The sequence below is a fragment of the Prionailurus bengalensis genome, chromosome X, assembly GCF_016509475.1.
Source record: "Prionailurus bengalensis isolate Pbe53 chromosome X, Fcat_Pben_1.1_paternal_pri, whole genome shotgun sequence".
NCBI classification, from domain to species: domain Eukaryota; kingdom Metazoa; phylum Chordata; class Mammalia; order Carnivora; family Felidae; genus Prionailurus; species Prionailurus bengalensis.
This window is the reverse complement of record NC_057361.1, coordinates 108015515-108262285: the sequence shown is the minus strand read 5'-3', so window position 1 is coordinate 108262285 and position 246771 is coordinate 108015515. Positions and strand designations below refer to the sequence as shown.

The following is a 246771-nucleotide window of genomic DNA, read 5'->3' as shown; positions in this document are numbered from 1 at the left end:
AAATAAAGTGGGCAAGGAGGATGGTAAGTATGGGCTGGGGTTGGGAGGTTGCCATTTTAAATCTGGTGGTCAGGATAGGACTCTGTGGGAAGAGGACCTTGAGTAAGGACCTGAAGGAAGTGAGGAAGTAGGCCACTTGATTATCTATTGGAAGAGTGTTCCACAGAGAGAATAGCAAATGCAAAAGCCCTGAAGAGAAAATTGGAACCCCTACACATTGCTGGTGGAAATGTAAAATGGTTCAGCAACTGTGGAAAACAGTTCAGCAGTGCCTCAAGAAATTAAAACGTGGAATTACCATATAACCCAGCAGTTCTGCTCCTAGGTATATATCCAAAAGAATCAAAAAGCAGGGACTCAGATACTTGTACATGCATGTTCATAGCAGCATTCCTCCCAATGGCTAAAAGATGGAAACAGCTCAAGTGCCATCAATAGATGAAGGAATAAATAAATTGTGGTATATTCATACAATGGGATAATATTTAGCCATAAAAAAAGGAATGAAGTACTGATTCATGCTACAATGTGGATGGACCTCAAAAACATGCTATGTGAGAAAAGCCCGTCACAAGAGATCACATATTGTATAATTTCATTTATGTGCAATATCCAGAATAGATACATCCATAGAGATAGCAGATTGATGGTTGCCAGGGCCTGAGAGGGGAAGTGGGAATGGGCAGTGACTACTTAATGGGTACACGGTTTACTTTGGGGTATGATGGAAATGTTTAGGAAAGAAATATAGGTGGTTGTACAACATTGTAAATGAACTAAATGCCACTGAATTGTTCAAGATGGTTGAGTTCTTAAATTTTGATTTTAAATTATGTGAATCTCACCTTTACAAAAACAAACTTAAGTTTAGCAAATTAGGAATTTGAAGGAAACCTTTTTAACCTAACCTAATAAAAATCAGCTAACATAATGTGATGCAAGGTAGAAATAATGAGTCCTGAAATAAGGTCATGCTTGGCTCATGGAACAGCAACAAGACCGATGAGGCTGCAGTGGAGGGGGTGTTGGACAGGGGAGCTTGTAGTAGGAGATGGGGCCTGTGAGATGATGTGGGCCATGTAGTATAGGGACTTCTAGGCAATTGTAAGGATTTGGCTTTCACTCAGAGATAGGAAGCCATTAGTGGATTTTGAATGGAGAAGTCTTTTATACCTCAATGAAAAACAAAAATTCTGAGGTGCCTAGGTGGCTCTGTCAGTTAGGCAGCAGACTCTTGGTTTCAGTTCAGGTCATGATCTCAAGTTTCGTGAGTTTGAGCCCCGCATCGGGCTCTGCGCTGACAGTGCAGAGCCTGCTTGGAATTCTCTCTCTCTCTCTCTCTCTCTCTCTCTCTCTCTCTCTCTCTGCCCCTCCTCCACACACACACACAGGCACTCTCTCAAAATAAATAAATATACTTAAAGGGAGAGGTCCCTCAAAAAAATTGAAAAAAGAAAAACAAACATTCTTAATTACAGTCTTAACAGGATCACTAGTTGCTGTCTTGAAAATAAGCTGTAGGGGACCAAGGGCAGAATCAGGGAGGTCAGCTAGGAAGCTGTTTTAACAATCCAGATGGAAGATAGTAGAGGTTTAACTAGGATAGGTGAAAGTGTAGGTGATAAGTGGCTCAACTGGGGGACTATCTTGAAGGTTGAGCCAACAGAATTTGTTGGTGGTTTGGGTATGAGGTATGAGAGGAAAAGTGTTGTGGAGGACAGCACAGCCATTAGTCTAAGCAACTGGAAAGGTGATGTTGTTAACTGAGATGGAGAAGACTAAAGGAGGAGTAGATTTGGAAGGGAAGATGAGGACTTTGATTTGGGACATGTTTGAATTTGAGATGCCTATTAGATATGCTGGTGTGGATGTCATGGACATCCTGATGTGTGAGTTTGGGGTTTAGAGGAGAAGTCCAGGCTGTCAGTAACATTTAAATTTATTAAAGAGTTACAAGGCTATGAAATCACCAGGGGATAGACTAGGGATAGAGTAAGGACAGGGTTCACAGATTGAGCTCCAGGGCATTCCAACAACAAGAAGTTAGAGAGATGAGAGGGAATCAGCAGAGGAGAGAGTAAGGAGTTGCAGGTAATGTGAGAGGAACTCCAGGGTAGTGACCGTGTCCTTGATCTCAGAGGTCCTATTTGTACACCATGGGTACTAAATTGTTCTAGAGTTCTTGGATTCTATGATGCTATTTTGGTTATACCTAAACATCAGTTATAAATTGTTCTTAGAAGAAAGCGAATTCAGAATGCCACATACCACTATCCCCAAATAGCAGAAACAGGCACTCTCTCAAAATTAATAGAATGAAATGCTCCAGTTAGTCCTAGGCATGGTTAACTCCCCACCATGGACTTTTGTAAAAATAACACTCTTCTACTTCTGCAAAAGAAAGTATCTATATTGGGGCGCCTGGGTGGCTCAGATGGTTAAGCATCCGACTTCGGTTCAGGTCATGATCTCACAGTTCATGAGTTCAAGCCCCGTGTCAGGGGGCTCTGTGCTGACACTTAGAGCCTGGAGTCTGCTTCGGATTCTGTGTCTCCCTCTCTCTCTGCCCCTCCGCTGCTCACACTCTGTCTTTCTCTCTCTCTCAAAACTAAATAAACATTAAAAATTTTTTTAAAAAGAAATCATCTAGATCTAGAGTGAGTGTCCATAATTTATAAATGGTCTGCAACATAAAGGTGCCATGGTCAAATAAACTTAGGAAATACTGGGTTATACTTGTATAGATTATTATTGGATTGTTCATGCTACTTGCGTTTGGTTCTCTAAGAGAACTCAGCACTTATTTTGACCCTAGAATTTCTGCACCCCCCCATACTTAATAACTTCTAAACATTAATCTCCACAAGATATAGTGGAGAATGCTGACCTAGATTAGTTATTAGTCAGATTTTCTGAACTGGAAAATAAAAAATAGTTGAATGAGGGTGTTGACTAAGATGAACTTCTAGACATTTCATTCATGTTCATGAATCATTTGTAAGGTGGAGTATGTAACAGGTTAGCAGTATCCATTTTCATAGTCTTAGAAATTATATCAGGAAAAAAAATTGTATGTTCATTATGATGTATGTAAAATCTAAGAAATGAATAACTGGAACAGACCAGTAATTTGTGTTGGAGGGTATGGTCATCTTAAATTATTTCAAACTCAAGAAGCTTCAGGCTCTTATCGTAATAATGTCTAGCTTCTCTCTATAACTTGTTATGCTTAGCTTATCAGTCTACCCACTTGCCTACTTTTCTTGCAACTGTTACTATTTTTAGCCTGTTATTATCTATTAAGGGGTTTCTTTGTGAAGTTTACTTCCTGCTTACACAGCTTCAAGAGATCTTCCTTGATATGAGCTTTGATACCTGACCCCAGAGTAAACCCTCCCTGTACCATAAAGGGGCAGTGTGGGTGAGTGGCTAAGAGCCCAGGCTCTGCAGCAGACTGCCGAGGTTGGATGGAGTTCGTGGCCCTACCAATGTCCAAATGTGTGTGACTTTGAGCTCCGTGCCTCAGTTTCCTCATTTTTAAAATGCAGACACCAGTACCTACTCATAAGGCTGAAGGAATTAAATGACTTCACACTTACGTATACACACTTAGAACAGTGGTTGGCACACAGGAGTGTAAGTCCCCATTGTTACTATTATTGTTAGTTTATTACCACCCTTCCTGATTTTATTTTTGTTTTCATTTTATTCAGATAGATCTTCAGCCTATTTTTCATTATGACCTTTCTACAATCATTTCTGATAAGCTTCTTTTCCTAACCCATTGTGTCTTTCTTGAGAGTCATTGTTGAAGCACATAGTACTGGGTGGGCATGCCATTAGATTTGTGGTGTCGCAAGCACACCAGACTTTTATTTTTATGGAAGTTATATGAGTGCTCCTAGGTTCATCTGAGTCATAACTGCCTTTTAAATAATATTAAGGTATTTTCCCTAAATTATACTGCCTTACTCTTGACCACACCATGGTTTGCCTCACACTCAAACTCACACACCTCACTTCTCTGATTCTGAGATCCTTCTGCAGCCTCACCCCTGTCACTTTGTTATTCGACCACCTGAAAAGCTTGCTGTCATTAACAAACTCAGGCTAGTGTGTATCTCTTATGTTTTTAATCTCTCATGCTGAAACATGCGTGTTTATCCATACCACTGTAACGTATGGTGGTGTAAACAGCTAAGCCTTGAAATAAGACAGTCCTAGGTGTAAATCCTGGTTTTGTGTCTAACCAGTTGTGGAGCCTCAAATAAACTACCTCAAGCCTCAGTTTCTCATCAGTGAAAGGTATGTAATGACAATTTCCTCACAAATTTGCTATAAGGATTGTGTGTGTGTGTAAGATTTGGTACTGTCTTTTAAAATTTTTTTAGTGTTTATTTATATTTGAGAGAAAGGGACAGTGTGCAAGGGGGGGGCGGTACAGAGAGAGAGGGAGACACAGAATCTGAAGCAGGCTCCAGGCTCCAAGCTGTCAGCACAGAGCCCGATGTGGGACTCGAACCCACGAGCCGTGCGATCATGACTTGAACTGAAGTTGGATGCTGAACCGACTGAGCCACCCAAGCGCCCCTGATTTGGCACTGTCTTGACAAAAAGTAGGCATTCAATAACTGCTGCTGCTTACACTACTGCCCCTAATGTTAGTGCTATTCCTGCTGCTGCTTCTGCTGTTATTGCTTTCATTGCTGTTGCTACTATTACCACTGCTGAGAGAAGACCCTGGAAGCTGCTCGTGTGGAATCTTCTCATTGACAGTTTTAGTGGCAATCCATCAGGACTGTGGTTATCTGTAACTTTGTCTTATAGTGCCCAGGTCTTGTAATACATTCCTCCAAACTGCTGGGTGGGTGATGTGTTCTCACAGTGCTTCAATTACGTGTGGTATAATTCTCTAACATTGAAAATGAGTGTAGTTCTGTCTAAAGGCTATGAAATGACACTGTCTTGTTGAAAACTAGTATAGAATCCAGTCTACTGTGGAGGAAAACATTTCTCTTGTGCTTAGAGAGTCCTTTCCTTACAGGAAACTTTTAAGTAATTGTTACCAGGAATTCATTTCCAGGAATTTCAGCTACTTATCCAATACTATTAATTTTGTGGAAAAGTATAATTGTAAATACCAGCAGTAAAGTGGCACATTGGACTCGCTGCTGTCGACACAGAGCCCACTTTGGGTCCTCTGTCCCCCTCTCTGCCCCTTCCCCACTTGTGCTCTGTCAAATATAAACATTAAAAAAAAGAAGTACCCTTGTTTTCAGAGGTAAAGGATATTGTCACTCAATCTTGGAATTGCTGTTTGCCCCTTATCATCTTCTCCCTTCTCCAATTCTCCAACATATCTACCTGACTACATTCATTATAGAAGGAACATTTTAAGTTGTACAAGTTTCTTTTCTTGATAAAATGTTGACAATAGAATGAGGTAATTCTGTTTCGCAAACCTTTGGAGCCTCAGAGCATAAGAATTCTTGAGTGAATCAGTAAATATCTTAAGCTTAGAAAATTAGGCTATTTAATCAGTTGTCTGATATTGATTGGATCAAATGTCCTAAAGACCACAGTGTGAAGTGATTTTCAAAGTTTATTTAGTTCTTTTGGTGACTTTCAAGTGGCTTTGTGGTCAAATTATCTCAGTTCTGAATAATTTAAAACCAGAATATATTCAATGCAGATTCATTTTCAAAACTGAATGATCAGGAAAAACCTGAATGTCTTCCATTTTCATTTCTTCCCTGTGCCCTTTGTATCAGGGAAATTGAATAAGTATAATATATGAATTTTTTCTGTAAACTACATTTCACATATGTTATCTTAGTTAAACTTTCAAAAAAGTCTTGTAAAGATGATTTTCAATCCCATTTTACAGATAAACAAACTGAGTTCACTTGTCATTCTGAAAATAAAATGGTATCAGAAAGTACTGACTTGTTCATGTTACGGAAACATCATCCTCCCTGCCCTGGTTTTAGTCAAATCTGAGCATTTTCATTAATGAAAACAAGCACAATTTCAAAGCTGACTCCTTTTTATTTTTTAATTTTTTAATGTTTATTTTTGAGAGAGAGAGAGTGCGCACAAACAGGGAAGGGGTAGAGAAAGGGAGACAGAATCTGAAGCAGGCTCCGGGCTGTCAGTGCAAAGCCCAACGTGGGGCTCAAAGCCACGAACTATGCCATCATCACCTGAGCTGAAGTCGAATGCTCAACCGACTGAGCCACTCAAGCACCCCAGCGCTGACTTACAATCTGTAGACAAATAAGCAATCCTTATTCAGAGGCCTAAAACTGCATTGTCTTCATAGGGGGCTTAAAATACATGTGGACCTTGAAAAAAACCTAATGCATGATCACACTGTACATTGGAATGGAAAACTGGAAAGAATCTTAGAGGTCATTTCTTCCCATCTCAAATGGTACAAAGAAGCTCTTCTAAAATACCCCTTTTGAAAACAGTTCCAGGGGCGCCTGGGTGGCTCAGTTGGTTAAGCATCCGACTTCGTCTCAGGTCATGATCTCACAGTTTGTGAGTTCAAGCCCCACGTCGGGCTCTGTACTGACAGCTCAGAGCCTGGACCCTGCTTCGGATTCTGTGTCTCCCTCTCCCTTTGCGTCTCCCTCACTTGTGCTCTGTCTTTCTCTCTCTCTCAAAAATAAATAAAATTAAAAAAAAATTTTAATGAAAAAAAAAGAAAACAGTTCCAATTGTTAAAGCCAGCCCATTCCTAGACTTTCCATCTCCTTATCCTGCCCTCACTCCTAGGAGGACAGTTTGATCCCTGGCTGCCTACTCAGTCCCTGCCCCCAGGTTCTGGGCCTATACCTGAGCTAATAGTGACTTCACTAGCTCAAGACCCAGTGCCTAGCATCCACTCCCATTTCATCTATTACTTGGTGTAAGTGCAGCAGGGGTGGAGTCCTTAGTCTCAGGCCCAGGAGCGCATCTTTCTCTCAGGCTTACGAGAAATAGAGACGAATAAGAGAAGTTAGCATTGTGGCTCTAGCTGTGCAGTTAGACGGACCTGGGCTATACCCTGCTCTAACACCGGGCAGCATTGTGCCCCTGAACAAGCTACTGTGATCATTCTGTGCCTCAGAGGTGGTTGTGAGGATTACACACGATAGTTCCTGTTAGGCACATAACAGAGTACTTAGCAGTGCATCGTAAACAATGTTAGCTGCCACTAATAATTGTCGTTATTTCAGTTGGAGGTATAGAGGTTGGAAACTAGGCTAGGTCTGATATTCTTCCCATCTAATGATCTCCCTGGAAGGATAGGCGAGACCACAATAGCTGGGGTCCATCCTCTTTATCTGAAGCATTGAGATTTCCACCTGGGATTGGTGGGTAAGGATCAGGTAGGCCAGATTTCTTACCTATGCTTTTACCTGGCACTTCCTCCAGTACTTTAAGATTAAATGCAAAGGGTCACATACTTAGTCACTAGGGAAGGGATTAAGTACCAACTGGAGAGCTCAGGTCATGAGGTCTGTTTCCCAGTCTATTTCAAGACTGTCATGGTGTAGAGGAGCATCCTTGTGCCCTCAATGGTGTCTCTTAAGGCTCTCAGGCCTCCTTACCTACCCAGCTTCAAAACTTCTCTCCCTGGGCAGATGAGCTGCTTCTCAATGTCTCCTCTCCCTCCCTGCTGCCACGCTAGTAGTTCCTACCAGGGTTCACAGATTTCCCTTAGGAGAGTTGAACCCCAGGGATTTGATAGAGGTAGCTTACTTAGAAGAGTAAGCTTAACATGAGCTCTCCCCTCTTAACAAATTTTAAGTGTTCTTAAACAAAAAAAAAGTACACACAAAAAAAGCACAAAGAAACTTTTGGAGGTGATGGATATGTTTATTACCTTGATTATGGTAATGATTTTATGGGCATATGCCTATGTCCAAACTCATTAAGTTGTATAAATTAAATAAGCTCAGTTTTATATATATGAATTATACCTTCATAAAGCTTTTTTTTTTAATTAGTAACCCTTCTAGTTTCAGGTGTCTAAGTGCCGAGACTGGGACCAGGATTAGCTCCTTCAGATGGGCTTCCAACCCAGGAAATGGTCAGTACCAGTCAGAAAAACTCCTACTGGTAAACACTTTCCAACCTTCATTCATTTTAACCAGCAGAGGGCACACAACAGACATGCAATTTCTCTACTGAATTAATCTGTGCCTTGCATCCAACATGGTCCTCACAGCATACAGGTGTTTATACTCCGGATTAGTTCTTCAGTTGTCTCTCAGGGTTAAAAGGCACTTGCCTAGTAATTTCACACAAACAGTGCAAGGACATTTGATATGACTGAAACACTTTCATTTATCTTAAGAAAAGACACTGAAAGGATCCACCTTACCAGGCTGGGTTCCATGAAGCTCTGGCTTGGGAAAAGTAGTTTCTGATTTTAGAGTTCATCAGGAAGCCTGAGGATACCCACTTAGCCACAGAGAAGGAGAGAGAGCCAGAGAGAGGAGGCCTGGAGGCACATGAGAATCAACTATAGACATTTTAAAAATACAAATTCCAGGGTGCCTGGGTGGCTCAGTCAGTTTAGCGTCCAACTCTTGATTTAGGCTCAGATCATGATCTCACAATTCATGGGTTCAAGCCCCATGTAGCATGGAGCCTACTTGGGATTCTCTCTCTCCCTCTCGGTCCCTGCCCCATGCTCTCTCTCTAAATAAATTAATTAAATAAAACTTTAAAGAAACAACAAATTCCTGAGCCCTGCTCCCAGATGTAGTAGATCAGAGTGGCGTTAGTGTCCCAGGAAATCTGTATTTTAACAGGTTGCCGACAGTTTTCATGCAGTTGTCTACGAGCCAGCATTTGGAAGCCTGTAATCTAGGGAAATTTCTGGGATCCTGGCTCAGTACTACTGCCCCACTGCCAGTCGTTAGGGTCGTGGACAAAACAAGATTTGAAGGCCCCCTGGGTGGCTCAGTCGGTTAAGCATCCAACTCCTGATTTTGGTTCAGGTCATGATCTTGCAGTTAATGAGCTCGAGCCCCATACCAGGCTCTGCACTGACAGTGTGGAGCCTGCTTGGGATTCTCTCTCTCTGCCCCTCCCCCCCCCCCCGGTCATGTTCACTTGCTCTCTCACTCTCTCTCTCAAAATAAATAAATAAAACTTTAAAAATAAAAAATAAAAAAGATTTGAAACCAGTGGAGCCTGGGCCAGCCCTCCAGAGAGCAAGGCCTCTCCCAGTGGGGGGATGAGGGATGGTGAGTGGAGAAGAGCCTCTAGAAGTTAAGGCAGCAACCGTGTCCCCTCAGGGGTTACAAGAGAATGATCGTTGACCTCTTTCTGCATCTGCCATTGTTGCTAGAGAAGCTGAGCCGTGCTATCCAGGGAGCTCTCAGCACACCTCCATGCCCTCCATCCCACCCCGTACTCAGGGTGGTCTGAAGTCAGCTTCACGTGGGGGGTGGGCTTCTCCAGCTCTTCTGGGCTAGGTGTCCCTCCCGGGCACTGCTCTCGGTGGTGTGCTCAGAGCAGGATCTGGTCCTGGGCTGTCTGACTGAAGGATCCTGCTGAGATAGTCCTCTGCCTCATGAACTTGGCCAGAGCCAGTCGTCAGGCTGAATGTGGGGGCCTGAGCAAATGCACAGATGCTGGGGGACGGGTAGTTCTGGGGGGCCCAGTGACAAATCCTGTAGCCCTAAAGGCTGAGCAGCAGAGTCCACCTGGCTGTGTGGTTCCCAGCTTATTGTCTAGGGCAAGGACATCTTAGGGGGTCCTTTGTCCCAGAGCTGACAGTTCTGTCAGTCACTTGGGCTTCTTGGAAGAATCTGGCCAGGGACATCCCATTCAAGGAGGAATGTCCCAGGCTGGCCACCTGGTTATTGAATGACCTGCTTGCCAAACCCCTGTGGATCAGGGGGACCGGCTAGAGTGAACCTGAAATCCCTGCAAAGGTTCTGGAGCTTGGAACTACCTGGAATGACAGTATAATATCATAGAAAGAGCCCAGACTTGAAGTGAGACAGATCTTGCCTCACAACTTACTATACTGGACAAGTCACTAAATCAGTACATCTATATTCATATATGTAAAATGGAAATTGTTATCCGCACCTCACGGGGAAGGAGCACTAAATGAGCTAGTGAAGGAATGTGGTGTGTTAGCACAGAGCCTGGCATATAATAGGCATTCAACTGTTGGTAGTTATTTCTCTTGGTCCTGTCTCTGTTACACAGGGGAAGACTCAAGGGTGTAGCTCTGAAAAGTGAAGACGATCTGTAGAGGAGACATACTGGTTATCATGGATCATTCCAGAGACATAGTGAGACTGCATGAGAGGCCTGGAAGCACCTCACTTCACTTGATTCTCCCTGCTCCTCACCACCCTCAACAGCAACAAGGATGTCATGATTCTCTGGCCTCCTTAGTCCCCTTCCTCTGGTGGCATTCTGGGATCAGCCCATTCCCAAATCCTTTTGCTCCTTCTGATGGAGGCTTGAGTGCCATTGTGCCACCCTGCTGATGCCAGCAGCAAGCTCTAGGGCTAGGAGACTGGGTGGAGCCTGGAGGTTCTCAGGATTCCCAGGGTCACAGTGGGAAGCCCCAGGACTTCTTGGCTGTTCCCAGGCACCTGAGGGAGAACAATGTCATTACTGCAGGAAAGGACAGGATCACGCAGGTGAGGCTCAGAGGACAGAGGCAGGTAGGATTGGTGAGCACCTTCTATTCAGAGCAAAATTACCAGAGCCTTGGCAGGACCAAAAGATGATAGTCTTGGGGAAGTTCAGAGTCTGATTTTTAAGGTGGGGGGCAGCCAGTATGGAAATGACAGTCCTAAGGCCCACATTCAGGAGTCATCCAGGAAAGGTGTCTATTCCTCTCAGAAGAGCTAAGGAAAGTAGAGGCTTTTTGCTCTTGCTGGTCACCAAGCCTGCTGAATCTTACCAAAGGCTATTGAGTCTAGGTAATGATAAAACCTTCCACTCGCTTCCCACTGCACTTAAATAAAACTCCAACCCAACAGACCTGGCCTCACCTACTTCTCAACCTCATCGCCCACATGCTCTCCCTTGCTCCCACTAGCCTCCTTTCTGTTTCTCAAGCACACCAACCTCACTTCTGCCTCAGGGCCTTGGCATTTGCTGTTTCTTCAGCCTGGGGTTCTCGTTCTGACCTCATACCTGGTTGCTCCTCTCCATTCAGGTCTCAGCTCAAATGTTACCTCTTCAAAGATACCTGTTGTGATCACTGTATCTAATATGTTGCCCTTCCCCCACCTCCCTCACTTTCCATCCATTTACCCTGTTTTATGACCCTGAGAGTCCTTATTGCTCTCAAATTCTCTCATTATGTATCTCACTTCTTGTATTAGTGTCTATCTCCTTTGTGAAAGCAGGATTTAAATTGTTCGCCTGCATTATCCCCAGGGCTTAGCACAGTGGCTCATAGTAGATGGTCAGTAAATATTTGTTGAATGACTGAAAGGTGTCAGAGGCAATTCCGGTCTAGAAGAGGCAATCCTGATTAGAGGACTCAGAATGTTGTTATCTTGACCCTGTTACGGCAGAGAAGGACCCTGAACAAGACAAGCCAAGACCCAGACTGAAATGTAACCATCAGAATGGATAAGTGTACCTGCAGCGACTGAGAGATGGCCCAGCCCTGCAGCCAAGTCAAGAGCCAAAAGACACCACACAACAGCAGGTCGTGTCCTGGGTAAGGACTCAGCATCTGAAGTCTGAGACAAGGCCCAAGGCCCAAGTCAGTTGGGGAGAAGTTAGCAACAGGGGGTTCAGCAAGCAGTTCACCAACAGACAACAGGCTCCTAGCCCCTTGGGTGAGATTCAGGGGCAGGGTGTTGGGTGGGGACAACTAGTAAAAAAAAAAAAAAACCTAGCCCTAACTGGGGTACTAGGCAGGCTTCAAAGACGGATCAAGGCAGAAGCCAAGTAATGAAAACCAAACCGGTGACTGGGACTCAGCCTGAGGCCAGGTGGGGGTGGGATGGGGATAGGGTGGGGAGTTAGCCAGTTCTGGAGGAAGAGGGCTCTAAGGACAACTAGGCAGGACCAGACAGGCTATTTGTTTGGGTGGGAGGTGCTTCTGGAATATATGATCTTTTGCTGGGGTGGGGGTGGGGAGGCGGATAGGGGACAGACCTGGGTTCACCTACCAGAGGAAAGTGCTCAGGGGTTGTCTGCCTGGGACCCTCTCCCCATGGGCTTCTGACAAGAGAGCAGCCTTAAAGAGTACCCCTGAAACACCTGCTTCTGATTCTGTGTCTCCCTCGCTTTCTGCCCCTCCCCCACTCATGCTCTGTCTCTCTCTGTCCCAGAAATAAACATTAAAAAAAAATTGGGGCTCCTGGGTGGCTCAGTCGGTTGAGTGACCGACTTTGGCTCAGGTCATGATCTCACAGTCCATAAGTTCAAGCCCCGCGTCGGGCTTTGTGCTGACAGCTCAGAGCCTGGAGCCTCCTTCTGATTCTGTGTCTCCCTCTCTCTCTGCCCCCCTCCCCACTCATGGTCTGTCTCTCTCTGTCTCAGAAATAAACATTTAAAAAAAAAAGAGTACCCCTGAAATAAATCTTTCTGAGGCTGTTATAGCTATGCCTTTATAGCCACTCTTAATTACTTTAACAATTGGACAAGGGACTTTCACATCCATAGGACCAGACATTTAACAAATACCTACAGGATTCCTGCTAGAAAACCACAAAAACTCCCACTGCCTCAAAGAGCAACAAACTGTCCTGCCTCTTTTTGTACGCCTCCCTATCCTCAGCTCCCCCACTAGGGCTGCTCAGCTTTTGTCTTTTCATTCAACCCCCAAGGTCATTCCTGCCTCCCTACTTTGGCCATTCCCCCCCTGCCACCAAACCAGATGGAACACTTTATTCAACATACAAAATAAGTTATTTTTCAGTGGCTCCTCCCTATCTTTGAGTACATAATGCTTTCAATTCCCATAGCACAGCCTCAAACTTGGTGATATTGTTTAATTTTTGTTCTCAAGTAGTTTCAGTATGGGCATTGTTTCCACAACCAGATCAGAGCGTCTTTGGAAACAGGGGACAAATCCTCCCCTTGTTATGTTTCCTCCATAGCACCTAGCAAGGATCTGGGGGCATAACAGATATTTGTTAGCTTGAGCCCTGCCCTCTTCAAGAAAGGGTAGGGGGAGGGGCGCCTGGGTGGCACAGTCGGTTAAGCGTCCGACTTCAACCAGGTCACGATCTCGCGGTCCGTGAGTTCGAGCCCCGCGTCGGGCTCTGGGCTGATGGCTTGGAGCCTGTTTCTGATTCTGTGTCTCCCTCTCTCTCTGCCCCTCCCCCGTTCATGCTCTGTCTCTCTCTGTCCCAAAAATAAATAAAAAACGTTGAAAAAAATTTTTTTTAAAAAAGAAAGGGTAGGGGGAAAATACCACTCTGGCTGTCACAGACTGGTAAAAAAAAAAAATGGGAGGCAGGATTTAACTACTTTGGAAGCAACTGGGCCCCTTGGGCAACCTATACTTTTTATTTTTAAACTTTGGGAAATGAGGAGAGAGCAGCCTACTCTCAACATCCAGGGAACCTAGGAAATATTTATAAGTTAGCATCTCCTTTCAAGACTTCTCTATCCTTCCACATATCTGGTCTATATCCCACCCTCTCTGGGTGTTTCTGCCCACTGATGACACTGAGTGACAGAATGAATTAGTCCTGAAGAAGTGACTCAAATGATTCAGGTGGCATAGAAGTCTAGTAGGGCGTGTGCCTTGGCAAAGCATTATTGTTCTAGTAGGGCGAGCTGCCCTCTTCTACTCCTCACAATCAGAAATGTCTTCTTGGCGGAAAGCAAGACATCAAGGCGTGTGATAATCTATACAAATTTTATTTTAATATCAATTTGTATGGAAACAAGCAGATGTCAGCATTTTTGCAGGCACAGGAAAAAAAGGGAAAGAAAAAACTCCAGTAATAATTGATCTTGTATTTACACCATTTGGTTTCAACAAGGACAGGAAGCTTTGCTGTTAGCTTCCTGTGGGGACTCCAGTTTCTGCACCTTCCCCTGCTGCCTCTCAGCATCACGATAGAGCAGGGATTTCTGAGCCTTTAATCGGCAAGCCAGGCACATGAAAATTGACTCCACGTTCTGGCTCTCTTTGGGGTCCTTGGCCGAAGTCTCAAACAAGAGCATGTTGTGGGCATCGGCAAATTTCAGGGCTAAGTTGGAGGGCACCTGGATCTGTTCCCTCAAGTCACACTTGTTGCCCACAAGCACTTTGGGGACTAGTGGGGGCACAGCATGCCCGTTGCATTCTTGGATCCACATTTTGAGGTTGGTGAAGGATGTCATCTTGGTGACGTCATAGACGAAGACCACTGCATGCACATTGCGGTAGTAATGCTCGACCATGCTTTTGCGGAAGCGTTCCTGACCTGCTGTGTCCCATACTTGAACCTGGAAGATACAAAAACCCATATCTGGAGTCAGAAAAGGAAACATGAATGGATAGGAGAAAATATGGTTCTGTGATCTTATAAAAATGAGGTGAAAAGCCCTGACACAGGAAGGGGTTCTTTGAAAGACTGGCAGAATGGACTTTTCGAAGTATACAGAGAAGTTTCTCTCCAGGTTTTAACATTTTTCTCAAAAATTTGAGTTGAAAATCTTGAGTTGAAAAATATTAAGGCTTTTAGTTGAAAAACTGGGATGTAAATTGGTCAGCTTTTCTGGAGGAGTATTTGGCAATATTATCAAGAACCTTGAAAATGTTCAAAACTCTTCAAGCCTATAATATCACTTCCAGAAATCCATACAAAGTAGCAGAGATGCGGTCAAATTTCTGTACAAAGATTTTTTTTTTAATTTTTTAAAAGCTTATTTATTTTGAGAGGGAGAGCGTGCACACCCACGAATGGAGTTGGGGCAGAGAGAGAGAGAGAAAGGGAGAATCTCAAGCAGGCTCTGCACTGTCAATGTAGAGACTGATATGGGGCTCAAACCCACAAACTGCAAGATCATGACCTGAGCTGAAATCAAGAGTTGGATGTTTAACTGACTGAGCCACCCAGGCTCCCCCTGTACAAGGATCTTAATAGCAGTGTTTATACTTTTTTAAAAACAGCAAACAACCTAAATGATCACTAAGAATAGCAGAAGTGTATGTACATATCTATACAGTGGGCTATTATGCAGCCATTAAAAATAATGTTTTCAAAGAATAAATGGTGGAGGAAATTCTCATAAAATATCAGGAAGTGAAAAAAGCGGTATACAAAATTTTTTATATGCTATGGCCTTAATATTTTTAATATTAAAAATAGACATATGCCGGGGTGCCTGGATGGCTCAGTTGGTCAAGGGTCCGACTCTTGATCTCGGTTCAGGTCATGATCTCATGGTTCATGAGTTCGAGCCCTGTGTCGGGCTCTGTGCTGACAGTGTGGAGCCTGTTTGGGATTCCCTCTCTCTCCCTTGCTGTCTGCCCCTCCCCCACTCATGTGCACACACGCGTCCTCCCTCCCTCTCTCTGTCTCCCAAAATAAATAAACTTAAAAAAATAGACATATACCTAGGAGAAACTGGAAGTGTACACACCAGGACATTAATGGTATTTATCTGCAGTGGGACTATAGGTGTTATTTATTTCCTTTGTTTTTTTTTTTTTTTTGGTATATTCCAAATTTTCTAAACACTTTGTCTTGTATTTTTACCTTTTTTTATATTTTTTTAGACAAATCATTTTTTAAATGTTTGTTTATTATTTTTAAAAGAGAGGGGGACAGGGGATCTGAAGCAGGCTCCGCACTGACAGTAGCGAGCCCAACGCCTGGGTCGAACTCACGAACTGTGAGATCATAACCTGAGCCAAAGTCAGACGCTCAACTGACTAAGCCATCCAGGTGCCCTTTGCATGACTTTTTAAATAAAACAAAGTGTTAAAATCTCACCTTTTAGGGGCACCTGGGTGGCTCAGTCGGTTGAGCGTCCAACTTCAGCTCGGGTCATGATCTCATAGATCTTGAGTTCGAGCCCCACATCCAGCTTGCTGCTGTCACCAGGGGCCCACTTCAGATCCTCTGTCCCCCTCTCTCTCTCTGCCCCTCCCCTGCTCTCTAGCTCCCTCTCTCTCTCAAAAAAAAAAAAATCTCACCTTTTAGCTCCATTTATTCTAAGTTCACTTCTTTGATGTGAAAAAGGCAATTTAGCTCACTGGATTTTTCTTCTGCATCTCAGCTTTGGGGATAAAGGCCAAATTATGAAGGAAAAAATGCTGATTATCAGTAACACATACAAAGACACAATTCCCAAGGGATACTCTGGAGTAGAAGACACACAATCACCCCATCTATTTCCCTTTATACATCCAAAGTCTTGGACAAGAGAAATTTATTCTCAGAACGATGGCCCAAGGCCCTATGCAATTCTCAGTTATCAAAGAAAATTTGATTATGGTCACTAATTGACTACTATGGCTCTTAAAACCAAGTATAGCCTTTATTTGCAGTTAGCAGTCAGTAAGTGTAATCTGGTAAATATAATTGAATCTCTTTGCTGAGTGAAGATCTTACAGGGCCCCAGAGTCATCATCATTCTGAACATCAATTTTCATTGTCTAGGCTCTCCTTCATCTCCTCTATTGACATGACTGCCACGTTCCTTTGGCACAACTGTCAGATTCACTCCTTCTGTTTTGATTTTCATGTCCCTAGGCCAGACCCTCCTTTCCTCACTCCTGGACTACAGCAAAGTCTTTTGTATTCTTGATGTCTCCACTCCAGTGCTTCCTGCATGCTGCTTTCAAACTAGGCTTCCTAAATCCCTGCTTGTATCAGCGTGACACCCTCCTCTTTAGGAAATTATGACAGCCCTCTTCTGCATGTAGCCTCAAATGGAAAAGTGTCTGACATCATTCGGCCCAGCCCAGCCTGGTTTCAAACTACTCAGCTATACCAGGTTCATTCCCTCCTCTGTACCTTTGGTCCTGCTAGTCCGTCCTTCCCCAGCAGAACAGGTCGCCCCCTTGTTGCCCTCTCCAAATCTCACCCATCCTTCAAGGTTCGGCTCATGCCCACATTCTTCCTAAAACTCCATTCTTCTCCACCTTCTCTTCAATTCTCTGTTCTTCTAACTTTCTATTGTACTTTGAGTCTGTACCACACCATTTAGAATATATTATTTGTTGTCTACTTGTTTAATCAGTGCTCTTGACATTTCTCCAGACAAACTTGTAAGCAGCCTTTTTCTGCATCAGATCACTTGTCACCATGGTCGTCGTCATCATCATGATCATCATCATCATCAAAAGGCAGTATTGAGCCACCAAAACTACAGTCTGGCATCCTACGTATCTCCCAAGGCGATTTCAGAAAGAACATTCGACTTTGGTTACACAGAAAAATGTAAGTCCTTGAACACTGATTTGCTTCTGAAAGCAGAGAGAGAAAAGATTTTCACTTCTTCCACCTCTCCAGTGCTCTGAGCAGAAAGAAAGAGCAGGCCAGGAAAGGTATGGAGGTCAATGGGAAGAGAGCAGGTATAGCACAAGAATATCATTACCACTTGGCTCCTGATCCCCACCTCCACCGTCCAGTAGTCCTAACTCTTGCCTCTGAGTAAGGCTGAATCCCTACCAGCCCTCAGGCATGTGGCAGATGCTTTAACACCATGAGCTCAGAACTCTAAAAATACCTGCCACCAGAAGGAACACGGGTGGGAGTGTGTGAGGTGTTTGGGGCTGAGTGGGTTGGCTGTTTGGCTTTTCTTTGCCTTCAGAATTGTATACACCATCCAAACTGCCAGAGCTGCAGGGAGGATACTTCCTGCTGTAGACCTTCTTGCCTTTCCAGTGCCACGGGGAGCCTTGAAGCTTTTATTTGGAGGCTCAGAATTTAAAGTGTAGCACTGCTCCCATTGCAGCTTTTTATAAACCCCACTCTAAGTTCTTTGCACCCCCGTCAATGGCAAGCAGTGAGTCCAGAAGCAGGCTGCTCATAGCACAAAGTCAGAATGGATGGTGTGGCCTCAGAGCCATCACAAAGGGAGAGCGCAGCAGTCAGTTCACTGCACACAAATGACCTCATTCTGTTTGGGAGTTTGGTGTCCCTGTTCTTAGCATCCTCACAAACCCCTGATCCCTGCCAGACAGCGAAAGCATCTCCTCCCGCTTTCCAGCTGGCACTCCTCTCATCCATTCTTCCCTTCCTGTGGGCACCGCATCCACATGGTAGCCAGGTGTGCTGGCTGCTCCCTAGCCACATACATGCTCCCCAGATCCTCTTTTCTCTCCCAGGGCTAGTGAGGGCATCGTGGAGTCAACCAGCCTGGGTGCAAACCTCAACAGGATCATGTACTAATCAGGTGCTCTTAGGTGAGTTACTTACTCTGTCTTCAGTGTCCTCCCCTGGAAGCTAAAGATAACCTCAGCCATCTCCGTGGGGATGCTGTGAGGATTAGCATTCCTCATGAGTACATGACACAGTGCCTAATACGTACTTTCCCTTCCTCCCTGGCCCCAAACTTCCACCATCAAGTCTGGTCCAACAGCTAATTGAGCGGGTGCTATCAGAGATGCAGCAGCAGTAGGCATGGCATTGAGAGACCTGGGTTCCAGCTCCTCTATTTAGTAGCAGAGTAAATGACGAGGCAGATTAACACACGAGAAAGAGCTTTTGCAAAATAGAAGTACTCTGTAAGTGCTGGCTGTTGCCATTATTTCAGAGGGCCCATCGGCTGTCCTGGTAGCACTGTTCCCTGGATGCACTGGTTCTCCTCCTGGAAAGCACAGAAAGCCTGGCTTCTTGATGATGGCATGGAGCCAAGGCCAAGGCAGTCAGTGGGGAGGGGGAAAGAAAGCAATGCCAGCAACGTGCCACAGGCGGCTGGGGGCAGGCCCAGAGTGACAGGGGTGTTGGAGGAGGCTCCAGGGGCAGTGTGGAGAGCTGCCGAAGAGAAATCTAGGCTTTTAAACCATTATCCTGGGGCTGCCGCTGCCTGAGCAAGCTTCAGCAAGTCCCCCACCCCTGCACGTGCTCCTAGCTCACACGGGTATTTCTTTTCCCTCTGGAACATATCTGGCATCTTTCTATAGATGAGGAGTGAATGTCCTTTTGTTGGAGGCCGGCGGGGGAGGGTAGAAGTAGAAAAAGGGAGACAGATACATCTGTAACCTTTGGAGGATGCCCAAGTGGATGATGGGAAAAGTCGAAAACAAATCTTTTTTCATTTAGCTGGACTGTCCCATCTGCACCTAAGATACACACACAGTCACACACAAGGCTGACACAGAGAATGGCAAAGGAGGACAGAGGCAAAGAGAAACTCACACACAGAAAGAGAGGCAGCAAGGCAGGCAGAGAAACACACACTGATGGATAATTAGCCATTAAGTGAACTGGCATAAGATGGAAGTTCAGAAGCCCTAAGGAAGACATGATGTCATTCTGACTGCAGGCAGCTTCTGAGGGAACACTGAGCTCAGCCTCTGTCCCCTCAGTAATATAACACAGGAAGGTGTCTGTCCAAGTGCTCAGCAGAGGAAGAGAGTCCACAGTCCTGGGTGGCACCTGCCCACAGCCGCAGCTGACCTGCAGTTTGCCTGGTCGGGACGGCTGGGGCAGAGGGGTACCAGCTGTTGGGGGAGCTAAACGAGACAGGAGCAGGGGTGCTTCCATGATAATTTACAAAGAATGGCTCAAAAATTAGTTCTGAGCCTCTCCTCTCTTACCTCCCCCATCTCACCCCTCACACACTCCTATTTGGCACTTTCCAGTGCTTTTAGACTGAGGCAGGCTTAATATGATTTAGCTAAACCTGTAGGAGATGGACATATCGTGTCATTAAGGAAAGCTCCACCCTTCCTTTAGGATCAAGAAGGCCTCCACACTTCCTAGGCTGATGTCATGAAGGGCCGTTAGCTTTCCCAAATGATGCCCCTCTGTATCCCTGTCACAGGTAACTGCGTGGGTTGGGCGCACCATGGGACCAGCCCAAATTGCTAGGGAAGAGCACCCCCAAGGGAATTGGGAAACCTGAGTGGAAGGCCTGTCCCTGTGTGATCTTGTCACTTTCCCTCTCCAAGCCTCGGTTTCCTATCTGTTAAATGAGCACATTGGTTTAGAGATTCTTTAAGGTCTCTTCCATCTCTGAACATTCTCGGGTTCTCACATCCAAAGGGAGACAGTCAAGATGCAAAAAGTAAAACCTAGGTACTCAGCTCAGTGTCTGGGGTGCAGTTGAAGGAGACATCTTGCAGGCTCCTAAGTTCCAGGGCTCTAACCCTGGACCCTTGGCCTAGAAGAGACCACAAGGCCAGCTGTCCAGCCTGCCATCTCCCACTGAGCACACTCCCCACCTCCCCACACCCCAGGCTAGAAATTGCCCCCTAGAGCAGAGAGTAGTATTAAACAGCTTGGGCTTTGAATCCACATTTAAGTTCTGACCCTGTCACAGAGAACACAGGATAGTGAGAGAGACAAGTGCTTGGGTTCAAGGCTCAAAGACTGAAACTCAGATCCATGCGCCTCTGGGCAAGTTATTTAATCTCTCTAACTTTGGTCTCCTTATCTGTTGAATAGGAATGATAATAGTCCAAATTGCATAGGGCTGCTGTGAAGATCAGATAAGATAGTGCCTGTAAAGCACCTAACCCAGGCTCTTGGTCAATATGTAGAAGCTATTGTTGTTGTTGTTGTTGTTGTTGTTGTTGTTGTTATTGCCTACTCATTGGAAGCTTTTCTTGATGTTCATGTGAACCAGGAAACACTGGATTATAAATGTTGTGATGGAGGGGGGTGGGACACATTGATTGGAAACACCAAATGGGGCTTCGAAGCCCTAGAGATGGCCCTTGTAATTAAGAGAGTAGCCCTAAATTTGAGAACTCAGTCACCCCCCTGCAGGGGTTGATGTATGTACTACCCTGGGACACAGGGAGGCTGCCCAGGAGAGGCCATACCCTACCCCTGGACTGAGAGAAGGGCTTGCAGAGACCTCTCTGCCATCCTCCTGTGAGGGCTGGCATTTGTAGCCTGATGGCCTTCTATTGCTGGCTGTGGCCTAGGGCCTCTTCAGCCTGTCACACTGGACTTCTCTCCCTCCCCCAAAGGGAGAAGCCTTTGGCAGTCACCTCCTAGCATGGATTTGGCATTTGCTCCTTGAAAAACTCCAGGCCAGCCGGAGTGTGGGGCAAAATCTCCTCCCATCTAGATCATGTGCTAGCTGCCTTGCTCTGCCATCTTCCCACAGACATGCTGGTCTCGCCTGCTGCCTTTGGCCCTGAAGTTGCAGCAGCTCTACAAGAGGCAGGGTCACTATCTCCCCACTCCCACACCCCACCCTGGGCTCCTTCGGAATCTGAACTCAGAGGGCTCCTCTATGAACAGTGTCACAAGGCTTTGCCCTCTCAAAAATATCATCTTCCCAAAAAAGCCTGTATTAAGCACTTATCGGCACATGGTGTTGTGCTGAGCTCTGTTTCTAGTGAGTCACACTGTCACAGGCTCTGCCCTCTGGGAAAAAGTCTGGAATCTTTGGCAAAGACTGTAAACTCCAGTTTAGCTAAGTACTTGGTTGTTAGGAAGGAAGGAGTCTTTTAAAAATGTCCCCAAGGCCATTGGGCAGTGACCCTCTTCTACTTGTTTTCACCTCCCTTTTCCCACTTCTGGCTTTCTCCTCTCCTCTCCTCCTGTTCTCTCTCCTTCCTCTTGCCCCAAACTCCCAAACACTTTCTTTCTCCTCCATCTGAATTTCAGGTGGACTTATTCTCCCTCTTTTAAATCCAGAGAATTATTTGGCTCAATGTGACACTTGATTTTAAGCAAGCAATAACATTAAATTTTAAGGTCTTTGAGGGTTTAAGAACACATCCATAAGTATATTTCTACTTTGGATATAAAAAAGCATGTTTCAGGGTGCGCCTGGGTGGCTCAGTCGGTTAAGCGCCTGACTTCAGCTCAGGTCATGATCTCATGGGTTCATGAGTTTGAGCCCCACATTGGTATCTGCTGACGGTATGGAGCCTGCTTGGGATTTTCTCTCTCTGCCCCTCCCCCACTTCTCTCTCTCTCTCTCTCTCTCTCTCTCTCCCTCTCTCTCTCTCTCTGTATCTCAAAATAAATAAACTTTAAAAAAATAGGGGTGCCTGTGTGGCTCAGTTGGTTGAGCATCCAACTTCGGCTCAAGTCATGATCTTGCGGTTTGTGGGTGGGTTCGAGCCCCACATCAGGCTCACTGGTGTCACCACATAGCCCACTTCGGATCCTCTGTCCCGCTCTCTCTCTCTGTCCCTCCCTCTCCCTCTCTCTCAAAAATAAATACACATTTTTTAAAAAAAAATGAAAATAATAAATTAAAAAGCCATGTTTCAGAAATTCCAGAATCTTTTTTTTTAGCTTTTTTTTTAATGTTTATTTATTTTTGAGAGAGAACTCAAGCAGGAGAGGGGCAAAGAGAGAGAGGGACACAGAATCTGAAGCAGGCTCCAGGCTCTGAGCTGTCAGCACAGAGCCTGACATGGGGCTCGAACCCACGAACTGCAAAGTCATGACCTGAACCAAAGTCAGACACCCAACTGATTGAGCCACCCTGGCGCCCAGAAATTCCAGAATCTTACAACCTTACATTAAAGAAGTTAGACACACTAGAGAAAGTCCTAACCAAGCAAATGTCAATATACGAGCCCTAGAAAAAGATACAGACAGCTACTTTGACTTTAAAAAGGAAATGTAGCAATTCCCCCCAAAATGCAAGGGACAAACAAGGTCTCTATTTCAAAACAGTGCCCCATCTTCCTGACCCTGGGGCTCAGTTGCTCTCCAGAGCTCTCCCTTACCAGTACCTAGCTGCCCATCTTCCTGACATCCAGTGCCTTGGCCCAGTTTCTGAAGCCATTTTAAAACACATTCATTTTAATAATCAAGCAATCTGGAGTTGTGCACAGTTTAGTGTTTCATCATTCTCCCCCGTTACTCAGCCCTTCTCTCCACATCACTCAGAAGAGGCACCTTGGGGTCATTTGGGCTCCTGACCAGCAAGAGGGAAATTGACCTCCACCCAACAGCCAGCGTCAGACCATAGGCTCAAGGAAAACCCAGCTGTGGATCCAGTAGAGTTGGTATTTAGTGCACAGGGCCTTTTGAGGTGCATTCCTGCCCATAATCCTGCCCCCTCTGACCCGTGACACATGAAGCTGCCCTTGCCATGTCCTCCCTCTGCACCTAGAAATGTATCTGTCCTGTCGAGTTTCTACCTTTTCTGAACCAGCGTGAACACAAATGGTCAGATGAGAATATCTGTACTTAGCCAATTTGATAAATAAGCTAATGGGGGTGGGGGTGGGGGTGGGAAGGAGCAAGACACTTTCCTTGGCCCTCAGATAAGTTGCTCTGCATTTTTACAAGGGCCTGCTGAAGACAATACCAACAGAATGAGTAATGAGGTAGTTCATTCATTAGGTATCCCAGACAAATAAACAAGATACCATTTGAGAGGAGACTGTTCCAAAAGAACAAGTTTGTTATGAAGGGCTGGCAGGTGACCCTGCCTCAATTGCTTTAAAAGGGCTCATGGCTTTATGCCGGAACCACCCCACTTCACCCCTGTTCCACCTCAGTCCTGATCCTAACCATAAACTGTAGTTTAAAATAAAGCGGTTTTCATTCACTGTGGATTTTCATGTTTTCCCCTTCTCTAATGCCTCAGGGCTTAGCCAAAGTGGGTTTTTGCAGCCCACCAGCACCCAAGAAGTAGAAGAGACCTCAGGATGTGCAAAGTGCTTTGGGATCCATCCCACAGACTGGGAGCAAGAGATGCCTTAGCCTTATACCTCCCTCTGCCCACAGGTGCCACTGCTCACGGCTCGGGGTCAAGGATGTGATCAAACATGCTTTTCCTATGGCAGGTGGCAGGCATGGGCAAAGGGCAGGAGTGTAACCACTCCCGCCAGCCCTAACAAAACGGGTGAGGTGGGGACCATGCCACTGAGAGAAACGAAAGGGAATGAGGAGGTGCCGAGGGTCTTCGGCTCGGCACGCGGCGACACGGCCACGCGCTGGACGTTTACAACCACTAGAGCGATGCCTCAAGCGAGGCCCCCTTCCAGATCCCTCCCTTCCCGGACCTGACCGTCTGGATCACCTTGATCTTCTCGCCCTCTATTTCCACGGTCTTCTCCCTGAAGTCCACGCCAATGGTGGCCTCAGTCTTGTCCGGGAAGGTCCCCCCGCAGAAGCGGAAGGTCAGGCAGGTCTTGCCCACGTTGGAGTCCCCAATCACGATGATTTTGAAGATGCGAATCTGCACGTACTGGTCCAGCGAAGAGTCGAGCTCCAGGGACGCCAGGCCCGCGGCCGAGGCGGGCTGCAGGCTCCCATGGCCCAGGATGGGCTGCGCCATCTCCCCCGGACCGGACCGGGGCCCCAACCCCGCTCGAGGGCTCCACACAAAGAGAGCGGGCACGTTAGTGCGCTCGAAGCGAGCGAGCTTTGTGCGTGTGTGTGCGTGTCTGTAAGTGTATGTCCGCGCGTGTGTGCGTGCGCCGGCGGCGTGTGCGCGCGCGCGTGAAGGGGGTGCCTCTCACCCCAGGCCCCCCTCCTCTGCCAGCGCACCCTCCTTGCAGCTCCGAGGCACCGGCACAAAAGCCGGCGTGTGCGCGAGAGACGGAAGGGGCCGGCCGCGAGCCTCCTCCTCCTGCCCGTGCCCCGGACCGGACGCTCGCGCGGGCGGCCCCACGGCACTCTCCAGGCGGCCGCCGCCTAGGCCCTCCCCTGCCTGGACCCCTGGGACACACCGGAGGGCGGAAGCCTGAGGAAAAGGAGGGGATGTGGAGAGCGGCGCACGCCGACCGGGGAAGGTCTTCCGTTCTCCTCGCCCCCATTGATTTTATAGGTTGCGGGCTCCCCACCCCCGCGTTCTCAGAGCGCGCGGGGTCGGTGGGCAGGGGGCACAGCTGGGGAGGACAAAGACAGCTGCACCCTAAGGCTTCTCGGGAGCACTTCGGCCTCGTAGCAACAGTACCCGGAGGGGGGGCGAGGAGGGGCAGAGACACCTCTTTCACCTCCTGAGCACGCCTCCTCGGCTCCCTCCCAAGCCTGGGGATAAAGAGATGCTCTGTCTTTTTGAGTAAGCAGGTGCACTCGCGCGCCCAGAGGAGCCGGGGAGGGTGCTGCCAAGACACGCCTTGGGTTGTGGGGGCCGGCGCAGCTGACAGGAGGGAGCCGGGGGCGCGGGGTGTGCGTGTGTAGGGGGAGTTACTGTTTCTGTCACCGACTTGCCAGATGTAGGGCGGGGGGGGGGGGGGGGGGGGGTGGCGCGTGCCAGGCGCCAACCTCCCTTCATCACACCATGAGCACCCATCCTCTGAATGTTCAGGAGAGCGGCTTCCATTGGCTGTCGCGGTCGGTTGTGTTTGGCTGGCCAATGGGGAAGGCCCGCCGCCGGAGAGGGCCATACAGGGTAGGAGAAGGGGGGAAGCTAGTGGTGGCAGCTCCAGCAAAAGGGAACCTTGTTTCTTGGACTAACCCTTACAGACCTAGGAGGAGGGATCTTGGGACATAGCATAAACCTTACAGTGTCTTCCATCTGAAATAGTGTCCATAAAATCATAAGTCCTTCCAGAATGGTGCAGTTTCAAAAGGAATTGGAAACCCCAAGGAGGGTTCACCCCTCTGCAACTGAATGTAGAACAAAGTGGTTGGGTCTACTTTGCCCGAAGTCTAGATTATGCTTGGAAGATGATAAATGAACAGAACTTTCTTACGGTATTAGGGGGCAGCTTCCCAAAGCTTACTAAGCATCACACATCTTGGTGGAGACCTATATTCCGTCTCCCAAGAGTGATTTGCAGGTTCAGAGTTTGCTTGTTTGAAACCAATTTTACTGAGGTACAACTTACATACAATAAAATGCACCCATTTTGTTTGCTTTTAAAACTTTCTCCCTCCTCTCACACATTTCATAGGCTAAGGCAATTTTGACATATGTCGATTGCACCGACATATGAGTTATTCACTAATGCCTTCAAAGTCAGGGATACCAGCAGCACACAAGAGCTGCCATCTTATTTGTGTGAGACTGAGCTGCAGAAGAGACAAACGTGACTAAATCCATTCCAACTATGAGAAGAACAATTCAGTGCATCAGTGATAGATCTATATGCAAATTGGAATGTGATTGCTCAGCCAAATTCAAGTTACTCAAAATGGCTGTGAAAACTTGGGTCTTCTAGTTAATAACCTTTCTTAGATGAGTTAGCAGATACATTTATAGCTAACTCTTCTCATACATATGAGTCACTCACTAAACCCTAGAGTCACTCTAAAATCCTAGATTATACTATTCAATATTAAAACCATTTCGAGAAGGATTTAATCTTAGTTGGCTAATCCAAGGTCATCATTATGAATACCAATTATTATTGTACAGTGTGAACAGCAATCTTCATGTGCAGTATTTTGTTTTTTTGATTGGCTGATATAGAAATAATAGTTTCCTGCATTATTCTCTTCTGCATTTGTAATGCTCTTGGTGAACATTATCTACAGAAGAGTAGCTATAAAGCAGGGGGTTAGGGGAGTAAGTATTAATTAGTCATACCCCAGTAGGTAGAGTGGAAAGGAGCTCTGCCAACTCACAGCCAGAATCAGTGCTCACTTTCTGAGGGATATAAAAACGTTACATCCTCCTAAGACTATTTACATGTGTGCTTCCACCAAAAACTTGTCACTATGTCTGAGAGTTTATATATTTGTAAGGTAGAAACATTGATTTCTGGCATTATGGTATCTCAAAATGGGCTCCATACCCTAATAAAGAGCGTTTGTTACCTCTGTGGGGTGAGATTTGGGGGGAAATTCCACTTATGTTTTGGAAGTAAGGTTGTGTGTGTCTTGCTTTTGCAAAAAAAAAAAGATGAAATATAATTTTTCATTAAAGAGATTTTTTAAGTACCTCATTGCATCTATTGCAAAAATAAATGTGCTATACAGCACCTTTTCTTTGTGTTAGTTGTGCATTATTAAATGATTGACTTTCAAATACACCCAGCTGTTTTCATAGGTACCTGATCATCAGTTTGACACTGTTTTCCAAAGCCTCTGTCACCAACAGATATGATTTTGTATTCCATATTTATTATTGTTATTGGCTTTTAGAAATAGCAATAAATATCAATGTTAGGCATTTAATGTATTAAATAAATATAAACAATTTTAACGACCTATTGTGTAATTGGTATTTTCAATATTTATCCCCCAAAGCAGTCCTAGGTAAAAAATCACCCATTGCCTGCACTTCTGAAAATTATTTTTAATGAATAAGGGAACCCTGGATTATTTTCCCCCAATTAAGCCTGCTTCCTTGGTTAAACTTCCAAAAACAAGGCCTTTGTAATTTCATTCTCTATCCCTATTCCACTAAAAACAATAGGGGCATCTAGGTGGTTCAGTTGGTTGAGCATCTGACTCTTGATTTCAGTTCAGATCATGATCCCAGAGTTGTGGGATTGAGCCGTGCATCAGGCTCTGAGCTGAGTGTGGAACCTGCTTAAGATTCTCTCAGGGCGCCTGGATGGCTCAGTTGGTTAAGTGTCAGACTTTGGCTCAGGTCATCATCTCATGGTTTGTGAGTTCGAGCCATGCACTGGGCTCTGTGCTGACAGCTCTGAGCCTGGAGCCTGCTTCAGATTCTGTGTCTCCCTCTCTCTCCCACTCCTCGTTCATGCTGTCTCTCAAAACTGAATACACATCTTTAAAAAAAAATTCTCTCTCTCTCTCTCTCTAGGGGCGCCTGGGTGGCTCAGTTGGTTGAAGCATCAGACTCTTGCTTTCGGCTTAGGTCATGATCCTAAGGTTGTGGAATCAAGCGCCCATGTCGGGCTCCACACTGAGCGTGGAGCCTGGTTAAGATTCTCTCTCTTTCTCTCTCTCTCAAATACAAAATAATAATAATAACTTTATCACCTGCAAGATTAGCGCCAAACTCTTGCCAGGTCACATCTGGTCCCACCATGTTAGCCTGTCCTTATCTACTTCCTAGTAGGTATTTGAGGCAGTTGTCCCCTGAAAATATGCTGGGGTTTGTTTGTTTTATACCTCTGAGCCTTTTAAACAGCATGGTGCTTCCTTTAAAATACTTTACAAATATTAGTTCATTTAATCTTCAAAACAACAACCCTATGAGATTGGTAGGTGAGGAAAGTGAGGCACAATTAAGTGATTTGCCCAAGTGGTAGAGGCAGGATTCAACCTTTAGGAAGACTGGATCCAAAGTCAAGGAGTGCTTAACCACTAAAAATATTACCTTTGGTCCCAATGTATTAACCCTTTGAAATATTATTCCTCCTCCTCCACTATTTGAATTTTACTACTCATCCTTCCAGACACACTTCAAGAACCACTTGCATGAAGTCCTTCCGTAGCTACTCCATCCCATACAGTTTCTCTTGCTCTGGCTCTGAATTAGTCATTCTTATTACCTAAGTGAGAATTAAATGATAGTATATGTCATCTCCCTAACTAGTGACCACTTTATACTTTTCCACATGCCCCAGAGCCCCTTTGGTAGTACAGTCCAAGTGGCAAGTATTCATTAAATCCTTGCTAAATGAGTAAGTAACCCCAAACCTCGGAAAAGGCACGTTTATATTTTGCATAAAGTCAAATATTATTTCCAATTCAGCTTACATTTGGGAGAGTCAAAACACCTATTTACACTCCACCCCTCACCCTACTATTCCTCCCACAACTCTAAAGTCCTGCTGAGGATTTCTCGGTGAAACACGAACTCTTTTTGCCAGCATCCTTGCTCTCAAGCACAGAAGTCCTAACAGGAAACTATCCGCAGTTCCTGGTACAGCATCTAGGACATAAAATTCCACAATATAAAAAAACGATATGGGGAAAGAGAGCACGGAAGGATTACTTGCAGAAAAAGGGATTGGGTGGGAAAGTGCCAGCAATTTGTAAAAGACGGAAGTCCATTCCGAATCTGGGAAGCCAGGTGCTCTGGCTCAGACCTATGGAAAAACTGGAAGTGGAATACAGCCAGAGAATCCGGAAGGCTTAGTACCTAGTAGTTAGCAGCCTAAAACAGAACAAAATGCGGTGCTATGGCCACGGCAGCAGCACAGGCCACAACTGCCAGGCAAAGTGGCTCCACGGCTCCCTCCTTGGACAGTTTTCCAAACTCGATCAGCGGAACACTTTACCACCAACCCGTTGAAACTTGCAAAAACCTCCGGCCGGGGTCTTTGCAATAGTGCGGGCAGCAAGGCGCATGCGCAAATCTCTCACCGTGCGAGCCAATCGCAATGCGGCGCTGAGTACTACGCCTGCGCAGTAGGCCTACAGTCGCTCTTCCCCCTTCTTCTGCTCTAGCTGGCCTGGGTAACCGTCCAATACTCTCCCGGAGCTGGGAGGAGGAGTCAGCGTGGAGTGCGTGTGAAGGCAGCTGGGGGGAGCGGGCCGGGGCCCACGGTGTTTGACCCGTCGGTCGGTCCGTGAGAAGAAAGGAAAGGAGGAGGTGCAGAGTAGCGGTTGCCGAAATGTTCCGGTGTGGAAGCCTGGCAGCGGGTGCCTTCAAGCAGAAGCTGGCGCCCTTGGTGCGGACAGTGTGCGTCCGAGGCCCGAGGCAGCGGAACCGGCTCCCAGGTGACTGACCCATCCCGGGCAACCCCGACCTCGCAGACCAAGAGCCGGGGTTCCATAAGCTCCCTGTGCCTCGCAGCCCTCCCCCTGCCTTCTCCCCGGGAAAAACAACCCACTCACAGCCGCGTGAATTCTGAATGGCGGGATCCAAACCCTGAGTTTCACAAGCCGTGCCGACCTGACCTTCAAGGGCTTTGAACCAAGTAGTCGGGTTGAGGCCTTTTCCTAGGAGGGTTTGCCATTCAGGGATGACAGAACAGCTAGCTGTCTCGTATTGTCCAGTGCCACCTCCCGGCCACCCCTAGTCCGCCTTTTTAGAGCAATGAGGTCAAGTAGACTTTGTCATTTACTGATTGTGAGACTTGAAACAAGACATTTAAGCCCGATGCCTTAGTTCCTTCTGTAAATGAGGATATTACCTGCTCTACTTTCCAAACTCCAGATGAGATCCATAGATTTGAGCGCCCTGTGAAACAGAAGCAGCGCAGTTCAAGTAAGGAGTCGTTCGGTTGTGCGCCAGACACCAGGAGAGTCCTCTCAGAATTAATTTGAGATGTCTAGTCCGTGTAATTCTTGGTGGTCTTTAATTCTTCAAAGAAACAGTTTGCAGGGCACATTGTGTTTGTCCTCCGTGAAGTTGTTTCCCCAAATTTTAGAGCTGGAAGGGATTTTGTGGTAAAGTTCAACCCACTCATTTTATAGATAATAAACCGAGACACAGAAAGGTGAAATTATTTTTCCAAGGTCACATACCTAATTAATAGGTAGAGCAAAGGATAGTTTGCTGGTCTCTAGGCCCCTAATCCACTTGCCACAACTCCACACTGCTTCCTAAATTTGACCTCAAAAGATTAAGAATTCATCTGATTCTCCTTTAGCCCACCTTGCATGAGATATCCATGTACTTATCTGAGCGTGTCTTGAGCTTGCTCATTTTCAACCTGCACAACTTAGTGGGGGTAATGAATTATCCACCTGTAAGAGGTGCTGGGTTTTTTAAAATCTGTTTTTGAATGATCACCTGGTGACATTCACATTTGCAATGTAAGGAGTTATCCTCGAGGCCTTTCCAGTGCAGAACCACCTTCTGGGTGCTTTAAAAATAAGATGTGGAAAATATTTCCCTTAGATGGTTAGTCTTTGCAAATGTGCATTTGAAAAGTTTTTCCAGTTGCTATGCCTCAAGAAAACGTTTCCTAATGGGTGTATCTGAGGGCACATCCTAAAACATATTGCTCTTGGAACTTAAAAACCTCTGCTTTAGGTTTTAAACTAATATGCCATCTATGGTGTTATCTGTATGGGTTTTATGCATTGAAACGATAGTGTTCTATGTAAGCTGTACATAAATTTACATAGAAACTTAGGTAAGCTGAAGATTTTCATCCACACTAGCCTTTCAAACTCTGTGTACTTATTTTGTTTAAAACTCACAATTTTTGGGGCGCCTGGGTGGCGCAGTCGGTTAAGCGTCCGACTTCAGCCAGGTCACGATCTCGCGGTCCGTGAGTTCGAGCCCCGCGTCAGGCTCTGGGCTGATGGCTCAGAGCCTGGAGCCCGTTTCCGATTCTGTGTCTCCCTCTCTCTCTGACCCTCCCCCGTTCATGCTCTGTCTCTCTCTGTCCCAAAAATAAATAAACGTTGAAAAAAAAATTAAAAAAAAAACTCACAATTTTTACCAGTATTCTGAAGTCTGACCAAAAGTTCTCATTAAATAAATATGGATTTGTAATGTTAAATTGATTTATTAGATATTTGAAGGTGGTTGGTGATGTTAAAACTACTGAGAAATACAGACGTTTTTCCATTGCATGATTTTGTTTGAAAGCAGTGTGCTGTAGAATATGTTCTGACTTCTTGACATATCCATCCACGTCTTTGTATACACTTATTCTTTGTCCTTTGGCCGAGCACCAGAGTACAACATCATATGCCTTTAGAAATGGGTGGGGTGGGGTTACAATTTCAAAAAGAAATCATATAATTTTAGGAATTAACCCTGTTTCGTTAGCTTTATTATTATTATTATTTTTAATTTTTTTTCAACGTTTATTTATTTTTGGGACAGAGAGAGACAGAGCATGAACGGGCGAGGGGCAGAGAGAGAGGGAGACACAGAATCAGAAACAGGCTCCAGGCTCTGAGCCATCAGCCCAGAGCCCGACGCGGGGCTCGAACCCACGGACCCGACCGCGAGATCGTGACCTGGCTGAAGTCGGACACTTAACCGACTGGGCCACCCAGGCGCCCCTCGTTAGCTTTATTATTAATTGTTTATAATCTGGTTTCTTTTTCAAGTAGTAGCATCTGCCATATGTTTTTGCATAGGTGGAGAAGAGGCGCTCTTTATTTATATGCCAATTTCCCTTCGTTTTTTCCTTTTCTCCTCCCACCCCCATTTCTTTGTCAAGATGTTACCAAACTTTAAACCCACCTTGAAAGATCTCATCCACATCTGTCGCCATTGTCAGATTCATTTTCATTATATGTTACCTTTTGCCTTAAAACCATAATTGCTGTTATTTATTTACTTTATTTGGATGCTCTGCCTCTTTCCAGAAATAATTGAAGGCAGTTAATGGTGACTACTTTATGTCTGCATTCAGCACTGAGGAGCAGATAGGTTAGGTAATGGATATTTTCTGTTCTGTAGTATTTTATTAGGTTACCAAACATTGTGTTGCCCATGTGATCAAACTGATCACCAACCCTTGACCTGAGGGTCAAATGTTTGAACCATTTTTCTCTAATCAGAAGAATTCTCACCTCCTTAAGAAGGAAACTGGACTCCTTGTGGGCAAGGATCTAGAATTACTGGGAACTGCCAAATGACACTTTTTTTTTTTTTTGAAGCCCAGAAGATGAGCCGTTCCCCACTCTTTTCTGCTGAGGCAAAGCTTTCCAGAAGAAAAATTTTGGCAAGTCAGCCTTTTCTGCATCCAGTTAATAAGTTATATTGTCTAGGCATTTTCTAACATTTTAAGGGAGTTGCAGCATATTGTAACTTTTTTCTAGATCATGTTTCCAAAAGCTGCCTGGTCTTGTAAATCAAAGAGGGCTGACCCCACGCCTACTGAATGAGAATGTCCTGGAGAAACCCCTGGGGATTTATATTTTAACAGGCCCCTTGATGTAATTCTTATGATCAGGCAAATTTGGGAAATACTGTTTTAAGGTTTAAAGAAAACAGACTGAGCAACTTTGAGTCTCATGGGATTTGTGTTAATCCCATTTTCTGATACTCAGAATAGTGGCAGCCATTGTCCCTCCTATACTACTGCACTACCTGAGGCCAGGGATTATGTCCTATTTATTTTTGTGTCCTCAGTGCTTTGTACAGTCTCTGGCACGTGGTAAATTCTCAGTGGCAGAGCCCTAGTACTGTGAAGGACTTAACTTTGTAGAACAGAGTTAGATTTCTTTTTTTTGTCCTCTAAATCATTTTTCCTCTGTTGCCTTTCTTCAGAGTGGTTCACACTGCACTGTAGTTATTATTACTATGATTCATCTAAAATAACAGCAAGGGTTTATGCTAAAGAAAGGGGGGGAGTTGATAAAGGGAAATAGTTGTCACATTCCTTATAAAGAGATACCTGGCTACAGTGGACAGACCGCGTAGCTTGTCCTGTCTTGTGTTTTATCCATGTCAGAAAAATCAGTTTAACATTCAGAAAATAAGACTCAAGAGCATATAGACCTCTTAATTATTTGAGATTCCAGGTGCCTCAATTATGTGGATGTGTTTCTAGAAAACACTTTCTGGGAGTATGGAAAACGAGATTATGAAATCTACAGAAATGAACTTGCCAATTTAGGTACTATTCTAATGCTAGTCTGTAGTTGTAGTTACTAAGAGCTTACTAATTTATTATTATTATTATTTATTTAAATTAAAGTCAGTAAACATACAGTGTAGTATTGGTTTCAGGAGTAGAACCCAGTTATTCATCACTTACATACAAGACCCAGTGCTCAGGGTCACCTGGGTGGCTCAGTTGGTTAAGCCTATGACTTTGGTGCAGGTCATGATCTCATGGTTCGTGAGTTTGAGCCCCACAACTGGCTCTGTGCTGACAGCTCGGACCCCGGAACCTGCTTCACATTCTGTGTCTCCCTCTCTCTGACCCTTCTCCTCATGTTCGCGCTCTCTCTCTCTCTCTCTCTCTCTCAAATAAACATTAAAAAAATTAAAAATAATAAAAATAAAAATTGTTTTAAAAAAAAGACCCAGTGCTCATCTCAACAAGTGCCCTCCTTAATGCCCATCACCCACTTAGCCAACCCCCCCCCCCAGCCACTTCCCCTTCAGCAATCCTCAGTTTGTTCTCTGAATTAAAAGTCTCTCATGGTTTTCCTCCCTCTCTGTTTTTATCTGATTTTTCCTTCCCTTTCCCTATGTTCAGATCTGGCTAAAACTTATTTGCAAAGACTTCTTCAAATTGTTCAGTCATTACCGTAGAATTGGAAAGAATTTGTGTTTCCTTCCTTCCTTCATTAATACAGCAAATATTTATTGAGCAAACACCTACTATGTGTTAGGCACTAAATACAATTGTAACAACAATTCAAGAATTGGGTCCTTGTTTTTAATGTTTATTTTTGAGAGAGAGAGAGAGAATGAGAGGTGGAGGGGCAGAGAGAGGGAGACATCGAATCTGAAGCAGGCTCTAGGCTCTGAGCTGTCAGCACAGAGCCCAACGTGAGACTCGAACTCAGGAACCATGAGATCATGACCTGAGCTGGAGTTGGATTCTTAACCAACTAAACTACCCAGGCGCCCCCAAGAATTGAATCCTTGAACAATATAGTGAATATAGACAACAATATTATAATCAGACTTGCTAAGAGACTAGATCTTAATTATTCCAACCACTAAAAAGAAATGATAATTATGTGATAGAGGTGCTAATTACTGCTACAATGGCAATCATAATATAAATGTATCAAGTAAAAAAATTGAATCCCAAGTATGAGGAAGGAAGTGCTACCTCTCTGTGTGGTCTGATTACAGAAAATCTCAGACTGGTGTTGTAATGAAAAGGCAAGGAGTAAGTTGGCTTCCCACTTTGGCAGGACAAGTGAAAAGGCATGTTTAGTCATGATGTAAAATTTCCTAAAATTTTGAAGCTATGGGGGAGAGGTGTGGGAGTGATTTTATGGGTAAAAGAAGACTGGGGGTGGGAGAATATAAACATCCATCCAATACTTAACACCTCTTACAAAATTAAAATCAGTTGGTAGGTATGTAAAAATGGTTTATTAATAATAGTGTATTACATTTATTTTCAGGCAGTAGTTTAAATGTTAACCAATTGACTTTTTAAAAACTCAGTTTACTTCTAAGTGTCTTTTTTTGGCAAATCAAGGCAAAAACTGCTGAACTTTACCAAATCTACACTCTTAGTTTTATCAGTTTGTGAAAAGCTAGCAAAAACAGAATAAACACTAGTATCATTACCTTAAAACAAACTTGTTATATCTGGATTTAGGATCTTCTAGAGGGATAATCAGTGGAACTTTTTTAAAAGCCACTTATTTTCAATAAATAAACTTATGGTGGAAGTGGGGAACACAACTAAATTCATTGAACTAAACCGCGTGGAACTCTTTCTACCCAGTTTCATTTTCTAAGCTCTGAGAGTTGTCAGTTTCTGCTTCTGGTGCTTAATCATTCTATGGGTTTCTGAAATTCAAAAGCTTGCCCAGATTGAGATAAGCTTCTCCACCCCTGCATGTTTTTATTTTCATGATTTGTTATTTCCAAATATAAACCATTTTATTTCATGTGGCAATGAAGGATTCTAAAGCAGGTAAGAAATAAAAACAGTAAAGAAAAATACATTTTCACTTCTATGGGTGTGGATTTATAGTCTCTTATCTGTAATTCAGAAATCAAAATAGGACTCAAAAAATCAGGTTTTTGTAACTCATTTGCCAGTGAAACCTGACCTGAACTGGAGAGAAAGGCTACTTATTAAATCTTTTGTTCATCCTACTCAGTCAGCTTTGTCAGGGAAACATTAATGTGTGTGACTGTGGGTTGCTGCCCCTCACTGTGCTGAGTGTTATTTACGGTATGGTATCTGTATTATATACTTAAAACCAAACAATTCTGAGCTCTGGAATACAGTTTCCCGAGGATTTCAGGTAAGAGACTACAGACTCTGTTTTTACTTTTCTGTGCCCTGAAATTGTGGAAGCAAGGAGGAAAGCTCCATATTTCTACTATGAAATGCTACAACCAGTGCCCATTCTGTTTGTCTTTCAAAGTCTGGTCAGACCAGGAATAGATCTATCTGCCTCTAGACCATTGGTTCTCAAAGTGCAGGCCAGCAGCAGAAGCATCACCTAAGAACCTGTTAGAAATGCAAATTCTTGAGTCCCCATTCCAGATCTCCAGACTCAGAAACTGGGGGTAGGTCTGGCCATCTGTGTTTTAACAAGCCCTCCAATGGATTCTGATGCACGCTCAAGCTTTAGAACCACTGCCCTAGATCGGGATCAGCATCGGCAAATGGCAGCCCACAGGCCAAACCCACATGCTTTTGTAGGTATGCCCCTTGAGCTAAGATTGATTTTTGCATTTTTTAAATAGCTGAAAAAAATTTAAAATATACTATTTTGTGACATAAAAAAATTATTTAAAATTCACATTTTAGTGCCCATAAAGTTTTATTACAAAACAGCCATACCCATTCATTTATATCTTGCCTGTGGCTGCTTTTGTGCAACATCAGCAGAGACTGTATGGCCTGCAAAGCTGAAAATATTTGCTATCTGGTCCTTTACAGAAAAAGTTTCCAAACCCCTGCTCTAGGTCGGTAGTCAACATGAGGAGTATCAGAAGCAGAGAAGGTTCTGACACCTTCCTTAATTTCCGTGTATGAGAGTTGTTATATTCCTCAGGTAATTACATGGATATACAGAGTTTTACATCAACATAATATTTATATTATTTTGGAGAACTAACAGCCAAATAGTTGATGGATATTTAAAATTTTGTCATTCTAGAAAATATTTTATAATCTGAAATTAGTTCTTTGGAGAAGATAAATCCACTTAATTTTTTTTCTTATTTTGTGCTTTAGCATTTCCATCTTCCAGGACACATTACCTTTCATGAAAGACTGAACTGTGTCCAGGTTCGATTATGTTGTGGGGTTTTCTTATTTTGTGCAGGATTCGAGCCAGCCATTTAGATTATTCCTTAAGTGGTGGTTCCAATGAATGTCCCAGGTAGCCTGTAGTTCACTTTTTGTATCTATTCAGTCACCTCTCTGTGTTTACTTCATTTGTGATGAGGATGTGAAGAGAGTAGTAGTAGTGTTTGATGAACTGCCTGTTGGTTTTTCATTATCTTTTCTGTAAGCTGTAAATTTCTTCCCTGGGCAGCATTCAGTTATACTCCTAAAGTCTCCAACAATTTAAGTTTGAGGATTCAGTATCTATAGTATTCGTACAGTTTTAATTATTTTTTCTTGGTCATTGAACAGTAACATCATGCAGCCCAGTGGGCAGTAAGTCTTGACTTCTACAGTGCATTGACCTGTAGTCATAAACGTGTATTAACTATTTTATTTTTGTATGTGTGTGTGTCTTAATGAATTGTGTTCCTCAGGCAACTTGTTCCAGCGATGGCATGTTCCTCTAGAACTCCAGATGACAAGACAAATGGCTAGCTCTGGTGCATCAGGGGGCAAAATCGATAATTCTGTGTTAGTCCTTATGGTGGGCTTATCAACAATAGGAGCTGGTGCATATGTAAGTAGAAAAGCAGCGTGTGTAAAGAAGCTGCCAGACAGCTCCCATTAGTAGACTCAGTACTCCCCTGCTTTAACACTTCTGCAACTAACTCCCCTTTCTCCTTTTGCAAAAATTTCTAAAAAGCCTTCTTTAAAGTGCCTACTATCTAACATCCTGTGAAAGCCAACATGGGAATGACTGAAATTTAATCTCATGTTGATTAGCTTTGCTCTTTTCACTTGTCTTTTTACTCATTACTTGAAAGCCACTGCGTTTTCTTAGATTTGACTAATCCACAAAATTGTACCTATTCTCTTAGATATGACACACTAACCTGTGAATAGGTCAGAACTCATTGCAGCTCCTTAGCACAATATTTGATTTTGACTCATTTGTCAAATATTCAGTGATTTCCTCAGCTTTGGATAGACATTAAAAAACAACAACAGCTTTCAATCCAAACTATTAAATGTTCCTAAAAGGAAAACTATCCCTGAATCTCACCCAAAGACTCAATTATAGAAGTAGGCCTAGTATCTCCACTTTAGAATGGAATTTGTGTGAGGTGAGAAATACGGTTTTAAATGCTATGTAGTATTAACACAATTCTATCTCCTTAAATGAACTCTGATCAGCTTTGTTGGTCACAGAGGAATTATTCCATATTTTTTTTCTTTTTTTTAACTTGGCAGGGTTTACTGTGACTAAGCAGATCAGTCTAAAGTTGGATCACGTAAGGTTGAGTGAACCAACTTAGATAACACCTACTATCACCCTTGATTGAAGGAAGCTGTTTCACTCCCCAAGAGCAAATTTTGGATGCCATTACGGTGTATGGCACATACATACGGTGTATGGTTCTTTCCACACTGGTAAGACAGTGAAATTATCTTTGTTCCTTGGTCAGTAGGTTATAAAAAAGGGGTGTGAAAATTACTTGAAGTTACCTAGGTTGACTGACCTGACTCCCAAATGCACCAATAGACCGTTTTTGCAGTTGTGAATTGACTCAGAATAAGAAATAGGTGAACTCTGATAACAGACTTTGAGGAAGGACACATTCTCCTCCAGTCCTGGAGCAGCATGTTTTTTTTTTTCTTTTTTAGCACAGGGTTACCAAAAATCCTTCCCTGCCTTTGTGTTGAATGCTTCTTCATTAATACTTAGTGCTTTTTCTATTTCCTTTTGTTTCTTTCTTGGCCCTATCTTTACCTACAGTTGTGCAGTGTCATCACCTAGGATCCCCTTCTAGATCACTAGCGTCTACAGGTGCTCCCGTGAAAGATGGCAGCAGCCTAGTATACTTCTTAATTGTAGGAGCGACAGTCACTGGGGCAGGAGTTTATTATGTAAGATGCTTACACTAAAATATATTTCGGGGTAGGGTGGGTGAGACCATGGCACTAATGAAAACTTGATCCATTAGAATACAGTGAAGTATTCACAGCATGTGCTTTCTAGGTATTCATCAAAGGGACATTGTCAGTCACTAGGGAGCCCTCAGATCTCATCTTTCAAATTGTTGAAGCCCTACCAGATGTATCTAAAGCTATCATACATTTAATTATTATAGATCCTTCTCATTAACCCTTTCTTTGAAACTTTTGCCAAGTTCATAATTCTTTTTTAAGATGCTAAATTATATTGTGCTTCAGTGCTGCAGACCTAACAAGATAGTCTCAAACAGTAAACATTGAATAAGCAAGCAAAAGGAACTTGAATACCATCCATTTTAGATCATTTTAGGTAAAACATAATTTTTGTGTTTTGTCAGAAATGATCAACCTGACTTTTATTGTGAAAAGGCATTTTATTGAATGCTTCTGAGGAGGTCCAGAAAAGCCACAGAATTACAGTATTCGCCCCACCCACCCCCAGCCTCTATTTCAAAGTAAATTCATTTGGCAGTGTCCCTTTTGTAATCTCTAATTTGGTCAAACTAGTGGCTGAAGTGGTACAAGCTAACACATTTGTGTAGACTGCTTTCATAAATGCCTCTCGTTCATAATTGAGATACTACCCTCTGAGCCTTACCTTTTCCATTTCCTAGCTCTCAGCATTTGCCATCAGTTCCACCTCATTCATTCAAAACTGGATTTAAAGTGTTTGCATCTGATATGTTTGTAACAACTGAAACCTTATAAGCCTCTGGTTTATGTTGCTGTACCAGAGTTGGATGGCCTTCACAGAGCTGGCCAGGCAAACCTCTTGATGCCAGGCCACAAGACAGGGGCCATTTACTGTTGCTTTCTCTTGCCCTGGAAATATCTATGAAGCACAAGTTCCTCTCAAGCCATTCACTCAAATGCCTCATTGCCCTCTGTGTTTATCCAACACTGGTAATAGTAAAGCTAATTATAGTGCTTTCAGGTTAAATGATAAGCTTTTGTCTACCTGCAACTGTTATTGAACTATTCTGTAAGGTTTTATATTAGGTTTTAAATAATTTAAAATGTGATCTCAGGCAGCTTAGATTTTTATCCTCTGAAACTGGTCTTAGTCTCACAAGAACTGTTAACTTAAAATCGGAATTCAAATTTGATGAGATATAGCTGTAAGTTATTTAGATTTGATGAGATATAGCTATAAGTTATTTAGTGTTTGTATGAGTCTGCTCTGGCTGCTGTAACAAAATAGCACACACACAGAGAGAGAGAGAGAGAGAGAGAGAGCACATGAGCTCTGGAGTCTCTTATTCTTATAAGGGTACTAGCCCTGTCGGATTAAGGCCGTACTCTTATTTCACCTTTATCACCTCCCAAATGTCTCCTCTCCAAATACCATCACATTGGGAGTTAGGGCTTCAACATAGGAATTTGAGAGGGACACAGACATTCAGTCCACAATGGCGTTCCTTCATAATTTTTTTTCTCGCACATGAGGAAATGTTCCTGATTTAGGTACAGATACTACTTTAGTGACTCCTGAGTTGGGAGCTCTTTCCCTTCCCCCGACTCCAGCCTCCAAAAGTAAGGGAGCAGAAGTGAGAACAAGGAAAACTTTTCTGAAATGTTTGTTTGGGGTCTGTACTTTAAACCAGTTGTTTTTACATTTTTTACCACGATCCACAGAAAGAATTGTATTTTATCTTGCAACCCATTATGTTACTATACGTACATAAAATTCAAACAAAGTTCAAAATAATATCTAGTAGGTGTGATATACTCTGATAGTTTTATTCTCTTCTATTTGTTTCTGTAATGCTGATTAGAACCTTACCGAACTGATTGTACAGCCCACTAATGGGCTGCAACCTCAGTTTGAAAAGTACTGATTTGAACAGTGCTTCCTTGACTTAGATTGCAAATAGGAACTCCTAATGGGCGTGGATGTGGGCATTCCTCCTCCTGCTCTAGTGACTTTGTCTAGGATAACAGGCAGATCTCCTAATCTCAGTCCTGTTACTTATCAGTGAGCAGAGCTAACGTGGCCTTTAGAATATTTAATGAGATTTAGTATTGGGGCCCTTTGCCCAACTTGTTCAACTGGTAAAATCATATTACCGTAGAAAATGATCTTTTTCCTTTCAAATTTCTTTAAGGAAAATAAACGTATTAATCTGTTTAGAAAAGTTGTCTCCAGAGGCGCCTGGGTATTTCAGTCAGTTAAGCATCTGACTTAATTTCGACCCAGGTCATGATCTCGTGGTTTATGGGATCAAGACCCAAGTTGAGCTCCATAATAACACCATAGAGCCTGCTTGGGATTCTCTCTCTCTCCCTTTATCTCTGCCCCTTCTCCACTCATGCTCGCTGTCTCTCTCTCAAAGTAAGTAAATAAACCTTAAAAAAAAAGTTGTCTCCAGTGATATTTTTCACAAATCTGTAGTTTTTAAAAATTTTTTTAATGTTTATTTTTGAGAGAGAGAGAGAGACAGAGTGAGTTGGGGAGGGCACAAAGAGAGGGAGACACAGAATCCAAAGCAGGCTCCAGGCTCTGAGCCCTCAGCACAGAGCCCGATGCGGGGCTCGAACTGATGAGCCACGAGATCATGACCTGAGTGGAAGTCGGATGCTCAACCAGCTGAGCCATCCAGGCACCCCAAATCTGTAGTTTTTCTTAACCTGACATGTATTCATGTCGATAATTGCAAATTTGTACAAACTAGGAATACAGCAGTACTTGGGGGAAAAGTAAATTTTTATTTAGAATGTCTGTACACATTTTTGTATCAGGATATTTACTTAAAAGCTAGATCCATAAATATATGTGTACATAAATATATGACAAACCCCACTAAACCTCAAGATATTTCTTGGTCTGCTTTACCCCTCACGTGTGAAACCATTAGGAGGTGTAAGAGAGCCTAGGCTATTTTTGGATGTTCCTCTCTGTCTGAGCATGACACATTTCTATTCACTCATGTTGACCAGCTTAAGCCATCTTTTTGGTAAAATTCCCTTTCTTAAAAGAAATAACTTTTTAGGTGCGGGTAAGGTAAAAAACTTTCTTCCTGAAATTAATGTTAGTTGAATTCAGTGTATTAATTTGATGAATTTAGTGGTAAATTCAAGGACTAGCCATTTTCTTTTAACATACAGTACTTAATTTTCTAACCCATTCATATCATATGTTAGATGTTCCCAGGCTAATGAATGTTAAGCCCAGATCTCAGAGTATAGGTTCCTCATTACAGCCCATTGCCTAATGGGCTGCTCTGTAAAGGGGCTCATAGAAATATTCTTAGGACATGTCTTATGACACTTCTTCTGATTGCCCTTACTTTCTTCTCCAATTAATTAATAACCTAGGATTTCAGTTGACATAAATCACTTAAATTTCTGTCTTGTTGAGCCTGTGGAGTACAAAAGAGCAAAAGTGTGTTGTAATTAAAATAAATCATTCTTGCCAATTTAAAAAAACATCTCCAACAAACTCTGATGCTGTATTAAAAAAAAATCTAGTCATAATGTTAAGGGACTCTTTTTCAAGTTGAACAGCTAGAAAAGATAGTATATTTGAAATAGGTGATTAAGCAGGATGTTTCACCCTTGGTAAATATCTGAGTGTCAAAAAAAGGAGAGACCATTGAGGGAAAGATTAGTTACTCTAGAAGACTAGGATACAGGGAGTCATGTTTCAGGGCATTATCTGAGTACCCAGAAAAACTTGGGACATCTGCCTGGAAAACTTAATGTCCCAACTTCGTACCCAAAACCGTATAGCTTGGTTTCACAACTAGTATCCAGCATGGTCCAAAACCCCTTTTATAAAGTTTAGCATTTTATTCTTCTAGTATAAAATGATTTTCTTTTTTTCTTTAGCTGTACCTTCAGACTTAAATATAAGGAAAATTCTTTACATAGAGCCTAAGGAAATTTTTTAAAGTTTATTTTGAGAGAGAGAGAGAGAGAGAGAGAGAGAGAGAAAAAGAAAGAAAGAATCCCAAGCAGGCTCAACACTGCCAGTGTAGAGCCTGATGTAGGGCTTGAACCCATGAACTATGAGATCATGACCTGAGCTGAGGTCAAAAGCCAGATGCTCAACAAACTGAGCCACCCAGGCACCCCAGAGCCTAAGGAAATTTGAAAATGGAACATTTTCATCTGCTTACCTGTAGCCTTTCTAGGCCAGTGTGTACATACTCAGTATTTTTTTTTCTTGAGAAAGTAATTTTGCCTTAATGATTTTAACATAGAAGAACTTACTTCATGTAGACAAAAGCTTCTCATTTAATTGAAAAATACTGATATTACTTACGGTGTGAGCTGACTTTATGATAAAATAAATTTTCTCCATGTTTGGATCTGCAGGCCTACAAGACTATAAAAGAAGACCAAAAAAGATATAATGAAAGAATGTCAGGGTTAGGGCTAACACCAGAAGAGAAACAGAAAATGGCCACGTCACCTGGTGAGTATCATTTGAGGCTCAGTATGTGAAGGGCAAGTTAAAAACAGTTTGGGTGTTGTGCTTTGCAGATGTCTTATAGACAGGACGATGCTATGAGTTGGTAAGATTCTAAAGACTATGGAATTACCCCAGACATGGGAGTAATTTATTAAAATATTTGACTGGAATTTGGGTTTGAGAATAGTTATTAATGATGATTATGTTGGTTGGTTATTTTTCTTTATATTGGACTCTTAAAAGGCAAGCTTTAAATTACAAAGGCAAGCTTGGTGAGGAAAATTTTTGGAAAAGACATGAAAGCCTTTTTTTTGATGAGGAAATTCTTTTGGTCTGTTTTGTTCCCCGTTAGAGTCTTTGGAGTTTTCTATTTGTTAAAAGATACATTTGTTTCCCTATAACATATAGCCCTAGCAATCAGTTCCATCCCCATGACTAGCTTGAGTTTTCAGAGAGGAATGTTTTAATCCTTTAATAAGTCCTACAACTCTGGGTGGGCGATTTACATCACTTTCTTCAGCAACACCTCCTTATTTCTGAACACTGTATAATAATTCCCAATTGGCCTGCTGAGTTTCCCCCCCCCTTTATTGCTAACAAAAGCTGAAACTGAACTTGATATTTCTTCTTTTTTAAATTTTTTTTACATTTATTTATTTTTGAGAAACAGAGTGTGAGACAAAGCGTGCGCGGGGGAGGGGCAGAGAGAGAAGGAGACACAGGATCTGAAGCAGCCTCCAGGCTCTGAGCAAGCGGTCAGCACAGAGCCTGATGCAGGGCTCGAACCCACGAACTGTGAGATCATGACCTGAGCCGAAGTCAGATGCTCAACTGACTGAGCCACCCAGGCGCCCCTGAACTTGATATTTCTTGTTGGTCAGTAGGAAGTGAATGGAAAGAGCAGAAGCTTTCTTTTTTTAAAAATGTTTTAAATGTATTGATTTTTGAGAGACAGAACACGAGCAGGGGCAGGGCAGAGAGAAAGGGAGACACAGAATCCGAAGCAGGCTGCAGGCACTGAGCTGTCAGCACAGCTGACAGTGCGGAGCTTGAACTCACGAGCCATGAGATCATGACCTGAGCCAAAGTCAGACGCCCAACCAACGGAGCCATCCAGGTGCCCCAGAAGCTTTCTAACATGTTTCCAATAGCTAGACATTAAGCTAGGTTCTAGTTCCGACAGACTTAATGAATGAACAACATTGGCCAAATCAGTCACCTCTTCAGGGGCTATTTTTCACTTATGAAATGAAAGAGATACTTGTTTTTCCTGTCCCATCAGGTGACTGTGATGTTTGTCAAGATTAACGTAGGTACAGCATTTTGCTAGCCTCCCGTAAAGGGTTGAGACAAGTGCAAGCTGATTTTCTTTTTTAATAGTGGCAAGGACTCATCTGAGATTTCCAGAAAATTAACCCTGTCTGGTCTGTTGCCTGCAGCTCCAGAAGGAGAACCAGTTCCTCAAGTCAGGGTACCAAGTCATGTTCCGTTCCTTCTCATCGGAGGAGGCACTGCTGCCTTTGCTGCGGCCAGATCCATCCGGGCTCGGGATCCAGGGGCCAGGGTGAGGTGCACAGTCTTGCTTGGCATGGAGGGTGTGGTCTGCAGGCCCTTATCCTGTGTGAACACGTTGACATCTGCCTCTTAAATGACCTGGCTCTGATAAGTATTATTATTTTATACCTAAAGGTACTGATTGTGTCTGAAGATCCAGAGCTGCCATACATGCGACCTCCTCTTTCAAAAGAGCTGTGGTTTTCAGATGATCCAAATGTCACAAAGACGCTGCGATTCAGACAGTGGAATGGAAAAGAGAGAAGGTGTGTTCACTTATGTAAAATGGGCCTGACTAGCAACTTCAGCTAAGCATAAGGAATGGGTCAGGATTTTGCACAGAGCCTTGTGCAGCACATAGGAGAGACGACGTGGCTGCACAGCGGAGTCTGATGTGGTACACGCTTGGCACAGCTCAGAGGCAACAGGATACAGTGGCAGGAGGCCTGGATTCTGTCATGAGATCTGCCAACAAGTAAAGCTGTAGTGTTGGCCTCTGAAGTACTACTGCTCCTATCTCCGGGACCTTTCTGTTAGACTTCTACAGTGAAGATCGGCCTCGCCACTGTTGTCCCTCCTTACATGACACTTCCCTAGGTGTCTCCCAGAAAAGTAAAAGAAAGTCACTGTTCTCTGGCGTTTTCTTTGATGCCCTAGCAGGGTTTCAGAATTGTGGGAATGCCGTAAGGAAGAACCTTTTTATTAAAATGTTTGCATGAAAGACTTGGAAATAAAGGTCCTGAAGCCTTTTCCTTCTAAGGGACTCCATGGACTTCTTGATTCCAGTACTGCTTTAGGGTTCCAATGTTTTTCTCATTAGTGTTTGTGTTGATACTAGACTAAATTTTACAAATCTACCTACCTCCCTCACCCCCATTATCATGTTCTGTTCTCACGCAGGATGCGTGCTGTCAGTTATGTTAGCCACCCGTTAATTAATATCTCATAGCTAATGTCTGCTATTTGAGGCAAAATCCTCTCAGGAGCTAGATGTAGCTGTCCATTGACCAGCCGTTCTAGACAACTTATTTGCGTGGATGTGTGAATACCAGCTCCTTGGGTGGTCTTCCTGTTCTAATTTTGAAATGAGCCTAAATCCAGAGCAGGGTTTCTCAGCCTATTGGCTAAGGTCTGGATAATTGGCATTTAGGTCTGGATAATTCTTTGCTGTGGGGGCTGGTGCATTATAAGATGTTTAATAGTATCCCTGGCATCTCCCACTAGATACCAAAAGCATCCCTCCCCCTAAGCTGTTACAGCCAAAAATGCCTCTAGACATTGCCAAGTGTCCTTGAGGGGGCAGAATTGCACCCAGTTGAGAACTGCTGTCCTAAAATACATCTGTGTACTGGGCGCTTGGGTGGCTCAGTTGGTTAAGCGTCTGACTCTTGATTTTGGCTCAGGTCGTAATCTCATGGTTTGTGAGTTCGAGTCCCGTGTCCAGCTCTGTGCTGACAGCGCAGAGCCTGTTTGGGATCCTCTCTCCCTCTCTCTCTGCTCCTTCCCCGCTCATGCTCTCTAAATAAATAAACACACAAACAAACTTAAAAAATAAAATATCTCTGTATAAGACACAACTAAGATTTAGTGGTCTTGGAAACTTACTCTGGAAAATGTTCCTGAAAGTTTTTCATGATGAGAACAATTTTACTAAGGCTATGGGGGAAGTTGATAGCGGTTCCGGATGCTTATAACATTTTATCCCTTCCTCTTTGTACAGCATTTATTTCCAGCCACCTTCTTTCTATGTCTCTGCTCAGGACCTGCCTCACATTGAGAATGGTGGCGTGGCTGTCCTCACTGGGAAGAAGGTGAGCTAACACGCTGCTTCCCTTGTCATGTTCCATGTGGGCAGCAAGTATGGTGACCTGTATTCCCACGACCATTTACGTCTCTCCTGCCATTGTAGTTCATCAAAAAATGATCAAGTCATTTTAAGTTTAATATTGCCAGTCTTCACTGCTTAGTGTTTCTTCCTGGGGAAAACACTAATCTCAAAGCCTAGAGTAGCATCCCAACTAAACATAGAAACTAAACATAGTTTTTCCACACTAACATTTCCTTGGGATTACTGATGACAAGAGACTGACAAATGTATATTATTCAAGATAGTAAGATAATTTCGAGATTACATCCACATGGGAAATATTGTTAGACTTTACAAAGGTGAGTGCCTAAGTAATGGGAGCAGTTATTGGAGGGCATTTGTGGGGTCCAGGGAGGGTTTTGGGGGTTTTTTGTGCTATGTTTCATTTTTGTTAATGTGGGGGTACTAGGGTATGTTTGTAAACTAATGACAGTGTTACAGTAGAGAGGAAACGGTTATCAGAAGGAGCAAAGCCCAGAGTAGATGGGATCCAGAGCACAGGTGGTGGCATTGACCTTTGATAGGGATAAGCCCACTTTTCTATAAGGAGCCATAGGCAGCGGAGGTGGAAATAGGTTTATGGATAAGCTATTAACGAGATGTAATGTATGTATTAAGTACCCTCTGTGTGTAAATAACACACAGGCCCTGACCTCCAGGGGCTAACAGTATTTAGGCAGAAACATGAACAGATGATTGTAACACATAGATGTGGACTAAGAAAGATAGGCATAATGTGTTTTGGGAATTACTAGGAAGCATGCCCTGTATAGTGATGGTTTCAGGGAAGGCTTCCTAGAGGAGGAGCTCTTATAGAATGGGAGATTTTATGGAATGAAGAGGGATACACTAGATTAGTGGTAAGTGAAGAGAATTCAAGTAAAACACAGCATAAGCAAAGACACAAGGGTATGAAACAGCACGTTTGGTGCAGTGAAACAAGCAGCCAGCTACTGATAGAGCAGAAAGTATAAGTTAAAGAACAGCAGGAGATGACACTGAGAAGTCACACAGGGGCCCAATCATGGACGGCTCTGTTGTATAAAAACTTGAGCTTTTTTCCCGTGGGCATTGGGGGGCTGTTAAGTTTTAGACAAGGGCATAAAACAGATTGAATTTTAAGTAATCACTGTATTGTCTATGAGAAGGATGGATTTCAGAGGGACAAGACTAGAAGTAGAGCATTTTGAAGACTATTGCAATAATCCAGGCAAGAGATGATACGAACCCAAATTAAGGCAGTAATGGTAGTGATGGTGTAGTGGTGATGATGAAGAAGCAGCAGCAGCAGCAGTAAGCACAATTTTAAAATGCTTTACAGGTATTGTCTCATTTTGTCATAATAATCTTCTCAGGTAGGTAGTATTGTTGGCCATTTTATAGAGAAAGAAATTGAGATTAAAAAGAGGTCAACCAACTTGCCCAAGATCATACAGCTAATAAGTAGTGGATTACAGAATTTGAACCCAGATCAGTCTGACTACAGAGCCCATGCTCTTAATAATACCATTTTAGAGCTTGCCTTTTTTTTTTTTGCTATAGCTTCCTGATAGAGAGGTGATAGGGAGTGGGAGGCAGACTGAGACCTGCTTAGAAGGCAGCCTTGATAGGGCGTGGCGATACACTGAAGGTGGGCCGTGAGGGAGAGGGAAGAGGCAGAGATGACTTTCTGATTTCCAGCTTGTGTGGTAGGTGGTGGTTACCCCCAGCTGAGAGAGATGTTACAAAAGGAAGACCTAGTTTAAGGGGGAAGGGAAATTTAGTTTTGGACTGTTACGGATGAAATGGCGTATAAGTGTAGAGATGTCCATGGGCAGTTGGATATGTGACTGTGACACTCAGAAGAGGGGTCTGGGCTTGGATAGGGATTCGGGTATCATCCACTTACGTGTAGGGGTTGAAACCATGAGAGTGGGTGAGGCCTCCTGTGGAGAACTTTGCAGTCAGAAGGGGAATGCGGCAGGGATGGAACCCTGGGGAATCCAGCTTTGAGGAGGCAGACTGAAGAAGAGCCCCCAAAGGAAAGTAGGAAAGAAGTTAAAGGAGGAGAGCCCAGGACAGGTGCTAAGTGAGACTGGAGAGAGTTTCAAGAAGGAGGATGTGGGGGTGCCTGGGTGGGTCATTCAGTTAAGCATCCAACTCTTTGGATTTTGGCTCAGGTTGTAATCTCACATTTTGTGGGTTCAAGCCCAATATCAGGCTCTTCACTGACAGCATGGAGCCTGCTTGGGATCCTCTCTCTCCGCCCCTCCCCAGCAGGTGCTCTCTAGCTCTCAAATAAATAAACTTTAAAAAAAAAGGAGGAGGATGTTATTGACCTTCCTCCTTACAGCAGAGGGATCTGGTAGGAAAAGAACTGTAAGATGAGCCACAGACTCAGTGGTTCAGATGTCATCGTGAAGTTCGAAAAGAGGATACAGTACTCCTTCAAAATGTAAATGAGAAAATGGAGACTGCAATTGGACAGGCCCTGGAGAAGGACATAGAGTCAGAGGTGGGGCTCTGAGGATGGGACAGACCTAAGCGTGTGAATGGGCCAAAGGCCTAAGGTGTCAGCAGAGAAGGACAGGAGTACGTGGTAACTAACAGGGGATGGGGGTCAGGCACAGAAACATCTCAGAAAGGACACCTCATCCCAGAAGCTAGAAGGAAGGAAGTAAAGTTTTTATTTGGGGGTTGGGAGGTGAGAAGCCTTATGGGAACCTGAGCAAGATCATATCCTATAGCTTCACTTGTTTTTGCAGTAAACTAGGATACCAGGTGGTTGGTTATCTGAGACTGAGCAGTGTGCCAGTTGAGTCACTGACTTACTGGGGCTGTATTGAAGAGAGAGCTTACCCAAGGACAAACTGGAAGTGTCTAAAGCAGCTACTCACCCAACCAGTCACAGTTTACATCATTGCCTCCAGAAAGCTCGACTGAGGGCATGTGTCACATGTCTCTAGAGCTACCTGTACAACCTTTATCAGAGCATTTCTCACTCTTGAATGTAGTGTTTGTTAAATTGTCTGCCTTGGCTACTGGACTCTGGAGGCAGGGAAGGTAACTTTTTCTCACCATTGTGTCCTGAACACTTAGCATGGTCCCTGACATTGTAGGTGCTTAGTAAATGTGTCTTGAATGAATGGCCTCACAGCTAGTAAGGAAGGGAGCAGAGACTGGGTCTCTAGTCTCTCTGACTACAGATCTCAAGCTCTTCACCATAAGGATTAGGGTGCAAGGAAATTAGACGTGGTAGCAAGAGAACAGTTTGGGTGATCTACCATGAGCCCAGATTAGTTGGAATGGATTAGCCCACTGGGTAAGCAGAGAAAATTAAAAGCATATATAGATGACAGTGGGCCTGAGAAAAAGCTGGAAGAATGGAAATTTGTGACCAAAAAGTAGGATATTCGAGGTAGAAGTAGAGCTTTAAGATATACGATTCTGGATGTGGCTCACAGGAAAAGTATGAGCCAGATTCCAACAACTTCAGTGAATGAGGAGTGACCGGGAGGTGGCTGGATAGCAGTGATTGGTAGGATACAGGCTGGTGCTTCTCAGAGCAGCATGAGGGTACAAGAATCTGGAAGCAGCTGCAGCAGCAGCAGCAGCAGCCAATACCTGCCCTGGGTGTGATGAGGAGTGTGGGTGAATAAGCAGTCTCTATGTGTGAGGTGTCCTTGGCGGGAGAGCTGAGTTTTAGTGAAGGATAGAAGTTAGACAGAGAATCTTGTAAAAATGTTGAGAATGTAGGAGCATTGTTAACGAAGAAGGTTTCCAAAAAGCCAAATAGAAAAGTCTGTCTCTGTTCTCCATTTCCACAAATTGTGCAGGGACTGTGGGGACTGTAAGGATTTGTTTTAATGTTAGTTGCTTAAGACTATGACCACTCGGGGCGCCTGGGTGGTTCAGTCAGTTAAGCATCTGACTTCGATGCAAGTCATAATCTCATGGTCCGTGGGTTCAAGCCCCCGCATTGGGCCCTCTGTTATCAGTGTGTAGCCTACTTTGGATTCTCTCACCCTTTTTCCTCTTTCTCTCTCCCCCAATCCCCGCGTGCACACACACACACACAGACACACACTTTCTCTCTCTTAAAAATAAACAGTAAATTAAAAAATCTTAAAAAAAAAAAAAAAGCAACTATGACCACTTGAAGAGGCTGGGTACCAGAAACCGTGGTGCCAGTGATTACTTAGAAATGGTTTCTTGGGGCACCTGGATGGCTCAGTCGGCTGAGTGTCTGACTTCGGCCCAGGTCATGATCCTGCGCTTTGTGGGTTCGAGTCCCATGTCAGGCTCTGTGCTGACAGCTCAGAGCCTGGAGCCTGCTTCAGATTCTGTGTCTGCCTCTCTCTATGCCCCTCTCCCGCTCTATCTCCCAAAAATAAATAAACATAAAAAAATTATAAAAATATATAAGTAAATAGTTTCTTAAGCATCACCTTAGGTCAAGAACTAATTCTTCTCACTAGACTGATGGCTAAAAGGTACAGGGTTCCTTTTTGGGGTAATGGAAATGAGCTATAATTATAGTGGTGATGGCTGAACAACCTTGTGAATATACTAAAAACCACCGAATTGTACACTTTAAAGTGGTAAATTTTATGTTGTGTGAATTATGTCTCAATAAAAAACTGCTTTAAGCTAATGCATTTCTCCCTCTTTCTGTGTATGTACCAGGTAGTGCAGCTGGATGTGAGAGGCAACATGGTGAAACTTAATGATGGCTCTCAAATAACCTATGAAAAGTGCTTGCTTGCAACAGGTGAGTGTTTCTGGACAGGGAGTTTGTCCCTGGTACAGCTCATTCGAGTTTTAGTCTAGAAGACATGACTTAATCCTAAGAAAACCAAACCCAGTATCTCTGAAGTGGTCCTCTTCTCTTGGTGCAAAGCCCAGCTAACTACAGGCATCTGATCAATAGCCCTTCCAAATTATCCTTGCTGTCACTTCCAGTAAGGGCACGGATGGGTATTGAAGAGAGTGGCCTTTTTTTTCCCCGTTCTCCCTGTTAACCCTTGCCCTCTGCTCTCTGCCCTGTGCCCTGAAAATGATACAGCCTCATGGCCACTACCAATCAGAAATCAAAAGGGGAGATCAAAGCTGTCCCTTAAACAAAGCATGCTTTCTGGTGAACCCCCTAGAAGGGATTGGAGAAGCAAAAACTGAGGCCTTGTGGCCATCACTGGAGAGGGCAGGCCCTTTGTAGAGAGACTCTCAAATTCAAATGGCTTGTCGAAGAAAATTGACAGAAGCCTGCCGGGAGAGAGGTGAGGTGAAGGGAAACAACCTTCATGCCCTGTGAATGCTGAGGTGGCCCTGGCAGAGAACACCACAGCGCCACCTTTGTGAGGAGATTTTCTGGGCTAGCTCCAGCTTGTTGGGCTAAAGGGTTTTCCTTCTTCTATTTCTAGGAGGCACTCCAAGAAGTCTGTCTGCTATTGATAGGGCTGGAGCAGAGGTGAAGAGTAGAACAACACTTTTCAGAAAGGTAATTGCTGTAGTGCTTTGGTTGTGTTGGTTTTTGAAGAGGTAGCATAAGCTTGTGGTCCCCAAGCAACCATCCAGGAATCAGGGGACGTGAGTTCTATTTATCGCTCTTCTACAGACTTGTTATCTGGCCTTGAACAAGTCACTTCCTCTCTCTGCACCTCAAATACCTCACTCAAGGGTTTTCTACTCCTAGGTGAAGAATACATTTACTGTTTTTGATTACTTGCTATGGTTCCTTCTGATTGCCCTTCCATAGTTTTTTTTTTCCTGATGCACTGGAACTCCTTATAGCCTCTTGGCATTTTGCATTATAAATGCTACCGTGGAGACTTTGAGGAGAAAACTTAGGAATACCTAAGTGAAGGGGCGCCTGGGTGGCTCTGTCGGTTAGGCGTCCGACTTCGGCTCAGGTCATGATCTCATTGTTTGAGAGTTCGAGCCCCGCATCGGGCTCTGTGCTGATAGCTTGGAGCCTGGAGCCTACCTCAGATTCTGTGACTTACTAACTCTCTCTCTCTTTCTCTCTCTCTCTCTCTCTCTCTCTCTCTCTCTCTGCCCCTCCCCCGCTCGCACTCTGTCTCTGTCTCTCTCAAAAATAAACAAAACGTTTTAAAAAAAAGAATACCTAAGTGAAAAAGGAAGTGGGGGCTTTTCTTCTTAACACTGCTTTACTCATGAAAACAGCTGAAATTTTCCAGCCACTCTTACGGGTATTTGAAAACATTTGTATCATCCTTTAAATTCTTGATAGAATAAGGTTAATCAGTCTTTGGCACTATGGACATTTGGGGCTGGATAATTGTTTGTTGTGAGGGCCTGGCCTGTGCATGTAGGATATGTAGCAGCATCCCTGGCCTCTCCCCACTAGCTGCAAGTAGCACCTCTTCACACCAAGTTTTGACACCCAAAAATGGCTCCAGAAATTTCCAAATGTCCACAGAGGGGGAGAGGGCAAGACTGCCCCAGTTGAAAACCACTGACACTAGAAGGAATGTTACAATGGAGAAAGAAATTTACATCAATATCAGAGGCTTGGGCCACCTGAGTGGCTCAGTTGGTTAAGAGACTAACTCTTGGGTTTCGGCTCAGGTAATAATCTCATAGTTCGTGTGTTCACGCCCTATGTGGGGCTCAGTTCTAATGGCAAAGAGCCTGCTTGGGATTTTCTCTCTCCTCTGTCTCTGCTCCTCCCCTGCTAATGTGCGTGCATTTTCTAAATAGATAGATAGATAGATAGATAGATAGATAAAGAAATAAATAGATAGATAGGCAAAAGCCTGCTTGGGATTTTCTCTCTCCTCTCTCTCTGCTCCTCCCCCACTAGCGTGCGTGCGTTCTCTAAATAAACAAACAAACAAAACAAAAAAATAACAGAGGTGGGGTGCCTGGGTGGCTCAGTCAGTTAACCATCCAACTTTGGCTCAGATCATGATCTAATGGTTTGTGGGTTCGAGCCTTGCGTCAGGCTCTGTACTGACAGCTCAGAGCCTGGAGCCTGCTTTGGTTTCTGTGTCTCCCTCTCTCTCTGCCCCTCCCCTGCTCGTGTTCTGTCTCTCTCTGTCTCTCAAAAATAAAACAGTAAAAAAATAAAAATAACAGAGGCTATAATTGAGCCACTTTATACAAGAAGATTTTATATGCAAATTACTATTGTCAAAGATTTAGCAGAAAATTCTTATCAGTATTATCATCCTATACATCTTTGGAAAATCAGTGGACTAAACTGGTATGATCCTGCAGATTGGAGACTTTAGAACTTTAGAGAAGATTTCCCGGGAAGTCAACTCAATAACAATAATCGGTGGAGGCTTCCTTGGTAGCGAACTAGCCTGCGCTCTTGGCAGAAAGGGTGAGTACTAGGCAGTGACCTCGATTTTCTCTCTCTGGTCTTATATCCTATGCTTTTTGGGGCTCTCACAAATTCCAGGGATGCATTTTCCAGGATCAGTAGAAAGAGTTTGATTAAGATTTATATGGTAAGGGGCACCTGGCTGCCTTAGTCAGTAGAGCATGCACCTCTTGATCTTGGGGTATGAGTTCAAGCCCCATGTTGGGGGTAAGGTTTACTTAAAAAAATGATTTATATGGTGTAAAGCTAAGCACTGAGCTTAGTTCTCATGAGGAATCCCTTAGTGAACAAAAAGCTGTCATTTGAGCAACTGAGCAGAACTGCTTTCCTTCCCTTCCTCTAGCCTCTAAGCCAGGACTCCTTTGAAACAAAATATTAAGGAAAGTGAGTTATTAAGATGGTAAGTGCAATGTAGACTACAGAATCGTATGTATATTTGAACTGCTATTCCCTGTAAAAGTCAGTCTTCAGACACACAATGGTTCCCAGTTGGATAGATCTGTGTGTTCCAGTTTGAATGTTTCATTGCAGCCGTTTTTCTTAATGTTAGTTTTCAGCTCTGTGAAATCAGGGCATCTTCTCAGGAGGGTGCTTACTGTTGAGAGGTCGTAAGGCACCTGTGTAAGTCTGAGGTGATGCCTGGGTGTAAGTGCACTTAATTCGCTTATAGATGAATCCAGGGATGGCAGTTCTGGCGCCTGTTATATTTGCCTTGTCAGTGCCCTCGTGCCCCAGTGACCCACAGATAGGAGCTCTGGCCTGGGTCGCACCATCGCCTGGCATATAGTGAATGGCTACCTGCTGCTCCTTTACTTCTCTTCCAGTCTTTCCAGGATTGGCTTTCACCTCCCACTGTACACTCTGTTTCTTCTTCCCAGCTCGAGCTTTGGGTACAGAAGTAATTCAACTCTTCCCTGAGAAAGGAAACATGGGAAAGATCCTCCCTGAATACCTCAGCAACTGGACCATGGAAAAAGTCAGACGAGGTAGGGAGACTCCTTCCATATGCTGCTACTCTTTCCTTTGAGTTAGGCCTAAAGCAAAGTTAGCTTCTTTGGGAACCCCCTTGACATACGCCATATCACCTGACAGATGAAGTATTTCCACCATTCTCCAGTCATCCAAGTTCACGTAGGTGTTCTGAATCTGATGCACCAAATTTCTGGAAGTACTGAAAGTGAACTGTGGGTGTGGGGTCTCCAAGGCTGCCTGCATACTGATGATTACTGGTTTTATGACAGCAGATGCTTTAGTCATCTTCTCTACTTGTCGTGAAGGTGGTACGCTCACAGACTCAGCCTCAGGTCTCATTTGCCTTCACAGAGGGGGTTAAGGTGCTTCCCAATGCTATTGTGCAGTCAGTTGGAGTCAGCGGTGGCAAGTTACTCATCAAGTTGAAAGACGGCAGGAAGGTAAGGAGGGGAAGATGGGCTGCCAGATCTTCCAGCTCTGCCCCCTGCCTTGCCTTATTCTTACTCCTTCATTTGATAGCAGTAGTTTTCGGGGCAGCCACCATTCACCTGTCATAGTTTTCTGAATGAACTTTCCATCCATTAACATAAGAATGATGAGGGATGCCTGGGTGGCTCAGTTCGTTAAGCCTCCCAACTCTTGATCATGGCTCTGCTCATGATGACATACTTTGTGAGTTCAAATCCCATGTTGAGCTCTGTGCTGACAATGTGGAGCCTGCTTGGGATTCTGTCTCTCCCTCTCTCTGCCCCTCCCCTGCTTGCATGCACACACAATCTCTCTCAAAATAAATAAATAAACTTAAAAAAAGAGGCCTTTTTAAAAATAAAAAAAGAAATAGGGCGTCTGGGTGGCTCAGTCGGTTAAGCGTCCGACTTCGGCTCAGGTCACGATCTCACGGTCCGTGAGTTGGAGCCCCGCGTCGGGCTCTGTGCTGACTGCTCAGAGCCTGGAGCCTGTTTCAGATTCTGTGTCTCCCTCACTCTCTGACCCTCCCCAGCTCATGCTCTGTCTCTCTCTGTCTCAAAAATAAATAAATGTTAAAAAATTTTTTTTAAATAAAATAAAAAATAAATAAGAATGATGAGAGCCAGAGTAGACACCTGTGAGCCATTTTCCCATAGCCCCCTCCTGTCTGTAACAGATTTTTGAGACCTCACAAGGGTGGCAGATTTCTGTTCTGATAATGTGGGGTTTATTTGTGTTTGAGGGAACTTTATGAAGTAGAAGTTTAAATCTCTTTACCAGAGTTACCTAAGTTAACCAGTGATTTTTTTTTTAAGTCTCCAGTTCTGAGTAGAACAACGTGCAGTTGCTATGTCCATAGGCATACATGGAAACCGTGGTAATTGGCTGAAGTATTTCTTTTTTTCCTCAGGTAGAAACTGACCACATAGTGGCAGCTGTGGGCCTGGAGCCCAATGTTGAGTTGGCCAAGACTGGTGGACTAGAGATAGACTCTGATTTTGGTGGCTTCCGGGTAAATGCAGAGCTCCAAGCACGCTCTAACATCTGGGTGGTAAGTGTGCTACAGCACGAGCAGGCATGGTTCCTTGTCCCCAGCCTGTGAGCAGGTCTGCCTGGCAGTGTGCAGAAGCTCACCGAACTGTCTTACCTGAACAGAGCCGGGGTGTAAAGCCCAGGGTAAAGAACAGGAATGTAACTACTTGACTTAGGAGATCAGGTATGGCCTCACACCACGAGCCGGTAGAAAAAGAAATGAACAGTGTACATGCCTGCAGAAAGACAGTTCTTCCCATTCTCCAGTTGGCTGCAGCCTCCGGCATTACCCGGATGTGCTCATGCCCAGCTTTCACATTGATCTTCTGTTCCCTTTGCCCCAACGTGAGTCCAGGGAATGGAGGATGAGGCAGCTTTAAAACATTCTGGAAAGGAAAATTACTCCATTTTCATTATCCTTGAGCACTATTTTTAGCTGTCTTAAAAAAATCTGTTATGACACAAACAAGACTATAGTGTGTAGGAACCATGAGGTAATTTCCCCATTGTTAGATCATTACGAGTGTATTGTGTTTGATTATGGACTCTGCAACTAAGGCCATAGGAACTTTGAAGGGTGTTTTTCCCTTAAAGCTTTTTTTTCTTAAAGATAAAGTGTACTGGATTTTTAAAAACTTGTTATAAAAGCAATCTGCACTCAATATGGAAGACACAGACAAGAAGGGGGAAAGTGGGAAAATCACCTATAGCAAGCACCAGTATTTTGGTGTATTTCCTTCCCTTCGTTTTCTTGTGCATCAGATTTTTTTCCTTTGTTGTAGATGGTCATGGTGAGTGTGCTTTATATGAACACTTGTATTCTCCTCTTTTTCACTTTCCCTTCTAACGTATTTTCCACGTTGCTTCAGAATCTGAAGTCTAATGACTATATAATAGTCCACCAAGTGGATTTCATCATCCACTTCACCATTGCTCACATGTTGGATTTTTAGGTTGCTTTGGGGGAGTCTGAATAGCCACAAAGATGAACAAAGGGTTAGAGCACTCACGTGCCACATGTTGAGTGAAGGTGGCCTTGTTCACTTCCAGCCGGAGGCCCTCTCTCTGCTTGGAACACTGAGCTCACTCAGTCTGTACCTCTCACCTGGCACCACACTCATTTGCACCGTGCTGTGGTGAGGGGCGATGCTGCATCTTCCTCAACTAGGTGACACCCTCCTTGTGAGCAAAGTGTGGCTCGGGTCTGTCTCAGCCACCCAGACAGGATAATGCTTTGTACAGGAATAAGTTCTCCGGAAACATTTGGTGAATGAAGGAACTGAGGCCGCATGACCAAAATAAAATCTTACCTTGGAAAAGATTTCTAAGTAAGAGGCAGTCACACCTAAAAACTGGTTTCCAGGCATAGGAAAGCATATTCTGCAAACCATGGCTATTAAATATTTGGTCTCTGCTAAGGGCAGAATAAGAAAAGAAATCAGTGTGAGCTGGAGCATAGAAGATTTAGGTTAGCTTTGTGGAAGCACAGATTCGTTTTTTGATTCGTTTTTTTTTTGTTGTTTTTTTTTTTTTTAGCCTAGAATACTTTTTTAAAAATGGAATCTCAACTGTTTTTTTTTAATAGTGTAGGTGTGATTCTGGCCTATAAATGGAAAACATTAGGTAACAGCACAAGGTTTTATTGAGCCCCCAAAAGTATGTTCTGTCTTCAATTTGCTTTTTTATCGTGTCCTCATGTAATGTATTTGTCTCCAAAGGCAGGAGATGCCGCATGCTTCTACGATATAAAGTTGGGTAGGAGGCGGGTAGAGCACCATGATCATGCTGTTGTGAGTGGAAGATTGGCCGGAGAAAATATGACTGGAGCTGCTAAGCCATACTGGCATCAGTCAATGTTCTGGTAATAGTTTTTTGTACCTTGTGGATTCAACTTATTAGAACACAGAATTACTGAAACCACAGTTACAGTTTGGTTTCCATGTGGGCCAGTTAGCTTAATACAGAGGGGGAAAAATTTCCATCTCATTTCCGTGTATTTTACACCCAAGCAGTGTTCCAGTAAAAGGCCCCACCTGGCATAAGTTAGACTAGGAGAATGAGTGGAGATGGCATCAGCACTTCCGGTAAAATAGGTCAGAGTTTGAGCTCTTAGCTATAGATGGCAGTATATTTTTATTTGTTCTTTGCTGAGCCCAGTGTACTGACAAAAAAGGCAGCCCAGGGGCACCTGGCTGGCTCAGTCAGTGGAACATGCGACTCTTGATCTCGGGGCTGTGAGTTGGAGCCCTACACTGGGTGTAGAGATTACTTTAAGCAAAAAAAAAAAAAAAAAAGGCAGCCCACTCATATGTAACCCTTAAGATCAGCAATTCAAAGTCAGACATAGGTACGCAGTTCTCTGGATAGCAAAAAGTTAGCAGTGGACATTCCTGAGTACTGGGACTGGCCTTACTTGGCACAGTCTCATCTTGTTCCTTTGAAAGATGGAATACATAAAAAACTTCAAGGTTTCCAGAACCTCTAAACAATTTCTGTTGGGGAAATTCTCAGCTGGTGAGAGTACATTTTAGGACACTCACACACAGTTTTGTGAGTGGGCAGTGAAAACATAACAGATGGATTTCAGGGTCAACACATGTAAGATAATGCGGTTAAGAAAAAAAATAGTCCATAGCTATACAAGTATCAGTTAGGTCTCAGGAACAGAATCCAGGAGGTCATTGTGGACCAATCCCCGAAGACACCAGTTCATTGAGCTTCTATGGTCAGGAAGATGACAACATGGGAATAAAAAGCAGAACAAAGGGAATATAGTCAATGATATTCTAATAGTGTTGTGTGGGGACAGGTATAGCTCTGCTTGTGGTGAGCGTGGCATAATCACTAAGTTGTACACCTGAAACTAACATAACATGGGTGTCAGCTATACTCAAACATTAATTAATTAAATGATGGCAAACTGTAGAGCACCAGAAACAAAACCATGAGTAGCCTCCATGATTTACAAAACCATGGTGTGTCTGTGCCTCAAACACTCTCTGAAGTTCCTGACATACTAAGAGCAGGGTATGATAATGATAGGAAAAGTTTCCAAGAGGAACAATTAAAATGACCCAAGTGGAGGGAGGCATTGCAGCCTTGATAAAATGAAGGCTCAGAGGAAATACTGTGAGTTGATGAAGCTGTAAAATATCTCAGATTCTGAATTCTAGAAATACGGAGTACTCCTTAAACCTTCAAAAAGGCAGTTTTAGGATGAGTTAAAGGAAGGTAGTGAATAGTAAACTCAAAGAACCCATCACTCGTCAAGTATGGTAAGGGGTAAAAGCATAGATAAATTTAGCAAAGTGTAGATCATTGTATGGATATGTGATATGTATAATGGCTTCCTAAGGGAAATAAAAACTGCTTTGGGATAACCCCAGATGCTCTAGCAAGTGGACAGATCAGTTTGGCGTTTCTCTTGTTGCACCTACCAAGTTCTCTGGTTGGCATGAACCAAAGTGCGGTGTCTTAGAAAAAATACGCTGTTGTGTCATTCTTTGCAGCCCCTTGACAAAATACCCTCTTGTCTCTCTTTCCTTAGGAGTGATTTGGGCCCCGATGTTGGCTACGAAGCTATTGGTCTTGTGGACAGTAGTTTGCCCACAGTTGGTGTGTTTGCAAAAGCAACTGCACAAGACAACCCAAAATCTGCCACAGAGCAGTCAGGTAAGGAAGCCCAACTACTTCTCTTGCAAGAGTGTTGAGCAGCAGTGGTCCAAATTCTCCTGAATAAGGAGTTTCTGTATTGACCAGAGGGAACTGTCAGTGAAAGCCTTTCTTCATGTTGTGCTTTAAAATAAACCATACCCGAAGTTCTCACACTTTTGTGGTCTGAGAGCTGGCAAAATCAGGTCTCCTGGTCAAAGCGTAGACTCAGATGTTGTGGGTGTCTGTCCTGGACTCTGGACAGTGGCTGGCTCAGCAACTCTTGTTTAGTTTGCCTCTAGGGGATAGGAAGCCCTGTGTGATGAAGAAAACCTGAACTTTTTAAAGATATTATTATTATTATTATTATTATTATTATTATTATTATTATTAGCTTCCTACTAATCCAAAGAACCTTAATTTAGGCCTGAGAACCGTAGTTTAGGACCTACTATCCTCCACGGACCCTGGGTGGTGAAGAACTGGGCTGAGTAATTCTTGAGCTGCCTGTAATTCCATCCGTCAGGTCTTACTGCCAGGTTTTCTTTAGATGGGAGGCATCTCTCGTGGAATGAACTTCTCTCCCACACACAACTCTCATTAACTCTTAGACCTATTCTCTCTGCCTTCCATGACCCTGGCTTAAGTTATTTAACCTTTGTGTCCTCTTGTTAGAGGCATTTCAAAAACAGGTTGCTCTTTAAGGAGAGAGCAAGACATCATAGGGACACGCAGGTCCTTTTTCTGTACAATCCAAGTGATAATATCCACCCACTCCTTCATTCAGCCCTCCAGGGAAGTGGATCCAGGAGAGGGACTCAGGGACTTATAAACTTCAGATCACCACTCTGTGCACTGGGCAGTATTATTTGGAAACTGGTTGTTCTCAGAGGACAACAAACCTCCTCCCCAAAAGGAAACGCCTCCACTGTGGTTTTTCCATATTAAAGTGTCCTTTCCTGCTTTGGCCAGAGTGCCTCTAGCAGTACTGCCCAATAGACCTTTCTGCTATAATGGCAGTGTTCTATTTCTGCTGTGTCCAGTACATTAGGCACTAGCTGCATGTGGCTATTTAGCACTTGAAATTTGACTAGTGCAAATGAGGAACTCAATTTCACATTTTATTTCATTTTGGTTAGGGGCACCTGGGTGGCTCAGTTGGTTCAGTGTGTGACTTTGGCTCAGGTCATGATCTCCCGGTTCGTGAGTTTGAGCCCCACGTTGGGCTCTGTGCTGACGGCTCAGAGCCTGGAGCCTGCTTCAGATTCTGTGTCTCCCCCCCCCCCCTCGCTCGCTCTCTCTCTCTCTCAAAAGTAAATAAACATCAAAAAAATAAAATTAATTTTGGTTAAAATAAATTAAGCTTTAATTAACTTTTATTTATTTAATTAATTTTATCTAATTAATTTTAATTAGAATAGCTGTTTGTGGCTAGTGGCTACAATACTGGACCGTGCAGCTCTAGAATGTTTCTCAGAGGACAAGGGCAAGTCTTCTGCAGTGTGAAGAAATCTAGATACCAGGAAATATCCATAGCATAAATTTAAAATGAGATAGTAAGGGAGGGAAGTTTGGGGTTAGACTGACCCAGTGCCCTGGAGCTGGCAAGGAAGACCTTTTGTTAGCTTTGTCAATGGAGAGGATCTGGAGAAGTCAGTGTTCACTAAGGGGGCATAGAAAAACAAATCATCTAGAACCAGCTTGAATGAAGCAGGTGTCAAAAGATGCTTGCCTTCTAGAATTTCCTAAGTTCATAACTGACTTTGTTTTATTTTGATTTTGTCTGTCGTGTGGGTTGGCCACAGGGACTGGTATCCGATCGGAGAGTGAGACAGAGTCTGAGGCCTCAGAAATCGCTGTTCCTGCCGGCAGTCCCACGGTCCCCCAGGCCCCAGCTGAAGGGGAGGACTACGGCAAAGGTGTCATCTTCTACCTCAGGGACAAAGTAGTGGTGGGGATCGTGCTGTGGAACATCTTCAACCGAATGCCAATAGCAAGGAAGGTAGGTACCTGTCAGAGCTCCTAGAGGAAGATGGGCAGTGTGGACCAGAAAACGCACTTGGGACTTCATCAAGGTGCCTTGCTGTGCATTGTCCACCTGGGTCAGACTGAGCCTGAGCAGAACAAAGGTGTAGCCTTGCCTCAGGAGCGTTTCTTTTTCACTCAGGACTTGGCTGGGTGGCCTGGGAGCTGTTACCCGCTCATTTGGGGTTAACAGAAAGCTGTTCCCACAGCCCTCTCCCAGTGTGATGTGGGGGCTGGCCTGGGCTGCCCCCATTGTGCGGGCCCACCTGAGTGCACATGAAGTGAGTTAGTGACCCATTGTTACTCTCTTCCTCAGATAATTAAGGACGGTGAGCAACACGAAGATCTCAATGAAGTAGCCAAACTGTTCAACATTCATGAAGACTGAAGCCCCCCACAGTGGAATAGGCAAGCAGTTTGCTGTCCCTGACAGCAGTTTGGATGAGCATTTTTTATTCAGCAGACTTCCTCTGTGTGTATGAGTGTGAATGGTAAAATCTTTTGTGAATATTTCAGCCATGTAGACAAATTCTTAATGTTCACATCACTAAATAAAACCTGATTCTTCTAAATTCAATTCTTTTCTCTTTGAAAGGGAGCAGGTGGGTGAGGGGAGGAAAGCTGTGCATGTTAGCGAGCAAGCGCACTGGAGCTACAACCAAGTGCGTGATTTTCCTCAGCCTCCTGTTCCCTGCTCCACGCTCTCAGCTTTTTTCAGTTCCCTGAATGTCTCTCTTGCCCCATCCATTGTTGCGTGAGCGAACACATAAACATGTGGAATAGACTCTGATTTCCCCAGAATGATTCCTGTTGTCCTGCTCAGAATTGGATTGGTCCTGCGAGGGGCCAGCAAGGTCACTTACTGCAAAAGAAACGGGTTCAGAGACCTGGCGCCTCATGGCTAAACCTGGAGACTGACTCCTTGAGGGATCGTGATCTCTGAACTCCATCTCTCAACTCCTCCGTGCACTGTCCCCCAAACTAGAACTCTGCTCTCTCCTAACCCTTTTTACCTAAAATGGGCTTATAGACAACACCTCACTTTCCTGGGGACATAAGTCAGAGTTTCATAAATCAACTCATTTTTTTACATTTCAAATTAGTTAACTTTTAAAAATCAAATCTTGGGGTGCCTGGCTGGCTCAGTGGGTGAAGCATGTGACTCCTGACCTCGGGATCATGAGTTCAAGCCCTATGTTGGACATAGAGGTTACTTATAAAAAAAAAAAAAATCTTGGGGCAGCTGGGTGGCTCAGTCGGTTGAGCAACCGACTTCAGCTCAGGTCATGATCTCGCAGTTTGTGAGTTCAAGCCCCACGTTGGGCTCTGTGCTGACAGCTCAGAGCCTGGAGCCTGCTTCAGATTCTGTGTCTCCCCCTCTCTCTGCCCCTCCCCTGCTCATGCTCTGTGTCTTTCTCTCAATAATAAATAAACGTTAAAAAAAATTTTTTTAATCAAATCTTATCTTTTTTAACGTTTATTTATTTTTGTAGGAGAGGGAGACAGAGCGTGAACAAGGGAGGAGCAGAGAGAAAGGGAGACATAGAATCCGAAGCAGGCTCAAGGCTCTGAGCTGTCAGCACAGAGCCTGATGCGGGGCTTAAACTCACGAGCCATGAGATCATGACCTGAGCCGAACTCGGGCGGCTGAGCCACCCAGGTGCCCCAAATATTATTTTAATTAAGAAGAAATTTTTACTACTTATAAGAGTCCTGTTATGAATATTTTTGTAAAGAGAAAATTATTACCAGCCTGGATTTTTTTCAATATTGGGTTTGCTTAAAGAGATTTGCAGCTACAACAAATTCCTTTCCAAACACTAGAACAGGATGAATGTCCACTTTAAGAATTAGCTGCACTACTGGGGCACCTGGCTGGCTCATTTGGTGGAGTGTGCAACTCTTGATCTCAGGGCTGTGAGTTCGAGCCCCACGTTGGGTGTAGAGATGACTTAAAATCTTTAAAAAAAAAGAATTAGCTGCACTAAGACAGGTTCTTACCATATGTATACAGGCTTAGTGAAATACTATCTGATTGATGCATAGCATATCCAAATCCATATGTAGAAAACTTATCTAGCATCCTATGAAATAGGACTTATTATACAGTAATAATTGCTACTACAAAGATGGTGGTAGTTCTAAGATCCTAAAGCATTTCACAAATCATTTTTAAAAGGATCAAATTGTGGGGCTCCTGGGTGGCTCAGTCGGTTGGCCGTCCGACTTCAGCTCAGGTCATGATCTCACAGTCTGTGAGTTCGAGCCCCGCGTCGGGCTCTGTACTGACAGCTCAGAGCCTAGAGCCTGCTTCAAATTCTGTATCTCCCTGTCTCTTTGCTCCTCCCCTGCTCATGCTCTGTCTCTCTCTGTCTCAAAAATAAATAAAAACATTAAAAAATATTTTTTTAAGATCAAATTGTGATGTATCTTTTTTTAGTGTTCTGTGCAGTTTAGTCTTAATTTTTTTTGACAGTTGTTATCCTTATATGGAATGTCATTGTAATTCAGTTAAGTAAAATGAAATGATTTATTCATCTAGCCAGGCAGTAGTTGAGTGCCTACTGTGAGTCAGGTACATGTCAGAATAGGAAGATGGAAAAAACCTGGCTGCTTCAGGAACTCCTGGTGTCAGTGAGGAAGGCAGGCACATGAGCACAGAAGTATAATACGGGGAGATGTGTCCATAGAAAGACACAAAAGTATGTGGACACACCAAGAAGGGAGGTCACTCAGAGCAACCATCCTTAGTCAACTACTGCTGCTAGATCACTTCCTAAAGCGTAACTTGGTCCTCCTAGCCCCACCTCCACCCCCCAGTTGAAGAATAAAATGACTCCTTGTCACTAATCGGATCAAGTCCAAAGTCTTCCATAGTGTTCCTGAAGCTCAGCCCACAGTGCCCCATCCAGCCTCCTCTCCTGCGGCATACACATGTATGCGGGCACACGTACACGTCTGGTTTCTTGCGACCTTTAAACTTTTTTTCATGCTTTTCACATCTGGAATGTCATCCCCATTCCCTTTTACTTATCCAATCCTGCTCACCTCTCAAGGCCCAAATGAAATCGCACCTTGGTAACGTGGTACAAGTTGGATTAGTGCCCATGCATGATTTCATCTCTGAACTCCAATTGCACCTTCTACCTTTGAACTTGATTGTTAAGTCATTCTCTGCATTATTAGTTCATTCCCTGAATTGATAGTAAGCTGTCCCAGAACAGAGACTTTTTTTTCTCAAAATGAGGACAGCGTGCCCCATCCCCCAAAACCCTGGCAGAGTCTTGAACAAGTTTTTGGTTGCTTGGTTGGATGACACTAGATAACAGGGCTTCCTGCAAAAATGACCCTCTGCCTTGTAACCCCTGTTCTCTGTGATCCAGGTTATCAGACACCCATCACTTCACCTGCTGCTGAGACTTGCCACATAACCCGGGTGCATTTGATCTGTTCAGGCCCCCAAGGATTGAAGAGATCTATTTATAACCATATAGATGAGCAGTACCAGTGGAGTTCTGGCCCTGGACAGCTGGCCTGTGAGTCGCTGGGCCACAACACCATTTGGTACAGGGCTAGTCATGCCCCACAAAGAAGGGTTGGGGCTCTGCCACAACCCTGGACATTTGGAGCCCATCCTCTTGGCTTCAGTTTCACTTTGCCATTTTGCAATGCTATCCGATGGCACCTTGGCATCACAGTGGTGGCACTGGCCTTTGCCTGGCCACCTGTAAGGCCCTCAGGAGGTGTCCTCATACTTCAGGTGGAGAGATGGACCTGAGTGAAGGAAGAGCGTCTAACTGGAAAGGGGTCAGAGTAGGCCTCTTGGTGGAGGATGAGGTCAGCATATGTGACTTTTTTGTCGTTCTAATCAGCGGGGCCCGTTTTGGAGACAAGAGGCTTAAAGCAGAAAGGGATGGGTGTGGGGATCCACAGTGACCTACTGCAGGCTGCTTCCTCGAAGGAAAATCAGCAGCTTCTCTAGAGACCCATTTATACAAAAGAACTCTCCCCTCCCTTCCACCACTACCCCCGCTCCTCTAAAGTTTGGCTGCTGCATTATCCCCTCTGTCCCTCCCTGACCCTACCTAAAGCTGGGCACCCTCACTTCCCTGGAGATTGTTGAGACTCAATCCCAGCAACTCGCTCCCTGGGCAGAGGGGAAGTCCTGCTGGGCCCAGAGGTGAAGTAGAACCACCTCTGGCCTCTTTCCCAACTTATCAGGGAATTTCTGGCGGGCACAGACACATGTACACAAAACCACACACATCGACACACAGCCCAAGCCAGTGATGACGTTCTCTTGCCTGGCTGGTTCTACAGATGGGTGTGACTGGGTCAGAGTACAGGGAGGGTCTAAATATTTAGATACCAGACTGCCAAGCTCTTGTTGGAAAACAGGGATCATCTCAAAATGGACATTTTGAGAAAGAGAAATGCAGCCCCTGACAATCCGGGGCCAGCCTGGGACTGTGCGCTGGGCGGTGGTGTTACAACCTGTTACAACCGGCCTGGCTCTCACCATTAGGCCTCTGTATTCTGTTAAATGTAAATAGATTCACAAGACGTTAGCATCATACAAGGCCACTCTGAGCATGGTGGATGGAGACAAAAACAAGAGCACTTCATAATCATGTGTGAATTCAGACAAAAACATGAACGTTGCCCAAACCACAGAAATGACCAACACCCACCCACCCCCACACTGGCTAATGCGAGTGATTGCTGCTTCCTTGCCAATTACAGCTTTAGCCTCACTCTAGTCTGCCCTCCTATAGGATAAAATTTATTTAGGAGGCGCCTGGGTGGCTCAGTCGGTTGTGTCCAACTCTCGATCTCGACTCAGGTCACAATCTCACAGTTCGTGAGTTGTTTTTTTTTTTTTTTTTTTTAATTTTTTTTTTCAACGTTTATTTATTTTTGGGACAGAGAGAGACAGAGCATGAACGGGGGAGGGGCAGAGAGAGAGGGAGACACAGAATCCGAAACAGGCTCCAGGCTCTGAGCCATCAGCCCAGAGCCCGACGCGGGGCTCGAACTCACGGACAGCGAGATCGTGACCTGGCTGAAGTCGGCCGCTTAACGGACTGCGCCACCCAGGCGCCCCACAGTTTGTGAGTTTGAGTCTCACATCAGGCTCTGTGCTGATGGTGCGAAGCCTGCTTGGGATTGTCTGTCCTCCTCTCTGCCCCTTCACCACTTGTGCTCTTTCTCTCTCTCTCTCTCAAAATAAATAAACTTTAAAAAAAAGTATTTGTTGGGGCGCATGAGTGGCTCAGTTGAGTGTTTAACTTTGGCTGAGGTCATGATCTCACGGTTTGTGAGTTCGAGCCCCGCATCGGGCTCACGGCTATCAGCGCAAGGCCTGCTTCAGATCCTGTCCCCCTCTCTCTCTGCCCCCCCACTTGTACTTCCTCTCAAAAATAAAAATAAACATTAAAAACATTTTTAAGTATTTGTTTAGGATAAAATTTATTTAGTAAGGTACCTGATCCTCAGGTTAGCCATGCTTCTTGACAGCATCCAATCCAGAGTAAAGCCCTGTTTCTTTCAACCCTCCCCCAAATCACCCAGCCTGGCCCACGTCCTCTAATAAATCCTTTCTAGTACATTTTTCCTGAGATACCCCATGGTTCCCCATGGTATGCATTCCCTGTCACTATAGTGAGCAGTATAAACCCAACTTGCCCAACCACAGGAATGTCTTGGTGGTCTCTGGCTGGTGGGTGTTAGCAATTTGGAGACAAAAAGCCAAAATACGTGCCAGAAGCCCACTACCAGGCAGAGACCCTCATGGATTCTGCCTCATATTGTACCTTCCCCAAGATGTCTCAGTGAAGCCTCCCAAGGTCTCTGTCTCACAGGGGAAAAGCCCACAAGTTGTACCTGATGTCTGTGGACAGAAGTGCCTGGTTCCCACATACTGCAATGCCTTGGCATTTGCCATGCAGCAGAGAGATGCTTCTGGAGGAGCACCGAACATGGGCATTGAATTTATAAATACATAGACTCATAAATGTATTTACTGGTTGGCTAGCAAACTTGTGCTGCACAGTTACTGCAGGCCATGGTACGGGTACAATAGGCCCTGGAGATAAGACGATGAGTAATAGTCCCTGCCCTCAATGGCCATATAACCTAGTGGTGGACACAGGTCAACAGGAACGATCTGTGCAACACAAGTGCTGGGAGTACCATGTGGGAGTTCAGATCAGAACTTCATGATTTCTCACGTCGCTTTATTGCTCTGCTTCTATCTTGGTTAAGCCTTTCTTTCACTGACCAAATTATGGTTCTGCCTCCATCCTATGGTTGTATCTTCTCTGTCATGAAACATGAATATGGGGGCACCTGGTTGGTTCAGTCGGTTGAGCATCTGACTTTGGCTCAGGTCATGATCTCACGGTTCATGGGTTCGAGCCCTGCATTGGGCTCTGTGCTGTCAGGATGGAGCCTGCTTTGGATCCTCTGTCCCCCTCTGTCTCTCTGCACCTACCCCCCTCGCACGCGCGCTCTCTCTCTCTCCCTCTCTCAAAAATAAATAATAAAACATTTTTAAAAGGATGAATATATTTACTGTGCTTAAATGAATATGTGTAATATACTTCATGCAGAGGACAGAGCTGATGTTCTTCTTGCCCAAAGAGATTACACCTCTTTGTCTCCACTTTCCCTCGGCCCCATCATTTTCCTTCCTTCCTCTCAGAATCTCTGCAGTCTCCCCTGCTTGTTTTCCTTCTGTTTCTTCCTCAGCTTCCAGTAAGTGCTCCCTGCCCATGTGTTTTTCTCCCAAAGCAGTGGAGCACAGTGTAAAGAGCACTCCTGGATTTGAGTCTCAGCTCTGCTGTTCACTCCTGGATGACCCAGAGCAGCTACTTACCTAGGTCTCAGTAGGTTCATCTGTAAAATGGGGAGAACAGGCTAGATTATACCTCCACCCTCAGTTCTAACCTCCTGTGTATGGAAAAGTCTCTCAGGTGCTTACACAGGACTTTGTTCACCTTGCCATGGACTCAGTTGCCTTTCGTCTCTAAGATCTAGAGCAGATGCTAATGGGACTCAAATCTCTTGGTAAATGTCTCTCCACATTGCCTCTGCTGTCCCTTTGACTCAACTAGATTTACAGGTTTGGGGGTGGGGTTTTTTCTGGTGGTTTTTTTGTTTGTTTTGCCTTATAGTTAATGGCTTGTGATTCTTCTTTGACCTAGCAAGTTACAGCCATAACCCCCTAGGACCCCTAAAAATTGCAACTTGCCTTATTTACTCTCCATGGAGAGGTTGACAGCCTCAAAACTGGGATCCATGAAAGGTGGCATCCTTCAGCCCCTAAAAAAATGTTGACTTCAAGCCCAGGATTTCCCCAGGAAGGCTTTATGGTGAGACTATTCTTAGCTATGCTCCTAGCAGGTACATCCCTACCCAACCATTTAATGGCTCCCAGTCCCCAACAAACACACCCTGCAGAGCTAGCAGGTGGATAGCCACCATAACCCAGGGCGGTCAACTTGATGCTGACATGAGAGCTCACAACACTCCCCCCACCCATGCAATATAAGCACTGAGCCCCAAGATCAGCCTGTACACCCACTTTGTTCTTGGTCCATGGCCATCTTCACATTGGTTATGGCCTTGGCAAAGCCCTGTCCTGAAGTGCAGTATCAAGTGAGCCAGGAAGCTTGCAAGCTTTACTACCCAGCTTTTACCATAGAGACAGCTGGAAACTACACAGGGAAAGAAAGAAAATCCAGTACCATGATTTTCTGGGTGAACAAGAATGCTTAAGGATCACTGCTCCTCCAGAGGGGAAGTGGAGCTTCAGGTGTTTCACAGGAGGCCAGCAGAGCCCCTCCAGCTTGAAGCCTACTCCCACCAGGCCCTGAGGCCCTCAGCCACCTTGTTGAGACTAATATCCCAAGCAACAGGTGTAGAATTCTGGTCTTCTACTCCAGTGGGAGACCTCAAACTAGCAGCACAGTGGGGGTAGGGAGAGGAGGGGAGTGCTGCAAACAGGGAATCCTTGGCCTCAAGTCACCCCCTCAACCTGGACTTGGGCCAATACCAAGTCCTAGGAAGAAGGGCCACAGCAACCTTTCAGGTGATCAGCTCGACTTCATGCAGGGGTGGAGGGCAGCTCAAGGTTCAGAGCACTCTACATCTGTCACCTTTGGTGGCGCAAGCCCTGGTGCCGGTCTGTTCATCCGAACAGGATGTCCCAAAGAGACCTCAGCTACTAGGTGAACTCCCGGCCCGACCCCCGACCCGAGGAGGCAAGGATGTCCCCAGACGCCCTCCTCTCCGCAGGCACGCACTGTATGAGGTGGATAATTGCAAAAGAATACTTCAGTGGGAGTTTTGCCCAAGGTAACAAGCACGCAACTCCCCGAGGGCATTCCATGTGCGCCCCAGAAAAACGCCGAGTGGCCGGTCTGGGATAGCAGCGCAGAGGCCTCCCGGGGACTCTCGCCCGCCACCCTTTCACAGCTGACCCACTGAGTGCTCCCCGGGAGTCCTCCCGGAGCCGCCCTCGCTCGCCTGACGGGACGGGAGGAAGGGGGGGGGGGCGGGGAGGGAACAGGAAAGAAGAGATTGAGGGGGAAGTTTCAAGGGGTGTGCCCGGGAGCGGGGAGGATTCTCGTGAGTCAGCCGAGCTGCTCGAGTGTGACTTCATTGCTTCCCGAGAAGAGGCGCCCGGGGCAGGAGGCCGCTCAGAGTGCAACAGCAGGAGTAGAAGGTCGGAGTCCCTGGCCCCCTGCGCGGGGCAGGACACGGGACAGAGCTCGGGGCTGGCCAGGTTGCTTGGGGCTGGGGCGGCGAGGGAGGCCGCGCGCGGGCCAGGAAAGCTCAGGGCAGAGGAGCCGACCTCTCCTCTTCTCTTCTTCCTCCCGCTGGGACGCCAGTTCCCGCCGCCCGAGACGCCGCGCGGCGCGCGTTCCGCCTGCAGGTGGCGCTGCAGAGGCGCCCTGCTGGGGGTTGGGGGTGGAGCTCTGCCCCAGTGGAGAATCTGGGGTTTGGAAGGCGCGCGTGCCCAGAAGGGGCGGGGAGGGGGGAGCGAGGGAAAGGCGGGAGGGGCCGCCAGAACCTCCACGCTGCTTCCCGCCCCGCTCTCCCACCCGAGTGGCGGGAGAGGCGGATTTGACCTGCTGCGGTAGCGCCACAGCGTGGGGCTGGCTCCTGCGTGCTTCTTAATAATCCCTTGGGCCACTTCCCGGGCCCTGCGGAGCTTCGGGCGGCTCACCTTCAGCAAAGGGATTGTGGTTTACGGGCCGGCTTTCCTCTCCGGGGATGGCGCTCTTGACCCGCGGGCAGTAGAATGGAAACTTTGAGTCGCGTCTCGCGCGTTGGGGGTGGGTTTCCCTGAACAGCCACTCTCTAGCTTGGCTCCCCTGAGACCCAGAATGCTTCGCCTGCACAGGGATAGACCCAGGCTAGGGTTGGGGCGCAATCTGGGACCTGGGCTCAGCCTAGGTGAGGGGCAGGAGCTGAGCTTTGGGCTGGATGTAGGGCGACGGTTAGGGATTCTGCGCTCCACAATCCGGTTTTTTGGCAGCTGTATAAGAAACAAACAAACAAAAAACTAAGAGGCCCATCTGGGGCTCAAACTTGCAACCTTATTTTCAGGAGATAAAGCCCTGTATTCTACTTTCTTGCAAGGCCCTGAGCTCTAGAAGTCATGATGCTGCTAACCTTCCCATGTTGGTTCATGGTTATGTGGTGGCTCTTTAGTTAACATATTGAGAGTATCAAAGCACAAAAATAACCTGTGGCCAGACACCTTTAGGCTGACAAAAAAAAAAAAAAAAGCTGTTGGGGGCTCCAGCCTCATCCTTTCCAGAGGCTCCAGTGGCTATTCCCATGATACAACTTTACATATAACTATATGGCTACATTGTGTCTCCCGTGCTTGAGCATAAAAGCTATGCTCTGGGGAGCTAGTGTTTTGGCGGGGGGGGGGGGGGGGGGGGGGGGGGGGGGGGGGGGGGGGGGGGGGGGGGGGGGGGGGGGGGGGGGCTCTTCTCCTCTATCAGTCAGTCCAGCTCCCCTGCTTTCAGGATGTCCAAAGCCATCTGAGAAAGTTATCCTTAGGATTTTCCATAAAGAAGAGGAAAGGGGTTTAAAAGAAAAAAAAAAAAAAAAAACAACGAAGGATCCTAAACGTTTCACTGTGTTTCACTGTGTGCCAGGAGAAATACCGTCTGTCTCCCGCCCAGACCTCAGAGCCCGGGCCTCCTTCCTACAGGGCGGTGCCCAGCTATTCCTGGAAACCCCCTCCTTTCTACTAACCCCTTCCCCAAGGTGTCTCCTCCCAGAGCACGACCTAGGAAAAGTATCCTACTGTCAAACCTGATGTCTCCGTCCTCTTTCTGTCCCTAACCTGACCTGCCACAGTCCTCAGCCTCCCCTTTTTCCCTTGATGCCCTCGTGCTGGCTTCTCCTCCCAGAACAGGGCCCGAGCTGTGACCTCTCCCTCAAGCCTGGCTCTGCGCCCCACTAGGTGACTGGGAGAGGATCTGATATACTAATTAGTGTTAATGTGATAATGGGAGTTAATGGGGTCACGTGGTAACCACAGGCCAATTTCTAGCCCGGCCTCACTGCCTCAACCCCAAGTCGAGGCAGTGGGGATGGGAATTTCAGGCTGACTAATCTCCACAGCCCGCTGGAGGGGGCGGGGGAATGGGAGGAACCGAAGCCCCAGGACGATCCCAGAGTGCTGGTGCCTCGGTTTCAGTTTCATCCTTGGCTGACACTTTCCTCCAACGAGTGGAATTGCTTTGGTTTTCCTCCAGCCCCTCTCCCTCCCTGGCTACCCCCCTTTTGGATTGCTAGCTTCCCTCGGCCAGCCCTTCACTTCGTGAGGGGAGAGATGGGAAGATAATTTGGCAGTGACGAGGAAAAAAATGTACACGTAGACACCCTCAGACGCACAGGCTCACATACCATGCTGCCTTGCAGACACACACACATGCGCATGCCCTCCACAAACACACTCGCACGCATGAGGGGACTCGCTACTCCCATCTGGGAGTCAAGCTCACACGCATGCACACACAAACACACATGCACACACACACAACCCTCCTCCCCGCCATGGTTACACCCTCACTCACATCTGAGACACCCTCATGGACACACACAAGGCCCTACACAGAGGCCCATCCCACACACAGACCCACACACACACTCTCACACACAAACCAGCAGCAGCAGCCGAGCTGGATGCCTTCCTCAAAAGAGGGCTGGAAAGTTTGTTTGCTGCCAGCAAAGGGGCCTAGACATTCCGTGAAATGACTCATACTGCACCTTTACAGACATTAAATGTTGTATTTTTCTGGATGAAACAACAACCCTCGACCCCTGTTGTGATGGCAGAGTGGGGAAACTGAGTGGCTGCACTCCTTTTGGGTCTCTGTCTAGTGCACATCTCTGGCTTGTCCTTGCCTCCCTGTGGTATGGGGCAATCCTGAAAGAACAGAATCATCTGCCTCCTGACACAGACCTCAGCCCAGCACCGCGCCTTGGCAGGATGTGAAGTGGGTGAAAGTCAGGCTAACAAGCCCCCCTCACAGTCTTTCCCCACTACTCCATCCCCAGACTCGAGGATCTGGAGTCAGGCCTGGTACCCCCACGCTGGTGACCCAGCCTGAGCCCTTCCTGATCTCTCCTTTCATTCCAGCATCCCTCCGCACCTCTCCTGGGTCTGTCGTTACTGCCACCTCTGAACACAACTCCAGGGGGTGCCATTCACCGTGTAGGTACGTAGCGCCCCATGCAATGTGACTGGAGCCTCCTCCACTGCCCTGAGCCTCCTCTCCACCTCTCCACCTGAGAAGGGAACACCTAGCTTGGTGGCTTCATGCTCCCTGTCCCCCAGAACATGCAAGGGGGGCCCCAGAAATCACTTGGCACCTCCTCCAGGAAGACCTCTATATGTTGACATCTCTCTGCCCCCCCATCCCAATCTCTGCCCCCAAACAGCAGCCCTTGGGCCAAGGCCCCCTTAGACCCACTCGTTTTTTCCTGTAGGCCATGAGGGGAGGTGCCTTTGGGGTGTTGTTGGGCATCTGCGCAGGGCCGCAGGGCACAGTGAGGCTGCCAGCCACACAAGATGACACATCAGAGGTTGAGGAGTTAACTCTAGTTCCACTGGATCGTGGCCTCAACACTCTGCATGCTGTGCTGCCTCTGATAGGTGCCCCAGAGTAGGCGCCTGCCCTTGGCCTTGGTCCCAGGGACTTTTCCATGGCTCCAAGATAGGGGCTAAGGGCCAGTAGGATTAGACTTCATCGGACTTGCTCTCATTTGCTGAACTCTGCTTGAAGCCACTTCTTCCTTCTTTTTGGCAAATGAACCAAAGGATTGAGTCTCTCCTCCTCCTCCCACCTCAGAAAGCTCCCACCAACCCAGAGGCCTGGCCTGAAGGGCACTAAATCTGTTTCCCAAACACTAGGCCCACTCCCGGCAGTGTATATGGTGGGGACAGCGCCTCCCAGGAGCCACTGCACTGAGTATGGACATAAGGAGCAGTGACTCAAGGCTGTAGCACTTGCTATGTGAGGCTGTCATCTCACTCCACCGGACCCTTGAACTGCTCACCAGCCCTCCAAGAGGTGAAGCCCAGAGGTCCTCTGAAGTTTTGTAGGAGACATTCTGGTGCCCGAGCCTGTCACAGCAAAGGCCTAGAGTGGAACTGTGTAACTCTCCATTTTAATGAGAGCAACTTGGGGTGGGGGGACCAAGTGGCTTTCCAAGATCCCCAGCCAAGGAAGGTGGCTGGCCAGATGAAAGTCATGATCTGAGAAGTTGTTCCTAATGAAATCTTCCCATCTGCATGCCTTTTCTTTGGCCTGGGCACACCCCCCCCCAACCCGTAGTCCCCAGTATGGACATGGCCAAGAGACCACCATCTGGGTAAGGAGCACTTTGGTATATAACCTACTTCAAGGAATTCTTATATTGCAGCTACCCAACAATCTTATTTGAAGTTTATTTATTTATTTTGAGAGACAGACAGACAGAGAGAGAAGGGAGGGAGGGGCAGAGAGAGAGGGAGAGAGAATTCCAAGCAGGTTCCACACTGTCAACGCAGGCTGGATCACACAAACTGAACTGTGAGACCATGACCTGAGCTGAAACCAAGAGTCAGGTGCTCAACCAACTGAGCCTCTCAGGCGTCCCCTGAATAATCTTTTTATTTAAAATTTTGTTTAGGGGCGCCTGGGTGGTGCAGTCGGTTAAGCATCCGACTTCAGCCAGGTCACGATCTCGCGGTCCGTGAGTTCGAGCCCCGCATCGGGCTCTGGGCTGATGGCTCAGAGCCTGGAGCCTGTTTCGGATTCTGTGTCTCCCTCTCTCTCTGCCCCTCCCCCGTTCATGCTCTGTCTCTCTCTGTCCCAAAAATAAATAAATGTTGAAAAAAATAAAATAAAATAAAATTTTGTTTAAATGTTGGCTTCCTTCTGTTTTTTTTTTTAAAGTTTATTTATTTATTTTGAGAGAGAGAGAATGAGCATGAGCGAGGGGAGGGGCAGAGAGAGAGAGGGAGAAAGAGAATCCCAAGCAGACTCCACTTGGTCAGCACAGAGCCCAACGTAGGGCTCAATCTGACAAACCTTGGGATTGTGACCTGAGTCAAAACCAGCAGTTGGACACTTAATGGATGGAGCCACCCAAGACCCCCCTCCCACAATCTTTTTAGAATACTCATTATGATGGCCAGCCACAACCTGGGATGTAGAAATTGCTGTCTGTCATTTGGAGCTTTCTAGGGCCTCATCACATAAACCCAATGGAGGCAAATCTGGTGTTATTGAACATATCAACAGAGGAATGATTGCTGGCTGTTCAGAAAGGATTATAGGGGGCTTCTCAGCTTTACAGGTGGGAGGATTTCTTTTAAACTATAACTTCTCTCCTGGCTTTTGAGTATGCTTCTTATTCTGAAAGTCCGACTGATGGGTGACTTTTCTAGCTTGTATCTGTGGTGGAAAGTAAGGGCCATGGATGGCTACAGTAAGTGTGGCACTGTGGTATTTTGTTCTAGCCACAGGTTTGAATAGAATTTGTTGAGGCCAAGGGGTTAAGAGGGGGGGAAGCAACCAGTCACTTTGTCTCTAAAGAACCTGGGCTATTTGCAGGAGAACATAGGCACTGCTTGAAAGAGGGGAGAAAGAGAACCTGAGAAAGTTGCCAAGGTGGGAAGGCAAGTTGAATACTGGAATGGCGAGCTGGCTCTGCACAGGCTGTGGGCAGCCAGGAGGCCCTCCACTCTTGGAAGGATCCATGTTCTGAGGCTCGAGAGGACTGAATCGGAGTTGGAGGGGTGGGGGGGTGGGACGGGCTGGAAGGAGAAAGACTGAGAGTGCACACTGGATGGTGCAGTCTGGGCATCCATGGGCAACTCGAGAAGGGGAATTCCTGCCAAGTCAGGGAATGAGCCACTGGCAGAGACAGCATGGCTGTCATCAGGAGTAGTGATCTCAGTCGGCTGGTCCCTCCTGGCTGGGGCTCACCCAAGGGGTAAATGGAAGAGTGGGGAGCCAGGTGGGGAAGGGCTGGCAGTCTGGGGAGCAGCAAAGTCATTGGGAAGGGCAGCCTGGTTGACCTGGAGCCATGGATCCAGGAAAGTCACTCGTGTGGCCCATGGCTCCCCAAGGCGAGGTCAGCACAAGATATTCATCAAGGGGGGGGTGGGGTTTGCTTTGGCTGCAACTCCCAGATTACGGTGCTGTGGTTAGTTCCGAATGGCTGAGGAAGGTGGGAACTTACGGGATTCCCACAAATGGGCTCCAGGTCACTGGCAGGTATTAGGACCAGTCACTGTTAGTTGGTTGGCACAGTGCTTGACCTCTTTCCCAGCCCTTCCCAAGAGGAAGACCTCTCCTCTGGCTTTGACATGCCTTGAAGCTTCAGATTTGGTTTAAACCACAAACATTTATAGGAGGGATCTCACCATTCGTCCTCAGCAGCTTCTGGCCTGGACCGATCAGTCTCTCCTGAGAGCTGGGTTAGAAAAGTGCAGTGAGGATGAGGATGATGCTGAAGGTAGCTAACATTTACTGAGGGGTTACTAGACACCAGGCACTGCCATAGACGTGGGTTATGTTATTCAGTCGTCACTACAGCCTTTTGATGTAGGTTCTTACTATTCCCAACTTAAAAATAAGGAAAGTGAAGCTCAGAGAGTTTAAGTGACTTGCCCAAAGACACATAGCTGATAAATGGTGCAGTTGGAATAGGAACTCAGGCCTGTCTGATGTTAGAGACCACTGAACTCTTAGTAAAATGGAAAGGTATGTGTATTTGTGTCCACTGGTGAATTTCAAAGTCAAGATAAAGGGGGTTTAGGGATAGGTGGGACCTACCACGACTTTGACCTCGAGAAGGGAGCCTCACAGACCAGAGACCAGCAGACAATGATGTGGCTCCAGGATCCGGAATCCCCCCGGGGAAAGCATGCCCACTTAGAAAAGAAAAAAAGTGGGAATCTGCTCTTGGTGCTTATTTCAGGGACTTGGCTATATAGGTAGCCAAGAGATCTTGAGGGCCAGTGCCCCAGTCCAGTCCCTAGGTTTTTCCCTGGAAACCTGTAATCTGCAGCTGCCTTCACCACCATCATCCACCACCACTCATGTCCCCAAGTCCTGTGCCAGGGACCATCCTTTCCCAAGGCTGGGGAAGCAGGCAGATGCTGGTGGTTGAGCAGGTCCCTGAACTTCAGGCCCTTTGGCCACCCCTGCCCCACAGAAAGCCGTCGTCCTCTGGGGCCCCTTCAGCTTTCCTGCTTTCTGTCAAGGAACTTCAAAGGCTCAGGCTTGGGTGCACCCGTCCTCCAGACCATGTAGAGCCATAAGAAGTGACAATTTCCAGCCATTTTCCTCCTAGAGCCTCTTAGTTGTGGGACCAGATGGGGGGGGGTGCTTTTACGGTTGCTGAGGCAGGTCAGAGGAGAGGGTAAGGGGGAGATAGAATGGGAGCCTGGGGTACAAGTGGATGCCTCAAACAGGGCAGCTTGGCTTTGGAGAGAAGGGGAGCCTGAACTTTTCCCCAGCACCCCAGCACTGCCTGCCTTTGCACCTGCTGTGTCAGCCCTACTCTCCCTGCTCAGCCCTTCCCCTGATTCATGTCTGCCTGGTCTCCCCCACCAGGAGCCCTAGGCTCGACTTCCTTAAGAAGTCCCCCAAACTCTCCAGTCACCCCAAGCGCACGATGATGCATTTGGCCCGGGATCCTGCGGTGTTTGGCATATAGCTCTCAAATTGTATCCTCTGGGCATCTCCTTGTCTCACCCACGCGCTCCTCCCGCCCTCCCGCCAGGTCCGCACACAGCAGGCGCTCAATAATCTGGAGTGCAAGCATATGGGCCAAAGGCGTCAAGCGAGCGGTGTGTGCAGGCCGCGAGGGGCCTGAACATAAACACCCGGGGTCCCCTGAGAATAGATTTCTCTCCCGGGCATTGTGTGGGGGCCTCTCACCGGGAAGGGCCCCGACAGGGATAGGAGAGCCCCGCACCCGCCACGCGCTAGCCGACTTAGGGGCACTGGCCAAGGCAGGGGCGGGCAATACGGGCTCTGCAGGGGCCCTGCTCTCGCGGTCCCCGGGGGCGAGCGAGCCGCTAGGGGAAGGAGAGGCCGCGCGGGCCCCTGGCACGGCTCCCCCTGCCGTGCTGGCGACCGCGGCGGGCCGGGGGTGGAGGGGCGCTGTTTCCACCAAGACGCCTCGTCCCTCCCTCGCTCCCTCACCCACCCCGCCCGCCCGCGGTCCCTCCCGTCGGTCCCTCCCTCCGGCTCTTCCCTCCCTCCCGCCCTGCCTCCTCCGCGCCCGCCCCAGCCGCCGCCTGCGGGGACGTGTGTGTTTCTAGTGCAATTTCCCCTTTCGCTCGGGTGTCTCAGTGCAGGTCTCCGCCGGCTCGCGCCCCCTCCCCGGGCGCCCCCGCTGCCCCCTCCCTTGGCCTGGCCCTCCCCGGCGGCCACCCAGCTCCCCCCCGCACTCCACCCCGCCCCCCGGAGTCGTTTTATCAGGGGCGCCGGCGTCTCACCTGGTATTTGCATCTCGCCCTCCAACTTGCCATTGGCTGCGCGACGTGTGGGAGAGCCCTGTGCCTCGCCCGCCCGGACCAGCCTGCCCCGGCGCCGAGGTGAGTCACGGGCGCGGGGCCGCGGGGGCAGGCGGGCAGGGAGGAAAGAGGGAGGGAAGGAGGGAGGGGGACGGTGGCCCCGGCGGCCGCGGGGACCGACCGGGCGCCGCGCTCAACTTCCACTTCTCCTTTCGCCGGCGCCGAAGTCCCGGCGCCACCGGCCCGGCTGGCTTCTGAGAGGAGAAGGCGAGCTGGCGGGGGTGGGGACCCTCCTCTGGGCCCCCGGAGCGGGGAGGGGACCATAGCGACCGATCCCTGCCCGGCGACCGAGCCCACTCGGCCTCAGGTACGTCGATGGCGCCAGTTCTTCGAGCCATCGGGAACCTGGAAAAGTTTGCCCGAGGGGGCGGGATCGGGGGCGCTGGGGCCCCTGCGTGTAGAGTTGGGGGCCCAGGGAATGGTGGGAGAGCCCTGGCGTGTTGAGTCCCGCCCTTGCCTCGCCCCACCGCGTGTGTGTTGGGGAACTCGGGCTTCTGAGCCGGGGTTAGAAACGGAATCGAATTCCCCAGTCAGGGCGGGGGGCCAGTTTTCCCGCGACCCGGGCAGCCCGGGTTCCCTGACAAGGCCGATCGAGACAGCAGCCCCCCAAAAACTCGAGGCTCGAGGGCGGGAGGTCAGACCGCACAGTGGCTAGGCTGCCAGATTGATCGGCAGCCGGCCCCTGGGGCCTCTGGGGCCAGGCGCCTTAGAGTAACACACACACACACACACACACACACACACACGCGCGCGCGCACACACACACACACACACACACACACACACACACACCTATGACTTGGATAATTGGATCGCCAAAATAGAGACCTCTTGGCAGAGACCAGAGTTTCCGTGTGAGCAAGCCGCCAGCCCTCCCGCTCCCGCGTTCCCGCTCTCCCGGTTTCTCCCGCCTCTCTGTTCCTTCCTCTTCTGCCGGCAAGGGGATTGAGCAGATACACAGCGCGGGGTGCCATACCGGCAAGCGCCTTGCTTTGGGGAACTAATGAGGCGGTAGCCGCTTTATGAATTTCTGGTCCCTCCACCGCACCATAACTCTGCTGCCCTTTCCTGATGACTGCGTGTAGGGACATGGCCTTTCTCACCAGAGTCACCTTCTGACCCCTTGGTACCTCAGCTCAGCCAGGTTCTCCCTGGCTCCCCCCACCCAACACCCCAGCCATGGGATTTGATGGCAGTTTGAGTCCTGCGCCTCATCCCTGTACCCCAGATAGAGACCTGTCTGGTCCTGCAGCTTCTTCTGGTTAATGTTTGACAGTTCATTGTAGCTAATCATTTTAATTAGCTCTTAAAGTGGGGAGGAACAGTTAACCTTGGACTTCTTGATTTTGGCCTGGTGGGGCCTCAAATGGGAGGAGTGCTAAGGAGGTGGGGAGGTAGGAGCGGAAGTGAGGTCACCACCCCAGGGCCTGAGCCACCACTGCTTGGCCCCAGCAGCTGGTGGGCACGCCCATCGGGCACTCACCCCCTGCAAGCTGACCCCTAGCCTGAGTGCCAGGTTGGACAGGGTTGAAGGGAACAGATCTAGGTCTCCCCTTTGGGGAGACAGGACACTTTGGCACTAAAAATGCCTAGGGAACATGTATGCCCCGCAAGAATGCAAATCCCTCCACGCAGTTACATGGTTGGTTATAGCAGTTAGTTACATGGTTATAAGGTGCTTTCTCAACCATTGATTCAGTGGACCCAGAGCAGGAACAGCCTAGTGGGGGAGCTGTCTTGAGTTAAGTGAAGGACTTAACTATCTTGGAGGACTTGTGTGGGGAAGAGGCTGCCTTGCATGTGGGTTATTTCTGGGGCTGGGTTCGATTCAAAAGCTGGGATGTTTGGGGAGGGGGTGGTGTTGAGCAGGCTCCATGTTGCCACCCTCACCCAGCCTCTAGCTGTGAGCCGAAGGAGTGGCTTGTTTGCAACTATGTCTGGCATTCCTCCCACTGCTACACTGTTTGCTGGTGGTTGCTCAGGAACTGGCGCCCACCCCTGGACAAGCTGGGGGCCTGAAATCCACTCTCCCCCTGCCTAGTGCTAAGTGGTGGCTCAGTGGCTTCTGTCTTCTCTAAATTGGGATCTAAACATGAGGGTGCTGTGGTCTGTCATTCATAGGCCTGATTGATAGAATATCCAATATGTCCCAAGCCTGCAAAATTCAGGGCTTTTGTCTCTGAAGAGGCCCAGCCAGGCACAGGCTGATGGGATTGCTTTCCCAGGGAAATCCCTGCTCCTAAGCTTGGCCTTGGGCCTTGCCACTCCCCACCCCGCAGCCCCCAACTTTCTCATTTTACCTTCCATCCCTAGAGCCAGACTGTCTGGGTCTAAAACCCAGCTTTGGGGGCGCCTGGGTGGCTCTGTTGGTTAAGTGTCTGACTTTAGCTCAGGTCATGATCTCGTGGTTTTCATGAGTTAAAGCCCTTGTGTTGGGCTCTATTCTGCACTGGTGGTGTGGAGCCTGCTTGGGACTCTCTTTCTCTCTGTCCTTTCCACACTTGCGCTCTCTCTCTCTCTCTCTCTCTCTCTCTCTCAAAATAAGTAAATAAATTTAAAATAAATAAATAAATAAATAAATAAAACCAGCTTTGTTATTTACTAGCTACGCGATCCCAATCAATTGTATGCCTCTGTTTCCTCATCTTTCAAATGAGCCCTACTTCATAAGGATGCTCTGAAGATCAAGTACATCAATACACATAAGCTGCTTATTAGAACAGCATATGGCACATAGTGAGCATGAATTAGCATTATGGTGTTTTCTAATACAGTGCCTAAAACTGAGACTCCACTCAGCAAACATTTGCGGAGAGCCAGTCATGGTAGCAGGCATCAATGAAGTGGCAGTGAGGAAAATAATGGAGGTGAAGAAGACACCACCTGCCTTCCAGGATTGTGTATACCTTCTGTTGCAGGCCAGAGTTGGGATGTGGGGTGTGGGGTGTGAGAGGGAGCCAGGGAGAGTGGCTACTCATCTATATAAATACGCATAATCCAAAGCCAGCCTCGAATATCTGAGCTAGTGTGAGGAGCCAGGCGCCCCAGACTTGGAGGCTTCTCCTTGCCAGGGAACCCTGGCTGGGTTCTGGTCTGGATGCATCACCTGAATTTCCTTGGGATTTGGATGAATGATGGGGAAGGGAGACCTGCTTCCTTCATGGGCTGCAGGTGGTGAGCATTCAGTGGCCTGATTTGTTGGGTTCCAGGGCAGGATGGCATTACTTAGGGCCACCCCCAAACACCCCTCTAGCCCCCTGCCATGCACCCCCCAGAGATCTCCTGCTGAACTGGGAAGGGCCTCCGGCAGCCTTCTGTCCTCAAGCTTGGGCCTGACCCCAACCTGGGCTTGGTTATCTCTCCAGGATTTCTAAGCTGCAAAGAGGTTTCTGGCTTCGCTGCCAATTTATTTCCTTTGTGGTTCTCAGACTGAAAACTAGTTCTGCAGGGGAGAAAGGAAACTCATCCGAGGTACCCAGAATCCTATGGGCGCTTTCCTAGAGGTCAGAGGCTTTTCTCATCAACACCAACCCGCCTGCAAATCTCTGGCCGCTGAGCCTCACATGGTCTGTAATAGTGGCCACGCCAGTAATGCCCTATAGCTCAGGCCCCGGCGCTGGTTGCCAAGGAACTGCTGGTCGGGGTGCTCGTGAGGGTTCTGACCTCATAGGGGCTGCCGAGTTTCAATTCAACAGCCATTTATTAACACGTACTGTGTGCCCAACCTGTGCTAGGCACTGTGGAGGAGACAGCAGAGGAGGTGGTGGTGTAAAGATGACTAAGACCCTGAAATGATCAGAGGCCAGGACAAGTAGCCTGGACCGCGACTGGTCAGGTGCTAATTGTGCTCCTCAGAGCAGGGGCCAGAGGCAGCCAGAGCTCTGAGGTTGGCAGTTGGAGGAGGGAGGGAAGGCTTTGTGAGGTCCGAGGCTCAAATCCAGCTTAGACCTTGAAGTGGGAGGGGTCGGCGTGGGGGAGATTTGGCTGGGCAGAAAAGGGAGAAAAGACGCCTTTCTCTGTCTCCCCTGGCTGCAGGCTGACCTTCGAAGTCTGGATAATTGTTTGGCAAATGCATGTCACATAAAAGACCAGGTCAGGGGGTGTGGGTGGCTCGGAGCAAACCCCTGATCTCCCCTCCAAGGAGAGATAGAAAGTGGCTGACCCAGACTGGGAGCCCAGCGTGTACTGATAAGACACAAAGGGTAGGCAGGCTTCCTCGCCACCCAACCTGAAGGGATTTTGTTTTGAGCTACCCCACCCCCACCAACACACACACACACACACACACACAAACACACACACACACTCACACACACACACACACACACACACACACACACACACACACCCTGGGGAAAAGAGGGGAAGAGAGGTAGAAGGCACCAAATGCACGGGAAGATTGACACACCAGTAGTGTTCACAGCAGGCTTGGCCTGGTTGGGTCCCACCTTTCCCAGGAGTTCTGGGATTTCTCTGGAAGCCTGGAAGTTCAGGTGGAAGACAGAGATTTTCATTTCCTCAGCCAGCTTGGGAACCAAAGAGTCTAGAGAGTCCCACAGGTTTCTTCCCAGACCATGCAGACAAGGGCAAGGACTAGCCATATATTTGTTCTGCTGCTTCTGTGTCTCCCATTGCTGAGTGTAGAGAGGAACTTGGCTCTTGTTGGGTTTAACTGGAGAAAAACACCCAGACACACACATCCCCCCTCCCCCGCATCATTTTTTTCTCTCTCACTGCCCTCTTTCCCTGCCCCCTCCCCAGCACATGGCAACACCACAGGGACACACCAGAGTGCCCTGACTTCTTGGCTGGGAAATCATGTTCTAAGGTGAGTTTCTTGGCAGAGACTCCAGCCTTCTATCAGAGGAGAAGGAGGCTCAGGGAAAGGTGTTTCATGCAGGAGGGTCTGTAAGGGAAAGTACTGGAACGTTTCTTGAACCAACAAGAAGAAAGAGGCTAAGCAGCCTGCCTGGGTTGAGCAAGCTTTGCCTTAGGTTCCCACCTTCTTGATGGACCATTTTATTGTCCCAGTGCTGGTACTTCCTGCTTCTCAGTTCACCTGCCCTTCCAGAAGCTTCCTTTCTTCTTCCAGGCTAACCCAATATACTTCCAGTGAAGCGTGTTGTCTAGAAGGGGGAAGAGCACAGGCTCTCTGTGTCCATATTCCAGACCTGCCACTTACTGACTGTGTGAGTTTGGGCTAGTCACTTAACCACTCTGGGTCCTGGTGCCCACCTGCCAGGGTTAGAATGTGGATTAAATGAGATAAGGTATGTGAAGCGCTCAGCATGGTGCCTGGCCCATAGTTCCTGCCCAATAGGATAGGTGTTAGCTGCTATTATTCCTGTGGCTGATGCTGTGCTTGTTGTCACCCCTTCACACACCCTTGACTCTGCCAACTCCAGGGATCCATCGCTTCTCTGGCAGTACTGGCAGGGCCTGCCATACCCATTCCTAAAACTGAGATGGAGATTTCCCGTATCTTTCTGCTAACCCTTTGTTAGCTCTGCCATCACACTGGAGAAGGAGGGGATACGGAAGAAGACGTGTGTGTGCAACATACAGTCTTTCCATGTGGCAGGCGGTGGTGCTGTGAAGAGCAAAAAGCAAGTCTTTAGTGTCTTTATTCACATTGCCATCTTTATCTCTTTGCCACTTTCATCTTGAGTATCATTGGCTGTGGGAATAAGAGTTAAGTTAGTTCCTCTGAGAGAAGACCTCATGTTCCATCCCTGGCAAGTATTTAGCAACCATCAGTTTGTTATTATTACCCTGCTGAGTGTTGAATTCTGGGAGCCAACTGGCCAACCGCTGCTCACTTTCTCCCTCCTTTTACTAGAATTAGATTATGCATCCATTCAGGGCTAATGCCCAGAGGCCTTGGGTTGGAGCTGGGGCACTGCCTTTGCCCAGAAGAATTCCCAGGGTGCTGAGTGCCATCTCCATTCCAGAGGCCTCCCAGAAAGTACCTTGGAGGTTCCATCTGCTATTAAGTGGATCGTGTTTGCCCAGGATAAATTAGACCACCCATAGACCACTCCTGAGCCACTTACTCAGTGCCTTTGTCTCCACCCCTCAGGTTTAGAACTGCTAGGCCTTGGGGGATGGGAGAGTGGGCAATTAGTCTTAACCTCCCCAAATTCCTGATGACCTGATAGCAAGGAGGTACTTAGACATAGATTTAGGAGATAATCAGTCTTTTTTCCCATGTTGCCCCTAGAGGATAAAACAGGCTAGTTCAGCTGTGTTGATTCTGTGAGAATCCATGCCCAGAAAACACCTGTCTGTTACATTAGGTGACCAGTTTCTTGGCGCCACTCTGATCCTAAAAAAAAAAAAAAAAAAAAAAAAAAACAAACCCGGGGCGCCTGGGTGGCTCAGTGGGTTAAGCGTCTGACTTCAGCTCAGGTCATGATCTCACGGTCAGGCTCTGTGCTGACAGCTCAGAGCCTGGAGCCTGCTTTGGATTCTGTGTCTTCCTCTCTCTCTCTCTCTCTGCCCCTACCCCTGCTCATGCTCTGTCTCTTTCTCTCTCAAAAATAAATAAATGTTAAAAAAAAAATAACCCAACCACAGCAGACCCAGCCCCCTGCTCTGAAGGATCTAAACCCAATTCTAGAACTTTAGTAATACACATGCACTTAGCCCCATAGTGGGCTATTTGCATATTGTAATATGGTTGCCATTGTAATGATAATTAGCACTTCTATCGTTACATCATTACCCTTTTTTTTTTTTTAGTGATTAAAGAGCAATTCAAGACTGTGTAGGAGTAAGAGACTTTAGTCTCCCAGCAAGTTTGATAATTACAATACAATATTGTTACCTATATTCACTATACTGTGCATTAGAGCTCCAGGGCTTATTTATGACTCATTGTAACAGTTTGCATCTTCTAGAGTTCTATATAAATGGAATCATGTAGCATGTTCTCTCCTTTTGTATGGCTTCTTTCAGTCAGCATGTCCATGTTGTTATATACATAAGTATTTCATTCCTTTTTATTGCTAAATAACGTCACATTGTATGGACATATGATACATCGTTTATCTATTCATTGGTCAACAGACATTTGGTGGCTTCCCTCCCTCCCCACTCCTCGTGTTGGGCTATTACAAACAAAGCTGCTATGAACATCTGTGTACAAATCTTTGTATAGCTATATATATGTCCTTTTCTCTTGGTTGAATACCTAGGACTGGAATGGCTAGATCATGCAATAGTTGTAGGTTCAACTTCTTAAGAAACTGTCTAACTGTTTTCCAAAGTGGTTGCACCATTTTATACGCCCACCAGCAGTGTATGAGTTCTGGTTGCTCCGCACCCTCACCAACACTTGGCGAGTCTTTTTAATTTTAGCCATTCTAATAGATGTGCAGTGGTATCTCATTGTGGTTTTAATTTGTATTTCCCTAATGATGGATGAGGTTGAACATCTTTTTATATACTTATGTGTCACCAATATATCTTCTTTGGTGACGTATCTGTTTGAATCTTTTGCCTGTTTGAAAATTGATTTGTTTTTCATGTTAGAGTTTTGACAGTTCTTTATACATTCTAGATACAAGACCTTTATCAGATGATGCATGCTTAGTAAAGATTCCCACCCCACCCCACCCCCCCAGTTCCTGGCTTGCCTTTTCATTCTCTTCACAGCGTCTTTTGAAGAGCAGAAGTTTTTTCTTTTTAATTTTTATAAAATCTTTTTAATGTTTATTTACTTTTGAAGGAGAGAGATACAGAGCGTGAGCAGGGAGGGGCAGAGAGAGAGAGAGAGAAGGAGGCACAGAATCCAAAGCAGGCTCCAGGCTCCAAGCTATCAGCACAGAGCCCGACATGGGTCTTGAACTCACAAACTGCAAGATCATGACCTGAGCCGAAGTCGGACGCTTAACCGTCTGAGCCACCCACACTCCCCAAGAGCAGAAGGTTTTAATACTGATGAAGTCCTACTAATCAATTTTTATTTTTATGGATCATGCTATTGGTGTTGTATCTAAGAACTCTTCACCTAGCTGTAGGTCACATATTTTGTCTTATGTTTTCTTCTATAAGTTTTATAGTTTTAGGTTTTACATTTTGGTCTTTCGATCCATTTTGAGTGAATTTTTCTATGTGGCAAGAGGTTTGAATCCAAATTTATTTTTTCTCTTTTTACATATAGATATCCAATCACTCTAGTACCATTTGTTGAAAAAGCTATTGTTAGGCTACTGCAGCTGTCATTATATATGTAGGCTTATTTCTGGACTCTGTATTCTGTTCCACTGATTGATCTATTTATTTATCTTTACACCAATGCCAATTTTTTTATTAATTTAACTTTGTAATCATTTTTGACATCACGTAGTGTTAGCCTTCCAACTTTGTTCTTTTTCAAAGTTGTGTTTGCTTATTTTAATTATTTTGCAATTCCACATGAAGTTTAGAATGAGATTGTCAATATCGTTTTCTTTTAACGCTTGAATTTACCCTATTTGCAGTAATTGTTATAACAGATATGTTTGGTTGTGCTTTTGTGATCTTGTTTTATAACCATGGATGACCCTGATGTAACTGTCATTTAGAAGATGCTTAGGGGTGCCTGGGTGGCTCAGTTGGTTAAGTGTACAACTCTTGATTTCGGCTCAGGTCATGATCTCGTGGCTTGTGAGTTCGAGGCCCATGTTGGGCTCTGCACTGACAGTGCAGAGCCTGCTTGGGATTGTCTCTCTCTGCCCCTCCCTCTCTCTCTATCTGTCTCCCTCTCAAAATAAGTAAATAAATTTAAAAAAAAGAAGATGCTTGATCTTTTCATTGATATTCTTCAACTAAAGAGTTCCAAAGTTCACAAACTTATGTATTTGCAAAATAGGACTATTTATTATTTGCCCTTCATTTACAAACCATTTTTGGTGACTGGGCCCATGATTATCTGCTCCATACATCATTTTGTAGATGCCAATCATATCCCTTCTCAACCTTTTCTGTCTGGACAACATAAGGCCTCTTCTAAAAAAAAAACTTGTCTTCGGGGCATGTGGATGGCTCAGTTGGTTAAGCGTCCAACTTCAGCTTAGGTCATGATCTCACAGTTTGTGAGTTCAAGCCCCACATTGGGCTTGCTGCTGTCAGCAAGAGCCTGCTTCAGATCCTCTGTCCCCTTCTCTCTCTGCCCCTCACCACCCTCTCTCTCAAAAGTAAATAAACATTTTTTAAGAAAAGCTTGTCTTGGGGCGCCTGGGTGGCTCAGTCAGTTGAGTATCCGACTTTGGCTCCAGTCATGATCTCATGGTTTGTGAGTTTGAGCCCCGCGTCGGGCTGTGTGCTGACAGCTCAGAGCCTGGAGCCTGCTTCGGATTCTGCGTCTCCATCTTTCTCTGCCCCTCCCCTGCTCGCACTCTGTTTCCCTTTCTCTCTCAAAAATAAATAAGCATTAAAAAAATTACAAAAAAAACCCCACCCTGTTTAAAAAAAACAACACAGAAAAGCTTGTCTTCATATAGTTACCCTCACTCCCTGTTCTTCTGAATCATTTTAGGTCTTAGACCTGATCCAGAATCATGAAATCTTTCCAGAGGGTCCAGTGATCAGATCAGCACCCAATATGCCCAGGGTGGAAACACTGTGGTTTTGTACAAAGAGAGAATGCTTTGGTGATGATCTGATTGATCACCAACCGCCTTCTTGATGCAGCTTGGAATAAATGACTTTAGCTAGCGTGTGTTTCTCTAAACAGACTCATGGAGCAAGAGGGGACAAGTAATGTTTGAGACTGGAGACCTTTGTCCCCCAACTCTATTCCTAATGCCACCCATAGATCGTGGCTCTCAGATCAGTCAGGACCCGGGATCTCTATTTTAGAGATCTCACTTGAAAAGACTTCACATGAACTTAATTCATGAATGCCCAGGCCTGTGCTAGAATCAGGAGAAGATGAGCTAGGCCTTGGTTCCATGGATTTGACTGCCTATTGAGGAAACAAGATACACACATGAAATAATTAAAGAGTAGTTCAAGCCTGTGTGGCGTTAAGAGCTCCTGTGGTCGAATTTGGGCTAGCATCTAGAAAAGGGGGCTCCATAGGTGTGCAGTCTAGTTATCAGGGTATCAACAGCTCCATGTGTTTGGGGAGCTTGGATGGGACCTTGCTGGATGGGCATTATTTGATTAACCAAAACAGAGCAGCAAGGGCATGGCAAGCCTGAGAAACTCCGTGAATGAGCCTGGAATGTTCCCTCAGGGGACCATGAGGAGACCACTGGGCTTGAAGCCCAGGCTTGAGTTGGGAAATCATGGGAAACAAGGCTGAGTAGGTAGGGTGGAGTCAGACTGTGAAGGACCTTTGGAAACCAAGCAGATGAGTTTGGACTGTAAAGCTTTGTGGAGTACAGCTGGTATGGCCACAGCCATTGATCTAAATGTGTGCCCTGGAGTAGGAGTTGGTGCTGGCTCAAAGGCTGAGGGAGAAGCTAGGCAGAGGCAGAGCCGTGACTAGGACTTACTCTTCCTCAGTCCCAGTCAAGTGGGCTTTCTGTTGCACCAGGCCTGGTTGTTAGTCTTTCTAAGGCTTTCGCATCCACTCTATACATGGACCACAGGTGGGGGGAGTAGATGGTGAAGGCTGGATTGCTCCACGGCTAATGGTGTGAGAGGAGGCAGCGCCATCAAGAAATACCTGCCTGGCTCCCCTGCCCCCACTATTGCCCCAGAGCCACTCTTTAGGTTAGGGTAGGGTAACTCCAGATGGCCTTTTAAAGGGAAATGTGTTAAGGAGAGAGGTGACACATTAACCTAATGTCACCCATTAACACATTGACACGAAATAGTTTGTGATTTTTCAGAGTGGTGGGGAAGTCATTCCTGGGGAGAAGGGATGGTGGTTTATGGAGTCTTGACTGCTACCATGGTCAGTCAGAAGAGTGCTGGGCAGCATGAGATCTATAGTGCAGAGCAGGGTAGGAGGCCCAAGTCTGTGAGAGCCACATGACTTGACATGCCTGTGGTTACATAGTCCATTAATGGCAAAATTGCCTTAGCAGAGTCTTTCCAAACTTTCCCACCCAAGCGCCCCAAACTATTGAATTCTATCCCAGGGGCCTAGAAGGACACAGTCGCATAAATCTCTTTGAAGTATGGCATTTTATCTTAAGTGAGAATGTTGCAATCTACTGCCTAAATCTATTTTTTTTACTGTTTATTTATTTACTTTTGAGAGAGAGAGAGAGAGAGCAAATGAGGGAGAGGCAGAGAGAGAGGTAGAGAGAAAATCCCAAGCAGGCTCTGCGCTTAGTGCAGAGCCAGACACGGGGTTCGAACTGATGAACTGTGAGATCATGACCTGAGCCGAAACCAGGAGTCAGACGCTTAACCCACTGAACCACCCAAGTGCCCCTGCCTAAGTATATTTTAATAGATTTATCAGCAAACAACATGAAAGCTCCTGAAAGATGAGCTGGGTTTGGACTGTGGCTTTGATTCTTACTGTGGGGCTTGGTCAGCTTTACCAAGCAGGCTGTGTCCCTGTGAGACCTGCTTATGGACAGGTCAGAACTTGAACTTTCAGGATCTTAGCCCAAAGTTCTGGAAGGCATATCCATCACCTGCAGCTTGTTCATTTGCTGCTGTCCCCATCCCTGTCCCTCTCCTTGGTTCAAACTTATTTGATGGAAGAATCTAAGCCCTTATGTTCCCAGGGAAAGCTGTTGGGCTTACTCAGTGCTTAGTTAGCCCTGGCCTTATCTTAGCCTTTAGTGGGTGAGCAGATCCCAGGGTAGGATGGAGACAGTGTGGGCCTTATGAAACTCTGATGTCAGCATGGATTGGCTAAGGCCATACCTACAGATTCCCCAGCCTTCCTTCCTCCACCGGGTTCAGCCTATGACCCCTCATTCTGTCCCACCTTTAGCTTGGAGTGTTTACAGTTCTCCTCAGTTAGAAAAAAGAAAACATGCAGGTACTCTCAGAGCCTGGTGTTGCCCGTGCTCATCTCTTCTTGGTGGAGAACAGAAGAGCCGTCAAGGCCTCCAGGCCAAAGTTGTCCTTCTCAGTGACCCAAGCACCTCATTCCTGTCCCCATAGCCTGCAGATAGAGATGATGACAATATACAAAGAATGCTTGCCCTCCCCCAGCTTGGGCAAGGTGGATAAAGCACTATGAATATTCAGGTTTCACTCTGGCAGGCAGCAAGACTTCATCCACACCCCCTGCCTGCCAGGGGTGTAAGGGGGTTCCAGACTCGTGTGCCTGCAATGGCAAAACCACGGGCAGGTAGGGCCCTGGGCAGACTGTCTGGGCTGGGCGGGGCGGGGCAGCCGACTGGGTGAGGCACAGATTCCCCAGGCTGATAAGACAGCCTGTAAACACCCAGCAAGGGGAGGGGGCAGAGGGCAGGCGACCAGATGGCAGGAGAAGGGGGGAACCGGAGCCCAGGCCTAGCTGCAGGAAGTGGGGTTTGATGTGGAAACATCCTGTCCAGCAGGGGCTAGACCATCAGCAATCACTCCCTCCACCAAGGAGGCAAGCTCAGCACAAGGTGGGGCTGCCTGGGCACCAGGCCAAGAACCTGGTGCCTGATATCTCCAAAGGACATGATCATTGGGTCTCTAGGATGGCTTATTCTCCCACCTAACACTGCTGGTGGGGGGAAATCAGGACCAAGCTACCCACCTCCCATGCAGAAACTCAGCAGTGGAATTGTCTGAGACAATCTGACTCTCACAGGAACGTCTTGGTCATCACTATCAGTGAAGGGCATCACTTGGAACACCTAATTGTGTCCAAGACCTCCTGCAGCTCTTGGAGAAGAAGCACATATCTGACACACCATTCTGTTGCATCTTGCAGTACTTTATAATTAGAACCTCAGAGGGTAACGGGCGCCTGGGTGGCTCAGTCAGTTAAGCGTCCGACTTCAGCTCAGGTCATGATCTCACAGTCTGTGAGTTCGAGCCCCGCATTGGGCTCTGTGCTGACAGCTCGGAGCCTGGAGCCTGCTTCAGATTCTGTGTCTCCCTCTTTCTGTCCCTCCCCACTTGCACTCTGTCTCTCTCCCTCTCTCTCTCTCAAAAATAAATAAACATTAAAAAGTTAAATAAAAAAAAAAGATCCTGAGAGGGTCAGAGCTGGTATAGCCTTTTGCAAGGGACCACCAAACTCATTCACTTCACTTCACAGATGGGGACAGTGGGGTCCAGAGAGCGGCAGGCACTTGGTGATGCTCATGGCAGACCTAAATGAAAGTCCCTGGCCTACAGCATTTTCTACTGCCTACCTTATTGCTTAAGGTCCAGCCACCAGCCCTCCTGCATGAGGCTGGCCCAGCTTTGCACAATCACTGAACCTCAGCATTTATCCTTGCTTAGGGTTGTGAGGACTCTGATAGAAGGCAAGAGCCTCAAAATCAGAAATCAGAAGACCTGGAGTCTGGCCTGAGCTGCTCTGGCAACTTGCACATGGTCTTGAGTGAACTGCTGCCCCTCTCTGGGCCTCATTTTTGTTTGCTTGTTTGTTTTAAATAACAGTTTAATTTGATTTAGTTCAATGCCATACAGTTCACTCAATTATACACTCAAAGTATACAGTTCGGTGGCTTTTGGTATACTCACAGGGTTGTATCCATCACCACAATCCATTATAGAAGATTTTCATCATAAAGAGACTCTATACCCATTAGCAATCACTTCCCATTTGCTGCCAACCTCTGGGCCTCAGTTATGGAGAGATATTTGTTATAGATGTATTTTTTTTTTATTTTTTTAACGTTTATTTATTTTTGAGACAGAGAGAGACAGAGCATGAACAGGGGAGGGTCAGAGAGAGGGAGACACAGAATCCGAAACAGGCTCCAGGCTCTGAGCTGTCAGCACAGAGCCCGATGCGGGGCTCGAACCCACTGACCGCGAGATCATGACCTGAGCCGAAGTCGGCCGCCCAACCGACTGAGCCATCCAGGTGCCCCTGTTATAGATGTATTTTGGGGAGAAAAACCCAGCAATATTATTTAGGCATATGGGCTAACCCAGCTTACTGGGAACTTAGAGATGAAGAGACCGTACCAGGTGCACCTGGGTGGCTCAGTTGGTGGAGCATCTGACTCTTGATTTCAGCTCAGGGTATGATCCCAGGGTTATGGGATTGAGCCCTGCATCGGGCTCAGGGCTGACGGCCCAGAGCCTGCTTGGGAGTCTCTGTTTCCCTCTCTTTCTCTGCCCCTCCCCTGCTCATGTGTGTGTGTGTGCACGCACACACACACACACACACACACACAACACACATACTCTCTCTTTTTCTCTTTCTCTCTCTCTGTCTCTCTCTCTCAAATAAAATTAAAAAAAAAATGAACAGACCCTACCATAGAAAAGAATAGGGTGGGCCTGGTGTTAAGTCCCTGGCCATGGGCCTGCCGTCTATGAGGTACTCAGGATTGACTTCCCATAAATGTTTGAATAAACATGTGAATGAATCAACACCCTGAGATAGGAACCCAGACTTACATTATGTGTAAGCTGAGAGCAAGTGTATATTTATGGGGCAGGGACCATGACATGATCACTACAGGTCTGGATCCAGGAACTCTCTGACAACAGTAGGCCCTTTGAGGTACAGTAATAGAGACAGCCTCCTTCATCAACAGAGCTGGAAGCCTCCTATTCCATGTACCCTTCCTCCATATCTGGCCACAGGAGCTCAAGTTGTAACTATTTTGGTGCAGACTTGGCCCAGAAAGTTAGAATTCACTTATTAGATGGAGCTTTGCTTCAGATTGAGACCCTGAGGGGGATGGGTCACAGACCTGGGAAGCTTTTGTTGAAGGGGCATCACAGAGGTTCTGAACATTCAAAGTTGGGTGTTGTGAGCAAACCTTGGGCTAGGGATCTGAGCAAATGATCACCAGCATGGGATAGTGGGAAAGGCGCAGGCTTTGAGATCAAGGGCACACAGGCCTGGGTTTGAGTTCTGCCTCTCTTCTTCTTTTTTATTTATTTTTTATTTTTTTTAACATTTATTCATTTTTGAGAGAGAGAGAGAGAGACAGAGCATGAGCGGGGGAGGGGCAGAGAGAGAGGGAGACACAGAATCCAAGGCAGGCTCCAGGCTCTGAGCTGTCAGCACAGAGCCCGACGCAGGGCTTGAACTCACGGACTGTGAGATCATGACCTGAGCCGAAGTCAGACGCTTAACCGACTGAGCCACCCAGGCGCCCCTTCTTTTCTTTTCTTTTTTTAATCTGCTTAGGAAAATCACTTTATTTTGTTTAGAGGTATGAGCAGATATCTAGTCTCAGAATTTCTGGAGTTGCTTTTTGCTGGCAGCCTTGCTGACCTTAAGCATTTGAAGCGCTCAGTCTTACTCAAGGGCTGGCAGCCACCCACTGTGACACTGTTACCAATCTGGAGGTCCCTGAAATGGGATAGGTGTACAGACATGTTCTTGTGGCATTTCTCGAAGCAGTTGTATTTTCAGATGTAGTGGAAGTAGTCTTGGTGGATGACAGTGGTCTTCTGCGTCTTCATCTTGGCCACCACACCAGATACAATCTGCCCTCAGAGACATTGCCAGTGAAGGGTAACTTCTTGTCCGTATAGGTGCCCTTAAAGGCCTTGAGCGTCTTGAAACCCAGACCAGTGTGTTTGTCATATTGTGGGAGCTTCTTTTTTCCAGAGTCTCCAAGCAGGACCCTCTTCCTATTTTGAAAGATGGTCAGCTGCTTTTGATAGGCGCTCTCTCTCTGAATGTCCGCCATCATCCCTGCTGCCTGAAAAAAGGTCTGCCTCCATTTTTGATGGGAAGTGTGACCTTGGTCATGTTACCTAGTCCTTTCTGAGCCTCACTTTTGCTGTTTTTAAAACTGAACTATTAAGGGACACTGGGGTGGCTCAGTGGGTTAAGCGTCTGACTTCGGCTCAGGTCATGGTTCTGCGGTTGGTGAGTTCAGCCCTGTGCTGGGCTCAGAACTGACAATGTGGAGTCTGCTTGGGATTCTCTCTCCCCTGCCCCCACCCCTCTCACAGCTCCTCCCCCACTTGCACACATGCTCATGCTTTCTCTCTCAAAATAAATTAAAAAAAATAAAATAAAATAAAACTATTAAAATACTATTATTACCAAAAAAGAGTTCACTGAAAACAATGTTAAGAGAGTGTAGTAGTTGGAAGTCAACCTAGGTTCAAACCCCAGCTCTGCCACTGACTACCTACATTGTAAGGATGTTGTTAAGAATGAAAGGAGATAGGCTATGTAAAGTGCCTGGCACAACACCAACCCTACAGCTCGTACCCAATAAATGTAAATCCCTGCCACCTTCCCTACGCTCCACCCTGTCACCCTGTAAGTTTTACTGTTTGGCCCCTTTCCCCAGATGCAGACGGAACAACTTCAAGTGATATCAGAGGGCAAAAACATCTTACCCACGTTTAAACAAGTACCACACCCCTCTGCTCCTCCCGCAACGGGCCCATGGTGAGACCACAGTGGCCACACCCGCCATCCCAGCCGGCGATAGTTCAGATCTGTGCCAGCCCCGCAAGCATTTGCCCTGAGTTGGCATTGCTCTCAAGTGCTTCCACCCCCTCCTTCCAGTCTAGATGTGCTTTCCAAACACGTGCCACCAGCTTTGAGTTGGGCTTGTAACCAAGCCCTGGCCCTGGGTTTGCACTGCAGACGTAGGGAGGGGCTGGCAGAAGCCCAGGTGCTCATCCAGATGTTGTCTCCAAGGCTTCCTTGGCGTCCCCCATACCAGCTGTGCAGCTGGGGGTGGAGAAGCAAGTTTGTGTGGGGCCCTATCACTGGGGCACTGGGGCCTATTTGCCCTGGGGTGTGTGGAGGGAGAGGGAAAAGAGAGACTTTGTTCTCTTGACAGGCGGCCTGGCTGGGCAGGGATCTTGGCCAAAGTCGCAAGAGCTGAGAAAAAAAATCTTAGAACTGAGAGAGGTGTCAAGACCATCTTCCCATCCATTTTTTGTCAGCTCACCCAGTACCATCACGTGTAGGAGTCCCCTTAACTTCTCTCACCTCGGACCTCATGGAACAATATTAACGTGGGGGGACCAAAGTGATTGTATCTATCCACTATGAGCCCCCTATCCCAGGCGTCAAGTCTTCTAGAACCATCATCACGTACTTCTAACCTGTCCCCAGGAGCACTGGCAACTGGGCAGAGGTCCAGGGCCTCAGGCTTCCACTGCTTCTCTGACCCACTGCTTTGGAAGGGCCTGGCAGAGCTGGTCACATGCCTGCAGGATACCTCACAGGCACATCACCCCAGTTCTGGAAGCCCCACCTTGCAAGGGCAACTGGGAGGTATTTACAAGTGGAAGTCACCACAGCAAATCAGTAGCAGGTATGGGGCGCCTGGGTGGCTCAGTTGGTTTAGCATCCAACTCTTAATTCAGCTCAGGTCGTGATCTCACAGATCATGAGATCAAGCCCTGCATCAGGCTCTGTGCTGACAATGCGGAGCCTGCTTGGAATTCTCTCTCTCCCTCTCTCAGCCTCTCTCTCTCTCTCAAAATAAATAAACTTAAAAAAAAAGAAAAAAACCAAGTCAGTAGCAGGTATGGAATGTGATAGCTTCCTGTTCTATCACCCAGAAAATGCTGCTACCCTTGGCCCACATGTTACTGTACTTTGCTCTCCATTGTTGTCTCTGTCCACTGGTGCTAGGGACAAAATTATGCAAAGTTGTGAAGTGGCATTGATTTCCCTGTCACCTGCCCCTCCCAATTAACCCCTGTTGTCGGCCTGTTTTCCCCAGGCTCTTGCTTCAGCCCATAGCTCCATCCCAAGCCACCTGGGGCTGAGGATCAGCTCCAGGTGGACATTGACCTGAGCATACGGTCGGGTCTTTTATCCAATCCTCCAAGGCCTGGCTCATTCTGCACCCGCCCCCTCAAGGTGATAGCTAGGTAAAGTGATAAACTCACTTCTATTCATCCAATAACCGGAGAGGGTGTGCAGAGACAGCTCCTACTCCCTCCCAGTCCCCATGCCCCCAGCTCTAGCAGGCTGGCAGTGGAGCTGCTGGGGTGTCCCCTTGTGTAGACAGCTGTCTCCTCAGCCTTCCTGTGAGGGATCCTCCCCCCTCACCCGCAGGGCCCCTCCCCTCTCTGCACTTTCTGACCTGTGTGGGGCAGGGGCGGGGCCGGGAGGGCCCCGCAGGCCCTGAAGGGGAAACTGCTCAAACCCCTGGGACAGGAAGTGGCAGAGAGGGGCTGTTTCCTCTGGCAGAGTAGGGGTGCGGTGAGAGCTGGCCCTATCCCCTGCTTCACTGCCTGTCTGCTGTGGGCCCTGAGAGGCTGGGGAGAGCTGAGAGCCCTTCTTTCCCTGCCTCTCCCCCCACAAAAAATGGATACTCCTGGCCCACCGGATTGGAGGGGTGGGGGGCTCTCAGAGGAAGCCATTTCTATTTTGATGGGAGAGGAATTCAGGGAGAAGGGCAGTCAGGTCAGCTAGAAGGGAAGGGTGGGGCAGGGCAGGTGAATATGGGGTGAGGGGGGCCCACAGTGGCAGCGGAAAACCACAGCTGGGCAGGGGAACCTTCTGTAAGCTCTTATTCTGAGAGAAAATGATCAAGACTGCCTGCACAAAACTGCATGAGTTGGAAATGCAACAGATTGCTGACTCTAAATCATAGGGCTAGAAAGGGCTTTGACTTTCCAGTCCAACCCCCTCATTGTGCAGCTGATGAAACAGGCCCACAAAGCAGAAGTGACTTGCCCAAGGTCACACCATGGGCAGAGACAGGGCCAGGATTTTCTTTCTGATGACAACCTGCGAATTTGTATTTGGTGTACCACACCTCCCTCCTGGTGCCTTCTGAGTGCTCTGTGACATTCTTCTCAGAAATGAACTTAACCTCTTCACACTGAAGGGGAGTGAAGCCTTTAGTCCAGGAGCCAGTAAACTTTTCCTGCAAAGGATAGATAGTAAATATTTTAGGCTTTGTGGCCTATATGAACTCTTGTCACAACTCAACTTACAATGCAAAAGCAGCCACAGACAACACGTAAACGAGTGAGCATAGCTGCATTCCAATAAAACTTTATTTGTGGACACTGAAATTTGACCTTTGTGTAATTCTCACATGGCATGAAATATTATTCTTCTGTTTATTTTTGTCCAAATCATTAAAACATGTAAAAGCCATTCTTAGCTCATGAGCCATACCAAACAGATGATAGGCTGGACTTGGCACATGGGCCATAGTTTGCCAACCCATACTTTGGTCTAAGAAGTCAAGTTCATGTGTTGGGAGGAGGAAGAGGAGGAGGAGGAGGAGGAGGAGGAGGAGGAGGAGAGAATGTACTTGGTGGGGAGGAAGCAGGTGAGGCTATGAAAAGGAGGTGACATTTGCTTCAGATCTTGAATACTATGTGGGAATTAGGGCTGCAGAAATTGGGGAAGGGCCTAACAAACCCAGGGCACAGTGTGAGCAAAGGCCTGAAGGTGGGGAAGTTGCTGCAAAAGTTAAATGTGTTCTGCACACGTGTGGCCTCATTGTTATTTGCCAGCCCTGGGGCTCTGGCCGCTGTCTGGTCTCACCAGAGGAAAGGGTTGGCTTTACTGAGGATGCTGAGAGACAATGAGGAGGAGAGGAAGAAAGGTCACCTGGGAGTCATAATGACTGGCTGTGTGACCTTGAGCAAGTCATTTCTCTTCCCTCGGGAACTTGTTGTCTCTAGTTGGATGACACGAGGGATAGATGCCATGATCTTTCAGGCCCCTTTTTACTTTGATATCGTGGGACTCTGAGTCATGAAGAGGTTTTGAGTAGTGTAGGTGAGGAGGAAGGAGGAACCCCAGGGTTTCACGGTGACATCAGAACTGAAGCTGCCCTCCCTATTTGCCTGCACCCCAATAGGCTGTCTTTCTACCTCAGCCTTGCACCCTCCCCTCTGTGCAGGCAACACCGGACTTCCTTTGCTTTTGCTGGCCTGGGAAGTGGCCTGTGGGGGAATGGGGCACTTGAAAGGGACCCCCTACCCCCGCCAAACAGGCAGTGAACCCAGCCCAGCCCCTCCTGCCTAGGGTAGTCCCAGATCTGAGCAAGGAGCCTCCACTTTAGTTTCTAGGGCACGCGCTGGCAGGGGCTTTGAGAAAGAACACTGTCCCTTCAATAAAAGTTATCTGACTTAATATCCTGTTGGTGCTGAGCCACAGATTGCCCCAGCTTCTAGAAAACCCACTAATAAATTTAATTAGTCTCTGGTCAGTGTTTCTGTTACCCCACCTATGGAAATAAGCAGGCCTTCCTAGGCAGAGGTGGGGTGTGTGCCGTTTGAAGCCGCCTTTCATTCATCGCAGGCCACTTTCTGCCATGGGACTGTGTCTGGCTTGCCAGCCTCACCAGGCCAGGCCTGCTCCTTTGGCCACTGAAGGCCTGTAGCGGTCCCTCCTGCTGATGCTGTGTGTGTGTGTGTGTGTGTGTGTGTGTGTGCGCGCGCGCAAAATGTCCACGTCCTCTTTTTTTCCATCTGGGTTTTTTTTCAAGATGATCCCAATTTCAAACTGCCCAAGTTGAGTTCATTCTCCTGCCATCTTTCCTGTCCCAATCACTTCATATCTTTTAACATTCTTTACCGCAGGCTCCACATCTTGGGGTCCCCACAACTACTGTCTTACCCCACAATCTGTCATTTTATTCCCTTGGAGTGGCCTTGGGCTTCGCCTCCTGGGTTCCAGCTGCCCCACCAGATCTCCTTCCATCCACTCCACTCCTACACTCATACCAAAGGGACCTACCTAAAGAACTGCTTGCTTTATGCCCTGCCTTGCTCAAGAATCTCCAGGAACTCCCAGTCGCTGTGTATATCAAGTTCAAATCCCAATTCCACCACCTGGTGGATCTTGGGCCTATGCCCTTATCCAACTGATATCCCTGATCCCCCAGCCAACCCCCCTCCCGCACAGTCAAGCTGGTTTCCTCCCTTTCCCATGAGTTTCATGGCTGTGGTTATGTCCTCCCTTGCCTTCATCTCATCCCACCACCTCCATGTCCTGTCTTCCTGTCCATCCAGGCAAAGATATGCCAAATGTTTGATGAGTGACTGTAGCCAAAAAGACACCAATCACACCAGGAAATTGAAAAACACATTTGGGACATAACAAAGTTTTCACCCACATGAACTCACTGGCCTTGCATGACAACTCTTTGAGCTAGGGACGGTGCCCCCATTTCACAGAGGAGGAAGATCACCTGACTAAACCCCAAGGCAAAGCTGGATCTTCTCCCTTATGATCTGCAGGGACTTCTGGGGTCCCCTCCTAGGCTGTGGCTGGCAGCCCACCGAACTGGGGTTCATTCAGTAGCTGCTCTGGACTCGACTTTGCCTTCTTTCCTGTTGTCTGTTCTCCTTGTCATCGGCCTGTCCCTCATTTCCCAGAAGAGCTTAGTGACTCTCTTGGTGAGGCCCCTGGAGTGGTAGAGATGAGGGTGTGGTGGCCACAGGCACCTCCAGGGGGTGCTCTTTTGGCTTTCTCAGGCAAGGCCCCTGGGAGTCAGCGCTGCTGGGGAAATAGGTTCCGTCAGTAACCCTTCCCCCTGACCCTGCTCCCCTACTGGGGCTTCTGTAGAGCCTTTCTTGCCACATACCACAACCGAAAGTGTTGGGGTGGGGTGAAGGCAGCTAGGACAGGGGCCTGGGAGCACTGCTTCAACCAGAGCAACCTGCCCCTGCCTGCGGGGACCCCCAACCCCAGTGAGGGGCCTGCCCCTTCAAGCCAACAACTGGAAGTCTCCAGTTTTCTATGTTCTTGAGCCAATGGGGGACTTCTGGGGCCTTAATGGGGCCCCAAGCCCCATTTGCTCTCTGGGGGTCACCTGAAACTCGTCATCTGGATGAGTGTTTTTTAATTTCCAAAGTGCTTTCCCACCACCATCTTCATTCACCCGAGACTCCCTAGTGAGCATCTGCTAAACCTGGATTACCCTTAGCCCTCACCCTCAATAAGGATGACAGAAGCTACAGCCCAGAAAGATGGCTGCCTTTTCCGGGGTCTCAGGTCGGGTTGGGATACAGTCAGATGAGGGCTTCCCTCCTCCTCCTCGAAACCTGGGCGGCACACACCATGGGTGAGCTTATGGGTCTTCTGGAGAAAGAGGGGACCTACCATCTCCTGCAGCCCTAATCGCCCCTCCACTGGGACAGCTCACGGCCTGGGAAGGTAGAATCAAAAGTAGAGCAGATAAAGGATAAGGGCAGTTGGAGATGAGCTCTGCCTCCCTCACCATCGGAGTTGTGGCAAGCCCTATGCTGGAAGCAAGCAGTGACCGTGGGCCAAGGAAGGAAACTGGGTTTCTTGTAAATAAGCAAAGAGAAACCCCAACCAACAGAGCTTGCAAAACCTTTATGTTTTTCCTCCTCTTCCTGATTTCATCTCATAAGGGGGTGGTGAAAAGAAAGGAATAGAGGAGAAGGAGCTGACAAAATAGTTGTGGCTGGGGCCCCTTCACTGCGCATTTGCTCAAGGAGGAGGGTTTGGCTTGAAGATCAGGGTCAAGGTTGTAGGGGGTATCCCACAGACCGGTTACTTCGGCTCTGTCCAAGGCTACAGACTGGACCCCTGGCTCTGGCCCTCTGTCTCTTAAGTACACACCATTGGTCACATGGTGCAGCATGCAAATTTGCTTCTGGATGACTATTAGCCAGAGGAGGGGCTGTTTTTAAGTAGAGGGTACAGCTGTTCCTGGGGTAGTTTCCATTTTGTTTGTGGTTGTGGGGGAGGGGCGCTGAGGGAGTGGGAAATGGCATGAAGGAAATTGTCACTTCCTTTCCAGAGAATTCCAGAAAGGTTTCATGGAGGGCTGGGTATTTCAGGAGTGAGGGCTGGCTCCGAGAGGATGAGGAACTGGAGAAGGAGAACTCTGCTTTGTGGCCTGGCTGACCATCTGGCCCCCATGTTTCCTGGCCTGCGTGAAAATGCCACGGGTGTTACTAGCGATTTTGTGAGAGCCAGTGGCTGAACCGGTGTAGATTTAAACTCACTCCACAGAGACTGTGGATGTGGCTTTTACATAGGGGCTGCTTCCTGTATGCAGAGGAGGCCCAGATGGGTGGGTGCTGGACACTGCTTGACTGCGCTCCAGTGACAGCCCCAGAAAGGGTCTGTACTTCTGAAGGGGGCCCAGCTGTGATGACGTAGGAGCAGCCCAAACCACTTCTATTTTGCTATTTTGGTTTTGAAATGCAGTCAGAACCACAGTGAGCCAGAGGTGTGCATTTGCAGGCTGGGGATGTAGGCGCCCTCGCTTGCTTGCTCCCTCCTGTGGCACAGGCTCACTCGCTTCCTCACACACGGTGTCCGGAGCCATATGCTCTCCAGACGCTTTGCTTTCAGTGCAAGTAGGACAAGGTCTTGGGAGCCAGGGATCCTGCAGTGGCCTCCAGGGGAGTGAAGGGAGTGGAGCTCTTGCCACCCTGGGAGCAGACTCTGACTGGAGCCAGCTGTGATCTGTATGATGACAGGGCGGGTGGAAAACTTCCCAGGCCCATCTCTTACTCAAGCCGGGTGTCTGTGCTGCATACCCACCTAGCGCCCCACTCACCGTAAAGGCAGCGTCCAGGGCTCTAGGCCCTGGAAGAGCTGAAAGGACACCAGGGAGGAGAGCCCCCCGGTATGGGCCTCTCAGGCCTCCCTGGCCTCCAGCCGGGCGGGCCTTCTGTGGTGGTGTTTTTTTTTTTTTTTTTGGTTTCAGGTTCCTGGGAGAGGGAGGTTATTTTGAGGGACTGGGGGGGTCACTCCTCTGCTGGGGAGAGTGAGTGAGCATGCAAATGAGCTTCTCCCCACCTCTCACTTTCAAATCCTCAAACATCTGACGGGGGAGGGGCAAAGGGCAAAACTTTATGGTGGAGAAGGTTCCATGGTGGGGCTGGGAAGGGAGTTTTCTTAGCCTTGACCAAAAAAGTAGGACAGCTACTTCCTCCCTCCACCCCGCCCACACTCCTTCACCTTACTAGCTTTAGGCTGGAGCTTGGGCAGAACAAGACACCAGGATCAGCCTTGGGTGCTGGGTCCTGCAGCCTTGAAATTCTCACAGTCCTGGGTCAGCAGAACCTGCACCAACTCAGTCCTGAATTTAGAGCCTTAGACGTGTGGACACTTAAAGAGTGCACTTACATTAGCCTCTTCTTTCAAACCTCTCTTTGCACAGATGGCTAAGGATCCCATCCAGTACAGTGCGGTGCTGTCTTCCCTCTCCCACCACCTCCTTAGCACAGTGGACCTTGGTGCACTCACCCCAAGAACCCATGAGCCACATACATATTCTGCTGCTAGCTCTCTTCCTGGGAAGCGGCAGGAGGGAGCAGCAGCGGTGGCCATAGCTCGGTCTGTCATTGTCATTCTGCGAAGGCGGGACTGGAGGAGGGGGGACCCACCACTGAGTTTGTGGCTCTGCCGGTCCACAGAGCGTCTCATGCACACATCCCCATACTTGGGACATGTGCGCGCACCCTGCACACAAGTAAGTCCATGGTGTGCGTGCACACCCACAGTGAGAACTCCCATTGTAAATTACAGTGCACAAACACCCAGATGTAACACAGACCAGAGCACACATCTCTCTCTTACCCCAAAAACAATGGACACACGGATATACTTCTTGCCCAGAAAACACACCTCACTGGTACTGACTGACCAGTATCATTCATTCGTTCATTGGTTCGTTAATTCATTCATGTGTTTGTTCTGCAAACATAAATTGAGTGTCTGCCACATGCCAAGCACAGTGCAGCTTGGTAACGTTTCACTGATGACCAACACAGTTGCCCCTGCCCTCAAGGAAGCCACTGCCTAATGGGGGAGGTGAGAAAGGTACAGGGAAGGTCTGCAGGCAGCGAGCAGCAGTGAACTCGCAAACAAGAAGTGATCTGTCAAGAGAGGCCAAAGCAATGAGCAAACCTGAAGGGAAGGGCTGCCGCTGAATGACCTTGTTGCGGGGAGAGGGAGCAGACACCAGAGTTTCGTGTTTAGACAAAGTGGGATTAGGTGAAAGTGATCCCTTTCATTTGATTAGTATGAGAATGCTTCCTGGGGGCAGACAGCCGGCCTGAGGGAGGGCGGGGAGCTGCGGAATGCGAGCCTTGGGGCGCTTTGGCTACAGGAGACAGACCTTCCAAGCATAAATGGCACTGGGAGGCTTCTCGGGCAGGCCACTGGAGACAGGGTCACAGGCAGGGCCCGGTGGGGGTAGGGTGAGGGAGGGAGGGGTGGAACTGTGTTTTTCCCAGGGCCTCCTCTTCGTCCTCGCAGGGCTGTCTCCTTAGCCAAAGGGAAACTCAGACCTGCCAGGTTGAGTTGAGTGACTTCTCGAAGTTTTTTGTTAAGGGTGGGTGGAAAGGTGCGGGGGTGGGGGGTGGGGTGAGGGCTGGGGTGGAGAGTGGGCGGAGCCAACCCTGTGGGCTAACGGAAAGGAAGTGGGAGAGGCCTGGGTGTCTTCTGTGGGGGAGAGCGGTCATCAGAGAGGTCACCCATGGTCCTCCTCCCTTTCCTCCCCTTTGCCCCTCTCCGAAGTTCCTCATTTCTTTCTGGGCCAGGAGAAGGTTCTGCCACCCCGACACTACCAAAGGTGTGTCAAGGAGGTAGGAGTCAAATGTGTCTCTCGGACTATGGTGCTTGGACCCAGTTCTTCAGGCGCTGGCGGTTGAACCGGGCTGTTTGTACACCCATCGCGCGCACGCACACGCAAGGGTACCATTAAAATCAACCCTAAGGGTCAAAGATGTGGTACCTGGAGGTGTAAAAGCCCACGTGCTCGAGAGCAGAGGAGCAGAGCAGGCTGGCAGGAGGGCCATGGCAGCAGGAGCTAGGCTTTGGGAGGTAAGCCTGGGTGCCACCGCAGACCACACGTAGAAGAGCAGCAAGCATGGCCCTGGGTGGCGTGTGTGCGCCTGAGGTTGCATACTGTGAGCTCCAGAGGCACCGGGCACCCGGGAGAGGAGAGACATGCGGGCTGCAGCAGACAGGTTTCCTGGAAAAGGGGGGGAGGTCCTGAGCCGGCCCTGCAGGATGGGGAAGGTTCTGTGGGCCCCTCCGCAAGCTGGGGCTCTCCTCACAAGTTCCCAGGGTGAGAGTTCAGTCTTGAAACTGAAAGCAAAGCTGAAGCAAGAGCAGGGACACCCCCCACCCCTCCCCGAGGCTCAGAAGCCATCCTCTCCAGTGGGCGGCAGCGGTGTCAGGGCAGCGATAAGTGCACAGGGCATGTGCCCCGCCTGTCTCGGGCCGTCGGGGCGTGGCTGAGACCAAGACTCCCCTCTTGGAGAGCTGCTGGCTCTGACAACAAAACCCCCACCGAGAGACATTTCTTCCTCTCTAGACTCTGCCCTTCAGAGCTAAGTGCCCCCACTTTTGAGGTAGACCGAACCAGGCAGAGTCTGGAAGAGCACCTGGTACAGCCATGTGTCGCTTCCCACACCCCTGAACACACGATTCTTTCCAAGTCAAGGGGCTTTTAAGGATTCTTCATGCTGCTGCGCCATCTATAAGGCCAGATGGGGTGCCCTGATTTCCCTTGTGGCCACACCCTGGGGATTAATCTTTGGGGTGGAGAGAGCCCAAAGTCCCTCTATCTGTCACCTTCTCCAGAGGAGGCAGGAGAAAAGGGAGGGAGGCTGTGTGTCTTTAGGGCCAGCTCAGGTGCAGATGCTGGTGACCTAGACTGACACTGAGGCTCAGCCACTTCCCACTGGAGGTAACTCAGTTAACTTCATCTTTTTCCTTCATTTTTTACTTGCCTCTTTTCTTCTTCCCCTTTCTTCTCCCATTGTCCTCCCCTTTTGGCAAGCCTCCTTGGTCCCTCTGGTTCGACTGGCTGTCGGCTGTCCTGTTGTGGGGACAAAGCTCAAGGAAGGTGACCGATTCACTGACCCTGTGATTCCCTTCTCCACAGGTCACTCCTGCGGTTGGCCCAACCCAGCATGCAGCCTTGAACCTGGCTTAGGCCACCACCTACTCCAGCTCTCTACACCCCCTATCTCCCGGTGGTTCGGGCTGTAGGCTCTAAGCTCCAAAGTACCTGAACAGCATCTGTTCGTCAAGAAACCCCCACAGCTCCAGAGGGCCCAGTGAACCCTGCTTTCGGCTCTCTGAGAAGACAGCATGGCTATTACCCTGCAGCCCAGTGACCTGATCTTTGAGTTTGCAAGCAACGGGATGGATGATATTCACCAGGTATGGCCCCAGAGAACAGAGCCTGGTCACCCAGGCGGACAATCAGAGAGACACACACTGGCAGGCAGACGGCAAGTCAGCTAGCCATCCGGCTAGCCAGTCAGCAAATGTTGATCAAGCACCTACTAGGTCCAGGCCACTGGCCCTGCATACCAGCCAGACTGTGCACCAGCTTGTCACTCATACGGCCGTCAGTAGTCATTGGGTGGTCATTTCGTGAGCCAGGAGCCCGTGTGCAGTTCTGGGGCACGTGCAGTCACCAAGTCAGCCATGCGGTCAGCATGGTGTCAGTCAGCAATGTGGCCTGAATGCATAGGTATACCTGGGCCCTCACGTGCATTCCTGTCCCCTTCCCTTCTCCCGCAGTGTCACAATGAGAAAGCTGCTGGGACAGACACATAGCGAGGGTGAGCACTGCCAGCTGGACCCATGGGCAAAGACCAGCCCCCCACCCCCTTCAGACACCTGTCTCTAGTATAGCTGATGGGCCCTTCCATAATCATCTTTTCAGCCTTAGTCTGAGGATTCAGCTCTGGAAATGGGGCTTTCTGGTGGGGGAAAGTTAAAAACTAGGACAGAATTCTGGCACTTAGGGCCCCACTGCTCCATATCTTGCTCTGTACTGGGGCCAAGGGAGCACTTTTTCCGTGCACTTAGCTGTACTCATTGGAGGGTGTCCTGGCACACCCATTGCTACCTACTCCTCTCCTTCCAGAAACTGGAGAAGAGGCAGCCAGGTACAGTAGAAGGAACAGAAGATTAAGTCAGGGGTCCTGGGTTCCAATCCCAGTTTGGCCACAGTTACACGTGGGCAAGTCCTGTCCTCTACCCTATCTGGCTGCCCTCTCCCCATCTTCACCAAGAGGAGATCCAGTTGGATTTTCTCTAAGGGCACCGCAGCCTAATACTGATGCTCTACGCTAAATCCTTGTGAGGACAGAAAACTTTGTCCGATTTCTGGCGGCTTACCAAAGGCTGCCCCCTAGTGGACTTTGAGCACATTGTCCTTTCTGTCCCGCTGGGTCTTAACCTAAAGTTGCTCAGTTTTATGCAACACCTGTGGTGTGCCTAGCCTTGTGGAAGGCATCATGGGAAGAGAAGGGAAGAAAAATCTAACCAAACATGAGTTCTCAATACTACTGGTCATTTTTTTCTTGTTTCTGATCTGCTCAGCAACTGTTACTGTTCTTTTTTTAAATGTTTATTTATTTATTTTGAGAGAGAGAGAGAGCGCGCATGAGCTGGGGAGGGACAGAGAGAGAGAGAGAGAGAGAGAGAATCCCAAGCAGGCTCCGAACTGTTAGTGCAGAACCTGATGGGGGGCTCGAACTCACGAACTATGGGATCATGACCTGAGCCGAAATGAAGAGCTGGACGCTTAACCAACTGAGTCACCCAATCCAAATCCCACACCTGCTCCTCCACCCTCAGCAGACAGCTTCTCCTCCAATCTACAGAGAAGCTCAAAACCAAGGACACCCTCAGTTTCCCTCCTTTCCCCCTTTTATTGATAACATCACCATTCTTGTTTCCTTCCTGCTGGCCCAGGAGAAAGAAGTGTCCCTCTTCTTTCCAGGGCTATCTCGTACCCATCCTTCATCTCTTCTCTCCTGCTTCCAAGACCTCAAACCATTGGCCACCCTTCTTAGCTCCTTTCTGCTCATTAGTATAGTCTCCACCCTCTGTGCTTAGGTTCTCACCTCCTTTCTTTCCCTCTTGTTAGGAAACAATTTTTATTAAAAATGTATCATTAATACAAAAGAGTACATAAATCATATATATATATATATATATACACACATATATATATGGAATAACTATAAAAAGAACACTTATGAACTCACCACCCATGTGAAGAAATAAAGCATTACTAGTCTCCTAGAAGTCCCTGATACCTAAAACATTTAATGAGAGCCTACTCTACACCAGGCCCTGATGTACATGCTTTATGCACATTGATCTGTTTAAACCACCCAGTGGGGTTGTTTAATATGACCACCCCAATTTTATAAAGTAAGGAAGCCGATGTACAGCAAGATTAGGTACCTTGCCCAAGGTCCCACTGTTACTAAGTAGCTGAACTTGGTTTCAAACCCAGGAAGTCTGGCTCTAGATCAGGACAATCCAATGGAATTTTTAAAATTTATTTATTTTTGAGAGAGAGACAGAGAGAGCGAGTCAGGGAGGGGCAGAGAGAGAGGGAGAGAGAGAATCCCAAGCAGGCTCTGCACTGTCAGCACAGAGCCCGATGTGGGGCTCGAACTCACAAACCGTGAGATCATGACCTGAGCCAAAACCAAGAGTCAGACGCTTAACCCACTGAGCCACCCAGGTGCCCCTCCAATGGAATTTTTTGAGGTACTAGAAGTGTTCTGTATTTGCCCTGTCCAGTATGGGGCCACTAATCACATATGGTTATGGAGCACTTGAGCTATGACTAATGCAACTAAAGGACTGAACTTTTTTTCAAGGTGATATTCTTTTTTTTTAATGTTTATTTCTTTTTTGAGAGAGAGACAGAGACAGAGATAGAGACAGAGTGCACACAGGAGAGGAGCAGAGGAAGACAGAGGATTCGAACCGAAGTAGGCTCAGTGCTGACAGCAGAGGGTCCAATGCAGGGCTCAAACTCACGAACCCTGTGAGAGCATGACCTGAGCCAAAGTTGAAGTCGGACACTTAACCGACTGAGCCACCCAGGCGCCCCTGAACTTTTACTTTTGAACACATTTTACATTTACATTTAAATAGTCACCCATGGCTAGTGAGTACCATTATTGGACAGACGGCTCTCAACTCATGGCCTTCATCCTGACACCCAACTGCCTGCCTCAGTCCATCCTCTCTCAGATCTGTTGTAATGTGCCTTGGGGCCCCAGCACCCCCCTGAGAGTGCTCTAGCCACGGTGACTGCCCAGTGGCCAAACCCAAAGTCGTTTTATCAATTTTTATTTTTCTGGATCCTTCAGGAACATTAGGCATAACTGAGCATTCTCATTCTTTTTTCATGAAGAAAGAATTAAGTCCCATGAAAATTTGGAAAATACAGAAAATTTGAAAGAAAAGGAAAAGAGTCACCCAAAGTCCTACAATAAAAACATAATTATTATAATTATTCTGGTATAATTCCTTCTATACGTAAGTTTTAATGTTTATTTATTTTTGAGACAGAGTGTGAGCAGGAAAGGGGCAGAGAGAGAGGGAGACACAGAATCTGAAGCAGGCTCCAGGTTCTGAGCTATCAGCAAAGAGCCTGACGTGGGGCTCGAACTCACAAACTGTGAGATCATGACCTAAGCTGAAGTTGGACACTTAACGACTGAGCCACCCAGGCGCCCCTATACATAAATTTTACTATGTCCTCCAGTGGTCAAATTCTCATCCTGATGATTATAGCCACTCTAAGGGATTTAGCGACCACTCTTTTGAACCCTTGGTCACATATTTTTCACTCCCTGATAGGTATCTCCATGTTAAATATTTCAAAGTACCATATCCAGACACTATTCCCCTTATCTTTCTCCAAAAAACTGTTTCTCCTCCTTCTGGGTCCCCCTTTCAATGAACAGTGTCCTCATGCACCCAACAAATCAAGCTGGAAATTGGAACCTTCTCTCCCACCCTAACAGGGACTGGGCCCTAACCTCCTACCTATATAATGCCTCTGTTCTTCTGTCTTCATTGCCAGAGACTGAGCCCTAAGATGTCCACAGTCTGAGCCACTAATCCTGGATACCCAACCCTATGGGCTGAGTCCCTCACCCTTGCCATTGACTAATGCTTTCCCACTGGCCTGAGAATGAGCCTAACCCTTCTCACAGACCAAGCATAACCCTGGCCAAGGATTAACCCAGAACTACAACCAATTAAAATTGCGTGATCTTGGGGGCTCCTGGGTGGCTCAGTCGGTTGAGTGTCCAACTCTTGATTTCAGCTTAAGTCATGATCTCACAGTTCATGGGATCGAGCCCCGTGTTGGGCTCTGCACTGGAAGTGCAGAGCCTGCTTGAGATTCTCTCTCTCTGCTCCTCCCCAGCTCTGTCTCTCTCAAAATAAACATTTAAAAAAATTAAAAAAAAAAACCTGTTTGCCCTTGATTGAGTGCAGGTGGTACAGAGCTAACCCATCTCTGTTAATCAAGAATCCACTCAAAGCATCACCTAGTGAGGTTGGACCCAGAACAATGTCATCCTACAAAGGACAGCCCTGAGGGGTCCAAGAATTAAGAATTGCAAGACGGGCCAGATTCTGTTGGCAGGGCTTCCTGGTAGAGGCAGGTGAGCCTTAAACCAGATTCCTATCTTGTCCATAGCTGGAAGACCCCTCGGTGTTCCCAGCTGTGATCGTGGAACAGGTACCCTACCCTGAATTACTGCATCTGTACTCAGGACTGGAACTGGACGACGTTCACAATGGTATCATAACAGACGGGACGTTGTGCATGGCACAGGATCAGATCCTGGAGGGCAGTATTTTGCTGGCAGGTTTGTTTCCTTCCTGGGCAGGGAAGATGTGGAAGAGAAAGTGGTTCTGTCTTCAGGGAATCGTAGCCTACAATGGCTCCTAGTGACCTTACGCAGCAAGGGCAAGGCCCGCAAGAGTTGGAAATTAGATGGGGCGGTTAGGACAAGCAAAAGGTAGTACCACTTCATAGAGGAGGAAACCACCTAAATGGATCCGTGATCTCTCAAGATGGAATGGGACAAGGAAGAGTGGAGACCAGCTGAGGTGAGTGTAGAGAAAAGGTGGAGAGTTACAGTAGGTGGCACACCATCCCCTTCCCGCTATCCCTTGGCCTCTTAGCACCATTCTCTGGGCTGGCCCTGATGACTGCTCTATCCCTGCCCTGTGCCCTGAGGGAACTTTTTTTCTGCCCCATGCCCTCTGTCAACCCCACACCATGGAACCTGGAACCAGATGACAATGAAGCAACCTCACAAACCATGTCAACCACTGAAGTCTTACTCAACGTCGAGTCTCCCAATGACATCCTGGATGAGAAGCAGATCTGTAAGTTTGAACCCTGGTGCCTTAACCCAAGGCGACGAAAAATGCCATCGAAAACTACCACATCCACCCACATACTGGATTGCCAGGCACATGTGCATGCCAGCACACATACCCACAGCCACTGCCACACGTGTAAATGTGCTCTTGAATTGTGGCTGGAACAGAGGGTGCCAGAGGGCACCGTAGGCAAGGAAAAGTTGGCCAAGGTGACTTCCTTTCTCCAATGTTTAAATCATGCTAAAATACTCATAACATAAAATTGACCACCTTAACCATTTCTCAGCATACAGGTCAGTGGTATGAAGTACAATTTGTATTTTGCATTCTCACCACCATCATCTCCAGAACCTCCATCCTGCAAACCTGAAACTCTGTGCCCATTAAACAGTAACTCCTCATTGCCCCTCTCCTCTCAGCCCCTGGCAGCCAGCGCTCTACTTTCTGTCACTATGAATTGCATGACTCTAGGGACCTCACATGAGTGTAGTCACACAGTCGTGGTCTTTGAGGACTGGCTTATTTCACTTAACATAATGACCTCAAGGTCTGTCCATGTTATGGCATATGTCAGAATTTCCTTCCTTTTTAAGGGTGACTCTTCGGTCCCCTCTGCTCTCTTGCCCGGCTCCCAGGAAGACTGTGCAGGGTGTGGCTTATTTAGAAATGCGCCAGGCTTGAAATCCCCTCCTCTCTTCCCTGTTCTTGGAGGCTGGCCCCTACCTCCCCAGAAGGCCCCCAAGGTAGGCTCCTGCCCCAGCTCCCCCTCAGGCCTTTGCCTGACTCCTGGACAGGAGGACTCCCAGCCCTAACTGCCCCTTCCCAAGGGGATGCTGAGATCCAGTGGGGGAAAGAAAGCCTGAAGGTGTAAGTTAAGAGTACTAGTATTTCTGTTGACCACCCTGTCACTAATAAACACTCAGGCTTCAGCAGATAATTACCGAATGCCCACATGTACCAGGCACCAGCTTGCTGTGTGACCTTGGACACATGCCCTGCCATCTCTAGATCTCAGTTTCCTTACCAGGAAAGCAGAGGAGTTGGGCTAATTGATACTTTCCAGTTGTAAAACAAGTGAATGACTAAATCAAGGTGGCCCTTTACCCTGGGTGTTGCCTGGAACTTCCCCACCACCAGCAGTGGCTGCAAATGTGGCAGCCGTGATTGGGACCAGCTCATGCCCACAGCCCTGCAGGTGTTTCCTCTCCTCATGGTGCAAGACACATGAGGCATTTTCAGGTGTATCCTGAATCTGGGGCTGTGGGGAACGACTCCCACCGCCCTCCCCGGGAGCCCACCATTCTTTTCAGTGCCCTCCCTGCCCCAGGCCACTGGAACTTCAGGCCTCTCTCCTTGCAGTCAGCACCTCCGAAATGCTTCCCGACTCAGACCCTGCTCCAGCTGCCACTCTGCCCAACTACCTGTTTCCTGTCTCTGAGCCTGATGCCCTGAATGGGGCAGGTGACACTGATGACCAGGAGGGACACTGTCTGGAGGAGAAGGTCCCCAGAGAGGAAAGTGCCAAGAAGACTGGAAAATCAAAGAAGAGAAGTAAGAGAGACGGAGGTGGGGGATGGGGAGAAGAAGTGTGTGTGTGTGTTCAAGGGGGCGCAGTAGGCAGGGGGCAGGTCAGGGACACCATAAGGGGTGAGTGGGTTGAGGCTCTTAGACACATTAAGAGGACAGCTCTCATGACAGGGGTGGACGAAATGTCCTCCCTTCTGTAAAACCTGGCCTCATCAGTTGGCCTGACATCTCCCATGCCATTGCTGTCGGCCCAGCATATATGTAAACTCTTCCAGAAATGCCAATGATCCCAGATGGGTTGAACCCTCGTCTTGGTGTTTGGACACCATCCTTGGCCTCCTGGCAAGTCCCTGGCCCTCTGGGGGCCTCTGCCTATAAAAGAGGCTTCATCCAGGGGTGCCTGGGTGGCTCCGTCGGTTGGGCGTCCGACTTCGGCCCAGGTCATGATCTCACAGTTTGTGAGTTCGAGCCCCGGCGTCAGGCTCTGTGCTGACAGCTTGGAGCCTGGAGCCTGCTTCGGATTCTGTGTCTCCCTCTCTCTCTCTGCACCTCCCCAGCTCATGCTTGCACTCTGTCTCTGTCAAAAATAAATAAACTTAAAAAAATTTTTTTAAATAAATTAAAAAAAAAAAAAGAGGCCTCATCCTGTGTGCTTATCTTCCTTCTCCAAGCTTGTGGTGCTTGGGCCATATGTGGGAGAGGACTTTGGGCTTTCCCAAGCCCCGGTGTTACTGATTTCCTTAGGTAATGACTGGTTGCCACTGCCTTAGCGAGGGAACCAAAGCCTCAGTGTCACACTTACCTGCACAACAGCTGCCCCATTAGGCTGCCTTCTCTCTCTCTCTCTCTCTCTCTCTCTCTCTCTTTTAATGTTTATTTATTTTCAGAGAGAGAGAGAGAGAGAGAGCATGAGCAGGGGAGGGGCAGAGAGAGAGAGAATTACAAGTGCAGATGAGATCATGACCTGATCCAAAATCAAGAGTCTGACGCTGAACCAACTGAGCCACCCAGGTGCCCCGAGGCTACCTTTCCATTTCAAACATTAGGCTAGGTGGATTGTGTTCTTCTAAAGGGGACTCATTTGTAACCACTACCGCATTGCAGTCGTGTTCTGGTGTACCTTTGGGGCCTGAAAATGAGGGCGGGCCATTGGGCAAGTGCAGGAACCTGAGGGCTGTGGTTGTGGAGGGTGATCGTGGGCCTCTGGTCTTGTTGACCCGGCTCTTCCTTGTCTGCCTTGGCACCCTACTCGAGGAGCTCCGGGGTCCTCCCTCTCGGGAGTCCACCCTGGAGCACTCACTGCCATCTCGTCTCTGCCTCATCCTCCTCCCTGCTTCCCCTCACAGTCCGGAAGACCAAGGGCAACCGCAGTACCTCACCAGTCACTGACCCCAGCATCCCCATTCGGAAGAAATCTAAGGATGGCAAAGGTGCGGCTGGGAGTCAGGTGAGGTGGGAGGGGGACTGGAGGGCCTAGGCAGCCCCTCATCACGTGCCCTTCTGCAGGCAGCACCATCTATCTGTGGGAGTTCCTCCTCGCACTGCTGCAAGACAGGAACACCTGCCCCAAGTACATCAAGTGGACCCAGCGAGAGAAAGGCATCTTCAAGCTGGTGGACTCCAAAGCCGTGTCCAAGCTGTGGGGGAAGCAGAAAAATAAGCCCGACATGAACTATGAGACAATGGGGCGGGCGCTAAGGTAGGAGCTGCTGGGGCACCGAGTCCCTGCCCGGGGGTGGGGGTGGGGGGTTACCGAACTCTTCTCCTTGTCCAAGACGTCCCTCCTGCCTTAGGATCTCCCAGCTCTCCCACGTGCTTGCCCTAAGCCTGTTCCCGGACCCCTGGGAGGAACAGCCCCCTCCCTCGTGTATCTCTGTCCTGGCTTTTTCTCTTTTTATAACAGAAGAGCCCTTAAGGACCCCGAATCCCCAGGAAGGGCCTTCTGCCAGCCAGAGACCCAGGGAGACAGGCCCAAGTTACCCACCGTTGACCTTTCAGGCCGGGGGACAGCTGAGCTTCCCAACGTCCATCCCCTCCCATCCTTTACTCACCCATTGTCCTTAGCCCCAAAGCAGGGCAGGGCTAACATTTAGAACCCCTTTTCGTGGCCCTTTGTGTCCTCAGGGGGAGATCTCAGGAATTTCATAAAAGCCTTCCAAGTCCAAGAGTTGGCCTTGGCTGGGCTCCCTTGCCCTGGGCTCCCATCTGGCTGCCTGGCTGCCACCCTCCTCCTGCCGGACCTGCCCTGGAGGGTGGCATGTCCCGGCCTAACTCCCCACATCCCCGGCCCTCGTCCCCCAGATACTACTACCAAAGAGGCATCCTTGCCAAAGTGGAAGGGCAGAGGCTGGTGTACCAGTTTAAGGAGATGCCCAAGGACCTGGTGGTGATCGAAGACGAGGATGAGAGAAGTGAAGTCACGGCGGCCTCCCCTCGGGCCTCCACTCCCTGCACCTCCTCCGCCAGCACCACCAGGCGAGCCAGCTCCAGGGTCTCGGCCAGAGCTGCTCCCCAGGGCAAGGCAGGCCCTTCCTGGGAAAAGCCAAAGGTTCAGAGCGTTGGCTTACAGCCGTCTGCAAATCTGGAAGTGGGACTGTGTGCAGATGAGGAGATCCCCACTACCTCCGCCGTGCTCATCCCTCCCCCAGAGAGCCAGGCCAAATTCCCCAAAGCCATGAGGTAAGGGCCCCGGAGTCATTACAGGTCTTCTACTAGGACCGTGTTTGGGGAGAGTGTTCAACTTCTTGTGGAGTTCTGCTGTGTCTCCAGTCTCACGGGACACTCCCAGAATCCCTGGGAAGCCAGTAGGGCACCTGTTGGTCAAGAGGGGAAAAGTGACTTGCCCAAGGTCGCACGCTAAAATAATGGCAATGCCAGCACTTGACCTGGGCAGCTTCTGTCACCAGCTGGGGCTGTTCTGGTTATTTCAGAGTGCTCCCCAAGTAGCCACCAGGTACCTCCACATCTGGGCCCATCTCCCCAAGCCTCCTCCATTCCAGAAAAGAGACAATGGAGGATGGTACAGAGACACCCATTCTGCTTCCCTCAGGCCCTCCAGGGCCACCTGGAAAGCTCTCGCTACTTCTTGTCCATGCTCATTGCCTCCAAATTTTCCCTGAGAAGGTTGGGCTTTGAGTTATGTGTATGTTACTCTCACTACACTGGCGTGGATAAGGTACTCTCCTGAGGAGGGAAGGCAATAGAGCGGAGTGGTGAGCAACATGAGCTTGGGGGTCAGAAAGCCTAGATGTGGGTCCCTGTGACTCGCTGTGTGGTCTAAGGCAAGTTACATAACCTCTCCGTGCTTCCGTTTCCTCAAGCTGTAAAATCACACTATTAATCTTATTCAATTTGTGGGTTGTTTGGGAGATTGAGTGAAATACCACACGCCAGGCATGTAGAACGGTTCCTGACCTATACTAAGTACTCAGTAGGTGTTGGCTGGTACAACAGCAAAGAAACCACACCTTCAGCTCTGTTCCTCCTGTGCCCTGCTCCCTAGCCAGTTGGGAGATGCCTTCTGCCTTAACCAAATCTGTTTTCTGTTTCTTCTCAGTACTTCTTCAGTGCCCAGCAACATCCACCTAGGAGTGGCCCCTGTGGGGTCAGGCTCAGCCCTGACCCTGCAGACCATCCCACTGACCACAGTGCTGACCAATGGGCCTCCTGCCAGTACTACTGCTTCAACCCAGCTTGTTCTCCAGAGTGTTCCGCCTGCTTCGACCTTCAAGGACACCTTCACTTTGCAGGCCTCCTTCCCCCTGAACACCAGTTTCCAAGAAAGTCAGGTGGCAGCACCAGGGGCTCCGCTGATTCTTAGTGGTCTCCCACAACTTCTGGCTGGGGCCAACCGTCCGACCAATCCAGCGCCATCCTCCGTCACAGGGGCTGGAGCAGCAGGGCCCAGCTCTCAGGCCCCTGGGACTGTCATCGCTGCCTTCATCAGGACTTCGGGTGCCACAGCAGCCCCTGGGGTCAAGGAGGGGCCACTGAGGCCCTCCTCATATGTGCAGGGCATGGTGACTGGGGCCCCCATGGAGGGGCTGCTGGTTCCTGAAGAGACCCTGAGGGAGCTCCTGAGGGATCGGGCTCACCTTCAGCCACTTCCAACCCAGGTGGTTTCAAGGGGTTCCCTTCCGGGGAACCAGACTTTCTCTTCTCCCAGCTGCCCCACTGTTGGGCTGACCCCAGTGGCTGAACTTGAGCTCTCCTCAGGCTCAGGGTCCCTGTTTATGGCTGAGCCTAATGTGACCACATCTGGGAACCTGCTTGCCAGATCCCCAACCCCAGCCCCCTTCTCCCCATTCAATCCCACTTCGCTTATAAAGATGGAGCCCCATGACATATAAATGAAGGGGGTCGGGGGAGGTGTGTCCCAACAGGCAAAGTTGAACAGCATTTTTATATGGACTTCCTGTAGCAGAGACTAACTGAAACAGCACACCTGCCCTTTTCAGTGGGATGTCAATACACCAGATCCCCTGTCCCCGACCCCTGCCCCGTGTCACCACGGCCAAGCCACGCCCAGTTTGAGCATCCGTGGCGTCAGACCGTGGCCTTCAGGAGCACTAGGGGATATGCTCTTGTCAGGGTAATGGGCTGACTTGGTGATGGAGCGAAAACCTCCTGAGAAGTTTGTGGCCAGGGCTGAGGCAGGGGCTCTGGAGGAAGAGTCCTGTCGTGGGGCTATATTTCACCGTCTACGTTCCGTCCACAGGGAATTTCCTATCCCGTATGTGAATATCTCTGTATGTGTGTGTACTCGTGGGTCTGTATCTCTGTTTCTTTGGGGAGGATGGGCGTGTAGCTGTGAGGTCTTCAAGGGTGTGTGTGTCTTTGCGGGTCAGCTGCAGAGATGGGGAGTGTTTTTTAAAAGAAAGCATTCTCTAGTGCCCTCTGTACAAACCGAGATTCAGTTGCTCTGAGGCTGTGGGGTGCATGCTGGATCCCCCAAATTGAGAGAGATGTCACAGAGCTGGAGCAGGTCCAGGGTACGAGGATTTCAGTGGGCATGTGTGCTGGGGAAGATGCGGTTAGAAGGGCCAAGGTCAGACCCAGATAGAAAGTCCCCAGGCAGGGGCTGAAATTAATTGAATGTGCCGAGGGTGTGGACTCCCTCTTGATGAGTGTCATCCCGATACTTCCCTGCTGTCAGGCATTGCTGGGACAGCTGTGTCGCCGTGCATGCTGGCTCTGCCTCCGTCCTCACCCGTGTGTGCCTGCTGCTCAGCGTGCCTTCTACTCACCTTGTAGGCTTGCCAACCCACTCGCCCCCACAATGGCTATCACAGTCCTCGAGTGGACTGTTGACACTCATCGCCAACTTTCAGTTGCACCTGGCCCTGATTCCTCCTGCAGCAAGACAGGAGCCAGCAGATGTGAGCCCCCATGGCACTTCTCCCATCTCTACATGGTTCCTTGCTTCCCTCTTTCTTCTTTCTGAGGAAGTTTCAACTGATCCTCTATTAGGTCAAACCCTTGGCCTAACTCCTCCTTCCCCTTTGAATTAGCTTTCCTCTCTCCTGCGAAAACTGGGGGGCAAGGCTAAGAGTTAAAACACATTGACAGCCTCAGAAACAATGATATGATCTGGTGAATTTGGTTAATGTGAATCAGTGCCTCAGGACCTTTTCTGTGTCCGCAGTATAAAACCATCCATTAGACCTAACTACCTCCCCAGGTTGTTCTCTCTTTCCTTCTGGTCACTGCCAAGCCTCCTATCATTCTCTCCCACTCTCTTCCCCCTTCTCTCCCTGGAAAGGAAACATATATGGATGTGCAGATGTATTTATTACACATCTCCAACACTCGGCATTAAAATGCCTTTTTCTAATATGATCAGTTTATTATGACAAATTCCCAATGATGAAAAGTGAAACATCCCAAGAAAGAGTCACCTTTCAAACAAAATTTGCACAAAGTCGCTGCATGGATTAGGGGTGGCCCTGCCCCCGCCCCAAATCCATAGAACTCATCATCCGAAGGTCACTGATACCCTCATGGTGACATGAAGTGTCTTCTTCACAGTTCTCAGTCCCTGTGAGCCCTCATGGCTCGTGACACTACTTTCTTCCCCCTCCTGCAGTAGCCGGGTTCTTGGGCTACCCTCTGTACCTGTACTGGCCCCACATCTGCCACTTTAAATGTGGGTGCCCACAAAGGGTCTCAGCCGCTCTCCTGGCTCTGCCTTGGCTCTTTGGGGATGGGGCTGAAATTGAGAGAGTCAGCCCCCACTTTTCTCCTCAGCTCCTGCTTGCATTTCCAGCAGCCTGCTGGACATTTCCATCCAGATGCCTGTCATGCCTCAAACACAGCCCTTCTATCAAAAATGGATTTGAAAGTCTTCACACACACACACACACACACACACAACCTTTCCTTCCCCCAAAACAAAAAGCTGTCATGACTTGCCTATTTCTGTGAAAGGTGCCACCATTTTCCTGACCTTCTAAGCTTGACATTTCAGAGCCATCTGACGGCTGCCTTCATTTGACCCTAACCCTCCCCCATCTCTTGAAGTCCACGCCGTTTGCCATGTCTCCGAAATCTAGCCTTTCTTCCACATTCTCAGAGCCTCCAGCCTAGCTCAGACTTACTCGACTATATCCCTTTCCCGACACACCAACACACCGCAGTGTGACCTGTCCCCCTCTCTGATCTGCCTGCTGGGGCACCAGTCCTGTTCTTTCTCTGCTAAAAAGCCTTCAATGGCTTTTCATTGCCTATAGGTAGGGGTGATACTCAAAATACTTTAGCCTCCCATCTGTTCTGGCAGTCGGGCATTAACTCTTAATTTGCTGAACCACAAAGCAGTCCAGGGGTCCTGGAGGAGAGGGGAGGGAATATTTGAGGACTCAGGGCAGTAATTCCAAAAGGAAGGTACCAAGTCCTTGGACCTTCTGGCAAAGGCCCTTCACCATCAAGCCCCAGCCGACTTCCCTAGTCATCTCTCACATTGCTTCCCTGACCCCCGGGGTCCTGCTCCAAACAAGGATCCCCTGGCCTTTGAGTTTGCCTCTGTTTGAAGTCTCCCACCTCTGTGATTTTGCTTTACTTGGTTCTGCTCAATCAGGATGCTCCTCCCACCCCGTTAAGTACCAATTAAATCGTATCCATCCTTTAAGACTCTGTTCACGGAAGCTGCCTCCCCAGACCAGACTACCCCTGAGTTCTTCATTTGAAATTCGCACCAATTGCCACTCTTTTGGCAACTGCTCATGAATAGTGACATCTCCTCTGTTATAATCACAAACTGTTACTTAAATCTTCAATGACCTGGGCCTATTTAGTCTCCCCACTTAGTGTGCCACCTTTCGAGGGGCGGGGGGCTGTAGCACCCACAGAGCGGGGCAAGCTATGAATCATCTAGTGAGCATCAGTGAACCCATTGAGCTGCTGAGAGATGGGGATGAAAGTCTGAGGCTGGTGACCTCTGACCTCCCCTCTGCACAGGCACTCACCCTAGGTGCTCCACTGCCCAGGGCCGGACCTCTCTGGCTCAGTGCCCTCATGATGCCCCCACTCCCACCCCCCAGCCTTATCACCCAAGAGTTGTTACTACTTTGAACACCCCTGCCCCTAAAGAAACTTCCCTGTCCAGTTTCTTTCCTAATTCAAAGTGTTAAAGTAGCTAATCTGGTCAACTAACCTGTGCTGATCTAGTTATGGGAGAGGGCCGGAGGAGACCCTCAGGAGACTGGTTCATTTTTGCCAGGGTCATGTGGCAACAACATCCTTGCCTTTGCAAAGACGGTGTAATGGGGTCAGGAGACCGGCTCCTCACCCCCTAGCAGCTGATGTATCCCTCCTTCCTCTGGGCTCCCGCAGCACTTTGTGTATACCTCTTACTGTAGCACTTAGCACATGGTAGCTCCTTAGCTATGTGTTTATGTATGTTGCCCCTCTAATAGACTGTGAGCTCCTCAAGGACAGGGACTGTGTGTTAGTCACTGATGTATCCCCAGCGCCTAGCACAGTGCCTGGCACACAGTAGGTGCTCAATAAATGTTTATTGAAAGAAACAATGAGTCATGTTTCTAATCATGGGGATATCAGCCATATACTGTAGCAGGCAAAAGGGGGAGGGGAAGGACAACCCATACTTGGGGGCTCTCACAGCTTTTTGGCCCCTCATATGACTGCAGGCAGCTGCTTCCTTGCCCAGGTCTACCTGCCCCCCTCCTAACAGGGTCCAGAGGAGCCTGAGGCTGCTTCTAGCTGTGCCTTACTGTCACCAGGAGCCACTGGGGACTCCTGAACTCCCCACCCCTTTGCCCTGCCCTTTTCAGCTTCAGCACTGGTTCCTCACCTCTGGCTGGAAAGGAGTGGCAGAAAGGTCAGGACCCATGGAAAGGGCGAGGCAAGAAGTTATTCTTACCATCATAGGTTTTTCTGACTCCATATTTGTTTTTATTTGAGAGAGAAAGAGATACAGAGAGCAGGGGAGGGGCGGGGGGGGGGAGAGACAGAGAGACAGAGAGAGAGAGAGAGAATCTTAAGAATCCATGCTGAGCATGAAGCCTGGAGCCGGGCTAGATCCCACACCCTGGGATCACGACCTGCCCCAAAATCAAGACTCAGATGCTCAACGGACTGAGCCCCCAGGCGTCCTCAGTAATGTATTTTTATTATTTTATTTTATTTTTAAAGGTTTAAAAATGCTTTTTAATTTATTTTTGACAGAGAGAGAGGGACAGAGACAGAGCATGAGCAGGGGAGGGGCAGATAGAGACGGAAACACAGAAGCCGAAGCAGGCTCCAGGCTCTGGACAGCACAGAGCCCCACGGGGCGGGGCTCGAACTCAGAACTGGGAGATCACGACCTGAGCCTAAGTCGGCCGCTTAACTGAGCCATCCAGGCGCCCCTGTTTTTATTTTTAAAGTTTATTTTGAGAGAGAGAGAGAGAAAAAGAGAGAAAAAAAGTGCGGGAGGAGCAAGGGGAGAGATAATCACAAGCAGGCTCTGCACTGTCAGTACGGAGCCTGAGGCGGGGCTCGAACCCACGCACCACGAGAGCATGACCTGAGCCACCCAGGCGTTCCCCCCATAACGTATTTTTAAAGAGGTCTCTGCTTCCAAAGCTGCTGGACCCGAGGTGAGTGAGCTCATCTCCCTCCCACCGCTCGCTCCCAGGGCTGAGAAGCCTAGACGATCTCAGCCTTCGAGAGTCTCAGCCCCTGGCGTGCCGGATGTGGGGACCAACGTCCAGTAGGTGGAGCTCTCGAGCTGGCGATGGCGGGCTGAGGACCCGGGAGAGCCCGGGAAGGGGGAGGCGGCCAGGGTGGGGCCGGCGCCCTCCCGTCCCTCTGTCCTGACTCTGAGCCCCCAACTGTCCCTGAGCGGCTCCGGGCCCCACCAAGGCCTTCCATTGCTCGGGAACTTAGAATTCCCCCCTGCACTCCACCCCTCTACTTTCCGGGGAGAATTTAGCGGTGGCCTGAATGCCGTCTCCCCATTGGCCTGTCGCGCCCTGGCCCCGCCCCCCCCGCCCCCCCTCACCCAGCCTCCCGGACCTGCAGGTGAGCATGCGGCGGACCCGGCCCGGCGCGCGGGCCGCCGCTCTTCCCCGGCTTAGGGAGGGAGCCTCCGCCTCCGCTCTTCGCCGCGGGGGCGTCCGGCCTGGCCCGCCTCCCCACCGCGGCCTGCCTATAGCTGCACGTCCACGAGGCGCCGCTTTCCACCTTGAAATGGGAGAGCGATCGAGGCGCCCGCGGCATCCGTTTGCCTGCGGAGGGCCCCGGACCGCCCGCTGTGGTGTGAGCCTGGGCTCCCTCAGGCCGGTGCCGGGCCGGGGAGGCGTCCGCACCCAGCTGCCCGACGCTGCGGCGCGCTCGCTCCCCTCGCGGTGTAAACCCAGAGTCTAGGGGAACACGTGGAGTCCTGGGCTGCCCATTGCGGGGTCCAGGAGGCCCGAGCTCGGCACCTCCCCATGGCAGCTAAGCAGGCTGCCCTTGGGGCAGACCCCATTCTCCCTAAAACACACACACACACACACACACGTCTTGGCAGGCTGGACACAATAAAACACTCAACAAGCTTCCCTGTTAAAGGTTAGAATGTGGAAGGGGCAGTTTACTGCCCAAGTGGCCCCCCTCCGACCCAAATAGGGATGCGCGGATAGCGGATGGCCCTTTCTCCGGAAATACGGAGACTTGAACAGGGCCTCCCTTTAACCCTGCACCCCAAAGAGGAACATTCTGGTAAAACCATCATTAACTGTTGGCCCACGACACATAGGAGGAACTAACTTCAGCTAAACAGCCGTGTTTACTCAGTATGATTCTCTTCCTTCGTGGGTAAATTGAGCCCTATTTGGCAGACGGAGCAATGAAGAGTCAGAACGATTAGGTTCTCACCCAAGGTCAGCCTAGGTGGCAAGTGGTGGAGCTGGCTCCTTCCCCTAGGCCGCACTGGAAGGATTAGATCACCCCAATCTGGAGCAGGGATGCAGGCTTCATATCACAACCCATACCTCCTGCCTTGGTCTTCCCACTCTGGCTGAAGGGCAGTGAGCCCTATCTGGGAAAGGTGTGTGGAAAGGAGCCCAAAGGCAAGAGAACAAGGAACTTTTTGGTTTTGCTTTTAACTTGCCTCCTTTCTGCAGGGAAATAAAGGGGTGTGTGCACTAACACACCCAAACCCAGAAGCGCAGGGTTGTCCATGGCTCCCCAAAGGACCCTCACCTATTTATTTGGGGTCATTCTTTTTTTTTTTAATAAAGTTTACTTATTTATTTTGAGAGAGAGAGTGTGTGGCAGGGACAGAGAAAGAGGGAGAGAGAGAGAATCCCAAGCAGGTTCTGCACTGTGAGTGCAGAGCCCCATGTGAAGCTCCAACTCACCAACCATGAGATCATGACCTGAGCTGCAGACGCCATCAGAGCCACCCAGGCGCCCTCTCTTTGGAGTCATTCTGACTCTACCCATGGAATCTCCCTCCTGCCTTCAATAGAAATTCTTATAGTACCCTCACCACTCTCCCTTCCTGCTTTCACCTGAATCTCAAGCGATTACCTTTCTTTCTCTGTGGCCCACCTCCAACACATTTTTACCATTAATACGAAAAAAAAAAAAACCCTCTATCACTACCCAGTTTAAAGTTTTCCCGTGGTTCCCATCATCTAGGGCAAAAGTCCAAGCCGTGCCCGTTGGCATGCCTGGCAGGGCTCCTGCCCCCTCCTTCCCCATCTGTCCCTTCCAGCTGCAGTGACACTGAAGTGGCTTATAGTTTCCTGCACATACTACTCTCATTTGTCTCCAAGCCTTTGCTCAGATTGTCCCCTCAGTTCAGAGATGCTTCCCTGACACCCCTAACTCCTATTTTTCTACTTAAGTGTCAATTGGGCACCCTCTCTCCCAGTAAGTCCTTCCAACCACCCCAGTGCCCTTGCCCTTTGAGCTGAATCCTTGCACTCACCACATAGCTTTTGTGACCTATTGACTTGTCTGATTTCTTCACTCCAAGTTCCAAACAGAGGATTGACCTAAATTCAGTACTGCTATGGGGTTGTTTAGGAACCTGAGAAAGCAAGTAGTCTACAGGCCTCGAGATCGGAAAGTGGGTAAGCAAAGGCCAATGAGGAAGATTAATGCTGTGGCTCCAAGGGATGGATGTTCCTCCACCTGGGCAGAAAGACCCGAGTTGAAGCACGCTCCTGGGGCTGGAGCAAAGAGCAGCTCATAGTTCGCTCCTGGGGGTGGCTAGACTCCAGTTGGCCAGACCCACAGATACCCTCACTTGTACACTGATAGGGTTCTCCAGAGACTTACACAGGGAGACCTCCCAGGCCTGTCAAACATCCACTTCCCCTCAAACAGTAACAGGTAAGTTCTGAAGCCAGCAGGCAAAAGGAACTAGGAGCTTCTACCACTGTTTTTCAGAAGTGGGAAGAAAAGGTGTAAAATACAGGACAGGCATCTTGCCTCCATAGTAGCTGGGTCTTAGGAAACCGGAAGTGTGGACTGCCTGCACCATGTGGGCGGCCCAGGGGTGGGAGGCCAGGGGCACAACAGTGAGGGCAGTGATAAGACTGTGCAGTCAGATGTGGATGTGGGTGGCCCAGGGCAAGAGAGCCAGCAGGCAGGTGATTTCCTTGAGCCGCCTAAGAGAGGGCTCTCCTTCCAGCTCTGCTACTCCTATAGCAAACAAGGTGCACGCACACGCGCGTGCCCACACCCACACCCACACACACCTAAACTGATGCAGATATTCCATTCTCCCCACAGCTCCTGAAGCCCAGGATGTGCCCCTGCCTTGCCTTTTCTTTCCAGATCTTGCCCCAGTGACCCAAATGTTCTCTAGCCCCTCCACCTTGTCCTCACTTGTACCCAAACTGCAAGGCAGGATCAGGGGTTTCCCATTGACTTCATCAGGACACCCATCTGCTTTAACCACAGAAAAACCAATATGGGGAGAAGAGTAAAGACAGGAGACGGAAGCCCTGACGCAGGTTTTCAGTATGCAAGTGTTTTTGACTCCACAGCCAGTTGCTTAAAATGAAACATAAAGGGCAGCCAGAATACACACCCAAATGCAAAAAGGTAAAGGCAAACATAAAATAAACCACACAATACCATGAACCCCCACAAAACCAAAAAATTAAAACCCCAAACCCCTCAACTTTATATATATATATATGTATATATATATATATATATATATATTTTTTTTTTTTTTAAAGGGAGAACAACTGTTCAAAACCAACTGGGCAGTATGGTGGGGGTGGGGAGCAGTCCTACAGAAGGGGGCCTTGAACTTCCCCCTGGGAACAAAGAACAAACACAATACAAAGAAAATAACCACCAATCTCCCACATGGGTCAGGAGTCTCCAGAGAACAGATTGTCCCATCCTCAAACTGGCTTTTTTTTTTTTTTTTGCCTTTTTTTTTGTCTTTTTTTTTCCATTTTCTTCTTTTGTTGTTGTTTTAGCACCTGTACAATAAAACTGTACCATCTCCAATCAGCTGGCCATAGCCAGGCCCTCCTGCCTTTAGATGGTACATACTCTCTACAAGGATTGTTTGGAAAAAATAGCAATTGGTAGAAAAATAAGAACAAGAGTAGGAAAGACAATGCCACAGAGGGGGGAAGGGACAGGGAAACAGCCCAAGCTCCTCCCCTCTCTCCCTCTCTCTCCTTCAACAAACCCAGTGCTGGAGGCCAGGAGGGAGGCCTAGCAGGGGCCCCACACTCAGCCCCAGGTCCTGAGGCGAGGTGGGAGTGGAGCCCGGCTGGAGCCCAGCCTCCTGCCCTCACCTAGGAAACAGCTGAGGCCTGGATCTCACATCTGGCCATCAATCCCAGAGCCCTCTGCAGATTCCAAAGGAGAATGGGGGGCAGAGGGAGAAGCAGGGAGGAGAGAGAAAGTGGGTGCTGAATCTGGGAAGGGGAGAGGTGATAGGCAAGGGCTGGGAGCTGAGAGGCTCAGCATCCAGAAGGGGCAAAGGCAGAAAGGGGTGGGGTGGATGGAGGTGCGGGGGTGGGCGGAGGAGACGTGGGAACAAGCCCATGTTGTGCACTCTGAGGGGAGCAGTGAAGGAAGTGTGAGGAGGGGTGACCTTAGCTTTCACTCCCATTCTTGACTCTCCCCAAGTAGAGTGACTCACTAGCCCCTCGCCCTCACAATCCACCCCTCCCCAGAAACCTCCCTAATCTCGAGACAGGGCTGCTGTGAAGGGCAGGTGGTAAAACAATTAAAAAATGGTGGGGGGGGAGCACCAAAGCCTCAGGATTATCCTCAATCCCCCCAGCCCCAGGCCAGCACCAGCCACCTTCATCAGTCACGGGTCCTCGGCCCCCTGCCCCACCTGCCTCCTCCCCAGTGGGGTGAAAACAAACCTGGGAGTAACTGTCAGAGGGAGGGGGCAGCTCCAGAGCTTATCAAGAAAGACAAAGAAAGGAGGTGAAGAAAGTCCCTCAATACAACAAGTTGTCTCAAATCGTCACAGTGATACAGACTTATCAGAAACCAATGAAACAATACAAATTAAATACTAATAAAATAAATACTATGGAAGACAGAAGAACACAGGGGAACGGAGGGGGCGCTCAGAGATTTGGCCTTTTCTCATTTCTCCTCCGGACAGGCTGAGGCCACCCCAAGGGACCCTGGCACCACCTCCCACCATCCCCAGGACCTCTTGCCCTCAGACGTGGAATTCAACTTTCCACCCCCATCACCAACCACAACAACAATGACGATGACAGGGAGATGAGAACTAATTATAACCAGAAAAAAAAAATCCAGTCACTAATGCTGGCATTGATAAGGCGGCTTCTTGTTGGTCCGTATTATTGCCTCATTCTGCAGTCTGGTGCTCGGTGGGGGAAAGACATGGGAAGTGGGGAAGGGTGAACTTGGGAGGAGAAAGAAGAAAAGGGAGGGGCTGTTTTCCGGGTCAACTGTTCCACGGCTGGAACTCCACCTCAGACCCCAGGAGCCGAAGTAGCTCTGGCTCATACCGCACCAGCTCCACAGTCTCAGAGGAGCCTGGGGCAGATCTGTCGTCCATGCCTCCGGGCCTCTCGGCTGGGGTCAGAAGCTGACTGGAGGCCACCTGCCGGTAGAACTCAGCCTTGGGCAAGGTGGCAATTTCAAAGTGCGGGAACCGAGCCTGAAAGATCCTGGAGGAAAGCTTCAGCCTCTTCAGGACATCGGTAAAGAGGAACCAGTTGCAGGGCCTGGAAGAGGCAAGAGTAGGAGTTATGGAAGAGGCCTGGGGGGAACCAGTGGGGTGCCAGGAACACTCTGGAAGGCCCAGGAAGGCTGCCAGTTTGGCTACCTGTCCCCCACCCCCAAACTAAACCATGGGCTCCCTGGGTGTCACTGAGGCAAAAATCTCCTGTGCTAGCCTACACTGGCTGAACCAGCTTTCAGCTCAGTTGTGAGCATTCAACCCGTGACTACCTCTTCCTTTTAAAATAGTGGGAGCAGGAAGGAAAGGGACCTTCCAGAACCCAAAACTCTTAGCAGGCATCCCCAGGCCTTCCCCAAACCCTGTGACCTGGAATTTACCATCTGCTGGGACCAGTTCTTTCCTCTACTGAGCCCTGCTACCCCGTCTGGTTTCCCTTTCCTGTTCTCACTCCTGTTTCCCGTGCCTCTTCGTTCTCCAAGACCTTCCCCAACAGACGGGGAGCCGTGGAGAAAGGCCTAAACTGTGGGTAATCTAAAAGGCATTTCTCTTTGGCTCTGGAATGCATTAGACAAGTTTTTTCTCCAGCGGCAGCACCATCGTTTCTGCAGGGCCAGAGCTCACGTTACAGCCAGTCTGACTCCGCTGAGCACACCCGACTGGCCTGGGCGGCAGCCTGGGGACAGCTGGGAGGGGTGCCGGGGAGGCCGATCACGGGCCATGCGCTTGCTTCGACTAAACCAGGAAGAGACACTGCATTCCCCTGATGATGGTCCCGTCTCCAAGGCTGTCCATCCTGGCCATTGCCCTGTCCTACCGGCAGCATTTGTGTCAGCCTCCTAACTGGTCTCCCCCCGGCTAAGAGTCTCCCTGCTTCACCCCCACCTACCCTCACTGCATCCGTTACTACCCCTTTTCTAAAAAAGAAAATCTGGCCTTCTCACTCCCTAAACTGCTTTCCATGGATCCCCAGTACCTCCAGCAAAGAAACCTCCACATTCATTACCATGATATTATGGCAAGACCTTTCAAACATGACCCCATTCAACTCTTCAGCCCAACCTCTCCTAATAACACACACACACTCACACACACAGTGTACCCCCCACCCCACCAAGTGCCAGACATTTGCTGAAGGACAAGCCCCACTTTCTGAACTTGTCTGTCTCGTGCCTCTGCTTGTGCCTCGCCCTCCATCTTCCCCTCCTCTCAGGCCCAGCTCAGGCGCCATCTCACCTGTGAAATGGGTTGTTCCCATTTCACAAAACTGCCTGTTCATCCCATCTTCCACAGTGGCATGGCGCTTGGTTCATACCCCTTTTATAATACTTAGAACATGACCCATTTCAGAAAGGATACAAAAGAAATGTAAACTGTGGTTTTTTCTGTGACACAGGAATGGGAGCTCGGGGTGGACTAGAACTTCTATTATTCACTTGACACCTTTCTGAACTTCATTAAATTTTTATAAGAATAAATCCACTTTGGACATATTGTCTTTTATTAGAACTAATTGTATACTTGTCTGCCTCCTCCTCTAGACTGGAGATTCTTTCAAGGCTGTATTCTGGCCCTCAGGGTTTGACTGGTGTGCCTGCTGAAGACACGTTTATAGAATTGAGTGTTTTCTTTTGGGGCACCTGGGTGGCTCGGTTGGTTGGGTGACTGGCACTTGGTTTTGGCTTGGGTCATGGTCTTGTGGTTCGTGGGTTCAAGCACTGCATCTGGCTCTGTGCTGAGGGTACGGAGCCTGCGTGGGGATTCTCTCTCTCTGCCCCTCACCTGCTCGCTCACACTTTCTCTCTCAAAATAAACTTTAATAAAAAGAACTGAGTGTTCTGTACAACACCTACCACTTCTACCCAGACCCACAGTCCTTCTCCCTAAAATGCAACACTCTTCCCTGTGACACTAACCCCTTTTCTCACACCATCAGGAAATGGAATGCTCTAGGTTCAGAGGAAGGGACTACAGACACCATTCCCTTGAACCATCACTTTCAAAGAATGGAAAAGACCCCTCAGAACATTAACACTTGGTGGTCAGAATTCAGCTTTGCTTTGATGACTCGAAGGCACTTCGGTGGGTCATCATTCTACACCCTTCCTACTTCTTGAAGAACATTCATTTCACAGTGTGCTGCAGTGGTGGGCAAGGGCAGATTCAGAAGAGGCACAGAAGGATGTAATGTCAGGAAAACCAGCTTTGCCCATACCAAGTTCTCAACTGAAAACCTGCCTGCTGCTCGGGTGGCTGAGTGGCACGTGGCTTCAGTTGCCCTGTGTTCTGTCTACACCTGATGCACACTACCCTGGTCCTTCTACTGCCTGGAGCCCAAGATCCTGTTTCAGAGAAGGAGGTGCTGAATACTCTGGAGGAATTAATTAACTGTGCAATACTATATCTCAGAGGCCTGGCCCCACCCTCTGGGATCAGCTGATGCCCAGAAGAATAAGGACCAAAAGCCCCTGAAACTTGATCCCAACCAGTGTCATCATATAGGCTATTTTTATTCTTATCAGCCCCTGGGGGAAGGGATGCAAAGAAACCATGGCCGGATGGTGAATGGTTAGAGTAGTCAACTTGAGGGACTCACTTGAAGGGCTCCTAATCCATTGTGCACCCCTCTCTCGACCATGTGCACTTAATGTGCCTTCACTTTTTTAGAAAGACAGGGTCTAATGTTTCCAAAATAGGTATCAAAGAACAAGTACCCTTAAAAGTATCTGCAAACATATTGGAAAAGAGGAAGAAAACACCTAATGGTGGAGGCTGATAATAAAAAGACAATTCATTCTGCATCCTCCTGAGCAGCACTGCCACACACTGCCATCCGTAAGAGCCAAAAAGGACCATGGCCCCCAGGCTGTCCCTTCTGAACCCTCAAATCAAGATTTAACTGGGTTCGGTCTAATGGTAAGCATCAAGTATATTCTAGTCTCCAAAAACAGGTGATGCCTGCTAACAATACACACAGTGATCTGAGATGACAGCACTGAGGCCATCATCTCGCCAACATTAAGGCTACAAGAAAGCAGCCTGCGGATTACTTAAGGACCCCAGCAGCCCCTTAGCTATGGTAAACATATGTCCCGGCTTTTCCAAGAATCTCAATTTCAAATATTCTGTCTGGCTGTTCCCAGAAACCACAGAAATGTTCCAGAGATTCTAATAGTTCATCATCTCAAACATCTCCCAGATCATCTCTCACACCCAGGAACAGCAGAGCAATTCTTTAGAGAGTGAATCTAGATTCTTTGAATCTAGATTTTGGGTTTGGGAAATACATATAGTCAATATACCTAGAGCTTACAGCCTCTGTTCTGAATGTAACTAATCAGGGCTGGAAAGTCAGGCTGGCCTTGGTCATATGTCAGGTTTCCTAAGCTCCAGCATGTGCTCTTCAGGTCTCTGCTTCCTTCTGGAGAACTCCCCCATTTCCAGGGAGGCAGGCTAGGGGTTGCCAGGATCCTGGCACTCAGTCCCTGTAGCTCTTAGACACTTACCCACGGGACACTGACACTTGGAGGTTGTAGCAAGGGAGAAGAGGCTTGTCTGAGAGCTCAAACATAAAGTCATCCTCTTCCACATCATCTCCTTCTTGATCAGAGTTCCCAGGAGGATTATGGAGGAGGTCACAGGCAAAGCCATCTTTTTCTTCTGTAAGGATAGCACATGGGATATGAGGACTTAGCTACGTGCACAAAACTGAAGAAAAAAAATGTTTCAACAAGATAAAGAGGCACAGAGGTGGGTGATTAGAACATAAGCAACAAGTTCACAGACCCCCAGTTGGGGCCAAGTTTTGCTGATCCCATGGCTCCCATCCTTGGGAGGGCATGTGAAAGTTCTGTCCCTGGAAGACAGTAGTTTCTGGCCAGAAATTCATTATACTCCACCTTTCAGCTGGAAAACAGCTGGATGCTGTAAAGGACCAGCTGCTCGGCCTTTGGAAATGGAGCCCAATGACACTACCAGCAGTCAAAGGCAAGGTAGAAACACCTGCCATGCCTGTGGGGCTCTCAGGAGCCTGGAGGGGCCACTCAGTCAGTTCCCATCCCTGGCTACGTGTCTGGGTGTGGCATATTTCATTCCATCCCAACCTTCCCCAGCTCCAGATTCCCCAAAGCTTAGGGGTGGACACCTCCCCCAACCTGCAGCCCCGGCCCCAGGAATGAGTGCTAGCTGACTGCCACAGAGAGAGACGCTTCCTAGAGAGAAAAGCTTGGGTTAGAGGCTAAGGGCCTGGGAGGCTGCAGCTGTCTCTGAAACTGTGCGTGGTGGGAGTAGGGCAGGGAGAGAATGATCATGGCCAGGCGAGGGGCTGGGTCTCTCTTGAGTGTGAACAATGCCGGAAGAGATGACAGTGCAACACAGGGGCTTGTGGCAGGGTTAGGACGAAGCAAGGGAGGAGAAAGGCACTTGGAAGAGAGAGAATAAAAACAATAGCCAGGGCATAAGTGGTAGAGGGCAATTGAGGGGTGGCTTTGTGGCATCCCTGGTTTAGGCCAATGTATTGTGAGTCTAGGGGGAGCATGAGCTAGTGTTCGGGTTGAAAGGGTGTGTAAGGTTCTGTAAGTTACTAACAGGTGCAGAAAGGCAGCCTCCCTTCTCACCCCCGTCTTTGAGAAGAATCCGTGAAACCCAAAGCAATCCCCCATCTCTGGGCCACAGACAAGCATGGGAGGAACCCGACTCAAATCTTACCCAACACAGAACTGCTGTAGAAGTCCCAGGACACACCAGGGTCACCCTCTGCCCGGCCCTGAAGATCTGAGAGGTGATCTGATGAAAGAAGAGAAGGCAGTGAGACAAGGAGGGTGGGCTGGAGGAGGGTCTAGAAACAAAGTACATCTATATGGGGCCAGGAGAATGGAAGAAGGGAAGGAAGGAACACAAGAGGGTCTGGGGGCTAACAGGGAGAGATATGTTTCCTGCTGTCAGTCAGAGGTTACCAACCAACAGCCAGGACCCAAATCTAGCCCACTGACGACTTGGGGTTTGGCCCAGTGTTTTAAACCAAAAAAAAAAAAATGTTGAACATTTTAAAATTTAGAGATTTCACCTAAAAATCTGGATTTCCAACTTTTCTTGAAAAAAAATATCAGAAAATCTGGCAACACGGCATCCCACATTCCTGCATGTCAACAGTTGGCTGGAGGGAGAGGCGACATGTGCGTTCTCCTGTTCAACAGTCCCCACCCAGCCTGCTCTGCTCTCTTACATGATCAGCCTGAAGGCATTTAGGTCTGGGATCCCTGCTTTTAATGGTATAGGGAATGGACTCTCCCAGAACAATCTCAGACCTGTCCCAAGATTTCAATTCCCTGCAGGTCACGATGTTCATACAGCCAATCAGGATCTCTCCAATTCAAAGTAAGATAAGGAAGCAGAATTCCTTCATCTTTGAAAAACATGGGGGAGAGGGCCACGTGTACCCTCATAAAAACCTTTTGCTTCCACTCGTAGGTGTATACCCCCAAAGAATTGAAAACAGGTGTTCAAACAGAAACTTATATACAAAGGAATGTGCATAGCAGGTCTACTCACAATAGCCAAAAAAGTGGAAACAATCCAAATGCTGTTAAGCTGATGAAGGGATAAACAAAACGTGGTCCATCCATATAATGGAACATTATTCAGTTATAAAAAGAAACAAAGTACTGACGTATGCTACAACATGAATGAACCCTAAAGACATTATACTAAATGAAAGAAGCCAGACGCAGAAGGCCATATACTGTATAATTCCATGTATATAAGATATCCAGAACAGGCAAATCTACAGAGACAAAAAGCACATGGGTAGTTGGGAGGGAACAGGAAGTGACTGCCTAATGGGCATAGCGTTTCCTTTCGGTGTGATGAAGAAGTTCCGAAACTCAGTAGTGGTGATGGTTGCACAACATTCTGAATGCACTCAATGTCACTTCACTGTACACTTTTTAAATGGTTGAAAAGAGTAGGGGGCACCTGGGTGGCTCAGTCCGTTAAGCATCTGACTCTTGATTTCAGCTCAGGTCATGATCTCACAGTTTGTGAGATAGAGCCCCAGGTCAGGCTCTGTCCCAACAGTGTGGAGCCTGCTTGTATTCTCTCTCTCCCTCTCTCTCTGGCCCTCCCCCACTTGCTCTCTCGTTCTCAAAATAAAAAAATTTTAAATGGGTTAAGGGGCACCTGGGTGGCTCAGTTGGTTAAACGTCTGACTTCAACTCAGGTATGATCTCACAGTTTGGGAGTTCGAGCCCTGTGTCCAGCTCTGTGCTGACAGTGTGGAGCCTGGATCCTGCTTTCAGATTCTGTGTCTCCTTCTCTCTCTGCCCCTCCCTCACTCGCTGTCTGTCTCTCTCTCTCAAAAATAAATATTATAAAATAAAATAAAATAAAAACAAGACAATTAAAAGGTTAAAATAGTAAATTTTATGCTGTAAGTATTTTGCCACAATAAAAAAAAATTTAGGGGCGCCTGGGTGGCTCAGTCGGTTAAGCAGCCGACTTAGGCTCAGGTCATGATCTCACGGTCCATGAGTTCGAGCCCCGCATCAGGCTCTGTGCTGACCGCTCAGAGCCTGGAGCCTGTTTCAGATTCTGTGTCTCCCTCTCTCTCTGACCCTCCCCCGTTCATGCTCTGTCTCTCTCTGTCTCAAAAATAAATAAACGTTAAAAAAAAATTTTAAAAAAATTAAACTGCCTTTTGCTTATTTGATAGGAGGCTAGACATCAGGTCACCCCTCTGCCTCCTTGTCTCCTAGCTAAGCATCACCTAGTAGAACTGCTTCACCTCTCAGCCGCACATGTACAAAAGGAGATTTTCATGACAAATTCAACTGTGGCATCTGTGGGCACATGGCCCAGCACAGTTGGCAAGCTGATTTAGCTCTATAATGGTTGCTACCAGCGTTTAGGTGACACCCAGGCAAAAGTACAGGAGAGAGTCCAAAGGGCACAGGTGATGTGAGGGAGCCCTCTGGAAACCAAATCCCAGGAGGAAGCTGGCGGCCACTCCTAAAGGCACGAAGCCAATCCCCCCTGATGAAATGCACCACTGCACTCCAATATACTTTCCTTTTGGGTCGTACAGTCTATCAGCAAAAATGCCTATTAGCTGTTGTAAGCTACTGAAAGAAGTAACTTTTTAGCAACCTTCTACGGAGATGAAGGGTTTCTTCTGGTAGGAAAAGGCAGCCAGAGAGAGCTTTCAAAATAATGGCTGAGCAGCTACAGTGGAAAACCTTTAGTCACGCACATTAGATCTTCTTTATGTACTCCACAAAAAACTCTTGAGGTCATGACTGCCAGTCTCTGTGCTCTTCTGGGCCCCTGCCCCCTGAGAGTTGGAAGGAGTTTCTTCAGAAAGCATCTGTCAGTTAGGTAGGTGCCTATTCTGTGCCTGGCCTTGTGCTAGGTGTCCTGGGAGATGGAGGCATGAGATCATAAGTCTCCAAGAGGCAGGAAATATATATGTCTGTCTTGTTCATCATTGTCTCCCCATGGCCTGAGACCAGGTGCCTGGCACATAGTAAGAGCAAATAAATATATGGAGAAGACAGGGAGGGAAGGAGGAATTACTACAAGGAAAGACCTAAAGCCTGCTTAACTGGCATGCTGAAACACCCGTGCTCCAAGGACTGTCGTCTCCCCAGGAGATCGCATGAGGATTCCATCAAAGCCCTAGTTCACCACATTCTTGGGGCTCCTCTCTAGGGACTGCCTTCAGAGCCCCCAGAACATTCCTCTAATTCTCCTCACTGACAGCAAATCTTTGGCATTCTCAGGTGAATATGCCCTTCTGAGGCAGCCCAGTGTGCATTGGCACGAGCAAAGGTACAATCGTCTGGGCAGGCCCATGAGCTGCACGCCAGAAGAAGCTCCCACGGTTGGTTGATGGTGTGCCTTCAGGTCATGTTTCCTCATAGGCCTTAACGTACAATTGGGACAGAGAGGGGCATTTCTCTCCCTTGACTGTCCCCCGCCCCTCCTATAACTTTCAGTCCTTTACTCTTCTCCTTTCCACCAAAAAGTGCCCTCAGCCCCGCAATCCTGCCCCTGGGTATATATCCACAAGAACTGAAGACTGGTACTCAAGCAGATGCCTGTACACACGTGTTCATAGAAGCACTGGTCACAACGGCCAAAAGGTGGACACAACCCAAATGGCCCATGAACCAATGAAGGCATAAGGAAAATGGGGTAGATCCATACAATGGCATACCCTTTAGCCTCAAAAAGGAAGGAAGTACAGGGTGCTGGGGTGGCTCAGCTGGTTAAGCTTCTGACTCTTTATTTAAGCTCAGGTCATGATCTCATGGTTCATGGGTTCAAGCCCTGCATCGGGCTTCGTGCTGACAATGTGGAGCCTGTTTGGGATTCTCCCTCTCTGCCTCCCTCCCTCTCTGCCTGCCCTGCGCGGGTACACACACACTCTCTCTCTCTCTCTCTCTCTCTCTCTCTCTCTCTCTCTCTCTCTCAAGTTAAATAAATTAACTTTAAGAAAAAGGAAGAAAGTACTGAAACATAGTACCACATGGATGGACCTTGAAAAACACAATGCCATGTGAGAAAAGTCAGACACAAGAGGCCCCATGCTGTATCATTCCATTTATATGTAATATCCAGAATGGGCAGGGCCATGGAGACAGAAAGTACATGGGTATTTGCCAGGGGCTGGGGGAAGGGGGGAAATAGAGAGCAAATGCTTAATGGATTTGGGGTTTCATTTTGGGGGTGATGAAAAGGTTTTGGAACTAGACAGAGGCAGTGGTTGTACAACATTGTGACTACACTAAACGCCACTGAATTGTTCCCTTCTAAATGGCTGGTTTTATGTTATGTGAATTTTGCCTCAATAAAAGAAAATTTTTAAGTACCCAAGGTGAGCGGTCACCCTGGCAATCAGAGTTTCTCTCTTTCTCAGGGTCCTGTCATACCACTCCCCATGTCCTCCAACCAAGTCACTAGCCGAGGGACATGAAAGGAGAGGAAAAAAAACAACAAGTGGTCTTCGACATGGGGTCATATGGCAGAGGTCTCAGGCAGGAAAAACAAAAACCTGTGATTCAGTGACCTCTCGGGTGGTAAACTGCTAACCCTTTCATCAGTGGAAGAAAAAGCAGTCCTGATCCTTCCTCGGATGTCCCAAAACCAAACTGCAGCAACTCCCCTCGGCCCCCACATACTTTCTGACAGATGAAAACGAATCTGTTTTCCCTTGACTAGCCTGGGTATTATTCTTTTCTTCAAAGGGTCAAAGGCAAATCAGTCACATGCTTGCCTGTAATTTGGTCCAAGGAGGAGGTCTTCCAAAGGCTTCTTGGACAGTTGCATGGCTTGGTGCCCCAAGCCCAAGGACAAGGGAGAAAAGGTTTGCGTTTTGACCTCCAGTACCCAGCACTGTACCTGAAACCTAACAGGGCTCAATAAATGCATGGATGGATGAATGGAAGAAGGGGTGCCACTGTATCCTTCATGATCTCTGGAGAAACGGGCCTCACTTTAAGCCAACTCAATATAGAAAAATCCACATTTACAACCCAGATGAATTACCAGCATCTTCTGCATTGCAAAAGGATTCACTACAGGATATTTGTAAATAGTGACATTCCTTTGTATATTTAAAAGAGGGTTTGGTTCCCAGACTTTTCCAGAACAGGAGAAGGAAGCTCCACACCAGGAGCAACAGTGAGGCTCTCGCTCATCGTTTCCACCTGCAGAAAATGGAGCCCTTTGCACCCTACAGGGATTCGCCTTCATTTTCTGCCCAGTGGGATATCCACCAGGGGAGGGAGAAGACAATTAATCTACAGAGAGTCTGGTCAGGCAAATGTTTGGGGATGAAAAGCAAAAAGCTTTTTAAATACTTCTGCCCGACAGGCAAAGTTAAAAAAAAAATACATCTAGAAGTCCACCCAAACGCATCCAGATTTAGGGGCTGGGGCGGTGGGCAGTGAGGGAAATGCTTCCCACATTTCTCAGCCCATGGCGCTTCCTCCAGCCACTAGACCACCCTGTCCAGTGCTTCTATGACATCTGGTGTGGGTGGGGGGGATGGCTGGGATTAATACAAAAGAGAAATACTCAGTTCAAGGAATTAAGCCCCTGATGATAGTTACATAATATTGTCAATATGCTAAGTGCCACTGAATCATTCACTTCCAAATGGTTATATTAGGTGATTTTCACCTCAATTAAAAAAAAAAACTGAGTACTGTCTTCTCATCTCCCCAAAACAACCTCTGGGCCCAAGTTCCCTCTCTCAGGAGCCTGCTGACTCCTGCCAGTGTCTGCCTCCCTGGGGCTAGGGCCAGGTGCTGCTAGCACTTTCTCAAACAGCCAGAAAGAGATCTGAGTCTGAGCATCACTTGGTATTTGCATGGAAAAGAGGTGGCCCTGTTCTAACACTCCGTTCAGTTCAGTTCTGGCCCCCATGATGAAACTGTAGCTCTGTGCCTAAGGGGTTGAGAAACAATGTCAAGATCTGCATGAAGGTGTTTGCCTTGGACATGCTATCAAGTGTCAGAATTAAGAGAAGTCTTCTCTTGGGGCGCCTGGCTGTCTATTGATCTCAGGTTTGTGAGTTTGAGCCCCATGTTGGTTGTAGCAATTACTTAAAAATAAAATCTTTATTAAAAAAAAGTAAAGTCTTCTCTTGACTCTGCAACATGAACTGGCATTCAGGTTAGTTTGAGGCATCAAAAGGCTGGCTAGTAGGGGCCCCTGAGTGGCTCAGTTGGTTAAGCGTCCAACTTAGGCTCAGGTCATAATCTCACAGTTTATGAGTTCGAGCCCCACGTCAGGCTCTGTGCTGTCAGTTCAGAGCCTGGAGCTTGCTTCAGATTCTGTGTCTCCCTCTTGCTCTCTGCCCCTCCCCCACTCATGCTCTGTCTCTCAAAAAATGAATAAACGTTAACAAATTTTAAAAAGAGGCTGGCTAGTAGCTGGGATTAGCTAACAGAAATGGGAAGAGATAAAAATGGGTTTGTTTCTAAATTTTTAGTTACTGAAAATGGTCTCAACATTCGAATTCCTTTGGGATTTTGGAGAAAGGGTCAGGGAAAAAAGGAGTTTGTCTGCTTATTGAGGTGGTCAGAGATGGCTTTATTTGGATCCAGAGGGTCCCAAGACCCGCCGGAGGGCAGTCTCTAGCACAGAGAGGCCCTGGATTAAACCTGTTGGTCAGAGACAGAGCTTCATGCAGTGCTTTTATCATGTTGAGAAGTTCTGGATGTTCATCTGTGCCAGCTTCCCCAGGGAATCAGCTGGAGTGCAGACAGCATGTGTGTGTGTATCTAAGACAGTGCATGTGGTACATGATATGTGAGAAGGGGCCCTGAGCCCCCAAGATGGTACAGCCAAAGTGAACAAGAGTCATCACTGTCCCGGGACAAATGACTGAATGAGCAACCCCAAACTGCTCTGCCCTTTACAGACAGTGGCCTGGGACAGCCCCAGAGCTGGGGGGAGGGAAAAGGCAGTCCTGCCACCTGGCTAGAGGGGGCTGGGTCCTGCTGGGGGGCCTGAAGCCTGTACACAGTGACCAATGACTGCAGGGTTTGGCGGCTTTACTGGGGGCCCAATGAAGGATGGCTGAGCAGGAAGGAGTCAAGGTCTCCCTCCACAGCTTTCCATCACTTCTCCCTCAGCTTTTATTTGTATCAAGGTGGTGCTTCCCACCTAGTCCTCCTTCCATTGGGACCTTTAGTTCACATTCCTTTGTTTCTTCCTCCATCATCAGCTACCTAGTTAACCTTTGTTCAATAAATAAATGATCTCCTGGTTGGGAGCCCAGAACTGTATTTGGGGAGGTGGGGATTCAGGACTATCTAGGGCCACAGCCCGGGTGAGAGTCAGTGGCCTTGAGCAAACCCTTTGTCCCATAGGATCCCAGTCTGAAAGAGGTTCAAGCACAAACAATGAAGCCTCCACAGAGGGTCAGTGAGACACTGCCAGCGGCTCCTTCTGTTGGGCACTCTGGCAGTGTGAAGAAGAAACTGCTAGAGCAAGGGCCGAGCTGTGATGTCACCAAGGAGGCGGAGTTACTTCATCCAGAGGTCAAGTCTGAGGAGATTCCCAGTGAGCATGCCCACACTAGACGTACCCACTTCTGTCCTCCCCACTGCCCAACTTGGTAGAGCTACCTAATTGCAGACAAACTATGGCTGTCCACTAATGAGAACATAAATGCATGTTGGCTTGTGGCCCTTGTCATGGGCCTGAATACCAGACATTCTTCCAGAGGGGTCAGGTGACAGAGGAAGAAAAAGGTACAGGGGGGTACAGAGGGAACATCAGTTACCACAGGCAGGGGCTGTGAGAAATACAGCATTAGGAGGGATCCTGAAGGTTCCACTGTGATCACCAACAAGGAGAAAGTGCAAGAACAAAAGCAAAATGCTAAGTGTCATTTCTTAGTAACTAATAATCCTGTTCAAAACATGGGTCAACACACTTTGCCCCCAGTGGAGCTGCTGCCTCACAAGGAGGCCTACCTCACATGCCTAGATAGGAAGTGGGTCCCTGTGGACTATCACGGCCCTGAAGAGGATGCATGCGATATGGACACTCATAGTACCGGAACAAGAGGAAGTGGACCTTTAGGCTTTTTCAAGTGCATAGAGATTTCAGAGACACTTCAAGGAAAGCCTGCAGAGGGCTGACACCTCTCATGGGAGTTGAGATGGAGAGAGATGAAGAATACCTCCTCAGGAGTTTAGGAATTGGAGGCTAGCCCCAAGGATGATGGCTTCAAGCCTGGGCTGTGCTTACCGCTGAGAAAACGCTTCATGGTGTCGCTGCTGGCCAGCTTCATGGCTGTCTGTCCCGAGTAGGTGGCCAGTGTGGGGTCGGCCCCATAAGACAGCAAGAGCCAGATGGTCTCCAGGTTGTCATTGACCACCGCATCATGAACTGGCCTGGAGAGATGACACAGGGTGAGGACAACAGGGCCCAAGTGGGAGCCTGGGTGTCTAGGCCTCAGACTACTTCATCAGGGGAAGATAAAGTAAGATGACCCTAGGATAATGTGGGCAAGACTTAGGGCAGAGGAACCACCTCTAGCCTGCACCCCTCATCATATCTCCCTATGTCCTTCTCCTCTCTCTGTGCCTCTTTCTCCCCACCCCCCATTTTTCTCTCCAAGGTTCCCCCTACATTTTGGGACAGTCCCTAGGGTACCAAGTAGCTTCACTGGTAGCTCTTGAGTTTGGGAGAGAACAGGAAACCGACCAAGGATAATCTTAAAGCAGATGCTGAGGGTATGAACAGAAAGATCTGGATGACCACCCTGGAGCAGGAATGAGTAGAGTGGCTCCACGCACCAGGTAGTGGCCAATCAGAGCCTGCATCCTCTGACCCAAGTCTCCCTACTTGATATGCAGCTCATGTCTCGATGTTGCCTAGGAAGTAGGCCCTCTGATAGAGGGGAATGGGTGCAATTTCTTTAAGACCCAGCAGGTATCTTTTTTTTTCAAGTGTACAGACATCAAGTCAAGAGTCAAGAATCAAATCTGGGATGTCACCCTAAGGTCAGCCTCCCAGTTCCTAGAGCCCAAGATGCTGCCTGAGATAGATGCGCCACCAGGAGGATTTGAGGGATGCCCGAGTGGTGTTCCTGGTAAAGCTGCACTTGATGGGATGATCCCTAGATGACCCCAACCTGCCCTTAGTCACCAACGTGGATGGGCCAGCCAGGAACTCATCCACTCCTGCCCTAGTGGGCACTCCTGCCCCTCTGCAGTCTGCAGCCTTCTTCCCAAAACACCTCCTAACAAGGCCTCTCTGCTACGTATAGCCTGGTGTAGCCTGCTGTGAAAGTCCAGGCTGTAGCAAGCTCTTCTGAGTGAGGGGCTGAGCTGGGGGTGGAGGTGGGGGGCGGGGAACGGCCTTCTTGCCTCGTGCCATCCTGCGCGCTGCAGTTCACATTAGCCCCGTGCTCCAACAGGATGTTCAGGATGTCCGTCCAGCCCCTGGAGCAGGCCTCATGCAGGGCCGTGTAGCCAGCGTTGTCGCGGTGATTCACGTCCTCACTGTCTTTCTGGAGGCAGTAGAGAACAACGTCCTGTGGGGACAGGGAGAGCTCCATGAACAAAGAGAGGCCTAATTCTTGACATCACTCCAGTTAGCTTCAAAGCTCTCCAAATGTCCGGAGAGTAAGTCTTATTCTGGGGACTAACAGACAAGTCTCAAAATCGTTTGTCACCCAAGTCAGTCCTGAGGTCCATTTCCACGGCCTCGGCTCTGGGCTATTTTCTTAGCAGCGGGGAGACATTTCTTATGACCAATGATACTCACTCATCTGGGTGTGGGTTGTTGGGGTGAAGTCCTGAGGAGGCTCACTGCCCACCATGAGGTCGAACTCTCAGGCCTCAAGTCCCTGAGCACTGGTTCCCTAGTTTGGGGCTTTGCAAGACAGCACCAGACCACAGAAATGAGACATGTGGTGGCAAGCACAGCCTCTGGTAGTGATTCGAGAACAAGGAAGAAGAATTGGTTTAAATACTATCTCTGGATGCTGGCTTTAATTGTTTTAAGTACTAGCCCTGGATGTTTATGCTGGGGCACTCAGTTCTACCCTCCCCTCAAATCAGGATTGCTCCGAGTATAATCCTGCGTAGTCATTTATTCACGTAGTAATGAGCAGCGTCCCTGGGCTACACGACAGGACCAGAGGCGGGACTCCAGGACTGGAAGCATCCCAGCTAGTCTGGGATGAATCTGGTGAATACGCTGAGGGGGAGGGGAGAGGCAACCCTTCTTCTGAGGGGAAGAGTGGCTACCAGTGGCCTATCATCAGCCCTCTGGCAGGTCCTGGCAACATGGTCCACCCAGGCATCCCGACTGACAGCTAGCTTGCAGGCTGGCTGACTAGAAGTGAGTGAGTAAGCGAGCGAACGTGAGTGACCATGTGCCTGTGTTGGAGGTGCTGTCCCTTGGATATAGGAACTATCAGGCTGGCCGTACCCAGAAGAGCACAAGGCCCCATACCCTCCTCACCAGTGCAGACGTTCACCTCTTCTCCCAGGCCTCAGACTCCTCCTCCCTCCCTCCCACAACAGGCTGCCCAGCCTGCTCCTGCCCTGGTCAGTTCTCCCATGGTTTCCTATTTGCTAGTTTGGCCCCAGGTACAAAGTTAAACTTGAGGACAGGAGTTGGTCATCTTTTTTTCCTTAGTTCTCCCTTAGCACCTATCCCAGCCCCCACACTAGGTACTCAAGAAAGATGGGCACTCTCAAGGCAGTTCCCCTGTGCTGACCAGCCTGGCTGGGAGTGCAGCTGTCTTTAAATGTGTCAGTTGTAGGTATTGGAAGCCTTAAAAAAAATCAGGGTCTACTCTATAACCCAGCAGCTCCACCCTTAAGAGCAAATCCTGAGGAAACTATTGGTGTGGTGGGCAAAGATACATGGTCAAGAAGTTCGTATCAACAAAAACGTCCAACAAAATTTAATTATGATCACTGAGTCAGGCTTCCACCCTACCCTGGTACTTGGGCATCAAAAAGACCTTGGTGAGAATTCAGGCTCATACACATGAAGTAGTAAGGGACACATCATTTCGCATTGCTAAGCCTTGATGTTCTCACGTGTAGAATGGGGCTAATAAAACCTACCTCCATAGGTTAACAGTGAGATGAAATGATATGAAGAAATCAGAGCTGTTAATAGGACAAAAGTGGTGCTCAATAAATGCCAGCTTCCTTTCCAACCCATAGGGAAGTAGTGTATGGTAGAGAAACCCAGCCCTGCCCCCCCCCATACACTACTGCCTTCTCCACTACTGGGAGCCAAAGTGGGGGCCGAGGGAGAATATGAAGAGTGAGCAATGATCACCCCTGTTTCTCTCTGAGTGGGGGAGCCAGCACAAAGGGAAATTCAAGACATCAAAATCCCGTTTCCGGCCTAGGAATGTGTTGGATTATCAATATTGTGTTACCATTTCAATTATTTTCATTCCCAATTGATATTCAAATGAGCTTTCATTCCCACACACCTTGCTAGCTGGCCCCAGAGGCCATCTGGGCAGTAGAAGGAGTCCAGTCAAAGTTGAAACCCCAAACAAAGCCCTGCCCAGGCCACAGAAGAGCCAATGGGGAGAAGTTTCTTCACAGATGCTCGGGCAGTGGCATCCTGCTGCCAGGGAGCTCCCTACCTTATAGCCAAGACGTGCTGCCCGCTGCAGGAGGGTCTCGCCTGCATTCTTGTTCACTATGAGCCGACGTGCCTCTGGGGGGATCTGCCGGGCTGTAGGTGACTCGGAGGCCTCCTCCAGGCCGGCACTTCGGGACTTAGAGGGTGTGCATGGTTCGGTGGGTTTCACTGGGGTGGGAGATTTGGGAGATCGCGTCTTCTGCTGGCTCCAACGACCTTTGCCCTGGAAACCAGAGATGCAGTTCCGGATCAGCACAGGCTCCCACCAGTTCCTACCCAGTGTGCAGATGCTGAGGGGCTCAAATACTCAACCACATAAACCAATGATTGACCAAGGGCTCAGAAATCAGAAATTGAGGGGATATATCCCAGCTTCCATCAAGCACTCTGCATGCCCTCTTCACCTGCCTCAAGCCCCCTTTGTTGAGGTTTTTATAAGTCCTACTTCTAAATAAGCATAAGCAAACTGAGAGTAAAGAGAAGTGGAGACTTCTTTGACTGAGGAAGCACAATGGCCAAGGCCTTCACTCTTATTGCAAAAACCTGCCTTCAAACCTTCCCCAGCCTCTTTCCACCTTCCTCCATACCAAGTCCCAAGATCACATTCATGCTCAGCCTGGGTGGTGGAAAGCACTCGGGGATAAGAGTGAAACAGACCTGGGTTTTGGCTCTGCCACCTACTAGTGCCAAGACCTGCGTGAAGGCCCAACCTCTCTGAGCCTCCCTTTCTCCCTTGTGGGGTCTTCACATGGGGAGGAAATGTGTTCAAGGAACTGTACTCAGGAACCAGACCCATGGAGCCTCATTTGCACCTGAACCTAAGTTGGATGATGAGATTCTAAACTGGGAGCTGATGCTGGGATGCCTGGGTGGCTAGTCGGTTCAGCGTCTGGCTCTTGATCTCAGCTCAGGTCATGATCTCACAGTTCATGAGATTGAGCCCCACATTGGGCTCTTTGCTGACCACGTGGAACCTGCTCAGAATTGTCTCTCTCTGTCTCCCTGCCCCTCCCCTGCTCTCTATCTCTCAAAATAAATAAATTTTAAAAACACTGTAACTGGGAACTGATGTCATATTTGGACAAGACTTTGGGGGGCCTTGGGAGACATGGGTACACCTTGCATGTGGGAGGGATATGACTCACTGGGCGACCAAAGGGCAGACTTTGCCCTCATCAGATTCTAAGATGGCCCCTGATGATCCCTCCTGATGTTTGTGCTCATACATAGCCCCTTCCTGCATCGGACAGGGCTGTTCTACGTAGCCACTAGGAGATTGCAGATGATGGTGTGTAACTTCCAAGGCTACTTCCTAAAAGACAATGTGGCTTCAGCCTTGCTCTCTTTTGGATCACTTGTTCTGGGGGAAAGCAGCCACCGTGTCATGAGGACACTCAAGCAGTCCTTTGGATAAGCCCATGGGGCAAGGAAAGGAGGCCTTCTGCCAACAACCAGCATCAATTTGCCAGCCGTGTGAGGGGGTGACCCTGGAAGTAGATCCTCCAGCCCCAGTCAAGCCTTCAGGGTAATGGACCCCTGGCTGACACCTTGACTACAACCTTGTGGGAGACCCCAAGCCAGGCCCAGCTAAGCTGCTCATGAATTCCTGACCCTCAGAAGCTGTGGGACATTTATTGTTGTGTTGAGCTGCAAAGTTTTAGGGTAGTCTGTTACACCACCAGAGATAACTAATACATACCACTTAGCCAAATCCCTTAGAGCATTATCAAGGTCTCACTGAAATCCTATGTCTTCTAAAACATTCTACATTACTCTAGCTTTCTTTCTCTGCACACCCAGAACACCTAGCCTGAAACAAATAATCTGGTGCCTAATGCTTGACTTTTAACCTCCTTCCACTGTTTCATGGACAAGTCTGGCCTCCCTTGCTAGGTTTTAAGTTGCTTGGTGGCAGGGTTCATATTGTCATCTTCTCTTTTGTTCCTTACAGCACTTAAGTCAGGGCTGGACACATCATCACAACAGACATTTGTTGACTACATTCAAACCAGCTATGTGCAGGGCCCTGGGCACACAGAAAAGTTGCCTAGAAAATCCTGAAGCCAGGAAAGGAATGGCAGCAGGGAAAAGACCAGAGCCCAGGGCATTTGTTTCCTCCGATAAATCCTGAGACAACCAGAGCTGCTATCCATCCCTATCCTAAAAGGGCAGAGAGGTACAGTCACTAGCAGGAAGGCACTGGCTATGAGTGGAGAGTGTTGCTCTACGGCCACGAGGGTAGAGGTATGTAATAGCAATACTGGAGGATTCTGGGTAAAGTGCCTAGGTTTTTGCTAAGCCAAGCCAGGAGCCAAAGGGTGACTCTCCTTCTGGGGGCAAGAGCTGCCAGAGACCAGGGAGGCTGCCTGAGCAGGGGGGGGAGCAAGAACAAATGGGGGCCCCCTCCCCCTCCCTGGCTTGGAGCTCCTGTGTGAAGAAGCCTTTGGCCAATACCCCAGCTTTAGTGTTGCAGGCGCATCCTCTGCCCTCCCCCTGCCTTGTTTCTCACTACAAAGCACCATGCCATGGGGGTAATCAGAGCAGGTGGTGGTGACCGGGAGAGAAAGAAAGGCGGGAGGGAGAAAGGGAGGCCCTGTGAAGGGGCAAAACCTCTCTGGGAGGGACACTGCTGCAGACACTGCCAGGCAGAATAACCAGGCACAAGTATCAGCATGTGCTGCTGACCGGCAGGCGGCTGGTCACCTTTGTGTGGGACAGGGCCATCTGAGTGTCTGGGGAGGAGCAGGGAAGAGGAGGGGGATGCCCACTTTTCACCAGAGCTGCTCAGGGTTGCAGTGTGTCCCTGCCTGGCCACCCCCTCCCCCGGTGTCTCCTGGGTACAGACTGAAGCCACCCATTCACAGGGTGGAGGCATATGGTAAGAACCGCGGCAGTCAGGCCTGCTTCACATCCCAACTTTGTCACTCATGACCACTGAGTAACCTCCTGGAAGGCCTTTAACCTTCCTGAGCCTTAGTGTCCTCACCATAAGATGAAGACAACAGTGCCTACCTCTAATGGCCGCTGTGGGAATTAAGGACGACCACGTGAATAGCACTCAGCACAGACCAGACTTCTTTATTCCTTCCCCTACCCCGCCCCCTCTGGGGGTCTGAGGGAATGGTCACTGCTACCTTGCCAATCTGTGACTCTGTCCTCTTATCCCTGCCTCGACCTGAAGCTTGAGGATGTATACCAACCTCAAAGAGCACTTTACGGTTATCAAAGCCTTTTACATCAGTTGCCTCCTTTGTTCCCCCAAGCACCCTTGTGAGATGGAAAGGACATGGAGTATCATCTCCAATTTAAAGATGAGGAAATAGGCTTGAGTACCTTGTCTGAGCTGGAACCAGATTCCAGGAGAGGGAGAGGGAAGGGGAAAGGAGGGGAAGATGAGCCCTTGGGTCTCCCGCCTTCTGTCAGTGCCACTCAGGGATCCCTGAATGAAGCTGGAAAGAGCTGTTAAAGTCACAACCACCAAACAAGCCCAATATAACCCTTTTTTTGGTTGCCAATGACAAATACATATTATGGGTATACATTTGAACCTGGACCTTCACTTCTCTCAAATGTAAAGCTCACCGAGGACCGAGGACCACGTGATTTTTTTTCGAATGGTACAGTGTGGAACTCAAAACCAATGCTGTGAACATCAGACCAAAAAAAATGTCAACTATGAACAGGGGTTCTAGAATGCTGGCCCGGCTACTGATTGGTGAGTGCCCAAGAAGCAAACAAAATGGGGAGTTGGGTGTGGGGAAGGGCAGCTAGAGCTCCTTCAGCCCGACCCTCAAGCAACCTTTGTCTAGATATCAACATCCTTGCTTCTACAAGTTGTTTTTTACCTTGATTGATTCAGAAAGCTCTCTGATTGGTTTCAAGTGAGTTAAGCCCAGACAAAAGCTTCTTGATTGGATATTAACAAGCTATTCAGGCTAACATCCTGCCATATTCTTCAACTCTTCCTTAACTCAAAGGAGATCCAAGGATTGTTGAAGAAAAGCCATCATGAGCCAAACCTGAGAGTTTGCAGTCTCTTATTGTTAGCTATAACTTTAGTTCCCATTTTTCTTTTTTCTAATGTTTATTTATTTTTGAGAGAGAGAGAGAGAGAGAGAGAGAGACAGAGAGAGAGAGAGACAGAGAGAGAGAGAGACAGAGAGAGGGGGAGACACAGAATCCGAAGCAGGCTCCAGGCTCTGAGCCGACAGCACGGAGCCCGACGCGGGGCTCAAACCCACCAACAGTGAGATCATGACCTGAAGTTGGACACTTAACCAACTGAGCCCCTAGTTCCCATTTTTCAAATGCAACCCCCAATTCTTCTAGGACTAGTTCAAAATACTGGAATAAATATGGGTTAATTTGGTCCTTTCCATCCACTCACTCAGAGGACCATTCATCAAGGAGCCTGTGGAAAGTCTGCCGCCTTAGCCTGCTCCCCTTACCCCAACTCCCCTCGCTGCCAACGCACCTTTGCCTCTTCTGAGACATTCGCCATGTGCTTGGTTTTGCACTTTCGTTTTCCTGATGGCTTTTCTGAATTCTCAAGGCAGGCTGGCTCCTCCAGGTTATTCGGGAGGAAACCATTTGGTGAATCCGAGATCCCCTGGGCTTTGCTGGGCAAGAGAAGGTTCCTGTTTCTGAGGCGGTGCTCCGAACTTTGGGAGGAAGTCTTCTGCTTACGGGCCTTTAAATCTAAAGGCAAGAAACAGGAAAGAATGGATGTCAGGGAAATGGAACACATAAAAGCAATGCCTTCCTCTAAGATGAATCAGAGGCTTTGGGGGTTAGAATCTCAGTGCAAAGTTGTATAACTATCAGCTACCAGTATCTGATAGTGTGGTGCTGATGATTCCACTAAATGCTTCTCAAATGGACACCATACTTCAACGTCGGAGTCTCCCCTCTCCAAGCAGGTGACGACTCCTAGCCCTGCCAGTAGGGGGCGGCCCATCTGGCTGTACTCACTATGAGGGTAATTTTAAAAGGATTTCCCCCATAACCCAGAGCAAATTACAACTTTCTTTTCAGCTTCTCCCCCATCCTCTTTGTCTCCTTCTCCATTCCAGTATGAAAGCAAATTTAGCAGCTCTGCTTAAGCTACTATGAAGCACACCCGGGTAGGGAGTAAATGGAGCTGTCTCCCTTCATAGCTTCAGCTCATCCACCTGATGGCCTGATTGGTCACCCTCTGAGGACACAAAGATCAAAGCCACAGAAACTCCCTGAAACCAGAAGGTGCCATAGGCCTACTTAGTTGGTGGGCAGTCGCAGAAACCTGCTGTCTTCCCTGGCTGGAAATCAAGTCACTGGAATACCCTGGGCGGCATCTCTAATTCTAGCCACAGCTCACTAAATAAAGTACTTTCTAGCTTCAAAAAGTGTTGTGGGGCACCTGGGTGGCTCAGTCAGTCAAGCATCTGACTTCTGCTCAGGCCATAATCTTGCGGTTCATGAGTTCGAGCCCCACATCGAGCTTTCTGGTCTCAGCGCAGAGCCCGCTTCAGATCCTCTGTCTCTCTCTCTCTGACCCTTCCCCACTCAGCCTTTTTCCCTCTCTTTCAAAGATGAATAAACATTTAAAAAAAAGTGTGGGGCACCTGGGTGGCTCAGTCAGTTGGGCATTCGACTTAAGCTCAGGTCATGATCTCACAGTTTGTGAGTTCAAGCCCTGCATCGGGTTCTGTGCTGACAGCTCAGAGCTTGGAGCCTGCTTCAGATTCTGTGTCTCCCTCTCTCTCTGCCCCATCCCTGCTCATACTCTGTATCTCACTCTGCCTCTCAAAAAAATGAATAAATGTTAAAAAAATTTTTAAAGTGTGGTTGTGATTTTGACAGCTCTTTCCAGATCCAGAGCACCGATCCCTGAGAGGCACTGGGAACTTCATTGACAACAGCCTCACTCTGTAGGTCTGTCCTAATGCCCATGTATAGGGGGTATAGATTGGGTCTACCCTTACCTCTTAACTAATATTAGTGTTATGTGGCTTGACCACTAGCTGTGTAATTGGCTGGAGGCAAGTCACAACCTCCCAGAGCCTCAGTTTCTATGTCCATAAAATAGAGAAAATATATTCCACATCAGAGGGCTGGTGGGAGAATTAAATGAAGTAACATAGGCAAAACCCCTTTAAAAGGCATTATAAAGAGTGAGGCGTCCTTATCATATTATTTCAGTGCAAGTTCTTTAGGGAGAGCCATGCCCATGTGTTCTTTATTTCCCCCACAGGACTGACCGCCATGCCCAGTACATGACAAAAGATCAGTACGTCTGGGAAATGAATAGCTGCAGCCTCAGTTTCTCCAATTTGTGAAACAAGGGGGTTGAGCAAGATCCAAGAGTTCTTAACTCGTCTCCCTTGACCCTGGCATGTGCTCTCACATGTGACATTACCAAGGGCAAATCCAGATGTGGGAGCCATCACTAGAGCATGAGGAATTACTCATATAGATGATGCACGGCTCTTAGAAGGCCAGCTATCATACTACCCCTTTCTCCCAACTAGCCCCGAGCCACCAGTGGGTCCCCACACCTGTCCAAGAACTGTGGTGTTAGATGGCTTCTAATGGCAATTCCAACCAGAACATTCTAAACCAGGGCTTTTGATGCCACAAGCCCGGGCTGAGGCAAAAGAGGAAGGAAGAGAATGGTGCCTGATGAGGGAGGACCTCAAAAAACATAGGGAAGCCATATTATAGCATTTACTGCCACAGGAAAAGCAGCAGCCCCTTAACCCATTTACCCAGGGCAGGGAGGGCTCTGGAGTTTATTCAGTTGTAGTGGGGCAAGAAACTCACAGTAGCAGGAAAGAAACGGAGAATGGAAGTAGCAGGTGTGTGAGTGGAAGTGGCTCTTCCTATCCCCTCTGAAGGTCAAGATGGGAGATACCCAAGTCCAGAACAAAAGGGAAGGTCATGAGACTCAGACAAAAGTAAGGGGACCTGTCTAGTTTGGCCTCTGCCTGACTCTCTGATGTCAACCTGAAAGGTAGTAATAGGAGGAATCAGAGCTTTCCAGAGAAGAGAGACATTTGCCAGGCAATCCCTTCCTGAAGAGGTCACCATTGGATCTGGAGGAAGGTAACCAAACCATATGCCAAAGCCAAGAGCCTCAATTCAACACCCTTAGACACATGCATGGAGGGAGAATGACCTACTTTCCAACAACTAAAGCTGCCCCCAAATCAAATAAGATGCATTGCTAAGTGGTGTTCTTCATACTCCCAGAGGTGTTTAAGTAAGGGCTATTGTCAACAGTGCTAGAGAGATCTCTGCTTTGAGTGGAAAATGTGACCAGATCACCTCAAAGGTCCTTCTGATTCCAAAGCCAGTAGGTTCCATAAGAAGCACCCAATCTTCTAGGAAACCAGCTCTGAGAAGACTGGGTGATACAAAAGCTCTTCTTCATCCTAACACAAGTGGCTGAGACCAACGGTTTGACACTTCTTTCTTGACCAATTCCTTACGGCTCCAGCAAGAAAAGGGGAAAATTATCACCACTCTCTCACATAGTTGAGGAAAATTAGCTCAATTGCTCTCTGAAGTGTAGGGATGGTACCGTATATATCTCTCCTTAAACAGAGCCGGAAATGACTGCTGGCCTCCTTTGCATTACAGTAAACCCAGAATCTACTGCCCGTCACAATGCAGGTATTCAGTGTTCACTAACAGGGAGACTGTAGATGTTTCCCAGCGGCTCAGGATAAATACCTTATCAGAGACAATCAGTTGTTGCTTCAAGGGCAGAAGTCAGAGAAAGACAGTGAGAGACAGACATGTTCTTATGGAACCCAGAGATATGCTTCTTGCTCATCTGGAAATCCACTACAGAAATGGGCCCACCCCCCACCCCCACCCATAACCCCTGTAAAAAAAAAAAAAAAAAAAAAAGAAAAAAGAAATAGACCGGAACAGTACTTAGCACAACATACTGATATTAGCCTTGGTGACAGTCCATGATTACATATTATAGCATGTGACGTAGCCAACGAGAGCCTGGTTTTCTCCTTGGGCTGCCTGCTTTTCCAACTCAGGTCCAACAAAAATGATGCCACCTCAGGTCACCTCAAAGCTTCACTCTGCCTCTTAATAACCTTTGTAGCTTTAATTGAGAAAGCAATGTCGTGCCCGCTTCTACTTGAAGTTCTTCTGTTAAGTTGAGGAAACTTTGTACTTCTTTTTAGTGAAGGGGCTGAAGGTATCCCAGGAAAGGCAGTCAATGAATGCCTCTTTCTTCTTGAACCTAGGATTCTAGGAGGGAGAACCCAGCCTCCCAAGACCCAGCTCCCTCAAGCCAATCGGGAACTCCCTGGTTCAACTTGTCCCATGCCAAGGATGCCACTGTGGCCTTGCCCACAGGTTCAGACTTTTACACGAAATTGGAGGGCCCAGGCCTTCATGCCCTCTGCTCACCTGCAGGTCAGTCCAAACTCATTCAATCTTAACTCCAAGCCAAAACCTGGGGACTGGAGTTGAGTGACCCCCTCTGGCAGCTGGAGCTCATAGCACCAGGTTTCTAGGGGTGCAGAGGCTTTTGGCTGGCGAAGAGAATGCAGATGTGGGAACACCCAGGATGCCCGAGGGTCCCCAGAAGCCAAAGTCACTGTGGTTTGGGGACGAGTGACAGCAGCTCACTGGGGCAGCAGCCCCCAGCCAGCCTTACCTGCTCTCCCTTTTCGCCGCTGCTCTTCTTCTTGCTCCGTCAGGTACTCCCCAGTCTGATATTTTCGGCTCTTCTGTCGTCTCCGCTTCTTCCTCTTCACCAGGCCTTCCTCCTCATCTTCCTCCTCCTCCTCATTGGTGTCCCACATTTGCCGGGCAGCCTCTGTCCTCCAGGGCATTTCTCGGGCTCGCCACAGGTGCCGGCGGCCCTGGCTCAGGAGAGTCTTGTCCTGGGCATGGTGGCTGCGATACTGGGTGTCCCGTTGGGTCTTTCTCACCTTTCGACGCTTAGCTGGGGTGGGGGTCACATCTTCTTCCTCCTCTGTGGGGAAGACCTCCTGGCTTCCCATGTCACTGTCTGCCATACCAGCAAAGGAGCTACAGATGCTTCCTGTGGACGGGATGTACAGAGGACGGTCAGGTACCTCTTCAAAGGACAAAGAGTATGGTGTCGAAGCAAGTGCCCTGGATTAGAAGCTTGAAGGTCTGGGTTCAAGTTCAGTCTCTGCCAGTTATTAGCTGTGTGCTCTGGGAAAGTTCATTCACTTCTGTTTCCTTCTCTATAAAACGGGGACACTGTTCTTTGCCTTACTGGCCTCAAAAGACTGTTTTGAGGCTCAAATGAGATAATTCACCCATAAGCACTTTACAGAGTCCAACATACCACACAAATATCGAGTATCCAAAACACACGCCCTTTCTCATCCATGTTGCTGTGACTTTAATTCATTGCACAAACTCTTACTTCGTGCTTACAAGGCACCAAGCATTAGGTGAGGAGCAGGAGAGGGCCACAGGTCCCTGCCCTTTGGGAAATTAGGGTTCAGTGACGGGTGAGGGAGGGCAGATCAGCATGGCACCCCCGCCCCTGCCCGCTATGTGACCACCAATCTCTCTGACAGAGCCACCCTGGATAAGCAGAATCATCACAAAAGAAGAGTCTTAGGAAAAGCAAAGCAAGGAGTCCCTTTCCTGTGACACAGCCTGGGTTAGTCCCGCCCAGATACTCCTCAGCCAGGCCCTCTTCCCTTACATTGACCCCACTTCCTATTGAGTGGCCAAGAGTCTAGGGGTGGAGCTCTCTCCCTGCCCACCCCCCTCCCCACTGCAGCTGTTCCTCACCACTGAGCAGGTTCATCCCTGACCACCCCAGCATGAGGGTACCTTTCCTGCCCTCCCCCACCCCACCCCCTTGGTGAGAGACCATTTTCATCCCCACTCCTTCCTTCAACTTTACTAACAACAAAAGTATAACCCTAAATTGGCCTGGTTTTAGCACAACAGCAGATCTGACGATCTTCTTCAGAAACAGCTGAGACACCATCATCTTTCTCCCAAAGATTCGCTATTAACTCGACAATCCCCAAACACAAGCGAGGTTAGCAGAAGAAAGAAATGGTTTGAGGCAAAGAAAGCAGCCCTTAACCAAAGCTTCAAGTCAGGCAGACCGCTCAAAGACAGCAAATATCCAGCAAACTTTCCATATACAGACCAGGCAGGGAACGAAGTGTTCTGGTTAATCTAATATTCTGGTTAATACAGAATCACCATAGAGATCACACAGAGATCACCAATTTCCAAAGAATCAAATACAGTACAATGTGTTTAACAGTAAAACGGGACTGGGCATAATGTAATCACTCTTTGATGATTCAGAAGACACTTCAGGATTTTGCGAGGCCTCCAGGCCGTCATTATGAGCCCCAATTATCACTGCGTTCTCCATGTGCTGAGTGCCAGTTAATAGAATGTCAGATAGATGAGTTTACACTGTGCCCTGCTTTCCCATTCTATCCACTTTGCATGGAAATATGGGTGAACCGGGGCAACCACTTCCAGGGCTACGAACCAACATGGAGGCTAGCAGACAACAGTGGTAGTTAGAAACAGCTATCTTCTTTTAGACGCTGAATACAAATTCAGGGACCAAATGTGATTCTACCAGCCCTGATAACTCAATGACCATTTCCAATTTTGTTGACGCCTGTCACATAGGGCAATAAGCCCAAAGGTTCTATGTCCGTGCCTGAGACTGGCTCCACTAATCATGAAAGGCCCAAGCGTGGAGTCAGTCTTCCTGAGCAACACAGGCCTTTCCTCTTTCCATCATCGGCTGCCAACAGAGATGTCAAATCCCATTTGGAAAAGCTAAGCAAACGGTCCTAAAATCGTGGGCAATGCTCCCCCTCCCCACCCTGGGCTTTCTTGTCCCTGCAAGGAGCAGGGCATCTTAGCACAGTGAACCAAATTCCCAACTCTCCACCTGGGCCAGTGGTGAAATCACTCCACCAGATTTCTACCTCTTTTTTCAGAGAAATGCCAATATGGGCCACGGCTTCAGACTCACTCACCAGACTGACTGCGCGTCCGTGTGCTCAGAACAACGGGGATGAAGTCACGGAAACTGCTCTTTGCTTTCTTCTCCAAGGAACCTGGAGTGATGTGTGGTTTCAGGGGAGAAGGCAGAAATATCACAATCAGAGTCAAAGTACTGAAAGCACCCCAGAGGGGCTCAGATGAAGAATCAAGGTGGGGGGGTCGTGTGTTTTTCCTGGTCACATTTGTTAGCTCCCCTTATGCTATCACCTATGTACATCTCTTAGAGAAGGAACACTTCCCAGTGGTGTCTGAAAACTGGGAGTTCGGTCATTTTTGCTGACACCAAAAAAGGCTGTGTACAGAATCGATTTGCCAGCATGCCAGAAAGTTGAAGGTCTGCCTGCCTGCATGACTATGGGGCTGCTATACCTCCACGAAGTTATAGTGAGCTGGAGCAGGTGCCAGAGAAGGGCAACCTCAATGGATCTTAGAGGACTGAGCGAGGCAGGAAGATGGGAGCAGGGAACAGTGGACAAAGGAACACTCCTATAGAAGAATAGACTAGGAAGAGGCGGTCATGTCAGACAGGCAAGGCCATGGAAACATGCTACTGCCCGTGGCACTACTTGGGCAGCTCTCTCTCATGAGGGCACCAAGAAACTAGAAATGGCAGAGCGTACAAGTCAAGTACTTGCTTCCATACTCCAAACATCCTGTGTGTCCCTAAGTAAAGGGTTTAGGATTTCCATAAACCCTTCTGGCTAGCTAGCTAGGTATTAATTTTAAAATTTGTATAATGGGAGTTTTCAAATATGCCAAAGGTAGAGAAAAAGGTGTAATGAACCTCCCTCCAGCTGTTTCGGTCTCAATCTTCATGAACCCCATTTCTTCTCTAAGCCTAGACCTGTTGCAGAGTAATGGGTTGGCTACTCTATTGTATGACTGACATTTGTCTGTCTGAAAACCAACTTCTTTGGTCCTCAGAGTGTACCTTATTCTAGTCACCAGGGGGAATAGAATAAGCCCCTTTTCCCTTCGCCCTTGCCTCTGATTTCAGAGGCGTAAATTACATCACCCTTCCATAGCAAGGGAGTCTTTCCCTGGACTTTCCCGGGCAGTCCAGAGCCATCCGCCACCGCCCCCCTCCCACCACCAACCTGCCCCAGGGAGCCCTCTGCAGCTCAGCCCAGGGGGCCAGGACCTGTGGAGCCTACCTTCCTCATGGCCATCGGCTCGTTTTCCTGGAGACTGGGAATCCGGCTTTGTTGGCTTCCGGTGCTTGTGCTTTACCCTGACTCTATTGTGCTCTTTTCCTGAATCTGAAGCCCCCCTGGAGCTCTTCTTGGTGGGTTCCTGGGGGTCACTAGGTGGCTTCCGGCACTGTGGAAAGGCAGAGAGAGTCAGGTCTGAGGTCAGTTTCGCTTCTTAAGAAAGCTTTCCCAATGGGAAGTCCTGTGCCCCGTTGGACACATGGACATGAGCTGCCCAGGTGGGGGCCAGGGGAAGGGGCCGCCTGCTGCCTTCCACAGTGGGCTACAGAGGCTTTTCTGGACTGAATCCAGTGCCCTAGCTAATCCCCATAGATATCCACACCCCATCGTATTTACAGGTCTACAGAGTCTGCATTCATAAGCAGGATTAACACCTGAAGTCAGTTTGAAAGGTGCAAAAAAGTGAGGTCGATCCAAACCGCAATAGAGACGGGCAGAAAACAAAAATGCCTCTTCGGCAAGATGGGTGACTGACTACATTGGTCAAATAACTTCAATGCGAATGGTACTATTACCAACAACTGAAAACAATTTCTTAGCCCAGGCTGACTCAAGAAAAATGGTTTATTTCCATGTGTAAATTAATACCAGAAAATAGACTCAACGAAGACAAGAAGAAAGGCATGACACAGGAGCAATTCAAATCTCCCCATACTTATGGAAGACAATGAAAAGGCCGAGGCAGTATTAATAATGCCACTTTACACTCTGCAGCACTTTCAAAATCTCAAAATGTTCTCTTCTCTGTTATTTGATATGATTTTCCTGACAACCCCAAACTGAGAAGCTAATATCATCCCCATTGAACAGACAAGGAAACTGAGGCTCCAAGACAAGACATTACACGAATTTGTCCAGGGCAACGCACAGACCCAGGTGTGACTGCCACTTAGCAGGCAAATCTACAAATTAGCTCATTTGTGCCTGCAGTGAGAAAGTGGTGGAACTGGGACTGGGGCCTAGGGCTCTTGGCTCCCACCTGGGCCTCTCCACAGCAGCTCTTGCTCTTCTCCCTCCCTGCTCATGTCCTCCACTCTTTCTGCTCAGCCCGCTCTCTCCGATAGGCACAATGGCCGTGCTTACACAGTGCAAGGGCTCTCTCAGCCTAACAGAGCCATATATCCTCATAAGCTTTGAGGTCTCTCCATGTCACCAAACAAGAAATAGGGCAAGGTAGGGATTTCCAGTATTCTAGCATCCAGGGAGTGTGGAATAAGCAAAACGTTTTAACAACGAAAGCAGGCCCTAGGAAGAAAGGAAGGGTTGTTTTCCCCCAAGCCGACTCACATGCCACCTTCTAGAAGGTTATTACTGTATAGCCCCAGCTACGGGGATGGCAGATGTCTTATCAATAGAACATTTTCTGCGGTGTTGGGGGGTGTCTCAATTCTCCAGCATCAGGGAGTCACCATTCCCCATCAAATTCCAGGGACTCCTACTACCCAGAGAACTACTCCTGCTTCTTACTCAGCAGAGGGCTGAGCTAAAAAGTCAAGTCTCAGTTTCCCCCTTTTGCTTGCTGCTAGTTCCTACAAACCAATGTGCTAGGACAAAAAAAGAACTGGGGAGGAAAGAGAAAGATGGGGAACTGTTGGCTTAAAATCTCACCTTTAGGAATGGCCAGAGAAAGATCACTTTAAGTCAGGGGGAATAAAGTTAAATGCACATAAATCTGAACATGTCCTATTTATTTCTGAATATCATTTTTAGCTGGCTCTTTCAAGTGCAGACCATTAACTTTTATTTCCTAAGACAGACAAAAACAAGTAAAACAGAACATCTAGAAAGGATTTCTGTCTGTAAGTTCTGCAAGGGCAGCACTGAGAGTAAAAACACACTGCATGCTCCAACTTAGGCAAAAAATTGGGTGGATGGGGAGACCGTGTAAGATGAATGTTCTGGTTAACAGAGTTTTGAAAGGTTTTCCAAAGAATTTTCCAAAGGATGAGAAAACAATAAAATACACCCAGCACCAGATGAAGCAGAACTCTTCCTTTGCTGATGATTCAGCCAGCCCTTCAGAATTCCATGAGGCCCTAGGGCAGGTGGTATAGAAGACAGGACACTATTCTAATTCTCAGCCATACCCTGACAGGGGCTGTTTTGAATTAAGCCCTGATCTTACTTTGCTTATCAACAGTTTCTTTTTCAGGAAAATGGAAGACAAGAAAATAAAGATCTGAGTTATTTACTCTCCCCTCAAAGTGGAAGTTTCATAAATCATTATAGGAAGCTGCTAAGGGCTGCTACAAGGCCCCGGATCTTGTAACTTTATTCTCTGTCCTGGGTATCTGTCAGTGGACCCAATGAACTATTCATCTAATATAGTCAGGGGCAGTGCCAGCCTGTCATCAGGTCTCTTGCAAGACATAAGCTCCATGAGAGCAGGAGCCGTATCTATTTTGTTGGTAACACTAACAATAACAATAGCATCCACAAACACTTACCGAACACTTACTTACTATGTGCTAGGCACTGTTCTAAGCATTCAAATATGTCACCTCATTTACTCTTTTTTTTTAACAACAACATTATTGACAGGTAATTTATTCAGATATATCATACAATTCATTTGATTAAGTTTACAATTCAATGGTTTTTAGTAGTCACAGAGTCATGTAACCATCACCTAGTTCCAGAACTTTTTCATTACCCCAAATGGAAACCCCATACCCATTTCCCCATCTCCTCCAACCTTAGACAACCACTATTCTACTTTCTGTCCCTATAAATTTGCCTATTCTGGATATTTCAGAACATCACCTCATTTAATCTTTACACACCCTTATGAGGACATACTATTATTGTCTCATTGTACAGATGAAGAAACTGAGGGCCAGAGAAATTAAGTCATTTGACTGAAACCACATAGTTAGGGAAAAGTAGGACCAAGACTTAAACTCGGGCACTGTGCCTGGTTCCAGAAACGATACTCCTCACCAAAAGGCTGCACCACCCTCCTGAAGATGTAGCTCAGTGCCTGGGAGGGACTGGCATGTAGCAATCACTCAACAAACATTTGCCAATGGTTACTGAAACAGTTACACATAAGGAGAGAAGATAGTGTGGCAGAGCTGAAGATGAACATGAACTTTGGAGCCAATGACTGGAGTTTGAGTTCTAGCTCTACCAATTAGTAGCTGTGTCACTTTGGGTAACTTACCCACTCAGTCTGTTTCCTTCATGTTCCTATCTGTAAATTGGGTATAGCATTCACCTCATAGGGTTATTGTAAGGACTAAGTTAGATGACATCTGTAGAAAGCATTTGGTATGTTGTGTATAGTACATATAATGACAAGAATTACTGTTCTTTTTTTAATAACATTTTAAAATATTTTAATGTTTATTTATTTTTGAGAGAGAGAGAGAGAGAGAGAGAGAGAGAGAGAGAGAAAGGGGCAGAGAGAGAAAGAGAGACACAGAACCTGAAGCAGACTCCAGGTTCTTGAGCTGTCAGCACAGAGCCAGACGTGGGGCTGGAACTCACAAGCTGTGAGATCATGACCTGAGCTGAAGTCCAGACATTTAACCAACTAAGCCACCCAGGTACCCCTAATGTTCTTTTTTAAACTTTTATTTATTTACTTTGAGAGAGAGAGAGAGAGAGAGAGAGAGAGAGAGAAAGAAAGAAAGAGCAAGCAAGCACACACACATGAGCAGGGGAGGGGCACAGAGAAAGGGAGAGGAAGAATCCCAAGCGGGATCTGCGCTCTCAGTGTGGAGTCTGACATAGGTCTCGATCTCACCAACTGTGAGATCATGACCTGAGCCAAAATCAAGAGTTGGACACTTAACTGACTAAGCTACCCAGGTGTCCCTAAATTCTTCTTATTACTACCAAGGGCAAATCACAGCTACCTGAGTAAATGCTATACATATGCTCTACTATGTCATGACCTGTGCTCCTACTTGGCATGTTTGCCACACAGAAGTGGTTGTGAAGTCACTGAGAAAACCCACCTAAGCTCTATCCCTGGGGTTCTTAATTTAGAGCCCATGGGCTGGCTTTGTTGAGGGGATGGGTCCAAGAACTTGAAATTACTGGCAAAATTCCGAGGTCATTTTCTGTGAACAGGGTCTTAGCAGCTTCTCAAAATGCTTTATGGTCCAAAAAAGACTAAGAGCTTCTGCCACAAACCCAAATTAATGGCACTCTGGCTAGAAATCTGTTCATTAGTGTGTATCAACATTCAGTTTGAAGGCTTCTTAACATAACTTGAAATCACTCCATATTTTTTTAAAAGTTTATTTATTTATTTAAATAATCTGTACATCCAACATGGAGCTTGAACTCCTGATCCTGAAATCGAGAGTCACATGGTCTTCTGACTGAGCCAGCCAGGCACCCTTAAATTGCTCCATATTTTTGAGAAGCATTATCTTCAAGTGCTTCAAGAATTTCCCTGGATCACCAGCAGCCTTTGGATCCCCTCTGGAGTACCACTGGATTGAAATGGAATCGTCTTGACCCATCTTTTTGCCTAGAACCCTGCCACCATGAAGAACCCAGAAGCAGACACCCACCTGCCTTGCAAACCACATTCCCGATGGGTTGAAACCTGAAGCTGCCCCTCCCACCAAGCACTGGGCAGGTAGGAAACTGGCAGATGAGCCCAGAAGCTGAATTGGAATTGGCTCCGGCGCCACAAAACTCCCAGCCTAATCCTAAGCAGGCACCCCCAGCGGTGCAGAGAACAACTCTGTCCAAGGCCCCTTCCCTCCCCTTGAGAATCTCTAGTTCTCAAGGCCAGCAGTCATCTCAGAAAAGGAAAAGGAAGAATGGTTATGTGTGGAAGAGCCTGTTATCAATTGATTTCCCTCATCAATCCCTTCTCCTGCTCTCCAACCTCATGTGGGACAATGGCTTCCCTGGCCTCGGGGACCAAATCATTTCCCACATCCTATAAAATACAAACCAGCCCCTCCTGACACTAAAACACCATATATGGGGAGTGTGACTTAGAAAGGGGACAGCAGGTCATTATTCACTTTACACAAGCCTTCCAAGCCTTTACACAAGCCTTCAGTTCACAGAGCTTCTCAAGAACACTGCCATGGGAGGCTGACATCTGCAGGACAAAGCAGACCTCTGGTGTCCCGGCCCTGCCCTCGACCTCAGCCCAGAACTCACCTTGGGTCCATGGGAACTCCGGACTATGACCTTGGTTTGTGGCTGCTGCTCCTCAGCATCCTTCTCTTTGCCAAACTTCATCTTCTTGGGCGGCAGAGATTCGGTCACCCCATCGGTCACCACTGAGTCTGGCTGCCACTTGTTCTTGCAGGCAAAGACACCCACGCTTTCCTGTTTCACTCGAGCCTGCCCAGCCTTATTCCGAACTTCAGCTTGGCCCCTCTGGGGAGCTGCTGGGAGGCCATCGGTGCGGAAGCAGGTGGCTAAATTGAAGACGACGTCACCATCCACCTTCTCCATTTTCACCCGCCCCAGGTCCACCTGACTTCCAAGCTGTGAAAGCTCTGTGCCGGAGCCCCTCTTGCTGCTCGGGACCACATCCATGATGAGCTCCTTGGGGCGGCTGTCATGAGGTAGCAAAGGCAGCTCGGGCATCTTGTGCAGGTTCTGGGGGGTGGCCAGGACCAGCTCGTGGGACATGTAGGTGGCCAGCACTTGGTTTTTAGGCTTCGTATCTCCTGCCAGCTTCAGGCCACAAGCCCCCTGGGGACCTTCCATCTTAGGAGTGCTGTCAGGACAGAGGTGGCTCTCGGATTCCTCAGGCCCCTGATTCACTTTTATGTCCCCACTGCTAGGCTGGACAGACAGTGCCAAGGTCCCTGTCTGAGGGCTGAGAGTCAGGAGGACAGGGTTGACTTGTTCTTCGTAAGGCTTGGCAGCAATCCGGCAAGTTTTGTTCTTTGTGCCAGTGTCCTGCTCTGGAGCAAAGGGGCCTCCAGGCCGTGGCTGCCCCTCTGGAAGTCCATGCACAGCTTCACTGGGGCTGAGAGGTGACACACCAGAAAACTCAGAAACAACGCTGGTGGGCCTGATGGGCACCCCCTGACTGGGCGTCAGCTGCCCGGCACTGGAAATGCCAATGGAAAGCAGAGACGTTTGGTGGTATGGTGACCAGCCAACAGGCAGGACCTGGGTGCTGGTGGGTTTCCCATTAACTGAACACCGTGGGTAAATATTTGCTGGCCCCGTGGGCTTCCACAGAGAGAGCTCCTTGGTTTGGCACCCCGGCAGCCCGGGGGCAATGCGGGCTGGCGTGTAACGTTTGACTGTGCTTGACTGTCCCTCAGTCCCAGCCTGGCTGCCCTTCTTGCCACAGGGGGCACCAGTGCTCTTGGGTTCTCCTTGATCAATGATGGAGATGGGCTCCTGCTTGGGGAGATGGCGGGGGTCTCGGTTGAGGCCCAAGTTAGGGTCTTTGTTCAGCAGCAGGGATGCAGGCACTGGGTTGGCCACTCCCACATAGGTGCCAGGAATGGTGCTGATCAGCGCAGTCGAGTTCTTCACCCAGGTGCTTGGGTCCCCATTCCTCACGATGTCGGGAAAGATGACAAAGGGCGAGGAAGTAGAGCCCAGGCAGGAGGTGACATTGCTACCGGCAGCCTGGGTTGTGCGCTGAGACCTAGACAAAACTGTGGAGAGGAGGGCCTTGCTGCTGGTGTGCACAGGGGTCAATACGGGCATGGGAGGTGTCTTGCGTTGGTTGGGCAATGGAAGCTTCTGGCGGTTGGACTTGGAGGAGAGGTCGAGGGGCATCTCACTGCACTCAGGTGGAGATGCCATCTCTCGCTCCAGCTGTGGAGGTGACTTGAGGGGAGAGAAGGTGACGGAAGTCCCTTCTGTTTGCTGCTCGGCACCACCTGTCATCTTGGCAGGGTGTGGCGGGGCTGAGCTCACGCTGGGGGCTGGCAGCAAAGGCTGTGGGGTTGGAAGCACCTTGGCAGAAGCAGTAGAGAGGGAAGTATCTGCCAAAGGCCCGGGGACCCCATCGGGTGCAGACTGGGTGCTGGTGCTGCTGGATGGGGAAGCACAGGGAAGCCTGTTCACCTCCAGAGAGACCAGCTTGGAATCTGAAGTCAGAGGCCGGGCAACAGAAAATGCATATGGGTAAGACCGTAGCTCTGGGGAGGCCAGCACACCAGGGAGACACCTGTCCTGAAGGTATGAAGGCAGGACAGGGAGTGTGAGAGTGGAGGAGACTCCCAGAGTGGTTGGCAGCGTGGCCATACTGAGCGGCTGCCCACAGCTCGGAGGTGGGATATATACCAGCGGCTGGCTCGGGGTCAGTACTGTCCCTGGCTGAAAGGACAGGGGTACTTTTTGCATAGCTGGTGCCTGAGCTGCAGGAAAACATACTCGGCTCAAACTAAAGGAGGCTGGGATTGGTGCAGAGGTGGGAATGGCAGCCGGTGTGGCGGCTGGCATGGGCGTGGGGGCTGGAGTGAATATTGGGGCTGGGGTGGGCGCAGGCACTGGCGTGGGAGCAAAGGCAGGAATGAGGGTGGGGGTGGAGGGTGGGCCAGAAGATGGGGTTGGGGTGGGCATCGGCACCGACGGAGGGGCGGGAGCTGCCGGAGGTGTGGACGCCGGCATGGGGGCCAGAACTGGAGTGGGGACAGGAGTGAGGACCAGGGTTGGAGCTGATGGGGGCACAGGGGCCTGGATCAGAGCCAAGGGAGGAGCCGAAACTGGGACCGAGAGGGGGGTAGGGGCTGGAGCCGACAGGGGGACCGGACCTGAGGGGGGAGCAGAAGCTGGCACAGGCACCAAGACAGAGGCTGAAACCGAAAGGGGGTTCGAATCAGAGATGAGTGTGGGCACCGACGGCGGCGCTGGAGCCAGAGCTGGGACTGGTGCTAAGGGAGGGGACGGGGCTGGAACTGAGGTGGCGACCTGGACGGGAACAAGCCCAGAGTGGGGCACCGGGGTGGGGACGGAGAGGGGAACCTGGAATGGATCTGGAACAGACGGGGGGACGGAAGCTGAACTGGGAGCGGGGGGGCAGATGGGGGCTGGCAGCGGACTAAAGTTAGTGGGGACCAGAGGCAGGGTTCCCTCCACAGGGACTCCAGTCCCCAGAGTTGCCAGAATGAAAGTATTCTTCTCCCCAACACCGTGCCGAGAGTCCAAAGCCTTCACCCCAGCTGCTGAGCAGTCTGTTTGTTTGCTCATTTGGGTGCCGAGGGGAGCCCAGGAGCAGTCAGCCCTGCTGTTGGCAGCGTCGGCACTGTCGGGAGTGGTAAGCTTGAGCCCGTCTCCGGGGCTGCTCAGTGGCACCAATAGGCCCTCAGCCTCCGCCACGCTCCCAGCATAGTCCATTTTTGGCTGGGGGTCATCAGGCTTGTCTTCTGACTTGTGCCCAAGTTTTTCTGCTGCATTGCCATCTGGGTCTGCCCCCCGGGCATTGCTGCCACTTCCAACTGCTGTGAGCTCCACCTGCAACGACAGAGCAGCGTGCCCGTCTTAGCTAGCTCTCTGCGGATGGCGCAAGTGTCCCGAGGCCCGGGAGAAGCGACTGCTGGTCCTCTTTGCAACTCGACCAACCGGGTCTCGGCAGAGGCAAAGAGCAGCTGGCCAATTTCTGTCTCACATACGGCAAGTCCTGGGAAATACCCTGTTCCTTCCTGCCCCCCTTCTTGGGATGGCAGACTGGGCATGTTGCCCGGGGCAGTTTGGCTCCGCCCTTTGGCGGGCGACATGTGGCTTCACATGGCCCCTTACCTTGGAAAAACTGCTGCTGACACAAAACTCCTGAGATCCAAACCGCTGGCAGTCACCTGTCGTGGACTCCTCATCAGAAAGAGGTGCTCTTCTAGCATGGGAGACACAACCAGAGAAGAGCCATGAGGCCTAGCCTTTGGGCCAACACCACCTTCGGCAGAACACCTCCTGCCTGCCTGGGTTCCCATAAAACCTTCCTGTCCTACTTCTCTTGGTGGCTGGGAGGACATTACAAGCAACTGGAGGGGTTGAAGTCACAAGCCGGAGCCTGCATGCCCAGCTTTGCAAATTCTTGTAAAGGAGCCCAATCTGACTAGACTCCCCTCTTTGGGCTATGTATCCTTTTTTTTCTGGGGCTCTCACCAGGAGTGTGGAGGACAGCCCAGCACCTTTGCTTTGTCCCCAGAGCTTACCCATCAAGGTGATCGTCCGGCACGTATTGGGCATTGCCAAAAGGGGAGAGATGAATCACAGAAGATCTCAAAAGGCATGCAAACCAGTTTTCTCTTAAGTACACTCTTATTTTAAGTCTATAAGGGAAGTTGGCTGCTGGTATCATAAGGGTAATCCTTTTCTAAAACAAATAACCACCTCCATTGTGTGTCATGTTCTAAATTTGAATCATCACCTATTCACCCGATGGGGTTGCCTAGAGCAGATACACATTTATTAGGGCGCGAGGCCACCAGGTCACTGGGTGCTGAGGGGCATTTCAAGGGCATGACTTCTTTCCCTCTGGGGCACCTCTTCCCCTTTTCTAAAGCACCACCAAACTCCAGCCAGCACCTGCCCTCCTACATTTCTATCCTTGCCTGCACGCCATGCCTGCCAGCTCCCCACTCCTCCTTCATCCACTCTCATCCCAAAGGGTGGCCTGCAAGGCCACAGACTCCAAATTCAAGTTGGTACATTGCAAAGGAAAGGGCTGAACACCAGAGAGCTCAGTCCCAAAGGAGAAAAACCTAACTGAACTCCAATCTACTCAAAAAGTCTTCTGTAGATTTTGAGTAAGAATCTTAGAAAATAGGGGCACGTGGGTGGCTCAGTCAGTTAAGCATCTGACTCTTGGTTTTGGCTCGGATCATGATGTCATGGTTCATGAGATCGAGCCCCACAGTGGGCTCTGAGCTGACAGCAAGAAGCCTGATTGGGCTTCTCTTTCTCTCTTAAAATAAACTTAAGACTACAAGGTGAAGTTCAAGACAGGACAAATACCCACTAGAAATTTAGTTTTTTGAGGAGAGTCACTCTCTGCCCTAGGGAAGACACTAATGGGGCAAGAGCCCAGGTGAGTGGCTGAGTGGAAGGTCTGGGTGCAAGAATAAAGCTCCAATGGGGAAAAGCACAGGAACGCTCTGTGTGCCTCTGGGGAGGTGGGCCACCTTGCATCTTTGCCCTCAGCTCTCCAACAGCCTAGGAAGAAGCCAGCATCTGCCTCACCAGCCACCCTAGCCTAGGACAGTCAGGGAGCCTGTAGCCAACCCCCACAAAAATGGGGAGGGTCCTGCTAACTCCCTCCCTCTCACTGGAACAGGGCACTGGTGATGGACTCCAAAATTGTACCTGGGACAAGAGAAGCTAAAAAGGCAAGGGAGATCACCACAGTCCTCTTCCCATTGTTTCAGGGCTCCAGAAGGGGCTAACCAGGGGGAAATGTCTGTCTGGTCCCATTAAAACGTAACTAGGCTGGCAGAAGTGGGAGAGTTCCACTGCTGGCAATGACTGCTGGTGACAAACAGAAATGAGTGTAAGGACAGGCAAGGGCTGGAGATGCAGTCAGGGGTCTCGAGGAAGGGGAGGAAGGGGGCCCTGGAGGAAAGGGAAAACATACTTTGACATTAGCTCCTGGGAGACCAGAAAAGCAAGCCCTATACTCCCAGCCTTGGGCCAGGAAGAAGCATATTCCAACTGGACTGGCCAGTGATGGTTTTGGAAGGAGGACGGTGGCAAAGGGAAACAAGCAGCATTGCCCTCCCCCTTGCCAACCCCACCTGAGGGGCTGGGGACCCCACCTGCAGGGGCTCCCAACCAAACAAAGGGGATCTAGCTGCATATCAACCCCCTGCCCTTGCTGGACTCCCACCCCCGGATAAAATCACCTTGAATGCAGGAACCCCGCCCTCAAAGACAGCCACCAGACGCCAGCAGAGCCAGCCTGCAAGCCCAGAGACTCTGGGGGTGGCAGCAGCAGTGGAAGCAGCAGTCCTGGCCACTCCAGCCATACCCATGCCTGAGTACCAGTCCCTGAGGCTCTGGGAAAATGTTGTGTGGCCACATTTCAAATCCTCAGAGGAGAGGGGTGTGCAAAGCTAAGCAAACATTAAATCGCTCCATGGAGAGAAGAGCCTGGGACAGGAATAGCTTGCAGGGGAGGGGTGCACAAAGAGAAGTGGGTCAACCAGGCAAGGTTAGGAGAGTACAGGCAGCAGGGAGGAGGGGGCAGGGGTCAAAGCAGGCTTCAATCAGGACTGAAAATCAATCCCACCATTTCTTCCCAACAGAGATGTCCCTGGGCGATTGTGCTTAAGGCTCTGTTGAACTTAAACCAGAAATGGCCATAACCTTTCAGGGCTGTTTTCCTAACTATTAAGGGCTAGCACCACTGTCCAACCAGATCTTTTTCAGTTTCCACTGGGCCCTGACCACACCATACACATCAGGCCCCTTAGATTCTATCCCCTGCAGACTTTCCCTGCCTGAGTCCCAGCACACCCCAAGACCACCTGCATTCCAGCCAGGGTCTTCCTGAAACACACCATGTGGGAAATATCAACCCTCACCTCAAACTCCTACTCAACCCTCAAGCCCCTGCCCAGATGTCACTGCCTCTGGGAAGCCCTCCCTTATTCCCCCAGGAAGTCTGCCATTCTTGCATCTAGACTCCCACAGGACCTGTACATGCCTCTCTATAGCACTCACCATCAGTGTCCCATGACTGTTGGTTTGCTCTTGCTGGATTTAACAAATGTTTGTTGAATGAAGGAATGAATGGATACAAGACAGAAAGCAAGCGAGCAAGAAAACAGAGAGTCAGCCAGAGGTTTGACTAGAGTCAGCCGTCTGGGGCTCCCAGAAGGGCCCTGCCCCTGTTCTCACAGTCCTCAACTGCATCTGATGAAGCTGGTCAGGTTTCTCAAACAATTTTAAGAGTTAGCCCCCACGTGCAGCTTTACACCCAAAATTTCTAAGTTCTACCATTTGTAAAGGGCTGAGGAAGATGATTTTTAAATAAGGTGGGATACCATTTTGGAAATCAGCTGTAGCATGGCCTAGACTGTAGAGGAAGGTGACAGTAAAGGGTAGATGAGATCAGAAGTGACAATGCTTAAAAGGTCATCTTAACCACTAGGCATATTTGGTAATGTAACATCCCAAGAAAGGTCCATAAAGAGGGAAAGTCAGGTTTGGGACTCACTTCCTGTTCCTTTCTCAGCAGGGATTTAGCATGGACAGTGAAGCAAGGTAACTTGTCCACTGATTTTTTAAAGGCTCTAGTCCAAATCTCTGCCTCCAAGGCTCAACTACTTATAACGAGTTGCCAGTGAATGCTTATACAAATCGATACCACCACCCTCCTTCCCCCAGTTCATCTCTTAGTAAGTATCTAAGGACATACTTCACACCCAAAGGAAAATATCTTTCTAATGCAGATCTGAGAGGGATTTTGTCTTATTTTCCTTAGTCCTAACTTACATTCTAAAATTAAATTCCTTTTAAGTCCATCTCTAACTTGTTCCTCAGCATAGAGAACATTAAACTATTAGGCACTAATGGCTTTAAAAAAAAATAAAAAGGTCTATTCTCCTAACCTGAACCTAAGACAAGTATATAGTTCTGTTAAGAGCAGAAGAAAAAAGAAGATACACACAAAGACGTCCATTCCTTTACCCTTCGAAATTACCAACATTCCCCCACATGCACACACACCCATTGCACACACTCCCAAGATTTACCCAAGGAGACACCAGATTTGAATCCTAGGAAAAGCCATATTGTTCTTTATTCTAGGGGATTGATCTGATGTATTTGGATTTATTTATTTTTTTAATGTTTATTTATTTTTGAGACAGAGAGAGAGCATGAACGAGGGAGGGTCAGAGAGAGAGGGAGACACAGAATCTGAAGCAGGCTCCAGGCTCTGAGCTGTCAGCACAGAGCCCGACGTGGGGCTCGAACTCACAGACTGTGAGATCATGACCTGAGCCGAAGTCGGTTGCTTAACCGACTGAGCCACCCAGGAGCCTCTGATGTATTTGGATTTATACAGTTGATGGATTGAAACAACAGCTAAACACCAGCAAGCCTGGCTTTTCTAAAAATGAGAGAGGCACTGCAACTATCACACGTCTCTGTCTTTGTCCCAGGGTCACGAAAGTCAAATATAAAATCTGAAGGCCATTTTGAGTGTCCTTCCTATGGAGAGTGATCAGTAAAGGGCATAGTTTGGTCAACCAAACATTTTGGTGAACAGAAAATTTAAGACAAACACGTATCACCAATTCTCAATTTCGTATGACAACTACATTAAGCCGTTTGATCTTCCTGAGATACTTCATAAGGATCTCACTGCGAATCATCATTAGCCTCATGAGGCAGGAAAGCGCTGATCACCAGAATACCCACTAACAGTTCCCAGTATACAGCTGAATAATAAAACTGTCTTTCTTCCAGGCTTAGATCAAGGACCAAAAATATCTTATGCGTATCCTTGAGCACCGAACATGGATGCAGCAAATAAAAATTGCAATCTTCTGAGCTTCCCCTCACTCCACAATCTGACAGTTCTTAATGAGTAGACAAATGTTAGTTGGACAAAGGTCATCTGCTGGCCTCCTCACCTTCATCTGAACAGGAATGTCATGGCAAGGCAGGCCACTGACACAGTCCCAGCCCCAACCCATCTCAGGAAAATTAGCAACCAAAGCCTCTTCCCCAGGGTCCCTCCCAGGGAGTGCTGCAGCTGTCCCTCTGGTGAGTAGGTACCGCTCACTGGAAGCCAGCAACAGCTACCTTCCCAGCCTCCTCACCTCTCCTCGTTGATGCCACACATGCGAATCCGGTCAGAACTGGTCCAGTTGTGCACGCCGCTGTAGAGTGGTGCTGTCGAGATCATGACAGCCACTCACCACCAGATAGGACCTGCTGTGGCCGCTCCCCCTGGGAAAAAAGAACTCCGAAAAATCAAAACTCGTAACAGGGACAGCTGCTTTAACCACCTTTAACAAGGAAACATTTAAATAAAGGCAATTATGGTACCAAAACATTAAAGCAGTCTTTCCCACAAGGCAGCCTGCTAAGGAAAATTAAGGTCCAAATGGGGATGAGGGTGCACCAGCTTTCCAGGAATCCATAGGTTTCAGGATGGAGACGAGGATGCTGTTAATCACCTAGAGTGATTTTTAAATTATCTTAAAGACAGATATGCCTGAGTGTTCAAGGAAATTCAATCTATTCCAGACAAACGAGATGACAATATCTTTTTTCACACACATTTAGCCCAACCAACTGCAATTAGAGGGTTGTTCCCATATATGAACAATGCGTTGAAAGACTACTGGGGATCTTTTTCTCAAACCTCTCTAAATCCACGGGTACTGAAGTATTTGAGTGATGTACCAATTTAAGTTTTCCAGAGGAAGCACATGCTTTCTTTATAAGCCCTTCAAAAATACTCTATTCTGATTTCGACTTGGGAGTTATACAGATATAACACGTATATCTAAGCTGGTTTAAAGTTCCCTAAAAATCAGATGCAATACCCCTTGTACTCTGGCCACAAACAAGTAAACAAACAAAAAACAACGGTCCGTGAAAAAACCACACATTTCTGTCCTTGTCCCTTTCTACAGGTCTCGTCATCCCCATGACCTACCACCCCCTTCAGCAGCTAACGTCCAGCTGTCGCTGTTGACAACCACTGCACAGCCAACTCACCCTTCTAGAGAAAATGAGGCATCAAGAAAAAGAGGTTTATGTTTACCCAATGAGCTTGTCTTAAGACCCTTAAACTCTTGAATTAACTTATTAGCTAAAGTCTTCTTCATCAAAGCTCAACTGAACAGAACCCTCCAGCGATCAGAATTTTCTGTTCTCCACTTTGCCAAGAAGTAAATCACTAAAATACAGTCACATCAGGGGTTTGTTTCATTAATTCTTTATATAATTTTCAGAGACTGTCCACACTCAACACAATAGCACTTATCCATTCAACAAATATTTACTGAGCTCCTACTGTATGCCAGCACTGTCCTTGGTACTGGGGATTCAACAATTACCTAACAACACCGAAATCACTGCCTTCATGAAACGTGTATTCTAGTGGGATGAAATGGACAATACACATGTGAAATGATTCCTGTTATAGTATAAGGTGGTATATAACACAAGCTAAGGGCCATGGTGACAGAGGTGGGGCGGGGGGGGGGGTGCGCAGAATGGGCTACACTCTGTAAGTGGGTAATCAGCCTATGTCTTGCTGAGGAGACATTTAAACATCCTGAAGGAAGCAAAGGGGTGAGCCATGTGGATATCTGGGGGAAGAGCATTCCAGGCAGAGGGAACAATCTATGCAAAGGTCCTAGGGCAGGAGGCTACATGATAAGATCAAGAAAGAGCCAGGAGGCCAGGTGGCTGGTACAGCAGAGTCTCCAAGCAAGGGAGACAGGCAGTACAAGGAGAGCAGAGCCACAGCCTCCCATTCTCATCCTGGTCCTCACCCTCCCCATGTCTGTGGCGCAGGATACTTCTGCCCTTGCTTTCTTTGTACTTGCCCCACTCTTGGCTTTCCTGACCCAGTGCCTGATGGCTTCTCCAGGCTCTTCTCTCTCTCTACCCACCCCAGAAACCCAGCCCTCATCTTGCCTGGTCTCTCCTCACCCCTGTGAGACCCCATCTCTTCCCCTTCCTTCCCTCTCTCTCTCCCTACCCCCTTCTCTCTCTCTCTTCTCCATTCCCTCTCAATTTCTCTTTCCTATTCCCCTCTATTACTCATGCTCACCTCCCTCTTCCCCCTGTTATTCTCCCATCTGTCTCTCTCTTTACCTCTTCCCTGCTTCTCTTTCCCCTTTCCAATCTCTCTTGGCACAATCTGCACTCCTCCACCTTCCTCCTTGCTCCCCTCATCCTCATTTCTCCCTTGGGATCCCCTCTCTTCTCCCTCTCCTCCTCCTTCCCTTCCTCCCTCCCCCTGCATCCCCCTCCCTTCTACTCTTTGTCCTCACCTCAGCCTTCAGTCCCCCCCCCCATCTGTCTCCCTCTATCTCTCTTATGTCTCTTTCTGTCTCTCTAGCTCAGTCTGGCTCTCCTTGGTTCTCCCCCACTCCACGTGTGTGTGTGTGTGTGTGTGTGTGTGTGTGTGTGTGTACCCTGCTCCTTCTCCTCTCTAGCTCCTGAACTCCCCCAGTTGCAATTCTCCCCTTCCTGCACCAAAGACTCCCAAATCTGTATCTCTATCCCTGACCTCTCTCCTTAGACCCAGACCAGAATTTCCAGCTGCCAGCAACTTGCTGTTAATTGGATGTCCACCGAGCCCCTCAAACTCAATGTGTCTCAAACCGAACTCATTATCTGTTCCCATAAACCTGCTCCCCACCCCCCACGCCCAGCGTGTTTCCTATCTTAGTTAATGGCACCACTATCCCCCAGCCTGGAAATTTCAGCAGTGTCGTCTTCAACTCCTCTCCCCCCACCCCCCACCGGCTGCCCACAGCCAATCAGGAGTCAAGCCTTAATAATGCCATCTCCATCCTCTCCTGCCCCTCTTGCCACCACCCTGATGCAGGCCCTCTATCATCTCTCACCCAGAATATTACAATAGCCCCTTAACTGGTCCCTCTGCCTCCAATTTCTTGATTCTACAATCAATTCATCTTCTGAAGCACCAGTTCGACCCATGTTGCCCCCGCCCTCCTCAAAAGCTTTCAATAGCTTTCCTGTCTTCAGAATCAAGCCCAAATTTCTTAGCACAGCATTCCGGGCCCTCCAAGACCTGGCCTCAAGCCTCCTCTGGTCTCCTCTTTGGCCACATCCTGCTGTTTCCCTGCCGCCTCGCTGTCCCAGCTCCTGACCCTTCCCTGAACAGACCATCCAGTTTCAGGACTTTGCTGCTTCCTCACCCTGCAATGGCCTCTCCTGTGCCCCTCCTCCTCTCTGTGTCACCCCTCAAAGCCTGGCTTAAATGTCATCATGTCATCTCCCAAGCCCCAACCCCTGGTCAGTTAACCCTTCCCTCTCTGGTTCTCCTAAAACGTTGTATTCCTACCTCTCCCACAGCACTGATTCTTACTCTTCTCTGCAGTGTGGTTATTTGGGGGTATGGCTTGTCTGTCTCCCCACCAATCAAGCTACTTAAGGTAAGAAATATCCTCTTTTCTGTCTCTGGTTCCTCTGCAATGTCTTACATATGGTAAGTACTTCAGTAAATGAGTGTTATATGGAAGTGAATCCTGGAGGAGAATTGAGGTGATGACCTTGAGAAATTACAAGGAAAATCAACCCCCCCAAAAGTGTCCCTTGTGCTTAGTTACTATAGGAAAGAAGGCTGGACTTCAGTGAAAACACTATGCGTTACCTATAGCACGTCGTTTGCAGCAGCATGATTCCAGCATAGTCCATTGTCTTTGAGTTGTTTTGCCCCTCTGTAAATTGCAGGTAACTGATGGATATGCAAACTCTGTATTGTCCCATAGAGTTTGGAGTGACTTCCCTCCCCATTGTGGAAAAACCAGTTTTGCCTCCATTTGCAATTCAATTCCTTTACTCCATATAAATTTGTGCTTTTGGACTTTTTCTCTGAACCAGCTAGAACATCTGTCTGGTTCCCTGGCTGATTAATGAGTAAAATAAAATCTTTAACACATGTTCATTTTTACATCTATATAAGACTCATGATTTTACCTTTTTCTAAAAACTATCCTTAACATTCCTAAGACAGCTACGTGGGTTAACGCATGATTTTAGAAAGATTTCAACAAGGGGTAAGACAAATGGATGGACTGTCTGCTTCATATCAGTTCACCAGGATCCCATCCCATCCCTGAACATCCTGGTCAATCAAGTTGTGACTTTTTCTTAGACTAACTTGGAATATCCCAGTTTAAGAAACAACAGCTCAGCCCGTTGACTGACACACCAGGTACTTTTTAAAAATCTTTTCTCCCTATGAAGCATTAGAATAAATCAGGCAATGAAAGGGGTTACACTTGCCACAAGATGAATTTTAACACAAAGTTTGAGTTTAGTGCCTATCTGAATATCTGTAGGCAGCAGATATAAGTCAAGTCACCACTGCTTTTTCACTCTTGGGTTTATTTTTGTTCTATTTAGAGGGGATTAGTAGTTTGTAGTGCCTGGGACAGAAATCAGAGGGGAGAATGAGGCCTGGCATTTGAAAACACAACACATAAAATATCATCACCTAGATAAAGGAGTTTTTAGACCCCTCAAAGCAAAAATAACAACAACAAGAAAACCAAGAAAAAAACAAAATAATTACCAGATAATATCACACATTTTAGGACTACCTAAAGGCACCCCTATTTTCATGAGATCCAGAAGATAGAATATTTGCTTAACTCTTGGCTTCCCACTCTTCTGTTATGAATTCCTCAGCCCCTTTTCCTATGTAAGGCCTACCGCTGCTATTAACTGTAGCCTTTGCGGAGGAGGGGAGGGGAGAGGCAGAAAGCAAGGGCAAGAGGGCAGTGAGCTAAGTGGTCTACACAAGAAGGCAAAATTGGTCCTCTGGAGCCAGAGAGTAAGCAAAGGGAACTTCCAAAGAGGCACTGATGGCATCAATGTCCACAGGACCAGAGGAGTCCAGATGGCCAACGTATACCAATGTTTCCCAAGTCAGAATCACCAAAGAGCTTGTTCAAAATACAGATTCATTAGTCTCAGCCCTGGAGATTCTGATCTGGTAGGCCCAGGGTGTCGTTTCATCATTACCATGTCCAATCAAATTAGTAACCACTCCACCGTACACTGCTTTTCAAGAGACGTGAGCAAAACAGAAAAACCTTACACACACCACCCCTTGGTAGGTTCCGCTGGCATACACACTTGTGTACTGACTTGCTTTTGCTTACAAAGCCTGCATTCGTGTGTGGTGTGCATTCTCAATCTGTGTGTCTTGCTCTCTGTGATGGGAACCATCACATCAAAGGCTAAAGGCAAAGTTCCTAAAAGGAACTTGGAAGAAACCTGGTAATCCCAATGTGACCCGGGAAGCACAGGCACAAGGATATGAAATACCTCAAAGGATTTTCCCAGATACCGCAACCATGTAATTGTTAAGAAATGAACAGCTGCATGGCCCCAGAATCAAATGCTGGTCACTGCCTGCAAGGCAGTGGGACCACAGTGAGCAATCCCTACTTTGGGGAGGAAAACTCAAAAGACACATCCAATTCAGAGTGAGAACAAAGAAGAGCACATGCTCTGCTAACCCAAAGTGATAGTGGGGCTGAAAAAATAAATAAATACAATGTTTTGATTAAGCAGGCATACCGATGCACACTTAAGGAGGGCTGACCAAGATCCAAGGGCATGAATCCAGCAAGTGGACAGCAGAGAGGAGGCAGTCAGACATAATCACTACATTACAAAACAGGGGAAACCAAAGAGAAAATGGACTAATAGGAGAACAATAACTTTAAAATGGTGAAAATAGCAGCTAAGCTGAGGGCAAGCAGGTAGTAGAAGACAAACCATAATGAGGCAGAGAGCTTTCCCCCCACCAAAAATTCAAAAGAAAAAAATAACCGCCAGAAGACAAGGGCAGGTGTGAAAGGCATAACAGAGAGGCCCACAGAATAAAACAACCAAAAGAAAAAATGAAATAGGGGAACCTGAAATATTTCACCATCATGGGCCAAACTGAAACACTGTGGGGAAGCACTTAACACAGACATTTTAAAAAGTTTAGAGAGAATATGTTATCAAAAGGGGAAGAACATCAAATTATAATCCAAGTCAGGGTTAGGGGGAGCTGGTAACGGGGGATAGGCAGCACTAAAATCTCAAAGAAGATTTTACAGATTGGGTAGACATTTTCTGTTCTGTTTTGAAATGAATATGCCAAAACAAGCAGATTTCACAACAACTACAAGCAAAAGTATGGTCACTGTGCATATGAGGAAGAGAAGGACACGAAAGGAGGTAATACAGCATCTATCTGACAAAATGTCTTTTACCTTGGTAAAACATTAACCTTGAAAATGGCCAGACAGGGTGTTTGTCCAGTGAACAAGTTCCTCAGAATCATGTAGCTTCCTTTCTGGCCAAAGACCCCTTATGTGCAGAACAACATACAGGATACAACCAGGCCCTTTACACATAGCATGAAACTTTCCCCATTTGTTCATGGTTGGACTCTTACTATCTAGCCAATAAATTAGAAGTTCAAGATTAAGAAGGTCTCACTTAAACTAAATCTGGTAGTACTCTCCCAGGCTTCTTTTGGTTCACATTGTCTGGTGACCTGGAAGCAATTATGATTTTAAGAAATGAAAGAGCCGGAAAATATTCTTCTTGAAGCCTGGCCCTGAATCTGTCCTCAAGAGGATAGGCGTGGCCAGTAGACAGTTTAAGAAGGAGGGTTGGGCCAGTGATGACTAATGTGTAAAGAAAACCAACTTTGGGACCTATTGCTCCAACAGAAATCTAGAGTTCTGAGTAAAGCTCCCATAAGTCAGAGATATTCACATTCAAACTTCATGGAATCAAAGGAGAGGCCAGCCCATTACCCCACTTTGGGAAAAGCAGCACCTAAAACAACCCCAAGGATTTCCAAGAGACATCCAATGGGCCAAGGGGAAGAGGCCAGGACTCCCACCTAACCACTGAAATGCCTTCAGAAAGAGGTCAAAAGGTCTCAAAATCAGTGGTTTTTTTTTTAATGTTTATTTATTTTTGAGAGAGCTAGAGAGCATGTGAGCAGGGGAGGGGGCAGAGAAACAGAGAGACAGAAGATCCAAAGCAGGCTCTGCACTGGATAAGCAGACAGCCTGATGCGGGGCTTGAACTCACAGACCATGAGATCATGACCTAAGCCAAAGTCAGACACTTAACCGACTGAGCCACCCAGGCACCCCACAAAATCAGTTTTCAGTAGGAAAGTGTACACATACTCAACAAAGATAACTTTACCTGGTTTTTAGATATGGAGCCCCTACCACAGATCTTACCTGCCCTGTTGCTCTCTGCCTTCTTCCACATACCTTCCACTCAGTCCTCCCCTCCACTCAGCCCTCTGTGGAGACCACTGAGCTGCTGGAGGTTCAGCCCCTGTTGCCTCCAGGGACCTAAACTTAACCCTAGCCAGGGCCCTGGCCCTAAGGGGCCCCACCATTGAGGTCTAGAAAAAGATAGATTTGGGGCCAGTGACCAGTGTGGAATATTTCAGCGTGGAAGCCAGAATTTTGCCATGACATTTCCAGGGCCAGGATGGAGCTGCAAAAGGGATCATGAGATCTTACCTAACCCTGGCCCACACAACCTTCTGGCTCCAGAATCCAAACCCTAGGCCTGAGCCGCACCTGACCATGCACCCTCAACTCATATATCCCCATCTAATCATATATCCCAAACCTCACCCCCTAATGAGGAAGTTCTCCCAGTGCAAATTGTCCTAATCTAAGGATTTCCCATATAAAGGTGTTCTAATATTCTCCACAGGCTTTCCCTCTAATATCCATATCCCCTCACCTTCTGTACCATTAACCAAATATCCCCTTCCCTGAAACTCAAGAGTCCCTTATACAAGCCCCAATCACTTTACTTTGCTTCCCTTCATGCAAACAGGCTCCTCTATCACTACATGCTACCACACACCCACACCCCCACACACACACACGCAAAATCAACTGGAAATAATCTGCTGGGCAACTGAAAGGAGGAAGGGGCCCTTTGTACTGTTCATCCCAGCCTTCTGCCTGACTAATCCATTGTAGCACTCTCTAGTTACCCTGAGGGTTTTTTCTACCCAAATATTTCTACTGGTTGTACCCCAAGGGATAAGTCTTATAGGAGACATTGAATCGTGTTCTCAGATACATTAATTCCTGTATTTAGCGAGAAGACTAAGTAGTTGCCTGCACATGGCTATAGCATGGACACCTTCATAGACACCTTGGTACCTCCACATTTAAAACCCTGGCCTATAAACATTTATGAGAATGGATACAAAATTATTTTAACTACCTGTTAAACACATGAGAGCTTACTCATTCAAATGAATGTAGTTACCTACAAAGCAATCACCTTGGTAGGCTAGACCTTTGGATGGAGTGACCAGGGCTTGCAATCTCCCTGGGGCTCTTCAGTGAATATTACCACCCAAACCCTTTCCAATCCAAACCATACCATTCTTAATCTCCCCACTAGTGCTGGATCTACACTCAGTCAGAAACTTGATGTTTAAAAACTGCCAAAATCCATTCAGAGTCATCTATTCACACAGCAGCAACACCCTTGAAGAGTGATATAGTCTAGTATCCACAGCCTAAATTGGCGGGGGTGTATTTGGGAGAGCATTTTAAGCCCCTATTTGTTAGCCATCTCAGGTACCTCATTAGGTACACTTATTATGCCATCTGCAAAATAGAAATAAAGGAGTCCCTACTTAAAACTGAGAACAGGAGGTGCCTGGCTGGCTCAGTTGGTAGAGCGTACGACTCTGGATCTCAGGGTCATGAGTTCAAGCCCCATGTTGGGTGTGGAGCTTACTTAAAAAAAAATAACAATAAAATAAAATTGAGAATAGCACAAAAGCACTTAACAGGACCAAAGGTAATCAATTCCAACAATGAAGGAGGCAAAAGCAAAAGTTTTAATCTGTCACATTTTCATACCACCAGTCCATTTAGCTTTTCTATCCACTACCATACTTTTTTCCTGTTATTCAAATAGTAGTTGCATCTCCTGCTGCAGGAAAATAATTTTACTCCATTTAAGGAAAACACCTCATCATAGCTTTATACTAAACCTAGGATCTAGTCACAAGATTTTATACAACTTCTAAATGTCACTAATATCTAGAAAGCCTAAGCGATCATCATGAAATTAATCAGTCTTTTTCAAAATGCAGAGCCACCTCAAAATGGCATGGTAAGTAACTAGGGTCTTTTTTTTAAAAGCACTTATTTCCTCTAGATCAAAAAAAAAAATAAGAGTTGACTTTCCTCTGTCTTGATCTTCAGCAGAACCATGTGAATATTTGGTGTGTCTTTCACACTCCAAAGTTGAATCATTGTAATCTGAGATCTGAATCCCTTTCATGATGCTTCTGTGTCTTCCATGCTATGGACTGTGAGAGTGGCCCTTGGGTGTCTCCATTTCGGTATACTGCATTCATGATACGGAATTTTTCATCTAAAGAGGTTTCCTCCTCACTAAACTTGTGCCTTTTTTTTTTAAGTGTCTTGGACCTCTCACACAAATATTTGGAAAGGCCATTACCACACTATTTTTTCTATTCTCTCATTCCAGACTAGGGGCTCAACTCATTTTACATAAATTACTCATTCAGGGGCCCCTGGGTGGCTCAGTCAGTTGAACGCCTGACTCTTGCGCTTCAGCTCAGATCATGATCTATCTCACAGTTCATGAGTTTGAGCCTGGCATTGGGCTACATAATGACAGTGCGGAGCCTGCTTAGGATTCTCTCTCTCTCCCTCTCTCTCTGCCCCTCCCTGCTCGTGCTCTCTCTCTCTTAAATAAACTTAAAAAAATAATAAAATAAATTAGTCGTTCAAAGGTATACATATAGAGTGTACACGTGTATATCTATATACACATATATATACATTACTCATTCAAAGGTACACATATAGAGTGTAAATATGCTATCGGCTCCCCAAGGCTAGAAAGGATATTTTCTACTTCTTTTAACATCCACTCCCAATAGTGTCGAGCATGATACAAGGCATACAATATGTGCTCAGTAAATAAACTACTGGGAAAAACTAAAATCCTCTCTAGGTCATATGGAAACCAAGAATCCCGCATAAAAAGCACTGGGTCTGTGGATGCCTTTTACTTCCTTTGGTCTCTTACAAAGGAAGACTCTATCTACCCAGGCTCTATCTACCAGCCTTTCTCTTCTGTCTTTTCTTTACTTCCACAATAAAGACAATCAGAAATAAAATGGGGCCAGGGCAAAACAACAAAGTCAACTTCCAATTATTTGAGTGTAGTTTAGCCACAGCTAATTTTTAAACCCAGCCAACTTATGGACTGCCTACTGCTACTTACAGTATGTGTGTACTCAGGGAACAACTCCTTTTAATATCTGCTGAAGCAAAATATAAATAGGATGGTAAATCTGCTGGGGGGCGGGGGCAGGTAGAGATTAATAATACATTTCCAAGCCAAAAAAGAAATTATTAATTTGTTAACTGATCTACTGTTTTAAATTGGCCAGCTATTACTCTCTCCTTATATTGGCATAGCTGACTGTTGGCATCAAAGTCCACTCTGGCTGCAGAGAGGATCTCTATTTTACAGCCCCCCCTTTTTTTTGGTGTTCAGAAGTTTGGTCTGGTGATACCTGAGGTATTCGAGACATGCTTTCTCCCACCCAATTGCTGATGAACATCCTTGTCATAGAGCCATGCAAGACCCAGGCTCTATCTACCAGCCTTTATAGAACTTCCAGATGTTAGAGACATCTGGAAAGCCCAACCAGTTGTAATTAAACACAGCAGCCCTTTTCAGAAAGCAATCGTTTTTTAAAATGTCACCCTAGTAAACTAGGTTTGGGTCGTGGCCCAAAATGTCCCCTGAAGTTTCAACTAGATATAGACTCTTCAGTTTCTGCCCTAAAATCCTGAGTGAGCAGTGTTACAGCACAGCTGTTGGAGAAACTGCCACCTTCCACCTCAAAGGTGGATGCAATAATGCAGTGGTGAGCCAAGTTATTCCTTCCTACCACATTGTAAATGCTAAACACGTACTAATACAACAGGAATATGGAGAAAGAGCACAGAGAATCAAGATACGTGGGAGTGCTCAGGAGCTGTGGATAGTTTTTATTTTGCCACCATGTGGCATAGAGAAATATAAAAGGTCATAGGACTCCATTGAACAAGCAAAACTAGATCATAATGTAATAATGGATGCCATTTACTGGACTCCTGCTATGGAGCTGGTCTGCCATGTATATATCATCTTGTGCAATCCTCATAGCCCTGTGAGACTGGGATTATCTCCATTTTATAGATGAAAACACTGAGGCTCAAGAAAGTTCAGTAATTTGCTTCTACCACACAGCCAGGAAGTAGAAGAGCAAGGACTCTAACTTAAGGCAGTATGTCTCCAAAGCCCTCCAGCTAATTCTGAGACACACCAAAGTTTGAGAACCACTGCAAGATACTAACCTACACAAGGTGCGACCAAGTTAAACTGAGTAAAGACCTGTCATCATGAGACACCTAATCATCTCATGGATCAGGTATAGAGTGCATTGACTCATCCTGGGGATCAGAGTCACATACAGTGCACTTTTCCATAGAACTTGGAAAAATGAAAGTCTGCTTGTTTTTCTTGTCCCCAGACACCAACATTATAACAAAACTTGACTATACCCTTAAATGGCACTAACACTAAGATTTCTAGACATACCTTAGCAATGAGGTAACCAAATTTTGTTTCTTAGCTGACAGTTGGTAAAGAAGCCTGAAACACAAAGCTTTGCTGCCCCTCAGTACTCTCAATTCTTCACAGACGTTAAACTTAAGATCTTCTTAAAATCCAAATGAAGACGTATCCTGCCTCACATACTCTCAACGAGTAAATCTGAAAATTATCACATTTTACAAATAATAAATCATCACTCTTCAAATTCATCACAATTCACTGACCAGGGAAACTATGACCTTGACGTGCAGCCTGCAGCCACTTTACAAACAATTATCCATGTTTTAATGTTTTATGGGGAAAGGGTGGCTTCTGCTTAAAAAAGAAAAAGAGGGAAACAGAACAGCACATTTGAATTATGGGAATAGAAACAGAGTTAAATTTTACTCTTGACCAGATTTCAACTTCAGTTCACCAAAGAAAGTTTTCATCATAAAATACTGCTTTCAAGTTATGAACAGTAGAAAGGGTACAATTTAGAAAAAGAACAGTTTCTACATTACTTTAAAGATAACCATTCCAAAACTGACATTAATAAAGCCTAGTTAGTATGTGAGACTACATAAAATACTGTACTAGCATCCTAGTGGCCAAGAGGTAGATTACTTCTTATTACCCCCCTCTTTGGCCATCCTGATGCTAAACCCTCTGCCAAGCATAGACTCACACCTAACTGGAGCTCCAGCATTAAGAAATTTCCTTTCCTTTTGAAAACTCAAAGGTCTAGGGTCTTCCTTCCCCCCTTATGTAATTCTCAGTGGCTTCTCCCCTTTCCCGTCTATTTTACCCCAACAATTTCCACTTTCCCCAGCCCTCTCTCTGTTAGTGTTCACTTTCCCACCCAACTTAACCATGAACTCCTCCTCTCTCAATCCCAGATGCTGGCTAACGCTGGAAAACAGCTCTCTACCCCACTGTGGCCATTCTATTCCATCTCAAATGGAGCTCTCAGCCTAGAATCAATGAACCAGTCCAGATGTCCAACCCATGATTAGTGTCTCTCCTCCATGCCCCCACCCCACCCTCCAATTCTGGCCCAAGGCTCTAAGGCCACTGTTCTTTATCCTGTTTCACTCTGGAATTTCCATAATTCACCTCCCTATATCTAGGATTCCTCCCACTTGCAGACTGGAAAAACTGGTGTATTCCCACTTTCTCCTTCTTTCAAGGCCATTCTACTTAGGTCTGTGAATTCCTTCCCCCATTCAGTATCTTTATTTTAGCCTTAATTTTACAACTAATGCTTAGACTTGTAAGCCCTGGATCTCAGCTAACCTCTGCTTCCTGGGCCCTCCCAGGGCAATGGCTATCCAAGGCAATTTTTTACCTTCTCTGACCCTAGTTCCAGATGACATCTGAGTAAACACCTTCCTCCTTTGCCTCGTTATTCCACCCTCTTTCACATCCTGCATTTTTTTACCCTATATACTATCTCTAAATTCTCTATTTCCCTATGGGTAAATATGTGTATTTTCTTCCTACATGCCAGTTTCTCTCTAACCCTATTTTTACTCAAGATGGTCCTATCTCTTGCACCAAACCTAGTGATTCTAGTATGGAAGTGTAAAGAGTCTTAAGGGTTCTTCAAACTTTACTTTGGAAAACATTAGCCTGGAGATTTCAAGGTTCCACTTTTTCCTTAGTTGACCCTGACCTGAAACCAGCAATGATCATTTTTCCCCCCTCCACTGCCTAAACAACCCTCTTCCTGACTTTTGTTTTTGCCTTCCTTCTTTCTGGTATTCAAGTCTTTTTCTCCCATAATTCTGCTCCCCTAAAAGAAGCCCCTCTCTGAAACCCATAATCCAGACTCATCATGTGAGATTCTCTGCCACCTGTGCTAAACATTTTTTTCCTATGTAGTGAACTGCAGCAGGAATAAGGCAAACAGACCCCTGGAGGAAACCCTTTGCTTCCCAAAAAAGTCTAGGCCACTGAGAGTCGGATGTCCTACCAGCTCTCAGTAATCAAAACAGCCAGATCTCCAAGTGCCCTTGGTGCAGCCACCATTTCCTCTGGAACTCCCCTCCACCCTGCCCAATCCAGACTCCAACCACAGAACTTTCCAGGGACTTAGCTTTCCTCTGCCCTATCCCAATAATTTGCTGTCTTTTCCTTATGGTCTATTCTAAAGAAACAGTCCTCCTTAACCCCTTCCTCCATCAATGATTCTCAGAGCCAGAACATAAAGAATCCTACCCTTGCTGCATAGCTAGTAACAGGGCCAGCCGTCTCCAAGTCAATTTGAGTAAGGCTCTGTGTCCCATGGCCTGTGCCTCTTGTCCTCCCCATCTATCCCAAAGGCAGCCGCTCCAGTTGCCTTATCAAAAGATGAGCCTGCCTATCAACAGCACGTGGCTTAGTCAAAACAACCATGTCCCTCCTAAACTCTATCAACCTTCAGATTCTCTGAACTTGAGTCATCAAGCCCCTTGCTACTCCTAGCTCCCCCAGTCCTTCCTACTAACTTTGCTACTCCATCAAAATTTTACATGTTGCTCTCCCAACCTTTTGCTTCTATTTGAAGCTTCTGGGTGATTTGGGGGATTGAGTTATCCCATTTAATCCCCAGTGGAGTCCTCCAAATTTCTTTCCTGTGTACTGTCCTCTTCAGTACCACCTGGTGACATCACCATTTAATTTGAGTACCCCTAAACTCTGCTCCATCTCCCCCAAAACAAAGTTCCCCCTATCCTAACATTCAAGGACAGGTCAGGTAAACAGAGAATGAGATGACCTTTAAAGTCCCTTCCAACCTTGGGATTTTATTATCAACCTAATCCACTTCCGACACCAAATGCGTCCCCTGTTCATCTCCCCAACGTTGGGCAGTGTGACTTTGAGAAATAGCCTTCTAAGTTGAACGGACCATGCGGCCAACCAGGGTAACGCTAACCTACAACTGCACCCCCAGAAGTCTCACCAAAGATTTTTGCAATTACATTCCACTGCTACGCTATGAGAACGACCTCCAAACTGCCCTGAGTATTCAGCTGTCGCACGAAGTTGTCAGGCCCTCTTCCCACTCTTGCGTAAACAGCCCCTAAACCCTGGGCTAAGATGTGTCCCCGCCAAGTGACGCCTGTCCTTACTATCTACTCTAGAAGACACCAAGAATGAATAAGTATCACCACCACATCGACAGCTTCCTACAGCCAACACTGAAAATTTCAAAACAATAAAACAAAAACAGTGCTTCCACTGGGGGAGGGGGGAGGTGCAGGCGGAATAGAAGGGCACCTCCATGGCCTGGGCTGTTGGCCTCCCGGGTTTGCAGTGTGCTTCCCTCTTCCTTTCCCCTCTACCACATCTTTCCCTACAACAATCTCCCGCCCCTCCATAACACGAAATCCCCAGCCGAGGTGCGGTCGGCTCCTCCCAGACTTACCCCGGACGTCCCTCTGGCCCAGCCTTCCCCTCGGCGGGACCCCGGCGAGGAGGGCCCCCTCCACCGTCCAATTCACCTCCCTGTCCCTACCCGGGCCTCTGGGCGCCCCTGCAGGACTCTGTCCCGAAGCAGAACCTCGAGGAGCCAAGCCCACGAGGCCCGTCGCGGGACCCACCCCCCCTTCCTTCTACCAGCACCTCGTCCTCCATGCACCGGCCCCCGGGGCTCTTCGTCGTCGTCCGGGCTCGTACCGCCCCCCGTCGGGGGCTCCACCCCCCGCCTGCCCCCGCCCCCAGGACGGCCCCCTCCCCACCACGCACCGCCTGCGCCCTCTGCCCCTGCACGGGACTCCCTTTGGCCTCTGTTCCCCGCCCAGAAGCGGCGGCGGCGGCGGCAGCAACGGCTGCGGCGGCCCCAGCAGAAGCAGCAGCGGCGGCGGCAGCGGCGGCGGCGGCAGCAGCGCCGCCCCGGCCCCGCCCCGCCGCCCGCCGGAGCCCCACGCCCCGCCCGCCCGCCCCGCCGCCGGACTGCTCCCCCCGAAACCCACCACTAAGCCCCCCCCACTCCCCAGCCGCGATCCGCTCGAATCCAGCTCCGCTGGGCCTGCTGTCTGTTCCTCACGCCCCTTAGGACTCGGGGTGGGGGAGCCCTGAGGTTCGCAGCCATCCCTCTCCCTCCTTCAAGGGCTGGGGGATTGCCCCTGATCCCGAAACCCGGCCCCGTAACCGGAGCCTCCCTCCTTCCACCCCTCGGCTTCGCTCTCAGACCCCTTGCCTCCAGGCCTGGCGCGAAGCGGGTGTAGAGCTTGCACGCCGGATCTCCCCATGGCTTGCCGGGGCTAGTATGAATTGCCCCCATCTCATCCACCTTCAATTTAAGCCCCCTCCCCGCCGCGCCCGGCCCGGCGGCCCCCGCCCCTAGAGCGAGGGCAGCGGAGCCAGGGCGCTCCGAAGTCATCCCCCGCCTTTTTTCCAGGGACTCGGATAATTGCCCCTGCCCCCATCACAGCACTCCCACTCCCGAACCCAGGCCCCGCCGCCACCTAGGGGGTACCCCTTACCCTATGGTTCCCGCACCCCAACACCGGGGAGAAAGCAGCCCTATAGAGCAACCGTCGCACCTCCCCTCTGAGGTTGGAGGGTATTTTCTCCAGGTCTCTTCAAGACTTCATCACGGACAGCCAACCCCCCCCCCCCAAAACAAGCCCTTTCTCGCCCTGCCCTCCTGGCCAGCCTCCCTTGGAATCATTGGATCCTTGAATTGGAGGGGGGGTGGTTAGGGCCAGGTAGTTAACAAGACGGTAGCCTCCACCTCCCTTTCCGAGGAGTGGGGTAATTCCAATGGTCCCCCCCCCCAGGATCAACCCGACCCCTGTTTCCATGGAGACCCCCGCCCAGCCAGGAAGAAGACTCTCAGATCGTGGCGAACAAGTCTCACCTGGCTAAGGGAGAAGGGGGTGAGGAGGGGGTAGGGTAGGGCAGCGATGGGGTACGAAGGTGGGAAGTGGAGGGGAGCTGTCCCGAAGGGAGGGGCGAGGACAGAGCGAGCTCCAGGGAGCGCTACGTCCGGGGACACGAAGAGGACGGCGCCCCCGGGGGGCAAGCAGAGCGGCCGCGGGGCGATGAAGGGACAGGGTTGGGAAAACGCTTAGGATAGAAAGAAGCGGGTGGGGGGATACGAGAAAGCCGGGGAGTCAAAAGGGGTGGAGGGGTTGGGGGAGAGAAAAAAAAGACGCACCTGTTCCCGGGTCGGCTCCGCGGGGAGGCTCAGGCCGCCACCCGGGCTCCCTCTTACCCACTCTGAGCCGCCACCCGCCTAATACTGCCCCGATCTGGTGCCCCCCCTCCGCCCCTTATTGCCACCGACCTCCTTCTCCTCTCTCTCCGCGGCGGCGGCGGTCGGACTCTAGGAACTGAGAGGAAGAAGGGAGGGCTCGGCAAAGCGGAGGAGAGACAGAGCCACACACTGGCAGCAGCCGCGGCGAGCGAAAGAGTGAGGGGGAGAGCGGTGTGTGTGTGTGTCTGTGTGTGCGAGCGAAGCCTGGTGGAGTGGGTGCCGGTCGCAGGGCTCGACGGGAAGTGGAGTCCGGCGGGGTTCGCGGGCGGCGCCAGCCGCCGCTCCATCGGACTACAACTCCCAGAATGCCACCCGCCGGGGGGGAGGAATGGGGAGGTGGAGGCGAAGGGAGGGAGCGAGCAAGAGAGGGAGGGACGAAAGCAGGGAGCAAGCGGCGGCGAAGGGGGCAGAGCCAAGCAGCCCCGGTGACACTGGGAGGGGAGGGGAGGAGGAGGGGATCGCTCCGAGGACCAAGCGGATTCCGGAGAGGGAGGCAGCAGCAGTGGCTGCAGCAAGCCGGGCAAAAAGCTAGACTCCCAGGAGAGGCGGAGGCGCTCAATCCTAGGGGCTGCAAGAGCCCCACGCCCCCCCCCGCCCTCAACGCCCCTCAAATGGGAAGGTTGAGGAAGGGAAAAGATCAGGGCGCCAAAGCCAGGGGTTTCTGTCTCTTTCCCCCAACGCTCTCCACCATATGCCCCGACCTGACTTTCTCAGGCCACTGGTGCCCGATCCAGTGTGCAAATCCAGAGACCCCAGACCTCCCCTGCTGGGCATCACAGAACGGATACATTCAGTCCCCTTCTCCCAGGGGCCTGAGGGAGGCTCCCCTTGCTAGCAGGGCGTGACTCCCCCCTTCTTCCCGCCCCCCCCGTCGTCGCCACCCCCCCATCTCCCTCCCCAGAGCCCCTCCCCTGAAGCCCGAGCTCGCTTCTCCCTACCTTACTAGAAATGGAGTCCCTCCGGGGGCGACTACCCAGCCCCCTCCCTTATACTGGGTCCCTGCCCACCAGTATCTCCTTAGCGTTGCCCCCTTCACCGAAGTAATAGTGGGGGCGACCCGAGTTGGACTGGTGGCTACTTTCCCTCAGAGACTAGCCGTCCTTGGCCACGCCGACCCTGTGTAGAGATAGAGAAGCACGTTAATACCGCCCCCCAAAGTTCGGATCCCCGTGGAAATGGCTTACAAGGAAAGAGGGGTTGGGAGTGGAAGTGAGCTGGGGGTGAATCTCAATCCTCAAACCTCGTCCTAGGCGTGGAAATCCAGGGATTCCTCCCTTTCCTTAAAAGCCATCAAATCGCTTGGGGTGGAAGAATGGAGTTAGATTATCTAAACCCCAATGTCCACATGACTCGAAGCAACGCTACATGTAAGAATAAGATACGAACTAGGCTTCTGCCGTGGGAGGGAGAGTATACCGCCGCCCCCCTCACCGTCCTCCAGCCCCCAAACACATACCCCTAGGAGAGTCAGATGGCCTAGGAAGGGGGGGAGGCGGTGGGAGTGCTGGAGAGTGAAAGGGTTGTGGCGGGGAGGGTCCGCGGCCCCCTGAGAGCAAAATCCAGATGCTAAGAGGTGGGTGGGGGGTGCGGTATAATTGCAGACGGTGCCTTTCCTAGCTTTTCCCGGAATCGCCGCAGAACACCGTCTAACACTCGCAGTTGCTTACCAGTCCGTCCCCTAGCCCCATTTGTGCGCGTGAGGCGGGCCGGAGCCCGGGAAGCCGGGGCACAAACTCCGCGGAAGCTGGCCTTCGCCGCCGCCGCGCTGCCGCGGCCTCCCTCCCTCCGCTGGCGGCCCCGCCGATCTACCTTCGCCCCCGGCCGAGGCCAGACCCCGCTCGCAACTCCACGCCCCTACTCCACCCCCGGTTCCCCCCCTCACCCTCTCCCCGCGGGTCCGGCCCAGCCCCTAGAGCCGCCCCGCCCTACCGCTCGGTCCCGAGCCCAGCAAGTGCCCCGAACTCGCCCCCCGCCCCCACGCCCAGGCCAGTCCGGCGGGGCCTGGTTTCCCCCTCCTGCCGCGCCCCGCCCCCGAATCCACGTCCTACTTCGCCACCCAACTCGGCCCGGTCCGGGTTCGGCCCGCGCCCAGGCCACCAGAGTCTCCGGTTCGGTCCGGTGTACAGCCACCCACCCCGCCCTTGCCTGGGTGCCGGCCTGGCCCGCTGCCTGCGCCCGCTGAGCCGGCCCAGGCGCGAGGTCCGGGTCTGGGTCCCGGTGCCGGCCTCGGTCCCAGCGGTGTTGCCGCGTCTCGCCACGAGGGCTCGGTCCACGCAAGATCCGAACCCGCGCGGGGTGGGGGCCGCGGAAAGCAAGTTTCTTTATCTTCCCTCCGCCCCCGCCGCAGGGCCGCGCCATCCCCCACCCCCCGCGGCGCCCCCTTCACCTGGGCAGAGCCCCTCGGCCGCTGTCGCAACTTTGCTCTTCTCCACGCCGCCGGGGAAGCGGGCGAAGCAAGAGGAGGAGGGAGGTGGCGGGGGGGGGGGGGGGGGTGCTGGGATCAGGCCGCTGGGCTCCGGGAGGACACGTGGGGGAGGAGGGGAAGGAGGAGGAGGAAGGGGGGGCGGGCCTGCAGTTCTCGGGGCTCCCCCTGCCAGCCCTGGGGAAGCCGGAACCTCTCCCGGCAGCCGCAGACCCCGCACTGGCCACGGGGGAAGAACGGAGCCACCTTCCCCGGCCAACCCCCGGCTCCAGGAAGGGGGGGCGAGCAACGCCGCTCGGGGTCGGAGAGTGAGCGTTTTCACTCGTGCTTTATGTATGACTCTCTCTCTCCGTTTAGCCTCCGTGTTGGGAGGGGGGGCGTGGGGTCTTACATGCGGGGGGGGGACGCTCTCGCCAAACGCCCCGCCCCTTCCCCGGCCCCCCACTTCCCTAACCCAGGCGACCTCGGTGCAAGGCTCTGACGCTCGGGCACCGAGGCAGCCCGCGGGCGCAGCCCCAGCCCCAGCCCTAGCCCGGGCGCCCAAATGGGACAGGTGCTGGGAAGGGAAAATGCCGGGGCTCGCAGCCTCGCCTCGCGTCTCCTGGGCGGCCCACCCTTCGTGGCAACCGCCCGTGCCGCACATCCCCGAGACCACCCTCAAAAGGCAGCCCCTAGCCCGGGAGTGGAGGCATCCTGGGGCGGGGGTGGGGGGGGTACAAGGAGCGAGAGGCCCTAGGGAGGAAGGAGGAGGGGGACGAAAGATCTGTAAAGAGGGAAGCCTGCACAACTTGGGGCTGAAAACCTGGCTCGAGGAAAACTCCGTTTCTGCCCGCCCCCGCCCCCCCCCCCACTTCCCGGGCCCCTCAGTCACCAAACCGAATCCCCTTGACCCTTACCCTTTACCCTAACGACTCCCCGCCTGGCCAAAGGAATAAGTCCTCGTATGTGTTTACATCCCAGGCCATCCCCAGAACTGAAGGGCTGAGAAGCCTGCGGTCCACATTGGAACTCTGATGACTTTACATTAACTCCGAGGAGAGCAGCTTGCGAAGAAGCTGAAGCTGCCGGCAGACTTGCTTTCAGTCTTAGGGTGTTTCTTAGCAGCTCCAACCCTGAGCCCGCGGTTGGGACTTCAAAGGCATCGCCTCAGCCTAAAGGGTATTAGGGGAGGTGCCCAGCAGTTCCTGGAGGGTTCAGGGCTTTGTAAACACGGAATGTGAAATGAATAGCAGGAATTTGAAAAAAAAAAAATCTTTATGTTCAGATGTATTGATATTATTTATTATATATTTATCCATACTAAGGAAGCCAGAGAGTCATTTGAACTAGAAGGAAGCCCTGAGGGATTAATGTCTTCCTCCTCCCTGCCCCCCTTCTTTGTCCCAGGCTCAGAGGTTCCATCTCTAAGCTATGGGGTGTCTTCTCTCCAGTGGAAAGACTTTAGAGATGGCAGGTGAGACTTGCCTGGTATGTCTCCCTCACCTGGTTTAAAGGAGGACTATTGCGGAGGAGGACAAGCAACTAAGGTAGCAGTGGCTTTGCTCTTGTCTGAGGCCTGGTGTTCTATGACCCCTCCTGCTTGTCCTCACCGACCTCAAAATCTACTGCCAGCAGTGTGGACATAACACTTGCCATTTTACTTTGCTTTGGGAACTTCTTCACTAGCTGTTTTATTTGGCCATTCCCATCCTCCTGTGCATCCCCCCCACACACACACATTTTAAAAAGTGTTTGGCCGAAGTTGCACCAAGGGAAAGTGAAAATTTGGAAATGATTTCTTTAAACTAATCAACGTATGAATTCAAAAGGCTTTATTAAGTTGTGGGGGATCACCTCTATTGGGCCTGATAAAGCAGGCTCCACCAATTCTGCTTTGATTTAAATTGGCTGTCTTCACTGATTTTAATTTATCTGGTAATTACTAAATTTCCACTTCTATTAAGGGCCATAGGGCCTTGGGGCTACTTTGCTCTTTGGTCAGAGGCTGAAATGGATTCTGGACACCTCTGTTCCCACTCGTCTGTATCTCACCATTTGGCTGCATCATTTATCTGGTGAAATGAAGGTTGGGGCAAGATGGTTATTTCCTGGCTGCAGCTCTAGCTTCTCTGAGCCCTTTCCTGTTGGGGGCCACGCTTCCTGCCCTACAGGAGGTGATGGGAAATCAAGGAGCAGGGTAGAGAGAGCTGTGGGAAACCTTGTAAAGAATGTAGAGATTAATGATTATTTTATATGAGGCTAGAACCACAACATAATCATAATAATAATAATACCTTTGTACAATGTCAGAGTGTCTACCAAGGCCTTTCACTTGTGTTATTTCATTTGTTTCTCACTACAACCCTCGATTTTGTAATTGAGGAAACTGAGTCTATGGGCATCTATGAGTGACTTGCTCAAGGTCACATGGCTAGTGAATTCCTGAACCAGGACTCAACTCCAGTAATCCTGACTCCACATCCAGAGTTCTTTTCAATATAGTATATAGCACCTCCCTTTAATGCCAAAATGTTCCTTTTCAGGCAGAGTTTTAAATAATTGTTTCTTCCATCAATAACAGCTCCTGGCCTAGGCCTGGACTCTCAGAGAGCCAGCTTGGTGTATTGGAAAGAGGATCGTTTGGAGAGTTCTAAGAACCAGATCCTAGTTCTGTCTTGTTGATGGCTAGCAGGGGGACCTCAGGAGAGCCCTAACATTCAAGTAGTGCCAGCCCAATTCCAGGTACTGTGTTTTGGGTCTTCCTTCCAACTCCAAACTATAGAAATCAGTGCACCTGTCTTACTCTCTCACAAGCACACCCCAGAGTATCAAATGAGATGATGGATGGGAAAGAATTTTGTGCACCATAAACTACTGGACTCAGGCAAGTGTTACTATCATCAGTGTCAGCATCACCAGCCTCCCAAGCACAGAGACCTAGGGGTGACATCTGCCTGGGCTCTGCCCTCCTGAAGGTGACCGGACAAAATAGGGCATTTGGGGCTCCCCAGCTAATTGAAGCCTTAAACCAACCTCTGACTTAATTCAGAGGATAATTGCTTCAATTTTCTTCTTTGTTCCAAAATCAGAGGCCTTCCTTATCTCTCTGGTAAAACAGCCCACTCTTGTGACAACAAAGACTATGACAGCAATGACAACAACAAGGACAACCATTTCAGTGCTTTAGATCTTCAGAGTGTCAGAGTGAAGCAAATTTGAGGCTTCCGGTCCTCCCTCCATCCCCTGACCCCCAGTCAGTTGAAGGTGAAGCCAGGTTTGGAAGTCAGAATCTCAGGACTGCCAAAGCGTTCATTTTAAGCCACCTCAGTTGAAAGCAGACTAGGAGAGAGAAGGGTACCGAAAGAGCCTTGCAATTTGGGAAAGAGTGAGGCTGGTACTAAGGCTGACAGGGCTGACCATGAGTTACATACACTATGTGCTCTACAATGTTTCCCTTTACGTTCTGGGAGGGGCCGTGGGGGAGAATTCATTGCTCCTGTTTGCTCTTCATATATCTCAAGCACACAAAACCTATTACAGCAGGTTACTGCTGGAGATGCATTCCCACAGCCCACTGCATGCTGAGGAAGGCCTGTTCTCTGCCCTCTAAGAGCCCTGGGTCTACTTGGGGAGACAGTGTGTCTGGTTAAACTTAACTCTGTAAACAACTAACAGCCTTTCTGGATTTTATAGCCAAAGGGGCAAAATGAGGAAGGGGGCTAAAATCACCCCAGAGGCCTTTCGAGGTCAAGCCTCCTTGCTTCCCTAAGACCCCCAGGCACTTAACAGGTTCTTAATCATACAGACAGTGTTAGAGGTGGAAGAAACTCTAAGAAATCATCTGCCCTCCTGAAAAACTGGCTGTCGCGGTCCACTGCCAACAAAATCAAGTGTATAAGCCTTCACCTAGCTTCCAGGGTCCTCCATGAACTGGTTCCAGCCTCCTTCCCTTCCAGGCCCCTCACAAAGCCTCTGTTCTCACCAAACCAGACCTCTACCATTCTTGGGACAAGACAAGCGCTTCCTCCACTGCTCCTTCAGCATTTTCTAGGCCCTTCTGGGCTTGTTGAAATCCCACTCAACCATTACTCAACCTGGCTCTTTCATGCCACTTTCCCTGAACCCCCACTCCCTCCCCATTGAAGTTAACAGCTCCTCAGAGGTTTCCCCCACCACACTGAGCTTGGCCCTTTGTTTAGCACTTCCACACCCTGCCTGTCTCTCCAACTGGATGTCCACTTCCTTGGATGAAGGAACCCAGTATTTCTCAACTGTGTATTACAGCCTCTTTTCTCTCTGTGCCCCACCCCCCGCCCGCCGGCAATATCCCCTACCATGGCATGGAGTAGGCTTTCTACAAGTATTTGGGTTTTTTTTTATGTTTATTTATTTTTGAGAGAGAGAGAGAGATCGACCAAGCAGGGGAGGGGTAGAGGGAGAAGGAGAGAGAGAATTCCAAGTAGGCTCCACACTGTCAGCACAGAGCCCCATATGGAGCGCGATCCCACAATCCCATGAACACTGAGATCATGACCTGAGCCAAAATCAAGAGTCAGATGCTTAACCAACTCAACCACCCAGATTCCCCTCTACAAGTATTTGTTAAGTAAATGAATGAATGGATGATCTAATAATCTAATCCCTTTATCTCATAGTGGGGAAATTGAAGCCCATACCTGGCTTCCCTTCCTGCCAATTAAAGACTTGGTTTTAAATTTTAGCCTCCTTTAGTCTTTGTCTTCCCGCTTAGTGGATGGATATACACTGTCTCTAAAGTTATACAGACATGGTTTCAATCCTGGCTCCTTCACTTACTAGCGATATCAACTTAGATCCTTGATTTTTGTCTGAGCCTCACTTTTCTCATTTGTAAAATGGAGACTAATAAATACTTCCTGAAAATGTTACAAACATCTATGGAGTTCTTGTATGTTAAGCACTTAGAACAGTGCCTGGCACCTAGTAGATGCCCCATAGTAGTTGCTGGGTTTTTTTTTTAATGTTTATTTATTTTTGAGAGAGAGAGAGACAGAGCACAAGCAGGGGAGGAGCAGAGAGAGACAGAGGGAGACACAGAATCCGAAGCAGGCTCCAGGTTCTGAGCTGTCAGCACAGAGCCCAACGCGGGGCTAGAACCCATAAACTGTGAGATCATGACCCTAACCCACTGAACCACCCAGGTGCCCCATTGCTGGTTTTGTTGTTGTTGTTGTTGTTGTTGTTTTTGTTTTTGTTTTTGTTTTTTTTAGCGTGAGGAGTTTTTAGAGTTCATAACTTGGGAACACCTGCTTAATTCAAGCATGGGAATAAAAGCACAACTCAAACATAATGAAAAGAAAGGTGTATTTTTGGCAAGGGGAAAAGAATAAAATTTAGCAAGACCTTTAAGCAAAACTGTTATCTCTTCCCCCAAAGAGGCTAAAGAGTATTGAGAATGGTGCCCAGTTCAGTGGCCCACATTCAGTGGGTGCTCACCCAATTTCACATCCTCTGGCTGTGGGGGTACCTCTGTGTAGGCTTAAAGATGTTGGCATGGGACTGAGATGCCCTACCTAATTTACACATCACTATGCTCCCTCTTCTCCATGAGCTTACACCTGAGTCCTGTTCCACCTGCTAAAGCCTTCAAGCCCTGCTCCACAAAACTTTCTCTGAATACTTTGCCTGTGAATTCTTGGCCCCGCAGGTAAGTACTGCTTAGCACTTAGTGATTTTCTGTGCTCTGTGACTTAGTACCTCCCCATCTGAGGGCAGGCACTTTGCCATAGAAAGCAGCATCTCCCACAATGCCTGGCAGTGTTAAAGCAGACAGCACTCCATGAAGACTTTGGGATTGATTGACAGTAGGCGTTCAATGGGGGCATGAATCCCCTCAAGTACTGCCCAGCATTCAGTTTCCCAATCCCCCAGTCCCCACATACTCACCACTTCTCAGACCCACCACTCACATGATGCCCCAGCCTTTTGAGGAACCATCTTGTCTCTTAGAATTCGTCAGCATCTGGAAGGCAAGGGCCACATTTTACTGTGTCCTCCATGCAGCCCAGCATAGCACTTCCAACATAGTTTTGCTGCTATAGATAACTTGGTAAAGATACATTGTTATTGTGTGTTTATATGTATCCTTGTGTGTCTGTTCTTGCTCATTAAAGTGCAAGGGGCTCTAGGGGAAGAATTGTCCATCTTGGGAAGAAAGTCACAAGATGATTTAAAAATAAGTAGAGACATGGGATTTAGATTTTTAAAAAATCCAGGGAACAGTGTTCCACCTTCCATACCCATTCAGCCTAACCTCTCACACCAAATTTTCTCAAAGTTTAATATACATAAGAATCACTGGGGGGAGCTTGTTTAAAATTCAAATTTCAAAGCACCCTCCCACCCAGGGTCTTACTGAATAGGTCTGGGGTGGTGCCTCATACTCTGAATTTCTAACAATGTCTACTGAGAATTAGAAACTAGAGGGCTCTTGGGCTACACCTTGAAATACATTGAGCACTTTTCCATTTTCATCTTCACCAGAGATCCCCAAACTTTAATTGAGGTCAGGTTCAGGTAATATAAATTAAGCATTTTAAAGTGTAAACTTCCCTCTCATTTAGTACATTCAAAGCTGGGTGCAAACACCACCTCTACCTGGTTCTAAAACATTTTCATCACCCCAAAATGAAACTCCATACCTGTTAAGCAGCTGCTCCTCTTTCCTCCCTACCCAGCCTCTTGCCAGAGAAAATTCCTATCTGCTTTCTGTTTCTATGGATTCACCTATTCCAGATATTTCATTTAAGTGAAATCATATGATCTGTAGCTTTTTGTTTCTGGCTTCTTTCACTTAGCACAATGTTTTTGTTTGTTTGTTTGTTTGTTTGTTTGTTTGTTTTTAAGTAGGCTCCACACCCAACACAGAGCTTCAACTCATAACCCTGAGAACAAGAGTCGCATGCTGTACTTCCTTGAGTCGGCCAGGCACCCCGACATAATGTTTTTGAGGTTCATCCACATTATAACATGTATCAGTAGTTCATTCCTTTTTATAGCTGAATAATATTCCATCATATGGATATACCACAATTTGTTTATACATTCTTAGCTAATAATTTTTGAAGTTAGTATCTGAATCCAGGCAGTCTGGTTCCAGAGTTGGTGCTCTTAACCCTCTGTGTTCAAAACACTTACCTGCTTAAACAAGATGTATTTTCAAGTAATAATTTGTCATTTGAAAATATATCAGATATGGGGTGCCTGGCTGGCTCAGTCGGAAGGGCATGCAACTCTTGATCTCAGGATCATGAGTTCTAGCCCCATGTTAGGTGTAGAGATTACTTAAATTAATAAACTTTAAAAATTAAAAATGTATCAGAGACAAATAAAACTTTGCCAGAACTTCTGATCAGCCCGAGATAGTCATACTGAAGTCATTCAATTCCAGCTAAAGCCAAAAACACTTCATGTTGTAGTTAACCTCTGCAGCTTTGTGATGTATGTTTCACTTAACTTTATGAAATACAGACACAATTCATAGACTCTCTCCCAGGCTTTTATGGGTTTGGAGACCCTGGTTTGGGATCCATTGATGATAAATCCTTGCAAGGTGCCCCAGTCAACAGAGAGATTCCATCAAGTTGCTCAGAGGACTCTACTGACAATCTAGAAAGCGGGCTCATGCATGTTAGAAAGTTTTTCCACACCAACAAGCTAAATAAGAAAGGTGCTGGAGCTTAACCTTTCAGTAAACTAGAAAATTCCAAAATCCAGGAAGTCATTCTACTTGAATGTACTAGTTAACTAACCAGGGTTTTCCCAGCAAGGATACACAGGGCCAGGCCATATACCGAGGACAAGTAAGACAGCCCTATAGCAGAGCGCCTGGGTGACTCAGCCGGTTGAGCGTCCGACTTCGGCTCAGGTCATGATCTCACGGTTTGAGGGTTTGAGCTCCGCGTAGGGCTCTGTGCTGACAGCTCAGAGCCTGGAACCTGCTTCGGATTCTGTGTCTCCCTCTCCTCTCTGCCCCTCCCCCACTCTGTCTCTCTGTCTCTCTCTCAAAAACAAACATTAAAAACACAGATGACCCTTTAGCTTCCCCCTGCAAAGTGACAGCATAAGTTGGACGTGCCAGGGAGGCCTTCTAGATCCAAAGCATCTGCTCTGACAGAACCTGAGGTAAGAATGCTATTCCCACACAAGACTGATTGCAGGATTTTTCTCCTGACTTTTTGAGTGTGTGTGTGGGGGGGGGGGGGTGCGATTAGGTTCGTGTCTTTTCTGGAGTTTGTGACACCTTTGCTCCATGTCTGAGAGCCTCATTTGATGTCCTGAGCACCTCCCCCTCTAAAGGGGTTCTTCATTAACCCGTCAGAGATTAAACAACCAGACTAGATTCAAAACCATTAGCCCTGATTTCTCTCGGCAGAGTAAAATGAACATCAAGGAGAACCTTGAAGGGAAAAAGATTCCACAAAACATGTTGCTAGAGAGGTGAGAGAGGAATGGTGAGAGATGAAGGCTTCTTCATTTTTGTAGCCCCAGGGCCTAGCAGAAGGCCTGGCACAGATGAGAAAACACTCAAAACATGTTTGTTGAGTGAATGACTGAAAGAGAACCTTCTTGTTGGTCTGGAGGTCATTATGGAGGCATTGTAGAGCTGCTGTGTGTGGGGACAGAGAATCGAGCGAGGTTGGCATGTGTCTGGAGCGGCCTGCCAGAACCTACACAGACCGTGTTTTTCTCTGCCTGAAAATTTCTCTCAGGCAAAGTTCTCAGAGCCTGCAAGTCTCAAAAGTAGATTCCTCTGAGCTCACTGTGTGCTTTATTCTACTGAACTCAAGTCAGAGGAACGTAACAGTGGCATAGTGTTGTAGGGAGAATCTGATGAGAACACCTATATAAAAGCATATTGAAAAAGATAGAGAGCCAGAAAATTCTTATTAACTTAGCCATACTGGCTTCACATGATCTAAATGACCCTTTGTGCCATTTGGCCAGGTAGCTTTCTACCTATGAGTCTTATCACTGAACACGAACATGTGCAGATACCCCCACCCCCAATACACACTTTTTATAATGCAGCAAACTCTGTTTGCCAGAATCCAAATAACCACAACCATCAGAGAATCAGAATGTTCTTTTTGCAATACAGTGCAATAATCCGTTACATTCATGTGGGGCTTTGCAGGTCACAAAGTGCCTCCCCAATCACGACCCCATTTGTTTGTTGATTGATGTTCAGAATAGTCCTGAGGCTTTGCAAGAGTCTGGGAGGCCTTGTGAAGAAGCAAATAGCAATGACACATGTGGTGCGAGTGGCCTTGGCTGTGTGCTGGGTCTCTGAACACCAGCCCACAACACTGTTGTTGTGGCAGAGACATCAGGGGTACAGTGACTTGCTGCTACAGACTTGCAAGGATTTACCAGCACTTAGGGGACACGGCTGGTGGGATGGGACTCCTGTGGCTGAAAGAAGCTGAGATGCATTTGCACGTGGTTGGCACTGTCATGGCAGCAAAGGAGGCAGAAGGTTTAGATCACCCCTCCCTCATTTCCTTCCATCAGTCATTAGATGAGCAGATGTTGGATACTTGAGCTCCTTCCCCCCCCCCTTGTTCTGAGTATTGAGGGTACAGAAACAAACAAGACTTGTCTCCTAGACCTCTCTGGCCATATGATTCATGAGGACTCCCCTTCCAGTCTCTTCTTGTTCATTATAGCCAGGGGACAAATGTTGAGGGAAGGGGTTCCACCTAATCACTCCTGTCCATTTCCCTTTCTCTCTCTCTCTCTCTCTCTCTCTCTCTCTCTCTCTCACACACACACACACACACACACACACACACACACACACGATGCTTTACTCAGGGCCTCAAAAGCTCCAAGGTTAACCGGTCTGTGTCACATACATCTATTAAGGAGAGTATTGAATAAACCAGATCCACGAGAGCAAAATAAAAATTTGTAATACATAGTAATAATAATGGTATATCCCATAGTAATAATAATGGTAATCACATCTGTATAAAACTTAATAGTTTACAAAACACTTCCATCCCTATTCCTTGATTTGATCCTATGTCCTGTCATCATCTCATATCCAAAGACCATCTTCTGATTGTGATCACCAGCCGTGAGTGAAACAAGACAAAGGCAGGGCTAAGAGTCCTGCCCCCTGGTTTGTTTTTTGCACCTTTTTTCTTTTTCTCTTCCCTCTTTCTCTTGCTGTGCTGTCTGTGGAGCCTGAAGTTGCCTATGACTCAGCTTCCCAGACTCCTGAGAACCTGGAAACCCAGGGAAAAGGGCTACCGATCAGTAGTCTCCCAAGCCTTTGACTTCTGCCAGAATTGGTGCCCTGAGGAGAGAAGACTTTCCTCTTTGGGCAACCCCAAAGTGAGCACCAACCCACCTCAGCAGATTGGGCAGGCCCTGCAGAAGGGGGGACTTTTAATAGTATAAGGAAAGGAGTGGAGCTTTTAGTACGACGTGAAATGGGGCTTTGAAGCAGGGGAGGCAACTGCTAAGTACGGGCTTTGCAGAGTGCAGACATACCAAAGGAACCTGGTGCTTGTGGGAGAAGATCCTAGTGAAGGGCAAGAGGAGCCCACTGGGTTGTATCCACTGGGTCTGTAGGCCTTTTTTTTTTTTTAACCTAACTACTTCACTCATCCCCATTACCCTCTGTACCTCCATATACTCTTCATTCCTCCAGTCTATTCGCTGAACCCCCATCTACCCCATTCCTCTAGTGTAGCCCCAATTTTCTGAGCTGAAGATGCTTTCCGTGAAAGGCCACTCCAGAGATTCTCAAGCCACCCCAGCCTAACATTCTCAAACTCCCCTATCCCTTTTTCTACTAGGTACTTCGTCCATAGCGATGGCCACACCAGTCACACCCTCCGCCTGGCCCAGTGCTGGCCCCAGATGAGAGCGCCTGAGAAACTCAGGAGTAATAGTGGGTATAAAGCCACTGTGTTCTGGTGGTTTGCAGCAGTAGATCAAAGCCTGTCCACTTTGGTAGGAGGGGTCAGGGCTGTCTGTCCTGGCAATCTTGAGCAGGGGCTGAGGGGAGGCAAACAGCAGGTAAAAGCTGCTTTTAGCTAGTGGCCAGGTTAAAAGGGGATGGTGGTGCTGAGTGGCTGCCATGCTGGGCTGGGGATGAAGACCCACGACCCCCTCCTCCCTCTATCCCTGGTTGTGACCGAAGACAGTTGAATCTTCCAGCTTTGTCCAGCCTTGGAAACCTCTTTGCATCAGGAAAGGAGCTTCATTCCAGCCCAGGAGCCCCTGGCTGAGCCCTCTTCCAGCCCTTACACTGACATTTGGGGCAAGTCGATTTAGCACTGTCGCTCAGGCAGTGGCAGCCAGTGCGGGGTCGGGAGTATGTAATTGCAACCACTTCCTGCCCCAGCTTGCCCTAGGGCCGGCCACGCCCCTTGAGGACAGTAGGGGCGGGGCCCAGGTACAGTGAGGGAGTCCGATTGGTGGTGGGGGGGGGGGTTGCGGATCAGGGCGGCTCTCAAGGGAAATCAGCTGAGACTCATAAAGGAAGGGGGGTGCCTTCAGTTCGAGCCAGCCAGCCCGAAAGGGCTGGGGCCTCAGGGCATTGTATTGGCACAGTGCGTCCCTGCAAAGGAGGATCCAGAGAACAGTCCCTCTCTGACTGTTATATGACTAGTTCCAATATTAGCTTTATTCATGAGATCTGAACACTCCCAAGCCCCAAAGGAGAGGGGGAGGGGAGAGTTGGGGTCTACACCCATAGGGACGATCTCCTCTTTTGGCTTGGCACTGCTCTCTCTGAGCAAGTTAGGACGGATAGAAGACATTAGGGGTGGGAGCTGCTGAAAAGACTCTGGTGGTACACAACACCAGAATTTGTAAATGCCTCTCCCTTCCTGGAGATCCCAAGATTTGCTGTTTGTATCATTGGTCTGTCTACCCAGGTCTTGGAGTGCCCATTGTGTACAGAGCCAGTCCTCCAGCAGGTAGAATGGAGGTACAAAAGAAGCAGACAGGTGGCTCCCTCCCTTTGGCGAGTCAGACATCAACTGGGCGAGTCAAAGTGTGCACTCTGTAGTCAAAGATGAAGATTGTGGTATTAGCTGTGTGACCTTGGGCAGCTTGTTTATCTTCTCTGAGCTTCAGTCTCCTGGTGTGTAAAATGAAGCTACTAATACTTGACTTACAAGGTTGTGGTAAAGGTAAAGTAAGACACATATGGGAGAGCACTTTGAAAGCTATGAAACACTCTATGAAGGCAAGGGAGGGATGATGCTCTTGTTAAGTGGGGTGGAGGTGGGAGGGAGGACCCTGATGGGTGAAAAACGAGTAGGCACCAATGATTAGGGTGCAAACTCTCCAGGAGAGTGGTAAAGTATCATGCTGTAATGAGGCTATCAGAGGCAGGTGGGGGGTTAAGTCTGCCTCGGCTTCTAGTTAGAGGTGGGTCTGAGAGGAGAGTCCCTGGGGAAAGGCGGCCAGGCGAGGTGGAGAAAAAGCCGTAATTTCTCTCCTTTTGAGAAGAGCTTGAACGGTCCCGGTTGCCTTAATCATGCCCATGTGAAGAGAGGCCAGCGGTGGGTAACGAGTTTTGTTTGGGGGGAGGGGGTTGCCTGTCAGCCCTCGAAGTGTAAGGCAGCAGCTGGAAGCGAGCTGCTTACTCACATACCACGCCTGCAGCGTGCACACGGCTCGCTGGAATGAGCCCGGAATGTCTCCTCTCCTCGCCCTCTGCAGACGGAGGAGAGCCGAGGGGAGCTGGGCGAGTTGAGCATGTTAAATGACAGCTGCAAACCTGTAGGCTTCTCCATCCCTTTCCTGCTCTGGCAAGGGCTGCCCAGGCCCAGGGTGACCCCTGCCCTCCCTTCCCTGACCGGCAGCCTCATGGGGGTGGGGCCATCGCATTTGCTAGGTGAATGTTGGGGGAGGGTGTGCCCGGGTATAGTTTCGTGGCACATGCACCCACGTCTATGCATGTCAGCAGCCACTTGTGCAGATCCAGGCAGTTGTCTGCATACAAACATGTGTCATACATGTGCATGCTCCAAGTGGCGAGAATGCGGGACTGACATTTTTGCTCCTGTGTGACATTGGACCTTCTCGTCTGTAAAATGAAGAGCGTTGTACCAGAGCATCTTGGAGGGCCCTCTCAGCCCGAGTGTTCACTGTTTCTACACGCAGGGTTGTGGCCGCCTAAAAAGTCAGGGCAGTGAAAAAAAATCAGCCAAACCAGTTGTGACGTTGGCTGTCGACACTTCAGATGTTTAGGTTTGGAGATTCAATTTTCAAAAGGCCAGTTACTTGGCATCATGTAACATCTGTTCGCTTTCCAAGGAGTGGTCTTACACTGACACTGGGACTGTCGTATGATGGTGTTTGTCTGCTTGCTCTGTGTGTGTGTTTACACATGTGCAAGTGCATCTATGGGTGCATGTTTAAATTGCATCACAGAATATTAGAGCTGAACGAGATCCTGGAGGTCATCTAATTGAATCTCTTCCATTTCTAGTTCATTTATTCAACAGCCCTTTTGTGAGCTAGGATCTGTTCAGGGAGCTGCAGAGATAAATAAGGCATAGTTTCTGCCCTCCAGGAGCTCACCATCTAGCAAGGGGGAGAAACATGTAAACAAGTAATTACAATGCAATGTGATAATAGAGGTATGAATCGTACTGTGCTGTGGGAGAGTAGAAGAAAGGCCAATTAATTCTGCCTGGGGGTAAAACTGTCTGGGACAGTTGCACGCTCCACAGCTTGTGAGCTTTCCCCTTCACCTTCCTAGTTCCAAAATATTCAGCCTGTTCTCCTCTACCCCTTTCTCTCAGGAAATCTAGGAAGATGTCTGCACAACCTGACATACTAAGATCCACATGGCCCACTGGAATCCACCCTGACCTATACCCTTATCAGCTATAGGCAAGAGAGGCTTGATTGGGCTAGCTGAGGTTGCCTGTGGCACGGGTTTAGCTCCTGTTGGGGTGGGGATGGACAGCAAGAGGGAGGCCAAGAGAACTGAGAATTCAGTCCTTCCTACCTGGCCAAAGGGGAGAAAGGAAGGAGATCACCTTCTGCAGGGCATGCCCTTTGCGTTTTCTGCCCCAGGCAGGGGCTGCATTACACACTCGCTCTCCCTTGCCGGGCGCCCCTGGTGAACAGCAGTGCCCGGTAATGAGAGGGTTGCTGAGGATAATGGGGTAGCCTTAGTCAGTGTGGAGAGCAGATTAGAGCGGAGGGCAGTTCTAGCAGAGGCAGGGGAGACAATAACCCCGGGCTGGGCACCAGGTTCTCCCTCTGCCCTACCTGCCCAAGAGATGGCCGGGGGTGTCTAACCTCCAGACCTCCACCTCTACCCAATCTAGCTTCTTTCTCCCTCTCCACGGGCAGAAGGCGAACCACCCTCGGGGCCTACCACCCCACCAGGGCGGGAGCACTCCCTCCGTCCCACCCCTGGATCCATAAAGCCCGGAGATGCTACAGCGAAGGGAACCCTGGGAGTGTGCCTTGAATGACCCCCAAACACATCTGGATTTTTGGAGTTCAGGCCAGCCCCCGAAACGGACCCCAGGGAAGTGCGCCAGAGGGAGGGGCGGGGGAAGGGAGAGGCTGCGCGGAGTTAAGGGCCTGCCGTTTAGGACTCCCGGCCCCACGACTAGGACCGTCCCAAACTTCCTGTTTCTTCCGGCCGCTCTGACCCCGGGGCTGCAGCTCCGAGATAGCTCGGGGCCTGGAAGTGCATGCTGGGTAAGCGCAGACGGACGGAGTAGGCGAGAGCTGTTCGCTGTCGCCGCGGCGGCGCAGGGCCAGTGTGGGCGCGCGCTCGGCTTCCTTCCCCGGCGGTCACGCTTTGCATGTGGGATGGGCAGCGGGCAGGTGGCAGGGAGGCCCCCACGCCGAGGGCTCGGGGCGGAGCCTTCGCCGGGGCGGGGGCGGCGGGGGAAGAGGGAGGAGGCGGCCCGAGGGGCGGGGGTGTGGGCCGGGAGTTTCTGCATTTTCAAGGGAAGCGGAGTTGCCTTCGTCGGAGGCCGAAGTTCTAGCCGACCTCGCGGCGCGGAGTGCAGGAAGTCCTGGAGGGGCAGCGCGGCCGGCGCGGCCCCGGCCGGCCCCGAGCTCTCGCGCCCTCCTGAAGCTCTAAGGGAGTCTTTTAGGATGAGTTAGAAGGAAGCCCTTCTTCACTCAGCGGGGAGAAAACTTAACGAAACTGGTGACCTCCACCGCAAAGGTGGGCCACGTTGAGGATTAAAAAAAAAAAAAAGTGCGGGCAAATGCTCGACTCCAGAGAGAAACTAAGGCGATCCCAATCCCTGAGGGGTGGAGATCGGGACGGACAACGGGTCCCTCAGTGCCTCCGTCCTCAAGATGGACTACATGGGGCGGGGGGGGGGGGGCGAGCAGGTGACACCTGACTCCGATTCCTGAGGTGCCTTCTCCCCAACAGCCCGCTTTCCTCCCCCAGTGCTGTTCCCACTTCAAGACGGCAGGGGAGAGGAGCGGGTGTGGAAAGACGGTTGGACAAATAAAGATGGTTACCTCAGAATAGAAGGTCAACCCCCACCTCTACCCGCATCTTCCATTGGGGCCTCATCCCCTTTACGCAACCGCATCTCCCATTCCCACCACCTCTCAATATTCCCCACTCTTCCCTTCCCGGCTCTGCCACAAGTTTGCATGCGTCTTGAGGAGACAGTTATGTCCTCACTCTGGGGTCGATGTTTGATATAGGACCAAGCAAGGTGGATAGTAGGACACACGGGCTGGCTTCACATTATGGCTCCCATTTTGAAGATGAAGAAACCGAGGCAGCCCAGAGAGCTTAAACATTTGCTGAGCTCACACATGGAGTTAGTAATAGAGTTTAAAACACAGCTTGGAGATGGTGGTGGTGGTTGGTGGTAGGATTGATGCTTAAAACTCTGATTAAGCACTCACACCCCCCACCAAGTCCCTGCAGACTCCCTTCCCACTGCTAGCTGAGTGCTACCTTAGCAGTCTTCTCTTATCCTCCCTCTGATGGCACACCAAACCAGGCTGTTTATATTTCTGTCACCCATGCTAGACTATGAGTACGTCAATGATGGAGACAGGGTCTTAATACATGTTATCTCAGTGCCTAGTAAAGTGCCTAGCACATAGGAGACACTCAATAAGGTGTGTGTGTGTGTGTGTGTGTGTGTGTGTGTGTTTACTGAATAATAAAAATCAGGAGTCCAGACTCTGGCCCTTTTCAAGTCAAAATTTTCCTTATCCACCCATCCACTTAGTTAGACACCTGGCTTAGAAATACCCCTTTGGGGCAAGATCTTTCTATTGCTACATACCACTGGTGCTGGATTCTGCAGTTAGAGGGGCTTTCAAAAGTGGGCACAGAAGGTGAAGGGCCATCCTGGGCTGGCTTGTTAGCTCACCTAGCCAGGGCAGGCTCAAGCGGCTCAGTTACAAAGCTGTTATGTATGTGATGTTCTGTGCCCTGGTGCCCTTCTCCTGAACCAAAATATAGCAGGCAGTGCAAACATTTATGCAAATGAGCCAAGAGCCCTGCTGCTTTCAAAAATAAATGATGGAGCCGTATCAGTAGTTGCAGTGTGTCTTGGCAGGGTTTGGAAGGGGCCCTGCCCGCCCCTTGCTAGTTCTCTTGGGAAGCCTAGCACAGTGAGAAGCAGTGTCCCCTACCCCTGTCATTTCCCCCTCCCTTCCCAAACTACAAACAGCCACAAACCACATGGCCCACAAGCAACAGAGATTTGTGGCCTTTGGAACCTCCCAGGGCAGGGGTCAGTCAGGAGGTCAACGGGGGTGTAGGCATCACACAGTCCAGAGTCATTACTCTAATGCCCTCTGGGAGAGTTTCGAATCAATGGGCCTATTTGTCCTCCCTCTAGGGAGGACTGGGGGTAGGGCAGTGGGAGTCCATTATCAAGCCCACCCCCACCCCGCATAACACTGCCTCCAAGAAGATCACTGTTAGCCTGGCATCCTGCAAATCTCACCACTACCCAGGAAAGACAGAAACCGGAAGTGGGAGGATTTCTGTGGGGATGGGCAGATAGGACAGGTCCTTGGGATTCTCTGATAGAAATCTAGGATATAGACTTGTATTTGGGAGGCTGTGGCATTTACAATTCCAGCAGGATGACTTTGGGCCACTGTTGACCTGCATTTTGGCAAATAGTAAATTTCAGTGAGATTGTGCCCTGGCCACTAATTGTCCTTGTCCCTTTTGGGAGAGTTTGAGAATCACTCCTTCTGGGAAAGAGGTGGGACAGTCTAGTGGTTAAGGGCCTCGACTTGAGCATGGGCCAGACCTGGATTCCAAACCCAACTCTGCCACTAACCAAGTGTGTGATCTCTTCAAGTTACCTTCTCTGACCCATAGTTTCCTTATCTGTTAAACTGGGATAATTATACTGTCTACCACATGAGACTGTTATTGGGATTAAATATGATGCCTACCATGTACTTGGCACTTTGTAAGTGCTCAATAAATTGTAGCTGTGGTGACCATTCTTAGTACGTTTTATTGCAAGCAAGTACCATTCTGCTTGGTACCAATCAAGCCTGGGGCATTTCTCAGCTCAAGTCTGTCCCTAAAATCCTGGAAAGATAGAATTCCTTCTGGCACCCATCGTCTCCCAGCATTTGGGTAATTTGTTATTGGGATTGACTTAGGATATGCCTAAAGTGCAGCAAGTGGGGCTCTGCCCACAGGCAATATCCCCAAGGGGATTTAGTTTTATTGACTAAACTGGTTTTAAGTGGTCAACTGGGGGGCTCAGGACAACTATCCCTCCAGAGGGTCTAAAATGCACACTCATGGTATTTAGGGCCAGGCTAGTACCATGGCTCAAGCCGCTAGCTAAGTGTGCATTTACAGTGAGACAGCTTTGAAAATGTTTTGTCTGATTTACTAGATAACTTCCATGTTAAATGGCCTTTGTTTAAATTTTATCCTGGTGTGGGATGAGAGAGAGTTCGCTTTTAAATCCAAATTTTGGCAGTGGGGGTTGGTAGGATGGGGAGCAACAGTGCTGGGCTAAGTGCTAAGTGCTAAATGCTGAACAAGATGGGCAGGGAAACACGATGCAGTTCGCCAGAAGTTCACGGAGATGACGGTCCAGCCCTGCTCTTAAATGGCATTTTTGTCACACTTTTAGATTCGTCCTTTTTTATTGAGTTTATACTGCGAAGAGTTTGTCTCTCCCGTGAAACTCAAGCTCCCTTAGGTTGGGAGACCTCAGCATCCTCACAGGCCAGGAACCTGCCAACGGCGGGGCCCGAGTCTCCCCGCTCAGGCTGCCCGTTCCCCAGCCTGGGAACCGAGAGAGCTGCCTCCGTCCTTTGAGCGTCTCCCCAATCCGCGACCCGCGCATTCCTTGGTATCCGAGGCGCCCGGAGGCTCAGCACCCGCGGCGGAGAGATTGGCGCGAACCAGGCCTGGAAAGGATGGTGCAGGGCGGGCGTGGGGGGGGGGGGAGTTGCGAACTCCCCGACCTCTGGTTGGAGAGGGGAAGGGGGAGATGCACCCGTCCCCGGAGGGAGGGGGCCACGCGGTGGGGAGCTGCAGTAGGGTGCCCCCAAGTCCGTCTGGGCCCTTTTGTCTGTCCCCCGCGCCGAAGCCCCCTCCCCAAAGAGGGCTGGCAGTGGGGGAGGAGGGAGGCCCCGCGCGGGGGGGGGGGGGGGAGGGGACAGGGAGCGAGCACTGTGGGGGCTGGGAGAGGGTGGAGGGGTGGAGGGCCAGAGGCCGAGCCAAGAGGAGCAGCCGAAGCTGCCGGAGAAGGCGAGGAGGAAAAAGCGGAGGAAGGAAACCCATCCTGCCCCCAACACCCGAGTGTCTCCTGTTACCAACCGAAAGGTGCAGCCTCAGGAAGAGGTGATCGGAGCCGTTGAGAACAGGCGGTCACGTGAACCGAGGAGAGAGAGCGAGAGAGCGAGAGCGAGAGAGAGCGCTCCGGAGAGCCAGCGCTAGTGAAAGCTGACAGACAGACCGACCGACAGACAAAGAGCCTGAGAGGGAGGCCGGTGGGGAACGCGAGAGAAAGGAGGAGCGGGAGGGAGGAGGGCGGTGCGGCCCAGCCCCCCCCCCTTTCCCCTCTCCTCCCCAGCCTCAACTCTCTGGTTACACACTTGGGGGCCCAGTGACTGAATAGGGACCGGAGACCCTGTGCTCCAGCCAAAGGGGCCCCTTGTTGCTGCGCTCACTCTACCCATGCAGCTAGGTTTGACGCTAACCCACTCCTGGAACGACAAAACCAGCTATAATTAGGCCTGGTGCACACTCCTTTCTAGCTTACAAAATAAGGACAACTCCCTGTTAGCTGCAGGGGCTCCCTAGGGCCCTGGGAATCCGGATTCTCCCAGACCTTAGAGTTGCCCCAACCCCCAAGTCGGTGAGTCCATTCCATTGGATAGGAACAAATGTGGCAAAGGCTAGGAGCCCACTGTGCCAGACACTGTGCTAGGTCCAGGGGGCTGCTGAGATGGACAGCACATCTGAAAGCTTCTGTTCTGGAGGGAGAGAAGGTCACAGACAGAAATGGCTGTGAAAGGGGCTCTATCCAGTGCTAGGAAAGTGCTAGAGGGAGTATGGAGGAAAGAGAAATGACTGAAGAACTCCAAGGCCTCTTGGAGGAAGTAGGATTTGAACAAGGCCTGGAGGGCTGAGGAGAGCTCTTGATTCTGGGGGATAGAGGTGCAGGTGGAGGCATTATTCTGAGCAGAAGGGCTGGAACACAGGCCAGTCAGTGCCTTCTAGCAGGAACGTGCACTGGTTCATAATTATAAAGGTAAATCTGTTGTTTTAAAACAAATTGAATTGTAAACATTGCTATTTTTCTTTATCTAGTTGCAGGCTCTACTGCTGGCCCCTTGTTGGTGCTGATTACTGGGAATTGGCTATAATTTTCCAAAGTGCTACCAGTTCAATGAAAACTTTCCTCAGTACACTTTTTCCACTGGGGAAGCTCAGGCCAGGAGGAAATGAAGTCATTATCCTGTTCTCTGTCCCCCTGCCCCACAGGGATAGGAGATGGCCATCGACTTGGTGAGTATAGAACACGGGCACCCAGAGATTTGCCTTAGTCCTACCCTTCCCTCTCATCATGTGCTAGGCCTCACCATTGGTGTCACTGAGCAGGGATTCTGAATCCAGATTCCAAGTCCCCAGAAGCCCATCAGGTGTTTGGCCATCCTGGTCCTTTCTTATTGGCATATTAATCATGCGAATTCCTTTGTCTGTTATCCTTTTTAGCTTGCAAAACACAGTCAACTCTCTGTTATCTACAAGGGTTACCAGGGTGCTCTAAGATTCCAGGATCTCCCTGACCTTAAATCTCTCTCCCCTCCAGCCTGCTAGGAGTTGGGGCCCCGCAAACAAAGGAGTATTTTAGTGTGGGGAGGGACATGATAGCAATAAGCCTTGGATGGCAGGCACAGTATGTGGAGTCCCCAAGGCTAGGGATATCACTTGAGATATGGCTGGCTGGGCTTCTCAAGGCAAGGGGACCCAAGCCTCATAAGAAGATTGTACACATAATGACACCCTCCTTAACATTCTAGTGAAAAGGCTGAACCCTCCCCAGGCACCCTGTATATACAAGGCATTAACATCATCACAATTAACTTGTTTGTGACTGTTACGCATTTACTTCTTTATTCAGTCTTTTATTCCACAAATATCTATTCGGCACGACCAGGTGCCCCTCCCAACTCAGGGCTGGGGACTGAGACCCTCCCCACCAGGAGCTCCTGCTCTACTGAGAAAGAGATCACAAATTCTGAGGAGCAGGAGAGAATGCTACCTTTTATTCCTGCTCTAAGAAGGATTAATTAAATGAAGAAAGGGACAGCTGGGAAAAGGTAGAAAGCAAATGTTCATTGTCAAAACTTTGGAAAACAGAGAAGAGCAGAAACATAATTTTTAATCAATAATTTTTAATTATGCGACTTCTGAGCTGTGTGGATTTTAGCTAGTTGGCCTCTGGGAGCCTCACTTTTCTACCCTGTAAAGTGGAAGGAGTTGCGACACAGGGTTCTTGTGCAGAGGTGTGTGATAATTTAAGTAAGTAAAATGCCAAGACAGAAGCTGGTACATAATAGGCTCTTAATATTTTGCTGGTATCTAGTAGTGTTACATAACTACCATCTAAAACAATCAAATACTGGGGCACCTGGGTGGCTCAGTCAGTTAAGCATCTAAATCTTGATTTTGGCTCAGGTCATGATCTCACGGTTTGTGGGATCAAGCCCCACGTCGTTGGGCTCAGCACTGATAGTACTGATCCTGCTTGGGATTCTCTCTCTGCCCGTCTCCTGTTCATTCTCTCTCTCTCTCTCTCTCTCAAAATAAATAAATAAACTTTAAAAAACACAATCAAATGCTGCTAACACTTTGGGTGCATTTCCCTCTGGGTTTTTTTTTTTAAATTTTTTAAATGTTTATTTATTTTTGAGACAGAGAGAGACAGAGCATGAACGGGGGAGGGTCAGAGAGAGGGAGACACAGAATCGGAAACAGGCTCCAGGCTCCGGGCCGTCAGCCCAGAGCCCGACGCGGGGCTCGAACTCACGGACCATGAGATCATGACCTGAGCCGAAGTTGGACGCCCAACCGACCAAGCCACCCAGGCGCCCCTCCCTCCGGGTTTTTTTAAACGCATATTTTTTTTCCATGCAGTTTGCAATTCAACTCAGTATATACCATTTTATACCTTGGCTTTGCAGTTTTACTTAAAATTATAACAAGAATTTTCTCATATTATTAAAAAAGTTCCCTGAAAACGTCATTTTAGTGGTCACATAATAGTTATTTGTGTAGATTCCTGCTCCTTTCTAAAAGCTCCCAGGTTGTCAGTTGTGTCTCGGTAAAGCTGGACAACAAATAAAGAACCAGAGCTTTCCAGCCTACTGTCTCCTTTATTCTTTACATATCACCACCCTTGAAATACTAGGTATTTACTGAATATAATTAATCATGGAACCACACGTTTCCCATCCCCCTCCCATTCAGATCCACTCCCATTCAGATCCAGTTATTTCCTGAGACATTGATTGGCCTTGGTCCTTTCACTTGGGCGTTTGTGCCCTACCATACACTCATTGGCAGCCAAGACGTTCTCAGACCTTGTGGTAGGTACCCTGTTGTAATGACACAACCACTGCCTCAGAGGACTCCTCCTCTCTCCCTTCAGCATCTTTGCCTCTCCCTACTCCCTACCCTGCCCCCTAAGCCTGGGCTGGAGGTTCCTCAAGGACTCTCCGGATGCCAGTCCCGTTTCTACCTTTCAGGCCAGAGGTGGCACCGCCACTGCCCTGCAAATTCAGTTTTTTTATTTATTTTTTATTTTTTTTTAATTTTTTTTCAACGTTTATTTATTTTTGGGACAGAGAGAGACAGAGCATGAACGGGGGAGGGGCAGAGAGAGAGGGAGACACAGAATCGGAAACAGGCTCCAGGCTCTGAGCCATCAGCCCAGAGCCTGACGTGGGGCTGGAACTCCCGGACCGCGAGATCGTGACCTGGCTGAAGTCGGACGCTTAACCGACTGCGCCACCCAGGCGCCCCTGCAAATTCAGTTTTGATGTCACAAAGAAAGTAGGCTAGAAGGCAAACACTGTAGCCACTGCAGGGCCTCTGGAGGGCTAGATCAAGCTCCAGTGTCTGGAGGAAGATTGATAGGTCCCCTTCTTGCCTCAGTCTTGCTGCAGGTGTGAATAATTACAGAACAGTGAGCCAGGGAGGGGGGGGGGAGTTGGGGGAGAATGGGTGTTTGTCTTGGGCCATTTTTTTTTCATTAGGGAAATCCCTCTAACCCTTTTGAGTTTCTCCAAATCTGAGCCAAACTTGTCAAATACATGGCTTGCTGTGGGGAGACCTAAAGTCAGCAACCATGTTTCCAAACACAGCCCTCCAGCTTCAAGACAGGGAGATCTTTATGTGTCCAGAGGGTTCAGTATCAAGCAGGCAGTCTGGGGTTCTAGAACATAACACTTTTCTTGGGGAGAAAAGAATAGAAAACCCTTTGGGGTTCTAGGAGAGGTGTGGATTCTAGTTAATAGGACAGTCCTGAGGGCAAGAGCTCATTCGATAGAAAATATCACCCCTTTCAAATCAGTGGGGAAAGAAGGGGTTATTTAATGAATGATTTGTGGATAGCTGATTATTTGGGGGAAAAGTTAGCACCTCATGCCATCCGCCAAAGTAAATTCCAGAGCTAAATCCTAGTAACCTAATCAGGTTCTTGGTTGCAAACCATAGAATCCAATTGCAACTGAAGCAGAAAAGGACTTTGTTGGAAGGCTATTGGAGATTTCACTGTGAGTGGAAGTGTAAAGAACCAGCCTCAGGAAAATGGTAGGAACCAAGGGAAGCAGGCACAGTCAGGATCATGCCACAGGACTGCCTTGCTCACGATGCTGAAAGTGTGTGGTCCCCTCCAGAGACCTGCCGCTGCTCTTCTGGAGGCCTGGCTGCTGAGACCTTCAGGAATCATTGCTGCTCTCCCCTGCAGTGCTATAATGCTGAAGTACCAAAATGCAAAGGGAGTGACAGCATCTGACAGGCCACATCCCCACTACCTTGGCTGCCAGCAGATAGGGAGAGGGAATATCTATCTACCTTCTGTGTCTCTGGAGATTTGCTTCAAATCATCAGGCTGTTTGGATACTGAGCAACCCAAACCAAAAATGTCCAATTACAGTTGCTAATGTTTCTTGAATACTAGCTATGTGCTAGATGTTGGGCCAACTGCTTTGCATACATTATTTCATTTAATCCTGAAAACAATGCTGCAAGTTGGAAACTATTATTTGTCTCCACTTTATAGAGAAGGAATCTGAAGATTCCCTTGGTCACACAGCTAATAAATAAGGGGTAGAGCTGAGATGTGGTCCCAGGGTGGGAACTTGGTTTATCCACTATGCTCCAGAGTGGTCAAGAATGACAAACAGTAAGACCATAAGCAACCTACAAGAAAATAAGTGAATATTTCTGTGATCTTGAGAGCAGGGAAAGTCTTTCTAGGCATAAAGATAAATCAAGAAACAGAGGTGCCTCAGGGGCTCAGTTGGTTAAGCATCCGACTCTTGATTTCAGCCCAGATCATGATCTCATGGTTCGGTTTGTGAGATTGAGCCCCGAGCCCCACATCAGGCTCAGTGCTGACAGCCTGGAGCCTGCTTGGGATTCTCTCTCTTTGTTCCTACCCGGCTTTTGCAGGCACATGCGTGCCTGCTCTCTCTTTCTCAAAATAAATAAATAAACATTAAAAAAATAAACAATAAAGGACACAAAAATATAGATTTGGCTATGTAAAAGTGTAAAACTTCTGCATTTTAATCCCTTTCACTCATTTTTCCTACCCCTGACTCCCCACCTCTGGCACCCACTGATCTTGGTATCTACAAGCCTGTTTTGTTTTGTTTTTAGATTCCACATATAAGAGAGATCATATGATATTTGTCTTTCCCTATTTGGCTTAAGAAAGAAACACTTCTATTTTTTTTAAGTTTTTAAAAAATTTTTAGATATTTATTTATTTTTGAGAGAAAGAGAGACAGAGTGCCAGTGGGGTGGGGGGGGGCAGAGAGAGAGGGAGACAGAATCTGAAGCACGCTCCAGGCTCTGAGCTATCAGCACAGAGCCCAACGTGGGGCTCAAACCCATAAACTGCGAGATCATGAGCCAAAGTCGGATGCTTAACCGACTAAGTCACCCAAGTGCTCCTAAACTTCTGTTTATTAAAAAAAAACACCCTAAGGAAAATTACAAGGACTAATGACAAGGAGTATTTGCAATATATGACAAAATTGTAGTAGCTTTGATATACAAAGAAGTCTTACAAATCCACAAGATAAAGAACAAAATCTCATTAGAAAACTAGGCAATGGACAGAAATTGGCAATTCACAAAACAAGAAATACTAATGGCCATTGAACTAGGAAAAATATTCAATATCACTAAAGAAGCACAAATCAAATATTGAGATACCAAGATACAATTTTTTAAATAATCTCTATACCCCATGTAGGGCTCAAACTCCCAACCGCAAGATCAAGAGTCACATGCTCTACTGACTGAGTCAGCCAAGTGCCCTCAACATGTACTTTTTTTACTCATCAAGGTGGCAAATATATGCATACATTTTTATTTATTTTAATAATATTTATTTATTTATTTATTTATTTATTTCAGCAATATTCTGTCAGTTTAGGGAACCAGCTTTATTGAGGGATAATTAGCCACATTCATTTATTTTTATTTTTATTTTTATTTAAAAAAATTTTTTTTCAACGTTTATTTATTTCTGGGACAGAGAGACAGAGCATGAACGGGAGAGGGGCAGAGAGAGAGGGAGACACAGAATCGGAAACAGGCTCCAGGCTCCGAGCCATCAGCCCAGAGCCCGACGCGGGGCTCAAACTCACGGACCGCGAGATCGTGACCTGGCTGAAGTCGGACGCCCAACCGACTGCGCCACCCAGGCGCCCCAGCCACATTCATTTAAATGGCACAATTTAATGAGTTTTTATATATAAATCCTGCCATGAAACCACTGCCACAATTAAGATATAGAACATATCCATCACCCCCAAAACTATGCTCATTCTCTTGTATAGTACATCTCTTCTTCCACCTTTGTCCCCAGGTAACCATTGATCTGCTTTCTGTCATTATGGTTTTATTTGTATCTTCTAGATGTTAATATAATAGGGCTATACACTATGTAGTATTTTGGTCTGCTTTCTCTCACTTAGCATCACGTTTTTGAGATTTATCCATATTGTTGCGTGTATCAGTAGTTTGTTCCTTTCCACAACTGGGGGGTGTCCTGTTGTAATAAATATACCATATTTAAAAATTCATTCACCTGGTGATAATCATTTGGGTTGTTTCCAGTGTGTGGTGACTGGTATATTATGGATAAAGCTGGTGTGAATACTCTGGTTGGAGTGCAGACTAGTAAAATCTTTTAATAGGTCAGGGGCGCCTGGGTGGCTCAGTCGGTTAAGCATCCGACTTTGGGTCAGGTCATGATCTCATGGTTCGTGGGTTTGAGCCCCGTGACAGGCTCTGTGCTGACAGCTCAGAGCCTGGAGCCTGCTTTGGATTCTGTGTCTCCCTCTCTCTCTGCCCCTTGCATGCGCTCACACACACACACACTCTCTCTCTTAAAAATAAATAAACATTAAAAAAGATTTTAATAAGTCAATTTGCACTATGTCAAAATATTTAAAATACATATACTAAAATTACATGATGTCCAGGATTTGCTTCAAAAATAATCCATTGGTATGAAGAAATGTGTAAGGGTGTATGTGAAACAAGATTAGCCATTAGTTGATAATTATTGAAACTAAGAGATGGGTATATGGGAGTCTGTTATACTATTCTATTTTTGTGTATGTTTAAAAGTTTCCATCATAAAATTTTAATATGCATACATCTTGATCCAGTTATTCCTAAAATCAGATATTCACAAAGGGTGTTCACAAGGAATTACATTTATACATTTATAATAACAGAGAAAGGGTAAACAATCTAAATACCCAACAAATGATAGGGCAATAAATTATGGCACATTCGTTGAATGGAATAATAGTATGGAGTCTCTAAAAATCATGGTTTTTTAAAGTTTTTATTTATTTATTTTGGGGGAGGGGAGGAGCAGAGAGAGAGAGAGAGAGAGAGAGGGAAAGAGAATCCCAAGCAGGCTCCACACTGACAGCACAGAGCCCATCATGGGGCTCAATCCCATGAACCGAACCTGAAGATCACGACCTGAACCAAAATCAAGAGTTAGTCACAGGGCTACTGGTTGGCTCAGTCGGTTAAGCATCTGACTTCAGCTCAGGTCATAATCTCACGGTTTGTGAGTTCGAGCCCCGTGATGGGCTCTGTGCTGACAGCTCAGAGCCTGGAGCCTGATTCGAATTCTAGGTCTCCCTCTCTCTCTGCCCCTCCCCACCTCTCACTTTCTCTCTCTCTCTCTCTCTCTCTCTCTCTCTCTCTCTCTCTCTCTCTCAAAAATAGATAAACACTAAACAAAAAAAATTCAGCCGCTCAACTGACTGAGCCACCCAGGTGCTCCCAAAAAATCATGTTTTCAAAGATATTTACTGACATTTAAAAATGCAATATAGGGGCGCCTGGGTGGCGCAGTCGGTTGAGCGTCCGACTTCAGCCAGGTCACGATCTCGCGGTCCGTGAGTTCGAGCCCCGCGTCGGGCCTGGAGCCTGTTTCCGATTCTGTGTCTCCCTCTCTCTCTGCCCCTCCCCCGTTCATGCTCTGTCTCTCTCTGTCCCAAAAATAAATAAACGTTGAAAAAAAAAATAAATAAAAATAAAAATGCAATATACATGTTATTTGGAAAATGCAATTTACAGATCAGTTATATACAGCATACTTCCATTCTTATTTAAAATATATAATAAATACAAATAAAAGACTGGAATGTTAATGATGGTAAATTATGTGGTGGGATTACAAATGGTTTTTATGATCTTTATAGTTTTCTGTATTTTTAAAATTTCTACAATGAGTATGTGATACTTTGATATTTTTAATGGAGAAAAAGTAGTATTTCATTTCTTTTTGTACTTTGCATGTTTTCACTTTCCTTTCCTTTACATTGTCTTATTTTTAACACTACAAGACTAACAGAACAACTTTTTAAATATTCCCACAGACCCAGAGTAGTACATTCTCAGAAGTAGATGGAACCTTGGAGATTAAAACTGATTGAGGATCAAAGAGGGGAAGTGACTTGCTTGACACCACGCCAACTCTAGGGACCTTTCACTGCCTCTTAGAACAAGGGATCCCAGTTAAATCCAGCTCCTGACAAGGACTGGACATTCTTGAAAAGGATGCCTCAAAGATGAGACAACTGCCCTGACTTCTAATCCTGGTTCTCACCCTGGCCACAGGCTGAACCCTCTCGGGGTTAATCCAACACACTCCTTAACTCCACACACAGTCCAGAGCATGAATTCTCATCTGTGTTGTACAATGAGCCTTTCCCCCACCTTACCCCTCCATCCTCGATCATACAAATCTGTATGTTCCAAAGGGGGACATATGCAGAATATATGTGAATCAGTACAAGCTCCTCCCCCGAAGGGTCAAGGGAGGCACTTTCTTATAGGAAGGCAGGTAGGCACCTTTCAACTAGAAGGGCAAGGGCAAGTCCGTGGCTCCAAGGGAGGATGCTTAGAGCTTGCATTCTAACTTGAGGAGAGACTGGCTTCTCTCGAGAATAGCTCTCTCACTAGTCCATGTGGCTATTTGGGGCTCTCAACAGGCTGGATCAGAAGGGCAAAGCCCAGAGGCCTTTCGCTGGGTCCCCAACTTAGCCGAGGGAGGGAGTGGCCTTGTACTGGGCGGTTCTTGAAAGGTCTTTGGGAAACGGGCGGGGGCGCAGGGGCGGGGCGTGTTGAGAGCCGTGGAGGAGCGCCAGAAAAGATCGAGGGAAAAGAAGATGCGACCCAGGACGCCCGGTTAAAGGAACTGGAGTGACAGAAAGGAATGGACCATCCCTCTTCACCTCCATTCCGGGAAGCTCTGTCATAACTCCTCAGTGCTAGGAGCCCTAGCGGAGGTGACAGAGACTCCCCCAGGGATAAAGAGGTCAGCAAAGCTAGAAAGGAATTTCCCTTCCTGCGAGATAATTGGACCAGTCATGTCTCTCCCTCAGTGCCTCAGCCCCCTCCCCCCCCCCCTCATCTGTACAATGGGGCAGCATAACTTTGGGATATATGAGAATGCACAAGACAGAATTGAGCACAATGTTCCTGCAGCATCTCTGGTTCCAGGCTCAGCTGGGAGGGAAGCAGAGGTAACTATAAGAGAGTTACAGTAAGTTTTGGTGACTTTACTGACAGGCACTGGAAGGCTGGGCATTTAGCCTAGACCTTTTTAAGGGCCAGGACACTGCTCAACCCCTCGCTTAAATTGGGGGGGGGGGGAAGGGGGCTCAATCCTTGCCTCTCAATCCTCCCTGGCCTGGCAGGAGAGCCTATCCCAACAGTCCCTGCTCAAAGATTGAGGTGACCCCTCAGTGCCCAGCAATTTGCTAAGTGGAAAGCATTCCTTTGGTGGCATGAGGTGGCCCCATCTCAGAGCCTGTAGAACGTTGTCCTCCAATACCTCCATGCGCTGTTCTCCTAAAATCTGGAAAGCGTGCTGTCTCTTTCTAGCTGTAATAGTGTCTGTGTGGTGGAGGTTGTTTTTGTTTTGTTTTGTCTGTGGTTTTTTGTATTTTTGTTTTTGTTTTTGCAGGAAGGGGGTAAGGAAATGGAGACAGGGGAAGGTGAAGTAGATATAGAGGAGGGAAGTGGGAGGTAGTGTTGCAGGCATTAACATGCCCAATAGATTTTGTTTTCCCTCCCACAAATGCTTAGAAAAAAAGACCTGCAAACTTAGTAGCTTCAGGGTGAATTTTCTGTGGCTTAAGGCTTTTCAGACCCCAGTTAGCCGTCTGCCCACCTGAGCAAATGAAAGACAAGAATGAAAAAATAAAAAGGAAAGATCAGGGTAAACATCTGAATCTCCTTTTTACCTCATTATCTTTGTAGAAGAGATGCCAGTGGCAGCAAAGCGGGAAACCCAAGCAACAACATGGAGGAAGCAAGAGGACCATGGGAAGAAAAAGGAAGCTGACCACATGTCTTTCTTGAAAGACTTTATTTTTCTGTAGCTGAAACTGTGAGCTTAGAGGGCTTACAGTGTGGTCAAGGAAACAGCTGACAAGAAACAACTAGAGAACAAGGCTGGAGCGCAGAACTTCAAGATTCAGGTAAAAAAATCAGATCAGATGAAAAAGTTGATGAGAGGTGGTTGGAATCAGGGAAGGCTTCTAGGAGGAGGTGAGTATTGAATCTTGACTTGGAGAATTTAGGTTTGGAGAGTGGTGGGGAGGGTAGCCCAGGCTGGAGGAACACCGTGAAGCCATCCGTGTGGGGTGAGGGGTTGTGCAAAAGAACAAAGGCTGCAAAGAGCAATGTTTGTTGAGGGAGGCAGCATGGGTGAAGAGGAGGGTGCTGGTTGCAAGGTCATTGTGGAGATCTGAAGAGAATGTACTGTACTGGTGGGAGAGAGGAAAGAGACTTTGTTTCCCTTTTCAGAATGATATGGCCCCAGGAGACTGAGACTGTGGGGGAGGTTTCCCCAATTCCCTCAGCCCCTGGGCCACACACACACACACACACACACACACACACACACACACACGGCTCAGCCCTCTGCCCCCTCCCACTTCCCCCTCCATACTTGCAGGGCTAAGGGGTAACTTCTAAAATGAGCAGACTGATCTCACAGATAAAACTCAGCGTGTTATTTTATTTTACAATGTTACTGTGAACATGCCCGCTGCGTGGGTTTGCGTGCGTGTGTGCACGCACACTACTCTGTAAGGGCACACACAAAGCATGTCTTGTACTCTGTAAAACTGAAGCAGAGCAGGTGGCAGCCCATTTGGCACTCTTTGAGGCAGACTGCATGGCACAGTGAGGATGGCACAGGACTTGGATTCAAATCCCAGCTCTGTCACTGCGCATCTGGGGGGCCCCTTCACCTCTTTGAGCCTCATTTCCTCATCTGTAAAATGGGGATAGCAGTACCTACCCCATACGGTTGTGGAGAGGGTGAAATGAGATAAACTGTAGAGCGCCTGGCTCATTACGGGTACTGGGGCATGGACAGCTTTTTAATTTCGTTGCCCTCTCCCCCAGCCCATGTCATCCCCAGGAGCCTGCCCTGCAAGCCTCAATCTCCATCTCCACACAAGTCCCAGCTCCTTTGTTGAAAGTGCTGTTCAAGGCAGTGCTAGGGACTGTTTGGATGGGACACAGACATGAAGCAGAAACAAATGTGGCAAAAGCTTGACAGCTGTGGAATCCAGGTGATGGGGGTTCATTGGAGGACCCATTTCTTAGTGTAGGTCTGAAATCCAAACAAACTATAAAAGGTAACAGAAGTACTTCTTGTCCATGAGAAGGTTACATTTATCTCATAGGAGAGAAGCAAGCCAGCACCTAATTTTTAGGTCAGGCAGAATGTGCAAGGAGGCCCTCAAAGAGGACTATGAAGTACAGTAAACCCAGGCTGGAGGGCAAGGTGACCTCACCTGCAGCATTGTGGGCCACTTCCTGGCGGCAGGGGCAGTGCAGTCGGTCCTCTGAGAGAGAGAATTGGATTTGCTGAGAACAGGGTGGGGGGCCTGGTTACAGTGGCCCAGGCTCAGAGAACAGTTGCCAATAGCACAGACTCTGGAACAGAACGTGACTGGTGTGCGTTGAGAAATGGGGTCCAGTTGGGTGTGGCAGGAGGGAGAACACATTTAACTCCTTAGGACTCAATTAGCAGTCGTGGAGAGGGCTTAACTGATCAAGTTAATCTGCTCCTTGCTAGTTAAGTGCAGAGCAGGGAAGGGGCCTTGTTCAGGCCTCAGCTGGGAGATGTGGATGATGGAGAATGGAGCTGGAGAACTAACGGTGTTGCTGGGGTTGGGTGGGGGGTGCTCCAGGTGTAGAACTGGGGAGAAAAGTGCCTGGTGGGGTCTGGTTAGTCTGCTTGGTGGCCTGAGTTCAAGGTAGAACATAACAAGCAGGCAGGGGGCGGGGGTCAGTCAGCTAAGTGTCAGACTTGATTTCTGCTCATCATAATCACAAAGGTTTGTGGGTTCAAGCCCCACATCAGGCTCTCCAATGACAGTGCAGAGCCTGCTTGGGATTCTCTGTCTCCCTCTTTGTCTGCCCCTCCCTCGCTCAGGTGAGTGCTCTCTCAAAAATAAATAAACTTAAAAAATTAAAATTAAAATTACAAAAAATCTTAAAAAAAAAAGACCATACAAGCAGGCAAAACAGCATAATGGACAATGAAGGGTGAAAGCTTTCTCCTTCCCATGCCACCTCAGCCTGTCTAAGGCCTAGAAATCCCCTGTGATCTGTTTTCATTTTTTTCTAGGCACCGTGAGGACTTTTTTTTTTTTAAGTTAAAGAGGGCGCTATGTAACTAGAGGACCTGGGGAGGAGGTGGCATGTTAAGTCACTGTTAGCTTAACTCTCTACCTGTGTAGAGAGAATTACCTAAACTAGTACTTACCAATCTTTCAGATGGAGAGCAAGACTCTCCAAAAGAAACTAAGGGATGAGGGGAGAGGGGAGCATCAGTGAAGAGGAAAACTCCATTTGGCTGAGGACAGACCTTCTTGGCTGGTGACAGGGAAGACAATGGGCTTCAAAAGGAGAGGGTGGGGCAAGGAAGCAAAGACCAACATCTTTGTCTAGGTCACAGTTATTTTTCTTGGGGGCCTTGTGTACCCCTGTCTGCCCTCTTTCCTCCTCACTCTGGCCCCGCTCAATACTGTGAATCGCACCTGTCGCCACACACAACAGGACGGAGACAAGCAAGAATGATCTAGAATACTCTTTATAGGACAGGTCTGTCTGGCTGGGGAAGGATGCCCAGGATGCTGTCAGGCTGGTCTTCACCTGCAAGGGCCAGCCTAACCCAGGCTTCTTTGGCAGATGTCAGGAGAGAAGTCCCTAGAATTCAGCAAACCTGGGAGAGGACAGTGATCTTTAAGGCTGGGGCTATTCCCAGGTTAAAGGGATGGCCTTGAAAGTTGGAATTAACCAACCAAAAGTATCCCTTTGCCAGTTATATTTGGGAGAGTGTGGGGACAGACACCAGGGTTCCCACTGGGGGTCCTCGTTCACCTTTTATGGCTAATATCTAGCAACCATAAGTGATTTCTTTTTCATCTTTATTGCCGACATTTTTTTTTAATGTCTACCATTTGCTAGGTGCTTTATTATTATCAATAATAGCTAACAGGTATTGGACACTTACAATGTGGCAGGCTTAGTACCAAGAACTTAGATTGTTAGTATCTCAGTTCATCCCCCCAACAGCCCTATGATGTAGGTATTGCTGTTGTCCCCACTGTACAGAGTAAGAAACAGAAGGCCACACAGCTAACAAGTGGTGGAGGTAGGATTCAAACTCAGGTCTCATTGGCTCTAAAAGCCGCATACTGTGTGTTTCAGCTGCCTACTCCACAGTCTCCAGCATGCTTTGCTGCCTCACTCCTCACTAGCTCACAATTAGTAGATTAGTCATGTGTTGACACTTCTAGGCTCAGTCTAATGGCTTGTTTATTTAACTGATGGATGCTGCTCCCCATTTGAGGCCATTAGCATTTAAACAAAACAAAACAAAACAAAACAAAACAAAACTGTTAAGCCTGGCAAAGTGACACTGTGTTTACTGGTTTTTTTCCCAGTGTTAATTGTGAGCATTTTCCAAATATGTATTTTGATGTGCTAACGGTCCCTAAAGAGAGCCACAGAGATTTTAGTAATCTTCTCCGGCAGCTCTAGTCCCACTTCCCTTAATCTCCTTGGTGAGGGGGACAAATGGCCCAGGGAGCCAGCCTTGACTAGGATGAGGAAGAGCAATGGTGACAGTCCTATTCTGAATAATTAGGAGGCAGAGAGGCTGGGCTGGGGCGGTCAACTCTGTTCTTGGGGACTAAACCCTGGAGCACCCCCCCCATTTCCACGCTTGGGGAGGGAATTTCCTATTCCCTTCCAGGACAATAAGGACATCTGTGCCAAGGCAGAGGAGGAGGCCGGGCGCTCAGAGGCATCTCTGCCCGAGTCTCTTGACACTGTCCAATTGTTACTGTTTCAGTTTCTGCTTGGATCACTGACCATGTCCATTCAGAGCAGGCTGGCTTGGGTGAAGACAGTGTAGGGCCGAGGAAAGAGAGGACCTGTCTGTCTGGGGACAGGGTGTGAGGCGGGCAGGGAGCTGCACTGAATGGAGTGACCAGGTTGCAAATGAGTCACTGGAAAGTACAGGCTGGATCTTGCATCCACAAACGGGAGGAAGGAGCACTTCCACTGTCCTTCCTCCCCTGCAGCGAAATGCTGTTGATTGTGTCCAGTTGTTTGCAGCCTTCTTCCTCTGGCAGATTGGGGATCAGCTTGACCTTGCGGTAAATGGATGAAGAGCTACAGGTTTGATTCTTATATGAGACAGCTAGCTTCACACTGAGAAAAAATGTGCTTTCTTCCTCCCAGATCCAGTTGCAAACTGATGGGGGTTAAAGTGGAGACTTCATGGCTCCCTGAAAACTCATTCCTAAGTACTGGAAAGTCACATCACCTAGTGTGTTCTGATGGTGAGTGCAACCGGATCTGGCCCCAGCAAATCAGTCTCAGATTGGGAATGAGCTAAGGAAGCTCCTTAGTTTCTTCCCTGCTCAGGACCTCCAGCTCTGGAACCGGGAGTTCTGGGGACCAGGAGGAGGTAAGCATCTGCCTCCCGCATAATTAACTCCATCAGTCAAAAAACATTCATGGCCCATCTCTTTGGGCATCATGCTGTGCCTGGCACGAGCTAGTAATCCCTACCCGGTTCAGGCCCTCCCAAGTTTACAACCTTAAGGCACACAATAATGACACAGATCCCAAAGGCGGGCGGGTTAACAAATACATACACTTGTCCGCCCATCACAAGGGATCCATTGATTGAGCCCCAGGCACTAACAGGGCCCCCTTCAAAGAGCTTCTAGTCTGGTGGGTAAATAGCTAAGAGTGAGGGCTGGGGAGAAGAGGCTCAGGCGAGGAAACATGGTCAACTAGGACATCATCGAACAGACATTTTTTAAAAGTGCCTATCGGCATATGGCTGGGTTTTCTGTGCACGTGAGCCGTGTCCCCAACCCCGTATTGAGGGTTTATTCCAGTCGTCCACGCACAGGTCAGTACAAAGGGCCAGAGGCAACGTCGCTCTGTGCGTCGTGGTGGGGAGACGAGGGCCAGGAGGCGAGGGCCCAGGCGCCCTTTCTGCCTGGGTGGCCTGGTGTGTCACTGGCCCTTGACTCGCCGGGCCTCACAGCCCGCAGCTTGGGTGCCTCGTGGAATTTTCGGGGTGGCTCCCCCACCCCAGTCCCTCTAGCTTCGAGTCCCAGGTGCGCGTGCGGCGCGTGGATGACACAGGCTTAGGGAGGAGGGAGCCGGGAACAGGCTCGGGTAAAGCCATCCTGGGCGGTCCGGTCGTGGTGTCTCCCCTGGCGCTCCAGCCAGGCCTGGGCTGCGGGAGGCGCCGCGGCCCGCCCGTCGCCCAAACACTTCCGACGGGCGCCTGCGTCCCTGGCGGCTTCCGAGGGCCGGGTTGGGCAGGGGCGACCCGGCCCGGGTCCGCACTCCCGGGTCATGCGCCTTCCCGTGAGGTGCCAGTGGCCCCGGAGCGCCGAGGCTCCCCCGAGGGCGGGCTGCGTGCGGCTCCGGGCCGGGGCCGCTGCACGGCCTGGGCGAGAGAGCGAGCGAGGCGGGGCGGGGCGGAGGGAGCGCGTGTGCGGGAGGGGGGTAGCGCGCGGGAGCGCGAGCCGCCGGCCCGGGAAGGGTGGGTCGGGGAGCGGCGGTGGCGGGAGGAGCGAGCCGGGAACCCGGGAGGTCGGCCGTGCTGGCGGGCCAGAGCCGCGGGGGGGAGGGCGGAGCGCGGAGGGCGGAGATGGGGCCGCGGGAGGGAGGGGGCCGGCGGGGCGCGGCCAGGGGGCGGGGCGCTGGGACCTGGGGAAGATAAGAGCGTGCTCGCGGGGAGCGAGGGCGGGAGTGAGGGAGGGGCGGGGGACTTAGAGACCAAAGAGGAGACAAAAGGACGGGGAGGGTGGGAGGGGCATAGACAAGCGGGGATAGGGGAGGGGTGCCGGGGGACGCCTCGCGGGGAGGGGTACGACTGTGGGGTGGGCATGGTGTGGGAGGGACTTAGAGGGGGACGTGAAGGGACAACATAAGAAGGGAGTGCGGGGGTACGGAGAAAGGGGGGTGGGCTGGGAGTGCTCCACCACGCTGGCCACGAAGGGGAGGGGAGGCCACGAAGGGGAGGCCGTTGGGAGGAACCGCCACACACAGGGAGGGGGATCCTGGGGATGGACAGTCCTCGAGGAAGGGGGGCCGTGTCTTCGGCAGGCTCAGGAGGGGAAGGGTGAGCAGACGCAGGGAAAGGGAGTGCTGCGAGAACCCGAGGGTGGAGGCGGATGGGCGTGTGTGGAGCGCGGAGGGCAGGGATTTAACGCTGCTGATAGGGATGACCAAAAGACCACGGTGGGGGACCCGCACAGACGGGACGGGGCTCCCAAGGCAGGACGAAAACTGCCCAGGGGAAAGTGGGACGTACGAGGGCAGGAGAAGGGTGGCGGGGGCGGCCTCGGGCTCGGCAGGAAGGCGCCACCACCGCCCTCTGCCCGTCCCCAGCGTGCCCCGCCCCGTCCGGGGGCCCTAAGGGCAGCGGCCTGGGCCGTGGGGGAGCCGAGCCAGGGCGGTACCATTCGGAACGGAGAGGGGGGCTTGGGGGGGGGGAAAGGGAGGAGCCAGGGGTCAGAACCCTGTTGGGGGCGGGGGGGGGGCGCCACACCCTGGGAAAAAGGCTTGGGCACATCCAGAATGGACCAATCAGCGAACAAGGCCAGGGTGGCGTCAAGGGGCAGCTTTGGCCAATGGGAAGGGAGAACACTTCGGTGGTTCGGAGGAAGAAAAGAAAAAAAAAGCCCCACGAAACAACAATCGAATCCGTTTGGGGGCTTGAAAGGCTGGGAGTGGGCGTCGTTTATAGCACGTTCCAGCGCCTGCCGTCCCCTTTCAACGATGGGGTCGCTTGCATCACTCCCGGGCCGCGGGCCGTACACGGAGCTGAGGAGGGTCCCGGGAAAGTAGATGAGGATTGGCCGTTTACTGGGGGGCACTTGATTGGGCGCTTCAATTTGGGGGGTGGCTGGGACAGAGGTGGTAGCTTTGTGTGCCAAAGAGTGAACGTAGGGTTATGGTCTCGTAAACGGAGGCAGGAGTGGGCACAGGTCCCTCATGCCCCCACTGGCTACTTAAGCGTCAACCAGCAAGTGGATCACAGATAATCTCAAACCAATGGATAATTTAAAAATATCCCCCTGGGCTCTAAACCCGATCGACGTATTCATTTCCCTTCTCAGCCCCAGGCTGGCCCTTGACGGGATAAGCAATGGAAGTGACGGCCCACAGCTACCCCTGGACATTTCATAGAAATTTATGGTGTGGCTTTTGGCTTCTAAGTTAGCCTAGGTTCCTACTGCCTACTCAGTCATTAATGTGAAACACCGGATACTCTGCATTCTTTCACACTATAAAATAAAGGCACTGGGATTAGTTACCTTTGAGGTCTAAACATTTTGGAACTGATCTGGAGAGTTGTGTGCTTGGACGACAGGGTCGTGCCGGTTTGGGGGAGGATTGTAAAACCGGTGGAGTTGCAGAACTATTAGCCCAGGGATTCCAAATGTCTGTAAAGTTCCTCAAACTGTATGTAAAATGGTATACATGTGTGTGCATTTTTCTGAGGTGAGTTCATAACTCCCATCAAATTCTCGGAGGGGTCTGTAGACATGCAAAAATTCACCCCCATCTTGCTCTAAAAGGGCAGGGGAGACCCACATCCAAGCTGGGAGGTGTAGCACAGTAGTGGTTATGTCCTTTTGGAATCAGAGAAAGTTTCTCCAATTCCTTGTTAGCAATCTTGTGTGCAGGGACTCTTGCCATGTATGTATTTGTCAACTAAAGACAGGCAGCCTCCTCAGACTTGAGAAGCCCATGTGAATTGCCATATAGCAGTTGCAGTGAGAGGTTGGTCTTAGGAAGTAAAGGAATAGAGCTTTACTTCTGGAAGCTCATCTACCTCATCTGTAGGGTAAGGTAAAAACTCACCATCTTAAGAATGGCAAAAGTGCCAACTACTCTAGACGCAACCCCTGCAAGCCTGGAGGCTCTTTCATGGAAAGAAACAATAGTAGTGACTAAAGTTGAAGCCAGCTTCAGCACCACCCTAGGGCCAGTGCAGGACACAATCCCACCGGACGGTTTGTGCATGCTGTATTTAGGTTCAGAGGTTAAGGGTATACAGTATTTACTATCCCTGAGTCTTCCAATTGGTTATTTATAGTGGATTGTGTCTGATAATATATTTAAGATCATAGGCTATGGTAACTTCTCTCCACTTTGTTTTAGGACTAACTATATAATCCTTGGTGAGAAAATGAGGCTTCCCTAACAAGTGTGGCTGGAAAAATGCAATGGGGAGCACCCAAAGGTGTCTTGTCTGACGTGTGACAACACAGAATACACTCCAGTTAAATAGATAAAAATGCATTTATTTCTAAAATACAGCTCAACTACACTCACAGTGTGCTAAGCCAGTCTTGGAATTGATCCTGCAGCTTGGAGTAAAACTGGGATAATGGAGGAGCAGTTCGGGCTCCTAGTTCTGGGCACCAAGACATCATTCCTCCAGGAACTCAATCTATAGAGTTTTTCTTCAGCTGTTTTTTGTGACGTACAGTGAGTTGTTTTGGATTTCTCTGTACAACAGAGAGGTCCGACCTTGAGGAAGACCGGTAGCCCACATCCTCTGCTTTTATAGGCTTAATGATGTGCCCTGGCTTGGTGACAACTTTGGGCATAGTCAGCTTTTGGAAGGCCCTCTGGGTGTTCCATGTAGATCCTATAGGGGTCTGGATGGTCCTTTCAAATTGCTGATGGTGGGTAAATGGATATGGAAGCACCCGCACCTGGAAAGGAAGGCAGAGTGACTTGTCACAAGCCAGACCTGGGGTGCAGTTGGTAAACTCTAATGGCAGGTAGTTTGGGGCACAGGCCACAGGTATACATGGCTTCAGTGAGTGAAGCAACTGAGAGGCCAAGGCATCCCAATGCGCCCAATCTAACCTTAGAAGTCCCAATCTGCTTGAGGACATCTAGGAGTGGAGGGGACTAATTGGGACTAGACAGCCCCCAAGGCTTACCCAACGATCTAGGAACTGAAAAACCACCCTGACCCCATTCCTGTAGTGTAGGAACGCTACACTAGCTCCAGGGCTGCTGTTCCTAAGTGGGTCTTCTTATACAATGCTGTGACTGCAAGAAGCATCTGGACATTTGTGGGTCCCTGGGAATGTTGTGGCCCTCCTACCCTCTTCAAGCTCTCAATCTCTTCTCCTTGATAAACAGGATTTATGTTTTAAGGTTTGCCATGAATCCTGAACTATACCAGGCTGTGATGCTCAGTTAGCTTCATCCTCTTTTGGCATCACAGAACGTCAGAGCTGGAAGGGCCTAGATAATGGCAAAGGTCATCTTCCTTGGTCCCAGAATTTGGCTTAGAGAGGGGAAGTGATGTATGCAAGTAAATTGCATAAAATGAGCAGTGAATGAGAACAGAACCCAGGGTTCCTTTCCTTGCCTAGTACTATTCTCCATTCCAAACTTGCTACTTTAGTAGCTTCCAAATGTGCTACTTTAGACATTTAAATAATCCTTAAACACTACCTCTGAGGGCTAGAGAAGAGGGAAAAAAACATAAGGAGAAAAATCAGGAAGTTACGAACAGTAGTCTCTGGAGATATTCAGTGAAACACTCAAGAGAAGCTGAGTACTGCCCGGGGGTCCTGATGGTGGTGAAGGACACAGATGGTCTCTAGGTTGAGGGAATGTCTTATTGGGGTAGATGGCTAGATCTGTGCATGTCATGTAAATCAAGAGAAAAAAAACACGTGGGCAAAATATTCAGTCTTGGGAGGCTTTTCTTTTTTCCTTCAGCTTCAAGCACACTGTATTCTATTGCATGCTGGGACCTGAAGTCTATACCTTATTAAAAAGATGAGGAAAATCAGGGAGATTCTTGGAGAACTGTCAGTTTCCTGTGACTGTATTTTTTTTTTTTTTAAGGCAAGGCTCCTAGCAGGGAGGGGTGATTTTACTGAGGTCCATGCTACCCTTCCTGGCCTGGTGAAGCATGCTTTTTCTCTCTCATTTATCCCATAATTGCCTGTTCATTGCCTATTTTCTGGTTATAGATCTTCAAGTGGGATTACAGTGGTTACGATTCCATTTCTGCAGGGATTGGTTCGCAAAATAAGATCAGTAGAGTATTGCTGAAACGATAATTTCTTACCTCTCTTTTGTACTTATTAAACAGTTCCCCCTCTTTCTCAGAAGAAAAACTACAACTCATTTCAAGATTGTACTGGCTGGGGACAGATCTCAGGGTCACAGACTTTCAGAAGGAAACATAAAAGTCATGGAGTTCAATCTCATTCCTGAGTCCCCTCTACACATGTTCCCATTCTCCCTCTGGACTGGCAGAAAGCTTTTTCCTTTTTTTTTTTTTTTTAAAGTAGGCTCCTTGCCCAACATGGGGCTCAAACTCATGACCCCGACATCAAAACCTGCATGCTCTACCAACTGAGCCAGCCAGGCGCCCCACAAAGTTTCTCCTTGAACTGAATGCATTGCTTTTCCTCTAACTGCTACCTTATGTGACTGCACTCCACATGATGGCCTTCAACGTACTTGCAGACCATGATCATGCTCAAATTTGCTTCTCTTTGGTAAATATCCCTGGTTTGTCATAACACACAATTTTAATTCCATTCGCTGTCCTGAATGAGTACCAGTTTGTCTTCTTTTTCTTAAGATGCAGCTCAAACCTATAGCCTCTCAACATTATCCTGACTATGAAGACAAGTGTGAAGAACAGTAATTCTTAGTTTGGTGAGACCCAATTGCATCAGAATTATCTGGAGTACTAGCTGAAAAACCTGATTTGGGGGCCTCACCACTGCTGCAAAGATTACCATTTAAGCCTCAACCTCTTCCCAGTCAGAAATTAAAACAGCAGAAATCAATCTGGAATTATTCATCTCAGAGCCAGTCCGTGAAAAAGAGAACAGCTTTGATTCTGTGGTCAAGATCACACATCGCTCTTTACCACAGAGTGCTAGAATATTCCTCCCAAGCAAGAGAGCGAGGCAGCAAAGAATTTCTCTCTCCCTCACCTGATGAGCTGCTGCATGAACATTTCGCTTCTCATTGATAATCACATTTGGCAAATTCTTGTCTTTTCTTGGAGGACCCTCAGGGGTTTTAATGAGAAACCTGGAAAGCAGAACAGTGGGATGTCTGACTAAGAGCATTAAAGACTTAGTCAAAAGGGCAGGGAGGACGCAGGAGGGTGAAGTGGGAGAACCTGGTGCACTTCTGACAGGCTTTCTTCCCTGTTCTTACCGGCGTCTTTTCTTGGCACTGGGCTTCAGGCCCACACCACCCCACTCGCCCCAGCCAGGCAGAGTCAGGTCCACGTCCTTTGGCTTACTCGCCTCCACAGCTTCCCTCTTTTCTTTTAAGAAGTCTCTGATGACATCATCTCCAGCAAAAGCTTCCTTTATCATCCGCTTTTGATCTCTCTCCTCTTCATCTTCCTGGGAAGAAATAAGAGTGAGAGCTACAGCTTGCCTGAAGAGCCATGGTTCCTGGCAAGAACGTTTAAATTTTGGGTCGTGACATTCTAGCGCCCCCTAGGGGAAAAGCGCTGAACAATGATGGTCTTGCAGTATAAGTGAATTGGTTAGCCAATCACACTTTGATTTTCTTCTCTCTAGGGTAAATCTCCCTAACTCATTGTCATATACATAATTTTAAGCTTACAGTAAGGAAGCTGCAGCGTGGAGGAAGGAATGACCTGCGTTAGGAGGAGGAGCTCCAAGTGGCCTGGCTAGAACGTGGGTGTCCTCCGGCTCACATCCCTGAAAAGACGGGCACCAGGCACCAGGGCTCCTCACTGAAGCAGTTTCAATTAGTTAACCAGGGAGTCTCGGACCATTTCAGATCCCAGTGAATAAGAGCAAAACCTTGGCAATAGCTCAACAACTATACCTTTGAGTCATCCTGCCTGGGATCTGAGCAGAGCTTTGAGTGCCTCCCTCTTTCCTCTGAGGGCAGTTTTACAGTCACCCCACGGAGGGTTTGGTGGCTCAGGATTTAAGATGTGGGAATCTCAGCAGCACTCACATATTTGCATCTATTAAACTGTCACTGGGACTGGCCCGGTCCCATATTATTCTGGACCTTTCCACTACTGAAATGTGCCCCCAGCACAACACAACTTCACTGATTCTACTCCTTGTGCAAGGACACTTCCTGCCCCAGTGGTGATCCCCCACAATAGCCTATGCCCCTGGCTCTGCTCACCAGCTCCTCCATTGTCATGGGCACTGCCAAAGACTTCACAGAAGGAGATTTCATGGTTAGGAGGTTCTGTAGATCAATCATTTGCTCCTTCTTTTTCTTTTCCTTGGGAGCACCAGCATGATTATTTGGGTTCCTCTCCAGCTGCTGCCCTTCTAACACAGACCTGGGAACCTCCTTATTTTGAAAACACCCCTCTTTGCCCAGCTCTTCTAGATCTTCCACAGTCTGTGCTCTCTCCGGCCTCTGCAGCAACAGGGGCTCCTCTTCTTCCTCAGTAGGGTCCTTTCTCTGGACTACCCGAACTGTCCTCGCTGAACTCACTTTCTGCTTCCCAGACTGGTTTTCCTTGTTGAGTTTCTGAGACAGTGCCCTCAATTCAGACAGCACCTCCTGGCTGCTAGAATCTGAGGGAAGAAATGAAAGCTGTCAGAAAAGGAGGCTGGAAGTTGCCTTGTCAATGAGCATTTACTGAGCACACTTAACAATGAGCATTTAGGTGCTCCCATTCACAGGGCTACGCATGATGGGGAAGAGACGATTCCATTCACTAGATCTCTTGGAGAGTTCAGTAATCATTGCCTGTTAAGTAGCAGGCAATAGAGTTTAGTAGTTAAAGGTGGCACGTTTGGAAGCAGATGTCCTGGGTCCTATTCCCAGCTATGCCAGTGACTCACTGCATAACTGGAACTGTGGCTTCATTGCTGCACACAGTAAACCCTGCTTGGAGAGACGGCCCCAAGTTCAAAATTTTAAAAAAGTCATTTTAACAGGTAGTCTCGGAATGCAACTTCATTGCAATTTATAAAAATGTGATGATCTACTATTTGTAATTTACACTGTCATTTCCTATTTGTAAAAACCAAATCCAGCATTTTTTTAATCTTTATTTTGTTTTTTACTTTAGAGAGAGAAAGAGAGAGTGAGCACAGGAGTGGGGGAAAGGGGCAGAGGGACAGAGAGAATCCCAAGCAAGCTCCACACTCAGTGCAGAGCCCAATGTGGGGCTCAATCTTACAACTGTGAGATCATGACCTGAGTCAAAACCGAATCAGACCCTTAACTGACTAAGCCACCCAGGCACCCCCAGCACTGTTTATCTTAAAGCAGCATTTCACACTCTGCTGTGGCCAAGTCAAGTCACTTGGCATTTTCCAGTCACAAGCAACATGTGAGCAATACCACTAGCTTCTGAGAGCCTGGAGGGAAATATGGCAGCGACACACTTCTAAACTCTTTTTTGCACTGACTCAAGTCGCCTCCATTCCCAAGTTCATCCTGCTCTCTAGCTTTGGCTTAAAGCCACTCTAAGAAGCTACTTAAATATGGCCTTTGGACACATGTATGTTTATTCCTCAAGGAGCAAGTGTCCTTGCTCATTTTATTTGGGGTCTACAACTTCCTACTATTTTAGGACATGGTTTCCCTGAACCTAAAGGTTTGGGAATGTTCTATTTATCTGTCATCCAAGGAAATCCAAATCCACCTTTCATACCACAAACAAGTGCTCAATACATTTAGCTAGATGACCATCTTTTGAGGCTTAGGACAACACAGCTGCTGTTCTGTGGTCCTGTAAGGACTGCCACACAATCTCAGCCTGCAGTGCGGCTTTCCAAAGTCCTCTTGGAAGTGACCGCTTGCAACTATTAATCCCAGAACTCTCTGAGAACCCAAAGTAAAGGGCCTGCAACACACTCTAAATGACAGCTCTTTAGAAACAATTTTTTTTTCATGGAAAAACAGATTCTTGCCATCATCTGAATGCATTATTCTTACAGGAAATAAAATCAGACCCAAGAATCTGTCCAGAAAGCCAAGTGATTTCTGAATGCAGTTTCCTAAGCGGACTTTCTTGCCAAGACGGGAGCTTTCTGACCTGTCTCAAGGGTGTTAAGGTTGTTAATGTAAAATCTCCTTAAGATAACACAAAATATAATATACAAACTGAATCTGAGCATTGGGTGACAATTCTAATTTACCATGTAGTTTGTGGAGTCATTCGTTCCTGTCAAGAAAGTCTTACCCCATATCGGCACATACCAACCAACATTATGAAGTGCTAAAAATGCCACTCCTACTTTACAAACAACAGAAAACTTGGCAGTAATTTGAAGAAATTTCATAATGCCTCAAAATCCACCTGTGTCTGTGGGAATGAACGGCCTCTCAGACTTGCCATCCTACCACAGGCAGTTCTCTCGGGTTTGTTAACTCCTGCCCTTCAAGGATGGGGCAGTTTTTTCTGACGACTATAGGCTCTCAAGAGCAGAAAACATGTCCGAACACACACTGTACAGCCATGCAGATGACTGTGTGTTAAATGCCTTTGAAGAAAAAGAGTTACTACGTATCAATCTTCTCTTCAGGGACCCATGGCATTCTGTGGAAGGTACCCAGGGCCTAATCACTGTGCAGCACGTGTGCGTGGACACTTTTCCTCTCGCAGCCCACCCACGGCACTAGCCCCGGGCAGTTCTCCATTTTAGTCCACCATAACTCACCTTTTGGCTCTTGTCTGCTCACCGGCTCGGTATCCTGGTTGAGCTCAGCCTTTTTCCTAAGTGATCGCTTTTCCTCAAATTCGTTCAGCAAAATTTCTTCCTCTGCCCCTGGTCTTTCCTCTTCCTCACTTTCAGGAGTCTCATGGGCCACAGGCTCTGGAAGTTGCTCAGGGTCCTGGATTCTGGCCTCTTTTGTGCCGCTGGAGTGATTCCTGAGCATCCAGGGGTTCGGTCCATCTGCATCCATCTGGATCTCATTCACTGCATCAGGGACAAGGAGTTCACCCTCTTCCTCCACATCTCCCTCCTCTTCCTCACTCTCAGAGGCTGCCTGGAGTTTCTGCGTCAGTTCTTTGTTCCTGGCCAATTGTTCCTGCATAGCCTGGCGAGCCTGGAGGAAGGAGTCACAACACGAGTACCCTGTCATTAAGTGACTGCAACAACACCTCTCCTGGTCCATTTCTTAAAGCTGCCTCCTCTCAATTTGACTTAAGCGTTTCTTACCGATGCCTGTTTAAACTGCACCTATACCACTGTGTTAATGGCTATGGAATCAAATGGGAGACAAAGTCTTTGTCCTCAAGGAAATCAACATATGAAACAAGGTAAAAAAAAAAACCAAAACAAAACCACAATGCTCCTCTACCCTTTAACTGGACTTGCCTTCAATGCTGTTTCCCTTTCATCTCTCCTTTTCCACCTTGTTTCTGGTTCTTTTCCTCTCTGCCTTAGAGATTTTCTGATGCCTTTTCAGAATCCTGGTTTTCCATTCTTCCTCAGGGCTCTTCCCCAACTCTGCTTCTGCTAGCATCCTTATGGACTGATTTTCCTTTCTGTCCTCCAATTCCATTTCTTCTCTCACCCTGATGGTCTCTTACCTCCAGGTCGTATTTGGCCATAATTGCCTTTGACTTTGCCCATTTCCCACTGTTCTGGTGCTTAAGGCTCATTCGCTCCTGGAAAGAAAGGGCACAGTGAGATCCTTACCACTTTTGGGGGAAAGCCGGTTCAAGGGGTAGGGGCAAGAGGCAGCCTCACCATCATTCTGGCCTTTTCGATTTTTTCCAATTCTTCCAGTGCTGCAGTAGGATTCTCCTTCTGCAGCTTCTCAAACTCTTTTAGGGCTTTCTTGGCCTTTCCTTTCTTCAGAACCTTACGATACCTACAGGGTAAGAGGGCAGAGACTCAGCTGCAACACTGATGCCACACACAGAAGTGTTCCCGCTCCCCAAGGAGTTTCCCTGTGCAGGGGCTAGAATGGACATCACAGAGCTGGCTGACTATAGGGAACCAGTTTGGGACCTGAGAGGACTGGCAAGCCTCTCAGTCCCTGCAGCCCCCAGGGGCACACCTCTGCAGAGCAAAGAGTCCCCTCTGCTTCTAGAGCACAAGGCAAGAGTAGAAGAAGTTCCAAAGAGGCAAAAAGGCAGGAAGGAAGCCCTACTGGCCTCAACAGCTGTAGAATTCAGAGCTCATTCTGCAGAACCACTCCGTGATGTCCTGGAAGGGAGAGAAAGTAATTGAACAGTCCTCTTTTTAGCAAGACCGAGACTGAAAGGCAAAGCCAGAGGAGAGGGCACTACCGAAGCAGGCAAAACTATGAGGTTCAACTGAGAAGAAAAAAAAAAAACAAACCCTAGTCATTCTTATTTGGGACGTCTTCTACATGACCCCAGTTACTAGGTCAAAGGTTCTTTCCTAAGGACCCATGATTAGCCGCTTTACTTTCTTTCAGGGAATCCACGGCCAGTTCAATAGGGGCCTCCTTACTTTTTGCTCTTGATTTTCTTTTCTCTTCGAGCCCTGGCCTCATAGTAGGACTGCAGGGCCCGGGCCCTCTGAAGCTCTGCTCGGCGCATCTTAGCCTATAATGAATGACATTTACAGTGACTCCTGGGCTTGAGGGCAAATGCTGGAAGGAACAGAGCAAGTCTGGGCATATAATAGGGCCTATTACACTTACCTCTTCCAGGCTCATGGCTTTGAGAGAGGCCTTTTCCACGGGAGTCAGTAAAGGGTCTGTCACTGGCTGCTTGTTCTTATGGAGGAGGTTAAAAACTTCCTGCTCCAGGGGAGTCCTTGCCTTAAGGAGGTAACATAACATTCGCAGTCTTAAACCATGCTCCTAGTCTCTCTGTTTACAATCCTACGACCATCCTACAACCCAACACATTAATATAATGGGAATCACTAACTGGAAAGGATTGGCTGTTACAGCAAGAGAAGGGGTTCCAGTCTCACTGTTCAGCTGTGTAGGATAAAGCCTTATTTTCTTCCAATTTAAGACAACGTCAGCAACTGGATTCTGAGCCTACTCTTTAATATTACTGAAGGGATCACTCTGTTCAGATTACCAAAATATGTAAAACAGAATACCATTCTCTTAAGCATCAAAGCAGGATGCCCTTAAGGTAAATGCTGGTAGGACAGAAGAACAGCAGTACCAAATTGTCAGTTTTGATAGTGGCAAAACAAAATGGTCCCTGTATTATGTATATTTGAAGCATGTGTGCGTATTACTGTATAGTTAGGAATCTAAGACTCCTATAAACCTCCCTTAAAGAATACTTCTAGAAGAAAGGGGAGGTTAGGTCTTAGCTCCCTGACAGTTCAAATTTAACTCTAGCCATTTTCTAACTTTGGCTCCAATTCCTTAGTTTACAGTTAACTTTGCATGCTATGTAGTCTCTACATATGAATGAATGGACTCTAAACCAGTTACTCCATATGTCAACAAAAGATGCTGTTTACTGCTTGACTGATACTGTGTAGGTGGCTAAAATAATCAGGCCAATTGTGCCACGGTCCACTTTGGCAAGGCACAAAGACAGCCGTAGGCAACAGAGCCAGTTTCTAACCTTGTGCATATATTATATGTGGTTTTCTTCAACAGCCATATACATCATGGTCGGCATTAAACTTATAAATTTCTGGACAAATGCATAAACACACATCATCACACGTTACACGGTGCTATTGATTTAACCATAAACCTATTCTACTGAATAGTAAAGGTGCATGTTCTTTCATTTTTAGTATTTGCCAGTAGTGATCAATCACAGGCTACAAAGTGATTTATAATACAATGTTGTAATCTCCTTCCAATTCAATTTTGCAAACATTTATTGATTGGAGCTACATTCCGGGCACTTGCGCAGGGCACTAGGAATACACAAATAAGATCATTCCTGTCCTCATAGAGCTCACAGCCTTTCGGAGGGAAGAGACGCATGTACCATTAGCAATGTAATCGGTTACATGGTAGTTATATGATAGGAGTAATCAGAAAGGAAGTGAAGAATTTATTTTGATTAGGAGGTGGGTTGGGCTTGGGGAAGGACTTTTTGAATTAGGCTTTGAGGCATTAAGTACAACTCTGTAAAGGTGGGGGGATCAAATGGAGATGAGGGTAAATAAAAACATATCTATGGAAAAGAGAGATATGTAAGGGAAAATGTGTAGTCCAGGGTAACCAAGACGCTAGGTCCTTCTGTCTTGTTCTATAAATAGAGAGCTTTTTGAAGGACTTTAAGTGGGAGAGTGACACTCAGTTTTGTTTTGGAAAGAAAATTCTGGTGACTGTGTAAGGGGTTATGTGTGAAGTGCCCAATGATGGGCGAAAATGAAAATCAGAGGAGGAACCAGGGGTCTGAGAGCCACTGCGGACAGAGTTTACAGGAGCAGCACACCACTGTGGGCTGGGAAGGGGCAGCAGTTAAAGGGAGGAAGAGGAAGAGGAATCAAATGGCTGAGGTTTCCAACCCGAGGGACTGGGGTAGGGAGTTATGCCATTGACTGACTTACAGAATGAAGGTCGCAGCTCAGGGTTTGGGAGTCTGGGGAAGGAAAATGCCAAGATGACTTTGTTTTGTGTGAAGTTTAAGGTGCATATGGGAGACCCAGGTGAGGCCTACTGGCCACATGGAATATGGGACTGGAGCTCAGAAGGTGTTGAGAGTGACCTGCAGCATACACAGGTGACAGCCAAAAGCCATGGAATTTATAGAGCAATAATAAGAACTAACAGTCGGATACATAAAAAATAATCAGGAGTATGTCACCACAGGAGCCAAAGGAGGAGAGCTTTTTTTTTTTTTTAACCAATGTGATGTGTCAACAGTGTCAAATAGGCTGAAGACTCAAAGGGCTTAGGATCTGGCGATTCAGAGGCCTCTCACTAATGCCCTCGAGAAGAGTCAGTGGGGTAGTCGGGAAAAAGGTGGGAGAACGGAGGAAGCAGTGGAGACCAGCTCTTCCCAAAGCATGTGCCTCACCAGCTAACAAGATTTATTTTTTTAAGGTGCAAAATGAAACTGACTTGATTTTTGTTTGTACACTCTGGACTAGAGTAGGTCAGAGGGGTTTCTTTAGTGTCTTCTCATAACCTTTAAAAGGCTAGTATATATCATGAGCTGCTAATCTCCAGCAGGGGCATGCAACATTTTCTAGCAATGGAACCCTACCTTTTTGAGGGCATACTGAAAAACTAAACTTTTGAGAACACTTTGGGTAATGCTAGTGTAGGCTGCTAGAGGGTAGGAAGTTACCTTACATCATTTCTAGCACTTCACAGTTTACAAATGCTTTCTCATGCATTATCCCATTTAAATCTTCTTGGAGTGAAATGGAATTTTAGGAAGCTGGGCCAAATGATAGTGTAGACTTTTTGGATCCTTAATCTCCAGAGTCCTTGGTACTTGGCACTCTCTAAGCTGTAAGAAGACAGCGCAGCTGCTAGCCAGAAAGCAACCTCTGACCAAGCGTTTCCTTATTGCTGTGTGCCATTCTGGCCTAATTTCTTCAAAACGAATCTTCCAATAAATGGTACAGTAGATTCATGTACAGCATGTGGGGGCACTCCACTCAGTCTTGCACAGGGAGTTTGTGGAAAGCAGAGGCTGTGCCATTCTTAGTGCAAGCTACTCCTCCACCATCTCATGTTTAATAACCAGCCAGGCATTTTCCAGCTATCTCTAAGATTACACTGTCATTGTCATTTGCAGAACAATGCATAGTAGTGCACTAGTTTTGTGATTAAAAAAAACAACAAAAAAAAAACCAAGGTGGGGCGCCTGGGTGGCTCAGTTGGTTAAGTGTCCAACTCTTGATTTCAACTTGATTTCAGGTCATGATCTCGCAGTTCTGGGTTCGAGCCCTGAATCAGGCTCTGCTCTGACAGCGTGGACCTGCTTGGGATCCTCTCTCTCTGCCCCTCTCTGCTTGCGCATGCACGTGCACTCTCTCTCACAATAGACATTGAAAAACGTGTGTGTGTGTGTGTGTATAAATATATATATATATATATATATATATGAATTTAAAAAACAAGGTAAACACGAATATAGCAAACTCTTAGGTTAACAATAAAAGACTTATAAAATGGTTACTTCTAAGTGAGTACAGGGGTAAAAACCATGGATGGGGGATAGGGGTAGGGTCAGACTTTTCACTCTGTATCTTCTATACTTTTTATTTTTGAATCCTGCAAATTGTTATTACCTCTTATTTTTTTTCCTAAAGTCTCCCTTCTATCCCGCAGCCACACTTTAAACCTGATCTCTTTTTCATGTGGGAAAGGAAGCATCCTAGAAAGAGAATGGTAGTGACTTCAACAACAATATGAGAAACAGAGCTTATCCCCGTAATAAGCAACAACTTGCTCAATGTTTAGCTATGGCAGCAAGCCATGTTTACTTTGATTAGCTTTAATTAGCTCAACTTCCCGACACATAGAACACTATTATTTCTGGATTCTTAGAAAGCAGAGAAGAAAACATAAACAGGGCATCTATCCATGTTTTGGGCACTGCTGTTTTTGACTATTCCTACTTAAAACAAAATGCCCCATTATAGACTCCATAACCAACAGTGTATTGGAAAAGAAAGTAATTGTACCGAAGTTGTTCACAGAATAAAAGTTGAGACTTTGGGGACCAACATAGGATTACCAACGAGGCCATAACTACTGTTCCACCCCCAGTCCCATCATTTACTACTGCTATCATTTCATAAAGAAAAGCTATTTCAACACTATTAAAATGGAAAGGATAACTTCATAATAAAGAAGAGCTGCTAAACTTACATCCGCTACTCTCACCATTATTCTTTTGCTTCAGACACATAAAAAATTTGCCAAAGATCAGTGTTTGGACAACCCAGCTCTAAGATATCTTTTTTATTTTCTGCAGCTTGATCATAATGAGTTATTTGCTAAGATTCTTGTCATTATTCACAATACGTTACATTTTATTGTGGGATTCCTTTACAAGCAAACTTTGGTTCTACTGCTCATACATAGTCCTACCAAGGCTCATTAATGCTGCTGAGCTCCTGATTTCCTGATTTTCCCCAGGTCAGAATGTGGCTTTAAAAGCTTTCTAGAGGCACCTGGGTGGCTCAGTTGGTTAAACGTCTAACTCTTGATCTTGGCTCAGGTCATGCTTTCACGGCTCATGAGTTCAAGCCCTGCATCAGGCTCTGCACTGACAATGTGGAACCTGCTTGGGATTCTCTCTCTCCGCCCCTCACCCTGCACATGTGCTTGCTCTCACTCTCTGTCTCTCAAAATAAATAAATAAACTTAAAAAAAATAAAAAAAAAAACCACCTTTTTAAAAACTGGGGTGTGAAAAAGAAAACATCATGTTCCCTCGCTACCGGCAATCACGTTTTCACACAAAAACATGAAAATAACCACATGCTGTGTGCTACCAATGGCTGAAGGGTGACTACAGAGCTATTCTGACTATTCCGTGACTGACAATGAGTCCTACTAACCCCCTCCCCCTTCCTTGCCTGTGACACGAAGAGACTGCAGCTGGGATTTTGGCCTATGAGGCCCCAGTCACATGGATGGCAGGAAGTGTACCCTCACCCGCCCAGGTGCAGCTCCTTGTGTGCGCTCACCTTCCAGCTGCTGAGCACATGTTCGATGGGAGCAAAGGCTGACTGCTCTTTCTTCAGGGGAAAAACCAGCTGCTCTGCTTGCCGGTTCTTCACAACGATGGGATCCCATTTGGAGAGGGCTTGTGAGGTTTTATTGAATGCCACTTCTCTGTGGATCTGAAGCAAAGTACACAAAAGGAAAGAGCCATGAAATTAAGCATTGAACTCAAAGGACCAGCAGAGAATTAGGAGCCAATGTTTCTTAGCCTAAGAAACAGCATGCTAGAGACTAGCTCTTGCTTACTCCTTAGGATGCATTTTCCCCGAGATTTGTTTTAATCTTTTCTGTGGCAATCACGATTTGCCCTCCCCCCATTTGTCAGGCTTTTCCCCTCCTTCCCTTCTTACCCTATTTTTCCTTGTCAGTCCAATTTCTTCCCCTTAATGGACCACTTTCTCTATAACTCACCCGCTCAACCTCTTCTTTGTTAAGAGGTAACTCCACAGTCTTCTTTGATTTGACTCTATTCAGTTGCTTTTTCACAGCAGCCAATGAGGATGAAGTTTTAACAGGCCCAAGTAGATCTGAAAGGACTAGCTTTTCTCCTGATCCTGCAGAAAGGCCAAACTTTCTGGTCAGACCGAGAAAGGAGGCAAAAATCTCAATATACCATAGGGAGATGCCTCCATAGAAAATGCTGGTAGGCAGGCAGATGTGCAGGGAAGCAGGAAGAATTCTCTTTAACTGCCAGCCATAGTGACACCATCATTCTACATTCCCATATGTGTTAGAGGATGGAAGAGAGGAGAAAATGATTTATTTTAAAGTCATTTGCTTTTCTCTTGGTCGTTCTGCTTCCACTTCTGCCTCACTGCCCTTCATTCTTCACACAGCAGCCAGTTAGATTTTCAAGCTGTAAATCACGGCAGGTCAGGATTCTGCTGAAAATCCTCCAGTGGCTCCCTTTGATATTTGGAATTACATCATTCTAAAGGACACGGCCCAGCCAAACTGAAGCAGCCAGTCAGTTACTTCACCGTCTCCCCACTTGCTCTCCCCTTAGCATGGTAAACCCCAGGAAGCGGGTCTCCTGTCTTATTCTTCATAGTAGCCCCAGTATCTACACTGCCTTGAAACTAATACATAGTAGAAACATATTAAGTATTTGTTGAATGAATAAGATTGAAGAATACATTGTTATTTGTTCTGAGGGGTTACATTAGTGGTTACTAGAAGCACAGAACTCATTAGAGCTGCCTAAACTGTGGATATGGTGATAAGGCATCTAGACTTGGTATCAGGTTAAAATCCCAACTCTGCAATTTACCAGATCACTCATTCACATTAGGGGAGGTATTACTTGCCCACCCAAGGGATGAAAATTGGTTCTGGAGGCAGGAGAGTGGTGAAAAAAAAATCTTAGATATTTTCAAGTTTTGTGTTCCTCTAAAGCTCAACCCTATTCACCAAAATCTTATTCCTTAGTATTTGATTTCCTTGTTGTGGGAGTGGGGAGGGAGGGAGGCAATCAAAAACAAATTGTCCAAAAAAAGGTTTCTCAGGGAACAATAAAGGAAATGGGTTGAGAAACACTACAGTAGGTGAAGGCCCTTGAGTAAGTAACTTGATTTCTCTGAACTCCGGCAGATTATCTGCCTGTCCCAACTCAAAGTACTGTAAGAACTGAAATAAAAATGAAACCATGAAGCATCTGTCTTCATTCATGTCCTTATACCCTAGAAGTAGCTCATCAGTGGGAGACCTTGACTGTAGCCTTTAGGGCTTTCTTCTAGAATTGGAAGAAACTCAAGGGGATCTGACTACCTATATTCACCCACTCACAGGTAAGTATTTATGGTATGATCCATTAACCACATCAAAAACAGTTCCAGGCGGTGGGGGTGAAGCAACCATGATGCTTTTGTAACTCTACAAGCTCCATATACTGATTACTTCCTTTGTTAACTTACCTTCAGAAGTGACATTGAACTCTGAAACCTTCAGACTAGCCTCAGATCTCTCAGCCAATTTCCACCTGAAATTAGGCAAAGCAGAATATAGTAGGAATGAACACATTTTTCTGGAGAACAAACACTTTTCTCTTCAAAGAAGGCTTTGGTTTCATGTATTTCTGTTTTAGAATCAGGTTTTGTCACAAAGAAACCAGGAAATCTGTTCCTATCTTGGACTATGTAGTCTAACCATCTCTTTTTTGTTTTTTAACGTTTTATTTATTTTTGAGACAGGGAGAGACAGAGCATGAACAGGGGAGGGTCAGAGAGAGGGAGACACAGAATCTGAAACAGGCTCCAGGCTCTGAGCTGTCAGCACAGAGCCTGACGTGGGGCTCGAACTCACGCACCGTGAGATCATGACCTGAGCCGAAGTTGGCCACTTAACCGACTGAGCCATCCAGGCGCCCCACCATCTCTTTTTTTAAGTAGGTTCCACGATCAATGTGGGACTTGAACTCATGACCCTGGAATCAAAAATCAGATGCCCTACCAACTGAGCCAGCCAGGTGCCCCTAACCATCTCTTAGTGTAGACTCAGCCCTTCAAAAACACAAGGCAATATTAGATAGGCATAATGGAAAAGGTACTGGGACTTGGATTCAAACACACCTGGATCTGAATCCTGGACCTGTCACTTATGAGCAAAGTGACTTTGGGGCAAGTCAATTACCTTCTCTAATGGCAATAAGTAGTGCCTAGTCAATGCTTCAAAAGACTGTAAGTTTGGATTAAGAATTAAAATGCACAAAGGCCTAACACAATAACCACTAATAATTACATCACGGTTACTGTATGCTGGGCATTGGCTTAAGATCTTTACATTTATTAACTCATTTAAATGTCATGATGGCCCTCTGATGTAGGTAATATTATTAATCTTATTTTCTATTTGAAGAGTTGAGGTGTAGAGAGGATAAAAATTTGCCTACACGGTCTGTCTTCAAAGTATGTGCTCTTAATAATGATGCTGACACTTGTGTCTTCATTGTCTTAGGCACTCAATAAATGTTTTTTTTTTTTTTTTACTTTTTATGTAATCTCTACACCCAACATGGGGCTCAAACCTACAACCTTGAGGTCAAGATTCACATGCTCTACTGACTGAGCCAGCCAGGCACCCCAGTACTCAGTAAATGTTAGCTGCAGATCTGTCTCATGGAAGCAGCTAGTTATAGCCTGTCAAAACAGATGGGAATGTTACCTATTGTTTCCATCAAGGGAACTGATTGCTTCCAGAAGCTTTTGATGCTTTCTCTCTCCATCAATGTCCTCCTAGAGACAGTAAAGGAAAAACCATGAGAACAATAATGAAAAGGAAAAGACAGCATGGAAATTGAGGCCCATATAAAATTTTTTGCTATTTTGGTCAGTGGAGAACTGGGGAATCAGGTGAGGTCTAGTGTGCAGGCATTCAAGCTGAAACAAAGAACTGCTTCAAAAGCCAGACTCCCTCATTAAGAGGACCACAGTGCCTAGTGATCTGTAGCTAATGTCATGCTTCTGTCTTAATCAGTCTTGAGAAGAAAAGTGCTATGAGAATGTTTCTGTATGGAATATATAGTATTATGTGACACAGAAACATTAATGTCAAAAACCCCCACAATGTAAGTAGTTTTGTCAAGAGAATAAACAGTTAGAATTCCTATAGAATCTGTTGGAGAGTCAGCTTAACTATGTGTATTTTAGTCAGACACAGTCTGTTACGTATGATGGTTTGTTTGACTTATGATTTTTTGACGTTATGATGGTGAGAAAGTGACACACATTCAGTAGAAACTGTATTTCAAATTTAAATTTTGATGTTTTCCAGGCTAGCAATATGTGATATGATTCTTGGGATGCTGGCTGGTGGCAGCGAGCTGCACCTCCTGGTCAACCACATGATCATGGGGGTAAATAACTAATACACTTAGAACCATTTTGTACCCATACAACCATTCTACTTTTTATTTTCAGTAGTCAAGGAATTACATAAGATATTCCACACATTTATTATAAAACAGACTTTGTGTTAGAGGATTTTGCCCAATTGTAGATTAATGTAAGTGTTCAGAGCAAATTTAAGGTAGACTAAACTAAGCTATGATGTTCAGTAGTTAGGTGCATTGAATGTATTTTCCACTTATGATATTTTCAATCTATGACGGGTTTATCAGGATGTAATCCTATCTTAAGTGGAGGAAGATTCCTAATTACGTAACTCTATAAAAATCCAAACTTGGGAAATACGGAAATCATATAATGAAGACCATGTGTTTTGTTTTTATACACTCAACTATACTTAGGCAACTTGGAAACAGTGTATCTTATAGTCTTTCAATTTCCACAGCACTTAATACAGTAACTTATACATGAGATACTATATTACTTTGTAACTTATTTGCAACACCATAACAAATATAAACAATGTTGCCATAATTTTTCTTTCCAGGAAAGTGCTGTCTATCCTAATTGCCAGGCAGAAGGGGTACCAGAGAAGGCAGTATAGCAGTTGCCACCTACCTCATCTTCACTGGGGCTCAAGGGGTAGTCTTTGGGCAAATCCTCTAATTCTTCCTGTTGGCTTAAAGCCAGAAGGCTGTTAAAGGAGACAAAAGAGAAATATTATCAATTGAAATAACTTCTATTAAAACAATCTCCAGAACATAACTTCAGTTTTTAAGCACAGAACAGCCTTGTTCCATGGAAGAGGCACAAACCAAACAGCATGGGCATCTTTGGAAATTTGTCAAGACATTAAATTTAGCCTGAAGTCAGGCATCAACCCCAAGGGGTGAGCACTGGGTGGTGATACCCCTATAGAAGTGCATGAAATGAAAAAGAGGTAACCCTCTTCAGTGATTGGTATTGCATTTTCCACGGGCATCCGGGAGGCTGTAAAAATGTCAGACTCTAGGTAAGGTGACAGAAGACACTGTTGCTGGCCCTTGAGGCAAGGCAGTTTCACCATTAATATTCCTAAGCATCCTCCACACGGAAGACACCTTTATAGGTGCAACTTACTCAAAAGTGACAAGTTGATCACTTGTTCCCAGAAATGGGGAAAGAGGGAATTGGATGAAAGCAGCCAAGTAAGCTATTTTCCCTGGGGCTTCCTCGGCAAAGTAGATGCTTAACTAAGGAGACTGGTACCCTGAACCAAATTACAGACTCTATTAGTACCTAACAGTATATATCAATCTTTACAAGGCAACCTTTACTAAACGGATTATATTTAGTGACACTATGGGGGGGAATGAAGCATCAGAGGAGGAAATGACTCCTATCAGCAAAGGTTCCCAGAATAAGGGGTATTTATAACGCAGGCACTCCCCGTGCCTCAGCGGCAGCAGCAGAAAAAGGAGTCACGTGACGAGTAAAGTACAACAAATTAGCTGGACAGGGACAGGCCACATCAGGACCAACAGGGATGAGGCTAAAAAGCTGCGGAGCGGAGGGAGCGAATTAAATGAAATTAAAAGGACTTTTCACGGATGCTATCGCGAAAATCGTAATGAATGGTGAGGTCTTGGAAGAGGAAAAACTGTTGTCTGTTAAAAGACAGCTCCCACTTAGAAGAAGCCGGAAAACCTGGCCCCCAACGACACCCACAACCCCCGCTCCAGTCTTCACCCCTCACCTTTCCGCAACCCCGGCCGCGCTCATCTCGGTACCCTGTCTCTCTCACATGGACCAGGAGCGGAAGCCGAAAGAAAAGCAATTTCCGTGCCGGCCGCAAAGCAATTTCTGCTTCCGCCAATCATGCGCTGCGCGTCGCGTCACTTCCGCTCCACCCCAAGGCGTGCGGGGAACCGGAGACGCCGGGGGGGCGGGGGGGGTGGCCTGCGGGAAACGGGGAGGCTGGAGAGGAAAGCCTGTCACGGGCGGAGCTTTGCCTCCTGTCCCGTCCCCCGCCCGCCGTCCTCTCCGGCGAGCGCCGGTGTCCGCGCTCAGGTTCCTGCTTCCCGCTCGGTCCAAGGTGGATGAGCTTAGGGCGAAGGCGCTGCGCTGCCTGGGACAGGCTGAGCCTTGGTTGTCGCCACCTGATCCGAAAGGAAAGGCTCCAGCGCCCACCCGTGTTCCGCAGCGTCCTGCGAGCCCGCCGTCGGGCAGCTCGAGGCTTTATCGAGGGCCCGTGAGGTCTCCAGCATGTGCTAGGTTCCGGAGATTGAGCGGTGGACGGAGCAAGTTTCCTCCCCTGCTAAGGAAAAACGCCCTTTCGTCTCGTGCCCCCTTGTAATTGCAGCTCCAGGTTCCTCCTTCCCCGCGTAACGAAGGTTCCTCCAAGAATCGGCTGGACCGGTGGCTGCAACTTCCTCACCTCCTGTCAACTATTAAGAATTTTTTAAATAAAAAAGTAGAAAAGTCGTATACGAAAACATTCTTGTTGTCTATTTTAAGCCACTTCCATTTTGCTTTCACCCCACTAGTACACTGAAACCGCTCTGAACAAGATTGTCACACCCTAGGTT

General features: G+C 48.1%; 5 protein-coding genes, 1 non-coding gene and 1 pseudogene across 14 annotated transcripts; 3 read left to right on the top strand and 4 right to left on the bottom strand.

Annotated features, from left to right (window-relative positions):
- Positions 1 to 13844: 13844 nt before the first annotated feature.
- Positions 13845 to 24707, bottom strand: RAB33A (RAB33A, member RAS oncogene family). Its single transcript, XM_043571646.1, has 2 exons — positions 24112 to 24707; positions 13845 to 14433 (listed from the first exon to the last, which is right to left on the bottom strand). The coding sequence occupies exons 1-2, from the start codon at positions 24367 to 24369 to the stop codon at positions 13978 to 13980; spliced, it is 714 nt and encodes a 237-aa protein (XP_043427581.1). The 5' UTR covers positions 24370 to 24707; the 3' UTR covers positions 13845 to 13977.
- Positions 24708 to 29296: 4589 nt separating this feature from the next.
- Positions 29297 to 62679, top strand: AIFM1 (apoptosis inducing factor mitochondria associated 1). 2 transcript variants are annotated; one of them, XM_043571644.1, is made up of 16 exons: positions 29297 to 29621; positions 37237 to 37379; positions 43115 to 43214; positions 44651 to 44775; positions 44901 to 45031; positions 46486 to 46576; positions 51298 to 51382; positions 52032 to 52108; positions 53851 to 53959; positions 54838 to 54945; positions 55283 to 55371; positions 56310 to 56450; positions 58150 to 58292; positions 59979 to 60103; positions 61888 to 62084; positions 62424 to 62679. In XM_043571644.1, the coding sequence occupies exons 1-16, from the start codon at positions 29516 to 29518 to the stop codon at positions 62493 to 62495; spliced, it is 1842 nt and encodes a 613-aa protein (XP_043427579.1). In that variant the 5' UTR covers positions 29297 to 29515; the 3' UTR covers positions 62496 to 62679. The 2 variants fall into 2 exon arrangements, with proteins under 2 accessions (XP_043427579.1, XP_043427580.1); XM_043571645.1 differs by lacking the exon at positions 37237 to 37379 and adding an exon at positions 38580 to 38710 and having other exon boundaries at positions 29347 to 29621.
- An 8057-nt stretch (positions 62680 to 70736) lies between these two features.
- ELF4 (E74 like ETS transcription factor 4) lies at positions 70737 to 120920 on the top strand. Of its 3 annotated transcripts, none has more exons than XM_043571643.1 (9): positions 70737 to 70835; positions 106085 to 106365; positions 110678 to 110849; positions 111283 to 111375; positions 112732 to 112923; positions 114246 to 114329; positions 114406 to 114598; positions 115201 to 115578; positions 116456 to 120920. In XM_043571643.1, exons 2-9 carry the CDS (start codon positions 106294 to 106296, stop codon positions 117246 to 117248), a joined length of 1977 nt encoding a protein of 658 aa, XP_043427578.1. In that variant the 5' UTR covers positions 70737 to 70835; positions 106085 to 106293; the 3' UTR covers positions 117249 to 120920. The 3 variants fall into 3 exon arrangements, with proteins under 3 accessions (XP_043427578.1, XP_043427576.1, XP_043427577.1); XM_043571641.1 differs by lacking the exon at positions 70737 to 70835 and adding an exon at positions 78694 to 79238; XM_043571642.1 differs by lacking the exon at positions 70737 to 70835 and adding an exon at positions 79291 to 79524.
- Positions 94480 to 94942, bottom strand: LOC122478008 (annotated as a pseudogene).
- Positions 120921 to 125345: 4425 nt separating the features above from the next.
- BCORL1 (BCL6 corepressor like 1) lies at positions 125346 to 188954 on the bottom strand. Of its 6 annotated transcripts, none has more exons than XM_043571636.1 (14): positions 188865 to 188954; positions 169647 to 169776; positions 164620 to 164710; positions 161062 to 164334; positions 155872 to 156037; positions 154690 to 154770; positions 152340 to 152729; positions 148149 to 148372; positions 143676 to 143897; positions 141421 to 141587; positions 140297 to 140442; positions 132242 to 132319; positions 131041 to 131194; positions 125346 to 127580 (listed from the first exon to the last, which is right to left on the bottom strand). In XM_043571636.1, the coding sequence occupies exons 2-14, from the start codon at positions 169730 to 169732 to the stop codon at positions 127298 to 127300; spliced, it is 5361 nt and encodes a 1786-aa protein (XP_043427571.1). In that variant the 5' UTR covers positions 169733 to 169776; positions 188865 to 188954; the 3' UTR covers positions 125346 to 127297. The 6 variants fall into 6 exon arrangements, with proteins under 6 accessions (XP_043427571.1, XP_043427570.1, XP_043427572.1 ...); XM_043571635.1 differs by lacking the exon at positions 188865 to 188954 and adding an exon at positions 187417 to 188278; XM_043571637.1 differs by lacking the exon at positions 188865 to 188954 and adding an exon at positions 186509 to 187052.
- TRNAQ-CUG lies at positions 178262 to 178334 on the top strand. The gene has a single exon. It is a non-coding gene; the product is annotated as a tRNA-Gln (tRNA).
- A 38070-nt stretch (positions 188955 to 227024) lies between the features above and the next one.
- Positions 227025 to 246560, bottom strand: UTP14A (UTP14A small subunit processome component). Its single transcript, XM_043571634.1, has 15 exons — positions 245940 to 246560; positions 244823 to 244898; positions 243522 to 243592; positions 242276 to 242340; positions 240774 to 240916; positions 240326 to 240481; positions 235384 to 235503; positions 235191 to 235285; positions 234459 to 234582; positions 234299 to 234376; positions 233421 to 233811; positions 230920 to 231323; positions 229957 to 230150; positions 229728 to 229827; positions 227025 to 227462 (listed from the first exon to the last, which is right to left on the bottom strand). The coding sequence occupies exons 1-15, from the start codon at positions 245963 to 245965 to the stop codon at positions 227190 to 227192; spliced, it is 2316 nt and encodes a 771-aa protein (XP_043427569.1). The 5' UTR covers positions 245966 to 246560; the 3' UTR covers positions 227025 to 227189.
- Between the last annotated feature and the right edge of the window lie 211 nt (positions 246561 to 246771).

Bases quoted from the DNA above. Each gene is read 5' to 3' on its own strand.
- RAB33A (XM_043571646.1), bottom strand. From the start codon at position 24,369: ATGGCGCAGCCCATCCTGGGCCATGGGAGCCTGCAGCCCGCCTCGGCC. The intron at 14,434-24,111 runs GTGATCCAGACG...TGTATCTTCCAG, and splicing joins TAGAGGGCGAGAAGATCAAG to GTTCAAGTATGGGACACAGC.
- ELF4 (XM_043571643.1), top strand. From the start codon at position 106,294: ATGGCTATTACCCTGCAGCCCAGTGACCTGATCTTTGAGTTTGCAAGC. The intron at 114,330-114,405 runs GTGCGGCTGGGA...GCCCTTCTGCAG, and splicing joins GAAATCTAAGGATGGCAAAG to GCAGCACCATCTATCTGTGG. The intron at 114,599-115,200 runs GTAGGAGCTGCT...CTCGTCCCCCAG, and splicing joins ACAATGGGGCGGGCGCTAAG to ATACTACTACCAAAGAGGCA.
- UTP14A (XM_043571634.1), bottom strand. From the start codon at position 245,965: ATGAGCGCGGCCGGGGTTGCGGAAAG. The intron at 234,377-234,458 runs GTGAGGCTGCCT...CTTTCTTTCCAG, and splicing joins TCGAAAAGGCCAGAATGATG to GAGCGAATGAGCCTTAAGCA. The intron at 233,812-234,298 runs GTAAGAGACCAT...TCCTTCCTCCAG, and splicing joins TGGCCAAATACGACCTGGAG to GCTCGCCAGGCTATGCAGGA.
- BCORL1 (XM_043571636.1), bottom strand. From the start codon at position 169,732: ATGATCTCGACAGCACCACTCTACAGCGGCGTGCACAACTGGACCAGT. The intron at 154,771-155,871 runs GTAGGCTCCACA...ACATCACTCCAG, and splicing joins AGCCGATGGCCATGAGGAAG to GTTCCTTGGAGAAGAAAGCA. The intron at 141,588-143,675 runs GTAGGGAGCTCC...CTGTCCCCACAG, and splicing joins CAGCACGTCTTGGCTATAAG to GACGTTGTTCTCTACTGCCT.
- AIFM1 (XM_043571644.1), top strand. From the start codon at position 29,516: ATGTTCCGGTGTGGAAGCCTGGCAGCGGGTGCCTTCAAGCAGAAGCTG. The intron at 53,960-54,837 runs GTGAGTACTAGG...TCTTCTTCCCAG, and splicing joins CTGCGCTCTTGGCAGAAAGG to CTCGAGCTTTGGGTACAGAA. The intron at 56,451-58,149 runs GTAAGTGTGCTA...TTGTCTCCAAAG, and splicing joins CACGCTCTAACATCTGGGTG to GCAGGAGATGCCGCATGCTT.